The sequence below is a fragment of the Vulpes lagopus genome, chromosome 10 (assembly GCF_018345385.1).
Source record: "Vulpes lagopus strain Blue_001 chromosome 10, ASM1834538v1, whole genome shotgun sequence".
Lineage (NCBI taxonomy): Eukaryota > Metazoa > Chordata > Mammalia > Carnivora > Canidae > Vulpes > Vulpes lagopus.
The window spans coordinates 111,363,641-111,651,998 of record NC_054833.1 but is presented as its reverse complement, the minus strand read 5'-3'; positions in this window follow the sequence as shown (position 1 = coordinate 111,651,998).

Here is a 288,358-nt window from a genome sequence, read left to right as displayed (position 1 = left end):
AAACCTATGTTTTAATCTCAGCTGATTAATTCTCTCTAGAAAGCTATCGGTGGTCTCTGAACTGACATTTACCTGAGGTCATAATATCTAACCTGACTAAATCATAGGATAGATGGGAATTATCACAGAAAAAAAATACCCATATTTTATAAGTAACAGTAAGATTATAAGGAGGTGTTATTCTTAATCCAAATTTAAAGGGTACTGTTGTTTCAACCACTCAACAGATTATTTCCTAAAATGTACTGCCTATTGATTTAGCATGTGTGTATTGAACACCTGCTACAGTTTAGAAGCTACAGTAGACACTTGGAATTTATTTTAACAACAACAACAAAACTGTATTCAGCAAACAACTGTGAGTATACTTGAAGCCAAAAAAAAAAAAAAAAGTGCACTCTTCTATGAAACATTTTTCAGGGTATCTTTTGCCATGTGTTTATTGTGAAGAAAGAAAGGGGTAGAGAAGGAGGCAACAGGCCTTTGAGGAAAATGGAAAAGTTTTAACACAGTCATGATGAATGAGAAAACAGTAAGAAGATAAAGCAAGACTGTTAGATTGTCGAGGGCCACCTTGGTTTTGGTGACCGTTAATGGACAGTTAATTCGATGCTGAGATTTTGACACCTACAGATCCAGTCAGTACAATTTTAGTAAATCAGATTCAAATACGTTACATAGAATGCCTGACCCTATGGAGATTTTTGACTTTAGGAATTTAAGATGGTGATGAGAACAATAACGAACTAAAGTTGTGCTATGTACCAATGACTTATGTGTCAATTGCTTTAAAAGTTTTTTTTTTCCCCTCGTTATTACTTATAGCAACTCTATGTTATAGTATTGTCACTCAAAGTCTATATTTGATAGAGGCAAGACTCAGGAGAAATAGGCAACTTGCCCAAGATCACGAGGGATAAGAGCCAGAAATAGCACCATATGGGCCCATATTGTAAGTGCGTGCTGCTTTCTCCCTATACCCTACCTCTGTAATGGACGTGCTCTACGTTATTCTCCAGGGTGAAATCCTGACGTACACTTTGCCCAAAAGGTTGAAAGAACACCTATCCCCTAAAACATCCCGTATGAGCCATGCCTTTATCTCTTTAAGGTTTGTGCATATACATGCCTGACACCTGAAGTTCTGTTCCATAAAGCATGAGGAAAGTGACCTTAGCATGACAGGTTCTGAAGATAAGCATTTCCCATCAGGGCCCCTGCACTGAATGGCCCTCAGAATACCCTGGAGGGCACCAGATTTTGAGCATGAACACATTTTGATAGACCTGCCAGAATGAATTAGCTGCGAAACACTTCCTCTGGGTTGACCTAGTGACCTGATTAGTGGTTTGGCTCAACATCACCCATCTGGAAGCCGAAGTGTATCTGCCAAAGCCAATGGGCAGAGTTTTGGCAGGGTTGAAACTGAGCTGTTGTTTCTAATGGTGCCTTGCTAACAGGCTCATTTACTTCCTATGACCACTTCCTGAATGTGACAAAAATGCCATGCTTGGTGGGGTAGAAAATACGTAAGATTTAGAACTGAACAGACTAGGGCTTGAGAGGATTTGAACACTTCATAGATTGTCAATTACAGCACCACCTTGAGGTGCAGTTTTTTAGATCTATAAAATGGGGACAATGATTTTCTTTCATGGAGCTTTTTGAGTCTTAAAGACAATCCTCTGTGGTACAAGAATCACTTAATGATCCTTATTGTTACAAGGCGTTATGTCAAGTACTTTTTTTTTTTAATTTTTATTTATTTATGATAGTCACAGAGAGAGAGAGAGAGAGAGAGAGAGGCAGAGACGTAGGCAGAGGGAGAAGCAGGCTCCATGCACTGGGAGCCCGACGTGGGATTCGATCCCGGGTCTCCAGGATCGCGCCCTGGGCCAAAGGCAGGCGCCAAACCGCTGCGCCACCCAGGGATCCCTATGTCAAGTACTTTTTAAAGATTATCTTATTTCACCTGGAAAATGCCACCTTCCTTAAGCATTGTCATTATTCCAAATTTAGGAATGAAGAAATAAAGGTTAAATAGGTAAACATATTTGCCTTATATGGAAACTTAAGAAAAAAATGGAGTAGACTTTGATGTTAGTAGATAGATCAGAGAATTTCTGTAATTTACCACCGGGTCCAACTGCCTCCTGGTATCATTGTTTTATTTACTATTGCTTGGTTTGGGGGACTGGCTAGAGATCATACACCAAAGCATCAAATGACAGGAGTAAAAACTTCAGAAAGGTTTACTAGATATAGCTTACATCATTTAGTGCTCAATACCCTGGCAAGAATGACAGAAAAACACATTAACTGTTCTGTTGTAGTCCTTGTCTGCCCTCAATTATTCTGGGCTTCCTGTAGGAAGTGTACTAGTGAAATCACCAGAGCTGAAAGTAATTTACCATTCACTAAGCTAAATGTTTTGCAGAAGAGGTCTCTATTGATGTTCATTATCCTTAAAGTGTGTCCCTTTGGTGGTAGATGAATTATATACCGGAAGCTGCGCTTAAAGTATAAAAATTGCCTGAAACTACATTTTTCAAAGGGAAATGCAGACCTATTTAGTTGTGTGTGTGTGTTCATCGGGTATGGTCTATTTGCCTAATAAGGGAATCCACCTGCTAAGGCCCGTCCTCTTTAAGATGTACTGTAATAAAGATTCTGCTTAGGATGATTTGAATCAAGAACACAAACAAAATTAATGAACCGTTGCAGTTCATGCAACATTATTTCCAGAGGCATCAAAGAAGCACCAGAGGCAGTGAGTTCCGAGAAGTGTTCTCTGTTAACTCACTCTAAAGAGATCTCAAAAAAAAAAAAAAAAAAAACAGAGAGATCTCAAATGTAAACTCTTTTGATAATGTATCAAGATCCTGACTAAACCCACTTCTAATTTTAAGTAAATATTGTCAGTAGATGACAGGTACATGCTCCCTATTTATGAAAGAAAAACATCAGAGTTGTGGTAGACAAATGAGTACCGCCCTATTCAGAAAGGTACTCAACTCACCACTAAATTGATATATATCCTTGAACAAAACACTTAACCTCAGGATACTGGGAATTAGGCATTTGTTAAATGAGGGGGTTTAATCACATGATCAAAGAAAGAAAACTATAAAGGAAAAATAATTTTAAAGATCTGAAGCTCAGATCTCAGTGCTACTGCTTCCTACATGTATCCTCTTCTATAAATAACTTCTGTAATTAGTGCGATATGAAGAAATTCATATTACATATGTCATGACTTGACCAAACATACGTACTCCATAAATGCCATTTTGCTTTCCTTCAATATCTTGCCCCCCGCCGTTTCACAATTTTCTAACTCTAAATGTGGGAGACACAGACCTTGATTTTCATGGGTAAATTCCTTGTGTCTCACTTTCAAAATAAGTATGATGAGATAATTTGATCTAGATTATTAAAGAGGTTTTAACCCGTCTCATACAACGGTAATGGCCTTCTGGAACATTCTGTTGAAAATACTGAAGGCTAAAGGAGACTCCATAGAAAAAAAGTGCTGTTATTAATGAGCCTGCCAAGTTATAGACATGCTATATATTTCCATCCTGAGATAGATGATTTATCCTATTTTATCTATACTTTAAAGTGCAGGGCTATGGAATCTGTTGAAGCTTGCCACTGGAAACCAAGTTTAAAAGAAAAATGATGTGTTCCTTTAGTCACGGAAGAATGACAATATGATGTCATAAACAAATATAAAACAAGACACGTATGATATGCTGGAGCCTGTACTAGGGTTTATGAGAGATATAAATTTGAGGAAAAGAACCTGTCTTCAAAGAGCAAACTACTTTGTACGGTGGATTCATTAGTGGGCCTATGTGCTTTTAGAGGAGCCTCGGCATTTAAGCATCGGTAATGTTCATGTGCACCCTCGTGCTTCGGAACAGACATCTGAAGCACACTAGAAAAACGTTTCTACTAATCATATGATTAACAATAATATTTAGATTTCATGATAATTTCATGTGCCTAACACTGGGATAAACTCAATAGCTCATCTAACCTCACTATAAATTATTAGGGAATACTGTGACTTCCATTTAATGTATTTGTAAACTAAAGCTAAGGACGTCAAGGCATGCGTCAAAAGTCACACAGTGTGCAGTGGAGTGACGATGTGAAGCAAGGTCTGTTTCCTTACCGGTCGGTTGCTTTTACACACGATATAAAATTTCCTCTTACAAAGATGTCATGGACTGATCCATGATACAAGGAAGTAAATCTGCATCATAGTACCCAACTGATAGCCGAAAGAGCAGTTTTGCCTCTGATTGCTTTTCCTTTCTTTCTTTCTTTGAACCTCAGAATAAAAACAAAACACATCTTTAACATCACTTTAATATTTACCAAGATCTATGTGTTAGGTATATAAATAAAACCTGGAGAGATCTAGCCAAGTCTCTTAATTTTAGAATTGGGAAATAAACAAACAGACCCAGAATGAAAATAAAACTTCCAAAAGTGCTCAAAAGCTAATCAACGGGCTCTTTTCCTGAACTCCTTCGATTTTCCCCACACTTACGCAGTGAGTGTGTTGATGATTCCTTTCGCAACCTGAGTGACACATGACAGCGCTGAGAATGTCTCAAACTGGAAGAACTGTGGTTTATCTACATTCCATTCTCCAGACGTGGCATATTAGGGAGAAAAAGAGCTCAAAGGCAAAGCAAAGGGCAAGGTATATGGGTTAAATTAATCCGAGTTTTGCCCTGAAGGATTTCTGTGAAGAAATTTAACAAAACAAATCAACAATGCAATTAAAACAGCAACAACCAAATTACTCAACGCAAATAGGCTAGGGTGAAGGGTGCTGAGAAGAAAAGCAAGAACAGAAGAGTAAATGGCTCTTAATATCCATGGCTACAGAAGCTCAGAACGTTCACATTTGCAGATTAGATAACTCAGTGGAGGATGTTGGGACAGTGGCATTACCATCAGGACAAAGACAGTACATCTAAGACCTTATCTGGCCCCCAGACAAATAACCAACTCAAAGACTCAGCATTAATTTATCTAATAAATGAAATTGTGAGCTCCTAACTCTAACTTGTTCTGGGCACTGTGCTTGGTGCTTTTTATATGATGGATAGTCCAAACCATTCAGATTTGACTAACCCGATCTCTATGCCTATAACACTAGACTTGGTCTTAAATACAAAGGAGACGTCCAGCTTCTAGAATCAGGACAGATTATCAAGATGGTTTACTTCAGAGTGAGTCCTCAGAGAATTAAAATCCTGTTCCTTTTATCGTCCTATTCTATCCCAAATTTGAGGCTTCAGTGGGGGTTCTAGGGCCCCAGCAGGAGGGAGAGGGGAAAATCAAGGGTAAAGTGTCGTAAGATTCCTGACAACGCAGTGGTGCATTTGTTTCTGTTTTACAAAATAGTCATTCCTGGTTGTTGCCATCATAAATTGAACTTAATGCAATGTTTCTGGGCTCTAAGGTTTAATTAGAATCTGTTTCTGTAATAGTGTATGAAATGAACTTTATGCTCATGTAAGATCTCAAATAATGAGTAATCATCCAAGAAATTGAATTTTCCACGATAAAATAAAAATAGCCATTTCTACTATGACATAGATCTTAGATCTGGATTAATTTTAGAGATAATTTTCTTCAACTCTATCATTTCACAGTGAAACATCTAGAAAAGAGTAGGGAAGGTAGAGGGCTTAAGGTCATACAATTACTTGGGGGAAGCAAGGATCTTATTCTCCTGGTTTTCTAAACGAACTTTTCCATTGGACACCATTAAATATATCAAGACCATCACTATTTTCCCGTCATCAAGATCAAAACGAAACATTCGTTAATCCTCCATCTCCCTCTATCCCTGCAGCTCTTCACTTAATTAATTACTCAGAAGCAAAATTATCAGTGTCTCTCTGAAGAGGATTTCATTCCCTCTTTTGTGCTGACAATATTCATAATATCAAAACAACACTAGCTACCACTTCGCTTCCCCTTCAGTCTGGTGAAAGCATTTTTATCACTAGGGATAAAGTGTCTTTCTAAAGAAAAATGGGGCAGTTCCCCGAGAATATGGGAAAATCAATCTTAGGCAGAAAAAGAACAATATTTGGAACTATAACATATTTGCAAAATCAATTTTCCTGACACGCAACTCTAATCATATAATTTGCCTACTCTACAACTTCCAACATCTTCTAATTGCCCAAGAAATTAAGTCATAATTTATCATTCTGCTATTCAAGGACTTCCAACATTGACTGATCTATCTTTTGAGCTATTTCCCTCATTCTGCCTTGTAGCACTAAAATCTATAATGTGACTTGACTAAGTGGTATTCAAGTTTGTTAGTCATAATTTCCACATTTACACTTGGAACACTGTAAATAATCAATACGCGTGCAGTAAAATAAATAGGAGGATGGAGCTGGTGATTCTATCACATTTTATGTCCCCCTGTAAATTAACACAGAAACACTGTAGTTTGTTAGATTGTTCATCAGTTTGTCTAGGGATGGATTACCTCTATGTGAATAATTAGTGGTCCTCAGTTTGCAGAACTGAGGGCCAACCTCTGGATCACAGGTCGCACCATTAATGTGCAGACGCTCATCAGTCATAGCCTGAGGCTGTCCTCGGACTCTCTGTGGCAGCTTTGCCTTCAGTAGGTGCACAGGGGATTACAAATATCTGTAGTGGTCAGGGAAATGTACTTTGCCTCTGGAAGACTATGGTTACAGTTCCAATTTTGACACCCAGAAGATGTATAATGTTTGAAATGTGACCTCTTTAGACAAATTCTTCACAGCTGAAGAGTAAAAGTTGGAAACAACTGTCTCCGTTTTCTTTAATTTAGTAACCCTATTACAAAAACTACAATTTTAAAATAATATCCAAATTCAGAAATTGTTTCTAAGTGGAAAGTGTTACTGGAGAAGGGCACTTGAAAAATGTCACATTTAGCTTTCTCTTAACATGGTAACGTGTCCATGTAGAAATACGTAACTTGGAATTGGCATCTTTCTTGAGTCAGACAAACTTGGCTTAAATAGAAAAATAACATGACTTCTTTGTGAAAAATTGTAAAGAAGCAGTTAAAAATGTAGATGACAATAATCAACGTCTAGTAGACACAACAGCTTCCCCTGGCCTGCCTTTTGCTCTCTCAGTGTTTTTTCCTTTCTCTAGGGACAGATATACTTTATGTATATATATATATATGAAGTAAAATTTGCTACAAGATGAAAAAAAAAGTATTTCCTTGACATAAGTGTAAAGAATTTATGGGAAGTAGATATAAAAGATGGCAGAAATGAAGGATGCTTGGTGAATGTAATCCTTTTCAATTCATGTTGACTCAGACATTTATCATTTTAAAAATTCCAGAAAAAGTGCTATTTAAATATGAACATCTCTTACAGGTTTTCTAGGTATAAGGACTGTACTGAACAAGATTTTAAAGGAGCACAACCGATAATTCCATTTCCTTTGGTTTTTGTACTATATGAATACCTACCAATCCTTAAAACTGTCACATTTGGTAGCTAAATAAAAATATCTGTTGGTTTATTTATTTATTTTTTCTGAGCAGAAAATACAAATGAAAAGCATTTCTCTTAGAGGAAATTTAGCATGGGATGCAAAGTGAAGAAAGTGGGTGATATTGGAACTTTCTAAAAACAAATAGTTTACCTCTGAACAGCTACAAATTGATAGCCAATAATCCATGCAGAATGAAGCAAGCCTGAGCAAATCAATGCTGCTGAGGGGCACCTGGCTGGCTCCGTTGGTAGAGCATGTGACCCTTGATCTCGGGATTGCGAGTTGGAGCCCCACACTGAGGGCAGAGGTTACTTAACAAAACACTCCTTAAGATAGCGGCCAACCTATTTTACCACTTATAATACTGAGAAGACATTGTCGTACATTCCAGGGTGGGCTTTGCTGCAGAAAACCCTGGGTTTCAATCTCTACTACCCATGATTTCTTGAAAAACACCTTTACTTTTCTGAGTTTCGATTTCCTCATCTAGAAAATGGTAAAATAATTCCACAAATAATTATTAAGAGGATGAAATAAGATAACATAGATAAAGCAACGGATACATTATGAGTGCTCTTGACTTGAAATAGGTGGTTCTCGTATACATACAAACCAAGGATGATGCCTGAGGTCTGCTTTAACTCAGGATTGTGCAATGCCAATAGAGTGACTGAGGGTATGTTTTGGCTAAATCTATAAACCATGTTGCCATGTTAATGTAACCTCACAGACTATTAAAATATTAAAATAATCCATTTATTCACATATTGTACACATACATGTATACACTCTCTGTATATATATATCTCTGTGTATACACACACACACATACATATATACAACACAACAGCTGCTGGTCATGATGTACGTAATTCGTGTTCAATTTCAACTCTACTATCACTCTAAATTATGCAGGTATACATGCATTAATGAATTTATTCTTATACTATTTGTATGTGTGCATGTATACAACATGTGTGATCATTACACATATATTGCTTATTTTCCATCAGCAAAATGCTAAATATCATTAAATGCAGTAATAAGTACAGATTAAATGATACTTTTTTATTAATTAGACAACCATCTAATTTCAATTATTCTTTACTGGCAAGCTTATCTTCAAGGAAACAAACTTAGAAAGGTAACAGGTGGGGATCCCTGGGTGGCGCAGCGGTTCGGCGCCTGCCTTTGGCCCAGGGCGCGATCCTGGAGACCCGGGATCGAATCCCACATCGGGCTCCCAGCGCATGGAGCCTGCTTTTCCCTCTGCCTGTGTCTCTGCCTCTCTCTCTCTCTCTGTGACTATCATAAATAAATAATAATAAAAAAAAATTAAAAAAGAAAGAAAGGTAACAGGTAAATCTTTTAACAGTAGACTGCTTGTTGGCACTGTTCTGGGTTATCATAATGGTTGATTTTTCTGGCTTGAAAATAAATCATTAAAATTATTAATACAGTTTTGTACAACATATCCATGAAAATAAAGGATAATCTTCACAATAGTTCTGTTGAGGAAAAATAAAAACACAGTTGAAATATAAAATTCGACTACAGAAACATATTTTAATATTAAACAAAATGATAAGTTTAACAAAAACTATATCAAGGACATTAAGTTGTAGATATCAGTCAATTTTATTGATTTTTTTTATTGTTTTGGGGGTGGGGAGGGATAGAGGGAGAGGGTGAGAGGGTGAGAATCTTTTTTTTTTTTAAGATTTATTTATTTACTTATTCATGAGAGACACAGAGAGAGGCAGAGGCACAGCCAGAGGGAGAAGCAGGCTCCATGCAGGGAGCCCGACGTGGGACTTGATCCCAGAACTCTGGGGTCACGCCCTGAGCCAAAGGCAGATGCTCAGCCACTGAGACCCCAGGTGTCCCAGAGGGAGAGAATCTTAAGCAGGCTCCACACCCACTGTGGAGCTACACACAGAGGTCAACCCCACAATCTTGAGATCAATACCTGAGCTGAAATCAAGAGTTGGACACTTAACTAACTGAGCTACTTAGGCAACTCTATTAGTTACGTTCTGTAATAAACTTAATTTACAGCAGTTTTAGATTTGGGGAAAAACTGAGAATTGTTTAGGGATTTCCCATGTGACTCACAACCAGTTTCCCCTAGAATTAACATTTTGCATGGCACATTTGTTAGAATTAATAAACTAATACCGATGCACTGTCACTAATTAAAGTTTGGGCATTATTCAGATCTTTAGTCTTTACCTAATGTCTTTTTTCTGTCTCAGGATCCCATTCAGATCACCACAATACATCATTATATGACATTTAGTAGGCATGTACGCTTACGTTCCCCTTAGCTATGGCAGTTTTACAGACTTCTTGTTTTTGATGACCTTGATAGTTTTGAGGAGTAATGGTCAGAAATTTTGTAAATTTTACCTCAAATGGGATTTGTCTGACATTTTTCTCAAGGTTATAGTGGGATTATGTGCTTTTGTGGGGAAGACCAAAGAGATAAAGTGCCATTTTCTTCACATCGTATCAAGGGAACATACTACCAACAAGACTTAACACTATTGATGTTAACCTTCACACCTGGTTGAAGTAGTGTTTGTCAAGTTTCTTCATTGTGAATTTACTCTTTTTTGATGCTTTCATACTGTAATCTTTGGAAGAAAGTCAATATGTACAACCCACACATAAGGGATGAGGATTTATATTCCATATCCTTGATGACAAAGTACCTGTAGAAATTACCTGGACTTATGATTGAAAAATCTATTCTTCCCTATTTGTTTGCTTATTCAATCATTTATTCACATCAGTATGGATTCATGGATATTTTCTTTGTACTTTGGATTTAAAATCAAATAAATTTCATTTATGTTGTTGATCAAATTTTTCCAGTCTTGATCATTGGGAACATTTTCAATTGGTTTTTGTCTCCCTTTGACATAGCATCGTTATTGTGTTTGTTTCAAGAATATTTTCTGTACTATAAAATATTCAAAGTTTACTTTTATATATAATCTACTCCAATGCTAGAATCAGCCAAATCCTGTTTGGCTGATTTTGTTTGTTTGTTTGATTGTTTGTTTGTTCTTGTTTTTTGTTTGTTTGTTCTAATTGTAAGAATGGTATTAAAAAACAAGATTTGAGTATAGTGCATGCTTGTGGTTACTGAGGTACTGATGCTTCTAGACCCTAAGCAGAAATAGCTAGGAAACATACACGTGTATATTAACCCATGTATACACGTACATCTATAAATATTTCCACGTGTAACTCTCTCCATAGGTATTAAGCTAAACATAAGTTCAATACTGATGACTCTAGTGATCATGGATTCCCACACAGATCATCTCCGCACTTTGCTTATCTATAAATTCCCACTGCAGCAGCAAGAAATGTGGCTTTTGTCATCTGCCATCTATTTGTGTATTTCTAGTACACGTGTAGAGCAAAGCCAGAGTTACTGACCTGTGGCCCTGCAGGGAAGAACTTGACAACTAAACCAGTGTCTGTGTAGAGCTTATTTTGCTTTAGTTTCAGACCCCACTCATTTCCAAAATTACTTAGGGCAACAACATTTTCTCTCACTCCATTCAATGAAACTATTACACATATAATAGTTAGATTGTTGTGTCCCATTTTTCATTATGCCATGGGGTGCAAACACCCCACCTTTGTGTGTGTGTGTGTGTCTGTGTGTGTGTGTTATTTTCATACACTGACTCAATTTTCGTTTATAAAGTCCTATGGCTTTTGACAAATGCGTATCATGTACTCACCATTACAATGTCACACAGTATAGTTGCATCACCCTAAAAAAATCCACTATGCTTCACCTACTTAGCCCTCTTTACCTCTCTCTTCTCTGGCAACCTTTGACCTTTTGTCATCTCTGTAATTTTGCTTCATTCAGAATGTCATCGATTTGGAATCATAGAGCATATAACCTTTGCAAACTCACTTATTTTTATTTAACATTAGCTTATGAGCTTCATCTGTGTTTTTCCACGGACTGATAGTATATTTTTTTTATTGTTAAATAATACTCCATTGTACGGATATACCACAATTAACAATTCAATGACCAAAAGCCATCTTGGTTGCTCCCAGTTTTGGTGATTATGAGTAAAGTTGCTATAAGCATCCCTTGCTGATTTTTGTGTGGACATAGTTTTCAAATAATTTGGATATAATACCCAGGAACACAAATGCTGGCCTAAATGGCAAGACAGTTTTGAGCTTTGTAAAAACAACCAAACTGGCCTCCAAAGTGAATACACCAGTTAGGCTTACCTATCGCAACGGGTGACAGTTCTTGTCTTGCATATGTAACAGCAAAGGGTTTTATCTGTTTTGTATTATTATTATTTTACATTTTAGCCCATCTAAAGACTTATTTTAGGGAGAGAGAGTACACATGAGCAAGCACATGAGCAGAGTGAAGGGAAGAGGGAAGAGAGGGAAAGGGGAAAAATCTCAAGCAGATTCCCTGCAGAATATGGAGCCCAACATGGGGCTGGATCTCAGGACCCTAAGCCACTCAGATGCTGCTATATTTTAGCGATTCTGATATGTGGGCAGTGGTATTTAACTGTTCTCTCAGTTGGAAGTCCTGTGACACCAAATGATGCTCCAGAGAGTTTCATACGTATTTCCCATTTGTACATCTTATTGGTAAATATGTTTGTTTAGATTTTTTTGCTTAATTAAACTTTTGCTTCATTAACCTTTAATTAATTTAAGATTTTATTTATTTCTTCATGAGAGACACAGAGAGAGGCAGAGATATAGGCAGAGGGAGAAGCAGGCTCCATGCAGGGAGTCTGATGTGGGACTCGAACCCAGGATCCCAGACCATACCCTGAGCCACTGCAGAGTCCCTTTCATTTTCTTTAGGTGAATTTTAAACATTCTTTGAATGTTTGAGATTTTCTAAAAAATCACTTTATCAGTTTTATAAATGCTAAACTTCCAATTTATGACTCATTTTCTTTTATTTTTTTTACATTCTCTTGACAACACTTTCACAGAGCACAAGTCTCTAATTTTAATCAAGCATAACCTTTTTTTTCATAAATCATCCTTTTGGTGTTTTATCTGAAAACTCATGAGTATACCCAAGGCCATCTAGATTTTCTTATGAATACCTCTAGAAGTTTTATAGTTATGTGCTTTAGACTTCAGTCTAGAACCCAATTGAGATGTTTTGCAAATAGTGTAATGTCTGTGTTTACATTCATTCATTTATATACATAAAACCAACGGTTACAGCACCAATTATTTTAAAAATACTATTTCACCATTGAATTCCCTCTGTTCATTTGCCAAGATCAAACAACTATGTTTTTGTGGCTCTACTTTCTGGGGTTTACACTCCATTCCACTGATCTATGTGTTTACACACTCTTGATTATTGTACATTTCATAGCAAGTCTTGAAGTCAGGGTAATACAAATTTTTCAATTTTTTTCTTCCTAACCATTATGTTGCCTACTCAAGATCTTTTGTCTTCCAATTTAAATTCTGGGATGTGTTTTTGTTGTTTTTTAATACGCACAAATCAATTCTGGGGGAGTTTGCTTGGGATTGCATTGAGTCCATAGATGTTCAAAAAAACAAACATCTTAACAATATTGAATCTTCAAATCCATGAACATGAATATCTCTCCATTCATTTAGATCTTTTACTTCTTTTCTAAAAGTTTTATAGCTTTCCACAAATAGATCTTGCACATATTTTGATTTACACAGCATCATTTCTTTTTTCAATAATTTTGTAAGGCAAGGGTTATCTTTAAGATAAGGTAAAAATAAGAAAAGAAAAAAATATTTTCACTATTCCTTCTGTTATTATGCCTTTCTTTACATAGATTCGAGTTTATGATCTATAGGATTTTCCTCCTCCTTGAAGAGCTTCTTTTAACATTTCTTGTAGGTCATATCTTCTGGTGATGAATTTCCTCAGTTCTTATTTGTCTGAAAAATATTTCCCTTACTTTTTCTTTTACTTTTCATTTATTAGAGAGAGAAAGGGAGAGAGAGAGAGAGAGAGAGAGAGAGAGAGAGAGAGAGAGAGAGAGAGAGAGAAGGAGAGGAAAGGGGAGATTATTTTTTAGTTTTCATCCCTTGGCTTCCATTAACCATCCCCGTTCTTGCATGCTGTCTACTTTTGCATTAGGGCCCTTAATATATTAATCATAGTTATTTAAAATTCCCTATCTGATAATTTCAACATCTGGGCCATTTCTGCATTTGGATCTGATGTTTACTTTGTCTATTCAGGCTGGGTTTTTTTTTTTTCCTTGCTTTTCAGCATGCCTTGTAATTGTGTTGTTACTGTTAAAAGATGGGCATCTTTTATCAGGTAATGGTAACAAATATAAGTAGTTCCTTAGGGTAAGGATTTATTTTATTCTCACTAGTATTGGGCTATTTATTTTTTATTTATTTTTTATCTAAAACAATCTTAATGGGCTATTTTTTAAAAATACTTGTTGTAGCTATAGATTCAGAGGCTTCAAATCCCTGTAGTGTCTTTGTTTCCTGCCTTAATTTTGGTCTTCACCAAGTGACTCTTCTCAGAAAGAGCTTGTGTCTTGCTGCCCTTTCCATTATAATCTTATTACACTAGAACTCTGTTAGTGAAGGAGTTTGGTGGGGAGGAGGTGAATCATTCTATAATATTATTAAATCCTAATCTTTTAGTAGTCCTCTGACCCTGCATTGTGACATTAACAGATGTTTCTTAGCTTTTTGCTTGCCTGTTGGTGACACAGAAAGGCTAGAGCAGGCTGGAGGTGGGTATCTTCCCTTCCCCCACGTTGGATAAAGCTCTAATAAAGACTTTGCCTAGAGAGTAAGCCTTTGTTGTGAGGAATGTTCTGGGAGTATTTCAGGAGGATTATTCTTCCCATTTGCCTATCGGAGTCAAGAAGGAAATCTTTCTCAGATCTTCACCTGAGGAACCTATAGATTTCTTGCAGGTAAAATCCCTAAAGGATGAGCATCACTCTGAGACTGATCCAACACCAAAGGATCTCATCCTTATGCCATTCCAAACTCAATCTCCAGCAATTTATCAGAATTATCATGTAAGTCCTACCAGTATATTACTCCAGCAACTTCTGTTCCAGGTAAGTAGATGTCACCTGTGACTCCGAACTCACCTGCCTCTCCAGATTTGGGGGTAGCAATTTGCTCTATGAACTCAGTTCTGCGATTGGTCTAAGAGAAGTTGCTGGTTTTAATTTTCTTCACCTTCCTCTGGTATTAGGACAATAGTATCAACATCCAAGCTGTTTATAAGTCTGCCTAAACCAAAAAGTGTACAGATGATGTATATTTTTTTAGTTTGTATTTATGTTATTTTCATTAGACTTTTAGTTATGTGGCAAGTATGGATTTAAGATAATCAACTTTTTTTTAAAATAAAAGTAACTATAAATTTCTTTAAAACAAATTAAATTTCAAACTCTTGCCCCAATGAGTGACTGACTAGTAATTCCACTCAGTTCAGTTACTGCATGCCCTTTTCCCTAGTGGTCTGAGTTTCCAAGAAATTGGATGGAAGTCTATTCTTTCTAAGGTGGGAACTTATTACTTGGATCTTGTTTATTATGTATCATTCTTGGCACTTACTTTGATATTCCTCTTTCACCAGATCCCTGGTCATCGGCTCATTCAAATAATGGCTACTTCTTTCTTGTGCTTGTGACCTGGCCTTACCAGGGTTGCTGAATCTCTGTGCTGGTTTTTCCTTTTCTAGAAAACACCAAAAACAATCTGCTGGTTCTTACTTTGCACACACGGTCTTTATAAGAAAGCATCAAGCCTGCCTGCCTAGATATTATATATTGCAACCTTTCCTCTGTGTCTCTAATGCACACTACGATTGACAGAGAGGTATAGAAGGCGGAATCTGGAGACAACTCCAGGTCTTCTTTCCTCTCAAGTCCACAAACCTATGTGGAATTCTATAAATTCCTCACCCTCTGATGTTTAAGCTTAGAAACAGTCTCCTTTCAAGGCCACAACACTACCTAATCTCCCATCTCCTCACTTCGAGGTCTTCCCTATTCAACTGTTAGAAACATTGACTGGTGGGCCACCCGGGTGGCTCAGCGGTTGAGCATCTGCCTTTTGGTTCAGGTTGTGATCCTGGGGTCCCGGGATCAAGTCCCACGTCAGGCTCCCTGCATGGATCCTGCTTCTCCCTCTGCCTGTGTCTCTGCCTCTCTCTCTCTCTCTGTCTCATGAATAAATAAATAAAATCTTAAAAAAAAAAAAAGAAAGAAACATTGACAGGGCTATGGTATGAGAAATCAACGCTGATCATATAAATCTTGCATATTTATTATTCATGACATAGATATTATGCCTGTACTTTTTTTTTTTATTTTAGCGAAGACTTTATTTATTTTTTACTTTTTTAGAGCAGTTTTATCTTCATAGCAGTATTTTCAGGAATGTACAGAGATTCCCCATGTTCCCTCCATCCCCCAAGCATGCAGAGCCTCCCTCATTATCAACACCCCACACTAGAGTCCTACATCTGTGACACTGATGAACCTGTACTGACATATCATTATCACCAAAGTCCACAGTTTACATTAAGGTTCACTCTTGGTGTTCCACATTCTATCAGTTTGGGTAAATGTATGATGACATGATGGTCATCATACAGAGTATTTTCACTGCCCTAAACATCCTTTATGCTCTTCCTATCCATCCTTCTCATTTCCCCTAAACCCAACTCCTGGTTGATCTTTTTTACTGTCTCCATAACTTTGTCTTTTTCAGGAAGCAATACAATTGGAATCATAGAATATGTAGGTAGCCTTTTCAGATGATCCCAGGACTTTTTAAATTTTATGTTCTTTAAGTTTAGAATATCTGGCCCTTACAACATCTTGATATTCACAGGCCAAGAAACAAAGATCAGTTTCATCTGTTCTCTGTGGCAACAATTCTATATTGTTATAGATGACATATATTTCTGATACTGGGAAGGGAGAGGAGTATTAGGAGGCATGAGGAGGAGAAATAACTCTTTAGGAAATAAAACAAAATTGTATTTGTACACAATTATATAATAGCTTTTATCATTTAAACATAATACATTTAAGCATGTTTTATGATTGCAAAAAAAAAACTACACAGCATTAAAATGAAAATAGCGTTTTTTTTAAGAATTTAATTTTATTTACTTTTTTAAAACTCTGGCTCAGAATTATTGTTGTATAAAATTGTATCTGTTCATTAACCATAAGCTAATGCATATTTTATGCATGAATATATCTTCTAAAATATCTATCACTAAACTGTACACACAGTAGGTACAAAAATAATAAAGTTAAGAATTATATGAGCCATTAAAATCATAGGTTTTAGTTTCATTCATTGCTTGACAATTTATCTGATATAATGTATTGAGTCTAGAAAGGTTTCGGCAACAGGTATCCAGTGAGTACCTAATTTATGCTGGGTGTAATTTAATCCTCATAATTATTATGGATGTTAAAAGTAAGAATCAGCATATTTATATAATTTCCCCAATGTCACTCAGCCAGCTGCACAGTTCATATTTGAAGCATGAATGCACTATTGTCACCAAAGCCCCATTTCTCCTTCCTCTATATTTGTATTATATTGATATAGATATATAGATATACACAGTTGATTTGACATTTTGTTAAGCACTAGGGATAGAAAGACAAAGTTCTTGGATGAGAGTACAGTAAGAAATCAAGGCATACTACTCCCTTCCCCTTTTCCAAATTACCTGTATCCTTAACACTCAAAATTAGACCAGATTTAAAGACAAAATTATAGGGGATCCCTGGGTGGCGCAGCGGTTCGGCGCCTGCCTTTGGCCCAGGGCGCGATCCTGGAGACCTGGGATTGAATCCCACATCGGGCTCCCGGTGCATGGAGCCTGCTTCTCCCTCTGCCTGTGTCTCTGCCTCTCTCTCTCTCTCTGTGACTATCATAAAAAAAAAAAATTTAAAGACAAAATTGTAAATAAATATAGCCATAAATCATTTGGGTCAAATTATTGACATGCATAATCAAGATCATCTTGCAATCCCATCTTGATTTCTTCCTTTTTATTATTATGGATTTGTCAATGGAGCATTCAATATTCTATATAAAAAAATATTCTATATAATATCCTCTGTCTCTTATTATTATATGCAGAGGAATTACTGACATTTCCTTTTTTAAGGAGAAAAGTTATAATCAGTTTATTTTAGATATGTTGCCACAAATGCTGCATTTTCTGCTTGTCACTGCTCTGGGTGGGAGAGAAACACAATTAGTGGAAGAGAGGAATCTATGCAGCAGGCTTTTTCACACTTTACAAATGGTTACAAAGTGATAATTAACAATGTGCTAAATACTAGGTGATAATGCTCAACAGAATAAGGTGAAAATTAATTGTTTGAGATATGATATCACTGGAATGGTTCATTTCCTTAAAAGCAATTGAAACAGACAAAAATTGACAGTCTCTAGTTTTGAGGTACATAATACACTATCATCAACTCAATTGAATTGAACCACTCCTAGTCATTACCATCATCTTTCATTCATGCTTCCGTTCATTCAACATTTACTGAATATCAATGTTGTGTCTGTGATAGATGCTGGGGATGAAGCAGCAAACAACAGACACACGGCTTCTGCCCTCGTGGGAATTTTACTATATCAATTGTTGTCACCATCAACATCATCAGTGTTGTCTTCAATGTCATTATTCTCATCATAATCCTATCATCATCATTATCAACCTCATCACCACTTACTTTAGGGACAAATTTTCTATTAATGGGTGAATTGAAAGATGGAGAAAGGAGGCTCTTGTATTTGACAGTGTACTCTTAACCCTTTTTTCCCCTTGATCATTCTTACCATTACAGAGTAAGTTAACAATGCCATCTCCCCACAAAACCTTTACTGATTGCCTCATACCCTCAGTTATCCTGTGTAAGTTGACCTTGGAATATAGTGGATATTCAGATAATGTCTGCTAAATGAATGCACAAAATAATGGAGATGTTTGTTCTCTTGCCAGGCCTGTAATTACCACTGTTAACAGACATGTTAAGAAATAGTCCCTAAAAACATCTGTCCATGAACTCAGAAACAGCTCCAGTGTTTTATGTGCAAGCAACTGCTTTGCCCCATCATAGTCAGCATCCCTTTTGGTTTACAATTTTATGTCTTGAAACTCCCTCTATTTCAGGCTGGCTGTCTTACTCCAATGATGCTTGCCTGGCCTGTATTAACCCTACACTATTATGTATCCAGATGTTAGCAGCAATAAGTAACTGGACAGCCCTAGGTCAACTACATGTTAAATTTGGGGAAACATACAACACCACTTCTATCACTAGCCAAAATCTTGAAAACTTGAAATGGCCTCATAATAGCAGGGAATGGAAAATGGAGCTAATCCAAAAGACAAGATAGGGTACAATCATATATTGAAAAAGAGGATCTGAAAGTGATGCAGATATTAGAGGTGAGACAGATGGAAGAGTGATGTGACATTCATGCCAAGTGGTAATTCAGGAGGAAGAGCAGAACAATAGAAGATGGTTGGCTCCATCGCCTGGATGGTCAGTTGATAAGTTGGTGACACTGTCACTTACTGGAAAAAAAAGTATTTTTTTGTGTATGTTTTAGGGCTCTTCAAAGAAACAGATCTAGTAGAAGAATACATACTTTCTTTTGAGGAACTAGCTCATGTGATTATAGAAGCCGAGAAGTCTCACAATTTGCCACCTATAACTTGATGAGGGGAGCCAGTAATATAATTTAGTCTAAGTCTGAAAGCCTGAAAGCTGTGTAGCCAGTGGTGTAAATCCTAGTTCTAGGGCAGAAGAAGATGAGGTGGCTCAGCTCAAGAAGTAAGGCAGGGAAAAAAGTAGTGAATTCCTCCTTCCTCTGCCTTTTGTTCCATTCAGATTCTCAATGTATTAGGTGATGCTCAACCACACTGGAGAGGGTAATCTACTTCACTGTGTAGTCAGCTGAATCAGATGCTTAACCTCATCTGAAAACATCCTCACAGACAAAGCCAGAAATAATGTATAATTTGGGAACCCTGTGGTCAGTCAAGTTGACACATAAAAATAACCATCACAGATCCAATTTCTGTCAACTTTGTACCCATTCACAGCTCCTTAAGTTGTCCTTAATCTCCAAATAAAGACAATTACAAGATCAAAATTCCACCTAACATGATACAACCCAAAATGTACTAATTGCTTTGCCAGAACCCAAAATGTACTAATTGCTTTGTCCTTGGTGATGTTTACTCTTCTCCTTGATATTCCATAATGTAAGCACTATCACTTAAAGTTAATATTCTTAAATACTATGATATAAAATGAATGTATTGTATGTACATGATAAGGAAATGAGAGTGAAAGAAAGAAAAGATGCACACACAGATTCATAGCAAAATAACAAAGAAATACTCATGATAATTACAATCCTCATTTCTGTAACAGATCACATGGTCATAGCTGGTATTTGTAACTACCTACTTCCACTATCCATGCTGTATACCTTTTGGCTTCAGCAAGTACCTCAACTGATCTTTGGTTTTTACCTGGTAGAGTGATCTAAACCCTCATTTCTGAAGGGTCTAGGCCATCAGTAGTCTTCCTGGATTGAGCTGTTTTAGTTTTCCACTGACAATGATCACAAGCCATATAGGACTTCTAAGAGATACCCTAAGGGACCTCTTGTATTCCAGACTCCATCTTCCTTACCTCAACTATAGGTGGTAACCCAATTTTCTTTTGGTAGTCAGGATCAATCACCCCAGCCAACACTGTGAATTCTTTGTCTACGGATTCAGAGGTGATGGGATGATGGTTTTAACTTAGAGTCACTATTATGTACATAGGTAGAAGCATTCCTCCCTCCAGAACTAAGATCTCTAGGCCAACAGAACATAAAGCCAATTGAACAGGAACCAATAATTTCCTAGTAGATCATTAGAGGTAATGGTATGTGGTGCCACTCCCATTTCCACCCTTTGATTCCTGGACCTCTGAATTCTGAGTGTCATAAATAGCATCATGTATCAGACATTAATTCAGAGCACAGTCTTCTGGAGAACTTTGCCTCAGTCTTGCAAGGGACTGGTACTTACCTGGCATCAGTAGAACTGAATTTTCAAAAGGCCATTGCACCATCCTATCAACCAGCTGGTTTAGGATGGTGGAGAATATTGTAAGACCAGCGAATTCTGTGAGCATGGGCCCTTTGCCACATATCTTATGCTGGGAAGTGAGTTCCTTTGTCAGAAGCAATGCTGCATGGAATACCATGACAGTGGATAAGGCATTCTGCTTTGTCTGCATGTGGTATTATTGACAAAAGTACTGTGTGCAGGGAAAGCAAAGCAAATCTATATCCAGAATAAGCAATTATCCCAGTAAGAAAGAAAACACTGTCCCTTATCACGATTGGAAGTACACCAATGTAATCAACTGCCAGACAATAGCTAGCTGATCTCCCCAGAAAATGGTGCCATATGAAGGGCTCAGTGCCGGTCTCATCACTGGCAGATTGCATATTCCACAGTGGCCTTAGCCAGTTCGGCCCTGACAAGTGGAAAACCACATTACTGTGTCCATGCATAACCTCAACCCCTGCCATCGAGGCCATTTTTTTTTTCCATGAGCTTTTTGGGTGATACAGGGATGTCTGGAGAAAGAGACCGACTGATATCCAGAGTGGATTATACTATTCACCTAAATATTAAAATTCTCCTCTGCTGAAGCCACTCTTTGGTGGGCATTCATATGGGATGCACATATATTCACATTTTTTTTGTCTATTCAGAGAAATCAATCCACACACATCTTTTCCAAATATGTTTCTAAGCAATTTTCCACTCATGTTCCCTCCAAGTCCCTGATCATCCAACCAAACATTGGCCACAGTCTTAGAATTAGTATGTAATCAAATGTCTGGCCATTTCTCCTTCTAAGCAAAGTGGACAATCAGGTACACTGCTTGAAATCATTCCTATTGGACTTACCTCCACTGCTATCTTTCAGGGATGTCCCAGAGAGTTACTTAGTGTTGTAGCTGTACACTTTCAGGAAGTATCTGCATATCAAGCAGAATTATCTATAAACCAGGCCCCAGTGTTCCCTTCTTCTGTACTGATTACGGGGAACACCGCAGTGTAGGCTGGATGAGAGAGGATAGTTTAGCAGGAGATGGTACCACGGGCATTTAAGATACTTCTTTGTATAACTTACTTATGCCCTCAGGGCCTTCTCAGGCCCAGCACATGTATACCACATCCATTTGATGATGGAGCGATCCTGTGCACAACAAACTTTATGACTGATGAGTCAGATAATACTCCATTCATAATGGGCTCAGGATGTAGGACAGCTTGGTGGCTGATAGTTAAGTATTCAGTCCCTGTGAAGGTCCTGTTGCAGGCGAAGAGCTGTTTCTCAAAATAAGAGTAGTTACCTGCAGATGGTGCAAGACCTACTCCAAAATCTAATGCCTGCTCTGCAAATCAGCTATAGGGACCTATGAAAGGCTCCACATAGCTCCCCACCTGCCACTAACACTTCATACACCATTGGATCTGCTGGATCATATGGCCCAAGTGGCAGGGCAGTTTTCATAGCAGCCTAGACCAGTTGCAGGGCCATTTACTAGCTACTCACTGAGTTGTAGGCCTCTACTAGCTACTTACTGTGTTGTAGGCCTCTGAATTTTAGCTGGATTTATTTCCTACCCTCTGACATATAAATCTTAGCAATAAATCTAGGGTAGTTGCTATTTCTTGTTCACTAGATTCAATCAGCATAATGTCATCAATGTAATGGTCCACTGTGATATCCTGAGGAAGAGAAAGGCAATCAAGATCTCTGTGAACTAAGTTATAACATAGGGCTAGAGAATTGATATATCACAAAAGTAGGGCAGTGAAGCTATACTGCTGGCCTTGCCAGCTAAAAGCACACCTTATTGACCAGGATGAAGGAAAAGGCATTTTCCAGAAAATGAGCTACATATCAGGTACCAGGGGATCTATTAATGTGCTCAAATAATGAAACCACATCTGTTATAGCATTTGTAATGGAGTCTCCACGTGGTTAAGTGTTTCCGTCCTTTTGGGCTGCTATAACAAAATGCCAAAGACTGGATGGCTTATAAACTACAGAAACCTATTTTTCACAGTTCTGGAGTCTGGGAAGTCTATGATCAAGGTGTGAATAGATTTTGTTTCTCATGAAAGCCACTCAAGTTGACACATAAAATTAACCATCACAGATTGCTTGAGAACAGAACAAAAATCTGAAAGAAATATAGATTTTTGAGCAGTGACAGGTTGGAAAATGCTGTTGCCTTTCACTGGACTTGGGAGCAGACAAAGCAGGATGATGGTTGGTTCCATTGAAGACTATAGGTTAAGCAAGCAATTTTAAAGAGCATTCTTAAATCTTCTCTAAGACTTCAGTGCTCTAGTTATATATTTCCGGTTCATTATATGGACAACAAGAGGAGAAAAGAAAATGGATATAATACAAATCAAGTGGAGAGGGAGAGAGAGAGAGACAGAGAGACATAGATTGAGAGGGAGGGAAGGGAAGAGAATGGTCTAAATTTTGGAAGAGAGAAATAAAAAAGAAAGAAAGAAGAAAGAAAAGAAAGAAAGAAAGAAAGAAAGAAAGAAAGAAAGAAAGAAGAAAGAAAAGAAAGAAGAAAGAAAGAAGAAAGAAAGAAAGAAAGAAAGAAAGAAAGAAAGAAAGAAAGAGGAAAAAATAAAGAGAAAGAAAGAAAGATAGGAAACAGTGGAGAGGGCAAGCCAAGAGCAAAGCAGAGTATTAGAAGGATATGGATTTAGTAGGGGGATGGAGAGTGGCAGTGGAGTAAAGGATATAGTGTAAAACATTTGGGAGAGGTCAGAGAAATGAAAGCAAATCCAAAACCTTTCTGGTGTGAAACTTATAAAAAATTTAGTGACCTTAGTTCAAAGAGTCATGGGAGATCTTTGGCACTGGGGGTAGACTGCAGTAGTCTGACAGGTATAAATGAGGACACGCAAAGATTTATGAAGTGTGATTATTATTTTTGGAAACAATATTCTCAAGTTCTTGAAAAAATTGCTACCTTAGTCTTGAAAGCATTTCCTCCAAGTAACTGTGAGAATCTGTGCCCTTTAACTAACTCAAGTCCCTGTTCAACTATCACCTCCCAGAGACAGCTCCTAGAATACCTACCTCTGCTTCTATCTTCTGTTTGCCCCTCTAGACCCATTCTCTGTCCTTCTCTAGCTTCTGCTGTGTCCTACCAGGCTGACTAGTTATCTACTATAGATGAAGTTCCTTGTCCTCTTATTTCTGGTAGGGTTTGTTCACTGAAAGCACCTGCTGAAGACTAGCAGAAAGGAGTGTTAGTTTGAGGTATTCTTTACTCTATTCAGTTTTGTGAGATTCACTACTAAAGATCACAGTTCCTTGTTAGGTGCTTCTTTCCATCAACTTTCTCTCTTTCTACTCCAGGTTCTATTCTGGACCCATTTTAGTCTGGTCCAGAAATACACAACTATTGCTACCCCCAGAAATATGAAATTATCTTTTGGGATCTCTCTGCACCTAAATAGTCTATTTGTTAACTCACCCTCAATTACCCCAATTTGAATGTATCACCTAGTTTGTGCAAGAACCCTAACCAATATGTAATACTAATAAAATAGTCTTGCTTTCCCTTTAGCAAGGTTAAATATCTATTTGATTACTATCTATCTTGCTCATTATGAGCTCCACAAATCAATAAGCTTTGTCTATTTTTTCACTGCTATATTCCATCCTCTAGAGTAACACCTGGCACACAGTAAGCACCCAAAATATATTTCTCCAATGAATGTGCATACAAATCAAATACTACATGTTACTGTAGCATTGTCATTTATCTTTATTTTTCATTCCTTCTTGCATTATTTTTTTGCATAAGAAAAGTTATTTTTATATTCTAAATTGTCTTGACCCTATCATAATCAGTAATAAATAGTCATACCCTATAAGTTTCCAGAGAACTTTACATGTATGAGTCATTAAAAATCCTGTGTGTGTGTGTAGGTATGAGTATATGATGGATATTCCAAAATTATTTTACTTCATACATTTGTAAGGACTGAGTTTCTATTTACTTACCACTATTTCAAAGTTTTGAAATTGACTGAATAAATCCATTTTTCAAGAAGTATGTATATTCCAGGAGGAAATTGGGAAAGAAATTATAGTAAAAGAGGAAAATAACATACCCATCTGTATTTCAATTTAACAGCACCTTGCAAAAAGTAGTGTTTGAAACCATTTTATATCTACCAACAATCCAGAGAACATTCAGAGACTGCCAAAAAAAAAAAAAGGATAATTGCATCTTTTAAAATTTTAACCAGTATGATGTGTTTAACTGTGAGATATTTTTGAGTATTTAAGCTTCATGTATACATTTTTAATTTCAATTGCTTCAATCAGCTATGCAGCTATTTGCTAGAGATACACTTCAAAAAAGAACCACCAACATGGTTAACTCACCACTTATACTTGCCCACTATCTAATTACATGTAAGATGGCTTTTTAAAAAGCACTGTTCTTTTCTAAGAAACAGTATATGATACAGTAGAACCAAGTGTGTGGCACAGATTCATAATAACCTTTATAGCACTGCATAATTGTTTCTAATAACAATAAGAAAATTTTATTACCTTGTATGAGCTCTTATAATGTACAAATATTTTCATATGAGTCATTTCATTTTATACTCATAACAAACCTATAAGGAATATTATTATCCTTAATTTCATGTGGAAAAAAAACTGAGCAATGAAGCAGTTAAGGGGCTTGTTTGAGATCATCAGGTAAGTGAGTAGTTAAGCTCAGATACAACGTAAAGTCTTCATTAGATCCTACTCAGATGAAATTGTATTTGAATCTTGCATAGGAACCTTGGAGCCTTGGACAGATCATTCACATTTTCTGATTCTTGGTTTCTCCAACTATTAAATTGTTAGTAATATCTGGGTTATATTTTAATAAAGATTAAATTATATAACTAGTTAAAAAACTGACGCATGTGATGACAATAATACTATTATTAATAGTATCAAGCCAAGAAGATGCAATTGTAGTTTCATTATTTTGTTAATATTCTAAATTCTGTAATTTAAATTTGAATCGTATTTGAAATCTAGAATATTTGGTTCTATAGAATTGTGAACGCTTCGATAATCACATTTCTTCCTAAATTATCTGAAATCTTTTCAAATATTCCTTGGGGGAAAAAATCATCATTGGCATTTATAGAAATACAGGGATCAAATGGTTCTGTACCTTCAGTGGCAGCCTTCAGTACACTGGCATGTAATTATCACATTGTGAAATCCAAATCCACTAGGAGGCAATCCTATCAGTAGTAAATTGCCCTAGGCTAAGAAAAAATTTGGTTCCAAATCTTTTGTATCCCCCCTCCCCACATACTTTCTCTTTGTTTCAGTGAAATTATGTAACTTCCTAGCAGTTCCAAATTCATAAAACTGGCATAATGCTAGGTGTTCATTTATGCCTATAAGAGAGCTTAATGATTCAGTCTCTGTATTAGAATAGCCTAGTTCATACTGGGTTAACAACTAATCCCAGAGTGTCAGCATCATGTCAAGACAAAAGGTATCCTCATGAATGCTAATGGCTGGTCCAGATGATTCTCCATAGCAGCTGTCCTTCACATGTTCTCTCAGCACCCCTGGATGCATCTATTGGAATGCATGTGTCTACACTGCGGCAGGGGAAGCATGGCATAGAGAATCAAATACCAACAATTAAATGCTTCCACCTAGGGATGCTTGGGTGGCTCGGCAGTTAAGCATCTGCCTTTGGCTCAGGGGATGATCCTGGGGTCTGGGATCGAGTCCCACATCGGGCTCCCTGCAGAAAGCCTGCTTCTCCCTCCCCTCTGTCTAATGTCTCTGCTTTCTCTCTCTGTGTCTCTCATGAATAAATAAAATTAAAAAAAATTAAAAAAATAAATGCTTCCACCTGGAACCAATATATACAATATGTACTTATATTTTTATTGTTTAAAAATAGATCATATGGGGGATCCCCGGGTGGCTCAGTGGTTTAGCGCCTGCCTTAGGCCCAGGGTGTGACCCTGGAGTCCCAGGATCAAGTCCCACGTCGGGCTCCCTGCATGGGGCCTGCTTCTCCCTCTGCCTATGTACCTGCCTCTCTCTCTCTCTGTCTCTCATGAAAAAATAAAGAAAATCTTTAAAAAAATAAAAATATCATATGGCTCTATATAAATTGCAAGAAATGGGGAACTCAATTCCTCCCACAGACACAGAAGTAGATGAAAACTGTATATTGATGAAGAGCAGTGCAACCTACCACAACTGAGATTAAAATTGACAAGGGGAGTCTCTTCAAAAAATGTTCAACCATAAAGCTCTACACTGATGTAGATCACAAAACAGTTTTCTGCATATGAATATGACATGATTTTTTTTTTGTCAAATTCTTTCTCTGCTATAATGGGTTACTCTTAATCTAGAACATGTCTTTTCACTTACTACCAAAGAGAACAGAAAATCCGTTCAGTGTTATGGAACAAGTCTGAAGGCTCGAAAAATGATGGATACTTTTCAAAGTGGCAGATATTAGAACTAGAGAGGCTTACTGTGTATTTATGTGGAACAAATAAAGATAATTTTGCTGTTTATACTGATAGAAAGAACAGATTCAAAAACTTCAGCTTTGCATGGACCCAAACTGGATGGATGGATGAAAACTGTGTGATCATTAGGTAACTGTAATAGGAGGCCTTTAGAGTGCAATTGACAGTTTAATCTTTCCATTAGAAAGTATAGTTTGAATTTAGACATTTTATAGTTTCAGTCATCCTTTCTCATTTATTGTTCTTGTACTCATAAAGCGTGGTGATAAAGAGCCCCTTAAGTTCCTGTTCCTGATTGCTGTGTGGGCTGGGCAGAGCAGATGCTGTTGTTCACAGCAGTCCCTCAATCCCCCAGCTGGTTTTGAAGTTGATTGCTAATGGCTGATACTTGTACCCTCCTTGTTCAGAGCATTGCCCCTAACAGAAGTTGATTGTCCAAATATATCTGGATGTTGGGAGGTCATATACCTCATACCTTCAAGGCAGCCAATAGCCGAAGAGTGACTGGTCGTATCATATAGCAGTCTTGCCTTCCTGGCTCTGCATAGGACACCTGTGAAACAGTTTATCTTCAAAATTCCCCATGATATGAGGTTGAAATTGGACTCTGGAAACAACATCTCTGCCTACATTGTCTCCCTATTCTCAACTGTTCCCTCATCCCTTGCAGATTTCTCTTTCAAAAAATTACTTTCAAAGAAATCTTGTCTCTCAGTCTCTGTTTCCAGACCTGACGTCAGACATTGGGTACGCTCAACCTAATTAGTGTAATGAATACTCTAGTGCCTAAAACTAGGTAAGAGCAGCTCTTACAGAAAGCAATCTTTACAAGGTTATCCCAGAATGGGTTCATGCATTAAACAAACAGAAAAGTAAACTATGAAGACTTAAGCCAACAACGCCAACCTCGAGGTTTTGCATTGAACCACAGAATATAGATGTTCAGTACATTGTATTAACAGACAGGCTGAGTCAGTCAAATGGATAAAAAGATACGACTGTGCTCACTTTGCCTGCTAACTGCATTACAATTGTAGTGGGATTTGATGGGTAGACAACAAAATTTAAAAATCTTTTGAGAATATGAGCACTGCTAGCCTTTAAGACCACTGGAACAGGAACACTATGAAATGCTTTGTGAAGTTTATGAGAACATAGTAGAATATACAGTCCTGCTGCATTACCCTTGTTGAGGTCAGAGATGCAATCTGTCAAGCTCTAGAACCACTCTAAGGCATACATAGGCAATTTGACATCCAGAGAGAAGAGATTAGACTTTTGGGAACATGTAATGTAAAAATGTGTCATATGAAAAATTATAGTGAGTAATGGACATATCCTAAATATCTCCCAACATGACTAATTAGTATCCAGTAGATATATTATGAACTTGTACACAAGAAATAGTTATTGAGTTCTGAGTAATCTAAATGAACTGCTTTGAATACGAATTTTACAATTATGTAGAAATTTTGTTACGTAAATCTACTATTTCACAAATTATTTATTATTAAAACAATTATCTTCTTTACTGGAAATTCTATAGAAAAGTCAACACAGATGCTAAAATAAAATCTAATGTAACATTTTAATCACTGTGAGAAAATGGGTATTATTCCTCAGTGAAACCTTTATTATCATGTTAAAACGCAAAGGAAAAATTCATATAATTAGGGGAAAAACAATTCTTGGTTCAAAAACTACAGAGAGATGTCAATAAATATCAAAGAACTGAGCAGACTGAGAAGCCCACCTCCAATGCAAAGCACACTGGTGTTGAGCATTGAATATCACTGTTACACACAGTATTATTCAGAATAAGAGCAAGTTTTAGCACTGACCCCCACCTCATACGTATAAGCTGAAGGGTTTGTAAGCATGGGGATTCTCAAGCCCCATCCAAATAGTATAAACCCTCTGGAATCCATATACAAATAATCAAGCATCCAAATGGTTTTTATACAGGTTAATTTAAGAAACTCTGGAATCCTCTCTGAACCCATATTGATTCTAGTGATATTGTCAGGGTAAAATAATCATGAAAAGTAATCAACTCATGTCTTATCTTTTTTACCCGGAATGTAGAAAACGTTTTCTATCACTAACTGAATTGGCCAGTGGTTGCAAAATAATCGATTACAAACTAACTCATTTAAAGCAATCCCTCCAAATTTTGTGATAGCTATCACACTATCACCTCCTCAATCTAGAATTTGTGATAATAAAAGTATACAAGGTAGAATGAAGCATCTTAGAATAAAAGGACAATTGTTATGTCAATTACACCTGGTGATTTACAGAATTTATATTTGACAGTGAGGAAGAATCAGCACCCCTCCAAATAGCTGGTATGCATGGAATGTGACGTGAGATTTCTTCTCCACCCGATGGGATCCTGGAGAAGGCAGGGTCACAGGGGACAAAGATAAAGCTTTGGAGCCCAATACATCTGTGGTTGAGACTTACATATGGTGTTTTCTGTTTGATCTTGAGCGTATGACTTAGCTTTTCTGAACCTCAAAACACTCTGATAACTTTAGAATAATAAATAATGGCTAACGCATATTGAGTCCTGGCCATGTGCCGATCTGCAGGTTGTTAGCTTTTTATATACATAAAATCACATTTAACAGTTGCTGAAGCCCTTTGATAAGTACTATTATTGTCTATTGCATTTCGATCATAAGATAAGGAAACCGAGGCACAGAGCATTAAATACTTTTATGAGGAGACACAAATAACAAATTGAAGGCCCTAGTTCTGGTCGTTAACAGTCTAATTGCAGAAAAGTTTGTATCCTGGATTACAGACGCCTCCATGTGCCATTGCAATCAATCAATTTATGGAGTATTGCCATGCATATCATAAGTAACCAAAATACTAATAAACTGTCTTCCTTCCTTACCTTTTTGGACTAAACTGAATTACAAATGATGGTAGACTAACAATATTTATCCATAAACACAAATTCTAAAATCTTATTCCAAGTGATTCTCCTAAAATGACAATGTGTACTTCCTTTCAATGAGCTTTTAGTAAAGTACTGCAGTAAGCCAATGCCTCCCTCACAAATAGCCTTTATGTAATTTTACTGGGATACAATAAAACTACAATATATAGGGGGGTTGCCTATGTTTCACCAGCACAGACTTATCATGTAAGTGCAAACTTTGTATTTTAGTTTGCCAGGCAAATGGGAAGTATGCTAACAATGTTTTAAAGATGTTTGATTATTGAAGTAGTATTGCTTAAAATTCAACATCTTGAATGTAATGTGTGTGTGTGTGTGTGTTTATAATCACTGCTGATCCAGCATCCATTTTGCCATTTGGCAATCCAGAAACCCAAGACTATATTACATGAAGCATTTGACAATTCAAGTAAAGATAACCTGATTTTTTTCTAAAACTAGTCAATAATAAATGAGTTTTAGATTTTAAATCAAAACAATGGATTTCTCTCACTACATTATTGAAAAGGCACACTTATTCTAACAACATTTTCAGAGGATAATGCATTTTTACTGCCACTGCTAATAAAAACTCCAACATAAATGAAATTATTAAACTAAAAAAAAAAAAAGTAATAATGATACCTGAGCATGTTAAACATTCTGCAGATTCCTTTATTTGGAATTTGGGTAGAGAAAATATGTAACATGATTTGTTCCTCAAATTCCTGAAAAAAAAACATTTTTTACATTGCTCAGTAAAGTGCAAGTTTCTTTTATAATGGCTCATGTTCTAGAGCCAAACACTAAAATGTCCAATAACTATTGCAAGTGACTTATAGTACATACTGCTGATTTGAGTAATGTGAGAAAGTGATAAGTAACTCTTACAGTAATACAGTTTTATGATGTCAGAATACTACTTAAAATACTTATTACAGAATTAGAAAATTTCCTTTTTTTTTTTTCTCTCTCCAGGAGTATTTTGATTCTTTCATTTTATACCTTTATCAAAAAACTTACAGCATCTGCCTGCAGCTCAGCTCATGATCCCGGGTCCAGGATCGAGTCCCACATCAGACTCCCCGCAGAGACCCGGCTTCTCCCTCTGCCCATGTCTCTGCCTCTCTGTGTCTCTCGTGAATAAATTAATAAAATGTTTTAAAAAATTTACAGCATTCTTACAAGTGTGATGACTAGAATTGTTTCTTGAATGAATAAAGGAACACAAGCACGGTTATTGAAAAGTGAAACAAAAAAAAAAAAAAGAAAAGTGAAGCACAATGGAAGAAGGCCGGGAGATTTCTAATGAACATCAGAATCATAAAGATAAAAATCCAGCATAAGGGTATGCTCTTTTGAGTCTCTGATGTATGTTAAAACATTTGCTAAAAATATCCTTTTAGGGGCACCTGGGTGGCTCAGCTGGTTAAGTCCCTGCCTTCAGCTCAGGTCATGATCCTAGGTCGTTATCCTAGGGTGCTAGGATCCAGCCCCAGGTCAGGCTCCCCTGTTCAGTGGGGAGTCTGCTTCTCCCTTTTCCCTCTGGCCCCTCTTGTGTGCACCCTCTCTCTCTCTCTAAAATAAATAAAATACATATTTAAAAAAAATCCTTGAAAATTTTTCATTTTTAATTGAAATTTATTTTGAGGTATTGTAGGTTTATATGTAGTTGTAGTGATTTTGTCTTACATACACTTTGCCCAGTTCCCTTGAAAGAGATCACTTTGTAAAACTATACTATACTATCACGAGGATACTCATTAACCCGGTTTTACTTGCACAGCAAGCACACGCATGTGTATGTGTGCACTTAGTTCTGTACAATTTTATTACCTGTGTAGGTTTGTGAACCGACTGCTGCAGTCAAGGTAATGAACAGTTCCACCTCAAAGGACCTTCCACCCCTCACCCATATTTTCTGGAAGCCACTAATCTGTCCTCCATTTCTAAAGTTGTATTACATCAAATATGTTACAAATATGCAATCATATCGTATGTGATCTTTGGGGATTCTTTTTTCCATTCACTAGAATTTCCTGGAAATGCTTCTGAGGTATTGTTTATCAACAATCTGTTGCTTTTTATTGGTGAATAGTATTCCATACCATGTATATCCACAGTTTGCTTAATTTAATAAAGAACATCTATGCTGGAGTTTTTAGCTGGACGAGAGTTCCTATGACCATTCAAATATAGGCTTTTTTTTTCTATGAACATGAATTTTTCATTTTGGGAGGATAAATATCAAGGGCTGCAATTTCTGGGATGTATGGTAGTTAAATATTCAGCTTCCTAAGAAACTCCTAAAATGTTTTCCAAAGTTCCTTCATCATTTTACATTCCCACCAGCAATGTAAAAGTGACTCAGTTTCTTCACATCCACACCAGCATTTGGTGTTGTCACTATTTTTATTTTAGGCATAGTTGGGTAGTAATATGTCATTATGGTGTTAATTTGCATTTTTCTGGTGGTTAAGGGTGTTGAGCATCTTTTCATGTGATTATTTGCCATCTGTCCTTTTCTGTAAAATGTCTGTTTATGTCATCTGCCAATTTTCTAAGTGGATTATTAAATTTTGTTGTTGTTGACTGAGGTTTGAGCGTTTTAAAAAATATTTTCTAGATACCTGTCCTTTGTCAGAAATGCTTTCAAATATCAAATATTCCCAGATGCAGTTTCTCTCTTTATGTTACTTGGATGGGTTTCATAAAGAAAAGTGTTTTGTTTGTTTTTTTTTGCCTGTTTTTGTTTTTAATTTTGATGAAGTCCAATAAAACAAGTGTTTCTTTTATGGATCATGCTTTTGGTATCAAGCTTAAGGTCTCTGCCTAGATAAGTTTCAGAAGATTTTTTTCTTTTTTCTTTTTTTTTTTTTCCGGTAAGTTTCAGTCTTACATTTTATATTTTTAAGATTTGAGAAAGACAGTGGGGGGGGGGGGGCAAAAGGAGAAGAACAGATCACCACTGAGTGCAGAGTCTGATGTGGGGCTCAATCTCAGGACCCTGAGACAGTGACCTGAGCTGAAATCCGAGTCGGTGGCTTAAAGCACTGAGCCTATCCAGGTGCCCCTATATTTTGTTTTTGAACATATGACTCATTTTGAATCGATTTTTGTATAGAGTGTGTCGTTTAGGTCAAGGTTCATTTTTTTTTCTTTTTCCTGCTTTTCAACGTCCACATGCTCCAGCATCATTTGTTGAAACGACTATCCTCTCCTCATTGAATTACTTTGTTGTTTTGTCAAAAATCACTTAAGCAGGTTTATGTGAGTTTATATCTGGGTTCCTTAATTCCAGTGGCCTATATGTTTTTGTCTAGTACTTCTACTGTCTTGATTACTATACACCTCCAATCGGCCTTAGCACCGGGCAGAGTGATCCTGCTATTTCGGGGTAGTGTGTTCTATACATGTCATTCGGATCCTACCGGTTAATTGCATTGTTCAGACTTTATATTAATTTTATGTCTAGTATTTTTATCAGTTCTTGAAAGGTCTATTCTATCATTATCTTTTTGGATTTGTGTAATTCAGATCACTTACATTTAAGGTATTATTGATAGGTTAGCACTGGTATCTGCCACTTATTATTGTTATGTTTGTTTCCTCAGGTTCTCTTTCCTCTTTTTTCTGTCTTCTGATGTGTTACTAGATCATTGTACATTTAGGACTCCATCTTGACTTATTTATAGTATTTATGAATGCGTAAATAGGGGGTTTTCTGGGTATTACAATATACACATATAACCCTGGAATCTATTAACATCAACACTTTACCTCTTAATAGAAATATCTCTTTAAGATCTTTTACTTTTCCCAATTTCAAGTACCTTTGTCTTGAATATTGCTTTACAATTTCTGCTTCAATCATCAAATATGATTTATAAAACCCATAAAGAAAAGTGTAGTCTATGTTACATACTCAAATCTCTGCTCTTCCACTGTTTCTTCACGCTACTGAATACTTTATGATTCTTTTTCTAATAACATCCTTTCTGTCTAAAGAAGTTTTGTTAATCAACCTTTTAACGGTGGGTCTGTTAGCAATAAATTCTTTTCATTTTTCCCAGCTGAGAATTTATGCTTCACTCATTCTTGAAGTTCAGTTTTGCCAAAAAAACAATTGTGGTTGACAGTTCTTGCTTTTCACAACCTGAAAAAATATTGTGACAGTTCCTTCCGGACTCTAAGGTTTCATATGAGAAATCCACAGACATTTGAAGTGGTGTTTCCTATAGGGAATACACTGTTTTCCTTTGGCGGCTTTTATGCTTTTTTTCATTGCCTTTAGTTTTCAAAATGTTAATTATTCTGTGTTGATGTAGGGTTCTTTGTGTTTATCCTATTGCAATTTTCTTAGCTTCTTGAACTTGTATGTTTATTTCTTCACCAAACTTGAGAAGCTGTCAGCCATTATTTCTCCAAATATTTCACCCCTCCTCTCTTTTTGATACTCAAATAATAATACAAATTTTGGATTTTATGTTTTTGTACCACAGGACCCTGAAGCTTTGTTCAATTTGTTTCAATATGCTTTCTATTGTTTCAGATTGGATAAATTGATCTACCCTCAAGTTCATTGATACTTTCAATGATCTATTATTAAGCCCATTCCGTAGATTTTTTGGTAATTCTGTCATTATATTTTTCATTTCTGTAACTGTCCTTTTTTAACATAAATTTTATTTCTTTGCTATTGTTTCTATCTGTCCATTTTTCTTTTTCCTTTTATTATTATATATGTATATATATATATATATATATATATTTTTTTTTTTTTTACTGAAGTCTGATTTGCCAACATATGTTATAATATCCAGTGCCCATCACCCAGGCACCCCATCCGTCTGTCCACCTCCCCTTCCACTACCCTTTGTTTCCCAGAGTTAGGAGTCTCTCATGGTTTGTCTCCCTCCCTAATTTTCCCCACTCATTTCCCTTCCTTTCCCCTGTAATCTCTTTCCCTATTTTTTTATATTCCCCTTATGAGTGAAACCATATGATGATTGTCCTTCTCTGATTGACTTTGATTTTGATGGATTCTTGTCTCACATTTAAATCTTTCATTCATTTTGAGTTTATCTTTGTGTATGGTGAAAGACAGTGGTCTAATTTCATTCTTCTGCATGTGGATGTCCAATTTTCCCAGCACCATTTATTGAAGAGACTGTCCTTTTTCCAGTGGATAGTCTTTCCTGCTTTGTCAAATATTAGTTGACCACAGAGTTGAGGGCACAATTCTGGATTCTTTATTCTGTTCCATTGATCTATGTGTCTGTTTTTATGCCAGTACCACACTGTCTTGATGACCACAGCTTTGTGGTACAACCTGAAATCCGGCATTGTGATGCCCCCGGCTCTGGTTTTCTTTTTCAATATTCCCCTGGTTATTCAGGGTCTTTTCTGATTTCACACAAATCTTAAGATTATTTGTCCCAACTCTGTGAAAAAAGTCCATGGTATTTTGATAGGGATTGCATTGAATGTGTACATTGCCCTGGGTAGCATTGACATTTTCACAATATTAATTCTTCTAATCCAAGAGCATGGAATGTTTTTCCATCTTTTTATGTGTTCCTCAATTTCTTTCAGAAGTGTTCTATAATTTTTAGGGTATAGATCCTTTACCTCTTTGGTTAGGTTTATTCCTAGGTATCTTATGCTTTTGGGTGCAATTGTAAATAGGATTGACTCCTTAATTTCTCCTTCTTCAGTCTCATTGTTAGTGTATAGAAATGCCACTGACTTCTGGGCATTGATTTTGTATCCTGCCACACTGGGTGCATGGATGTATGAGTTCTAGCAATCTTGGGGTGGAATCTTTTGGGTTTTCTACATACAGTATCATATCATCTATGAAGAGGGAGAGTTTGACTTCTTTGCCAATTTGAAAGCCTTTTATTTATTTTTGTTGTCTGATTGCTGAGGCTAGGATTTCTAGTACTATGTTGAATAGCAGTGGTGAGAGAAAACCTGAATAGGCCAATAACCAGGGAGGAATTTGAAAAGGTCATCATAAACCTCCAAGACACAAAAGTCTAGGGTCAGATGGCCTCTCAGGGGAACTCTATCAAACGTTTAAAGAAGAAATAATACCTATTTCTACTAAAGTTGTTCTAGGGCAGCCCAGGTGGCTCAGCGGTTTAGCGCCACCTTTCACCCAGGGTGTGATCCTGGAGACCTGGGATCGAGTCACGTCAGGCTCCCTACATGGAGCCTGCTTCTTCCTCTGCCTGTGTCTCTGCCTCTCTCTCTCTGTGTCTTTGTCTCTCATGAATAAATAAATAAAATCTTAAAAAGTAAAGTTGTTCTAAAGGATAAAAAGGGACAGAATACTTCCGAACTCGTTTTATGAGGCCAGCATCACCTTGATTCCAAAACCAGACAAAGACCCCAGCAAAAAGAATTATAGACCAATATCCTAGATGTCCATTTGTTTCAAGAAAATTGGTACTTGATTATTATAACACTTTTATGGAGGAAGCTTTAAAATCCTTGTCACAGACAGAATTCCAACATTGGATTCATTTGGGAATTAGCATCACTTTACTATCTCCTTTAAGTGTTTTTCTTGTCTCTTTGTCTGATGATAATTTTCTCTTGTATTCTCAATATTCTATCTATTACGCTTAGTGATTCACCATCCTATATGAATCTTGTATTTTGGCAGGCATTCATCTGATTTAGGTTTAGCACACAAGTGTTGGCCTTCATTTGTCGACTCTGATTTCAATGGTACTCTAATTTCCAAAGCCTTTGTGGTGTTATTTTGATATCCTTGGTTTATTAATTAGCAGCAGGGCTCTACAGCTCCCTTCTAGTTCTGTCTGTGATCATGGATTCCTTAGGCCGGTGCACCCTTCCCTCCTCCCTCTAGCTTCCTCCTTGTCTTTAGAGAGACAAGGAGTCTAGACCCTCTAAATCAAAGAGGATGCTGCTGCTGACATCTTCTTCCCGGCTCTGACCAAACAGTGTAGCACCTCTGGATGGTGTGAGGTTTTCTCACAGCACTTGCTGTGGATCCCTCCATTGGTTGCACCCTGCTCCTGATGTCTCTGGATGGGGTTGAGGGGTTAGGATAATGGAAAAAAAGGCCATTTCAGGATTTTGTGAACAAAGAGACTCCCAAATGGAATTTTCTATTGTGATTCAGTCTCTTCTGCAGATTTCAGCCTTCTCTCTCCGTATTTCTCAGTGATAAAGGAGATTCTCAGGCCCAGCAGAGTAGCAGAGTAGCTTCCCTGGACACTTGCACCAGGAAAGAACTCCTGATAGATCACCTTTACTGGTGGTGTTGCTGTTAACTCACCTGACATTGCCACAGTACTCCATTAGATCCAGGGGCAGAATGAACCCTCCTGAACTAAGTTCAACAGCTAGCCTGTTGTCAGGAAATGCCAGGGCTCAGAAGCCTTCTGTTGAGTGGGGGCTACACTTTAAATACCCTCACGCCAGCTTGTTTTTCCAGTTCTGAGGTCCCAAACCAGCTCACCTTCTTCTCATTATGTTTTCAGAGTTCTCCTTTTGTTGTTTTCTATGGTTTTTCCAAGGTTTATGTTGTGCTTAGCAAAGAGCAGGGAGGCAGTATGGGTATAGATCATCTTGTCTGAATGTGAAGTTCCTAAAGTATTCATTTTCATTTTTAAGATAAATATAGATATTATTTCCCTCCACTTACCAGTAAAAAAAAAAACAAAACAAAAACTAAGGTACAAAAACATGTACTATTTGTTCAAGGTCATCAAGTGACCAAATGGCAGTAGAGATACTCAGCTTGACCTGTCAGTACTTAAGGACAGATTCTTTCCACTTCTTCTCCTTCTTTGCACATGAAAATAGTGTAATAAGTACAAAAATAAAAACAAAACAAAGTTCTGAGAAACTATCCATTACCTAATATAATTTATCTGTGAAGGTTAAAGAACAACTGGTATAATTAAATGTGTTCATTAAATCGTCCGTGGCAAACGGAGAAGCAAAGAAGATAAGTATAAAACAAACACTTTCTGGGAAAAGCCAGGCAAAGGCAATGAGGACAACTGTACTGTACAGAGGATATTCTTATTAAAGAAAAGCAGCAATTTTAAAGGGCAGGTGTTGTCTTGACAAAATAACTGGCTCAGTTCTCTTGCTGGCTCCTTGGCCTCCCTGTCCAAACCTGATATCAGAAGGACTAGCACCAAAAATCAGGGGCTCATTTGGCCTGGGAGCTTTCCAAAGAAAAAGGACAGCTGAGTTGATTTCAGACTATCTTCCCAGTTTGGAAAGAGTAAAAATGGCTAACTCATTTTCTTTATCTTTCATTGTTAGATATTTCAGATGCTGGCAGGAAAGCAGTCTGCCACTGACAACACCAGCAGTAATTACTGAGGAGACACTCTGTAAGGATATGCTTTGTTTTGTTTTGTTGTCTTCAAATACCAAAGGCAAATAATGAAGTGTTTACTAGAAGTGAAAGATCATCCCTCACTCCTTTTCATGTTGATAAATCCCAGCATAAGTAAAAAAAGATGATCCAAGCTACTGAGTAAGCATGAATGAGTTCCGAATACAGATCCCAGAGAAATGGATGGTGGGGAAGGATGTAACTGGAGGAAGACAAGAAAAAATCTGGAGTGGGTCCATGGGGAGGGGGAACACACTTTGAGATCATCCCCTTGTCATTGTGTGAGAGGGGAATCAAAAGCAATTTCATACCTCTTTAGATTTTGCTTTCTTTAAATAATTACATAGAAGTATTGATTTGCAGTGTTCTGACTTGGTTGCTTCCTAGCATGAGATGGGCCTCTGCCAGTGTGACAGAAAGAGCTTAGCAATTCTTTCTTTCCTAAAACTAGGACTTGATACAAATTGTGCACAAAAAGCAAATGGATCTAGTGTACAGTGCTTCTGCACCAAGGCAATTATGGGTCTAGAACAACAAATGTGGATTCTGTGGGGGGAAGAGAAGAATATCTAATACTCATTGAACGTATACTGTGTTCCAAACACGGCATATGTCATATTTCCCTCAACTGACACTATTCTGCAATAGGATTATCCAATTATCTGATGAGCAAATAGCAGATCAAAGGGATTTAACGGGTTGCCTAAAGTAACATAGCTAGTAAGTGGTGGAGATGCAATTTGAATCTAGGACTTTTATTCAATATTTTTATCCATATTAAATAAAATTTTCATTTAAATTGATGACATTATTGATTATTCACAAAATACCAATTTTTTTTGTTTTACTGTAAAAATTTTGGAGCACTTAAAATACCAATATACACTAAATATAGAAGGAGGGAAAAAATTACAAAAAAAAAAAAAAAGGTGGGGGGGGGTTGTCCTTGGGACATTTTCTCCAGAAGCACCTGTGCTTCTAGGAATCAATCACAGAGTTCAAGGCAACAAATTTGGAAAAACTTGGTCGAGGTGGTTAGTATTACAGGAGTCTTAACCAACAATTCCAACGCACCAATTTCCTTTCTGAAAACCTTCTCATGTTTTTAGGGTGCTTTCGAGCTTTGAAAACACATGCATTTCCATCTGTTTGTTTTCATTTCACAAAATTCAGCAGAGACTAGAGTGTTTGCCTCCATTTTGGAGATGAGGCAGTCATCTTGAGAAAGGTGGAATTCAAGGTTACGGTGCTCGTTTTCAGGAAACCTTTTTTACTGTTTTATTTGCTGTTTTATTCACACTGTTATCCATGTCTCACTTGACAGCTCCGGTAGATTGGAGACAATGGGCAAGACAGGAGTCTCAGAGACTTGTGTTTGAATCATGGCTCTGCCATTCCCTACTCATTTGATTCTTAGGTCTCATATTCGTAACGTGTAGAAGTAGTAAGTGCTTCCACAGTTTTGAGGACGTAGTAGAACAAAGCATGAAAAGTCAGAAGAAAGTACTAAAAGTATATTAGTACCTCCTGCCATTCTGCCTTTTTTCTTCTCAGCGTTTACCGATGGCTCCCACATGGTCCCTATCTTCGTATACCCCACCCCTAAGATATTTCAGGTCACATGGGAGGTTTATCCATTTTAGTTCACTGACTATCACACTTGGCTAAATACTAACCTGAAAAGAAGGTGGTGGTGGTAATAAGTAGATGGTTTTTATTTATTTTGAAGAGAACACAAAAGCAGGGGACTTAGGGAGGAGAAAGAAATAAACAAAAGGTTCCACACCCCGAGACAACACACTTAGCTAAGCTTAGTGCTGTAGTCTTTAGATGCAACTATTCAGAAATTGCAACCTATGTGTTCTCTCTCTCACTCACTCAATTCTTAGGTCTGATTCCTGTTCTCATAAGGGAGTCACTCAGTAACTACAGCAGGGTTTTATTTATACCTCAAAATTTCTTCTCAGAGTTGACCAACTTTTACCCTGTATGCTTCAACAAAGAAACTGCAGATTGCATATTTTAAAATTTAATTATAATCTAAATGCCAAATGAAATATTTAATAACCTACATATTATCTGATAAAGTTCATCTATAATAATAACAATAATAAAAATATAGTAGCCATCAATTATTGAATGCCTACTAGGTATCTCTGCTGTGCAAGGGCTTCGATAAGTATATCTGTAATCCTGATGGAAATCAGGAAAAATACGTTACATTATCCCTCTTTATGCTGAGAATAAAGACAGAGTACATAAGCTGAACGAAGTTATGGGGACCAAACTCAGGTTGTATGATGTCTTTCATACCATCCAAACCCGCCACTCTCACATATTGCACAGATCCAGCTACAATGTTTGCTGAAAATAAGGCAATGACTGCACTCAGGGCTTCTGTCTGCCTTTGTCTTAAGGTCAAGTCCACAGCTATACCTATAATAGACACAGAAACAGTTTTTCTAATCTTGCTTTTACTAAAATTTTGGATTTTTATAATTAAGTTCAATTTAATGATAAAATAAATTTTGATAAATTTACTGTTAGTATTTTATAAAGCTTAGCATTTTACATTACTAACAATTAGTTCATTGCAATGAGGAAATCTCTACTAGGATTATCACCTTGTCATTCCATGAACCTTCTCTGAGGGCTTGCTCTGTTCCTAACACTATGCTAGGCATGAGGATGTGCCCGCCCCTATTGAGCTTACAGACATTATAAAGTGTTGTAGTGTACACAAACAGGATCAAGGCACACTGACTATGCTTAGACTATAGTCTGCATGGAGAATGATACTTGGAAAGATGGCTTATAAATATTAGGCCAAAAAGATCACTTGGTAATTCTTGAAATCTCTGTATGAAAGAGTTAAAAGAAATTATGCCACTGTGGGATTTGACATCTTAAATTTCTTAAGAGGTCTGCAGCCCCTAAAAGTATAGAGGACTTAGTTATGCAGACACTGTGAGCCAGTGGTGATGGCAGGGCTCCGGGTTTCTGAATGTGTAAGATCCTCTTCTGAAGTCTTCCTGGGCTCAAGGAAGGGAGTGATCTTACTGGAGTGGGCTCAGCTACTCAGCAGGTCCTGTGGTGTATGAGTCAGTGTGGACTGGGCAAGGGAAGGGGCCAGAGTTTGGAGACCATGATAGAGAGTGCAGATAGGACCTTATTTCTAACTTTAGAGTGTTTCAGAATTTGTCATCTAGATTTGTTTTTCCTGGCTTCTATTTTCTTTTTCTTTTTTTTAAAGGTTTTATTTATTTATTCATGAGAGGCACACAGAGAGAGGCAGAGACACGGCAGAGGGAGAAGCAGGCTCCATGCAGGGAGCCCGACGTGGGACTCGATCCTGAGGCTCCAGGATCACGCCCTGGGCCGAAGGCAGGCGCTCAACCGCTGAGCCACCCAGGCGTCCCACCTAACTTCTATTTCCTACTGACCTGAAATAAGGCAAATTAAGACAAAACTATTTTGTTTTGCTTCTCTTCTCTTTACCTTTTTCTTCAGGCTTGTGAGTCTGTTAGTTTTGGCCTCCCTTTCACTTTTTATGCTAATTTTAGAACAATAAAATAGAGAAATAGATATATATGTATCTATCAACGAAGAGACTGGACCAATATGATTTAAAGAGACAAAGAGGTGTGAAGATTTTAAGTTCTTCTTGCACCAATTTTTTTTAATGAGAGGTTAAAATTACATTTAGAAAGAGAAAGTATCTTGAAACGGATAATCCTGGATTGTTGATCCTCGGGCAACTCATATATTCTCCATAAGCCTCAGTTTGCTCATCTGCCAAACAGAACTGATAATTAGCACCTGCCTGAGAGGTGCTCGGTACGCACCAACAGGCTTATTTTCCCACAGAGGGACCAAGTCAGGAAGGATGGCCATTCACTGACTAGGAGCGTACCAAGGTGTGATTTAGAGAATGTGAGAATGTACCCTGAAATCCAAGAACTAGGCATTGTTCTTCAATGTCTGAAATATAAGTAAACACCAAACACTTTTTGCACTATGGAAGTGCAAACATATTTTTGATTCTGGGAACATTTTGATGTACATGAGGCACTGACTGTTATAATTTGTAACAGCAGAAAAGAAATCTTTATCTATATGGAGATTCTCCATTAAAAAGGAAAGCAAATCCATCTAGAAAGATCTGTCAGCTTGCTTAAAGCCAAAACTTAGTGGCAAAACTAAAAACAGATTGCATAACTGTACACTTTAAACCAGACTAGAAAGCATGACAGGATGGGCTCACGAGGCAGAATTATTAATAATTCTTAATAATAATCTAACAATTATTAATAACAGCAATAATAATTAATAGCTAATACTTACTGAGAATGAACAATAGACCAGGTACTGTCTTAGGTGATTTATATATAAAAGCTCATTTAATATTTATAGAACTTTACAAGTAGGTACTATTTTGTTCCTGTATTACTGGAAATCAAATAATCTAGAGATTCTTCTCCATTAAATTTATCTAATTGCTTCCAGGTTGTAAATTGAATATATATTGACAATTTTAAGTTAGGATGATACCTAAAAAAAAAAGAAAGAAAGAAAGAAAGAGAATACTGCTTTCATTTGGCAATAAGAAAAGTAGTAATTATGTTTTTAACCTTTTAAAAAAATCTAATTATTTTCTGGTCAACTAATTATATGATAAACACATCTTCTATTAGCAGATCCCTAAATTTATTTATTTTTAATTACATGATAATATGCAACATTTGCTGTTAAGTCCTGTGGGTCAGGGCCAAATAGATTTCCTTAAATATAAACAGACAAAGGAGAGGAATTGGAGCACTTGCCATTTTTATTATTGAGCTCTAAAAACAATTTCAGCATGCTGAACAGAGTTCCTTTGGAAAATTAATTTTAAATGGGAAATGCACTCTGCCTTTGGTTACATGGTTGATTATTTTTCAATATATATGGGATTGCTGCCATTCACAATAATTACCTGTCAAAGATTTCTGCCTGACTCTGTATTCTATTTTTGTCATCAAGATATACCTATTACTATTTTTAACATAATATGCCTATCAATGTATATGTATGTGAGACGTGCAATCAGGAAATATTGTATTAACTAAAAAGCTCTCTAAACAGACAAATTTATCTGTGTTAATATCACATCATGTCACTTTTTATTTACAGAATAATAGGACAGGGATGGATGCCTGTTTCAGTAAAAAGTACATTATGCTTCAGTGTGGTGACTGGTGGTGAAGATGTTAATAGGTAGCATAACAAGGGGAATTTTACATGACTCGGGAATGCATGTAACATGAGGAAAAGTTAATTTCAGCCTTGCCTCATTAATCGGATCTGCCACCAGCTAAAAATTGTCACCTTATTGTGCTTTCTGCGGTGTGGTACTGATGAAGATCCTGACATATAAAACAGAAGTAATTGGGCTAGTGCCAGGAAGAGGGGAAAAACAGAAAGTACAGGAATGAATGTGTCTAAAGCTGACCTTTTGGAAGAATTGCCCAAGGCACCTTCAAGTGGTTCCTGTCATTGCTAATGGAGACTGTGCATTCAACACTGTTTACACAGTTGTGCATGTGATCGGCTGAGAACTGAAATGAACTACAACCGTTTTATGTGCGAGGCCTCACAGGAAGGCCTGCAAAAGAGGCGAGACTTGGGGTCTCTGTAAGCAAATGTCAGGGTACAGAAATGTTGGAGTATGGATTCGCTCCGCCAGCAAATGCTAGTCTGGGTACGCAGCAGCATCATTACTCCAAAGCCTTTACAAGGACGAGACTACAACTTAAAGGGGAAAAAAAACTGCTGTGACAGTTTACAGAGAGCACTTTTCATATGCATGATTTCAATTGTTCTTCTTCAAGATGGAGAGATTAATATTATTACTTGCAATTTATAGAGGGCTGATTTCATAGACTGTATGCTCACTCTTTATACCACACAGCTGATATTTGCATAAACATGAACCCATGTATTTTATTACAAAAATTCTACTCTTTTCAATGGATAGGTTGTGAACAATTTAATAGAGTATAATTTTCATATAATAAAATCCCTACATTCGAAGTGTATAGTTCAATGAGTTTTGGCAAATAGATACATAATATAACCATCGCCACAATCAATATTTTGAACATTTTCATCAACTCAAAAATTTTCTCATTCTCTCTGCAAGCAATTCCCCTATAAGCCTTGGCCTCAGGCAATCCATGATCAGTTTTCTGTCCCTTGATGTATGCATTTCACACTGACATATGAAGAGAATTCTACAGCGGTAGTTCTTTGTAACTTCTTGTGCTCAGTATACTACTTATGGAGAGTCGCCCGTGCTGGTACATGTGTCATCGTTTGGCTTCCTTTTATTACTGAGGATATCTCTGTGTGTGTGTGCGTGTGTGTGTGTGTGTGTGTGTGTGTGTGTGTATAATTTATTTGTTTATGAACCAGTTTATGGAAATTTCAGTTGCTTCCAGTTTGAGGCTATTATGACTATTGCTATTATGCACATTCATGTAGGTATTTGTGTGGGCATGTATTTTCATTTTTGGTGGGTACAATACTTAGAAATGCTATGACATGCATAGGGAGTGGAACTCAGATCCTTGATATTTTGTTATCATCATTTTAATCTAATCTTGAAAATTAAAATATAAATATCCCAGCAAACACCACTTAAGCTGTATCTCTTACATTTTAATAGCACCTATATTTTCTAGCGGCCCAAGTAAAATCTTTAATTCCCAAATATTCCAAATAGCAGTTTTTTTTTCACCGATATCACTTTTTATGGACTTGTATGAATTACACATTTGTCAAAACCCACAGATCTATACAACACAAAGTGAACCCTAATGTAAACTATGTGCTTTAAAGTTCTAGATCAATATTGGCTTATCAATTGTAACAAATGGAACATACCAAATCAAAGTTATGGTTTTGATTTGCATTTCTCTAATGACCAATAATGTTGAGCATTTTTTCATTTGCTTATTGACCATTTGTATATATTATTTAGAAATATGTCTATTCAGACAGAACATTTTCAACATTCTTTTATGTGGAGAAAATAGAAATACCAATTCTTTCCTCTAGTGTTTTTATCTATTTTTAAAATTGTATTGTTATTTAGGAGGGATAAAATATGGTACTTCAAACACAAACCTCTGTTGCATAAAACTGCCATTGGTTTGTGTTCTACAAATTCAGGTACCAACAGATTATATCCCATTAGATTTATATCAAATCATCTATCTATCATCTATCTATCTCTCTATCTACTTATCTATCTATCTTTCTATATATTTACTTTATATGATGGCTAATTGGTATATTCCTGACAGGGAAAGAGAGGTTCCATTTAGCCAGGTATTGATGATAACTGAATTTTGTACTTACTATTTTGTATTATAATGTTTTGAATAATTTGATTTTTTTTTAATTTTTATTTATTTATTTATGATAGTCACACAGAGAGACAGAGAGAGAGAGAGGCAGAGACACAGGCAGAGGGAGAAGCAGGCTCCATGCACCGGGAGCCCGACGTGGGATTCGATCTCGGGTCTCCAGGATCGCGCCCTGGGCCAAAGGCAGGCGCTAAACCGCTGCGCCACCCAGGGATCCCGAATAATTTGATATTTTATAGATTAGATTCTAGATTCAAAAATTTAAATCATCCTTCTGCCCCAATGCCCACATATTTTGAGTACTATGATTCTTTTGTATTAGGATATGGCATCGATCTGTGTACCTTTGTGCTGTGATGTTAGACAAGTCAGCAAAGTCTGTTTTAGGACTACTCCTGGAAGTTCTTTCTATAATGAAAGCCCAAAACTAACTATTCAGACATGATGGTAAATCATGTAACAGAATAGTATTTAAACATAAACTAAACATATTCTCTATTTAATTTCCCCTTAGCTGGATGATGATCGTGTTCTCCTAATACGACCTGAGTTGAGATAAAGTGTGATGCAGGACAAGTCAGAATAGGAAAACAAAACAACAACAACAACAACAAAAAAAAAAAACAAAACAAAAAACACTAAAACAGTCGTTTTAATCACTCATGGTCAAAATAATTTCATTTAAAAATTTTTGCATGATTATATGACCAAGTGATGATAGTGCACAAAAATACTGACAGATATTATCTCATGATATGGACATATCCTGTGAGTCTTAGGCACTGGAAATATGTGGACAGTGAGGGAGAAATGCAATCTTTATGAAGAACTCATTAAAGACTTGTGGTTTTTTGTTTGTTGTTTGTTTGTTTTTACATTTGACTTTTAACAATGAACATAGTTCCTAAAACTTTATGCATGCCCAAATAAACAATTAGTTTGCTTAATTTCATATTTTAATTAAAAGAACTCAAAGATAAGGGCCCAGTGTTGGCAGAATGCCAGACAGAAGCAACACACTTCCTACTGAATCTTTTTTCTATCATCATTATCAGGGAAAAAGTGCGAAAATTTTACATTCTATTGAATACTATGTGCCAACTGAACTATTAAGTATTTTTACATGCATAGTCCTATTCTATATCCAACTTTGTGAATGTTGCTGATGTTGTTATTGCTGTTTTAATCACCATCATTACTGTTTTATTGTTTCAATCATGTAATGAAGAAAATGATGGGCAAAGAAATGAAACAATTTGCCCAATGTCACCTAGTTAGTATGCCATAGAGCAAGAATCATGAATGCTTTTTACAAAAAGCACATACTCAAAAGAGGGTGCAAAGAAAACTCTTTTTTATCCTTACTTAATGTCAAAATGTAATAATTATATCAAGAAGCAAATAAACATACCTAATGTTTAAAAACAGTAATGAAAAATTCCATGGAACTACCATTCCAGTTAAGACATCAATCATTATTGGCATCAGAGGAATCCCCTATATACTCTTAGCTAATAAGCCTCATGACTTTCCTATTAAAATAAATCCTATAGGGTGGGCTCAGTTGGTTGAGTGTCTGCCTTTGACCCACCCCAGGAGGTCATGATCCTGGGGTCCTGTGATGGAGCCCCACAACCTGGGATCCAGCCCCACATAGGTGCTCCTTGCTCAGCAGGGAGCCTGCTTCTCCCTCTCCCTCTGACTGCCACTCCCCCTGCTTGCGCTCTGTTTCTCTGTCAAATAAATAAAATCTTAAAAAAAAAGTAAACCCTATTATGACATTTATGCTGATCATTTTTATTTTTCTTTATAATTCAATCACTAGTAAACATTATATGGTATGAGTCTATATTACCTATAAACAATATTACACATATTGATCTTAATAATATAGCTTTTCCTATTTTGAACTTAATATAAGTGGAATATCAATATATTTATCTTTTATGATTTTATGTTTTTTACCCAATATTAATTAGATCATTTTGCTATAGGTAGATTTAGTCATTTTACTGATATATGACTATACAAAATTTTATATAAATACATGAAAATTTATTCATACATTCTACTGATGAACCTTTATGTCTTAGATTTTAGGTTTTAAAGGAAATGTCATGAGCCTTCACGTACATGTATTCTACCAAATATGTGCAAAAGTTTTTCTAAGGGACATTCTTCAGAATGTTGGGTCATAGGTGACCCATGACAGTAACATCTACAGTGTTACTAGATCATGACAAACTCTTCCAAACGGTTTTGATGCCAACTGTCTTTCTTCCTTCCAACTGTCTTTCTTCCTTCCTCCTTCTCTTCTTTCTTTCCTTTTTTTCTTCCTTCTACAGGAAACATTTTTCCGTTACAATATTTATAGCTGTGACATCTATTATTTGAGGAACTCCTCTTCTTCACAGAGTCCTCTTTATTAATCAGTGTGTCCCACTCCAAGTGGGTGGATGACAGAAACCAACACAGATCAATTAGGCTATTTTTTTCCTGTTTTTCCTTTTCTGGTTGAAAGTGAGCTGGAGCTGTTGTCTTTTCAGTTGCAAGCCAAAGCACAGAAACCTACGGATATTGGCAGACTCCACTACATGGAGGAACCCTTTACAGAGGCAAGAAAGTGAGCCTAACAGAAGCATAAACACAAAGAAAAAAAGAGTTGAATGAAGACAGGTTAGAATCCTCAGCTCCACTCCTTGACATCGCTTATATCCAATTTTTACTTGGTATCTAAAAAGTTCAAAGCAGTCCTTAAATAACACAGCCTACAGGAACACCCAGGAGGCCTAGTGATACTGCAGTATAAATTGCAGTAGTACTTCACTACAAAATGCAAAAAACTCTGAGGTGAGTCACTGGAAAGAAATGCATTCGGAGTGGAAATGTGAGTGCTTCCAGAAGGCTCCAATTAATATTCTTATGCTGATATGAGTTAAATTTCTGACACTTAAATCAGAAAAAACACTGATATTATATATATATATATATATATATATATATATATATTCAAATATATTGTATACACGCAACCAGATCTAATATATATTTCGTGAACATCTGCCACATGGTTATTTGAGACCAAAAACATCCTCTGTGAGATCAAAACTGGGCAGGATAATCAGAATATTTTGAGAATAATGTCTCTCCTAGAAATCTTTTGAATGATGTCCAAAAGAGACCTAAAAGTTATTTCCTATTATCTCTCACAAATTACCCCAAGGAAGAAGACTAAATGCGTAGCCCATATTCCATATTATAACTAGGAGTGATTCACATTATACATGGAAGCAACAGTAATTTAGAACGATGGGTAACATTCTAGACATCAAAAACAGCCAGGATGATGTTGACAATCTGGAACACACCACCCCACCCCTGCCAAAATTATTACAATGGTGAACAAACATACACAGACATCTTAGGAGATACAGTTGGTAGAATTGAGGATGGTATCTTAGATAATATCTGGGAAGGAAGTGATTTTCTAATATCTGAAGTATGCAAAAGGAACAGTGTATAATTCAATTTGGTACACTAGAACCACAGCATAGACGAAATAAGTGGTAAATTCTAGATCTTTATCATGGGTTATACCTGGACTACTGCAGTGTTTCCATGACCCCATCCTTAACACAGTCTTTCGTGTGATTGATTCTTTTTTTTTAAAAGATTATATTTATTCATTTATTCATGAGAGACACAGAGAGAAGGCAGAGACACAGGCAGAGGGAGAAGCAGGCTCCTCGCAGGGAGCGTGCTGTGGGACTTGATCCCAGAACTCCCGGAGCACACCCTGGGCCAAAGGCAGATGCTCAACCGCTAGGCTACCCAGGCGTCCCCTTTCATGTGATTCTTAAACATACAATGAACACACATAGGTCTTAAACTCTTAACATTGCATTGTTCTGCCTCGGTTTCTTCAGATGATTTTTGTAAGAACTTGATTACTACAAATACAGTTCCTATGAAAAAGCTTGACATATATTAAGTGCTCAATAAATGTTATTTCTTCTTCTTCCAACTTACTTTCTCCCTCCTCTTCTACCATTATTATTATTATTATTATTATTATTATTATTACTACTACTACTAATATCATTATTTCACTCTCCGATTTTAAACTTTTTAGCGTCTAGATTCCCAGAGCCCTTACATATCATCCTTGATATATGACTTCGGACTCTTTCTCTTCAGCTAAATCCTTCTCTACTCCACCTCTCCTATTTTATATTAATTGCCCCACACCACCTGTAGTTACTATGAAATCCTTTGTTGTCCCATGCAAAGATATCTTTGTGCATGCTAAGTTGTTCCCCTATTTTAATTCTCCATTCTGCAGTGTACCAATTAACCATTATTTTTTCTACTCCTGATAGAAAATTCTAATAGTGGATATATTGAAATGTATGGTTATTTATTGGCTTTTATGCCCTTTCTAAAAGTAGATCACAAGGTCCTAAAAGAAAAGGACAATGTCCCTTTTACCTAGCACAGTGCCTGACTCATTGATACAGTCACTAAATGCAATGTTTGTTGAACTGATAAAAACTTCGTAAGGAAAAAAATAAAAAATAAACTGTTTCACAAATAGAAGTTTACAACATTAGATCCCTCACGATGAATCCCTGACACCTTATCATCAGTTTAAAGTCAAATATTACTTCAGTCTATCCTGACAACTGATCAAGGTAATTTATCCCATTTTATTATTTATTATTTCAGAACAGTTTCTTTCACAATACTCAGATCTCATAACTAATATATTTGTTTACTTGGCTAAGGATTGATCGTTTTGGTTTTGTTTTTGTCTATTTATATCATTGTAAGTTACATACAAAACAGGAAAAGTTCTTAACTATGTCCCATATTCCTTAGTGGGCTCTAGCTCATAATAGACATGCAATCAACAGTTGTAGAATTTAAAATTGAATATTGATATAAAAACTTGGACATAAACTTAACTATTTGTCAATGATATCTTAGAAATTAATTCATCAGTACAGGGGGTATTTGGGCTGTATGTTCCCCAACTCTAAAATTTTACTTCAGCGCAACCTAGAATCACCCCCACTGAATCGTAGCACCACAGAATATGTGAGAAACATCACACTGAAATTTGTATTGCCCCAACTCAGCCAACCTTACTGCTGCCCATATACGTTTTCCTTTTGCCAATCACAGGACTCATCTGTTCTCTTTGCCATTTAGTTATTGAGCTTTTCTTGGCCAGGCATGCCACCCAGGGCCAGCCTAGGCAGTAAGCTGACTGTTTGGCCTTCATTAGCTCCATCTAATCCATTCCCCAGAAAACACCCTCAGGCCATAAAATGCATCTGTGTGTTGTTTTTATTAGGTCATCTGATTGAGCAGATGCTGATAGTTCTAGAAAAGGAGTATTCCCCCTGCCAACCTTAATTTGTTCTGTTTAAGGTACAGGCAGGGCTCATCAATAGTGCTATTTCTGTGGTTTAACATGTCATTTCAGACCACATAATTATTTCTCTATTATAGAATCTTAAAGAATGGGGAAATTACTAAGAGTCACCTGGTAACTCTTCTTTAACACATCACTGTAGGCATGAAACTGATGTCCTCTGCTCTAGGTCAAACTATCCTGTTCTCTCTGTATCTTTTCCAAATGAGGATTTCTGCAAACATGTTATTACTGGGTCACCAATGGACCTTCCTCTTCAAGTGATTCACCAACCACAAAACAAGCTGACTTAGGATTTTTGATAGCAAGAGATCTGTCAAACTACAAAATCAAATAATTCCAGGATTAAAAGGGGAAAAGGACTTTTTTTTTTTTTTCCCTCCAGTGCAACACCTTCATGAGGCTTAACAGTTCCCAAATATGGGAGCCCCATCTCTTCTTGAATGACTCTATTAATCTCCCTCTTTTAAGGGTATTTATTTATTTATTTGGCAGAAATGTGGAGAAAGAGTGAAATCAGTGAATTGTCTGCCATAAAGCTTTCTTTTTTATATACTGAGACAAAATCTGCTTCATTTTAACTTGCACTTTACTGCTATGTCTGGCATCTAAGAATGTGAGTCATATCTTTGTCTTTCAAATAATGACAAACAGGTACCTTCACCCAAAATCCTGTTAACCACTTTTTCTACGTTTTTCCTTTATTTTTCTCTGCAGAGATGGTGATCAGCCCATTCATAGCTTTATACAGACATGAAAAAATACTATTTATGAGTGAGAATTCCTCTCAGTGAAATAGTAGCTATGACTAAGGACACAATGTAGATTAAAATAATGATGATTAACTTGAAGAAGCTATAGAATTATCTTTCATTAATTGAAAATTAAAACACAAGAATGCCTCTTTTTCATTTGCAACTGTGCCAGCCTCCTTCTCTAAAACCCACACTGATCTATAAGGATCGGGGCTTATTTTTCACTCTATTTCCCCTTTCCAGAGTTTATCAGAAATAGGCAAGAGGTGGCTGACATTCAAAGGGATGCCAAGGGAGCAGCAGGGAGAGAAGAAAAGGAGCCAACCCAGATGCACCTCCTATTTCATCCTCACAGAGAGGGTCAATGGCCCCAGATCCTCTAACCAGCTGGCTTTTCTAGAGGATAAAATGTTCCCCAGGATTTAGGCCTTTGCAGAGCTGCATTAGTTATTTGAGGCCACTAAGTCTTGCACTGTGTTAGTGCTTTGTTAATTGGTATCCTAGTGGCTTGAAAAAGTCATATAAATCCAGTGAAATCTGTGTGCAGTCAGCTCATCTAGAAAAAAAAAAAAAATTCAATGTGGTATAGCTCAAAGCCCTGGAGGATCGATAGGAGTTATCTGGGAAGAGATTTCATTGTATTTATATTACACACCTTGCCTCGTTCAAGCTGTTGTCTGGTTTTCTTGATCTGACATGTGGGACTGAGGACAAAGCCAAGGTCAAAAACCACAAGGTAAGCTGCAGGCCGGAGGCATTTTGCATCCCCGTGACTCGGATGCCCAAACCTCCGAAAGACTCTCAGATGCTTCTGAGTCACTGACTCAATCCCAATACTATTTAGCAAGAGAAAGTGCTATTTTTATCAAGGTTGTATGGCAGCGCATCTAGCAAGAGACATACTCTCTTTATATGACATGGCTTTTCTTTTGTCGTGTTAGACTGCATTATGATTCTCCACAATCGGGTCAGATCAATTCATACTAGTTCTCAATTTCCTATCCAAACTCGTCTAGGACGTGATTGACAAGACTGTGGGAAGGAGCAAAATAAGAAGTGAAAGAAGTGACGTTGGTAAAGAAGTCTCTTGATGTCTTAAATCCTACACATGAAAATGGGGAGTAAAAAAATGTAAGAATCAAGTGGGCAGAATGGGAGAGAAAACAGACATTGGCCTCAAACTGGCAGAGTCTTTAATGACATTTAAGGTTTCGGGTTGTTTAATTAGTGGTCATTTTTTCCTGCTGGTGAATGCTTTTTGTTGTGTTGCCAAGGACAGCTGGATGCCTATTTAAGCAAACACAAAAGATCAGTGATAACATTTAAGTAAGGTTAAGGTATATTTTCATTTTACTTCAAAATCCTATTTTCTTACATTTTGTCCTGCTTTAGGCCCTGCAGTGACCTCCATTCACAATGGCTGCACTGTCAGTACAGCAGTCACAAGCCAGGTGTGGTTAATAAGCACTAGAAATGTAGTTAGTAAGAATGGAAACTGAATTTAGCACATGAATCCAGATGAGTGGCAAGTATAAAAAGCGTACCAGATGTCAAAGACTCAGTATGACAAAAAATATAAATATTATACTAATAACGTTTTATATAGATCACAAGCCGAAAGACAACATATTGGATATACTAATTTAAGAAAAATAAATTAATTTTATTTATTTCTTTTTTGCTTTCTAAATGTGGTCACCAGAAATTTAAAAATTAAATATGTGACTTGCATTCTGTTTCTCTTGTATGGTACTGCTGCTCTAAAGCATTAAGTCTGGGATCCCTGGGTGGCTCGGTGGTTTAGCGCCTGCCTTTGGTCCAGGGTGTGATCCTGGAGTCCAAGGATCGAGTCCCACGTCGGGCTCCCTGCATGGAGCCTGCTTCTCCCTCTGCCTGTGTCTCTGCCCGTCTCTCTCTCTCTCTCTCTCTCTCTGTCTATCATGAATAAATAAATAAATAAATAAATAAATAAATAAATAAATAACATCTTTTTAAAAAAAGCACTAATTCTGAACTTTCATCTGACTTTTTAAAGTTGTCTAAAACCAGGTACACACTTAACCTATCATTTATTCACTTATTTATTCTAAAATGCTTATATGAGCATCTACTACATTCCAGACCTTAGGACAGTTTCTGAAGTTCCGAGAAGTATAGCCTGGAGATGTTAATTTTAGACTCATCAGTTTATATAATCGTGGTGATGACTCACAGTACCCAAGGGGAGTGAATAGCAAACAGGGAAGATAAATTGTAATTCAAAACTGTAGAGGATACTGTGAAACTACTGAAGACAAGGGGAAAGAGGAGTCTCTGAAAGAAAAGGAGAAGGAACAGGAAGAACTACAGGATGAGAACAAAGGGAGAGCTAAGCCAAATCTAGATGCGAGGATACTCAACAATTAGGGAAAAGAACCAGTAAGTTTACAGAGCATAGAATGTTCTGTGGTCTCAACTGATATTTTGCTTAAAATCCATAGTGATGGGCAGCCCCCGTGGCGCAGCGGTTTAGCACCGCCTGCAGCCCCAGGGCGTGACCCTGGAGACCTGGGATCGAGTCCCACATCGGGCTTCCTGCACGGAGCCTACTTCTCCCTCTGCCTGTGTCTCTGCCTCTCTCTCTCTGAATAAATAAATAAATAATCTTAAAAAAATTAAAAAAAAAATCCATAGTGATGATGTCATGGAGGAAAAAAATCAGATTATTTGGAGAAATCGGATTTAACAAGCTTTCCAGAGCACATTCTTTAGTTGTACCAGTGTCTGAGACATACAGAGACTAACAGGCATCATCTCTTAAGGTTTTCTGTTCAGCCACGAAGATAAATTAGCACTGAAGCCATTATCGCTAGCCTGGGAGTAGGATAGCTAGCTCCTCGGGTAAGAGTGTCATTGGACAGTGGAGGAACAATCCCCACTGGGAACTCAGAGGAAGTACTTCTGGGTACAAATGATGCAGGACTTGAAGAAAGACTATGATTTCCTCAGGTTGAGAGGAAAGCACAAAAGTCCTCCAATTTATGGGGTACGTGGATACAGGTGGATTTGAACTGAAAGCTGCTAACAAATCCGGTACTAGGCCCTGCACGTCCTGCCAACGATTTTGGTCCTGACTTGGACAGAGTATGATGAAGAACCTAATAGGAGAGAAAAATGAAACCTAAAAAGTATTGAAGTAACGTTCAGCTACTAAGACTTCCTCCTGGCACTGCAAGTACCACTGCAAACATTCAAGATTCAGAGTCAACTGTCAGAGGGGAAATAAGAATAAAATAGTGTGAAAGTTGGGTGAAGGCGCAGAATCTGCTTAACTAAATGAACGTCCTTGGCTGAAGGAAAATAAAAGCTACTTATTAGAGACAGACTTTTTACTAGGAACACAGACTGTTCCTGGAAGGAATAACTTGGAAAATCTGAATATGAAACCCCTCCCTTAAGCCTCGGCTCAGCACAATGAAGACTGATTTACCAACCTGCACATAGAAGCTTGGAGAAAAGAAGTAGCCGTTTCGGAGCTCTTAATGGGGATGCAGAGGCTGTGACTGTTAGGAAGCGTCAAAAGCACTGGTTGGCAGCTTAGATAAACAAGAATTAGAGCCACCACAAATAACCAGAGGGAACTGATGTTTGTTAGTAGTCTCGGAGATGTGAAATCCATAGAAAATGCAAGTCTCAACACTGATTCTTTAAGGCAGTTTAGCAGTAACCTCAGTCCTAAAAATGGGGCCCAGAGGGTAGGGTCACCAGTGTTTCCTGAGCTCCTCTGCTGTGCCTGGCCATGTCACGGAGGCTAACTCATTTAATCCTTTGAAGTAGATTAAAGCATCCCGCAGATCAGAAAACTTACTGTCAGAGCCATATATACAGGAAGAATTTGGAGAATTTGGACCTAATCCTGAAATAGTTCCCAAGTCCTTACACCAGGAGTATCTCAATTGTCAATGCCAATTTGTTTTATTTTCTTTTTCCTAATGAAGGATGGATATATTTATAACTTATTAAGCACCAACTGTATGCAAGCTATAAGTACTAGTTTCCCTAATATATATCATTTAATATATAATTTAATATACCACAATAACTTCAATTGATATAAAATGTTGACTGCCCTAATTCTATCTAATGAATTTGGGGGACTAGAAAGAATGTATCCAAAGATGATTGAGGCAATTAGGCCTCTTCGCAGTCTTCTTTGGCTCTTTTGTCATTAGATCAGACTAGGAAGCAGATGAATATTCTTTACACACAGGTTTCCACTAGTCCATATGAGAATCAGCTACTTTCTAAAGTAGCTCTAATGCTAAGAGCCTCCCCCCAGAGATTATCGTTGACTGGTCTCCATTGGGGAGGGCACATCCATATTATTCAAAACCTCCCTCATTGGAAAGCCAGCATAGCTTGATGATACTTGAGTTACTCTTTTACAAAAAAGTGGTGGTGGTCAAAATCACGTGAATAGTGGGAACATTCATCCTCATTTAGAAGTAGAAAGTATTGTCTTCAGAACAAAGAAACAGTTGCTCTGTCCAGAGTGGTCTCTTGCCATGAATTTTAAGAACCTGAGCGCTACTCAGGGAAGAGACTTGACTGGATATTTCTGAATTATTTACAGCACGTGGGACTACCCTCTTCAAAGCCTGAGGAGTCTGAGCAGAGTACACCCTCTATTATAATTTGGTTTTGTTTTTTAGAGAAGGCTGGAAACAGTAAGGTTTAGGTGAATAAGGAAGGGTGGAGAGTTGGGTTTTTTTCTTTCTTATCTATGAGGAGTGGGCTTTCCTTGGGGAAGAGGAGAGAACTGGTCATAGCTAGGAGTGCATGGAGGAAATGGTAAGGGAGGATTAGGAAGTCACAGAGAATGAGAGGATGGGGGAGAGTCCATATGGATAAGCTCCAGAATTCGTAAACCATGAAGTATGTACTCTGGCCTCCCCCCATTCTGGGTGACGCAAGAGGTGAGTTAGATTCAAGAGCTCCCAGGTGCTTCTTTGCCCTCCGCCACACACTTTTTCTTTTAATGATTTTAGCATGCTACATGTATTGTGAGTAGAAGAACATGTAAATCTCTATTTGAGAACATCGCATATTTAGTGTCTCTACACCAAACAGGAAAATTCGTGCTCCTGATGCTCCTGATGAACTTCCTGGTCATTGAGTCTGACCCTATCTCTTCCTTCCTACCTGTGGATGTCAAGGTAAAACAAAGCTGCAAGGCCTGTTTCCCCGTCCTCCCTGAAAAGCACACCAGGGCCAAAGCTACCGAGTAGACTGTGGTATCCCCATCTATAGAGGCTCAGGAGTGGTCGGACAGTTTGCACTAAGCGGCCAAGCCTGGAGTCAAACCCAAGTCAGCCCGAGGTCTGACATCTTGCTAAGATCACACCCTAAACTTTCTTAAAACACACACATACACACACAGTCAACTTTTTTCTTACCATCATTTTCTTCCGAGGCGAGAGAGAGGGTAGGCTTTGTTAATTATAGCATTTCTCCTTTTTTGTCTGAAACCTCTTCCTCCAGGCGTACACAAAATGAAATACTGAGGTGAGGGAAAAAGTAGACTCTGAACAGGGCGAGCAAACCCTACAGTATTATTTTCTACGGAGTTTAGAGGAGAAAGGAGCAGTAAGATGTTTGCCTTCTTGCCACCGGAGTATTTCATGGAGACTGTAGAGCCTCTCTTTGTTTCTATTGTTCTTTGCACCCCTAGTGGTTCTCTAACTTCAACAGCCTTAAGAGTAACCTAGAGGACTGGAAGAAACACAGGTTGTTGGCCCCACCCTGGAATTTCTGATTCAGGAAGTTGGGTGGGGTCTGAGAAACTTGCTTTTCCAAAAAGTTCCCAGCTGCTTAGAGACCAGCTTTGAGCACCTCTGCTGCTCTGGGGCTCACTGGTGGGTTCTCAGATTTGGTTTAATTTCAGCACGACCTGGCTATATTAAATTATATAGATAGACAGATAGAACTCAACTCCGTGAAGTGCTCAGAAGAATCCCATTAGTTAGAGTCCAGTCATGCTTGCAATTAGTTAAATTACTGTATCTTTTTCTGTTTTAATTTTTCTGGCTTTTATACCATTTAATGATACCACCAAATGCTACTTTTTGATAATACTCTTGGTTTTAATGGCATTTTCTTGCCGTGGTAGAAAAAAGCAGGTCTCTGGAATCAAACAGGCTTGGATACAATCCCCAGATCTCTCACGTACATGTGTATGTAGTGATGATGGCATCATTACTTTAATTCCATAATGATTACATGCCCCTTTCACATAGGGTCTAAGATGTGTCTAAATTTACTATTATTTCTTAAAATGGCACATCAATAGTGTTGTATTTTACTCATGAGTTCCATAAATGTCTTTTTGTTTTCTGACACAAAATTGACAAATAATTGTTTATGGTATATCAGATCCTAGAATTGGGGAATATGTTGTTTGTGAAACATGAAATAAAATGAGTCTTAAAAAATGATGATTAACTGCAATGTTCACAATGATGAAACGATGCAGTTTACAAGATGTTGGAGAACTCATTCCTGTGCTGATGGTTTTAACAAAAAGTGGGAAATGAAGAAGAATTTTAATCTGAATTTCAGACCCGCGTGTGCTTTGAGCAAAGAAGTCAATACTATCCTCATTTGAATTCGGTGGAAATAGGGCTTCTAGAAGCTTACATTACAGAGATAGACCCAGGGACGTGCCGTGTGTTATGCACTAGCCCTGCTTCTAGCAAAGGGCAGAAGTAGTGGCGCCTGTCCCTGTGCAAGTCAGTCAATGTTGGAATGTCATCTGCTGCAAGTTAGGGCGAGCGGGAGTGGGAGCGAACTCCCCACCATCACACGGGCCGCTGCCAGAGTCAGGAAGGTAATACGTGATCCCTGCCAAGCAGGGGTGCTGGGCCAAGCAGGTGGCCTGACCTGCTTTGTGAGGAGAAAAGGCCACCTTTCCCATTCAGCAGGGGGCTCAAGTTTCACAGGAGCCCTAGAAAGTTCTCTTAAAGCAGTTCTGATATAATGAAAATGCTACTTTTACAGCCTGAATGCCACAAAATTGCCTTAAAATGATTTGGTGAGGACAACCTGGATCTGGGGCTCTCCAGCGAGTGGGATTCTGATGAGAACTTGCCATGTGCTTTACACGCCTGATCTCACTTAATCCTCACAGCTACCTGCCATAATCATGCACAGTTTAAATGTACGATTTTATATAATCATTTTGTATCGGAGAACTCAGGCTTTAGGAGGGATAGTAACTTGTACAGATTTATACAAGCTAGTGAGGAGGGCAGCAGGGATTCAAAGTCAAGACTGTCCAATGGCAGAGGCTTTTTCTTACCCACTCTATTGGTGTTTGGCAAACTCAGGGTCATCTGACTTGTGCCATAACTGAATTATGCAAATTTCCCTCCATTTTTAGTTTAAATGAATTTTGCCTTTTCCTAAAGCAATCTTACCCTCTACCTAAATCTAAAACAAAGTAAAACAAATAAAAAACAACAATCCAAGTGATCCGCTTTATGTCTAAGTTACTATTATGAAACATCAGTGAAAATTGACACTGCAGGTAACCTCTCAAGGAATTTACAGTCCTTCACTGCTGTTTATCATGCATATTCCTTCTTCCTTCTCTTTTTTTCATCTCTCAATCCCTCCCCCCTTCCTCCCTTCCTTCCTCTTTCTTCCCAGATTCCTCTGGAATCCAGCTAGTTTGGCCTTGTTACTCCTCCTACCATTTTCACATGCTTTTCTCTGCTTCTTCCTCCAAGGCTCAGTTGCAAATTAGGTCACCACCTCCCTCGATCTTAACTTCATAGCCTCCGGTTTCCTAAGATTTTCTTTAAAGAAATAGAATGGATTGTGGGAAAGAAAAACAGTCATACAGAATGACGATGACTGATAAAATTATAGAGCCCTTACTGTGTGCTAGGCTGTGGGGTAACTGCTTATCATATTTTGACTCTTTTAAACCGCACTACAACTTTATGCAATAAGAACAGTACCAAGCAGTCTTATAGATGGGGAAATGGAAACTGAGAAAGGTTGTCTTTTGCCTAAGGTTACCAGCTGGAAACTGAAAAGCCACGGTGTGGAACCAGAGACTTACTCAAGAGCTCAGACTTTTAACCTCTTTCTTCTGAACTTGGTGATTTAAAAAAGTTTTCCTTGGTGAATTCCTCTCTAGAGTTTTTTTTTGTTTTGTTTTGTTTTGTTTTGTTTTGTTTTGTTTTTGCTAAATTCTTTAGATTTTCCTGAAACCTCTCCAAAATGTTTCAGGAGAAAATCCTAGGCTATTGTTAAACTTGTTCTTACTTTTGAAAGAATTCATGAATGTCCCAACACATGTCAAACATCATTTTGAAATCCTACCAAGATACTATGACTATAAATCAGAGTTCCTGACTCATGGCATTGCCAGAAAACCAACTTGTGTAAGAAGATCAATTTTGACTAATTCTATCTTTAAAAAATAAATAAAAATAATACAAGCAACAAATCTGTTATGTTCTGAGGGAAAGGCTGGTAAACTGGGATCATTGTGTCTCTGGAATTAGGAAGGATTTCAGTTAGCACCTGGCCATTACTGAGCTGCAGGACATAACAGTGCTCAGCTTCAGTGCCTTGTCTAAAAATGGGGTTAAGGGTCCCAGGGGGATTTGGGGATAAACAATTGCATGAAAGTTCCATTCAGTACTTTGACATGGAGAAGGGGATCAGTGCTACCTCACCCCTGTCTTCCCCCTTCACTACCATAGCCAGCAACTCTGGAGTCCATATTCTTAAACCCTTTCAAGGCTCAAATGAAAAACTACTGAGTTCCTGGAGCATTTGATTTTCCCTCAGAAAGAGGTTTCATCTTTAAATTTGAAAATACTCAGCAACTTCCTTTTGTCAAATCCTTATTCCATAAATTCTGGATCAAGAAACGTCAGTTTCAATTATGATACAGTTCATCAAAGCAATCCAGTCCTTCATTAGGAAGTTGAGAGTTAAGGAAGATTACATTCATAAAATCCAACCATATTGTATATGTTTCCTCTCTGCACTTCTCTGTATCTCTTTCATCCCCTTATAGTATCCTCGGTCTACCTCTCTTCCTCATTCTCCCATTTCCTGGTCTTCTATGTCCTTCAGTGTAGCCCCGTTTTCCTTTTATTTTCTACATCCTCTAAGCAATCTACTTCCTTTTCTTCATTCTCCTACTCTTTCTCACTTCCTTCCTCAGAAATGCATCTGGCAGACAGAGGACGGGCTTACCCATCAACCATGATACAACGGCCATATTTTCTTAAGTAGATGTGTTAAGGGATAAAAATAATTTACCTATTACATTTGTTAAGGTATGTATTTCAGTTACGTTTATTTTTGCCTCATGCTGTCTGGCCTTTCATTTTATGAGCTTTTGAGGACATTTCCTTAACTACATCTCTAAGTCTGACAACACTGGATCCAGAGAATCTAATCATTTATTCCCCAATCCTTCATTTTCATTTTAGAGGCCTGGTTTGCTTTCTCAGTTGACCATCACAACCTTAACCAAGATGGTGGAGGAGATTATAACCATATGCCAGCCTACTGCTATTTGGATCAGAGGCAAACCTCCCTTCCATGGAGACTCTATAGTATGTTCTTCCTCCGAGGTGTTTGAAATCCATCATTATCTTGTTCAGTCAAGCTCGGTTTTGAAATCGGAGTCAATGGGTAGTCAGGCCTGGGGTATATTTGGTCATGTGTTTGCAGAAGCAGAAAAGCAGAGAAAATTGATTGTGGAAAGAGGAGGGGAAAAAAGAGAAAGGAAAAGAGAAAGAAAATCAGAGATAATCTAGAGATTATGGTGTCCTCAAAAGAGCAGAGCAACCTTATATCCAATAGCATTTTACTCCTTGGTTCCAGGCTCACAGGAAACCCAAATGACTTTTCTGAACGTGGGTTCCATAAAAAGTCTCTTTAAGTTGCTCTGTAAAGGTTATGTCCCTTATTTCAGGCAATTTCTGAAAATAAAAAAAAAAATGGTACGAGACATGGAGATGACAAACCATAGATTTGGTTCACATAAACCTCTAGATTTGGTTCACAGAGTCTATCCTTGAAGAATCATGTTAGAAAAATATAATGCCACTTTATCAAAGGCTGCTCTGATGCACTGGCAGTAGGCTTGGTGAAATATTTAGACTCTTATGTCAGCAATTCTTAAACTAAAACTAAATTGGAGTCTTCAGTAATTCAGTAACCAGACTTTGAGATCTCCATCCATAAATGACAAAATTGGAAAATAGACGAGAATTTGAGAGAGGAGGAAATACTTTGCATGTGTGATTTGGATGCGGATCAAGCTAGGTATAAGTTTCACCTCCAACATTTACTAATTAAGATTCTGGGAACGTTGTTTAATGGTTCTAAGTCACAGTTTCCTTTTCTATAAAACTTATAGAATAATTATCTTTCAGGTGAGGATTATGAAAGAAAATAAATAAAAGAGTAGACAGAAAGAAGAAGAAAGGAAAAATAGCACAAGGGGGGAAGGATGTGATGCAAGAAAGAAATGAGAAACGTTCTATTTGAATTGCTACGAGTCGGCTCTCTCTGAAGTACTTACAGACTGATGTGTACACGTAAAAGCATTTAATCCATGTAACTTGAAGGGGTAGGAATGATTCCTAAGTATCACCATTCTGTCTACACAGTTTCTTAGAAATGCTATTTTATTCCTTCACTAGTTTTATTTTTTTATAGGAGTTGTGGGGTTTGTTTTTGTTTTTAATTTACTATTAGTGTTGTAGAAAGAGACCATTATGATCATTATGGCTGGTCAAGATTCACCAACCCTATTTTAAATGTTTTGGATACTCTGAGCTATATCACAAACACAGAAAATATACAATTTGCTGTTATGTTTTGAGAGATTGCACTAATTTAGCCATTCAATCATTCAACAAGTTCGTTAAATACCTACTAACTGGTTTACAATTCATTTTTTTGAAATATATTTCCTATAGATTTCTAGGTAATAGAAGCCCATAGAAATTCCTTATTTCTATCTTACTCCTTACATGAATGTATGTTTTATACAACAGAAATCTCAAGACTACGTTAGGAGCTAAAAATCTCTGAGGAAAAGTTATGTATTAATATACCATGGATGCACCCCTGTGACTTATCTTCAGTCCCATTATTAGATTGCAATAACATACCAACTTCTCCCATTTAATTATTTTTCTATTCTTAGAGGAAAGTAACTTAACCTTCAATTTTTTACAAATTTATATAAAAATGTGAATTGTTCTGAATTAGAAATCGAAATTTCAGTAGATTTCCTAATCCTGAAATTCATGAAAAAGATCTTAAATCATTTAAATCTGAGGTGACGTGAAGGCAATACAGGAAAGCCATAATTGCGCATGTGTTGGCATAAGCAGAAAAAGCAGAGGTAATTGTGGAAAGAGATGGGAGAGAGAGAAAGAGCATGTGTTTTAAATGAGAAAAAAATGATGTGATCTAGACCATACGCTCATTATGATTAGAAATGATAATTTAACTCTGTTGATTTTCAGGGTCGGGGTGTTTAATCCATAAAATGGCAGTAATAACACCTATTTCATTGTATTTATCTGGAATGATACTATGTATGTGCAAAGCAAGAAGATAAAAGGTTTGTGTTATTAAATCCTGAAGTTTTGTTTCATTCTCTTTATTATTATGGTTTATTGATAGTGATAGATTGTTCAGGTTGTTTGTCCTATTTCATTTTCATGCTAAACCCATCTGTTATCACACTGAGTTTTTATTAAAGGAAAAAAAAAACTCTTTAAAGAGTTATGCGACCTTTAAAATGTTCCAGGGAGTTTCCATTACCTTTATCCTCCCCCTCCTCCTCCTCTATGCTCATTATCATAGTAGGAGTGTGATAATGATTTTTATAGTTTGTCTTCTAAAGGAAATCATAAATGCAGGGAAGATTGAGTTGTTTGGTAATGGGCGAGTCAGAATTTCGCCTTATCCACACGTGCACAGCGTTGCCAAAGTTCCCTATCAGTGTAGACTCCGTGTTTGAGAAGTGAGATATTGATTGCTACTGCAGGAGCCAGCCTAGCAGGCTGCATCCTCGGGAGAATTGCCTAGCGTGGAGGCACAGGATGGATGACTGACAGCCAGCACCCAGTCTCCCTTTCTGACAAAGCTTTCACTTGTGATTAATGCTCCATCTCCTCTCCTGTTAGCAGCTGCCACTTTTCAGCCTAATGCCCAACTGCCAATCAGGTTCCAGTTATTTTTAATTAAGACCACTCACGAATTTCCCTCACGTAACTTGAATGGAAAGAAGGGGAATCCTCTTATTCATAATCAAATTTCATGTGTAAATTGCCTTAATCACACTTGTCTGGCAGTCCTCTAACGTGCTGCAGGCAGCGGCACTTTTCCTGTTCAGTCATGCATGGACCCCACACCTTACCCCTCAGATCCACAGCCACAATTATCTGTTTTTATTTGTGTCTCATTAAATCTGAAATGTGATTCATGATTAGAAATTGTTCCCAAATTTAGTCCTGAGCTCGAAATCCAAAATATACTTTGGGGTTGTTATATCTATTTGGAGAATGGCAAAGTGTGGGAAGTCTTTGCAGTCTCTGAATCACAAAACAGATATTTGAAAACTCATGGCTATGGAAGGGAAAACTGCCCGTCATTCATTCAGTCACACCGAACACCACTAGAGCTCCCTTACTCAGGATGTGCCTGGTTAATGAGCTCTGGTCCTGTGTGTTTCCTTTGTTCCTATCGTCTCCTTCCTCTAAATCCTGACCGTAGCACTCTGGGCTGAAAGTCTCTCAACAGAATCCATCAGTTGGAATGTTACAGTCCATATTTCCTGGTAGTCTAAAAGACCACTGAGCATGCCTCCTTCTCCCCATTCCCCTTTCTTCCTCTCTTAATTTCAGCTGGCATCCGAGTATTCAGCATGCATGGCACTCTTCCATGTTCTTTACATGTATTCCGTCATTTAATTCTCACAGCATATGTGTTTGCAGATGCATATACTGAGGCTTAGAGTTGCTATGATTTGCCTAATATCATAATAACTGTCAATGATAGCACTGGATCTCAGAAATTCTGCTTCCAGAGCCCGTGCTCTTGAGGATTTTGCTGCAGTCAGCCTAAGCTTCAGCAATAAAGGGTTAGTAATCAAAACACTGAGGAATATGAAGTATCACTGTGTTAGGGATTCAGCACCTTGTTCCATCCCGCCTTGAAGGCTTGCACATGACTTCCAAAAGTTCATTCACCATGTAATTTTGTCATTGGTCCTCTTTCCTTTATAGTCTTCTACGGAAGTATACTTTATTTCGTCATATCCGGCATATAGAAGGATACAGAGTAAATACACTGAATAAATAATAGTGTTTTTCTGTAAAGAAGGATATTGTTCATTGAAGTGATGAAAATGTAGAATCATAGCGAAGGGATAGGAATTCAATGTGAAGAATGTCAAAATGCATAATTTTATAGAAAACGGCAAAAAATATTTAGGTACCACTTTTACGTAGTTTATTGTATTTGGTCTTCACACCACACGAGATAGGATTGCCAAATAAACCTATTCAACTCTCCTATATTTTTACCAGTCTATCTTTACTTCCCTAGTTATACATTTAAAGAAATACATCTGAAAGTATAAATGCCAAAATCTTTACCAGTGGATTTTTTTTTTTAATTTTGCAGATAAAGTTAAAGGAGCTTTCATTTTCTGCTCTACTTATTGCTCTATTTCTTGAATTGCATGATCAAACTAAAGGCTAAAAAAAAAAAAATCCTCATGATATAAGTTGAGTCTGAGACGTGAAGGCTTCAAAGAACTTTTGTACAATCAAATATGTACCAGACTGGAGTTAGAAAGTTGAGTCTGTACCAGATAGAGAAACTCTGTAGCCACACCATAAAGAAGAGCATTTATACCGAGGGGACAGATGGTATCACCTACCAAACAGGTAAAATTTCAAAGAGATGCATAAGATACTTTTCCCTACTAATGCATTCAGATCATCAAAAGGTTTATTTCATTCACACATGTTTAATCACCTTCCTCTCCCAAAATTTTTGGATATTTCCAATGAGGTCCTTACTTTGAGAAGCTGCAAATTAATTCAGCAAATTCCCACAGAGTTTCTGCTTTGGGCCCAACAGTAGTCATTGCAGAGAACTTAATATATATCATCTACACAACGACCCAGGGAGGCAAATACTTTTATTACCCCATTTTACAGATAACAAAATTGAAACTCAGAGTGATTAATGTATTTCCTAAGATTGTTAATAAGTGACTGGGTAGGATTCTGAGTAAGATTCATAGTCTCACATTAAATAACATAGAAATGCAAACAAAAAAATTGTACTCAACAAATTCAGCTAGGAGGAACTCAAATAAATCGTAGATGTTGATTTTAATATAAACTAAAAATAAATAATTCTAATGAAGTTAGGTCTCAAATGGGTAGCTTTAATTTTATTTGTCACCTTGGGGCACCTGGGTGGGTCAGTCAGTTAAGTGCCTGCCTCTGGCTCAGGTCATGCTCTCCGGGTCCTGGGATGGAGCCCCACTTCTGATGGCTGGCTCCAAGCTCAGCAGGGGGTCTGCCTCTCCCTCTGCCTCTCAGTCCCCTCCACCCCCTGTTCTTTCTTGCTCTCTTTCTCTCTCAAATGAATAAAATCTTTAAAAAAAATTGTCATCTATTTTTTTTTTAATATTTCTCTTCATCCCATTATCTATCCAACCCTGTGAAATACTGATGGCCCCAAAAGAACATTTAGAACATACTTTTGGAGTTTTTATAGAAGGATTAATTTGAAGTTACACTGTGGCAGATTTAAAATGGTCATAAGAATTTTGACACTCTGGTCATTGACAGATGGGATATATATCACCTCCCCTTGACTCTAAGAAGGCCTGTGACTGCATTGACAAATACTGTGCCGCACAAGTGAGGCTGTGCCCCTCAGGACCCGCCTTTGAAGGAGACAGACAACTTCTGTCTTATGTGCTTGAGCTGCAAGCCACTATGGAAGAAGTCTGATTACTCTGAGGCAGACATGTGAGAAAGCCCAAAGTAGCCACATGAGAAGTGGTACTGGCGGGGTTGGAGTGGGGGGGACAGACGGACAGACAGACACGCCGCAACGTACTCCAGTGACTCCACAAGAGCACAGACATCATGGAACAGAGACAAGTGGTCCCTGTGTGCCCTGACCCACAGTATACTGAGATCCATTTAAAATAAACCTAAGCTGTGCCTGTTACTCCACAACCGATAACCAGGATAGAGGATCAATTTCTTCTCACGTCTGGGATTGGAAGAATTGAGGAACTGCTGGCAGATCGTCCCTCCTGTCCTCCCTTCCTTATCTCTTCCCCACACTGCACGTCCCGACGTGGCAATGCAAGGCCGTTTATTTCCAGATGCTCTTCTGTCAGTAGAGGGAGATTCTAGCTGTGAATTGAGGTCACGGTTATTACCCTATTGGCAGGATGAAGGGGAGCATGGAACTAAAATTTGGAACTGAAAGGAAAATAAATTGTCCACACAAACATCTCCTTTAAATCATTCAGCAAACTGAGTCTGTCCTTATCAGTGGCACACACTGCTATGGTGTCAGGTGAAACGGCCTTTCACTGAGACTTTGCTAATTCTGCATCTGCAGAAGAAGCTCTAAAGAACCTTCGATCCTATTTGGCCTCTTTGATTCTGTTGCAGTCTTTCTCCTCAGGTGAGAATCTCAAAGGTTAATACAAGAGGTAGCAGAAGATCAATTCCAGATATTTGCAAAACCTACTGCATGATCTATTTTATGTCAACCACATTTTTTAAAGCAAATGATTCAAGTAAATGCAGATTTTCACCTTTGTCACATGTTCTTCTTCTTTTTTTTTTTTTTAAGATTTTATTTATTTATTCATGAGAGACACAGAGAGAGGCAGAGACATAGGCAGAGGGAGAAACAGGCTCCATGCAGGGAGCCCTATGCGGGACTTGATCCCAGGACCAGGATCATACCCGGAGCCGAAGGTAGATGCTCCACCACTAAGCCACCCAGGTGCCCCTTTCTCCTTCTTTTCTAGAGAGAGAGAGAGAGAGAGAGAGAGAGAGAGAGAGAGCATGCATGAGCAGGGTGGGGCAAAGGGCAGAGGGAGAAGTAGAGAGAAAACCTTAAGCAGGCTCCACACTCAGTGCAGAGCACAACACCCGGCTTGACCCCAAAACCTGGAGATGATGACCTGAGCCGAAATCAAGAGCTGGAGGCTCAACCAAGCCCCCCAGGTGTCCTGAGTGAATACTTTTAAATATTTTTAAAGGCCAATTATTTTGTAGGAAATAAAAAAAAAAATTGTTGTCTTCTGTTGTTCAATTCTCATAGTCAAAATAATAGGAAAAACAAATATTTGTTGAATTTATTTTTCTTTCAAAAGGCCATCTGACTTCGATCCATCTGGTATTATTTATACAGAAGAAAGTAGAATGACAACATTTCCACTACAGCAACTAAAAAAACATCTACATGATTTTTCTAATTGCAGCTTTAACTGTTCCAATAGATAGATATTAATGTGACCTACCTAACACAAATTTTAGCTTATCTACTTTTCTTTTAAGAATGACCTACATTTTTTCTTCCTCTGTCAAATCCACACACTGAGTTACCAAAACAACGAGTTAACTTGAACGCTTAGCATCAAGCTTTTTTTTTTTTTTTTTAATGTGTGGTCACTGGGGATCACATAACATAATTCTTTTTTGATGTCCATTACTTCCCAAGTATTAAATTAATGCATTAACCGAGCATTATAAGGAAGCTTTCCTAAATCAAACACTTAACAGTAAGGCTTCTTCCTCTGATTATTAGCCTTTAAACAGTGTCTTCCTGTTCACACTGACCTTGCTTTGTGTTCTAAAGCAGGACAGCAATTATAGTAATAATGTCTTCCTTTGGATTAGGACTTCAGGGGAAGTAACTAGATGATATTTTCCTAAAGAAATTCCTTGACATGTACTTATTTACCTATAAAAGGTGACTTATAAGAGATGACTATGATTTACTTATTAGAGTCATCTTCATTCTACTATACCAGTAATTTAGGAAAACTTTATTTCATGGGTTGGCTTTAGCTCCATACACCAAACTGTGAAAATAAAGGCTAATCTGTATCAAGCTTCTTTTGAGATGTACTTATCCTAGGTGACTAAGTTTTTCTCATTTTATTTTATTTTTTATTTTTTTTTCATTTGATTTTATATATTAGTAGGCGAAATTTATACGGGAGAAAAGTGAGGTTAAGAAATCTCATAACTTGTAAAGGCCAACCCTTTAGTAATTAGTGGTGGATGATGTAGCAATACATTCATTTTTCCTCCTGACTGTGCTGCATTCCTTGATATAAGAAATGCTAGAGGGATATATTTCCATCTGTTTTTAACCTGGTCAGATATTAACAAACATGTTGCTCCTCATTTGATCATTCATTATGCATTTTCTGTTATTCAGGAGAATTTTGTGATTAGTACATAAAGAAATACACCCCTCTAGGGACAATCATAAGTAAATATTAAGAGTCCATTACGTGTCAGGACTGATACTGTGATTTATTTACTTCCAATCACCGTGTAATATCTTTGCCATGTGATTTCAAGATGAGAAAAATGGAAAGGAGTTTGGCATCTAATATATAAAACTGGAATTCAGCCTTAGCTTTCTTGATTCCAAAGTTTATGAGGACTTTCTACTGTCTTACCGTGTTCAAGACATTCAATAATGTAAAAATATCATTGGAAAATGCCTTTGAAAATGGAAGCCCCAAGTTCAAGGGTCATTCTGGAAAAGGATGGAAAAAAAAGGAAAATACTTTCTACAAAATGACTATATGAATTTAGGCATATCTTTATGAGGCAGTGTTTTCTAATCAGCAAAAGGGTGTTGATACTACTTTCTTGCAAGTTGGAAAGATACAGAGAGATGATAAAACAGAAGTTGGCCAACAATCTTTTTACAATTTTTAAGGCTACTGTGTGCACTACAATGCACCACCTGTTTTCGGAATACAACAAAGAAAATACAGATATCGTCTGATCCCTTAGACAGCATACACACAACAAATTAAATCTATTGTTCCTTGTATCATCTTTAGTTTACTGTTATTCTAAAAGCAGTTACCACAAATAAGTATAGAGACAGAGACTAAAATCTTGTGCAGAAAATGGATGGCTAAAAGGGCAACTTTTCTTCTCTAATTGTTACCCTTCCAACTTTTCACATAGATTTGTGTACTATAAGCAGATTTAAATGACAGCAAAGTGTTAGTGATAAGGGAAGACTTCCATCCAAAGCCTTACAAATTCGGAGGAATAAATGCAATATGCTGTCTTGACTACTGTTGCCAGGGGTGTATTGTTCTCATGTTAAATTTCTTTTAGAATCCATTGCCTTGCACCTGGGAATATAGTTGCCAGGTAATGTAAGCACTCCAACCCAAAGATTATGCTGTAGAACAAGAGCAGCCCTTATTTCTGGCAGATGCAAATAATTGTAAACAAAATGTCCCTGACGTATACTATTAGTTGATATGAAAATGATTCTTGACGTGGAAGACTGAGAATGGGAAAAGCATTCAGTATATGTGTGACAGATCTGGGGGGGGGGGGGAATGAAAAATAAACACTTACGACATATGCCTCCCACATTACAATGACAAGAGATAAATGTTTTCTTTTAACTCTCTTCTGGACAGGGCTAGGACAGAGTTGTTAATTGCTAGATTTGGCCAATTTCGTATGGGGCACTTTATGATACTCAGTAAGTTGTAACATCGTGGCTGACAACACGCTTTCGAATCCATCAGACGTAGGCTGGAATCCCAGCTCCCTGACCCAGAACAATCCAGTTACCTCTCTAAGCCTCAGTTCCCCCAGATTTACTTGGGCAATAAAAATGCCTTTTTCATAGCATGGTCATGAATCAAAAAAAGACAATATACCCAGAATATTAAATTCAATGTCTGATATGTAATTAATGATTCCTAAGTTAAATGGTATTAGAGTTAGATGCTGTCTACATCTGTGACAATAACTAGAGATGTTCTTTACCCAGGACATGGAGAAAGAACCAAAATCTGATAACAGTCATGAAACTTTCTTGTCTAGATTTTCAGCTGCACCCCACATATTTACTTCCCAGCATGTTTTACTATGTAAGGGCCTGTTTTGCAATTTAGTGGTATTTGAGCTAATGAACAGTAAAGTGTATCAAGATATACATATTAGGTATATGTGAGTATATGTAACATTACATATACTAGTGTATATTATACAAAATCAACATTAAAATTTAATATTTATACTGAAATCATATAATGTGAATGTTCTCAAGCTCTTCCCACCCACTGATCTTAATTACAAAGTCCTCAGGCTTTTTTCCCCTCTATTTTCCCCTCTAGTCTGTCAGTCAGACTAGTGGTTTTCACTGGTCTTTGTTTCCTTTTTTTAAAACTGAGTGGTACTCAAGATCATCTCAAGGAACTTATGCGCTAGGAGGACTGAGGGGGTACAGATAGCACTCACATAACTGGTAATTTAATAAAGTAAAACCAGGGATTCATACATTTAAGGGAGGTCATGGGTTAGAGGATGAGAGGGAGATGCTTTAGTTTGGCTAGTTGACCATAACTTTCTCAAGAAAGTAGTATTTGAGGTGAGGAGGAGTTTGTCCTTCTTGATTGCTCCTTTGGACTTTGGTCATGGGAATTGTGAGATGGAAAGGGAGAAGAGAGAGTAGGAAAAGACATGCTTTGGCTGGGGATTGGGGAGTGTTCACAGTGCCCATGAACAAACACAGGAGAATTGAAGAGTAGCTATGCTATACTAGAGTAGCTATGATATTGAGAGAATAGAAGGGAAATAGGAAAAAAAATATTTCAGACATGTGCCCTTTCATGGCATCTGGGTACTACAAGTAAAATGCACGAACTACTTTGAAATTATATGAGTCTTTTTCTTTCCACAATAGTGACACTAAGTTAGGGGTATGAGTCTTGGAGTCCGTTTACTCGATTCAGATGGTAGTAGAGACACGTCTACCCGGACAGCCTCATTTTTTCTCAGCTGTAAATTGGAGGAAATGAGGACAGGGAACAGTGTCGTCCAGAGCACTGAGTAATTAAATATTTGTGAACTGCTTTAAAATGCCTTTGACATGTAATAATTATTACCTGTTGGCTGTCATTTTATTGTTAGTGTTAAAATATTTTATATTGATGAATGAATTCTCTCTTTAAAATTAATTACTTTCACTAGATAATGTTTGTGGGAAACTATTCTTTCTTGATTGGAATGGCCCCCCCCCAAAAAAAAGTGTTCCTCGATTTCACAAAGCAGTTGTAATACCACGCAATGTATTCAGCCATCAGTTGTACATAATTTGATCATATAAGAATTTTTTTATATAAACATTATTTGGCTTATAAGCACAAGTACAAGAGCTAGTTATTAAGTTAAAGAGAGAAGAAACTAACACATAAATGCAAAAGACATAAGGATATCAAAGTAAAATAGTTTGATGATCTGTATTTTAAAGATTTTTTTCCTTTTTTAAATAATAGAGATTTTAAAAATTATTTCACACATTATAAATGCAAACTATGCTTTCTGCAAATGCCATAGATTGTATTCCTTATATATTTGTTTATTAATACTTAGTGTTTTTTAGGTTCCATAAAGAGAGAAGTGATAAATTCATCACCCCTATCCTCTAGGGGCCATAACTTGCTCAGGAAGCAAATAAACAAACAAACACATGCATAATCAATGATGTTACATTGTGGTGAATGCATTGTAAAGATATGAATAAGGAGTCTTGAGAACGGAGATAAAAAGAATTAATAAAATTTCTCAAAGGGGAAAACATGTGAGTTTGGCCTTGACAGATGAGTCAGTTGAAATTACCCACTGGAGAAGGAAAGGTAATCATTCCAGATAGAAGGCTGAATATGAGCTAAGTCCTGAAAGGATATAGAAGTTGGGGGAAATATGAGGGAAATGAAAGGAATGATGAAATCATTAAATATCTGAGATGTGTTCTCTTCATTTAGGAGCACCATTAGATGATTTTAAGGAAGGACAGCCTATGGATAACACCATCTGTAAAAACAATCATTTTGGACATTCCGGCCTAGGACAGACCAAGCACCCAGACGTCTCCTGTCCAACAATATATTTTTTTTCTGGAAAGTGACCTCTCTCAATGGGTATCTACAATACAGATAACATTCCTTTCCAAACATGGATTCTGAACAATCTGAAAATAGGACAAAGAATATATATGGAGGTCACGATATATCCTTGGTTATTGTTAAGGAAGGGCAGGATTAGAGGCTGCAGCATTTTATCTAGTAGCTCGACTATCTTGTTATATTCTAACCCATAATTTGATATGGGGTCACCTAGTCCCAAAGGAGTCTGTGCCAGGGCAACACGCCTAATCACTTAGAACAGGTCTGTCTAGGTAAGATGGCTTATAGGACTGTTGGACACACGTAGGCTTGAACTCAAGAGGAAGAAACGAAACTCAGAGCTGACAGTTCTATTCTTCACAAATTTACCTACATGACCGTCACTCCAGATTCTCCAAGATAAAGAGTATGAAGGAATGAAGAGCACCCAGGAGTATCACAACACTGGAGTTCCCTATACCTGAAAGAAAATAAGATGCAAGGCACGAAGCATTTTCCCCACTCTGGGCAATCTTTGAACCCAGGTTGTTTTGATTATACTCCATTAATTTTAACTCTGGGTCATTAATCCTTATTCTCCTCACTCACTTCCAAACAGTACCTTTGTGATAAAAAGCAAGCCAAAGACTTCTGGCTGGAGGACAGCTGAGTTTTGGAAGGAGAATAGTTAGTTTCTGAGTTGCTGCACTTATGAATTAAGACTCCTGGAATGGTGTTCCAAAGCAGGCATTAGGCTAAACATGCTGGGTAAAGAAGAATGCACCGTGGTCTTTCTGCAGAAACTCTTTCTGAGTGAAAGCTGCCAGCGAGCATTAGTGGCATCCAAGAGGGAGAGCAACTATGCGGCCTGCTGTGCCTTTCACAGAGGGGGATTTTGATGATTCTACTTAAAAAAAAAAAAAAAAAAAAAAGAGGCTTTCCAACATCAGTGACTGTGTATTGTTAAAATTTAAAATCTGGTGCTACGTTTCCATGTGGACTTTACCATTCCCATGGGCCTGGAGGGTCAAGTTATACCATCAATGATGTCTTCATTACATCACCTGGGGAGTGAATCAAACGAAGAGCTACTCTTCTTCTTAAATAATTATACCTCTATGTATATCTCATGCTGCCTTTGCAGAGAAATTGGTGTTCTTTTTTAACTTAGCCGTACAATGAACTTGGTGAAATGTGCACAATAAAGAGGTTCCTATTTTGAGCTGCTTTTTAACTAAGAATATTTTATACTACTGCACCTCCATAGTCTTTAACACACTGGCATTATGTAAATTAAATATGTTAATCCCCGACTCTATGCAATCTTCTACCATTTAAACTTTTTTCCCCTTTTGTTACCAGAGAGGCGAAACAAAAAGAAAAAAAAAAAAGATTTAAGAAAAGACTCCTGCCAAAAATAATAGCTATGTTCAATGTTTTCCCTGGTTTCTTATTGTTTAAAATGTACTTTTCCTGCCAAGGTCCCGTTAAAGTGCATTACCTCCACATGCTAATAGACTAATTAAAATATGAATAAATAAAAAACCCTACATTTCCTATAAACTTTTTTTCACCTTTTCTGGTGAACTTGGAGTTTTTCCAAACTTGGACTAATCAAGGAGATATCTTTTACTTTATTGCTTTTTTTCCAAGAAAACTTCAGTCCCTACCCCTTTTTCAGTATGAACCTAGGACTGGATGGTTCTCCATGGAGTCACAACAAAAAGATTCTTTGAGATTAAGAAGACTCTTAATAGTGTGAAACCTTGTTCTTAGTGTCTTTTAACTTCTCTGTGCCTTATTTTCTTATTTATAAAATGGTCATGTATTTACTTCATCTCAAAAGGGAATTATAAAGGAAAGATGGCAGTTTTGGTCTATCCCTGATCTACAGGAATTACACCTCTGATTTACCTTTTATCCTAATCATTTAGCCCAGGTCTGGAGCGTAATAGGACTTGAGAAAATATTCATTACGTAGATAGAGTTTTGAGGCTTCTATGGTTAAATGTGGAAGTCTGTGACAGTTGGTCTGAAATATGGCTCAGAGGACCTTGGCCAAACTATCCATGTCTTTGATATCCTAGGTAAATAAAGGAAAGCAAACAGGAGACAAGATGTGAGGCAAAAAATTGGATTCATGAAAGATAAGCTCATTGTCTCACTGTTGCTAACCGAATTTCATAACTATTGGGTATTTAACAAGTACCAAGAGCACACTATAGGCTACACTTAAAAGCAATGCTTAAAATATCATTTTAAATGAGACAGATTACACATTAACTCAAACTTAATACGTCACTTAGGAGGAAGAGATTTTGCATTTATCAGTTTTCTATATCAGCTACTGTGATAGACCCTTTCTTGGAGCATTTTGTTTAACCTCTGTGACTACCAATGAGGGATAAGTAATACTACTTCCATTTAACACCTAAGGAAAATGAAGGAGCAATATTTAGAAATCAGTTCATGTACAATGATTATATTTATGAGTTGTGCCAGTTTTTATGCATCTTGACAAATCAGAGTGTCGTTAGTAGGGCAGGCAGATAAAGTCATTGATACAGGTGCTATAATAGGTCGCGGATATGATGAAGACAGAGAAGAGTGAAGTGAGCACTGTGTATCCAACTTCTCTTATGGGGGGAAGAGATGGGTTCATAAGGATATGAGAGATTCATATCATGGGATTTTATAGTTTAGGACATCTTCAGCAAGTATCTAGTAAATACATTCTCCTAACTGTGGACCAGGCCAGAAAGATCATCTTTTCTTTGGACCATCTAACATCTCTAATATCTTTTATAAAGACAGGACTGACTGACTTTATTTTACAAAGTCTGACCTTTCTCTCATGTAGTGTCATTTAGGAATTGAGTTTAATGTCACAAGATGGCAGCTGCATAATTTCGCTAAAAAGAAAAACTCCCCTTCCAACAACACACATATTCCATACTCCTTGATAATGTTTGGTGTTTAGGATCCTTTTTGTTTTGTTTTATCTTAAGAAGGGATCTATGGTGGAACTCTAAGATTAAAACAAATGTCTTTCCCAAGGTTACAGGCTATGCTTATGGATTCCTGGAAGAGAAGGGGGAGAAAATAATCCAAGAACGTCAAATTTGGGGTGCAGAAATAAAATCTGGCAGCCTTAATCTCAGAAAAACTCTTAGTATCAAAGAAATAAGACCAATCCTTATACCAAGGCTCCAAATTGGATTAGGCCTATTTAATGGCCCATATGCCCACTATTCACCATCCCATTCACCCAATATTTCAGTGATTTAGCCACCCTGTCACATAACGGGGGTGTATTAATAAATAAAATACCTATGGCCTATGCTCTCAAGAAGCTTGCAATCTGTTAGAAGAGATAGACAATGCTTGAGTAATTACTCACTTTGATAATTCCATGGTGGAATCAAAAAGGTGCAGTGACAAGAATAAGAGGGATCTACTAATTTACATTTAGAACTCTAAGCTGGGAAAAAGAATGCAATTTTTGTCAAGGGAATAGACAGTTTCCAGGCAGAGAGAACATAATGTGCAAAAGCCTTGTGATGAAGATTCTATGTTCGGGGAAAAGAAAATCTCTTCTATATGGAAGTTGTTGATCTTTCTGGCACCAGTCTACTGCGCTTTGTTCTTGCTCTTTTCCTTCTGGGAGGCTGTTTTTCATTCCTACCTACTGCTGATATCTCTGTGTTTGTCTCTAGCCAAGACCTCTCCCATGAGCTTCAGACTTTTCCATTGAGCATCTCAAACTAGGTATCTCACAGGTGCCTCAAAGTGATCACAACCAGAATTCAATTATTTATTTTCTCCTTCAGTCCTCCACCTTGTCCTGCTCCATCTTCCCTGACTGCTCCTTCTACTTTATCCTCATGTCTAATTAGTAACCAAAGTCTATCAGTTCATCCTTAGATGAAATTCATCCTTTTTTCCATATAGATTTCCCACCCCGCCATTCTATACTTTTTCCTTTAGTCTTCTCTTCCTATCTGCTGTTTCCCCCTAGTTTTTTGTCATCTCATTCCTCATCTATTATGCTAGCTTTTTATCTGGAATTCTTATTAATATCCTCAGAGTGATTTTTATAAACTCTAGATCTATCATGTCACATCCCTGCTTAAAACTCCAGTGATTTCTCCAAAAGAAAGTGCACGTTCTCTTTGACATGGAAAACTCTTATTCTTGAACCAAAATATTTTTCTTGATTTGTCCCAATATTCCTTGATTCTACAATTTATAGTATGTTAATCATTTTATATCAAATATCTTCTAGCCATTCAAATAAAGAGGATGTGCTAACACCTCTCTGCCTTTGCACATAATGTATGTTCAGCATAGAATATAACCCACTTCTTTGTGTGCCGGTCATACTTCAGGTTTTTCGTCATATGTTACTTTCAGCACTTAGAGGCTACATCTATCATAACAGTTGTCCCACTGGACTCTAATTATGTCTGTTTTTCTTTCATGGCCATGACTCTTTTGAGTTCAGCCATGTCCTCTTCTTTATCGTATTATTACATCTTCTAATCACCTGAACACATAGCAGGACATTTAGTACAGAGTAAATTCTTCAATGAATGGGTACGTGAATTGTCAGCGGACAAAAGGGCTTTACAGGAACCACTTGCTTTCATGATTCTGAAGACTTTCAAGTGAATGACACATCTGTCTCCACAATAGAGAAATTACAACCTCACATAAACATCCAGTCATCAATAGAACAAGTTGAAGTGAAATCAAGGAGCAGAATGTTTTATGCTAAAAGGTCTGCTTTGTGGGTTTTCCCTCCAGTCATTGTGATGAGAATAGGGATTCCCATTCCCTGTCTATCTGAAAAACAGGCCTTCGAGTATCACACTTCACTGATTATTCAGTAAACTGTTATAGGAACAGGGCTACAACCAGAAAGTTCGAGAGGGATACAGCAGGAGAGGAAGCTTTAGTCTCTGACTTAACCTTATCATTTAGTCAGCATTATCAGAGGTGCATTATTTGTTGAACCCATACACACATTTGGCAACCATCTTTAATCTACCATACTCTGACTTCTGTAAAAATAAAAGCATGTTTTAATCTGTCCCTGTTGAAGACATACAAATTCCAAATTGGGTTGGTGGCAGAGGGTGAGGGCATGAGGCAAAATGAAAAGAAAGAGGAATTCAGATACTAAACTCTTAAGAGTATTGATTCTCACTCAGGGGTGATTTTACTCCCCAGGGTGTATTTGGTAAAGTCAAGAGACACTTACACAAGTATCACGAGGTGAGTGCTACTATCATCTAGTGGGCCTCTGCCAGAGTTGCTAATCATTATCATAGAATGCACAGGATGCCCAGCCCCTTCAACAAAGAATTCAACCCCAAAAGTCAATAGCACCAAAATTAAGAATTTCTGCCCTATTGTCAGTGATATTAATTGATTCTGTGATCTTAAAGTAGTCACTTATAATCTTAGGACTTCACTTAATTCATCTGTGAAATCAAGAGTAGGGACTAGAAGGTTACTGATTTTTTTTTTCTATTTGTTGTTATGTAAGTCCAGATACTATGGGATAGAAACATTAAGACAATATAAAATACAGAGAAAAAATTAGAATGACTAAGGAGACACCTGAGTGGTTGAGTTGGCTAAGTGTCTGACTCTTGATTTCACCTCAGATCATGATCTCAGCATCATACTATTGAGCCCCTGATTGTGCTCTCTCTCTCTCTCTAGAACAGAAAAGAAAAGCTCACTCATAGAAAAATAATATCACAAGATTTTTTATGCCCAAAAGGGAATTGAGTCTCAGCTTATTCATTAGTTTCCAAACTGTGCCTCTCTGGAAACAGACATCTACAGAGGCAGTTACAGCTTTAGGGACAATTTTATAGTTTTCAAAGATTTATTTTCTTAAATATTATTTTAAATATCATTAAGGGGCAAAACTGAAAGTCTCTATGTTTTATTTTCCTGTCTTACATTATATCAGTAATTACATAGAGATTTTCGTGCTTAGCAAAAACTTTAGTTGACTATATATGGGTGTGTATGTGCATATGTAGACGTATATATGCGTATACATTTATAATATATGTATAATATCACATACATTGCATTAAAACATTAATATTTTTTTCTGGGCCTACTGATAAGAGCTCAGGATATAGCACTAAATAAGACATAGATGGTTCTGGTTTTCAGACTTAGGGGTACAAATAAACAATTACACTGAAAAGGTACACAGTGTGATAAATAGGTACATAAATAGTAACGGATAAATGGAAATATTGGGACATAGAGGGTACGATGTTATACATGCATGAAGTTTCTAATGAAGTTAACTTTAGACATAAAGAGATATCCATGTTAAAAATGAAAATAGAAGTACAAGTTAGGCAAAAGTGAATAGAGTATTTCCCAAGCAGAGCTAACAGCATTACTGCAAGATAAAAAAGAAGAAGAAGAACAGGTAAAAAAAAAAAAAAAAAGAGGAACAATATCTTCATAAAAACTTTGATGCTGGTCAACTGACACATATCAATATGGATGAAGGCCAAGAGTGAATTCAAGAGGTCCTTGGTGAGGGAGAATCAGACAGAAACACAGAATTAGGGTGTGAATATAGGCCTCCCTCCTTGTAGGCTGTTGTACTTCTGACAGCAGTGACCTGAGGACCATGGTGGAGTTGTCCAATACCAAGTTCATTGACAGCAAATGGCACGTTCAGCTGATCATGAAATGACCTGACAACACATCTCTCACTCCATAGCATCTCAACCATCATTCTACCCAATCTTCTGTTTAACATTTAACCCCAGATGCTTGATGGCCCCTCCAGGGCAGGGGTCATTTTAGACTCTAATATCATCCAGGGTTTAGTCAAAATGTTAGTGCTTTTTTTTTTTTTTTAATTACTTCAGGAAAAATATTTGAAATTATTTCTTCTGAATCCTATTTTGTGCGCATCTCTCTGTGTGTGTGAGAGTGTGTTTGTGCATATACACACACGAACATGTATATACATATGTAATCTGTATCTATCTATGGTACACGGTTGGAGTAGTCTAATAAGCTACTCAGAGAAAGGCAGGAACTAGAATCGGGGCATTTATAGGTAGACTTAAAAAGCTCACAGTCACAAAGCTCATTGGAAATACAATGTGGATCACGAATGAAAGGGAGAATGTTAAGAATGAATCGAAACCAGCACAGTACAGTCGTAAGTAATATCCAATAAAGTGGGGATTCCACTCTGGCCAGTGTGAACATCCAAAAGAATCTCACATGTTGAACATCCCTACCCACACAAAAGGGCTATATTCAGAGTTGCTGGTGTGATTTTAGGCCAAAGATTCTTATACAACCTAGGCCTATGACAAATGGTCTATGTCCAGAAAATGGAAAGGCCAGGGGAAGGCTGGGCATGGTTTCAGAACCTCTGCTAAATCCCTAAATTTCAGCAAGGGACTATGTCTTATAGGACACTGCAGAGCCTTTCCATAAGTAAAATCAAGGGGTCTCAACAAAATTTTAGAACAATTTTTAAAGCTGAACTCCAGAACCAGTCTGATCAGGGAGGGACTGGAGCATAGGAGAGTTCTATGAGTACAGAGTTCAGATTTACCCTAAATATTAAGCATATTTATCTAGTACCAACTTCTCAATCTCGGATTAGGTTACATCCTTCTATCTAGGTTTCTAGAGCACTTTTACCTTCTAGGTTCTCCAGCACCACTTCCTATTTCCCTATGTTTTTCACTCTTTCTTGTATTCAACGTATTTGTCTGGACCAAAGTTACATCCAGAGATTCCAGGTTCCTTTAAATCCATTAGATCCTATCCTAAATGTCTCAAACAAATAGAACAGAATTTTTCAGTTTAGCACTAAACAGTGGTCCCTTTAAGTAAGCTAGAGTTTTGGATTGAATTAATCCCTGTGGATTAATTTCTAAAAGTAGAGAGATAACACTGATGAGGTCACACCTTCTTTCCCCATCTAAAACACTTCAAAGGTTACCATTACCTTTGGGATATTCTTTTATTTTATTTAAGTTTTATTTATTTATTCATGAGAGACACACAGAGAAAGAGAAAGAGGCAGAGACACAGGCAGAGGGAGAAGCAGGCTCCATGCAGGGAGCCCGATGGGGGACTCGATCCCAGGTCTCCAGGATCAGGTCCGGGGCTGAAGGCAGCGCTAAACCGCTGAGCCCCCCGGGCTGCCCGATATTCTCCTTTTATATGGCCCACAGTGCCCCATACAATCTTATCCCCATGTAGCTCGCTAGTTCGGCCTGTCATTTGCCAGCCCTCTCTCTGTATATAGAATATATACATATTGAATTATAATTATATTGATTATATGAATATAAATATATTCACTACATATTCAACACAATTAAATATGTATGTGTGTATATATGTATTCACAGATACATATCATTTATGTTACCATATAATTTCCTTAGATCTTGGAAGCACTGGCCCTCTCTTGCTTCCTTGAGCTCCGCATGATTTTTGATCCACGGGACCTCTACCCTAACCTGTCCAATAATTAACTTCCCTCTTCCCCAGAGCAGAATTGAAGCGTGAATTCCTTAGGTGGGCCAATCCTGACCAGGTCAAAGTCATTCAACACAAATTCACTGAGGGTCCACTATGTGCCAGCCAATGTCCAAGTCTAAGAGCAGTAAACAAACTGTCCTAAGATTTCATCATTCCTTGGAACTGTCCTGTGTATCACTTATCCCTGGTGTAATTTAACTTCTATTAATGTATTACTTTAATACTTACTGCCTTACTTATTCTTACTCTCCCTGAAGCCAGGAAGTATAGCTGCTTTTGTTCACTATTTATTCATTTATTTATCTGAGAGAGAGAGAAAGAGATTAAGCAAGAGTGTGCATGCGCAGATGGGAAGGGCAGAGGGAGAAGCACACTCCCTGCTGGGCAGTACCTCAACGCGGGACTCGATCCCAGGACTCTGGGATATGACCCTAGCCAAAGGCAGACATTTAACAGACTGGGCCACCCAGGTACCCTTTTGCTCACTTTTTCAATCAATGCTCATAACAGTTTGGCACATGATATTTGCAGAATATGACAATAAATAAAATTATGACTCCATAAACATAACAAAGATCCATAAAAAGGATCTTAGATTTGGACAAGTAACAAGTATTCTCCCCTGATTCATGAGTAGAAAGTTTACCTATTTACCCCTGCTTTAAGCTGAAGTGGGGAGTAAGTCAAAGTACAAACATAGGTGTACAGAACACACACCTAGGGACATTCATCACATCTTAGCCACGTACAGAGCCCAGCCAACTTTGATCAGTGAGGAACATCAACCGAAATCTAAAGTACACTTTGGGCATAAAGAAATCTGATTTTGTTTTCAGCATTGATCAAACTCATCAGCAGATTTCCTTCTCTGTATCCAGCCAACACTTCTGGATGTAACCAAACATTTCCTAGTTCTTAAAGACGTTATAAGGGAAGGCTGGATTGTCTTTGCCTTTCCAAAGCTGCAAAATCCTCAGAATTATCTTGCGGTTCCTTTTCTCTTTGTAGAAGTAACAGCATTTATATTATATTTATTTATTCATTTTTTTATTTTATGAATGGAAAGAAGACAGGGTAGTTGCTGAGACATAGTAGGCAGTCCATAATTACCTGAAAAGGGAGATGAGTGAGGCACAAGATGGGATCTGGAGTGGAGTTCTCATCGCCGCTGTCACCATAGCTTTAAGGATTTCTCTCAACTTATTTTTTCACCTGACTTAGCCAGATTTAACTTAACATATTAATTGCTTTTAAGCTCTAAATTCTGTAATTTTATACAAACCTGGTTGCTTTTATTTTGAAAACTTTCAAAAAAATTGCCCTCTTACGATGAGAACCAGCATTAAAGAAAAATAGAGGTCTTCCATGAGTTTGATTTTACACGAGTCATAAACATGTTTTTAGTATTTAAATTATCCTTTTGTTCTACTCTTTCATGGGGTACATTTATTTTAAAGAACTTAGTCTGTGTGTGTATATTATTGTTTCCCTTTGCAAAACAGACAGCAATGAAGTTAGGAAATTTTGGAATAAAAAAAAAAAGTCACTTGCAGTATCATTAAGTTTATTTCATTTCCCATTCTCATTACTATCACTGTCAAAATAATAGGTTCAATTTGTGTTATGTTCTCATTACAACCTTGAATGAGGCATCAGAATTTTAATGCCTCATATTTTCAAAGAATTAGAGAGCATGCTGTATTACATTGACCTTTTCAATATTCCATATAAATGGATTACTAGAAACCACCTTCGAGAAGACGTGTTTGTATCTCTCCTGCCCTCCCTGCACAGCAACTTAACCTCCTCCTTAACTGGGGAGAAGGGCAGAAGAATTTTTCCAATTAGGCAGCCATAGGTCGTAAAAAGGTTACAATGTCTATATATACATGTGTGTATAATCACATATACACTCACAAACACATATACACATGTACGTATATGCACACACATATATATAATATTGAGTATACACATATTTTTTTGTAATTTAAATATATTGGCATCTTTATTATATCCTAAAGTTAAGAAGCCATTCAAAAGATAATGTTCCACATTGTCACATTAGGGGAAATTTCATCTTATTCCCATTTATGGAATACAGACTGAGGCTGGGATTAAGTTTTAATAGATTAATTATGATAATTTAGAGAAATAATTCCATTTGAATCTACTGAAATGAGTATCAAAAAGAAAAAAAAAACACATTATGTAGAATTTACTCAGCCCATCAGCCTAAACAATGTACTTGTATTAAAATATCCTCTTCTCATTACGACCCAAGATATTACCAATATCTGCAGTGCATAGGTGAGGAGTTGAAGAACAGAGAGATTTATCCATTGTTCAACTCCAAATAGCTAAAATTATAAAGCCAGAAATAAACCTCAAAAAGAAAAAAATCCTATATTTACTATGACATCATTAAAATCATAGACTTCGGGATCCCTGGGTGGCGCAGCGGTTTGGCGCCTGCCTTTGGCCCAGGGCGCGATCCTGGAGACCCGGGATCGAATCCCACATCGGGCTCCCGGTGCATGGAGCCTGCTTCTCCCTCTGCCTGTGTCTCTGCCTCTCTCTCTCTCTCTGTATGACTATCACAAATAAATAATAAAATAAAAAAAATAAAATAAAATCATAGACTTTTTTCATTTCCTTGAAAAACTTCAAGTTATAGTTTTATCATACTATCAATTTTGTTATAATTTTATCATGCTAGAATTTTTATTTTTTTATTTATTTATTTATTTTAGAATTTTTAACATACTACTATGATACAACTTTGTCACACTATAATCTTCAATAAGAGAGATGAAGAGAAATCTAGTAGATAGCCCTTTAACCTCTTGATCAGGAGGTAATTAATAAAATGCATGAGTGAGTAAATCAGCAGTATTTGCCACAAGATCCTCGGTCCCACTGCAATCAAATTCAGAGCCCAGGATTATTATTATTATTGTTGTTATTACTTTCCCCACTAGATCACATGTAACATTTTAGACAAATTATACTTAAAATCATACTAAAGCAACACCATAAAAAAATAAAGCAACACCATAAAAGTTTTAACACCAGTCTTTTTAAGTAAGACTAAATATTTGCAATTATCCAATTAGATATAATTTATATACTTATTGTACTTGTAAGACTTCCTGATCCTTGATTACACATTAAAAATAGAAAAAAAAGAAGAAGAAGAAGAAGAAAAAAGAAAAATAGAAGTGGGTTTGGTTTTGGAGAGACAGTTTACACATGTTAAATTGTTTCAAGGGTTTTAACTCCATATTTAATTAATATTAACATATTTTTATTGGTAAAAATCACTCAAATAAAAATTGCACATTTTAAACAATTGATTCAGTACTTCCTGGTTGTAGGTTCCCTAATTAAAACTTTAAACTAAATTGAACTTTCTTCTCTACTCTACCTAATACACACATACTCTACAGACACCTAAAACAGATTTCCAAATTTTAATATAGAATTTAAAGACTATAATTTCCTGTATCTTCTTTGTGGATTTTGAGGACTTAATTGCTATGTTATGGCTGCACTTATCAGAAAGCATTGAAAAGTGTTAATTACTTTGTACTTTCGTTAGTTATGAATGCATGCAAAATTTAACTTTTTCCCTAGAAGCAAATAAAGTTCACATTTATTATGTTACATAAAAGTTACAGAATGATTTAAAATAATTAAGCCAAAGGCAGTCATATTCCAAGTTTCAAACATTTGTGTGGAACATAAAATGAATCTTGGAAAACTCTGTAAAACCATAAAGTCATTTTCATAAGAACAAATCATTGGTGGGACAAAAGGAAAAAACATCACACGTGTGCATATGTAGACATGCATATAGGCACACGTGTATGTATGTATATTGTTTGACAAACATAAAAGTTTGTAAAAAAATAAAATAATTGAAAATAAGCATAGAAATGATTCTTTTAAATATCACCTGTTCCAACCATTTCCTTGGTACCTGGATCCCAGCACCACATTTTAATTCTTGAATCTAATGTGAAATTATTACCAATTATCTTTGTTAGAAGACTTCTACTGACTGGAACTCACCATTACGTGGGGTGGTTTCATCCAATACTTAATTCGACTATAATTATTTTAAAAAAATATTCTTTGTCTTTAATTGCACTGTACCACCCAGTTGATATATTTGCTGCAATCCATTAATTAATTCAAGAAATATTTTTGAGTATCTGCTATATAACCAGTATTATTTTATGTGCCGAGTCACAGCAGTGCATAAACAGGTAGAAAATTCCTGTCCTCACATAAACTGTGTGTAGGAGTGAGAGGAGGGGACGTTCAGAGGCAATAAAAAATGAGGATGAAATATTTAGCATGAAAGGACTACGCTATGATGAAGACACAACTTTCAGCACTGGAACGACAACCGCTACGTAATACATATGAAATCCTGGGAGTACCTCCTTCAGTCAAAAGTTATATGAACCATATGACCTAACACACAAATATGGTTTGACTGTGTTCTTGCCTCTGCATTTAGCAGTCTGAATTACTGTTTTACTATTACGAGGCTGATGGCGGTTTTTTATATGGTGGAGGTAGCAGCATATCCTTCTCTACAAGGCAGGCAAATGACAATCTGTTTGACATATCTCAACTCTGAATTTATCTCTGTTGGTTCCTAAAATGGTTCTCTTTTATAATTTATTTTCTACTTTTCTCATTTTTTCAATCTTCTCTGAGAAAACTCCTCTGTATTAATTCATGCTCCCCAATTCCACATGCATATATTGAAAAATGAAAAAAAGTAAAGATGTAAATTGAAAATATATGAAGAGTAAAAATCAACAGAACGAAATTTTTAGGCGAAGCAAAGGCTGGACTGGATGGTACCACTGTAATATAAAAATTATCTTTAAGAACTACAATGGAATATTACTCAGCAATTAGAAACAACAAATACCCACCATTTGCTTCAACGTGGATGGAACTGGAGGGTATTATGCTGAGTGAAATAAGTCAATCGGAGAAGGACAAACAGTGTATGTTCTAATTCATTTGGGGAATATGAATAATAGTGAAAGGGAATATAAAGGAAGGGAAAAGAAATGTTGGGAAATATCAGGAAGGGAGACAGAACATAAAGACTCCTAACTCGGGGAAACGAACTAGGGGTGGTGGAAGGGGAGGAGGGCGGGTGTTGGAGGGGAATGGGTGACGGGCACTGAGGTGGACACTTGATGGGATGAGCACTGGGTGTTTTTCTGTATGTTGGTAAATTGAACACCAATAAAAATTAATTAAAAAAAAAAAAGAACTACACGTAATGTACAGTATTTGTGCCTATAGTTAGCAATACTGTGTTGCACATTTCAAAGTTGCTAAGAGAGTAGATCTGAAAAGTTTTCATCATAAGAAAAAGTTTAACTATGTGAGGTGATGTTAACTTATAATAGAAATCATTTTATAACGCATATTATAATGCGCATATATCAAATGATTCTAGTGTACACTTTGCATTAATACAGTGTTATGTCAGTTATATCTCAATAACACTGGGAAAAAAATAGCAACATTCTTAATCTTAACATTTTAAAGTGAAACAGAAAGAGAAGGAAACAACCTAACTACAATAAGGATAGATTACTGTTAGAGAAACCACTATCCCAAATAACAATACACTAAAAACCTTATCAGTTCAAACCAGAAAGAGAGATACTGTAAGGTTTTAGCAATTGAAATAATAAATTAAAATTGAAATAACTGGCATACATATTAAAAAATATGTCAAACTATCCCTAAATGGTGGTGACTGTGGTTTTAAGTATAACTAGAGTATAATAAAAGAGGGTAGTAAAGTAGTAGATTCTAATACAAATACACAATAATGAGTAGCTTTTTCTCTCCTCCAGAAAAACATATGCAAAATGGAAATTTAAAAATCCATTCCCAATCGCATAAAAATATGTAGGAATATACTTAATAGAAAAAAAGCATAAAATGAATATAGAACAATCATATAACACATGGAATGGCAACTTGAACAGAAAAACTTAGTATCATAAAAATGCAAATTCTTCCAAAATTAATAGAAAATATTAATGCAGTTCCCATTAAAATTCCAAAAGAATCAAAATGGTAAAAGGGATTTTGGTAAATTCATCTTAAGTTTATATAGAAAGCAAAGACTCAAAAATAGCCAAGAAAACAATGAAAATGAACACTGAAGGTATACATATCTGATAACCAGAATATGTTATAAAGACGAATAAAATGTGGAGAAATAAAGAACTACATTGAGAGAGTAAATATTCTGACTACATATTAGGTGTGTTTTTATTAAATTGCCATTTTCTACTTTTTGTGTTTATTTTCCCCTTTCTTCCAACCTCCCTCTTTTTCATTCTCGATTTTCACTCAGAAATCATGTCTCATTTCAGTGGTGTATATTTTAATTCTTATGTCCAGTCAAGCACCATGGCTACTTTCCATGAGAAGAGCCAAACTCTAAATCTGAAAGACATAAGACAGGGATTTTTTTTTTCTTCATAGAGTAATAACTTCCTCTAGGTATTTTAATGCCATGGTAAGTCAATCAAACTACAATTGACTATAATTGTGATTCCCACAGCTTTTCATCTTAAAAAAAAAAGTACTTAAAGTTAAGAAGAGATGAAAAATTATCTATGACTTTAAGTATTAGAAAATCTGATCTTCCTATGAATACATTGCTGATTCTAAGAAAAAAAAATATATATATATATTCTTTTCTAAAGCTTTAGCCTCACTAACCCAGAGATAATCCCACATCTTAAGCCGATAGATGGGTCCCTTGTACCATTTTTGACTGTCAACCTGATTTTTTTTTTCCCAAGAAACGATATCAAATACTAAACTTCATTATGTTTGCAGATCTAGGTGATACTGTACTGAGATCTCAATTGTGATCTCCCTGAGAGCAGACATTGTGCATTATTTATCACTTTTCTTATCACCATCATCTTAAAATAGGGCTAGAAGAATATATGATATAAATGAAAATTGAGGAGCAATGAATAGCTTTGTATTGGAGAAATGGCAGTTGCTACCAATGTAACCTATATATTTTTTAAAAACTTAAAACAAAAATATTCTCCTTGTTAGAGTACACATATATACACACATGTACAAGAAGTTCATGTCTTTATATATATATATATATATATACACGTATAAATAAAGTTTGCATGTATGTGTATATATACACACACAAACTAATACACATTCAGAAGTACAGTAAAAATGTTTGTGATTATATATAACTTATAACATCTGCTATTTGAAAACACACGCCCACTTAAATGGGCATTATCAATTAATACTCTAATTAAACACTTTATATTAGCATTTGCATTCTTATTTCTAAGATATAGAAATAGTGGGAGAGCACATATGGGATTGAACCAAATTAACAGAAAACCAAAAAGGAAATACCTAGAGGGATGTGGCATGTATGTATTTGGTATGGCACAAACCTGGAAAGCTATAATGTCAAAAGATATTTTGCTATTTCCTTTCAAAAGCAAATCTTTCCTCATAGGATAATTTACTTGTTCTTCTTCTCCTTTACAGACTCCGACAAGAATGGTTTGTTTTAGACCTAGAGATGGCACTTTGCTCTCAAGAAATAATGTATTAGAAGTGACAAATTTCTATTCCCAATGACTGAAGTGCTGGCAAATAAAAGCCCTGAGAAAAGGCAGAAAGAATTAGAAGTACAAAGCTGTAAGTGGTGAATATTGTTCCCTAAGAGAATACCTGTTTACAGGGAGATGTTGGTTTGTAATACAGGTTGAGGACAGCAATCCCTTTGTTCACCATCCCTCCTACGAGTAATCATGAAAAGCACTAGCATTACCAGAGGAAGGATAGGGACTGGGCTATTACGCTTTAAGTAAAGAGAGAGTTATTAACATTTAGGGTCCAATGGTGATTCTAATACGTCTATATTTCTTTAAAATGTCTTGGTACAGGTGGTTCAGGTATTTCTATATGGAAATGAGGAGTTCACCGCTGTATGTCTTCCTTACCTTGGACACAGTGCTCTTGCACAAGAAAGTCTTTTCTGATCTTAGATAAGAATTTAGCTGGCTCTAATCATGAGGTACTTTTGATTGTTGAACTACAAAAGGAAACTACAATGTAAACACCTCTCAGTACTTTATTAGAATTAAAATCAGCAGAGATTGTCTACAGGGCAAAGACTATCTAGAAACTCTGCTCTAAAGTTTATCCAAACATTAACTTAAACCTTGGTTTCATGGAACTTGGAAAGGGAAGTTCATCACTTCTGAATGCACAGCTGTAAATATCCCTTTGCATAAGCACATTAATGATCAAATATTAGGTTACCCTTTTGTGACATTTTCTGAGTTTTAATTTTTATTTAATTGAAAGTATGTTAGAACTGCTGTAACATTTAGAAGCATGGCTCTGGGAAGGCCATGCGTTCTTTCTCCTTAAGTACATATTTATCCAGCAGGCTAACACTTTGAGACAATTATGCCAGCTGTTAACAAGATTTTATAGGTTTAATGTTGACACATGAAAATTATAATTTATGCTTTATCGGTTGTTGACACAGATGATTAGTCAAACTGAAAACAAATCAATTGTGTTTTTTAATTAAAAAGATGTACCACAGCATACGATTTAACCAATATTTTCTGTTCCTGATGCCATATTATATTCCACTCTTGGAGTCAGGGATGTGATTTTTAATACTTTATTCTTAACTGGCCATGATATTTTAAAAATTATACTCACCAGCCACACTGCAATTCCCCTAGAATTTATGGGGGTAAGTTTCAAACTGATTTAGTTAGTTCACAAATAACTGTGGCAGGTAACAATATTCCCATTTGACAGAGGAGAAATTCACGCTTGTAAAAATCACCAGCTCATCTACAACGGATCAGGGTTTGATCCTAGATTCTCCATTTCCAAGTACAGTGTTTTCCCCCTGTACACAATCATGCACCTTTTATAACAACGTAGTGTCTTAGTTTGTTTGGGCTGCTGTAACAGAAATACCACAGTCTGGGTGGCCTATAAACTTGAATTAATTTCTCACAGTTCTGGAAGCTGGAAAGTTCAAGTTCAAGCTGCCAGCAGGTTCAGTTCTGGTTGAGTCTGCTTCTTGGTTGGTAGATGGCCACCTAGTCAATGTAAGATCACCTGACAAAAGGAATGAAGGTACTCCCTGAGGCCTCTTTTACAAGGGTACTAATCTAAATCCTGAGGTCTCTACTCTCAACCTAATAACTTCTCAAAGACCCACCCCCCAGATAGCATTATACTGGCAATTAGGTTTCAATATATATATTCGGAGGGAACATGACCTTTTAGTCTACTGCAGAATGTGTGCGTGTGTGTGTGTGTGTGTGTGTGTGTGTGTGTATTTGTTCCAGGGAGCTCTAGGAGAACCTGCACAGGTATCTCTGAATCATGTGCCCAAACACCTTGAGTAGTGGAAATAGATGGTTGCTAGAGAAGTATGTCTCTGCATTTTAATGACATTATTGCTCAATATTTACATTCAATTGTTCAATATACTCAATATGACTTTTTTTTCTTCCAGTATGACTTTCTTGTTGATTCTGTGACTGGTCAGCTTAATCACTGAAAATAATGTTTCAAACAAACACTGAATGTTGGGCCATATTTGCTTTTGACTCCAGATGCAACAGCAGACTCTGTCCCTAACCCATATTAAATCTGGTCTTGTAAAAATGTGAGCAGAGGGATTTCCTAAGAGGTCAACCTAAGGGTAAAACTCAGTAGAAGAAAGGAACTCACAACATTTATTGATTTCTGACTACACCAGTCCAGAGAAGCTGGTTATTAGAAGTGCTTTAGTGCATGTTCTCTCTCAACTATTTACTCATGCCCAGCATGACTTTTCCCTTCACCTATTATTTTAAATATATATATTTTTTACTGTTTAAGTTATCTGATATACTATATATTTATTATATATGGCATATTCTTTATGCCGCTCTATCCATTATAATATATACTCCATATATTTTACCCTGTTTTGTATTCCATTCCCACGCCAGAATCTAGAACAGTGCCAGTTACACAACACATGCTTATAACTATTTGTTGAGATGATTTATTGCACAAAAGGACAAAATATTATTCTTGCATTGAGAAGTATTATAGACGGTAAGACTTTGAAATTGCCTTATTCTAAATCTTGAACATTGCTGATGAAGTGTCTGTTGCACCACCACCAATTCCCATTTCATAAATTTAAAGCCACAGGTCAGAACTGCATTTCTTTCATCTATTCTCATTCTCAAATATGTTGAAGACACTGTCGAAGGCAGTTCAAAAGGAGGGGGGAAATAGCCTGGTGAGATTGTGAATAAAATTTTCTTCATTCATGTGATCTCTTTTATTAAAAAGGTCTCCCAAGCTTCGACCCATGAGCCAGGCTTAATTAAAGTTATTTGCTTTTAGCTTAGAATATGAATTGCCCCTTCTCATTCTGAGGTGGAATCTACCACTGACAGCGGGAGTTGAAATCTGGGGCTCTGTCTTCCATAGAATTTGTCCCTTTGTCCTCAAATGAATCACTTTAATTAAAGTAACTTAGTGACCTTTGTCCTGCTCTCTCTGCTAGAAAAATTTTCTCGAAGCCTAAGATTTGCCCTTGGATAGTTGAAAATATTGCACTGAGAAACTCCTTTTATTTCCTCTAGAAATATTTTTCCTTGTAAACATCTTTTCTTTCTATTATGACTGGATATTTTAGTTGATGTCTTTGATTGATAAAGATTAATGCCACAAACAAATTTAATATACTTCAAAGCCAGGGCAATAGCAATATTCTTCAATATTTGATTCTTTCTGGGCTGAACACAATGCTTGAGACTTAGTAAGACTCAGAATAAACCTGGTAAATGAAACAAGCAATGAATTATATGACTGATTATTTATGATATTGAGAAGGATTTGAAATCATTACCATGTAGTAAAGCTACTTTAAAAATAAACTATTTTTTGTATTGTAAGACATAAATTTTGCTCAAAATAATGATATTTAGTGAGAACTTATTATACATTTATTTTATCAGAAATATTTATTGAATCATATGCCAACCAATGGATCTGGTGTGCAAAAGAACAGTGAAAGATTCATCCTCTCTCTTAAGAATTATATGTGCTCATGGGAGAAATAGATTTTACTCTGAAAATCACATATATAACAAAATATTTATATCCATGTTAAGCGATGTGAAGAAAAAAATAAAGAGTTTTATAACAAGGGAATGCAACCTAAACAGTGGTAGAGGAAATTAATAGGGAAAACCTCTCTGTGGAAGAAGCATTTGCTCTGAAGAAGAATTAGCTTTGTCACAATGAGCAGGAAAGAGAAAAATATTCCAGACAGAGGAAAACAGCAGGTGTGAACTGCCTGGGGGATGGTCCATTTGAAGAATGAGGAGCAGTAAGGAGAGTAGCAGGAGAGGAGAAAGTAGATAAAATGTGGCTTCTGAAGGTCACATGAAAGTTCTGAATTTAGTTGTAACACAAATGGCAAAGGATTAACCAATATTGTTTTTATTTTCAGATGATTCCATTTTCTATATGCAGTACTGAGGCGAGAATGGCAGTGAGGCTACTGGATATAAGGTTCCTATAAATGGCCCATGTGATGGTAACATGAGCTTTGAGGGTTTAAAGACTAGCTGGGGGTTTAGGGTGCCTAGAAAGACTTGGCTCATATGTAGACACCTTAATAGATATGACAGCTTTAAGGAAATAAAAACTGAAGTAAGGATTAAGTGTTCTGTTTCAAATGTGTTCAGTTTGGCATTACTGTAAGAAATCCAAGGGCAGATGCCAACTAGACATTTTTATATTTACACACCCACGTAGGTATAGTTGCACATGGGTCTGCAGCTGACATGAGGGATCCATATCGGAGATAATATTTGAGAATCAACAGCTGATCAATTATATTTATAGCAAAGAGGACTGATAACTTGCAGCAAAAGGGTGGAAGGAAACCCATGGACATGCTATAATACGGAAACCAGAGACAGCAAGTTTTAGTAAAAGATAAATGTATGAAATGATTTTTGGAACTAGGGATGGGTATGGTTACCATCAATATTATCTTCATTTTATAATTAAATAACAGGGGATTCAGGAAGAGTAAATAGCATGCCAAAAATTATGCACCGTGATAGGGTCAAGATTTCAAATCAAGGCACTTTTATTTAAACCATAAATTTTCATCTTACCACATCATAATATCTTATAATGTGTGATATATAATATTGCCCATGTAATATGTAATATGATGACTTGTAATAGTAATAATAGCAATTGAATTTAATTTCTTGCGTAGACAGAATAGAATAACCAGAGCATGGTCTTTGCAAGATGAGTGGACAGATGCATTCTTTTTTATTAGAAGGTTGCATTACAGTCTCACCTGCCTTAAATTGGCCATTTTCTCTTGACCAATCTGAAATTATTATGGCAGTTCTAAAGGCCTGACTCTGAAATTTCTTCTGTGTTTGTCATTAAGGTGCTTTATAACATGGAAAGAGAGTCACAGTGGAAGAGTAGAATAGTAGAATAATAAAGAATCATGACACTATAGTTCTTCACAAAAAAAAAATAATAATAATCTTAGTTTTGGCCTCCTTCGGCATAGAAAAACCACCTCTCTGAATCTCTCTTTCCCATTATCCTGCTACATTTGCGTAAAATCCATCCATCTTTATTTGTCTACTGCCTTCCTTACTCCCTAATAAGCCCAAAGAAGATCAGAACGTTGCCTTGTTATTCTTTATTCATAGCATCCAAAAGAAAGTCTATCCATACTGTTCACTCCATAAATAATTATAGAATGATTAAATGGATTATTGAGATAAACTTCAGAGGTGACCCACGAGTTGTTCACTTGTATAAACCTTACAAAGTTTGAATGCTAGTGTAACTAGAATAGCTGTAATTTGTCATATGAATGCATATATCAGCCTGGTACTTAGAAAAAAGACATATAAGGCACAAGGTAGGGGGAACATGGACTGCCACTCTTTATTAAGAGATACCCAAAGGGGACAGCCAGTGGATACATGGAATGTGGTATTCCAGAAAAAGAGAATAAAGTCTGGGTAGCAAGGATACGCAACAGTCAAAAAAAATGAGCACTGAGATAACACATCTCCTTTCATCTTCCTCTTATGAATAAGTATTCTCACTGGATTTCATAGGCAATCCCATTCTTGAAAATCTCCTGTTCTTCCCTAATCCTAGTTTCTACCATTCTATTAGGAACGAGAACATGTCAGTAAAGTTTATGTATAATAGGATATAGCCCCAGGGAGTAGAGTTTCAAAAAGCACTAGTCAGTCACATGCACATGGATATACTTCAAACTGATTTTTTCCAAATGTGTGATTGTTTCTTTAACATATCGAAGACACATTTTACATCTTCCAATTTCTGTCTGTGGATTGAGGGACTGAATTTGGAATTTGTTGTCCAATCTTACTCAGGGAGTTCAAAATCATCTTTAATATAAAAAGCCTTATTTCATTTTCTATCCTATAGTTAAAAATGCCCAACAAATGAAGCGTTATTAGATGCCGCTAAAATTCATAAGATAGCACTCAGGTTTTCACTAAACGAAGGAAACTAATCTTATCCAATTTTGTTTGTATGTTCCAGGAAAAAAACAACAAAATAAAACAAAACAAAAATATATATAGTCTCCATACATTCTTGAGTACAGAGCCTATACCATGAATCATTGCCTAAAATGTCTCATAGTAAGTCCTATAAAGGTTAAAGAAGTTTACAGATGCAAATGATCTGAAATATTATTACATATTTCATATATGTGCATACATGTATTTTTACAAGTATGTGTGTATAAATACACGTGTGTATATATATATGTGTGTGTGTGTGTGTGTGTGTGTGTATGAAGTAGTGATTAAATTACCATGTTCCCATGTGCCTGGCTTTTCACTTAGTCTAAAGCAGGATTCCTCAACCATAGCACTACTGATACTTGGGACAGTTTTGTTATGGAAGCTGCTTTATTCACACTAGAAATCTGCCATCACCTGTGCCCTCTACCTACTAGATATCAGTTGCACCCATTCCCTGATAATGAAAACCAAAAATATTTCCAGACATTGCCAAATGTTCCCTGGGGGGCAAAATTACCCCAGATTGGGAACCATGCTCTAGAAAAGCGTTTCTCAAGTTGTTTCTCAGAGCCCCACTGACTGAATATGTTTAAATGTGAAAGTCTCCGGCCCCTCTCACAACTAATTCAATCAAGATCTCTAGGGAGGAGTTTCTGGGAATCTGAATTTTAGAGACTGAGGAAATTTTAAGTTTCATATGCAAATGCACCATGAGACAACCACCATACAAAGCTCAGTCCTGAGACAGAGTAAAGACAGTGATTCTACGAGGTTAGCATGTATTTTTCTGGCTTGCAGATGCACAGGCTAAAAAACCATTTATGACTAAAAGGCATGTTTTACTGGATTTGCCATAGAGAATATTGTGGTCCATGAAAATTGGACTCCTAATTTAAATGCCAATATTCTCTTTGTCACATCACGGATCATTTTTATAGTTCTAGGTATGTCTCGGTGCCTAACATGGAGTTAGTGAACAGTATGTGTTAGTCTTCTCTTTTTCCTTCCCATCCTTTTTAAGCATTTCATTTAAAAAAAAAGAAAATTGAACTGGAATTACTTTGCCTATTTCACACACACAAAAAAAAAAATTAAAGGGAGATTGTATTAATGCTTGATAAATACAAATGTTACAAATGTGAATGAGCTAGAATTATCATCCGTATGATATGAGCACTTTAAAAAAAAATTCCTGTTTTTCCTCTTTCCTATGTGCTGCCCTCACACATAGTCCAGCTGTGGCATATGGTCAATTCTTGATTATCTATGAATGGATTAGCTGTCTTGCAGATTATCCACGTGCACTGGGAGCTGACTCATTATCTACCAGAACAGCTGCTAACACATCTGTCTTCTCCCACTCACAACGGGATTCCCAGAGAGGCTTTCCCCTTCCACCACCAGCTCATACAGCTCTGTGAATTTGTGCCTCCTCTGAAATAACCCAGCCTGATAGAGGCTCCAGCCTAAGGGTTTGTGGGCAAAAGAAGTGGAAACAAAGTAAGACATTAGACATATATCTAAATTCCCTCTCCTCCTCATGAAGAAGCCCATGGATATTGGCTTCCTTCCTACTACACAAAAGGGTAATTTTTGTTTGATGAATTGTTTCCCTATCAGCACAGATATTGGTGCATGAATAGAAGAGGGGAGAACACAGTCACAGACACTTCAGAAAAATCTCTAAAAGAAAAATGTACACTTTACATAACCCACTATGTCACTTTAAAACATGTCTATAAATTCTTTGACACTCCTCCCAGCAAACGGTGGGCTTTTAACCCTTCACTTTGATTCTGGCTGACTCAGTCAGTAGCCAACTGAGGAGTATGGCAGACAGGACATTACGTAACTTCTAAGCGTAGGTCATAAAGGTGATGCGGCTCCTGCCTGATACTCTAGAAGACTCAAATGAGAGAACTAGGCCACCGCGGAATCATTGTGGCTGCCCTGAGGCCACTATACTGTGAGGAAGCTCAAACTATCCCATGCAGAGACTCACATGGAGAATACCCGAAACTACATAAAGAGACAGACATACCAGTTAGCCAGCCCTCATCCGACTGCACCTCATTAGCGACCCCCAACTGGAAACACCAGCCAACCTCTCCAAATTCTGAAAGAACAAAAAATGGTAATATTGTTCTAAGCCATTGACTTTGGAGGTAGCTTGTAGAGAAATACACGGTTGATTCACCCCCTAATACATCAACTTGTAACTTCTCATTATTGTTTAAGAATCAGACTCTTCTCAGGTGCCTGGGGGGCTCAGTGGTTGAGAGTCTACCTTTGGCTCAGGTCACGATCCCAGGGTCCTGGGATCAAGTCCCTCATCAGACTTCCTGCAGGAAGCCTGCTTCTCCCTCTACCTGTGTCTCTGCCTCTCTCTGTGTGTCTCTCATGAATAAATAGACACAATCTTTAAAAAAAAAAAAAAAAGAATCAGACTCTTCTCTGATAGGAAATGTGTGTAAATGCCCAGCAGTATAGTGACTTCTCATTTAATTAATAAGCATATGCTACCTCAGACACTTTTCTAAGCAAGGGTGATTTGTAGTAGAACACACATAGTTCCACACTTCTGGAATATATAGAGCACAGAAGGGATACACGTGTTAGGTGTAAATAAAGTATGAAACATGGTTGGGGAGCAGGGAGGCTGGTGACTTTATTCCCTAACTGCCCAATGTCATATCCTGACATCTCTGGGTTATCTCTAGTTCAAAGCTCAGCCACATGATAGAATATGAGATGTAGCTAGACATAAAATCCATTATATAAATTGTGACATTTCAAGGTTCCATAGGGTCTGGAACCTTAGGTTTTTAAACAAAAGTTTAACCAATTAGGAAATGAAAACAAACTAACTGAAATACGAGAATAAACCCTTTTTTTGCAGACCAAATTTGGACCTCAGGCTTCAACAATTTGATGACTGCTTTGCCTCGGGATAGTGATGAAAATAGTCATTGACTTATTGGCACTTTTGTACCATCTGTGCTCATGTTCCTTCTCATTAGTGTCTAGCAGCAAGAGCTTATTTTATTTGATAAACAATAAATTCAATGAATTTCTACTATCCTAAACTCTGTGGGAGAAAGCAAAATAAGACAAGAAAAAAAAAAAAAGACAAAGCTTCACCGTTCATAAATTCATATGATGAAAATATACAGACTATTGCCCAAAAGATCTATTTAGGTATTCTGTAGGAGTTTATTAAACACCTATTTAGGGACCTATTACTAGATGCTAGGTGCTGTAGGAGATAGCAAATAAGTATCAGATACTGTGGCTGCTGTGGGACTCAATCTTTTTTTTTTTCTTACTGAAAGGATTAAGATAACTTATCACATAATTTCATTCCAGTTTTCTTTCCTATTACAAAGTAGCCATGTTTCAGTAGAAGTCGAACTTTACTCATAGTTTATCTTCTGATTTTTAAAATTATCCCTATAAACACACTTTTTCCCCTTTTATCATTCCTAATAATATTAAAGATGATTGATGTCAATAAACTTCAGTAACATTTATAGGATTTACTAGGCATCAGTAACCTTTATGGAACTTTATGACACAAATTCTGGATTCAAGAATCCCTGGGAATTAACCCTGAGATCTGCCTTTAGAGCATGTGTACATTTACAAATCTCTCTGTTCCTAAATTTCATCACCTGTAAAGTGAGACCAGTAATGAAAGTTTAAGGAATAAAATGAAAGTATTCAGTGCAATGTATTGCAGATACTGAACACTCAGTAATATATTACCATAAAATTACAGTGATTGTATTTTATTTGGCTATCAAAACATCTCGTTTAGATACATAAATATACTTTTATTATCCTCATTTTATAGAAGATGGAAGTTAAGAGATTATATTTTTTGCTTATGGCCACATAGTAAGTTAAATAGTTGGTATTCAACTCCCAATATTCTAATTCTATATCCAGATGTAATTTTATAATTACTAGGATTTACGAGTTTTTTCTGGAGATTTCACATCTGTCTCATTTATTGCTATAACTAGAAATAATTTAGGAATAACTAATTCCTTTTCTCTTCCTCTATTCCTCATCTTAATAAAATAAAGCCTATCAGTTCTAGTTCCAAAATTTATTCTCACCTATCCACTACTTCCCATCTATACTACATCACCTGGTCCAAACCATTATCATGTCACAACTGGACATCAAGAGGAATCACCTCACAGTCTCACATTGGTTCCCTTTCCCCACTTCTCCACGCATAACACAATACAAATCCATTGTTGTGGCCTAGAAAAGTGGACACAGTGTTGCTATGACTACTACTCCTCTTCACCTCAACACCCTATCCCTTTTGCCCAAGCCAGTAGCCTTCAGACTCACTGGTTTTCTTTCTAGTGTCGGCTTAATGGCTTTATTAGTCCAAAATGCTCTTTCTATATATCTCAGCTCTTCCCAAGACTGGATCCTACTTGGAATTCAGAAGTAAATTCAGAAATAAATTCAATAAATTCTCATCTCAAGTGTAACAATGCTTCCATCCCTGATCACACAATCCAGATTCATCTCCCCCAATAGTCAGATGCTTCTATTTTACTTTCTATATAACACATAGGTCTCTATAAGATTATCTCATTTGACTGTGTGTTTATTTGTTTGTTTATTTATTCATTTAGTCTTTCTCCCCTAGAATAGAAGCTCTGGAAAATTCATCCACTTTGTCTGTTACTGAATGCATTACCCATGCAACAATGTGAGACAGACTAGGCCTCCAATCAGTACTTGTTGAAATACTCAATTAACTTTACTCCCTGATGATTTTCTGAGTTTAAGAGTCCACTTAAGAATATATATATTCTGCAAAGTTGATATTTCCAAGGAACAAGATATCCATTTGAGTGACTCTCATAATTAAGACAGAAATAGAGACAAAAAAGGCATTAGCATACTAATATTAGTAAATAGTACTGTTTGTAATAATAATTTTGATGCATTGAATGCTAACAATTACCCAATGTAGTTTAGAATAACTTACATATGTCCCATCATTTGGTTCTTACAACAAAGCATGAAGCAGATGTTAACATGCCTGTTCCACAGACGAAAAAACTGGCCCAGAAAAGCTGCATCCTAAACTCACTCTGCCACCAAATGACAGAGACAATATTTGAATCCAGGTTTATCTGCCTCTAAAGACACATTCTCTGTAAAGTGTCTTCTGTGAAGCAACCTGCTTTCTTCTCAATGCTGGCTTGTTAGTTTTCAATGACAGATAATTTTTTCTAATTCCATGAGAAGGGTGAGAAAACTGCCGCACTCAATATCCATTGCAATGATTCTGCTTTTGAAAACTGGTAGCAATAGTTTTCCCCGATCAAACATACCACCAAAATCCTTATTATCCGTATAGTTTTAAAGTCCAGTACAGCCACAGAAAGATTTAGGTTTTGTTTTGCTCTAAGTCTTCATCTTAGGAAATACAAAGATCAACTGCAAGCAAATATCTCAACACTGTGATCATTCCACACCAGAAACTCTGCTGGGAACACAGAGAGATGAACGTGGGGTCCACTGAGGGGATTGTATCAATGCTTCCCACTGAGCAGGATGAATGAAAGGGGTCTTCAAGGTTGAACACCCATAACTAGGGTCAGCACGCTGGATTTATTACTATTTTCCATTCAGGGAAAGGCCCTCTCCTATGGTTTCTTTTCATTTTCAGCTCCTTGTATTTTAAACATTGAGTGAAATGCAAATGTGACATTTAAACTTTCAGAGGGACGCTGAAAATGAACAGCTATGTGTAGAGACTATTTGATATGGACTGGAGGGGGGCATTAAAGAGACAAAAGGTTATTATATCCAAAAGAAATTTAACTGAAGGGGGAAAAAAAGTTACTCTTATAAGTGGGGAAAACAGAAGGAATATAGAAAGGTACTGAATATAATTCTACTCCTTCCTAGAATTGTTTGGGAAAAAATAATATATATACTGGGAAAGTCTAAAAATTTTATCTTACCTGAGAAAATATAGATGGTCTCTTTTCCAGGGTTGATTGATAAGATGGAGAGGTTTTGTGGGGAAGAAATCTCAAGCACTTTTTAAAGTAATATTTTAATTCTCCATACTAATTCAAGAAATTTTGAAAATACTGCATTTTTTGGACAGAAGGGAATTTGATGCATACCAGTGGCAATCAGATGAGGAAAAAATATATATGAATTTATATTTTTAGAAATTATCTGTGAACTTTCTAACATCACAGGAGAGAATTATATAAACCAAAATAGTATATACAAACCAAATAGTTGCATAACATAGTTGGGTCAGAGGATATGTGGCAATAAAGTAGCTGAAATAGTAAATAAAACCTGTGAAGATGGTGAGTCCAGAAAAGTCCAGTGGTTTATCCAATAACCATTGTGGAAGGTACTTCACAATAAAGTCAGGTAAATGGGAAGCCAGGACTATCCAGTCTAGGGGATGTTTCTGTAGGTGGAAGTCCAAGTCAATGGTCAGTAGTGTATGTTAGTCTATACCTAATTCTGGGGTAAAAAACCACTCAGAAAAAAAAAAAAAAGATGCTTTTCAGACTCTCTCTCTCTCAGAATTCTTATAAAGCACCCATATTTGACCATTATCTGCATATGAAGATTAATGGTCTGCTAGAATTATAGCATGGGATCTCTTGTTTACCTTCTCTCTTTTCCCTCTTGCTCCCTTTCCTCCTTTCCCCTCTACCTCCCTTCCCAGCCTTAATTAAGATGAAGAGTGTGATGGTTGGGTAGATCGGTGCAAGAGTTATTGGGAGTAGGAAGAGGTCAACTTCCCTTTGAGAATTTCTGTCTTTTTGTTCTTGATCCTTAACCAGCTCTACAATTGAGAACATCAGTGAAGGTTTGAACATCAAACATCACACTATACATTACAACAATCTCCCTCCTTTCTGCCTTCCCCGGGAATTAAAGTGCAGAAGCAATCAGGTCAGAAAAAGACTAGCCCTGGGCCAACTGGTTGGGTCAGTTGGGCTTCCCACTCAGTGGGGAATCTGCTTGCCCCCCTCCCTCTGTTCTTCCCCCTACTTGTGCTCTCTCATATATACATACATATATAAATAATCTTTTAAAAAATAGAAGGACCAGCCCTTTCTTTACCAACAGCTCAATAAGATGCCGCCAATAATGTTCTGTTAACATCTTAGAATGATACATCATGGCTACAACATGGCCTAGATGTCTTTAGATGAGTATCCCTGGATCATGAGACGCTCGAGGATCAGGTCCTTGGCTAACTCACTGCCTATCCCATTAGAAAATGGAATCTTGGGTCACAGAATATTTGACACTCTTACTTGGAATGCTTGTGGCTGTTGGCCCAATTGTTTTTGTTGGGACTCTCCATTCAAGATGGCACAGCCCAGCTTCTAATTCACTGATAAAGCTTTTCGTACTACTGTCCACTCCTCAAAAATATGATGTTTCTCTTTGGGGAAAGATATATATGAGTCATTATCTCATTTTACCTTGACTAACATCTTACAAATCGATGCCGTCTTTTTCCTTAAGAGAAAAAATGAAGTAGGGTCCTTGATAGATTTTTTCCTTTACAACAATGAGTCATGTTATTCTCCTAATAATTCAGGTAAATCCATTGATAGGCATTGGGCCCACGATTCCATAAGAAAATTCAAAGCATCAGTGGCTGGCAGGTGCCTAACATGACTATCCCAGTTTTTTGTTTTGTTTTTGTGATTTATTTCTTAGATCAGAGACTTGGCTTTACTCGCTTGCTGTATAACCTCAGATGAATCACTTCTCAGTTTATTTGCTTGTAAAATGCTTAATGATTGCTCTTTATATTTCAAGGGATGATTATTAGGATAATAAATAATAAAAGTAAGGTATAAATATAAATAATTATCAAAATTCTTTCAGGTCAAATTGCCAGGTGTACAAAACTACCCTGGCTATGATGAGGGCCCTTCTGTGTTTGAGCAGTACCATGATGCCCAGAATCTCCCTCTACTCTTTTGCTTTTGTGTGATTTTAGATTTCTATTGGGCCCGTCTCTTTCTAATTAGCCTCTGACTCTCTGATCAGTCCCCTCCATCTTCCATCTCTGAATGTCAGAAAAGTAATGATCATCAGCCCCAATTCTAAGAAATTACCGTTGATAAGCTATCCATTCTTGTTTCCATAGGATAATTTATCTTACCTCTGGACTCAACATTTTTGTCTCCACATTTCTATGCTGTATCTACCTCTGATCCCTTTAATTCAATAATTTCACAAATTGATTTCTCCCAGTATTTTGATTATTTTTCTTGTTTCTTTTCCTTGACTCTGAGGTCCTGGGTCACTTTGCCAATAATAGTTAAATTCCAGCCACAGACCCTATAGAAGTCCATTCACAGGGCACCAGGGTGGCTCAGTGGTTGAGCATCTGCCTTTGGCTCAGGTCCTGGGATCAGGTCTTGCATCAGGCTTCCTGCATGGAGCCTGCTTCTCCCTCTGCCTGTGTCTCTGCCTCTCTCTCTCTCTCTCTCTCTTTATCTGTGTCTCTCATGAATAAATAAACAAAATCTTAAAAAAAAATAAGTCCATCCATAAAAAAGTCAAACTCCAACCACTCAAAAATAGTGGAGATAGAATGTTCTCTTTTATTTCCCTGGTCCTAGGTATGTTCATTCAGACTTCTTTACATGCATAGTTGAATGATCATGGGAAAGTTAATCTCTTTTCTCACACCTAAAATATCAATAATAATGGCACCTACAATAGAGCTATGGTATAAATTGCATTAGAGAATGCATATAAGTGCATAGTAGATGGGATAGCATCTGTCTGACTGCAAAAAAGCAATATACCTTAGTTTTCATGACCAGTAGCAGTAGTAGCATCATTATTATCTCACTCATTATTCATCTTAACCTAGCCGATTTTTAGTTCATGACTCAGTCTTTTGCCTGACTACTTATTTTCAGCTACATAGGTAAGATAGCATAAAGGCTAATTCCTCCTACTACCCCAGGGCTTGGGCTCAGTTGTTTCAGATCTATGAAGAGAATGCTAATGAGCCCCACCTCTGAAATAGTTGCTAGACTGGTGATAGAGATGATCGCTGTTTTCTTCATGTGAGGGGAGCTCCGCTAATTTCACATTTCTGACCCCTTTCTACTCCTCATTCACTACTTTCCGTGAGTGGAGTATTTATGTAATCTGACTGATGCATATAGAAGAGGAAATGGGACACACGCAGCCTAATCACTTTAGCCACATACCTCCTGAAAGTTATTTCAGTCCTTATCACATACAGCATACCCTTTTTCCTTTTGTGTCCTGCTAAAATTTCCTCACTCAGGCCTTCACATGGGAAAGTAGGCATTTTTACATCACTTCTTGTGACCAGGTGGGCCAGACTGGCTGCTTCTGAATTTCAGTATTAGGAAGTCAACTTTCAGGCAATGTTTAATATAAAATTGGTTCTTGGGCTCTGTATTAGTTTGATATGGCTGCCATGTCAAAAGAGACTGGGTGACTTAAACAACCGAATTTTATTTTCTCACAGCTCTGAAGGCTAGAAGTTCAAGATCAAGCCATTAGAAGGTTGGGTTTTTCTTGAGCCCTCTCTTTGGCTTACAGATGGCCACCTTGTCTCTGAGCCCTCACCTGGCCTTTCCTTTGTGAATGCATATTCCTGGTGTCTCTTTCTCTTCTTTTTTTTTTTTTTTTTTAATTTATTTATTTATGATAGTCATAGAGAGAGAGAGAGAGAGAGGCAGAGACATAGGCAGAGGGAGAAGCAGGCTCCATGCACCGGGAGCCCGACGTGGGATTCGATCCTGGGTCTCCAGGATCGCGCCCTGGGCCAAAGGCAGGCGCTAAACCGCTGCGCCACCCAGGGATCCCTCTTTCTCTTCTTAAAAAGACACCATTTCTATTGAGTTAGGGTCCTACTCTTATGACCTCATTTAACCTTGAACAGTACTTTATTTTTTTTATTTTTTTTTTTAATTTATTTATGACAGTCACACACACACAGAGAGAGAGGCAGAGACACAGGCGGAGGGAGAAGCAGGCTCCATGCACCGGGAGCCCGACGTGGGATTCGATCCCGGGTCTCCAGGATCGCGCCCTGGGCCAAAGGCAGGCACCAAACCGCTGCGCCACCCAGGGTTCCCTTGAACAGTACTTTAAAGGACCTATCTCCAGTCACATTCTAAAGTGCTAGAGATTAAGGCTTAAACATATGAATTTTGTAGGGATGTAATTCACTCCCTAAGAGATTACCATTTGCTTTTCCCTCAGGTGTCTTCAAATATTATTTTTGGATAAGATTAGTACAGATGAATCATTTTTAAGAATATTTGTCAACCCTGTTTTCATTACCCAAGTAAGGATTCCTTCTTTGGCCCTAGGGCGGGCCATAGGCCCGCCTATTATTTAAGATGTTTTGGCCCTAAGAATCAATTTTTGTCCTCTTGCAGGGGGTGGTCTTCTAAAAAGGAGAGATTAAACATAGAGCAGGAACAGAATTCAACCACCGAACAATCAATATGACCCATTCTATTGCTCTGCAGCCCCTTCTAAAGCAGTATTCTCAACTCCCAGCTCTGGGGACCTCAGCATGAGATTGTCTATGCTCATGGAGCATAAAAAGGGGGATCTTCTATTGGCCAGAGCCCTGAACTAAATAAGCAAATGTATACTTCTACCTTTGTGTCTATACTACATCACTAGATGATAAAGATATATTTGGGGTTGATTGCCTGACTTATAATACAGATTAGGTGGCATCCATAAAATTTCCCTTTGTAAGGCCTGGGTAAATAAGAGCGTCAAAGGAACTTTTAATTATCCTACACAATAGCTGCAAGTAAGACACGAGGTGCTCCTGTGACTCTCCACTGGGAGAGGCAGCCCCTATGAATCAGACGATCGTCAACAGATAAAACAAAAAGGGTCTCCAAATATGAACCCCAAATCAAACGATAAGAATCCCTAATTGCTGATGCTGACATGCTATTGGGTTGCTTCTCTATAGAGTTTTGGACGACTATATAGAGCTCTTCTGGGCAAGTGCCACGCAGCATTTATTAAGTATAAGCTAGCGATACTGCTGGTCGTAACAGATAAGCATAACTAGAAAAACAATAGGAGATCAGCCACAGAGCTCTGAGAGCATTTCTATGTCAGCCATGGAGCCAAGCATAATCCCATTTAATATGCCACCGCTAGGATATAGATGTTCTCATCACCCTCAGTCTGCGGAGGAATTCCAATGAGGCTTACCAAGGTAAGTAACTTATTCAGTGTCAAATCCAGGCCTATCTGATTACAGAGTCTGAATATTTCACCACAAGCCACCCTGGCTGCCACTTGCTCTTAACTCCTCGGTAAAGATAATAAAACTAATCTTCACAGGGCCAGCACTAGTCTTTCCTCTTACATTCTGTCTTTTTATACTGCAAGAGGGATATCTCTGGGAGTAGCCTTCCATGTACATCCTCACATATGAAGGAAAGCAAAGCACTATTGGGAGAGGAGTTGGGGCCAGAGGCAGAGCTGCACCAACGTACGCTGTACCTATAAAACCGCATCCTCAGAAGGCACACCCCTGTGAAGCAGGTTCTCCAGGTAATGATTCCTACCTTACAAAGGAAGACACCAAGGACTAGAAATTTTAGTGATTTATCCAAGGTCATATATCCAAATAGAAGGATCAAAGAGAATTGGTAACTTCTGACTTGAGTTTGCTACTATAGTCCCTATATTACACTGTTCCTATGAAGGGAAATAGTCTCCTCTCCTCCACCTCATGTATTCACCCACCTGCCCCTGACATCACCTCCCTATATCCTCGCCACCACTGTGGTTTTGAAGTTTCTAAGTCATTGGGAGGAAATCAACTTCTCCAGCATTCAGACACTCTTGTGCTAAAGCAGTCTGCGGTACATAAAGCACAGAGAGGATTTACATCTTTGATTCTCTTCCAACAGATATTACTTATCTTGAACTGCCAGCATAGTCTCGTCTGTGTGATGTGCGTGACAGTGAGGAATAGCTTTTTGCTGCACTGCCCAACTTTCGGGGTAAAATAAATACATACATGCATACGTAAATGAAAGCAGGAGCTTTTGTTGGATGGAATGAATATTCAGGAACATCTCTGGGAAATCTCCGCAAAGGAGCTGAGGTGGGAGACTTACTATTAAGGGCCGTAAAAATGACCCCCAATTTACTGACCCCTTGCAAAGATTTTGTGGAGATTTGTCAGGGAAGCAAAAAACTAAAAGAGATAGACTATTCAGCCTTTCTTGAGACTCCTGTATGCCAAATCGTTCCCAGTAAAGCTGTCCTTGAATTACACATCATGTGAGAGAAGTTTGTTCATAACTTGGTCCTTTAAAACTTGGAATCAATTGTGTCTTATAAACAAACCGCAATGAGTATGGTGGCTATACATCTTAGCAGTAATTTGCATACATCACAGTCAAAAATGGTAGCTCTTCTTAATTTTAGTTCCCACTACAGGTATACATATCTATCACTTTTTATTTTATTTTATTTTATTTTATTTTATTTTATTTTTTTGTTCTCCACAGCACAGCACAGTGTTAGAGGAGAGCCTGCATTTTATAGTATACTTGTGGTTCAAGAAAATCTCATCGTACACTTACCTTTACATTCTTAGCACAGAGTAGAAAATATTAATTAGTGGACCTATTTTCAAACAGATTCATAAGGCTATCTAGAAACTATCAGATTTAATAATTAAAATTACTAAATATGAAAGAGATCTGGTTGATTTAGAATGGTTGCATTGAGGTCAGTATGTCTTCACAACTTTGATAATATGCTTAAACAAGGTCCGGTCAGTTTATTGCAATATTTGCCTATCAGCAACAGGAAAGGTTTTAAAATTGTACCAAAGGGTCAATTATACCAAGGCAAGTTTAATACCATTGGATTATGTGCAAAAGAGATTATTTTGTACTTTTAATTTTAATAGAATGACTGACCTCTGAATTCTTAAATTTTTTTTTTAATTTTTTTTATTTATTTATGATAGTCACAGAGAGAGAGAGAGAGAGAGAGAGGCAGAGACACAGGCAGAGGGAGAAGCAGGCTCCATGCACCGGGAGCCCGACGTGGGATTCGATCCTGGGTCTCCAGGATCGCGCCCTGGGCCAAAGGCAGGCGCCAAACCGCTGCGCCACCCAGGGATCCCTTTTTTTTTTAATTTTTTTTTTTTTAATTTTTTTTTTTTTAAATTTTTTTGAATTCTTATTTAAGCTCCGTATTTCTTCGGAGTGAGATACAACGTGGAACTGAACTCAGGGATTGAATCCTGGTAATGAACATTAGTTCAAAATCCTCTTTTGATGTATATGAAAATGTGTTAAAAAATAAAACACATTTGATAGGCACAAACATATTTTTTCAACATAAGCATAAGCATAGTGTCAAGTACTAACATAATATAAACTATTTTGAGGGTTTTAGTCACAGCACATATGTACTTTTTTTTCCTTCCTTCTACTCCAACATCAAATGCTAGCAGCATAAGATCCACTCTAGAATAAATCAAGGGAATTTGGGTATACTGCTCATTGCAAAATATATGTATTCTTAAAATATTCAACATAAATGTATCCTACATATTATTTTTCATTCTAAATGCACATAGTAAGCTTATGCACATGGTTTTATCCTTAGGGCAACTCCTCACAAGTGGTTTAAGAGATGCAAGAGTTCCAAATCTCATCATTCAAGGAGCAGAGGGTTATAGTGAAAAAAGCAAGTAAAGTTATTTTCTAGCAGCACTAGAAAGTGAGCATTGCTCCATATTAGGGTTGTTCATCCATCCATGAGCCAATGTAGAATTAACCATGAGGTCAATTCCAAACAAGCTGCATGGCTCAGAGTAGGGCTGGTCCCTTAAAATTAAATATAGGTGGGACTGGGGAAAGAAGAAGGTGCTAAATAATGACAAAGCAGCCAAATTTGCTTATAACAAGCTAACATCTGAGTCTCGAGTGGTCTGGCCAGGTGTGTGTGTGTGTGTGTGTGTGTGTGTGTGTGTGTGTGTATTGTTTTTTTTAAGAGAGAGAGAGAGCTGGAGAGGGGCAGAGAGAGAAGGAGAGAGAGAATCTTAAGCAGGCTCCATGCCCAACACTGGGCTCAATCTTACAACCCTGAGATCATGACCCAAGTCTAAATCAACAATTGAATACTTAACTAACCACCTGAGCCACGCAGGTGCCTTCTGGGTGTTTAAACAAATCTCCCAGGTGATTCTTATTGGCATTAAACTTTAAGCACCATTTTTCATATACAATTCCTGCACCTCCTGATACAATTTAAATATCAGGCTTAGCATTTGAACTAGGAGACTAAATGTTAGTTGGCCTCATCCCATCCACTGAGGGCTTGAACAGAATAAGAAGACAAAGGAAGGAAAAATTAACTCTTTTTACCTGATACTTTAGCCACGATACTGATTTTCTATCTACGGACTAACACAATCTGCTGGTACATGCTCAGTTTTGGATTCACACTAGAACTAAACTACCAGTTTTCCTGGATCTCCAGCTATAGACAACAGATCATGGGACTTCACAGCCTCCATAATCACGTAAGCCAATTCTTCATAAAAATATATATAAATCAATATACTTATTATTTACTTTATAAGTGTATAAATATAAAAAATAAATGCAATATAAATAATGCAACATAATCTAATAAATAAAATATAATAATGCAATATATATAACCAAATATTTGAGAAACATTTATATGTATAAATATATATAAAACAGAAAGAAAGTGAGAGATCCATTCTTTATTGGTTCTGCTTTTCTGGAAAACCCTAACACATTGCTTTTGTTATGCGAATACTCTGGAGGTACGTGAGTGGCTCAGTCAGTTGAGTGTCCAAGTTGGCTCAGATCATGATCTCAGGGTCCTAGGATCGAACCCTGTGCCGGGCTCTGTCCTCAGCTGAGGGATCTGCTTCTCCCTCTCCTTCATCCTCTGCCCCTCCTCCCACTCTCTCTAATAGATGAATAAAATCTTAAAATACTCTGATTACTGAGTTTTAGTTCATTTATTTCTACACAACGCTTTTTTTCTTCCTCTCCCATGAGCTGTGTACAGTGCTCGTCATGGCTGTGACATTCTCCTTTATGTCCCTCGTCTACGCTTTCTGGATCTGCATCTGTGTCTGCTCATGTCAGATGCTTCCTCTGATGCAACGACCACTATTTGCTGTATTTTCTGTCCCTTGATGAGTTGGCTATGTTTGTCCATGGTGGAAAAGAAAGGGAGATTTATTCTTTTTATTTTATATTTTTAAAGGATTTTATTTATTTGAAAAAGACAGACAGACAGACAGACCTACTGACCACAAGCAGTGGGGGGAGGAACAGAGGCAGAAGGAGAAGCAGATTCCCCACCTGGCAGGGAGGCAACCAGGGCTGGATCCCGGGACCCCCCATCATGACCTGAGCTGAATGAAGGCAGACGCATAACCGACTGAGCCCCCCAGGCGCCTCAGAAAGAGAAGTTAAAAATGACTTTGGACAAGGAAATTGCTAGCTTCTTTGGAAATATTCTAAAGTGAGCCTGAACATAGGCCACATGACATGCACCTTCTGGCAATACCCTTGAACATCCTCCAGAAAAGACAACACTGAACTGGCTCAACATGTTACTCTTTTGTTAAATTCTACAACGTGGATGCTTTTTGCTCTTTCGAACGTTCTCTCCAAGTCCATCTCCTTCTACATACACTATTTATTTAGTGCTTGAAATATTGTTGGTTTCTCAAATATTTTAGAGGAAGGTAAGTGATACGAGGCTATTTAGATGGGAGAATGTGAAACTAGAAGGGAATATTTAATAGACCTAGATATGGACCATATATATATCCACTGAAAATTTTTAGGCAGGGTTGACATCAGATATGTAATGTTACGAACATTCTTCTATCATATGACAGATTAAGTTAGTTAAAACTGAAGGACAGAAGAAGAGTAAATATCATAACTGCTCAACAATTAAAGCAAAATTTGGTGAGACCTGCAGAGAAACATTGGCAGGAGGGCTGTCATGAGAGTTCCAATATGTGAGATAAAATATTTAGGGCTTTGTAGCTGATTGGATGAAATGGTGAAGAAAAATGTAGGGGTTGAGGATGGCTCCTGGCTTCAAAAGTAAATGACCTGAGAAGAAGTAAAGCCGATAAGCCATATTTAATTCTCTTAAATTCTAAGGCTATTCATGTCGGAAACATTTAATAATTGCCAATAGCGCAGATTCACAGAGTTCTGAATACCACACAGATTATGCTCCCTTACCAAATGAAAATGTTGAAAAATTCTTGTGGGTCTATCACTCTTCAGTTTGACGGTGAAAGTTCTCAGAAGCACATTGTAGGGGTTCTTCTACCTTACACATATGCTTCTCAGGAGGCTCCTTCTGAATTAATTACCCATGTCATCTCAATGATCCGAAGAACTTTATGTTTAGTGACAGTAACGGTGTAGTTGCCAGAAAGACATCTTCTGCACAGCTATACATCAAAGAGCAAATAGACAGCTGGGATTCCCTTAGTTTTTCTACTAAGGAAATGCTACAGATAGATGAGAGAGGAGTACGCAGGGCAGTGTTGCATTTTGATTGATGATTTTTTGCTTATTGATTATTGGTTATGGAAATTGGGAAATGTCTAATCTTATCAGCTTCAGACTGGCTCCTTCGAGGTGTTTTGGTTTCTAGGTTTGATATTCCCTCACTCTAGTAATACACACCACATTTCATCTTTACTTGCTTAGCATTGTAATTTGATAGTGATACAGAGACTTGGGAGAGCAACATTTTCAGTCATTGCATTTTAGAGATAAGGGGCAACAGGATTCAGAAATAAGTTAATTTTCCCAAGGTCACACAAGTGAGTATTTTAAATAAAGAGAAAAAATTGGACAATTAGGAATCAGGTCTAGGGTTTTTGCCTTCTGTTTGTGACAAAAGAAAAAAAAAGTAGGGAGCAATAATGAGTCAGAGGGGCATTTGAGTCTGGGATATTAAGCTTCAGTTCTGGGGTGTATATCCACTGGAAAAGTCCAGAAAAGATGCATTTAAAGGACCAAGAAAGGAATCCTTATCTGAAAGACTCTTCTCCAGAAAAGAGTAAAATATGACCATGACTTAAGGCTGACAAAGTGATTCTAGGAGACCAGTTCACTCAATGTACAGATATTTTATGTGAGCTTTTCCAAGAAGGCAACAGGGAAAGGTCTAACAAAACAAAGGAAGAATCCATAATAGAGGAGTAGGTTAAAAGAAATCTCAAGGCTGATGGAATGCTAGATACCTTGTCTGTGCCCCTATTTTGGGGGTGACCCCATGAGCATACTCAAGTCCTGAATTACGTGGTCTCTCTTACAACGGAAGACTGGGGAGGCTCAACTGTAGTCATAAAGGCTTCTGTTTGGTGCTAGTTAACTGAGAACTTCTCTAACTATATTACTTCCATATAATGGGACAAGGTGTGGGGAATGGAAGAAGCATATGACTGAGGTATGTACTTACTACATCTTCTTTACCCTTTTAACTTTACCCACCTCCCCAAATAATACCATTATTGAATTCCTGTTTTCTGCATCCAGTTATCTACATTAAAAGAAGTTCTCCAAGAAAGGGAATCTCAAAATACCTGGACACAAATGGTCAGGATTAACAAAATGCCCTGGACTCCTGCCATTCCTTCAACAAACTGTGTGTGTTAATTGTCTCTCTTTCCGGCTGTAGCTCAGAAGATACATAAAGGCAGTGATACAGTTAAAGGTTTCTTCATCTTCCATAGCTGTGGTGTCTAAGAACAATTTGAGACTTCAAGTATCGAATACATTAGTTTCCAGGTTGCTATCCCCCAGAAACTAACTGAAAGCATGTGCTTTTTCCTCTGATGGTGCCTCTGAAAATGAAAAGCCAGAAGTAGCATTTCCCTCCTTCCTGTGTTCCGTAGCTCAGCTCTGACTCCAGAGTGATCTCTAATGACTGTAGGTTTAGTGAAGAGCGAATCTTACAAAGTTCCAAATAACTTTCAGTGTCGCTGCCTTGGATTATACTAAGATATTCTCTATTTCAGTTTGTCGTTTGGGTTTCAAATGAAATTGCAGGAACCCTTCTGACTCGGAAGGCAAGATGAACACTTGACACTCACCCATGAGTTTTCAGGCACTCAGTGAACTTGCCAATTTCCCCTCTGAGTGTGCTCATGTCACACAAGTGAGTATTTTAAACCAGAAAAGGATGGCAAAGAAAAAGCTTAAACTTGAAATTGTGGCCCTGTTGTGAGATCTGCCAATACCTGGATGTGAAAGAATATCAGTCCCCTCCCTCAACGCCAACATACGCTCATAGTGCAGAATAATATTCTCCTTAGCATGCACCAGGATCAACTCAGAAAATGTTTCAATATTTAGGTACTGTTTTATCAAGCTGTTTATAGGTAGATTCACTAACTTTAAGAACATGAAACCATAATTTTAAAATAGGACATATACATAAAAACACAAATATAACGCCCATAGAAAAGCAGAAAATATCAGGGTATGTGCAAATGTTCTGTGACTTTCATCGTTCTTTAGAAAGGACCTTAGTTCAATATGTTATACTAACAATTTTAAATCATCACGTTTAATCTCTTACTGAGCTCTGTAAATGGATGGAGCATCATGAGTAAGGCCCAGCTTGACACCAGATTTATATTTTCACCCTGGGGCTCTTCTTTAGGCCTGTTTTCCTATCTATGAAACAATAATTGAGACTTACATATTTCCAAGGTCACTCATTCTTAGCTTTAAAAGTTCATCATGGCATTTCATTAATTAACTTTTATTAAAGACAAACTTTAAGAACCAGTGTCATCAGTTCAAAATTATTCAGTAGCTTTCAAAAAAATTCATTAACAGGTATTCGAATTAACCAAAGGCATCTCCCACAATTTCCCAGTAAATTCTCACATTTAAGATAGGCCACCCCCCTCTGCAAAACATGCTCTGCCAGCTGAAATAGCTGCAACCTCCAGCACGTTGGTAGCCTCCTCTGTGGTTGATGACATACACGTAATTTCAGACCCTGACTCGACCCCTTCCATGTAGCTGAGCTCCGAGGTCTCAGTAAATTATTTACCACATTGATCCTATTTTCTTATTGACAAAACAAGGCTGTTTATATGCTTGCCACTCAAAGTATGGTCTTCAGCCCAGGGGCATCATTATCACATATGAACTTGTTAGAAATGCAGAATCCCTGGGTTAATGTTAAACCTTCTGATTAGAGAAGTACTAGTTTAAGTAACTCGTAATACAATGGTTCCTAACAAATACTAAGAACTCATTAAATGTTATTATGCTTATTAACAGCAAATATTAACTAGTCATAATTCAGAAGGTCAAGGTAGAGTTGAATATTTTGAATAAGGAGAACAGTGTCATGTGGTATTATAATCAATGCTGTCCCCACAAAACCAAAGCAAGTGTCATCAAATAAGTGATCCTTAACCAGACTCCATGAAGGGAGTTGAAAAGATTAACACATTCTAATACTTTAGAGAATACTGAGTCATAGTGACCATTAAAGTAGCAAATTACACAATAAAGTCTTCCTAATTATGTTCTACATCTTTCTACTACCAATTTCAGGCTTTGGAAATGAAATTCCAAGTAGATGCCATCCCTTCTAAATATTCTTTTATGGTTCATTAAGTGCTATAGATAAAGCCCAACCTTCTTGGTGCTCTGATGTTGAGTTTCATCTTCTGATACACTCTCCTACGTTCTCCACTATGCCTCCATTTCCCATCGCTTACACAGAACATATGCATCCTCTTAAACGCTGCCCTTTTCTATTAGCTGGGAAATCCTACTTCTCCATCAGAAATCCTACTTCTTCTTTAAAATCCCATCTTGCATGCCACCTTCTCTGTGAAGAAACAGGTTTCCAAAGAAGATATAATTCTTCTTTGAGCCCAACAGAACATAATTTGTACCCTCTCTCTAGCTGTCAATTACACTATATTGGAACTGTCTGCTTAAATCTATCCATTTCACACAGTAAACTGTGCATCCAATGAGGGAATGTTCATTTCCACCATCTCCTTAGCTTATATATTCCTAGATTATTCTTAGACAGTAGCAGATCTCAAACGTTACTGTTCATCAGAAGCTCCCAGAAGCTTGTTAAAACACAGGTTTTAGCAGGTTTAAGTGGGAGAGCCCCTTACGTATATTAGGAACTCAGCAAACTTTTGTTGAAAATTGGAGCTGATATGGATGTGTTTATCATCTTTGCACCTAACATCAGATAGATCTGATGTAAAATCCCTGATCTTCCACATACTATTTTATACATGAGCATTTGCCACAAATTTAGTGGCTTAAAACACATTTATTACTGTGTCGCAGTTCCGCCTGAAAAGGCTAAGTATTGAAAGAATTTCCATAATCCAGCAATTCCAGTTACATACTCAAAAGGATTGAAAACAGATAAACAAATACATATACATACGTATCCAGTAACTATTCACAAGAGCCAGAAGATGAAAACAACTCAAACGGCCATTAATGATGAATGGATAATCAAAAATACTATATATCCACACAACAGGATAGTATTCAGTGATAGAAATGCAGTACTGATACACGCTACAATGCAGATGGACCTTGAAAAGAAGCCGGACCCAAAAGTCACATACTGTTTGGTTCCATTTATATGAAATATCCGTAACAGGTATAGTTCTATAAAGCAGAAGCAGATTTGTAGTTGCTAAGGGTTTTAGGAAGGGGGGTGTAGAACCACTGCTAACTTACTGGGTATCAGGTTTCCTTTTGGGGTGATGAAAATGTTAGCAAATTAACAGTAGCAAGGCTTGCACAAAATGTCTTAAAATGGGTTAATTTTATGCTATGTGAAATTTACGTCAATTAAAAAATGATTTCTTAAAAAAACACGTATTTATTTTCTTGGAGTTCCAGTGACCGGGGAGTCCTGGCACACGTGGCTGGGTCCTCTACCCAGATCTTTAAAGGCTGCAATTGAGGTACTGGTTGGGCTGCGTTCTGATCAGAAGCTTGACTGAGAAAGGCACAGTGTCCTTTGTAGTTGGCAGGATTCATTTCCCTGCGCTGTACGAAATGGTACCTTTCTTCCTTAGACAGTGAGAAACCCTCTGACCAATCTTAGCCACTTGACTTCACTGCATTACACCTTTGAGGTGCTGCACCGTGACTCAAGCTCCCCCCCCGCCCCCGCCGTGTAGTCCACTCAGACATCTGTATTCATCTTCCAGCACTGGTATTGTCCACGCAGACCGTGGCTCACTCACCTGTGTTCCCAAGACAAGCGATAGCTACTTTCGCCTTCGTACTACCCGTCATAACAAACTAGAATTATTTGTCTAGAACCTGCCTTCCTATATAAAATGTTAAATTCTTGTCAAGATGAGAACAGGACTTCTTCATACTCTGAACAGATGCTACTCTTTCTACGACTCACCTGATTAGACGAGAACACCTGGAATGATTTCCCTTTTGAGTAACTCAAAATAAAATGCTTCGGGAACTTAATTCTATCTGAGAAGTCCCTTCACCTTTGGCAGGTCACAGGTTCTACCTGCAGCCAAGGAGAGAGGGTCATACAAGGGAGTGACCCACTGGGGGACCCACCATAGAGCATGTCTGTCTGTTATAGATGGAATGCTTGTGTTTTCCAAAATTCATAAGGTGACATCGAATCCCCAGTTAAGATATTTAATGGTGGTGTCTCTGAGAGGTGATCAGGTCACGAGGGTGGAGCCCTCAGGAATGGGATTTGTCCCTTACAAATGAGCTACCAGAAACCTCCCTTGTCCTTCCACCAAGTGGAGACACAACAAGATGACTGTCATCTAGAAACCCGGAAAACAAGCCCTCACCATCTTCCCACCGACTAGAACAGTGAGAGATAAACTTCTATTGTCTATAAGCCACTCAGTCCACGCTATTGTTGTGGCAGCAGCTTAAATAAACTAAGACAACATTATGCTAGCTTCTCGATTTGTAGAGTAACAGAGTAATAATATGTACCCTTAGGTCTATCCCGGGAATTCAATGAGACAAAGCCACTACAATGCTGGTATGATAAAGCCTTAATAAATATTAGGTACCATAATAATTATCTATCTCATTTATCACATCAGTTATCATTACTTAATTCTTCCTAATATCGATTTATTTTACTTCCAATAAAGCAAATGAGGCTGGAAAGTAAACCCCAATCATGAGTATTTTATTTTGCAGTTGAGTAACAGAGACCCAACACACCTGACTCCAAAGCTTCAAAAAAATATTATGAGAGAGAAAATAGCATCCCGGCACCACAAAGTAATGATAGGTGGGCCGATAAAGAGATGTGTGGAGTTTTCTGAGCATGGGCATGCATACAGGGCATCTTAGAGAGGGGGCTTTATTAGATCCATTTTTCACCTGAATAATGGTGGCAACCAAATCAATGGAAGTTGACAGTGTGTTGGATGCCGCTGCCTAATGGGTGCCTCCCCCGAGGGCCTCAAAAAGCACTTCCAAATTATTCTTCCAGAGCCTTGTGCTATTTCTTGCCTCTGAATAACTGCAGGATTTCTTTTTGCCATAATAGGCATATTCTAGATTTTCATGCAGCAGTGCCGGAAGCATAGACAGAAGACTAGTGAGCACGTGGAGATGCCCGTTCTATTGCAGGAGGGAGTGTCATGACGAGGCTGGATACGGACAATCTCTAGGAACAAACTGCATCGTGTATGCCTGCTTCTCCCTCTGCCTGTGTCTCTGCCTCTCTCCCTAGGTCTCTCATGAATAAATAAATAAAATATAAAATGTCAGTAAGTCACAGGGCTGCAGGAGCACTGGGCAAGATGGGCTGATAGTATCTTATCCAATGCCTAGAGCTCAGCGGGGTGAGATTCTGGAAGGGGATAATAAGGGGGAGAAATGTAGCATTAGTCCTCTGACTCCATAATCCAAAATCTTAGTCATTTGACTTTATGTAATACACTTCTGAGGCTCTGCACCATGACTCAAGCTCCTCCTCCGTAATCCACCCAGAAAATGTGTATTTATCCTGATGTTTTCTATGCAGATTGCGGCTCATACGTCTATGCTCCCAGGACAACCAATCATCACTTCTGCTTACGTACCACGTTACACTGAACAATAATCATCTGTGTAGAATCTGCCTTCCCACTGAAAATGCGAAATTCCCGAAAAGATAACCTTTAATCTTCTTCACATGAGGGATAGCTAGCACAGACCTCAACCAGCAGTAGCTGCCCAACTTATCCGAAGTGTGAAATTAATGATAGAATAAATGAGTGAGTGAACAAAACATAAATGAATGTTCCCTGACATTATTTTATAGTCATCTTTGCCAGGTAAGCATCTGGTAAAGGAGAAATATAATTCCCATTTGCACAAAGCAGGTCCCTTTAAAATGATTTGAACGATGGCTGACATGATTCTTTGCCCTCAAACCTCTTCTAGAATTCCAGTTCAAGAGATAAATTTATTTCAAATATGCCTACAAAATTCTCTCCACAGCTGTTTCCAATCAACCCAAAAACTCCAGCCAAAACAAACAAAATATGTTTAAAAAGGACAGAAATGGTGCAATAGGTGAAGGATGTTAAGAGTGCACTTATCATGACGAGCGCTGAGAAATGTATAGAATTGTTGAATCACTATATTATACACCCGAAACTAATATAATACTATATGTTAATTATACTTGAATAAAAATTTTTAAAAAGTAAAAAATGAATATGAACAATAAAGTAGCAATTAAAAATATTTTTAAAAGAACAGAAGTATTTCCTAAGTTGTTTTTCTACTTTATTTATGTATATATTATTATCCAGTTACTTTGATTTCAAGCATTGTAATTCTTGTTCTCTCCTCAGAACTTTCCAGATAATTCTTTTAAGATACCTATAATATCACTCCCTAAGACCTGATCCACACCTGATAGTAAATGAAGAGGCAGCCAACGTGACTTAGAAGACAGAGGGGGTCTGTGGAAAACATCCTGGATAGGGGGCGGAGGTGAGAAAGAGGGTAAATGTCTGATTAGAATCTAACGGGGACACCTGGGGGGCTCAGTGGTTGAGCATCTGCCTTTGGCTCAGGTTGTGATACTAGAGACCCAGGATCGAGTCCCGCATAGGGCTCCCTGTGAGGAGCCTGCTTCTCCCTCTGCCTGTGTCTCTGCCTCTCTCTCTCACTCTGTGTTTCTCATGAATAAATAAATAAAATCTTAAAAAAAAAAAAAAGAATCTAACGATGGTTGCACAAATGAGTGAACTTTGAGGACTGGTAGGCAGTTAGGGGAGGTCCTAGAGAACTAAAAAGAGAAAAAGGAAGAAATAAACATATAAAAACAAGAGTCTGAGGAAGAAAATGGAGAAGTTTAACCTCTTAATCACTTACTGTATATGAGGCATCGTTCTAATATTTGGATATTGAATATACACAAAAGAACATATCCATGTACCCACTGCCTCATAATTTATGTCCCACAACAGGTAGTTACTCCAACGGAAACAACCTTGGTATGTTTTCCATAGAACTTTTAAAAATTGCTTTTACGGTTCCTTCTTCATTGAATGATATTCTCTATATTCATTGTTTTATTCTTACCCAGATATATTTCCTTATAACTTAAAATTTTAACTCAGGTATCACATCTTCCAGAAAATCCTGCCTGCCCAATCCCCTGCCCATGTCCAGGGTCCTATCTGTATTATGTATCTTTATGTTGACTTAATAACCTGTGGCTCTGTTTTGTTGCACTTACTTATGTCTGTCCTTATAGTCATCAACGAATGGTAGCTAAATAAATAAAAGTTGGACAAATGGTTCCATTTTGACCACCACAGAAAATCTGTAAGTAGGTGTCATCCTCTTACAATTTACACGATAAATTGTCAAATACCCAGTATCAGTGTCAGCTCCAGGATTCAAAGCCATATCTATCGTACTTATAGTCCACACTCTTGTCACTCGGCAGCAGTATAATACTTTAATTAAAATAGAACCTCAGAAAACAGAAAATAGCTGGTGCTTGGAAAGAGTTACACACACACCAAAAAAAAAAAAAAAAAAAAACAATACGGACCTGACAAAGAAAGTCAGAATAACTTCTGCATTCTTGATGAGAGAAAGCAAAAGAAAGGAAATAAACACTTCTGATTGATCAGAGAAGTGAAAATACATTCTGTGCAATGAAATCTGTGTTCTTTTACATGCCAGAAAGACATTTCAGGGGAAAAAAAGCATAATCTATCCGAAGTGTTATAAAGTCTTTCTTGTGCTCCTATTAATAGAACTCTTACATGAAAGAAAAAGAGCAGTGGTCTTGGATCCAGGCAAAATGAATCCATTTGTCAGGCCTGATGAACACAGCTAAACTGGTATTTTTAACGATGTGACATTAGACATGTTATTTAACCTTTCCAGGCTTAGTTTTCGCATATGAAAATTGGACATCATGCTATCAATGTCCTAGAACTTTCATAAGTTGTAAATTAGACCACATAAAACACCCATCCCAGTAATTGCCACATAGTAAATACTCAGTTAGACATGATGATAATGATCATCATCGTGACACCTAAGTCAGATTTTAACTCAGTGAGTTACAGTGGTCTTAGGTGAATATGTTTTGCATGTTCAAATAATTATGGGGAGGACCCTAAAGGACGATGAATTAATTCTAAAGCAATAATGGACCTATACAGAATGATGAAATTCTTATGAACAGCACTCAGGATTATTTCTGTTTTTGTTAAGAAAGCCAGTGAGCCAGAAAGGCTTCACTTCTATATTGGCATATCAACACCTCCTTATCATGAAAGGGAAATGTAAACACATGGGACAAAACCAAAAGGAAAATAGGGAAATATTTTATCATTATTACATAGAGATGGGTTTGTTCTCCACACTCTAGCATGACTCTCTCCAGAAGTGAGCAGCTGGCCTAATTGTAACCCTAAACAGAAAGTTCTCCTTCCTTCTACGCCCAAATCATACTGGCAAGTGCTGCTTAAAATCTCAGAAAGTATTCCTGTATATACGAATGTAAGAACAGAGTTAAAGGGGTGCCTGGGTGGCTCATTTGGTTAAGCATCTGCCTTTAGATCAGGTCATGATCATGGGGTCCTAGGATCAAGCCCCACATCGGGCTCCCTGCTCAGCAGCGAGTCTGCTTCTCCCTCTCCCTCTGCTGCTCCCCTACTCCTCCCCCACTTCTTCTTTTTCCCTCGCCTCCTCTTTCCCCTCCTTTCACGTGTGTTCTCTCTCAAATGATTAAAATCTTAAAAAGAAAAAAAAGAGTAGAGGTAAAGCAAAGCTAACTCTTCTTGATGTTTCACCCACTTGGTTTACTTTCTTATTGACCCTCCTAACACATGGCTCAAAGGCTGAATTCTCTTAGAAGCAAATGCTGAGACACAGTAGGAGTCCAAAGAGTTTACTGGGGAGAAACTCTGAGAAAGGAAATGGGAGCAAGCGTGATTGGGAAAGAGGTGCCATCAGATTGCAAGGCAGAGCTGGCAAAGTCTCTTGCAACCCAAAGAAAAAAATCTGGACCAAAGATTACCATCAGAGGAATCCCATACTGAGTGGAAATGGTCAGATTTTTTTTACCACCACCTTGCTCAATGATTGAAGAGAAGACAGAGAAGGGAGTGTGATCTAAGCAAGAAAATACTGAAACAGACCCTGACAGTGTTACCAGGTGAAAGCTGTCAGCTTCCACACGCCATGTAGATGGACAATCAGTCTTTTCTTGAAAAGGAATCTGAAAGGTATGCCTCAGTATCTCAACACGAACAATGACCCAGCGCACCAATTACATAATACGGTCCCAGACCTGCCATGTTAAACCTCAAAATTGGTTCCTGTTCTTCTGGTGGATCAACTAGCTAATTGAGGGACAGAAATGTTGTTTCTTCTCTTCACCTTTTAAAACGATGACCATGATAATGATGATCAGTCAATTTCAAAGCAATTTCATTTGCTCTAAACTTAGTGCATCTGCCAGAGGAACTCCCTACGTATTTTCTAAAGCACTGATAGGATAAAATAAGTTTTAAGACAGAAATTCAATTATTCTGTGTTTAGAAGATGAAAATTAATAAGAAAGTAAAGGTCATAGCATTAATCCTACTCTGACATAATTTGAGATCATTCTTGGGATGGATATTTCCTCTGAGGGCTAGTAAATATGAGGGAATGAATGAAAAGCTACAGTACGCTAGATCATTTAAAATAAGAAATTCAAATATTCACTGAATACAAACTATCCCAATTAAGTCACACATTTAATTATCTTCTTACTTTAAAAAAAGTAATAAAATATTTAAGCCTCTTTTCTCCAAAAAAAAAAAAAAAAGCAATTTTCCTCAGAAACTCACTGAAGCCTGAACTGAAATATGAGGAGGCCACTCAGTCATGAATTCTACTGGACAGAGAGAAAAATAGCCCCACATAGTTTCATTTAATCAACTATCTGAGAAATGTGGGGTTGGGATACTAAGTCAAGTTGGAGATTACACATGTCAGCAGAGCTAATGGCCTTTCTCTCTTGAGAAATTGCCATGGGGCAGGATTATATTTAAACTTGTAGCTGGGTTAAGTAAGAAAGACTTTAATTTAGCATAGTCCATATTACCCACGTGCACAGTGGAATAAGCAATTTATTGATCAACATTTTATTGAGCACCTATGATATATCAGGTGGAGGGCTAGATCCAGGGCTTTCAGAGAAGTGTCAGGAAATGAAAAGAGCTGAGTGCTAGGATAGGACTCCCGTGACGCGCTGATCAGTTAGCCAAGGCTCACTTACTCTCACTGCATAGAAGCTTCCCAATAAAATGCCCATGAAAGGAAGAGGGACTCCAATAATACTGAGAGGCGTGCAGATTGTTCAAATGTATTTGAAGGAACTACCATGAGCTTCAGTGTGAAGAGACACCACTGAGAAGAAATCAGAGGTTGAACAGATCCGCGCCCCACCAATCTGCTGGGCCATCGATAAACTAGCCCCTTCTACCACACACAACGCTTCTACCACACACACAACGAGCCAACACACGCACAACGCTCCTTCCCTTCTGCTCCGTTACGGAAATTACTAAACTAAGCTCCAGGAGTGGAAGAGGGCTACAGGCTGGGGGCTACATTGTGACATATGACCTCAGGTAGATTTTGCAAACAGAAAGGAACAGGTAATGGAGGGGATGTGGGAGTTTTATTTCCTTATACACTCTTCTAGGTTTAGAAAAGGAATGGTTTTCACTTATAAAACCAGAACTCCTCCATTCGTTCGTACATTCTATCAGGCAGAGACGACAAGAGATACACACGGCCATTGCTACCCACACATCACCAGTTAGAAAGATCAGAGCCCCGAAGCCCAACAGGTCCTCATGGGACCTTGCCATGGAGATCTAACACAAGGTACCCTATAGCTGAACATCTCACAAGTACATTCTAAAGACCCAGATGTTTAACAAGTGAAACATAAGGGAGAAATATACCCTTAGCTCGGTGAACAAACAACTGTGCAAGTTAAACACACATAAACCATGTGTGTTTATACTTATAAGGAGAGATTTAGCTTATAAGGAGAGATTTAGCTTTAAAAGCAATAATTTTTCAAATAACAAAAAAAAAGTTGAATTCTATTGGAAATTAAGAATTTGCAAAATAAGACATTTTGCCCCTAGCACATAGGCAAATACATACATTTTAAAGACAGTAATTGAGCCTTCTTGAAGCCCTTGGTCTGACAAAGCAGGAGTCCAGGGTCCTGAGGGATAAGTAGATGTCCCTTAAGAAGCAAAGATATGCAAACACATAGAGGAAACGGTATCTGAAAAGGGATTGAATTTTGGAAAAAAATTTTTTTTTTAGAAAAAACAACACAGGTCATAATGCCTGGAGTCAGGACGGTGTGGCGGTGGTGGTAAGGAAAGAAGCAAGCCAGGTAAACAGGAATTGGGGACCAATATAGAGCCTGCAATTCGGGTTGCAGAGATTGGGTCTACCCTGTAAGCCAAGGAGAACCACTAGAGCCCTGGGCATTATTTTCTTGGACCGCTGGTCAAACGCGTTTCTTTTGAATCTTGCCAAGGTGGTCTATATACAGAAATGGAAACTGAGGAGACTGTGGTCAAGAGAGGTAATGGGATATTCTCAGGGCCATGCATTGAGTTACCGATTTTATTGCCAAAGGAAAATCCATACCATGCATTGCTACAACATGCATAATTATCCTCAAAAAGAAGTATTTCTGCCTACAAAGGCATCTGAAACAGTGCAAAAGTCTGTGGGTTTTTTTGGTATTTTATGCAAAAACATTTTTCTTTCTTTTCTCAATCTGTTCCCATCTGTCCTTTTTAAGAATACTCTGAAAAAAAAAGTGGGGTGGGGGGGGGAGGTGGGAGAAGGAGGAACAAGCACCTGCTCATTTATATCAGTTATTGAGTTCTTTGGATGTGTTCCATGAATAACACTCAGAATAGATGGTTTTCTAAAGATTTTGTAGTTATACTATTTATCAATACTGAGTTCCTCACACATGCTTACTACAGAAAGATAAGGATTAAAGACACGGATCCGGCTAGAGTCTGACACCTACAGAAACTGCGTGCTGGTGGCGTGGATCTGACCCTGAGAACCCAGGCTATGACAGATGCAAAGGCTTCTCGGCCAAACACCTCTGCTAAGGCAGGCTCTTCAGCTCCTTCACCGAGGTCTGACTATGCATATAATAAAAACTGCATAATTATTGAAGACTGGGTTAGAATTAGACCTCTCTCATAGGGACAATGTAAGCACTAAATGGCACAATGTGTGTAAAATGCCCTGCCTAGTACCCGGAACAGGGTCGATGGTTAATAAATGTTTCCTCCCATCACTGAGAATTACTCCTCTACCCTTAGTTCCTTAAACTATGAGCTCCTTATGGACAAGGCATCCGTCTCTATGAGTGAGCGCATCACTTCACATCTTATCATTTACATTGTAATATGCCGCTTCTCAGTGGAACACTCATCTGTCGAGTCATGATGGAAAACACTCTTCCTGAGCTTGAACTGCAGATTTCCTATGGTATTTGTCAAGTATGTGAAACACTCAGAGTTAACATTTAATAAACGTTGATCACTATTTGCAATACCATAATAAAGGGGCAGTTTAGCGCCAAGCAAATGTTCTTGCGAGCTACACTGTTAATACTGGTTGTGCGACTTTGGACAAGTTATGTTAATGCTTCTGCCTCCGTTCCCCATCTGAAAAGAGGGGTTGATAATAGAACCTATAGGAGGGGATTGCTGGGCCTATGCAATTCCTTAACATAAGTAAAGCACTTAGAATAATATCTGACATACAGTACATAGGGCTATCTAATGTCTGCCAATACAATAGCCCTCCCTGCGGAGAGGAATAAATGAGATATCAAAAGACAAACAACTCATTCTTGTCACCCCTATGGTTGCAGAGCCTACGATGTAGGGGAGAGGGGCATTTCTTCAGAGCTGGCTGCTCCAACCACCAGCTGTTACTCTGTTAGAAAGATCTCTGGTGCAACTGGCTAGGAACGCATGATAACCCCAGAAGATGTTTGCCTTCTGCTGCCTCAGGCTTTTGCAACAATTCAGATCTCGCCTCTGCTTTCCCTTCCTCTTTTCCTTGTCAGCTGTCGCCTTTGGAATCCAGGCTGAAGCCAACGTCAGTCACTTTAGCAAACTTGAGTGCTGCTGTGGGCTGTTCTTTGAACCCCTTCCAGCAAGCTCATGGTGTTCATCTGTGCGGAGAGAAGGAGTCTGCCCAAAGCATTCTCAGCACTTCGGGGCTTCCAAGCATTTCCCTGGTGTCTTTGTGCATCTCTATTTCAAATTTGTATGTCAGGAAGTTGACATTGTCAGCATGGAGAGTAAAATGCTACTTTTGGTGTGTCATGTTTCTTTAAGGGTAAAGTATTTCATTCAAATCTTGGCGCAGGGTATTTTGTCTCAGAGATACCAAAGTAGGTTTAATCCCAGTGTATTTTTGTTTGTTTGTTTGTTTTGGCAAGATTCATCAGTATTTTCACTCTGTTTGAGATACGTCTCTCTTCCGAGAGACGCATTTTCAGGTCTAGACTTTGCAGTCCTGGCTGCAGACTGATTATTTGAAGATTTATTGATTCATACATTCAAGGAATATTTATTCAACGCCAAATACGGGTCAAATGCTTTGTTTCTGTGCATCATTACATCCCCAGCACTAACAGATATTTCCTGTGCTCTCAAAGAGCCTACATTTCAGCAGGGATAAACGGGAATCAACATGGTCACACAGTACGTGTAAGTATACAGTGAGATAAGCTAATGGACAGAAGGAACTTGAACTATGAAAGCAGTGAATAAGCTTTTGCCTAAGTACGAGGATCATAAGAAGGAAACCACAAAGAAATTATGTTTGCATGGAAATCTGAAAACTGAGTATGGATTCGCAACAGGAAAGAGTACTCCGGGGGAAGAGATGGATGTACGAATGTGCAAAGGCAGAGCTGCTGGAAGGAGCACGGTCTGTTTCAGGATCTAAAAGGCCAGTGGAAGAGAATCAAAAGTGCATCTATGGAACTGACCATCACAGTTTTCAAGGTTGAAGCAAGGAGCCTGCGTTGCCTTCTCTAATCTAGACTAACAAAAATCATACTTCCTGTTAGCTTACCCGTTGCTGCTGTGAATTCTTTAAGTGACAGAACCAGAACGTTAGTGGGAGGGGGGGGCGGTTCTTAAGACCATGTAAATCCTCCTACATTATTTACCTCTGTACCTCCAATTCTCCCCACCCACTACCTCGACTCTACAATAAACTGCTGCTGGCTCAGTATTCCTAAAACCTATTTTACTCTGTTTTCTGGACGAATGGTTCCTGCTTGTATTCTTATAGTGATGCTAAATTATTTCCAGTTTGGCTCTAACCAACCTTCATTATTCTCTTATGATGGGGGGATTGGAGGCGTAGGTGGGGGAAATTTGCTTCAAATAGTTGCCCTCCTTTCCCTAAGGTATTCCATTTGCTGCTGACCCATGGATCTTAGCTCACGACCTGTTATGTATTCTTCATTCTCATTTCAGTCCCTAGGTTGCTATAGTACAATTAAACCCCTACTCCCCCAGGAATAACAGCAAAAAAGTCATTGGTCATTCTTCCAAATTGCTGAAATATTTAATTTTATATTCATACTATTTTGTTCCCATTTAATTCAAGTTATTCAAATGCAAGGGTCACATATTTCATTTCTTATGGGTCACAGAATCTTGCCTCACCTTTTTTTTTCTGTTCAGAAATGAGTAAGATAGCTAAAAATGGGGAAATTAAAGAGGTCCCTGTCCAAAAAGATGTGAAAATTAAGAAAGTATACATCACTAAGAGATTATGAGCAAGGTAGATGAGACACTTAACACTCTCTATATAGTGCGTTTTCAGAAATGTAGTCTGAACTCAGTTACTAAACCTAATACATTAAAAATCATAATCTTTGAGGATTATAAGCTTTACCAGTGGCATAAGCTTTAGTTCTTGGTCGAGCTTGGTCAAGGTGCAGTGCTTCCTGGAGCACTGAACAATAGATTCAACACAGGTTTTTAGACATTTCATAGGAAGGGAATAAAGACACTACAGAAAATACTCATTCCATCATCCTAAACCAACCACATGGACCATTTTAATAAAGTACTTTTGACATGTGGACGCTTAAGCAGAATCCACTTATATTTGGACTTAAGTGATCAAACCAGAAAATAAGGTATAATACTCCATTTCTTTCTCCATGTCTTAGACATAGATCAGGATATTTCCAACAGGTAGCACTATTCTTGGATTATGTGTTTTCTTACATTTAAACTATCTCAGTATTAGCAGCAGCTTTCTCTGAAGTAAATCCTGATTGCTTCCTGTTCCCCTGACATCTTACTGAATTCCCCACCAGGTCCAATCTTTCATCCTTTAGAGTCCAAGGATGTCAGAGTCAAAGTGCAAAAATATTTGTGAGTGCACTTGAATATGTGTTCACAGCTCTACTATCATTAAACATGGAGAGAAGGAAAGGTACAATCATAGTCAGCTCAGGCTGCCATCATGAAATACCATAGATTAGGTGGCTTAAGCAGCAGAAATGTATTTTCTCACAGTAACGGAAGCTAGAAGGCCAAGATCAAGGTGTTAGCATTCTCAGTTTCTAGTGAGAGCTCTCTTTATAGCTTATAGATAGCAACCTTCTTGCTGGATCCTCAAATGGCAGGGAAAAAGAGGAGCAAGCTCATTGTTGTCTGTCCTTATAGGGATACTAATTCCATCATGGGGCTCCATTCTCACACCCTCATCTAAACGTAATTATTTCCCCAAGGCCCTATATCCAAACATCATCACATGGGGGTTAGAGGACTTCAAAACAGGATTTGGGGGGGATATAATTCAATCCATTGCAAGTAAGAGTTAGGTCAGTTCCCATTTTCAGATTAATTATAATCTTCGGACAACTACTTTATTACTAGAAACTCCATGGAACTTTATCCCTATAATGTATTATTATGTATATTCAGAAAATATTTTGGACTTTCTTTATGTTTATACACAGAAAACTGTCAGTACACTAGGTCTCCAGCCTGCAATATTTTGTCAGCAAATGGATATCTGGTTCCTTCTTCCTAAATTTCACCAGATATAAAACCTCTGGACTTTTATTATACTTACTATAATAAGACGTGTGAGCACATTACACTGAAATAGAATAGATTACATATTATTTGCCATAAGTTTGCAATACCTAATACTTATATATCTTATCCATCTTAATAACTGTAATTAGTAAAAATAATAACTAAATGTGGGATATAAAAACACCAGCACTAGATATATTCAGATAGGTGAGCATTTTCAAGATCATTTTATCCCATGACACTTGTCCTCAGCAGGAGCTCATGCATGTTTGCTGATGGATGTATATCATATGACAACACCAGAGCTGATTGAAAACTGGCTCATTCCAAAGACAGCAGGGGACAATAGCAGGGGGTGGGGTGTGGGAACTGTGAGTTCACTTTCAATACGCTACACTTTAAGGTGATTTTCTCCCTCACTGAATTGCCTGCTTCTTCAAATGAATTCACTAATCTCTTAAAATGAGCTGGTGCAGACCATATCCTAAAATGGCATTGATATGCTTAATAAATATTGGTAGAATAAATGCATGTATTGATATACTTAATAAATATTGGTAGAATAAATGCATAAATGAAATCTCAGGGCCTTCACTTTACTCCTTACACTCCACATGCAAAAAGCAGCAACAATAGCAATGCTATTAGCATTTTTCCAATTTTTTTTTTTCTGAAAAACATATTGAGGATATATTTTCTCTAGCTGTAACACGGTATTTGGCATTGATATCTATGAAAGGGAAGAGTTAAATGAACACTATAAACTAACATTCTATTTAAATATTTATTTAAGGGCTGCTTGGGTGGCTCAGTCTGTTAAGCATCTGCCTTCTGCTCAGGTCATGATCCCAGACTCCTGGGATTGAGCCCAGCATTGGGCTCCCTGCTTGGGGGAGGGGGGTCTGCTTCTCCCTCCCTCTGTCCCTCCCTTGGCTCTTACATGTGCTCTCTCTCCCTCTAAAATAAATAAATAAAATCTGAAAATAATAATAAATATTTATTTAAAAGCCAAACCATTACCTAGTTAAAATAACACTGTGTGATTCGAGCTGCTGATATGAATTAACAGATTATTATGTGCCTGCTCATGTATTCCAGTAACATTTAATAAACTTCTGTTCTGTACTGGGCTGTCTGCTTGGCTCTCAGATTTTTTTTTTTTAAACAGTTTGTTTTTTTTTTTTTTAATTTTTATTTATTTATGATAGTCACAGAGAGATAGAGAGAGAGGCAGAGACACAGGCAGAGGGAGAAGCAGGCTCCATGCACCGGGAGCCCGACGTGGGATTCGATCCCGGGTCTCCAGGATCGCGCCCTGGGCCAAAGGCAGGCACCAAACCGCTGCGCCACCCAGGGATCCCTTGGCTCTCAGATTTTAAAGACAAATAACCTACAGACCTGGCCCAGATGCTCAAAATCTAGCAGGGAAGATCAATATTCAAACACATTAATTATAATACATGTTTTTGTAATCAATAGTATCTATATAAAAAAAGAAGTGGTCTATGAATCCAAAGTAAAAAACAAACAAACAAACAAACAAAAAACAATTAAAAAAAATCCAAGAGAATATTGGCATAGCCAACCATGGAGATCAATTCAAATTCAATTGATGAATCAGTTCTAATTCAAATGATGGAAAGAGATTTCTAGGTGAAGTCTTTCACAAATGTTTACACTTTAAAGTCTTTACTGTCATATATTCCACCACGTTCAATGTATAATTCTAAATTTTTTGAAATAATTCTAGACAAATGAGTTTTAAAAAGTGTAGGTTCCCACATAACCTTCACCTAGCTTGCCCTAATAGAAACATCTTACTTAGCCTATAATTATCAAAATCAGAAGGTGAACACTGATACAATCATATGACTATTTGCCATAGGACTTATGCTCTAGGTCCATCCTCTCAGCCTAATCCCTCCTTTTGGCTACGGCAATTAGTTTAGGCACAGTTGAATGCTTGTAACAGGTTAGTTAACAGGTGTTTTGATGGAGTTTATCAGGAAATAGCAGATTTTCCTGTGCTAGAATTTCTAGGTATAGAACGACAATCTTGCAACTACTAAAGAAGATGGCTAGAGAAATATAGAGAGATTCTTCATGATATTACCATATTGCAGCAGTGACTGATAAAGATCTATCCCTGAATGCTTAGTTACAGGACTAAACAAATCACCTTTTTACTTAGACTAGCTGGATTTTCTGTCACATGCTAAATAAAAAAAAATACAGACACATGCGACTGATAGATATCACAGTGACTTCTTTCAGGTAAGAGCACTGTAAGTCGTATGTGCATATATATTTATATAATTGCCCTTGGAAACAAAGCTATATATAAATGACAGGAGATAAATGTGGATTCTGAGTGTGTGAACTAACACACCACAAACGTTCTTTCTTAAAACTTATTTATTTATTTATTTATTTGAGAGAAGAGAGAGAGAATGAGAAAGAGCAAGCAGGGAGAGGGGCCGAAGGAGAGGGAGAAGCAAACTCCTCTCTGGTCAGGGAGCCTGACACGGTGCTCGATTCCAGGACCCTGAGATCATGCCCTGGGCTGAAAGCAGATGCTTAACTGACTGAGCCACCCAGGTGCCCCCTAAGTTTTCTCTTACGAGGAAACCCAAATCTATCCTACCGATTAATGAGACAGTGTGCTCAAGTACACAGCACCAGAGTCTAGATGATGTGCTAGGTACTGTGCCAGGTCATCAGCAAACGAGACTGCTCCTTTGTTTCACAGAAGTCAAGGGATATCCTCACTGCTGTTACCCTAAGATCAGTCACTGAGAACAGGATCCAAGAGAGGCAGAAGAAATTATATGGACTCTTCATGAATTCCTCAACTGCCCTACTCCTTCACTCCTTTGGTGGAAATGGTGACTTTTAATGTGCTGGGGGATTGAAATTCTCCCTTTATATTCAGAATTTAGACAAGAAGTTTGATATAAAAACTGCCATGATTATTTTCCTGTTCTCATCTTTGAAAGTCGCAGCCAGGCTGGGAGTGTGTTTGCCAAGTTTTCTGCCTGGAGGAAAATTGTGTGGCTGAGTTATAAATACATTGATGGATCCAGCTGGAACTGTCTCTTGTAATTTAATATGCAAAGAAATAATCTGAGTCATAGATGGAGACAAGCGGCTCCTTTCAGATAAGAGCGCTCTAAGTTTGGCTCTACCGAAGACTTTCAAAAGCTTCCTTCCATAGAAGAACAAGAGATGGCCACAGAGTAAGTGGGGTCAAACTCTGTCCTTTAAGAGAACATTCAATTCACTGTCCCATTCTTTGTTCCAAACACAAGCAAAGGGGCCTATACCACCTGAATTCTTTCTTAATTGGCATATATCAAAGGGTGGTGTAAAAATATTTGCCAATGTCGGAAAGAAAATGCATTTTAGTTACTGAGAAGTACATTTTTATATTCCTTTAAGTCAAAAAAAAAATATGTAGGTGTACCCATAAATGAGATAACATGCTACAGAGAGGAGGGGAAGGGACACTAAGAATTACAATTGCACCCTGCCCTCAAGTATAAATGTTGAAGTCAGAATCTAATCCATATGCACTTGAAATAGCTTTTAAGACATAATGATACATTAATCTTGAAGCTTATGATATGATAATGCTATTATATCAATGCTGGCATTAATAATAATTAATAATGTTTTTGGGCAGCCCCGGTGGCTCAGCGGTTTAGTGCCTCCTTCAGCCCGGGGTGTGATCCTGGAGACCCGGGATCGAGTCCCACATCAGGCTCCCTGCATGGAACCTGCTTCTACCTCTACCTTTGTCTCTGCCTCTCTCTGTGTCTCTCATGAATAAATAAATAAAAATTAAAAAAATAATAATTAATAATGTTTTTAATAGTGCTTTCTTAATAAGATCTTAAACCATTTGATACATATATGGGCACACTTTTAACTATTGTTCATAACAAATCACCCTCAGAACTTAGTGGCTAAAATAAATAGCAATTTATCTTTATTACGTAGGGTGGCTAGGAGATTTTTCACTGGTTTAACCTGAATTCATTCTTGTATTGCATTTAAGGAAAGACTGGCTGTTCTAGAAGATTCTAGACCCTTCTGCCTAAGTCTGGTAATTGCTGGTGGTGCCGTTGAAGCATTTCCATTCTCCTCCACGTGGTCTCCCACCGTCCAGGTGCTAGACCAGCTTCCTCACATGGCACTTTGTCTTCAGATCCATTCCTCAAAACTTGCACTGCTCTGTTTCTGATTGGGAGGGCATCCCAGTGGATGGTCTCTAAGGCTTCAATTGTCATCTGGACTCTCAACCAATGGGAGGCACAGGTGAAAAATGTGAAAGGAAAGAAACAGAGCAGATGGTGTTTTATGTAATCCCCTCTCTGCCTCCCAGCTCCATCCCCAGAGGCTGCTGTGTATCTTCCAGGCCTTCATCCCTGCTGGAGATCCCAGCTTTCTCCTATCAGCCTAAGCATGGTAGTGGCTTCCTGTGTTCCCAGGTTGCCAATAGAGTCTTTTCCTTGGCTTTCTGCTTATCTACCACCAATGTCAACAATTTCTGGCCAAATTCCCTTCCTTCTAAAAGTAAACATAATGGTTATTATTTTCCTGCTTATATCCTAGACTGATAGCGACCCCATGATGGGTTATATGAAAGAAGAGGAATAGGGGAACCACCATTTCAGGCCTGAAGAAGTAGGTGGCTTAATAAGACTTGAAATCTTACAGTTACTAATTTTCAGTCTTTAAGACTTGGTTTAAATATCAATTCTCAAAAATCTTTGCCTTGAATGCCTTATGTGAAAGAGATCTTCTGGCTTGGTCCCATGCTTTTGATTTTTGTATCATTTAGCACTAAGTGGATAAATTTTATTTTTTTAATTTTCTGCATAAAAAATGAAAGGTCTATGGTAGTTGGGGGAAGGAAAGAGGGAGAGGGAAAAGCAGACTCTCCACTGAGCAGAGAGCCTGACATGGGGCTCAATTCCAGGACCCCAGGATCATGACCTGAGCCAAAGATAGATGCTTAACTGACCAAGCCACACAGGCACCCTGAGGGATTTTTCATTTTAAAACACCACATAAATAGATAAAAAAATAAAATCCAATCTGGTAAATACCCTCTCAGTTTCCTTATCTGGGTCCTCAATAGGGAAAAGCCCAACCTTCTAACCATAATATATCATACTTTTCACAATCCAGCCACTACCTACCTCCCTGGCTTTTTCAATAAGGTAACTTATACACTTTTATTATTAAGATCTTATTTTTTTATTTTAAAAGGTTTTATTTATTCATTTGAGAAAGAGCAAGCACAAATGGGGTGAAGGGCACAGGGGGAGGGAGAAGCAAACTCCCTCTAGAGCAGGGAGCCTGATACAAGGCTGGATCCCAGAACCCTGAGATCATGACGTGAGCTGAAAGCAGATGCTTAACCAACTCAGCCACCCAGGTACCCCAATATTTTATTTTTAAGAGCAGTTTTAGATTCACACCCAAAAATGAGAGGAAGGTAGAGATTGCCCATATACCTCTTACCTCCACTCATGCAAACCTTCTCCCATTGTCAACGTCCCCCACCACAGTAGTAGGTTTGTTACAAGTGATTAACCCATCTTGACATATTGCAACTAATTCCAAGTCCACAGTTTACATTAGGTATGTTCTCATTATATCGCATGTTCTACAGTTTGCACAAATGTATAATGACATATACCTACCACTGTAATATAGAGCATAGTTCTACTACCTTAACTCTGTGCTCTTACCTATTCATCCCTCCTCACCTCGCTACCCCGGCATCCCCCTGATCGTCTTACTCTTTCCCAAGTTTTGTCTTTTCCAGCATATCATATAGTGGGAATCATACAGATTAGCTTCTTCCACTTAGTTATACGCCTTTAAGTTCCCTTCACGTCTTTTCACGGGCTGATAGCTCATTTCCTTTAGTTTTGTGTTCTTTTTAGTTTTCTGTGATAATTCTTTAGGGAGAGATTCATGCAATACAGTAAGGGTGCCATGATTTCACTTCCTTTGAAACTGGTGATGAAGGACTTTGAAGGTACTGATCTCGTAAATGCTATAGATACACACACACACCTCAAAATTAAAATGTTTTTCTTTAAAAAAATGCACAACTGAGAAAATGGGGACTTTTGAATGGGGAACAAAAATAAAAGCAGAGAAAGAAAAAATAATATACTACAAAACACATGCACTCAGCAGTTATACCAACAGTATCACCGTCCTTGGCATTTTGCTTCCCCACCAACAGCCTCTAAGAATAAACAATAAGAAGGAACAGCTTGTTCATCTCTTCATATGCTGCCCCAAACATATGTTATCAAAACTTTCCCTTTTTAAAAATATCATTAAAAGCATTAAAGATAAATCAGGCCTTTGTGGGTTTAATTATTCAGTATATTGCATTTTAATTATTTATTAATATTCTGTCTTTGAGAAGCATTTCCAGAGAATTGGGGAGGTTATAATAAAAAGATTAATTGACTCCATTAATATTCCAGAATGAGCCTAGTTTATGCATCAACTGGGCAAAGCACATCCATCTTCTCTGAAGAGAACCCAAGACTAGGCTTTGTAACCTTGGGAAAACTATATGATATTTTTAAGCCTTCATTTCCTCATCAATGAAACAGAGATAGCAACGGTGTTTTTAATGTGAGATTCATATATGGATTAATGGAATGAAGTATACTAAAAGAGGCGGCCAACGCCTTAAACATTAGGTGTCTAATGAATATTTATCAATATCCAGTGTTATTTCCATTACAGAGACAAGGTACTACATATTTTTATACTGATGGAAAGAGTCAAGAAATGCCCTGGGAGGGTGGGGGTATGTGAACTGCCTTTTGGAGGATGATGTAATATTCTTCTCCAAGTGGACAAGGTACTCCAGAGACTAGGAATAGCATCAGCACAAAGCTATATTTAAATCCTATCTTTTCTGTAATTGATTTACTGTTGGGCACCACCCAAACTATATTTTATAATTTCAAGAATTGAGAAAATTCAAAGCAATAATTAAAACACAGAAGAGGCTGTTGGAACATCCCACCAGAGTGCAAAAATCTAATCACCTCAAACAAGGCATTATACATATATACACACAGTCTTCATTTTTTTAATGATTTTATGTATTTATCATTAGAGAGACAGAGAGAGAGGCAGAGACACAGGCAGAGGGAGAAGCAGGCTCCATGCCGGGAGCCCAACATGGGACTCGATCCCAGGACCCCAGTATCATGACCTGATCCAAAGGCAGACACTCAAGCACTGAGCCACGCAGGTGGCCCACATACATATACAGTCTTAAGAGCAAAGTAGATTCTCAAGAAGGGCCCTCAAATATGATCTCGTTCTAACCTCTTAAGATATAGCAGGAAGGATAACAACATCCGCCACTTTGGAAAAGCCTTTGATGTTCTTAAATTTAGAAGGGAGAAATCCCTAAATCTAGGATGAATTATCAATAATAGTATTGGTTGTGCCACTTTTTATTGTTGAAGATCTACTGTCTGTCAGTTTCCCCAGAGTGTCTAAGACCAATTCTCCACAGATAAAGGAAAATAGATAAAAGATGTCTGTGGAATGTTTATTTTTTTATAAGTACCACAAAAACCACTTTATAGGCCTTATAACAGGTCTGTGAGAATGACAGTATAAACATGTTTGATGAAGAAATAAAGGCAAAATGAACTAGTGAAAGTCACATAAAGGGTGCTACTGAAAGTTCATCTCCTTATTCATTCTTCTATGATGCTATTATAATTGTTTTAAGTTGCATATTAACCTACCTATGCCAATTAATCACAGTGTTTTAGTTCAGCAGGCTCTGCCTTTGGAATCCAGGCATTTCAAAATCCAAACATTCAATAATCCAAATAATTACGAGAGCATACATCACTTTATAAAAGCAGGATCACTAAGAAACAGTGATGCCTATGTTTAGAAGCCCCCTGGACCTGTCACCAATAATCAGAATTTGGCTAATACTCCAAATCCTACATTATTGGTGTAAGTCCATCTTCCAGCCAGTAGAGTATGTGGGGTAGGCACAAATCAGAATAAAAAAGGTCTGCATTTTGGTTCTGTTACTAATAAACAGTAATTCAGGGGAATGATTTTATTCATATTATCCTCAATCTCCTTATGAGGAAATGCAAACATTAAATGTACGTACCACATAAAATTGTGTTTCCCACTGGCCCCCCACTCCCAGTTCGTGTAAAATATTTTACATAGTTTCCAATGTATTCCATAATAAATAATCATATGTTAACTATCGGTATATCATATTTTCTATCATCATCCCCCTCATCATTTTATGATTGTCCGTTGCTTTATTCACCTCCAGTAGCTCCTAGGATCAAGAAAAGATCACCAGTATAAAAAAAGAGTGACAGCACGTACAGGAAAAATCAGCTCTCAGAAACCTCAAGTGTGCATTTATGAATTAATTTTATTAAAAGGAACCAAAGTCTGTTTTCTGATTGAGCCAAGGTAGCAGGAAAGATACTTTCAGTATCTTACTGAGAGAGAGAGAGAGAGAGAGAGAGAGAGAAGTAATAAAGAGGTATATAAAAGGGGAAAAAAGGGAGAAAGAGAGAGAAAAGATGGTAGTTTCCAGTATACCTTCTCTTTACATCATGCTAATTACTGGAGACTGATTGCTTCAGAGAAATTGATACACCATCTACAACTCGGATTTCTTGCAAAATTAGCCGTTACTTGCTTCATAACACTCTACTTTTTTTTTTAATTAATTTTTATTGGTGTTCAATTTACCAACATACAGAAAAACACCCAGTGCTCATCCCGTCAAGTGTCCACCTCAGTGCCCGTCACCCATTCCCCTCCAACACCCGCCCTCCTCCCCTTCCACCACCCCTAGTTCGTTTCCCTGAGTTAGGAGTCTTTATGTTCTGTCTCCCTTCCTGATATTTTTAACTCTGTTTTTCTCTAGTTCAAATAGGAAGGAGAGGGACTTGTAAATTGTAAATGACTGTAGCCCCCTGATTGCTTAGACTTCACCAGGAAAATGTGAGAGCAGGAATTAAGAAGAGACTTACAAACAATAGTCTTACTGGTTCAGTACTTATTAAAAGGTCTTCCTGGGATATTTTTTTTAAAGATTTTAGTTAGCCATGAAACAGCTTGTTTAGAATTGTTCTGGTGTCAAAAGAGGGAAATGAACAATCCTTAAGTAGAAAGGGATTTTCGCTAACTCAGCTCCCTAGAAGAATCAATACTGTATCATAACTTTTCCCCCCTGTTGAAATAGTGTGGTTTAAAATATAAAGATTCTATTCTTCTTTGGGAAAAAGCAATGTTTAAATTTTCCACCTGACATGTTATAGTGTTATATTTCATGTCAGGTTGTTTCAGCCATGGCAAATGATAGGAAGCCTCAGTGATACAGTGATACAAACTCTGCAGCTCACATTGAGTTATCTTAGTGAAACATATCAGCTTGAAAACATACATGGGGAAGACGTACAATTCTGAAAACTGGAGATAATACCCAGGGGTCCCAGAGATAGTGATGTTCATCATTCATTTTGGATGCAGGGACAAAGAAACAAAGCAAGATAGTAATACTATTTATCCAGCTTCATAAAATTAAGACAATGGAAAGATTTGTTTTAACTCAGTGGATAGATAAACCCAAAAATAGCCAAACAGAACCAGTTGAATATAAATAATTATAAAAAATGATAAGAGGGCTAATATTTATCTCATACCTACTGTGTATCAGAAACTTTCCAATATGATTAGTTTACTTAATAATAATAATTTTATTGGTGTAGGCAATATTTTTAATGTTTATATCTTTTCCCCAAAAGAGTGGGGAAAAAAAAAAAAACTGAAGTTCAGCATATTTAACTAAACTGCCCACCACTGGCTTTTTCAAGTCATCCAAACACTACAGATTGTTTTTTTTTTTCTTTTTCGTCTGGCTTTGAGTCGAGAGACAAATAATGTTAGTTTTCCTGTTGTCACAAACCCTACCCCATTTTAGGCTTTTATTCCTCCGGTTTAAAGTATTATAGTGATTTTATAAAATGATTTTCTCAAATTCAGCTCCTTGTTAAAGCCTTCCATATACTACAGCCAAGTTTTTATTATCTTTAAGTATAGTGTCATTCATTCTTCTCCTCAGAATACTTCATTGGAATTATTTCCAGTTTTAAACGCCATCTGAGCAACCAAGACTTGCTGGCTCAGCCTCTCCCAATTTCCTACTGAAATAATTAGAAACCTGTAGAAATTCCAAACTCTCTTCCGGGCAACCAAAGAACTCTGAGAGATGGTTCTGGAAACTGAGTAAATGTGTATGTAACTTAGGCCTCACAGCATACATGGATTAATGTACGGTCAGAAAAACCAAAGAGATTATCTTATAAAATATCAGTGTCAAAGTGATTTAAATGGACAAGAACACCAAATGCAAAGAAAAGGTCTGCAGCCAATTCCAGAAATATAGGACATTTTTCATGGCAGAGTTGAGGGGGACAGCAAGAAAAAGAGAGGTTCACATTGGAAGGAATCCCTGAAATACTCATATGCAAAAGCTGACTCCATTACAGAGGGTCATAGTTATATATTATAGATGTTAAGCCACTTCCACAAGGAAAAAAAAACCCTAACTATACTGAACATTATGCTTATTATTGCCAGAAAATGTTAGGCCTGAAATGACAAGAACTAGAACCAGACTGAGAAACTGCAGCTCATATTTGCTATGCAACAAATCACAGAAATCTACCAGTCTGTATGTATGTTTGGGGATTCCTCCATCTCTTTACTGATGTTTCCTATCTTGGTTTAGAAATGACACATTTATCAACTCTTCAATCACCTTCTGCCACTGCATATGATTTTTCAGCCAAGACAGCCTGAAGGTTCTTCCTTTCTCATCCACATCAGGATCTCTCAATTGCTATTTCTACTCCCAGACTAGAAGATGCAGAAAACCACTGGCTAGTACGTAGAAGCTACGGGGGCAGGGTATAGAGGAACAACAGGAAGGCTTGTGGTAGGCGTACATGCATGAGGCCACGTTGTCAGGCATTCCATCTCCCAGATGGGCCGAACACCTGATGTTCAGGGTAAGGCTAAAGTAGATCCAAACAGGAGCTGTACCAGAAGTGGGCTCATTGCTATTTACAATCTACTTCCAGCTGTGGAAATCCATGGGCAGCCCATATACTGGGATGGTTGGCCGACTCCAACTAGTAGGCCTCTCTTATTCAAGTGCAAAAGCAAAAGGAAGTAAAATAAATCTATCCGTCTGTATCTCATTAAGAATACACTGTAGAGCAATGGAAAGGTGCATCAGTCAGACACCAAAGGATAACTGCTAGTCCCCTTATAACTTAGCATTGTTCAGGAAGTTCTGTTTTTAAGGACTAGTTAATGCAACAAGGTATGAATCACTTTAAAACTAAGTCACAGTAAAAAAAAAAAGTACACAAAAGTATATTCAGTAGGATTCTGACTCAAAATGTGCATGTATGTAATGGAAGTGTATATCCATGTTTAACTGGGAGGAAATGTATGAATTATGCGATTACTATCTCTGAGTGATGGAATAGGGATGACTTTCATATTCTCTTATTTTATATAATTTTAAATTTCCTATATAGTTGCCACATTTTTTCTTTGTAATAAAAATATAATAAAAATTTAAAAATAAATGAATAAAATAGAGTAGCATGCAGCATACCCCTAATGGGCTGCTTCCAATGTTCTATTTCTATTCAGCTTTCAAGGCTTTTCATATTTTGATTCTACTTGTTACTTTAGTCTTATCTTCATTACTCTCTCACAAACATATCAAATCAAGTTCTTATTTAGCTAAAAGCCTCTAGCCAGGGCACTGTACATTTACACAAAAGGAAAAAAAAATCATATAAACAATTTTATGCCGTTTTATAGTCAGACAACTTACATTCACTATTACTTCAGAAAGGCTCTATTTTTCTATACATGACTTGTCCTGTCTATCACCTTATCAGAATGTTTAATTTTCTTTAAGTGTTTCATGTTAAGGAAAAAGCTTATCTTGGAATCATCTAGTGATTTATTTTTAACCATCCACACCTGTATATAATTCCTTTTTCCCCATCAAATATTCCATATCATGTGATCCATTAACCATAAGCTTTCTATATATCACCTGTTGTTTTCTTCAAACCTTGGTTTCACTTGTTCTTTCCAACTGGCATCACTTAGGTAAAGCAGTAAACCCTATGTCCCCATCAGTTAGAGATCACCTTCCTCCTCTGGCATCCTAGGACATTTTACCCCTCTAACTTTTTGCAATGATTTCTCCCGATTGCACTGTTGTATAACAATAAACTTTTGGAGGGCAAAAGGCTACCTTTCTCTGTGGTTTCTAGTTTGCACACAGCTGGTCTTACAGTATCAATAAATATCCATTTAAAAAGGTACAATAAAGAAAAAGGTACAATCAAACGTTCATAATTGAAATGTGGTCCTTTGGAAATGTGCCACGGAGCACAGACTTAAGTGTCTGACTCAAGGAAATGGGGCTGTAGAGACCCAGGAAGAAAAGGAGAGAGGGCATCAACACTTTTACCTTCTTCACAATTTTGCCTTAGGCTCAATGCAAGGTAACAAGAATGGTAGAGGCAGGACCCTGAAATTGCAATCGATCCCTAACACACTAACTGGACATTACTCCATTCACTGCAAATAATAAGAAAGAATAGTCAGAGCCAAGCAAAGCTAAGTTACTCCATTTTCCTAGAAATAAAGTAACTAAGAGTCAGTCATGATTGTAACAAAAACAGAATGGAGGGGGAAAAGGCATTTCCTTCTCCATGTCCAAATGCATCCTTCTCTTTGCTATAAAAGGAGGAACGGGGGCTTGTTGAAAGCTACGTGAAGAATACATGTGGTTTCTTTCCATGTACACATGTGTAAACACACTCCCTCATTTTCAGTGTACTCTGCAAACAATTCAGCAGTGGTTCCTGAGATTACAGAGACAGAAAAGCCAGAGATGTCATTAGGCCTGACATCAGGCTTAGTCCCACAGATCACATGATCATTCAGCTACTGCTAAATGGGCCATGAGTGTTCACTCTTAGGTCATTCCTACTTGACTACAAGTTTCTCAGGGGAAGCCCTACGTCCATTTTATCTCTATATCCTAGATCTCTATCTTGGGACATAGTGAAAGCCAAGAAACGGTAGAATGAGTGAACACCATATTGAGCCATTCTAATAAACCAAAAGCTTATTCTGCCTATATTGTGTGTGAAATGTTCCATTCTACCTATTTCACTCAGAATCATGTTTTACTCTGAAAACACAAAGCAAGAAGCTGCTCTCTCTTTAATTTATTGACTGCAGCTCTCAAGAGTTCTGTTCGGCTTCTGACATTCCTTGTGGTTCTTTAATGGCACATTTTCATGATCTCTGAACTTCTCTTCTTACTGTTAGTTCCACTTGCTTGATACCTCTGGCTCACTGATGGACCCTGGGAGCAACAGATCCTAGGTAATCAAATTTAGGTTACTTGCTTCCGTCCAGATCAGTTACTGACTTGACGAAGATGGAGGCTGCTTTTAAAAATACAGTTTTGTAGATTCTAACTTAGAGATGGTTTCATTACATTAGGAAAGAGTTCAAGTAGTGACAGTTCAAAAACGTTTCCAGGTGATTATAATATTTCAAAAGCTTACTTAACTTCTTGAGCCATGGAAGGCAGTTATTCATAGCAATATAAGATTTGCCCAAGGAAACACCTCTGATGTAGAAATGTTGACAGGAGAAAGGGAGGCATGAACCCAGGAATATAGGGTCAGAAGTTATAATTTACTAATAAAGTTGGAAATGTTTAATAACATTCCTCAAAGTGCACTAAGCAAGTCCTAGTGTTACTACAGGTAATTTAGGAGTAGTAAAAAGTAGAATTCTTTAACACTGATTCAACTAAGTTTCTTCTTTTTGAATTATCTTTCCATCAAGGAGAAAGTTTTAGTTTTCTAAGATTCCACTTGAAACAATGAAAAAAAAAAAAAACGCCTCAGGTTCACAGCTTTGAGAACAATGAGGTCTTAGTAAAAATTTTTTTTTTGTCTTAGTAGAATTTAATAGTATTCTTCTATAGGATTTATTTTCATCTTGTCTTTATAGAAAATGATATTACTAGTTCCATGTAAAACACCAATATACTCAAACCTCCTTAGTATGTCACTTACATGAAATATGTTAAAAATACTAAAATATCAAGTCAATATAGCAAATGACGTTTGGATGTGACAAAATCATGGACATGGCAAGAAATGACTCATTTGGAAAACTTATCAACAGCAATGGATAAAAATAGCAAGTAATTAATCTCCCAAAATATATTTCTGATTGATTAGGAGGAGAGAATTGGCAAGGGCAAAAATTTAAATGGTATGATGTTTCTCAAGAAAAATGTTCTTTTTGAGGTCTCTACATCTCAGAACTGTTGGGGCAAGTTGATAAAGAAAATTAGGGAAGAATGAATGAGAAAATGAATTATCTCAGACCCAATGAAACTGCCGGTCTATAGCACATCAACATATGTGTATACATACATGCATATATGTGTGTATATATGTATATGCGTAAAATTATGTATATGTGTGTGTGTGTATATATATATATATTTTAGTCAGGATTATCCAAAGAAACAGAACATCCATTCAGTTCAAGGAATTGGCTTATGTGATTATGAAAGCTGATAAGTCCCAAGATTCGCAAATCAGCAAATTGTAGACCCAGGGAAAGCTGATGACGTAAGTTCTACTCCAAAGACCAGCAAGATCCAGACGCATGAAGAGCTAATGTTCCAGTTTGAGTTGAAAGCAGAAAAAGCTGATATCCCAGATTGAAGACAACAAGGCCAGGAGAGTTCCCCTTTATGCATCTGTAAGGGTCAACCTTTTTATCCTATTAAGGCCTTCAACTGGTTGGATGAGGCCCACCTACTTTAGAGAGAACAACCTGCTTCATTCAATTTGCCAATTCAAATATTAATTTAATCCAGAAACACCCTTCATGACAATACTGGATAACAGAAAACATGTGACCACATGTCTGGGCACTCCATGTCCCAGGCAAGTTGATATAAGAATATTAATCATCAAAACAGGTATCCATTCAATATACTAGTAGAATGTAAGATACAGGCTCTATCTACTGCAGTGCTTGTCACAAGCCTAGTACCTAGGAATTGCTAGTTTCACTCCCTGATTTTTAATCTTTCTTTCTCTTACATATGTTTGAAATGCTGAAAGTTTAAGGCATGTTTGCGGAATAATTCAGAATGTCAAATCTCCCAAGTTTGCAAATTTCTAAGTGTGTGCTTGAAATTTTCCCTTCCTGCCACCATCACCTATACTCTTCCTACCTTATGTCTGTTTTCTCTGTGCCTTCAGATTTGCCACTCACTGTATGCTACATTTTTGTACAGTTCAGCCTCTGGCAGAGTCTCCTCAGGAGCTCAGAAGCTCTAGAGAAAAACTTGTGTCCTCAGGAGAACAGCTTTGAACAGGTCACACTTATTTAGATTAAAATTTTTAATCATTCACAGACAGAGAATATCATTCACAGACAGAAATCAACCAACAAGGACATGGTCACATTTATAAGGTTTGCCTGCAATTTGAAGGCTTTGTGTTAAGTCCAAAGAAGAAGAAAACAGAATTATAAGAAGTATCAATTAAAAGGGTTTTTTTTTTTTTTTTAAACAAAGTGAGACGATTTTTAGTGAAGTAGCTTTACATTTGAATTTCCAGACAGAGAAGAAACTGAGAGATGACATTTGTGATAAGGTCAGAGTAGACAGCAGCCTGGCTTTTAAAAAGACCAAGGCTGGAAGCATCAAATATATATGAAGCTGCAACTTAATTACTGCAGAATTAGTAACTTTCCCTTAACTTAACTAAGTGTCCATTATCTCAACTATAAAATTAACATAAGAATCCCTTTCTCTTGTCATTTCTTCTGGTGACAAAACAATGTTGGTACTTAAAATGACAAGCCACTAGCGCAAGCTCCTGCTACTTTTCTTCCCTCACATAAAAGAAAAGAAAGAAATCAAGAGGGTGCCTGGATGCCTCAGTTGAGTATCTGACTCTTGATTTTCAGGTCATGGTCTCAGGGTTGTGTGATAGAACCCTGCATTGGGCTACACACTGGGCGTGGGGCCTGCTTACAATTCTCTTTCTCTATCTCCCTCTGCCCCCTCCTTCCCTTGCCCATTCTCTCTCTCTCAAAATAAATAAATAAATAAATAAATAAATAAATAAATAAATAAAATATAAATATAAATACACAAATAAATAAATAAATAAAGGAAAAGAAAAGAAATCAAGAATGGTAACAATATCATAAACAACTGATGATCTATTGATTTGTAGCCATAAAACTCATCAGAAAAGTGAAAACATCCAAGAGTCTAAATATCCTTTCATGTCTAGAATGCTGGTTGGCATGATAGATGAACGCATGGATTAATTCCAGTGGGAAAAAAAAAGATATAGATACATAAAATGTGTAAGACTAAATAACTGATACGTAACTCTCAATAATTTTATCCCTATTTTGTACATTTTACAAACACTATGTTACATAGAATAAGAAATCTTAGAAAATACAAGTGAGGATTGTTCTCAGTTTAGAGAAAGCTATGTTCAAATGGGCGGGCCACGATATTCAATGACAATGAATTCACTTGAGCACTACCCTGAAATAAATTTTCTCTTGAAAATCCACCCACAACCTTTCCAAAGGGCACCGTAGGTGAATTATGTTATTATTTATTTGAATACCACATTCTTTAAAAAGACATTTGGACTGGAAAAGTACATTTATGTCATAAATACATGAGGCGACATAGTCTCCTAAACTTTTTTCCTCTTAAGTTATCCTTAGGTAAAACTTAGAGCTTGTACATTTCTTCCTTGAAGTGAATTATTAAATGATCTTAGACAAGAGAGATTTGGGATTGAAGTCCATAGAATGAATATATAAGATGGTCTATTTCCTTCTTTTAACTATTAAACTTACGTAAGGACTACTTAGAGGAAAAAAAATTAACATTCAGCAACTGCATCATTTTAAGGTTTTGCTTAATTTATTTGTCAGAGAGAAAGAGAGAGAGCAAGCGAGTGAGCTAGCACAAGCGGAGGGAGAGAGGGAGACAGAGGGAGAAGCAGGCTCCCCACTGAGCAAGGAGCCAAATGTGGGACTCAATCCCAGGGCGCCGGGGTCATGACCTGAGCTGAGGTCAGACATTAAACCACCCAGGTGTTCCAGTAACTATATCATTTTATGCAATCTCAAAGAAGTCTTTTGAAGACATTCTCTTATTCACATTTTTAGTGTCTGACTGCCCAGTATCACAAAATAAGTGAGCGACAACGTAGGTATCTCTACTTCACCTGTCCTTAGTGTCTGTCTATCCCCACTTGCATGCAGCTTGTAGGTCTCTGGACATATGTAAGTCCAGAACAATATCTTAAAAGAATATATTAAGTATATTCTATTATAATTCAGAAATTCACAGAGGAATGATTTCAAGCACAGTAACACTCAACCAGAAAGTGCTAAAATCTATACTTGTTCTGTGGTAACATCACACTTCTATTCCTAAGAAACTTCATGATGTCTAGTGAGGCTTTTCTTTTGATGTATAGAAGTTTCTCAGGGACTAGTTCACTGGGGGATTGAGGTTATTAATTTTTATTTTTATTCCTGACATGAATTTCAATAAATACAAATGATATTTCATACTAATAGTTATGAAACCTAAACATCATTTAACAAATGCAACTTTAGATGATGTCCATCATGTGGCAAGGTTTCTAAGACTTGAATAATAGAACTATACAGAGGGAAAAAAAAAATCACACATACTGAGAGTTGATTTAAAACACTATAAAATTATTTAAATACATACAAACATTATTTTAGATATAAAACCCTCATACTCACTATAAAACTTTAAAAAACAATCATACATTAAAAATACAATTAAAAAACAAAAAAAAGTCATTAATGTGAGAGATGAGGTTGTGTGCAGCAGATGGATCTAGTGTTTTATTTATTTTTTTTTAATTTTTATTTATTTATGATAGTCATAGAGAGAGAGAGAGAGAGGCAGAGACACAGGCAGAGGGAGAAGCAGGCTCCATGCACCGGGAGCCCGACGTGGGATTCGATCCCGGGTCTCCAGGATCGCGCCCTGGGCCAAAGGCAGGCGCCAAACCGCTGCGCCACCCAGGGATCCCTGGATCTAGTGTTTTAGATAAAGAGTATGATAGAGGACAGTTTCCTTTGAATTTCGCATGGCTATGCTATGGATACCGTGCAATGAGTCAGGTTTTATGCTATTGTTTTATGTTTAAACTACAGAGAAATCTCCATTCTGAGAGAACGCAAAGATGCCAGTTTGTTGCCATTTAATGAGAACATACAGCTTATGCATTGTCTCACTTTTCAATTAACTTGAAAAAATTAAAAATTCTACATGAAACCCATAAGTATGCAACATTAGAAATTAAAAACAGGGGAAACAAAGAAATTAAAAACAGGGATGCCTGGGTGGCTCAGTCAGGTAAGCATCTGCCTTCAGCTCAGGTCTTGATCCCAGGACTCTGGGATCGAGCCCCACATCACGCTCCTGGCTCGCTGGAAATCCTGCTTCTTCTTCTCTCTCTGCCCCTCCAGCTCATGCTCTCTTCCACTCACTCTCTCTCAAATAAAATCTATAAAAAAAAATAAGTGAATAAAAGTAAATCTTTTTAAAAATGAAAAACAAAATAGCACACATAGTAAAAATGGTTTCATAAGTAGTATCTAGTGTATCTTTCTTTAGGGTTCTTGCATGCCAATGTTTTCAGAAAAAATCTCACCAGTGAATGTCCATTTAACTTTGTGTAATCAACATTTTCCAAACTTTTTGTGTTTTAACTCACATGGTATTTTTAATAACATACCCAGCAACAGTTTGAGAAATGTGACATCCAGGCTGTCAATTTTAGGAAGCACTTTTATATAATTGTTTTTACTAAAATGCATCAAGTATTTTGTTCAGTTACAGTAAACACCAAGGATGAAAATATAAAATGTATGAAATTAAGCAAATAAAACCAGTGGGAAACAGTAAGAATACACACTTTGTTTTCCTCTCTTCCTTTTTCTTTTTAAGATAAAACAGCTTGTTGCACTTAAACCAATAAGTAAACAGATCTTATTATCTTTATATTTTACCATTTATAAATATACTTTTATCTGTAACCATTGAATTTAAAAGAATTTTTTTTGTCTAATTTGATACCGTTAAAAGGAAGTTTTCATATAAATTATTTAAGTGAAGGGATGCCTGAGTGGCTCAGCAGTTGAGTGTCTGCCTTCAGCTCAGGTCATGTTCCGGGGTTCTGGGATCAAGTCCTGCATCAGGATCCCCACCGGGAGCCTGCTTCTCCCTCTGCCTGTGTCTCTGCCTCTCTCTCTCTGAGTCTCTCATGAATAAATAAATAAAATCTTAAAAAAAAACAAGAAATTATTTAAGTATACTGGCAATTACTATCAAGGTAAATAATTATATATGCAACAACGAAGTTCTATTTTAGTAACTGCTGCTTTAGTTCTGTGTATGAAAAATAACTGAGGTAAGATATGAAGGACAAGTGAAAATATAAATGTGACATATGGTATTTAACAATGGATGCATCAGTAGGGAGGGGAGAAGAAATGCCTGTGGCAAATTATTAAAAAGAGTTGTTTGTAAAGTGTGAGATAATATCTACAGTAGGATAAAGAGTGTGGATGTTCAAGAAGTAAAGGCAGGTCTTGATGGATATAGGTCACACCAAAAATGTATGAAAAAAATATGGCCAGTTGTGCTTTGAACAGCCTGATGAGTGGCCAGACCCCTACTAGATAATCTGTTGCTTCGGTCCCCCCCTTCATGCTGAGGACTTCTCTTGTACCAAACCAGTTTCCAAACTTTAACCCACTGGACCAATTCTCAACTATTTGAGACTCATTTTAATTCATTGAGGCTAAAATTCAAGTTAGAAGAGACAATTTCCTTATTTGCACCAGTATATTTCTCATTTCAAGTCTCAAAGTGGTATTATTTCCTCCACATTATACTCTTCTTCCTAAAAATAAATACTGAGCTAGAATATTCATGCCAGGTGTCTTTAACTATCTTACATAGTTTATCTATTTCTCTATTTATTTAGAATATTCTGGGGGGGGGAGGGTATCCATTCCAGCCCTGTTGGGAGCTAACTCTGAGAATCAGAAATAAGTATGAAACAGTGGAAATCACTAATTTTGAAAATGTACAATTGAATTCTTTGCTAAAAGTTAAGGCTTAAATGAAGATGCACATAGAAAGAACAGCTCACGAGTATGAGGGGATAACAGGAAAAAAAAGCTTCTTGGGGTGATACTAATATAAGTTTCAAAGCATTAGTAAAGACTACATTGGTAAAATTACAAAGAAGAGATTTAGGTCTATTTTTCTGGAGAAGAGGAGGCATTTGAGTGTGATACCAAATTCATGTAATCCTTACAGAAGCAGACAGATTTTATGTGTCCTAGTCTATACCAGTCAAATGCAATTATGCTAAATAATCAGAAGTTTTTATTTAAATGTCATTAAGTATCTCTAAGTACATCCAAGAGTAACTATTTTACATGCTACAATGTTATTTGGTAAAATTGTATTTCTTCTCTCTTCCATTACACCCCCAAAATACCTCAAGTACTCCTACTTTCAAGACGCTCAAATAGTGCATCCTGACACTCAAGCACGTCTCTTTTCTCTCTTAGGTCTCCTCTGTTTTTTATTATGATAAGAATATTTAACATGAGATCGACTCTCGGTGTTGTTTTTAACTAGAGATACAATGTTTTACTCCAGATCTCTGTAGCTTATTCATCTTGCATAACCAAAACTGAACAATTCTGTATTTCTCCTCTCCCCACAGTGTCTCACAACCATCATTCTACACTTCTGCAAATTTGACTATTTCAGCTACACCATATACATAGGATCATGTAGTCCTTGTCCTTCTTTGACTGGCTTATTTCACTTAACATAATGTCCTCTAGGTTCATCCATGTGGCTGCAGGTTGTATAATTACGTTTTAAAGCTGAATAATATTCTACCGTGTATGTGCGTGTATAGATATCTCACATTTCCTTTTTCCAGTTCACTCGTAGGTGGATATTTAGATTGTTTCTATTTCTTGGCTATTGTGAATAATACTTCAATGAATACGGCCGTCCAAAAACAACTTATAAATGATAATGTATAAATGTATAGGAAAAGATACTCAACATTACTAATCATCAGGGAAATACAAATCAAAACCACAATGAGATACTATCTTAAACTTTTTTAGATGGCTACTAAAAAAAAAAAAAAAACAGAGCTGCCAAGGATATGAAAAAATAAGAACCCTTGTATACTTTTGACAGAAATGTAAGATGATGTAGCTGCTATGGAAATCAGTATAAAGCATCTTCAAAAGATTAAAAACTACCCTATAGGCCAGCAATCCCATTTCTGGATATATATCCAAAAGAACAGAAATCAGGATCTTAAATAGATAAGGTACTAAAAAAAAAGGTACGTCTCATTAGATTGATATCATCTCCATTTAGATATTCTTCATACACAAATGAGCAGAGAATTGGCTCTTTTCTTTCTCTCTGACTTCTCTGTGTAAAATTTCCTTCTGCTAGGAAGGGTAGGAAACAAACTGAGTGTGCAGCAAAAGGAAAAAATTGGACTGCGAAAGACAAAAACTAGATTCCACTTCTCTCCCCATTTTTTGCATTGGAGGTTAGTATTTCTCTGCAGGGAGTTCATACTCGGAACCCATTCCAGAGGCCAGACTAATTAGAGAAGAGATCCATTCATCAAGTTATTAAATAGAAGCAAAGTTTTACCAAAATCTTAAGCAGACTTTATTTCATTTGTTTCCTGGATTCTCATATGCCTACCTTGGAACTTTTATATGAACTTATGCTCTCAAATCTCTTTTCATAGAAAGTAGGTTTTCCTGATAGTTCATAAAAACTCAAAGAATAAATAAGTTCAGAAAGGCAGAAATCAAGGCAAGATTTCCCACTGCTCACCTATCGAAAAGAGTTTTTTTTTTCTTTTTAGAATTTCTAAAGGCTCAACAGACATTACCACTGTCACAATTCTGTTAGACAAACAGGCCATAATGTAAATAAATAGTCTCTCACCTTTGAAATTCTAACACTCAGCAGAAACAAACTTTAAAAGCCACAAAAGGAAAAGCTGCCCTGAATTAATGATGAGGCCTTCCAACATATAAATAAAACCATATTTAGATGTGGAGTACTTCCTCATAGAACATGCAGATAAAATTAGAATTAAGACTACAAATCAAAAGAGAGAGAGAGAGAGAGAGAGAGAGAAAACCACACATACATGCATAAAAAAACAAAAAGCAAAACAAAAAAAAAATAGGACCACAAATCTGAAATATGCAAGGTTCTTAGAGCACCTGGCTCAAATGTTTTTATATTCCTTGAAGTCTTTAGGATTCTACATTAAAAAAAAAATATTTGATTTATTTGATTTATTATTAGAACAAGCACACAAGCAGGGGGAGCAGCAGAGGGAGAGGGAGAAGCTGGCTCCCACCGAGTGGGGAGCCCAATGCGGAGCTTGACTCCAGGACCCGGGGATCATGACCTGAGCCAAAGTCAGATGCTCAACCGACTGAGCCACTCAGGCAGCCAAAGTCCTTAGGATTCTATAGGAATCCCAAAGACCTACCTAATGATTCCAAATTCCTAAAATATATTAAACTTTGAAATTGGATAATGAGAAATTTCAATTCTCAAGAATTCTCAGGGACTTCTGAAATCATAAATTATTACTATTATAAACTATTCCATATTTTCATAGCATTTTAAAAGTGTGTTTTAAATATAATGAACAGCTACAAAATAAACACTGAATCCTTTTTATGACAGGATTATATTAAATATTTCAGGGGAGATTTTGTAAAAAGTTTGATATAAAACATACATGTTATTGCTATAAACAAATATATTATGAGAAAATTACATATTTAAATAGTATGTAAAATAAACTCTGCCGGACAAGGAGATATTTGATAATAAAAACATTATATAAGGGAACATAACCTCTAGTGGATGCCAATTAAAATAAAATGATAATAGCAGAGATATTAAACACTTAAAAGTTAGCATCCTTACAAATGAGAATTTAAAATATACAAAACTTAATTGTTCAATCCTATAGTCTTAATTATTATTTCACAACTTTTTCAGATGTTGAAAAATTTCTTTCATTGAGCATTGATGTTGGGTGTACTCTTAGGAGCTCATCCAAAATCTGCAAGTTGGATGTTATATTATGCTTCATATAAGCTCATTTCCTTTTTTAATAATAAACATTTTTGTCTACTTGCCCTGATTTTTATTTTGCTATTAAAATCTATATTTCTTTTTCTACTTCACATTTTAGATCAATTTCTAATTTCATGTTGGAGTATTCCACATCAATATTCATATATTCTCTTTGCATTTCTTCTTTCAAAGATCAATACTATATACTGAATATCCAAACACTGGAAAACCCCAGTGAACATTACTGGGTTGCATTTACATAATGTAACATGCAGAACATCTAGCAAAACTACAGCACTTCACATAATTATGCACTGGAATTGTCAATCTAAACATTGATTTGCCTCCAAAAAGTTTTATTTCTTGGAACACCGCTCAAAAGATTTGTTTAAAATGTACCAGATCTCTGAACTTATTAATATTTATATTTTAAATATTTGCATGAATGATTCACCTTTTGCAGAAGTAAATAGCATCATGAACATTTACTATTACATGGCAACAGCTACAAGGAAGATAAAAATCATCAGAGGGTTATTGCTTACTGTTTTATATTATTTCTATCCTGATTCCCAGAAATATACACTCTTTTCTTTAATTCCACACATCAGTATTTCTTCTCTGGTTTCTACTTTATGTTATTTGATTCCTTCAATCCAGCAGCTTCTCCATGTTAACTGTGCAGTTTTTATTTTCTAAGTATAATCATGAATTATATATTTTTCTTTTTACCCTGAACAAACAGCTCCTCACAAATGATTAAGTTGGTACCAAATGGCAAAATATTTGTGTGATCAATATAAATAAATAAATAAATAAATGAATAAATATTCAATGAAAAAATGAAGAGGAATAAATTTATAGATTCAAGGAGCTCAATGAAACTTAAATAGGATGAGTCCCCTCCTTCTCATTAGTGCTTTTATAAATATATTCCAACACCTGAAAACTGAAGACAATGAAAAAAGAAAAAAACAGAAAAAAAAAAACACTATAGGGGAACAATAGCCCTAATGACTAATGATTTCGCATCAGAAACCTTAAAGGATGGGATGAAGCAGTGGAACACTTCTGTGGTGCTAAAAGGAAAATGAAAAAGAAAAAAAAGGAAATCAACTCAGAATTCTATATCCAGCAAAATCATACTTCAAGAATGAAGCTGAATAAAAGTATTCTCAGATGAAGAAAAATTAATATAATCTACTGTCAACTTGTTCTAAAATAATCACTAAAGGAAATTCTTCTGACGGAAAGAAAACTGGGATAGTCGGAATAAAGTAAACAACAGGAATGGTTAGTATTTGGTTAAATATGATAAATTATTTTTTTCCTCTGAGACCTTTAAAATGTTTGACAGTTGAAAGAAAATAATGATAATATTTTCTGACCAGGTTTTGTTTTGTTTAAGATTTATTTATTCGTGAGAGACGGCGGGGAGGGCAGAGACACAGGCAGGGGGAGAAGCAGGCTCCCTGCAGGGAGCCTGATGGAGGACTCGATCCCAGGACTCTAGGATGACGCCTGGGCTGAATGCAGGTGCGAAACTGCTGAGCCACTCAGAGATCCCTTGACCAAGGTTTTTAATGTATATAAGCCTTAATTTATAAGAAACTATAACATAGAGCAAAGAAACTAAAGAAAGTATCTGGTAGTGAGATTTCTATATCCCACTTGAAGTAATAAAATGTCGCTACTAATTGTACTGTAGAAACATTAGGAATCTACATTGTGATCTCCAGAGTAATCTACAAAAATAGCATTAAAATGTTATAGTCAAATATACAACAGTTAAATAGGAATAGTAAAAATGTTAACATGCCGAAAAAGATAGGAAAGTAAAAGCAAAAAAGGGTCAAAATAGACAAGTAATAAAATTATAGGCTTTATCCAGACACAGCAATAACTGCATCCACTCTAGAGTATCTAACTATACCGATTAAAAGATAGAGATTAAAAGGCTGCATTAAAAAATATGACCCAACCATAAGTTATCTACAAGAAATTCACTTCAAATATAAGGAAATAAGTATGCTAAAAGTAAAAGCCTGGAAAAAAGACACACCACACAAATACTGATAAGAAAGAAAGCCAGAGTGGCAATCTTAATATCAGACAAAGTAGATTTCCAGTCAAAAAAAGCTAGTAGAGATGCAGACATTACAAAATGATAAAAAGGGTCAATTTACCTAAAAAGCTTAATCTCAGGATGCCTGGATGGCTCAGAGGTTGAGCATCTGCCCCTGGCTCAGGGTGTGACCTGTGGTCTCAGGATCGAGTCCCACATTGGGCTCCCTGCATGGAGCCTGCCTCTCCCTCTGCCTGTGTCTCTGCCTCTTTCTCTGGGTCTCTCATGAATAAATAAATAAAATCTTAAAAAAAAAAAAAAAAGCTTAATCTCAAATGTGTGTATATAATTTACTACGCAGCTTTGGAGTATACCCATCAAAACTGACAGAAACGAAAGGAGATATGGGAAAAGGCACCATAATATTGGAGGTGTCAACAGCCTTACCCAGTAAAAACCAGGATTGATACGAATTGGTAGTTGTAAAATCAGCAAGGACAGAAAAACTGAAGATCACCGTCAATAAACCGGGTCTGACCCTCGTGCATAGAGCACCCACGGAACAGAAGACGCATTTAAGTGTATGTGGAGCGTATATCACCACGGATCACACGGGGGCCTGTGACCTCCTAATACATGTAAAATAACAGGAATCATAAAAATTTTGATCTCTAATGTCAGTGAAATTAAACAAGGGACCAGTAACAATCACTTACCTTGTGACAGACCAGGTATTAGCTCTTGCTTCTAAAGCTTCATTTGTGTACAGAAGATTTTCCCCTGCAATACCTTTTTAGGTAGTGCTCAAAAACCCTTCACAAAATACCATCAAATAGGATCCAACATACGTGTAAAAAACAGGGAACCTCACCAAGAATGCAGAGCTTATTTAATATTTGAAAACATGTCCTAATACAGCCGTACTCCAGATAAGGACGAAAATCCATATACTCATATCAACTCATGTCAAAAAAGCAGTCAGCAAAATTAAACTTGCACTGATAATGAACATTCTCAGCAAATTAGAAACGAAGACGATTCATTAAACTTGATAGAGGGCGTCACAACAACAAAAGAAAGGAAAAAAAAAAGTTTTAATGTCAACCTCACGATAGTCAAAGACTAAATGCTTTTCCCTTAAGCTCCTGACCAGGTTCCTGAACAAGGATGACAGTTGGCAGCGACTCTATTATACGAACCGATCCCAGAAAATAGGAAGCTGTAGCCGCTCAGGGTGCGGGGAGAGGAAATAGGGCACCCGGGGCGCTGCGGGTTAGCGCCGCCTTCGGCCCAGGGCGTGACCCCGGGCCCGGGATCGAGTCCCGCGTCGGGCTCCCCGCATGGAGCCTGCTTCTCCCCCTGCCCGTGGCTCTGCCTCTCTCTCTCTCTCTCTCTCTGTCTCGATTGAATACACTTACAAAAAAAAAAAAAAGAAGAAGAAAAATTCAGAGAAACCGCTTCTCCCATTTGTGCGGGTGTAGGCGGGACCTCGGCCGCCCCCCCCACAGGGTCAGCCCCAGGCCCTGCCCCGAGTGACCCGGCCCTGGGGGCGCAGGGACCCACGGCCACGGAGGGTGGGGGCGTGGGTGGGGGTTGGGTGCGGGCTCCCATCCCGCAGGGCAGCGCGGACCGGGGACTCGGGAGGGGAGGGCGGGGCGCGGGGCCTTCCCGCCGCACCCACGGGCGCCCCACCCGGGCCAGAGCCGAGCTGCGGGGGAGGGGCACGGAGGGCACGAGCGCACCCAGCCGCCGACACCCGGGGGCGCCCCGCACGCTGCCCCCGACGCCACGAGGTCCTGCAGGTCGCCCCGACGCCCCCCCCCCCCGACGCCCTACACGGTCCCCCCGACGCCCCGAGGTCCTGCAGGTCGCCCCGACGCCACCCCCGACGCCCTACACGGTCCCCCCGACACCCCGAGGTCCTGCACGGTCCCCCCGACGCCCCCCCGACGCCCTACACGGTCCCCCCGACGCCCCGAGGTGCTGCACGGTCCCCCCGACTCCCCCCCGACGTCCTACACGGTCCCCCCGACACCCTCAGGGTCCCCCCGACACCCGACACGCTCCTCCCGACGCCCCGACGCCCCCCACGGTCCTCCCGACGCCCCGAGGTGCTGCACGGTCCCCCCGACTCCCCCCCGACGTCCTACACGGTCCCCCTGACACCCTCAGGGTCCCCCCGACACCCCACACGCTCCTCCCGACGCCCCGACGCCCCCCACGGTCCTCCCGACGCCCCGAGGTGCTGCACGGTCCCCCCGACTCCCCCCCGACGTCCTACACGGTCCCCCCGACACCCTCAGGGTCCCCCCGACACCCCACACGCTCCTCCCGACGCCCCGACGCCCCCCACGGTCCTCCCGACGCCCCGAGGTGCTGCACGGTCCCCCCGACTCCCCCCGACGTCCTACACGGTCCCCCCGACACCCTCAGGGTCCCCCCGACACCCCACACGCTCCTCCCGACGCCCTGACGCCCCCCACGGTCCTCCCGACGCCCCGCAGCTCCGGGGGCTCCACGGGTCGTCACTCGTCCAGGGGCGTTACCTGCGCGGGCTCGGGGCGCGCCTCACCGCCGCCGCCGCCCTGGGCCAGCTCCGCCTCACATCGGGGAGCGCCCCCAGCCCGCAGCAGCCCAGGCCGGGATGTGCCGGGCTGGCCCCTCCCCGCGCTCCGCGCATGCCCAAGCTGGTCCGTGCGGCGGCCGAGGTCCCGCGGGTGTCCCTGGCCGCTGGCGTGGCCCCGAGTCCCTGACCTGCGCCCGGCGGGACCCGCGGGTGGACCCTGCAGCCGAGCAGCTGCGGTCAGCGGCCGGGCCTCCGCGGTGGTGCTGAGCGCGCCCGGGTCTAGTCACCGCGGCCCGCGGGTTCCTAACTGGGGCGCACGGCCACCTGCTCGGCCCCCGGCTCCTCCGGGACGCACGGCCACCTGCTCGGCCCTCAGCTCCTCCTGAGCCCACGGCCACCTGCTCGGCCCCCGGCTCCTCCGGGACGCACCGCCACCTGCTCCACCCTCGGCTCCTCCTGAGCCCACGGCCACCTGCTCGGCCCCGGCTCCTCCTGAGCCCACGGCCACCTGCTCAGACCTCGGCTCCTCCTGGGGCGCACCGCCACCTGCTCCACCCTCGGCTCCTCCTGAGCCCACGGCCACCTGCTCAGACCTCGGCTCCTCCTGAGCCCACGGCCACCTACACGGCCTCAGCTCCTCCTGCGCCCGGGTCTGGTCACTGCGGCCCGCGGGTTCCTAACTGGTCCCTGTACGCGAAGGACAAGGACATGCAGGACAACGAGGCGGAGCACTCAGACTGGTAGGTGGCAGTTTCAGTAGCAAAGGAACTTGCTCATGAGGCCTGTGTTGAGCGGCCGCAGACAACTAAATGCCCACACCACCGGCCAGAATCCGAGAAGTTTATCTAGAGGTCTTCATGGGGTTCAGTTGCCCTTTGAGGGCTCCGTCTGAGAAGTGGGAACAGTGCGCTGGACAGGTAGGACTGGGAGCGGATGCGTCTCACAGGTCGGTGGACAGTCACCTCCTCCTGATGAACTCCTCTGCCCCTTTATCCTGCCCGGGTGGCCCTGACAATTCCTATCACCCTGCCCTCCCTTTTCCCAGTGCACCCTGCTAGCATGAAGGTGGCTGCTTGGGCAACCGCCTGGCTGCACATTCTGGTGGCACATCCCATCACAAAGTCCAGGACAGTACATTGATTCATGGTGGAACTTGGGGCAATGACGCTCTCCTGTGATTTCCATACCTTTACTGTGTTGGGTGCCTTGGCAGGGATTCGCGGTCTCGCATATAGGTAGTGGGTCCTACTGTTTGATTATTTAAATGTATTAAAGCCTGGGACTGTACTTCAGTCCCACCTGGCCAAGGTGCTTCTACTTGTTAGGAATTTAATCTGCTTTAATATTCCTTTCTTTCTATCAACCCTGACGCTTGCCAGTTATAGGGGAGATGGAACTAATATCAAATGTCATATTCTTTCCCTCGGTCTAGTGTACCATGACATTTAAGAAATGACTCCTTATCATTTTCAGTTTGGGGGGGTGGTATCTATACATGGTACTTAACTTCTCTCATCTCCTAATGGTGGTAACCTGGTTTGCACAGCAATGGGGTAAGACTTAGGTTAGGCCAGACTCCGTGTCCACAGAAATCAAAGCATACTTAGAACCCTTATTCAGGGGGAAAGGGTTAAGGTAATCAGTTTACCAGTTCTTTATGTGCTGGAAACTCTGGTGGATGACCCCAGATTCCTTTGGCAGTTGCCTCAGGTGTCGTTTAGAACGTATAGGACATGCTGTTATCGCATTAACCAAGTCACTGTATATCCAGGTCAATTCAGCATCCTTGGCAATGTGTCATCCTGTCTGGGTGCTATGGTGACCATTCCCCCGTGTATCTAATCTGTTCTATCTACTGAAAGGTGAGTTGCCAGGGCTTATATCTGGGCACCGGCTTCCTAACGATCAGGTGTTGTCAGTGCCCTGTGAGACAGGACAGAGAAAATAGTCAGAACTGCCTCAGGTTCTTAAAAGAGAACACAGATGAACACAGATGTCCTTCCACTTATTCTCACCTACAAGGGATTATTCAGGGTCATCCATTCCTCAAGAGAAAGGGAAGTTCTTACCACAGTATGTTGTTCCTTAAATTTGTCTGGTCATATCTGATTCTATGCATAGTTTTAAATATGACATTCCAGTCAAATCCTTGGTAGTATAATCAGTGTTTCTAATTGTTTCCTGTTACAAAGAGAATAGAAACCGTATTGAACTTTGCAAATAATTATCCTACCATGGAAACAAAAAAATACACTTGTGACCAAATGGACCTAACAGACATATACAGAACATTCCATCCAACAGAAGCAGAATACACATTCTTCTCAAGTAACTATGGAACATCCTCTTGCAAAGTTCATTTGTTAGGCAACAAAATAAGTCTTAACAAATTTAAGAAAATAGAAATCATATCAAGTATTTTTCCGTCCACAATGGTTTGAATCTAGAAATCAATAACAAGAAGAGATTTGGAAAATTCACAAATATTTGAAGATTGATTGATCCTGAACAACCAATAGGTCAACAAGAAAAGGGAAATCAAGAAGGTAATTTGAGACAACTGAAAATGGAAATGCAACACACCAAAACTAATGTGATGTAGCAAATCAATTCTAAGAGGGAAGATCATAGTAACAAATACCTATGCCAAAAAATATATATATATTAAATAAGCAACCTAACTTTACATGTCAAGGAACTAGAAAAAGAAGAATAAACTAAGCCCAGACTTAGTAGAAGGGAGGAAATAACAAAGATCAGATGGAAATAAATGAAACTGACTGAAAAGACAACAGTAAAGATTAATGAGAGAAAGAGACGTGGGTTTTTTGTTTTGTTTTGTTTTTAGAAAAGAAAATTGACAGAGATTTAGCTAGACTAACACCATGAAAAAAGAAAAACTGAAATCATAAAGGAAAGAGGAAATATTACAACTGATGCCAGAGAAATACAAAGGATCATAGGAGACTACTATATGCCAACAAATTTGGGAAAATAGAAGCCTAGGAACATGCAATTTACTAAGACTCAAATCATGGAGAAATAGAGCATTTTACAGACCCATTAAAAGTAAAGATAATGAATCATAATGAAAAAACCTCCCAACAAAGAAGATCCCTGGAACACATGGCTTCACTGGAGAATTCTACCAAACATTTAAAGGAAAATTAAAAGCTCTTCTTTAAGCTCTTTCAAAAAAAGTAAAGAAGATGGAACACTTGCAAACTCTCTCTGTAAGGCCAGCATTACTCTGATGTCAATGCCAGACAAAGATGCTACGTGAGAAGACAACTACAGGCCAATGTTCCTGATGAGCATAGCTGCAAAAATACTCCAAAAAATACTAGCAAACAAACTTAACACATTAACTAGATTACACACCATGATCAAGCTGGATTTTATCCATGAGATGCCGGGATGGTTCAATATATGCAAATTAACTCCACCTTTACAAAATGAAGAATAAAAGTTGCATGATCATTTCAGTAGATGTAGAAAAAGGATTTGGCAAAATTCAACATCTTCATAATAAAAGCTTTGAAAAATTAGGTATAGAATGAGACCACAGCTAACATCATACTTAATAGTGTAAGGTGAAAAGCTTTTTTTCTATGATCAGGAACAGGACAAAGATACTAACCCTCTCACTTCTATTCAACATAGTGCTGGCTAGTGAAGTTAGATGAAAAACACAAATAAAAGACACCCAAATCGGAAAGGAAAAAGTAAAACTGTGTCTTTTTGCAGAAGACATGCTATTATATATAGAAAACTCTAAAGACTCAGCAAAAATCTGATGAATGGATTTGGTCAAGTTATAGGATACAAAATTAACATAGAGAAACCAATTGCATTTTACACACTAAATATAAGCTATCTAAAAGAGAATTTAAGGGAATAATCAAAATTAAGAAAATAATCTTATTTACAAGAGCCTCAAAAGTAATAAAATATTTAGGAAAAAATTTAACCACAGAAAACTATAAGATATTGATAAAGGAAATTGAAGAAGACACTAAGGAATGGTGGTATATTCTATGTTCTCTTGATTTGAACTCAGGTCATGATCTCAGGGTTGTAGGATGAGCCCTGCATTGGGTTCTGTAATTGGATCTGGAGTCAGCTTGGGATTCTCTTTCACACTCTCCCTCTGCCTCTCCCCCTATTCACACACTCTCTCTCTCTCTAAAATAAATAAAGCTTAGTTTTTTTTTTTTTTTAATGCTAATCTTTTCCTGAAACACCCTCAAAGACACACCCAGAAATAAAGTTTTACTAGACATCTGGGTATACTTTAGCCCAATAAAGTTGGCACATTAAACTAACCTCCACGTGACATAAGGAAATATTGGAGGTAATAGACATGTCTATTATCTTGATCGTGGTGATGGTTTCACAGGAGCATGCATATATACAAACATATTTTATATATCAATTGTATCTCAATAAAACTCTACAACTGGGTATTTATCCTATAAAAATGAAAAAGTTATGTTTACAAAACAACCTATACATGGAAGTTCAAAGCAGCTGTCTTTATAATTGCCAAAACCTAGAAACATTCCAAACCTCCTTTGATGAGTAAATGGATAAGCAATGTGTGGAACATCTGTATAGTGGGAAATGACTCTGAAATAAAAAGGAATGGGATAGTAATATATATAGCAGCTTGAATAAATCTCAAAGAGATTATTCTTAGTGGAAAAAAAAACCCACTTGTCTCAAAAGGTTATATATTTCAGGATTTATGAATCTGTTTATATGACCTTCTCAAAAAGATAAAGGTATAGAGATAGAATACAAATTAGAGGTTGCCAACGATTAAGTTGGGGGAAAGGTAAGGATACGATGCGGGTACTCAGAGAGTGTTTTGAGGGTGAAGGGACTGTTCTAGGTCCCATTCTTGTAGTGCATGGATCTGTACAAATGCTAAAAGTCATAGAACCATGTAAGAAATAAGTCAGTTTCACTCTATGATAGTTTACATAATAAAAGTACCTGAATTTCTCTTTCTTCAGTCTCATTGTTAGTGTATAGAAATGCCACTGACTTCTGGGCATTGATTTTGTATCCTGCCACACTGCCGAATCGCTGTATGAGTTCTAGCAATCTTTGGGGGGAGTCTTTTGGGTTTTCTATGTAGAGTATCACGTCATTGGCGAAGATGGAGAGTTTGACTTCTTCTTTGCCAATTTGAATGCCTTTAATGTCTTTTTGTTGTCTGATTGCTGAGGCTAGGACTTCCAGTACTATGTGACTGGGTGGCGGGCACTGAGGTGGGCACTTGACGGGATGAGCACTGGGGGTTATTCTGTATGTTGGCAAATTGAACACCAATAAAAATAAAGTTATTATTAAAAAATATATATATAAAAAAAGAAATAAGTCAGTTTCACTCTATGACAGTTTACATAATAAAATTACCAAGAAAAGTATCCTATTTTAAAATGATAGCCACTGATTAATATTGCCACATATAGTGTGCTTCTACTACAACAAAATGGCATAGGGTTTATTTTCAGGGAGATCATATACATGTTTAAAGGAAATTTTTACAAGGTTTTGCTCACGTCATGACAATAATGAAGAGAGATGAACTTAAAAAAAAAGAAAAAAGTCAGGGATGACTTTAAGAGAACATATTTGATAAGACAAGCTATTTAATGAATAACCATTTGAACTGAGTCTTGAAATGTTACTAGATGTTGATCAATATAGACGGAAATATCTTTCCTGGTTGTAGACAACTCCATAGTGAAAGGCGTGAACATGTGCAATATCCTGTTTTGGGTTTTGTTTTGTTTTTCAAGAAAAAGGCAAATAATATTTTATGTGTAGATCCTAAGTTTGTAGAATGTAGGATGATCAGATGGGATTTGAATGTGGAAAGATCACAATTTCAGAGAGCTGACTTTCTAGGCAGGAGAACATTCAATTTTATCTGGAGGGTAGGAGAGAGCTGCTGGACATTCTTAAGCTTAAAGCGTACCCTCCATCTGTTGCCTAAATAGCTGTAAAAACAAAATAAAACAAACAAACAAAAAAAAACCTTGTCAATGTAGAGAAGTCTGAAGTATTGCCAGATACTTTCAAAGATTTGCGTGTTATTTGATCCAATTTCTCTATTATATCTCTAACGAAATCCAAGTAGCCTTCTGAATTAGTTTGTCTGATTGTATTGTTTTGCTTTTACCTTCTTTTGGAAACAATAAATGATAGAAACATCAAAAACACATTGAAAGAAAGTAAGTAAAAAAAGAAATGTGTTTATATTTCTATGCATCCATCTGTCCATCCATCTATCCATCCATTTGATAAACAAATATCAGCACACATAATGTACCCAGCAAGGTGTTACATATTGGAGTTAAAAACAAAAACAAAATGGACAAAACACAATAGTCATGGTTTTCTGTCCTCAAAGGGCTCTTTACAATGAAAGATGCCAAGAGGCAAACCTGTGATTAGTGTACACTGCAGTTTGGATTATGGCAAAATCATCCACAAAATTCTATAGAAACACATCAGAGGAGCCCCAGATGTAGCCTTGCAATGTCTCTGAGTCCTGGCAGATGAGCAGGAGCGAGCCAGCAAGTACATCACAGGAGGGAACTACGTGAGCCACCGAGAAAACAGGCTTGCATTTTTGAAAGTGTGTCACATTCAAGGAACTGAAAGTAATTCCCTATAAGTGGATGGACACATGGAGAATTGGAAAAAGACAAACCTAACAGGATGTTTATAGCCAGTTGATAGTAGAGTATGTGTTTCCTGCCAGGGAGAGTAAATATGATGTGTTGGTTCTGCCTTGATTAGCTCTAAAACCCAACCAAAATTTTCTCTGGAAACTAACCACTAACCAAACCAGATTTAAAACGGTCATTTTTATTTTTATTTTTATTTTTATTTTTATTTTTATTTTTATCTTAGTTACAGGTGTGTTGGAACAGGGATGGGAAGTGGGGAGGAAGGTCAGGGAGATTGGCAACACTGAAAAATCGAACCTTCACCATTTTTCTGCCTTGTATCCTCCCTAGCCGAAATTTAAAAAAAAAAAAAAATATTGCAGTAATAATTGGGTAGTGACTAAGAGGCTTTCAGAAATGGCATCATGAGACACTTATAATTTGGAGAGAAAAATAGACTTGTCTGCAGTCAGGAGTCACAGAAAAGGAGGTCTCGGAAGAAGATGAAGATGAAAAGCCTCATCTTTGATTCAGGTGATCACCACTCTGCACCATTGCCCTACGTGGTGGGCACGTGGCTGCGGCAAATCAAGACATCTGTCATTTCTGGGTCAAGTACGGAATGGTGAAGAGGACTCTTCCCACGCTTGGCCACAGCACGGCAGTGCAAAACGGGGCTGGCGTAAAGTCATGGTCAGGCATGTACCTTAGCAGTAGGCATTGACCACATCAAGTCGTTTAACGAATAAAAACGTCAAATTTCTTATTAGAAGAGAAATCCGCTATTTCAAACATCCCTGGATCAGAGGTTCTATAACACTCTTCTGCAGGAATATCCACGTATGGCAAGTTCCCCAGGGATATTTATGCATATTAGAGCTTGGTCGTCTGTGCATCTAGGCCGCCGCCTGGGTGAGAGCTCGCACTCAGTCTTATGTAGTCAACTCTGGGCACACCTGTTAAAAGTTCTAAATGGAAGATGAAATTTGGGGAATTCTTGAAGATCTAAATGTTAGAGATAAGGGAAATGAGACAAGAGAGCATATAAAGCTCGCCCAAAGTCACGTAGTCCTTCGCAGTCTCTTGAGAATTAAACTAAGTTACTTTAGTTGATCCAATAACCGCGGGATCCGCTAATATTTTCCTCCTGCCTCCTGTCTCCGCGCAGCACAGCCGTCGTCTGCATTCCCAAGTGGACATTTCGTGTCTCTTATGGAGATGATTTATGCCTCAGAGAAAAGATCGCTTTTAACAAGTAACAAATAGTGAATGCAGATGTTTCCATTTAATGGGTTGTTTGGGAAAAACACTCCTGGGAAGTGTGTCTGGGGGAGGGATGTCAAAGCAACTGAACTTACGGATGCTCAGAAATTATCATTTTGCCGACAGTTTCAAGTTTTGCTCATATTTCATCTCTGACTGCAACGAAAGACCAGAACAATCCTTTGAGTTTCACATTATCCTTTCTCTGTGGTCTCTTAAGGACACGGTGAGAATTTGTGCAAATGGGCACAGCCAGGTGTCCGGGAGCAGGAAATAGAGAACAGGGATGAATTTAAGGGGTTTGAAGCCTCTACTCAGGAGATGACTCTTTTTTTTTTTTTTAAGTTAAGTCGACTTTTTATATGCAAATTTGTATCAGGAAATTCCATTTATATCCTAATGAGGGTGTGAGGCTCCTAGGAGTTCTCATCAGCCATTGGGCATTTGGCCTCCTGTAACTGAGAGTGAGCTCTGAGGTTTTGGGGTTTTTTTTGTTTTTTCCTAATTCAAGTCAGATTGACAGAGTGTCTCCAGAAAAACCCTGACCTGCCTAGAGCTAGGTGATAAATAATTAAGGTGTTGGGAGAGATACGGTGGCTCTCACCTGCTTGATCCCTTCAGATGCCAGGGGCTTTCAGACTGTTAAGGCTCTGAGAGAATGTTCTTTTCTGATGACTTAGACCTAGGAGAGAATCAGTAGGAAGTAAAGCAATTATACTCATTGTGTAACTTAATGACACAATGTAATGTGTCTGCTAAGTGGATGTGAATATATGTGGGTTATTAAAGCAAGGTTATGGATCTGAAGAAAGCAATAACCAAACTCTAAAACATTTATGACAATATTTAAGAAGCTAATATTAAGCAGACTTTTAAGAAGTTTCAAGCAACTTCATGTAATAAATGGAATTAACCAAAAAGAAACAGCAGCTCCAAAGAGTATCAGTCCAATCAATCTTTTTCTCATTTTGTAATAATTTATTTGTATTATTCTCTGAGACACTGTGAACATATGTGTTTATTTCTGCTTTGATGTATTGAAACTCATTACCAAAGGGCTTTTTCTAAATATCCTCTGAAATATTTATATAAATTACAGACATAACAATATTGTTTATAAATTGACTTTCTTGTATTCTTTTGTTTTTTTTTTCCCCCTCCACCCAAGCCTTCGTAAGCTCGGATCTCAGCATCTAATTGTTATGCTTCTGTTGGTGGGGATAGAGAGATCTCAGGGTTTAGAACTCTCCATCTGTGCTGGAAAGTTGACATTTGTTGCATAATACTGCTTTTGTCAAAAAACGAAAAAGCGGCAAAGTATGTATGTGCAGGATAATGCGACCTTTTTATATACCGATAGTATTTACTGCTGCTGACTGTATTGTGGACTGTTGATACCATACACCTGCCCTATGCCATACTGAGATTTTTGCTTTCTAATTTAATCCATAAGTAAAGGAAATGCTATGCAATTACTTTATTTTTTTAATTGTGGAAAAATATACATAACTTAAAATTGATCTTTTTAACCATGTTTAAATACAGAGATAACTGACTTTAAATATACTCTCGCTCCTGCACAGCCATCACCACCATCCGCCTTCTGAATTTTTCCCATCCTGCAAAGGTGAAACTCTGTAATCATTAAACAATAATACCCCATTCTTCTCTCTCCCCTGCTTCTGACAAATCATTCTTTACGTATGGATGAATTTGAATACCCGAGATACCTCTTGCAGTGGAATCCTAAATGGTATTTGTCCTTATGTGACTGGTTTATTTCAATTAGCACAGGGTCTTCAAGATTCATCCCAATTATAGCACGTATCAAAATTTGTTCCTTTTTAAGGCCGAATACGATTCCGTGATAGGTATGTACCACATGTCGTTTATCCATTCATCCACTGATGGGCATTTAGATTATTTGTATCTTTTGGCGAATGGCAAAAATGCTACTATGAACATGGGTATACAAATGTCTGTTCAAGTTCCTGCTTTCAGTTCTTTTGGTTATATACTCAGAATATATGGTAATCCAGTGTTTAATTTTTTTTGAGGAGCTACCATACCATTTTCTATAACTGCTACTCCTTTTTTATATTCCTGCTAAAAATGTACAAGTGTTTCAGGTTCTCCACATCCTCACCAACACTGGTTCTTCTCTTTGTGTGTGTGCTTTAAACACCAACTATCCTAATGTGGTGAAGTGTTCCTCATTGTGGTTTTAATTTGCATTTCCCTAAGGATTAGTGATGTGGAGCAGGTTTTCTTGTGCTTATTGGCTATTTGCCTATCTTCTTTAGGGAAATGTCTATTTAAATTATTTGCTCAATTTTTAATCAGGTTGTTTCATTCTTGTTGAGTAAATTGTGTTCTTAAATGAATGAATCCTCCACCCACCCCCCCATTTTAGCGTTTTTAAATTCATGGCTTTGGACTTTATGCAAATGTTTTAACAACAAATGAGGTCTCCTTGCTTAAATTTTCATGGATTGTGTCTTTGCATCTTTCCTCATGAATACACATACTTAACAAAATACCCTGGCCCATGACATGTTTTAAGCTGAACTGAAGATCAATTCATAAAACAATGAAAAAAATGGTCAAAAAGGCCAAACTGGTTACCTCTTATAATTCACAGTTACTCTAAAGAAGGTAAAAGAACACTACTAGTTATTGTGTCTAATAAAAATTAGGAACTGACATAAGTGAATTTTACCCTAGAAATAATAGAGCTGACTTTGGTTGAAAGTGGTCTAGTCCACTGCAAATAGCAGCAACCAGACCCCAGAGAACCCAATATGTCTTCGTCATCTCCAATTAGTTACCATTTGAAAAGTGGTACATCTAAAACAAAGTTTTTCATTCCCCTCCAAAACCTGGCACTCATTTTAGTTCTCTATTCCAGGCAACAGTACCACTACCCACTTATGTACCCAAGTCCGAAGCTTAACAGACATCTTAGATCCTAAGCAATCTCTCTAATCACCACCCCGACCCTATTTCCGCATGGATTCTTGCAAGTAGCTCTTAAGTTTATCAACTTTTTTCATACCTCTGATATCTCCATGTGCTAGGTCATGGTGGTTGATATACTGGAACAATTTCATAACTGTCCTCTGATTTCATTTTTGTCTCTCAGTCCATTTTCTAACATCAGAAATCTTTCTAAAATACAAACCTGCTAACATGCCCCTCTTATCTAATATATTTTTACAAGCTTCTCTGTGCCCTTAGGATGAAGTCAAAAGCTCGGAATTAGCTTGAAAGGACTATTATGACTGTGTCATGCTTTTTTATCTCTGCACACGCTGCCTTTCTCTTCCTTAACCTTCTGCCTCTCTTCAGTTCCTTGAATGCATATACTCAATTCTGGGACTTTGTACTCATTGTCATCTATGCCTGAAATACCCTAAAGGATATTTTACCTTTTTTACCTTTGCAAAGCTGACTCCGATTTCTGTATCAGTTGTTAATGTACAAGAAATTCCGTAGCTATCTTCACTTGACCCACAAATCTGAGTAAACCGGTCCAACTCACTGCTTTCACTCAACATATGAGTCCTCTACAAAAATTTATCACATCGTGTTATAATGACCTTTTAATTCATCTGTACTTCCGGGAGACTAAAACTCCATGAGGGAAAATAACATCTATTTTGTATAGAATTTTATTCATTCCCTCTGCATTAATATTTGGTGTTATAGATTGAGTTATGTCCCTGCAAAATCCATGGGTTGAGATCCTCGCCTTCATCATCTCAGAATGTGACACTATGTGGAGATAGGGACCCTCACCCCTACCCTCTTTTGTAAGTCTTGTTAATTATAAATTAAATACAGCTGTGTTTAAATAATAAATAAATAAAATATCCAAATTTATTTCTCATAGCTCTAGAGGCTGGAAGACCAAAGTTAAGATTTTGGTTGGTTGGTTTCTCCTGAGACCTTGGTTTGCAAATGCCCCCCTCTTATTGTGTGCTCCCTTGATTTTTCCTCTGTGCATACATATCTAGAATCTCCTCTTCTTCTAAGGACACCAGTCAGATTAGATTAGGGCCTATTCATATAATCTATTTATTCTTAATTACTATTTTAAACACAGCTGTATTTAATTTGCAATTAAAAAGACGTACAAAAGAGGGTAGGGGCCACGGTGATCCTGGTGGAGCTGCTCCCGGATCCCTCAGACCTGGGCCAGGCCTCCAGGATGGCCTATCTGACAGGCTGAAACCCAGACCTCAGTCTGCTGGGTCCCCTCGGCCACCCGGGCCTCGACGTCTGACGTCCAGCTCGACCTCTGAGGTGGGGTCCGTGACCGAGAGTCCACCGGGGGTGCCAGTGCCCCACAGGGCCGGCCAGGTGAGGTCAGGAAGGCATTGTACCATTCTTCTCCTTCCGTCCCAGGGGGACAGACAGACACAGTCTGGGTGCTAGGCCCTGGAGGCTGCAGGCACTCAGACCCCACCTAAAGAGGCCAAACCCAGGGATCCAAGGCAGCTGCTGGTGCTCAGGGAACGGGAGCTGAGGCCCAACTGCCCCCGGCAACCCAATGCAGCACCAGGGTGGAAGGCACATTTGCAAATCGCTCAGGAGAAATTTGGATTATTTAAGCCACTCGATCTGTAGTATTTTGTGCTGGCAGCTCTGGTAGACAAATACACTTGATAAATGTAGACAGTCAACAAAAATGTGTTGAATGAATGAAACACAGAAAGGTATAGGCAAGGAAGATTTTCATGGACTTTTAATTAAACTTTGCTTTGATTATTTGATTAACACAAGTTCTACTCCTTCTGTGAATCATTCTGCTTTTTATTTATTTATCTTTTTCATCTATAACAACCTTGCAAGTCAGCCGTAATTACCTTTTCAGGTGAGGAAACCGAAGCTCAGCAAATATCACTGAATCTTCTGAGGGTCCTCAATTAGTGGTGAAGATGAATCTCAAAACTGTGTGACTCGTTCTAAGTTCAGAACATTACTGTGATAACCTAACCCCCTTCTATCATCTCCTCCGGTCACATTTACTTCATTTTGGTGATGTTAGAAGTAAAGCAACAACATCACTTTCTTTGGATACTGATTTCTATGCTCATGGAACACTTGAATTTAAATACAGTTTTATGGTGCATGATACTTTAGATGAACTACATAAATTACCTTGAGAGAGATTTGCTCGATTTTGGTGTATGGTTGGGACAGCTCCGTGCTAAATGGTTGAGTGTCTGCCTTCAGCCCAGGGCGTGACCCCAGGGTCCTGGGACCCCGTCCCATGTCAGGCTCCCTGCGTGGAGCCTGCTTCTCCCTCTGCCTGTGTCTCTGCCTCTCTCTCTCTCTGTGTCTCTCATGAATAAATAAATAAGATAAAAAAAAAAAAAGGTCTACAATTGGCTTGAGTCTATAAATTGTTAATTATTTGATGACTTTAGAAAGTTCACGTTATAATGCTAGTATAAAAAGCATTACTTGATTGTGAAAAGTCATATAATTAATACATGAGAGTTTATTTTTAAATAAATTATTGCAGCACACATTTAAGCCCGAGTCCAGCAGTATGATATGGTTGAAAGCCTATTCAGTTTAGCGTCAGAGGTGATTGGTTTCGTACCTCACCTCTAAAACCTACCGTGAGATGTTCTTGATCCTCAGGTCCTCTCCCTAGATGCCATTTTTTCTTTAATGTGAACCCCAAAGAATAGATGTGGGGCTAGAAAGAGCAAACTCCTATAAAACTGACACAGTTTCAATCAATGTTATTACTGTTACCTTTGACAAGAAGGAAGAAATAATTACCTTAAGATGTTGTAATGGGACATTTCCTCAAATCTAGAATAATTAAACCACATCTAAAATTATCAGAAAAAAGAACTAGAAATAATGAGTCTGCATAGTGTACCTAGAGCAACGTCTTACAAGCATAAAACTCCTGAGGACGTATGAAATACTTGGTCAGTAACCCGTTTTCCTCTCTTTGCAGCGCTTCCAAAGGCACAGCTTACTATGTGTGGTGCATTGGAAAATCTCCTTCCCATCCCCGGGTGTGTACAGGAAGAGCAGAGCCTGAAGAAATAAAAGGTGGCTGCTGCTTTGGTCGGGTCTCAGGAACTGTGTGTGCAAACTACAAGGAACAGGAGCTTGACCTCCGCCAGGCCTGTGAGTCACCTTTGAGCTGGCTTCGGCGTATTGTCTTATTTCGCCCACGATCATCTCCTTTATTACTTAATAGAAGGTCAGTTCTTTCACCGTCTTAAAAATCTTTAAAATCCTGCCTATTCACTGCTAAACTATTAGGGCTGACAAGCGGAAGGGAATGGCTCACTGCTCCCAGGAACTTTGCCTTAGTAACGGCTTTGGAACGTGTCCCCGAATCAGGGCCCTCTGCAAGTCCGGGGCGCTCTGGTTGTGTCTAGGGTGCTGTTCCGCCCATCATGAGTTGATGAGCTCTGGCAGGGTCACGGTGGAACAACTGTCTTCCTTCATCTCTGTTAACAGGTTGGTAAGCTTCAGCCACTTCTTCATTATTTCTAACATGTTTTTAAACAATGAGCCTAAATATTACTTCTCTCTTCTTTGAGGGCCTCTAAATCACTTGAAAATAAGGAATTTTAGACATTCCCCCCCCCCCCAAAAAGATACTTATGTATGCTGTCTCTGTTAATTCTGGTTTTGTTTTTTGTTTTTTTGTTTGTTTGTTTGTTATTTTTTTCTGTTTGACTACAAATGCTTTTCTATATTTCCATCATGATGGTAATGTCTACTTGGCTATGTGACCGACTAAAATAAACATATTGACTGGGATGTCAGCAAAGCGGCAGGATAGGAGGCCCCTGGCTATAGCTCCCAGTCACAGAAAGAGCATAAATAAGCATTTATCCACAGATAATGATTTTGTGAAAATCCCAGGACCCAGGGGGAGGTAAAGGACTCCCTTGGACCACGAAATACAAAAAAAAAAAAAAAAAAAAAAGCCACATTAGAAGGTTACAGGGAGTAGTTTCGCTTGGGCTGCATCAACCTTCCCCCAGGCTGACACGATGCCACACTGCGAGGGACTCCCTGCGCTGACAGTTTCTGCAGAGGAGAGCAGAGAGCTTCAAGTGGATGCCCAGCTTCCACCGCATTCTAAGCTACTTCCTAAGAGGTCTGTCCAGTTCTTTCTCATGGGGGAAGTGGCGGGGTTAGATTACTCAGGGTGAGCTGGGAACAAACAAGGGGTCAAGGCTCATAGGGACCAGTGGTGGCCGTGCATCCCTGCTGGCAATATGAACCGACCAGTGAGTGCAACCAGCCATTTGGCCCACTCATGGAGCAGAGCCTAGAGCCCCGATTTTGCTGAAAAGCACGGTTGGCAGTTCTCCCAGGCTTGGGTTTCCAGCCCAGCAGCAGAGCACAGCTGTTGGCCCCACCTGAACAGGGAGCCAAACTGGAGACCCTGACCATCTGCAGAACATGTAGCCTGTGGCTCTGCTGGTTCAGACAGCAGCCCTGCCACACCACAGAGCTCAGCCTAAGGCTTCACTTTGGCAAAGAGTTAAACCAGTGATCCTACCAAACTGAGGAGCATGTCCTGAAGCATTGAGGGACCAGAGAATCCAGACAGCAATCCCATCAGATTGATCGTGGAGCCCAGGGCCCAGCACCCACCGCCCCCCAGAAAGATACAGCTTCCAACCTTAATCCACCAGGGAGTCTATCAGCAACCCTGCCCAGCTGGCCTGCCCGAACTGACAGGCTGATAGCAGCCCCAGCCAAAAAGGGAGAACAGCCAGCCCCACTGCTGGGAGGAAAACCCAGCCAGTGATCCTGCACGACCAAGGGGCACAGCCTGTGGCCCTGATCAGTTGCAGAGACCACCCTGCAGCCCTGCCTGAAGGCAGAGTCCAGCCCACAATAGCAATCTATTGAAAAGCATTGTCTGGGGCCCCACTTGACCAGGGGTAACTGTGGAATCCAACCTGTGGAGCCTCTCAACGTCAGAGTCCAACCAGTTGCATTACCCTACCAGAGGAACTAATAAATCAATTCAGTAAAGTTACAGGACAGGAAATCAACGTACAGAAATTATTTGTATTTGTGAACATACAACAAACTATCAGAAAAAGAAATTAAGAAAACAATCCTATATACAAGGGCATCGAAAATAATATAATACCTAGGAACATATTCAACCAAGGAAAGATATATGGTTTTTTTTGGTTTTTTTGTTTTTTTTTTTTTAATTTTTATTTATTTATGATAGTCACAGAGAGAGAGAGAGAGGCAGAGACACAGGCGGAGGGAGAAGCAGGCTCCATGCACCGGGAGCCTGATGTGGGATTCGATCCCTGGTCTCCAGGATCGCGCCCTGGGCCAAAGGCAGGCGCCAAACCACTGCGCCACCCAGGGATCCCAGGAAAGATATATGTAATGACTATATCAAACATAGATGAAACAAATTTATTTTATTTATTTATTTATTTATTTATTTATTTTTAATTTATGATAGTCACAGAGAGATAGAGAGAGGCAGAGACACAGGCAGAGGGAGAAGCAGGCTCCATGCACCGGGAGCCTGATGTGGGATTCGATCCCGGGTCTCCAGGATCGCGCCCTGGGCCAAAGGCAGGCGCCAAACCGCTGCGCCACCCAGGGATCCCGATGAAACAAATTTAAAAGATGCAAATACATTTAAAGATAATCCGTGTTCGTGGATTAGAAGAATTTATATTTTGAAGATGCCCATACTACCCAAAGTGATCTATGGATTTAATGCTACCCCATTAAAATACCAATGACAATTTTTATAGAACTAGGAAAAAAAATTAAAAATTTGGGAGCACCTGGATGGCTCAGTCAGCTAAATGTCGGACTCAGATTTCAGCTCAGGTCATGATCCCAGTCATGAAATTGAGCCGCATGTTGGGCTCCATGCTCAGGGGGATGTCTGCTTGGGATTCTCTCTTTGCCGCTCCCTCTGTCCCCTTCCCTGTGCTCATTTGCTTGTGCTCTCTCTCTCTCTCAAATAAACAAATCATTTTTTAAAAAGTTTGTATGGGACCATAAAAAGCCTAAATAGCTAAAGCAACCTTTATAAAGAGGACAAACCTGGAGGCATCACACTTCCTGGTACTGGCATAAAATAGACTCATAGATCAGTGGAGCAGAATAGAGATCCCAGAAATAAATCCCCTTATATATGATCAGCTGATCTTCAACAGGTGTTGAGAATACATGATGGGGAAAGGATAGTCTCTTCAATAAATGGTGTTGGGAAAACTGTATAACCACAAGGAAAAGAATGAAGATGGACCTTATCTTACACAACTCACCCAAACTACCTCAAAATAAATTAAATCCTTAAATGTATGATGTGAAACCATACAACTCCTTGCAGAAACATTGGGAGAAAGCTTGATCTTTGTCTTAGAAATAATTTTTTTTTGGAGATGACACCAAAATCACAGGCAACAAAAGCAAAAATAAGCAAATGATTCTATATCAAAGTAAAAAGCTTCAATACAATGAAGGAAACCATTAACGACCTACAACATGGTCTAGGGACTGGAAACAGAATCTCAAAGACGTATGTGCACTCCCATGTTTATTGCAGTGCTGTTCACAACGGTGAAGATACAGAAACAACCTAACTGTCCACTGATGGACAAATGGATGAAGAAGATTAGATATATATATAAGTAATGGAAAATTATTCAGTGATGCGAAAAAGGAAATTCTGCTGCTTGTAATAACATGGATGGATCTTGAAGGCATTATGCTAAGTGTAATAAGATAGAGAAAGACAAATACTGTGTGACCGCAGCTGTATTTGGGATCTAAAAAAGTTGAAATAGTTAGAATGGTGGTTGCCAGGGGCTACCGGGTGGGGAGAAATGAAAAGACATTGGTCAAAGGGTACAGACTTTCATTTATAAGATGAATAAGTTCTGGGAATCTAATGTACAGTATTGTGGGTTTAGCTAATCTTACTGTATTGTGTATTTGAAATATGCTAAGAAAGAGTTTTTTTTTTTTACTTTAAAATCCATTTAATTTTAGTCTGTCCTGATCACACATAAAATTCCTTTCCAAAGATTTTCCCTTCGCAAACCTTCTACAACTTTTCTTTATATTTAGATTTTGCCCCAAGCCATTTTTTTTTCCTAATGGTCTTATTTAGGACAAAATTACTTTTTTTTTTTTTTTACACCTTGAAGAAAAATATATTTCCATACCTTACATCTTTCTTACATATAGCACTATTCATTTTCGTCAGTCTTAGTTACATTTGGTAGAATTTGGTAGAATTGTGCTCTTAGAGACCTTAATCTCCAGTGAAAACTAAATAGTAACCAATTGTGAACTGTTATGCCAAAACTCTTTATATCACAAATTTATGAATTTATTAAGCACAAAGCAAGTTTACCAACAGACTCAAATATTCTTAGCTTCTCTGTAATAAGAAGTCAAGGGCAGCCCAGGTGGCTCAGTGGTTTAGCGCCGCCTTTGGCCCAGGGCCTGATCCTTGGAGACCCGGAATCGAGTCCCATGTCAGGCTCCCTGCATGGAGCCTGCTTCTCCCTCTGCCTGTGCCTCTGCCTCTCTCTCTCTCTCTGTGTGTCTCTCATGAATAAATAAATATATTTTTTTTAAAAAGTCAAAAGCACAAACCTACATCCAGTAATCAATACTTTAGCACTTTATTTTGTTGGAAAAGATCTAGATGTCTAATGAATTTCATCCCATTTATCATTCAAGCAAAACTCTGTATAAAATTTTAGGTTACCGAAAAACAAACAAACAAACAAAAATTTTAGGTTACCAAGGACTTTGAAAGCTATCTTAGCAATTATCTGTGAAATTTTTGAGACAGTTAACCATCATTTTAAGTTACCTTTTTGCTAACAAGCTGCAAGAGATAACATGAGCATATTCGACCTTTAGCAAACCTTGGTGGAATAGAAGTTACACATTTAATGCTGATAACTTTAAAGCCATGTCTATCTTAGTTAAACCAACAAACTTAAATAACAAGTTATGTTCCACCTGGGTCCACTTAAAAGTTGATCAGTCTGTTTTCCATTACCAGTTTTTGTTTTGTCCAAGGAGTCTTCTCCACTCCTTGATGGTGAAGGTAGGAGGATGAGCCAATGGTACTGGAAGGCACCAAGGGTGGTACAGAAGCCAGTCATGCAGGCCGCACCCAAAGTGGTGCAAAAACGGAGGAGGGGGTGGGGGAGGCAGGAGAGGTCAAGTGCTGCCCAAAGATAAAGGGTTCCTGGTTCCAGGGCTCATCAGCTCCAACGAGGAGTACACACCATGTTTCTCCACCAACATAGAGGGATAGGCAGTCCATGTTGCTTGTGCCAGAGAAGACTGGGAGTTTCCCTGAAACAAAGGAGTTTCAACATCGGTTTGCAAATTTCCTTAAAGTCCCTGTCCTGAGGTAGACTAACTACAGTTGGCTCCAATTATAGCCATTAACCTGGGAGATGCGTGAGGGAGAAGCGCCCACATCTATTAGGAAAAGGAATAGTGAGAGAGAAAAGTTAAGAGTCAGAGTCCCCTTCTCTGGGATGGCCCGTGTTACCTCCAGCAACCTGAGTTTACTTGGAGGAGCCCTATTTAAATTATCATCTGATATGTCAGGAGTCTGCAGAAGGCCTTTAGGTCAGAGTCCAGGTGGAGTAATGAAGGTGTCCTCGGTCCATTTGCCCTATTTCCTGCAGGGATCTAACTGATAGATCCCACTAAGGCCATGCAGGATTACAGGAGATCAGTCCTTTCCTAAATTTTGCAATCTGAATTGTTTCCAGTTGGTTAAAAGGCATCCCAAGGGAGAGTCCTTGGGGACTGAAGAAGCCTCATGCCTTATTTTACCCTGCCTTGTAGAACCTCCCATTTTTAACCCATGGAGAATACTTAGAAAAGTTTTACAAGGAGAAATTACCCAGTTTTGTAGCTTAAGTAGTTGGTAGAGGACATTGGCAGAAAACAGAAAAGATAGAATTCCATCATGGTTCTTTTATTTTAATATTTTTAAAATTTATTTGTGATAGACACAGAGAGAGAGGCGGGTTCCCTGGAGGGAGCCCGATGCAGGACTCGATCGCCCAGACTGGGGATCACACCCTGAGCTAAAGGCAGATGCTCCACCACTGAGCTACCCAGGCATCCCAAGTCCATCATGGTTCTAAGTGACATTCCAACACATGTAGTCCTTACAGCCAACTTCCCTAGGAAACAGTCCCCAGTTGGGTTTAATTCAATCAGGTACTGGTTTTGGCTGGCTCCCAGTGGAGGTCCCTCAGCCAGAAGTGGCTGGACCAGGAATGTGGAGGGGATCACATTAGACCAATGAGGAGGAAACCTCACACAGGGGTCTTAAGATTGGCAGCCGTCCTGCTGACTTAGGTTGCTGTCCTGTGCCCAAGACAGATAACTTTGTATAAGGAAAGGAATAAAGAGAGGGCATCAAGTTTCTGGGTCTTATTACCATCCCGGCCAGGTACTAACTTCCAGCCAAAAGGCAGACTTTCTCCTGCCCATACAGTAGCCACTGATCAATCGGCAAGAAAGTGATCCAATAAGACCATATTCCTTGAAGGGTCCCCAGAATGAGAGTAAAAGGAAGAAGAGAGAAAGTACTCACCAACTTTGCACAGAAGCTCAGAGTCTAGATGTAAAGACTCAAAGCTCCATGTTGAGCACCAAATGATGAAGTTTTGGAATATAGGTGAGGTCCAGAGCCGATGACCAAGAAATAATTCTTGAGACGTCTTTGGTGCACATTGGTGGTTTTATGAAAGCACAGGGACAGGACCCGTGGGCAGGAAGAGCTGCATTACCTGTGTGAGGTGATAGATGTGTTGTTAGCTAATATGATTACGGTAATCCTTTGTGCATATATAATCCATATGTATGTACATAACATGTTGTAGAACTTAGGTATATGAAATCATATTTGTTAATACCTCAATCAAATAAAAATATACATAGTGATGTGGGTAGTACTTATTAAGGATAGTGAGATGTGACACAGAAGGCAGAGTACAGTTTATTGTCATTATATTTACATAATTGTTATTTGGTTTTTATAAAATATATAATTATGTCTGGAACTTGAAAACTGCAGAAAAATAACCACAAGAAATTGATTCACAGTCTGTTCCAGAGAACCATTGTTAATAATATTATATAATTTATGTATAATTTCCTTTTATGCATATGCTCGTTTATGATCATATAACACCTATATATAAATACAATTCTATATATTTTATACATTAATGTATACAAGTTCCCATATTATGAGAATTCTGTGAGTATTACTCATGATTACATAATTTTCCATCTCATAGATGTAGTTCCATTTATCTTTCTTTTATTTCCATTTGGTGTATGTTTAAATTGTTTAGTATTTTTAAATTAAAAAAAAGATGAACAAATGTTGAGGCATCTTATTGACGTTCTAGTCCTCCAAGAAGAATAGCTTCAAAATCACTGATTTCAATTATGGTGATGGATTATTTGGATGCAGGGGATATGCCTCACCTCTAAAGCTCCAAGCTACTGAAAAATGTCTGCCATGTGGTATCAAATTAAATATTTGTGAGAAAATGAAATAATGAATGACTAATATCTATAAATATATACTACGAAAATGCTTTCTTTTTGATTGCCATGTCTAGACAAGGATCTGGGTAAATATAATAAGCTATAAAAAGTTAGTAGCAGGTATTTATTTAGAATACCAATATGCAGTGACCTCTGAAGTAATATTAGTTGCTCTCAGTAGCACACGCTTATTGGGCAGAGGCCAAGTCTCTGGGAGCAGAACTTCCAGGTATTGGCAATCGAAAGTTAGCCAGCATCCTGAGGCCTACGCTCCACGAGATAAGGTACAACTGGGCTTGACTTAAGCTGAAAATGATATTCCAGATGTGCGTGTAGGCATGGTATTCTATTAGTTATCTTCAAACAGTAGCACTCCACGAGCCTCCACTGTACCAGTATGCGAGAATGAAACAGCAGCTTACCTTATCCATGATCTCCATACCACTTTTTTTTCCTTTATTCCCATTCAAATAAACATACCACTTTTGGAGTCTGAGGACTAGTTCAAACTTAAATGTTGGCATAGGTAGACTAGCTATGTCTTCTTTCCTTCCTCCATATCCCAGGGTTATTGGGAAGATTATATGATATGGTATCTATGAGGCATCTGGCACAATTCAAAGGAGCAGGGAGGTACATAATGAATTTTAGTTTCTGACCCTCACCTCATCTTCGAGTTGATGACATTTAGCTTAAATAATTTAAAGAGATTGAATTTTATTTAAAACAAAGAAAATAACAACAACAAACTGCTTGAATCTCTGAGAGTCGACATTATAGGGCCATTAAAATTTGTGAGCTGGGAAATTCCATGATACAATATGATACTGTAGGAGAAATATTTTGTCAGCATTATAAAAGGTAGATTGGAAGTGGACAAGGGGATTGAACATGAAGATATAGCAGTTGTAGAAGTTTTTATAAGAATACTAAAGAATATCAGAAAAGAAATGATAAAGAAATGATATTCTTATCATTTATAAGAATACTAAAGTATATCAATACTTTATCATACTTTATCATCACTTTATGAAGATATAGCAGTTGTAGAAGTATTTATAAGAATACTTTATCAAGAATTTGTATTCTTATCAAAAGAATACAAATTTCTTAATTTCCAGTATAAGAGGAAAAACACCATAAAGTTGTACATGTTTATTACTTAGACTGTTTTCATTGGTATTTATTCCAAGAAACAAAGTACTTTGTCCTTAGATCAAATAAAGGAAAAGGAAATAAAACATTTTATTTTGGGGTAAATGCACTAACTACATTCAGTATAAGATGGAACATAGGTAAAAGCCAAGTATATAAGATTAGTCACTTCTAACATGTTAAGCCTTACAACCTAAAAATATTGAGAAGACACAGAAGAGTCAATGCATTGTACCTTCTTTAAGAGTCTGACTTGATACCCTTTTCCTTTGATGTAAGAATAATCAGATCCAAAAACCATTCTCAAAAGGATGTTACCTGAAACTAAATAGTTTTACCTTAATTTAATCACACTTATTATGGCTTTGCCATTTATATGGCATACACTCTACTATCTTTACAAATAACTTAATTAATACTATGATAGTCTATAGTGCCCTCTGCTGTAGTGGAGTGGGTTGGGTTGGTGAAGAGAAAGGTACTACTGTTTCTTATTGGAGTACTGTTACATAAAGAGATAATTATATTTTCTCCTGACATTTATTACTGACATTAACAGTTGGTACTCATTTTTTTTTTTTTTGTAAAGAAACTTGAGTGCCACCACTTCCCTAAGGTTATTATATGCACAATGAATAGTAAAACATAATACAGCTGAACTGGAATACATATGCTATCTATACCTACCAAGTGACTGGCTCCCACACACTGGCTTCTTTGTCTGAGATTAAAATTCCTGTAAAATCATAAATCAATTTAGTTCATGGAGTTCTTGATTGCTCACAAAGGAAGATGTTCAATTCATGATCCTCAAGGGTTTGCAAGTGCCCTTAATTGAAATGCTTTAAATTGTACATAGAACAGGAACAGAGTATTCAGATTCAATTGAAATGTTTTTGTATAAGTTCAGCTGAAATGGGAACACATAGCATAATTGCATTATGATAGCAAAACACTATTTCATATCAATAACTAGATTTTGTTTAGGGAATAAAATTAATTGCTCTGCACTTCATTTGGTCTGGAAACATGAGCAAGTAACTTTGTTTTGATTGCTCCTTGGAAGGTGATTAAAAGTAGATAATCATTTGGTCACAAAGGCCAGTGTACAAGCACAACTGAATAAGCCATGAGTGGCAATTGTGAATTCCATTCTGATTGGGGGTTTCAACTATGAAATCCATTAGAATTGCTGCTCTTGTTTGAGCAGCTGTTGATCTGCAAATATATTCAGTGTAAATGTTTATATTAAACATTTAGACACAGTGTACAGTTTGCATTGTTTTAATCCAATAAAAAGGTATCCACAGGCACCCAATTTTTTATCTATTTGCTCTATAATGGATCCAAACACATTGTCGGGAAGTTTTGTGTCCCCTCCCCCTGAAATGAGCATTGCATGCCCATATGCAAAAAACAATGACTCAAGTATCTTGGAGAATTGTTGGCAAGTTATCTCTGAAATTAAATTAAACCTTAGAATATATCCCTAGACATTAAATTCAGAGCTAGTCACTGTTCTCAGTGGTGCCTCCAAGTGTGGGGAAAGTGAAAATTATCTGGAATTTACTCAAAAAAAACATACTTAATGGTAATTCCCTAAATAATATGTCATTGGGTGGTAAACTGATGTTCACGGTTTGAGTGTAATTTAGGTATTTTTGTCAGTAGAATGTAATATGTTAGCTCCATATTGGTGACTCCTTTAATATCTAAGATGTATATGGCAGTGGATCAGAAAAGAAATACACAGCCTGGGACTCCTGTTAATCACTTGTTTTGTTTTGTTTTGTTTTGTTTTGTTCTGTTTTGTTTATTCGTTTGAGAGGTAGGGAGAGAGATTTAGGGGTAGGAAGAAGCAGGCTCTCCATTGAACAGGGAGCCAGACTTGGGGCTCAATCATAGGACCTTGGGATCATGACCTGAATTGAAGACAGATGCTTAACCAACTGAGCCACCCAGATGCCTCAATCACTTTTTTAGTTTAAAAGTCTTACTATCACCCTAAGTATCCATAATACTTTTTCAGTATAATAATCTTAAAATTTGTTCAACATTGGGCAGCCCGGGTGACTCAGCGGTTTAGCTCTGCCTTCAGCCCAGGGCGCGATCCTGGAGACCCGGGATCGAATCCCACGTCGGACCCCCGGTGCATGGAGCCTGCTTCTCCCTCTGCCTGTGTCTCTGCCTCTCTCTGTGTGTCTCTCATGAATAAATAAAGTCTTTAAAAAAAAAGAATTTGTTCAACATTTATTAAGACTTTATTTCACTATAGCATGCTTGGAAGTTAGATGGAGACTGTAAGTCTTATACTGTTACCACCTTTCTAGAGTTCACTGTAAACACTCATGAAAATTGCGTGATTTGTACCATACAGGCTTATTGTGAACTTTGAACGGAACATTGTAACTGACATCACCAATTGGTGACGTGATACAGCAAGTGATACCGCATACTTCTTTAGGCAGTTTGAGTATAATCCAGGAGAAAGGGTTGGCCTGCTTGAGTTCCTGTAATTTTCTTCATTCATCATTACTGGGAGGTAGCACTGTTTGTCTTGATAAATGAATAGACTAGAAGTAAACTATCATTAAAAATAATACTATAAAATAGAAATTAAAAAAATAATAATAAACCTGGAATCAATTGCATAAAGAGCAAAAACATATGATCCTTAGGTCTGTTTGTTTGTTTGTTTGTTTGTTTTTGTACCATGGGACAGCTGGGACAGCAATAGCCAGGACAGGGGCAAATGATTTTTAAAATGCCACCAGGTCTGTAGAAGAACACTTGATGCAGTTTTCTGTCTGAATGTGACTTTGACCCCATTCCCTGTTTCTGCTGATAGAGACTTAAGGCACCTAATGGAGGAGGGAAGGGATGGTGAACTGAATGTACCACTTGGGTCTTCTTTGTCTATCTTCAGATTATTACTTCCCATACCCTTGTCATAAGGCTTTTATTATTTGCTTTATAGTTTCTGTATTTCTTATTGTGTTTATCACAAGGATCCCATAAGCTAAATGAATGACTTCCTAGACAAAACTGTTTTTCCAAAGCTATTTGAATGGTATCACTGATATACTAAACCTTTAACTCTGTCTTCAATAACTACACTTTCCTTCTCATTTCTTTTTAGAAGCCTCCATAAATACTTGGTGATAGGTTTAATAGAGGTCAAATGAATAGAAATTAGGATTTTAACCTTATTACTGAATTAATGGTATATCCCCAATACTACCATTGGAGAGACTCTACCCTTACTATATACTTGCAAAGAGTAATTAGATGAATGGAGTCAGGAGATAATGATTGTAAAACCTAGCATTTGTATTTCACCTCACTCCTTTGCAGAGCACACATGAGGTGCATTATATCATTTGGGTATTGTTTTGTTTCAGTATATCAAGTGTTGTGCTCTGGATCCCACAACCCATTTGCCTTATGGGGAGAAAACTGTGTAGCTCTTTGCAATTTCTCTGCAGTCTAACTTCCAGAGTTTTCTCAAGAGAGGATCTTAAAAATAAGTTGAATTGATGCAGAACTATGAGAGAGAATATAAGAAGGAAATTAATTTTGTCTAAGGTTTCAAGAGAGGCACCCCTGAGGTAGCACATGTTGAGCTGTTCAGGATGCTACAGTCAACTGTGTAAGAGGTGGGAAGGCTTTTTTAGTTTAGGAAATAGCAGTAGGGGAGAATAGAGGAATAAGGGCCATTGGTGGAACTAAAAGAAACGGAGGGTATGTTGACAAAAGCATGAGAGAGACACAGAGAGAGAACCACTGAGTGAGGTGACAAGAGTGGGTGATGGCAGGCTGAGAGATAAGAGATGAGAGGAAAGGGGAAGAATGGAAAGTTAGGAGAGAGAAAAATAAAGAAGGTGAGGGAAAAAATGGGAATTGAGTAAATGTAGAAGAGGATTAGGGACTCAGGCTAGAACTGTCAGAGCATATTAAGTCACGTTCAGATCTTGGACAACCTCTAAGTGATATATAAACACTTGGAGTGCTAAAGATGAGCATGTCATGCTCAAATTTGGGAAGTATGATTCCATAAAGGAAAGAAGATGATTTTTCCCTTTAGAAGTTTAAGATCAAGGGACGCCTAGGTGGCTCAGCGGTGGAGCGTCTACCTTTGGCTCAGGGTGTGATCCTAAGGTCCAGGATCAAGTCCCACATCAGGCTCCCTGTGAGAAGCCTGCTTCTCTTCATGTCTTTTGCCCATTTCCTGATTGGATTGTTTGTTTCTTTGCTGTTGAATTTAATAAGTTCTTTATAGATCTTGGATACTAGCCCTTTATCTGATAGGTCGTTTGCAAATATCTTCTCCCATTCTGTAGGGTGTCTTTGAGTTTTGTTGACCATTTCTTTTGCTGGGCAGAAGCTCTTTATCTTAAGTACCAACAGTTCATTTTTGCTTTTGTTTCTCTTGCCTTCATGGATGTATCTTGCAAGAAGTTACTGTGGCCGAGTTCAAAAAGGTGTTGCCTGTGTTCTCCTTTGGGATTTGGATGGAATCTTGTCTCACATTTAGATCTTTCTCCATCTTGAGTGTTTGTGTCTGGTGCAAGAGAGTGGTCTAGTTTCATTCTTCTGCATGTGGATGTCCAATTTTCCCAGCACCATTTATTGAAGAGACTGTCTTCAATAAATCTTTTTTTTTCCAGGGGATAATCTTTCCTGCTTTGTAGAAGATTAGTTGACCATAGAGTTGAGGGCCCATCTCTGGGTTCTCTATTCTGTTCCATTGATCTATGTGTCTGTTTTTGTGCCAGTACCACACTGTCTTGATGACCACAGCTTTGTAGTACAACCTGAAATCTGGCATTGTGATGCCCTGACTCTGGTTTTCTTTTTTCAATATTCCCCTGGCTATTCAGGGTCTTTTCTGATTCCACACAAATATTAAGATTATTTGTTCCAACTCTCTGAAGAAAAAGTCCATGGTATTTTGTTAGGGATTGCATTGAACATGTAAATTTCCCTGTATAGGGTAGACATTTTGACCAAAGAAGACATAGACATGGCCAACAAGCACATGAGAAAATGCTCCACATCACTGGCCATCAGGGAAATACAAATCAAAACTACAATGAGATCCCACCTCACCCCAGTGAGAATGGTGACAATTAACAAGGCAGGAAACCACAAATGTTGGAGAGGATGTGGAGAGAGGGGAACCCTCCTGCACTGTTGGTGGGAATGTGACCTGGTGCAGCCACTCTGGAAACTGTGTGGAGGTTCCTCAAAGAGTTAAAATAGACCTGCCCTATGACCCAGCAACTGCACTGGTGGGGATTTACCCCAAAGATACAGATGCAGTGAAATGCTGGGACACCTGCACCCCGATGTTCACAGTAGCAACGTCCACAATAGCCTAACTGTGGAAGGAGACTCAGCGTCCACCAACACCAATAAAGAAGATGTGCTCTCTATATAATGGAATATTCCTCAGCCATTAGAAACAACAAATACCCACCTTTTGCTTTGATGTGGATGGAACTGGAGGGTATTATGCTGAGTAAAGTAAGTCAATTGGAGAAGGACAAACATTATATGGTCTCATTCGTACGGGGAATATAAGAAATAGTAAAAGGGATTTTAGGGGAAAGGAGAGAAAATGAGTGAAATATCAGTGAGGGAGACAGAACATGAGAGACTACTAACTCTGGGAAACAAACAAGGTGTGGTGGAAAGGGAGGTGGGTGGGGGGTGGGGTGACTGGGTGACGGGCACTGAGGGGGCACTTGATGGGATGAACAATGGGTGTTACACTATATGTTGGCAAATTGAACTTCAATTAAAAATATATATATAAATAAATAAAAAGCCTGCTTCTCCCTCTGCATGTGTCTCTGCCTCTTTCTCTGTGTCTCTCATGAATAAATAAATAAAATCTTAAAAAGAAAGAAGTTTAAGATCTAGGGGCACCTGAGTGGCTCATTCTGTTGAATGTGTGACTCTTGGTTTCAGCTCAGGTCATGGTCTTACAGTCATGGGGTCAAGCACCCTGTCTGACTCCCTGCTCAGCAAGGAGTCTACTTGAGATTCTCTCCCTCTCCCCACCCCCTCCTCATACACTCTCCCCCTTACTCTCATAAATGAATGCATGAGTTGATGAAAAATAAATAAATCTTGAAACAGTTTAAAATTTAACGGAGAGAAGAAGTAGAAAAAAGTATAACAAAAATACTGCAGACTGGGATAAGCATCATGATATGATTAAGTAAAGGGGAATGTCATGATTTATAGAAAGAAAACCAATTCATACTTGAAGAGAAGATTGAATATAAATTGATATCTGAGATGAATCTTAAAGAATTAATAACTTTCTGGGATACCTGGGTGGCTCAGCGCTTTAGTGACTGCCTTCAGCCCAACGTGTGATCTTGGAATCCCAGGATTGAGTCCTGCATTGGGCTCCCTACACAGAGCCTGCTTCTCCCTCTGCCTGTGTCTCTGTCTTTCTGTCTCTATCTGTGTCTCTCACAAATGAATAAATAAAATCTTTAAAAAGAAAAGAGTTAATACCGTTCAGAGGAAAATTAAACAAATATGTCATAGGCAGAGTAAACAGCCTAGGATGGTCATACTAGAAGAAAGAAATAGACAAAGAAAAAGAAGGAAAGAAAGGAAGAAAAAAGCAAGCAAGCAAGAGAAAATAAAGGGAAGAAGGAAAACAGAATAACAAGTGTTGGGGAGGATGTGGAACAAAGAGAACACCTGTGCTTTGCTGGTGGGAATAGAAAATGGTTAATATGCTTTGGAAAACAGTCCCTCGAAAAGATAAACATAAAATTACCACATAATCCAGCAATTCCAGTCCTAGGTGTATGCTCATAATAACTGAAAACAGATACTCAAATAGGTGCATACACATGTTCATAGCAGTGCTATTCATAATAGTCAAAATGTGGGAACACCCCACATCTGTCCATCAACAGATAATTGGGTAAACAAATTGCAGTACGTACATGCAGAGGAAAATTATTCAGCCATACAAAGAGAACAAAGTACAGATACATGCTACAGTAGAGATAAACCTCAAAAGTATGCTGAGTAAGAGAAATCAGACACTTAAGTTCCTATAGAATGTGATTCCACCCACATGAAAGATCTAGAATAGGTAAATCCATAGAAAAACAGATTGCTATTTGCTAAGGGCTGGAGTGAGAGGAAAAATGGGGAATAATAGCCATAGGGTTTCCTTTTCAAGTGATGGAAAGATTTTGGAACTAGATTTAGTGTTTGCACAATATCATCAATGTACTAAATGCCACTAAATTGGTCACTTAAAGTGAATAATTGTGTATTTTGTTAATTTCTCCTCAATAAAAATAAAACTGAGAAGTTTAAGCTTAATGCTTAAGGTCATAGGGAGCACTGAAAGGAGAAATAATTTTTAAAAATGGAAGATAAAGAGGAGAGGGAGGAAAGAAGAAAGAAAAGGAAGATGACATATGTGTATTTCTGAAAGATGACTCTGCCAAAAAAAAATAAAAAATAAAATGAATAAAGTCCTGAAGGGGAGGCAGTGTCTTTTGTGTATCGAAGTTTAGATTTCTTGGAGACAGGTCCAGGAAGAAGCCTGAATCTGAAATGTGTATTTGGCTGCACTGTTTAAACCTTGTATACTAAAGAGCTGTTCCTTTAAAAATGATCTTACGAAGAACAGTTCAAGTCCACATTTTCTAACTAGCCATAGGTCTTATATTATTTTTAGGCTGAGAAGTTTTGGAGAAACTATAAGAGCAAAACTCAGAGAAATATCCTCAGGGAGGTCACATTGTATAAAGCATCTCTGCAGAGAGCTGGTTTCATGGAGTTAGGACACAGCAGAGCCAATTATCCAAAGATTTATGAGCAAATTGTTCTGACTGATAAAGACAGGAAGTAATCCAATAACAATTTTTTTTTTTTATTCCCAGACTTTAAAGTGTGTTTGTATATGTGTGTGTGTGGGTGTGTGTGCGCGCATGCATGTGTCAAACCCTTAAAGATATCAATTCTAAGCCTAACCAAGTAATTATAAAATGCTGAATTCTGTGATTGACTTGACATCCTAGGAAAGAATAAATAAGAAGTCTTTCCTGATATTTGGGGTACAGACCATATTATCTGACAGATCAACTCACACTAAACAATTGACATGACAGAGTGGAACGATTTTGTGATTCCTTTTGGCCAAGTTCTATCCAAATATTGCCGGGGATATAAATTGGTGCAGCCACTATGATAAGTAGTATGGAGTTTCTTCAAATAGCTAAAAATAGGAATATCATATGATCTAGCAATGCCACTGCTGAATATTGACCCTAAATAAGAAAACACTAAATTCGAAAAGATGTATGCATCCCTATGTTTATTGCAGCATTATTTATAACAGCCAAGATATGGAGGCAGCCCAAGTATCCATCTATAGATGGGTAGATAAAGAAAATGTGGTATATATATATATATATATATTTGAATATTATATAATGTGTGTGTATACATATATATAATTGAATATTATTCAAGCATAAACAAGATTGGGATCTTGCCACTTGTGACAACATGTATGGACCTAGAGGTTGCTATACTAAGTGATATAAGTCAGAGAAAGACAAATACCATATGATTTCACTTATATCTGGAATCTAAAGCAGGTATACAGACACACACGCAGAAACAGCCTCATAAGTACTGAGAATAAACTGATGGTTGCCAGGAGTAGGTCAGTGGGGGAATGGATGAAATAAGTGAAGGGGATTAAGATGTACCAACAGCCAATTACAAAATAAATAAGTCACGAGGATGAAAAGAACAGCAAAGAGAACACAGTCAAAGGTATTGTATGGCAACAGATGGCGGCTATACTCACGTGGTGAGCATTATAAAATGTACAGAATTGTGAAATCACCATGTTGCACACATGAAATGAATACAACATAGTATGTCAGCTGTAATTCAAAAATTTTAAAAAGGGAAGAAAAACAAATACTACTTGGAATAAAGAGATTAGGGAAGATAACCTTAGCTAAACAACTCAGTCTTGGGTCTCATCCATGCCTTTGTATCATGAGGGTGTTGAAGATAAGTAGGTCTCTAACCTACTTTGCATAAGGAATCACTGCAGGAGTGATGCCTGGGTGGCTCAGTGGTTGCCTTCTGCTCAGGGCGTGATCCTGGGGTCCTAAGATCGAGTTCTGCATCAGGCTTCCCGCGCGAGGAGCCTGCTTTTCCCTCCCTCCACGTCTCTGCCTCTCTCTTTGTGTCTCTCATGAATAAATAAATAACATCTTTTTTAAACAAAAAGAATTGCTGAGGAAAGGTGTTAAAATGCAAATTCTAGGGCCCCAGACAAATATACTCTAACACAGTAGTAGCTGATTTTGTTATTATTAGCATGAGAAATATTGAAAAAGGCAATATTTAAGGTTTGCATTCTATGGTTCAATAATCTTACCTTGCTTCCTATGGCAAGAGTATCTTCACCAGCCATGATGAATCACATCCATAGAATTTTTTGGACATGAGCAATTACACACATAGTCATGTTGATTTCCTCTTCAAGCAAAATACTTTCACGGTGTCTTTTCTTTAATCACTCTATGAAAAATATAGAAGGAAAGAAGGAAGGAAGTAGTGAATTGAACAAAAACCCTATGACTTGTGGTTTCTGAGTAAAGATTTTTATAACTAAGTTCATTTCAACTCTGATACACAGGTATCACTGCTTTTCAAAAGTTTTTGTTATACGACTTCACTTTTATGCAACCTGTATCGGTACCAGTTTAGCTTAACAAAACAGGGAAAGCCAAAAAAGCAAAAGTAGTTTTTAGAGTCTGATTTTGCAGCAAGCAGTTATAGAGACCCTCTGAGGAGGGAGAGCGGTATTGCCACGCTCCTCCCTGAGAACCGCACTCAGCATCAAGCTGCCATAGCTTGAACTGTGTCTGTGAGCATTTGTGCCTTATCTCGGTTTATTTTGTGCTTCCATTAGCAAGATCTGTCCACAAGTATCAGGAAGGGCTAAGAGAGGTTATTTTTGGGATCCGGGAACACTCAAAAATTTTCCCTATAAACTAATGGTAGCTGCTTCTTTACTGGATAGCACTTCAGTTTACAAAAGTTTTCATGGGAACGTTCTCCTTTCAGATAGCCGAGGAAACCTATATTAAGCTACCATTTATCTATTACCTATGATAAACCAGACACAAGCAGAGGTGATTCCGGAATAATAGAGTATCATCTCATAATTTGAAGAACACCAAGGTCAGACAACCTTGTAAAGATATAGTTGCATTAAAATGCAGTAAGTGTAATGCAATAGAGAAACAATACCTGAGAGAACTAATTAGTTTGTTACTGGAACTGGGAACTTTTAATACAGTATTTAGGCATATGAAATATTTAGTTAAGGAGAAATCCAGATGATACAGAGCTGGATGTCGATAGGTCAGAAATGTATTTTAGAGAGATACCCATGTTTTGTATTAAATTTTATGGACTAGGGTTCATGCACGTGGTTAAGTGCTTCTGTAAGACCTGCAGGCTGGAAAACAAGATAATCTGGGATTTAACATCAAGCATGTAAGTGACTCTAAGTAATGAGTTCCTGATTCCTCTTGGGGCAGTTAGCTGACTAGGGGACAGGAAGTAAGATGGCTATGCTAAGGGAAAGTAGAACATATTGAAGAGTGTCTATATATTGAACATTTTGATACCCTCCTATAATTTACCTGTGTAGGATGGTGGCATCTTCATAAAGCCAGGGGGAAAAAAGGGACTAGTGTTATTTGAGGGTCATGATGTGGCAGGCACTGTTCTAAACACTGTACATTTATTATCTAATCTGATTTTCCAAATTGTCACATGAAGCAAGTGCCATAATTGGGCCTGATCCACTCCTACAGAAACTGGGTTAAAGAAGCTGAGAGTTTTGCCCAAGATCACACACCTGGTAGCAGAACCAAATATAACCTATTTTTATTTGAGACAAAATCTTTTGTCCCTTGCCTTGACCATCCCACAATACTACTTTCTGGCAAGCAATGGAGCTCTAAGACATAGCCTAGATTCAGATGTTGCATCTGCTTACCATTTTTAAGCTTCTCACGAATTCAGGAAAATAAACCACAATGGAAAAGAAAGTAAGCTAATTAGTAGTTTTCTCCTATCAGACAAAGACAGGACCATGAAAGTCTTCCACTCACACTAGGAATCACAGTGCCCCTCTGAATGCTCCATCTATCAATTCACAGCATGACAACAATCAAATTACAGTCTTTGAAAGAAAGGTAAATCTAGCCGGGAGATTGATGTAATTTAAATGAGCAGAATTTGCTGAGCTAGCCTGCAGAAAGTGCCACATTATTAGACAGTTGTAGCTGTAAAGGAGGAGAGGGTATCATCCAGACATGTGTCCTAGTGAGATGTCTTTAAAGTAGAGGCAAGCTGTTCAGCTCACAGATTCCAAGGCTGGCCATTGTCCAGGAAGCTTAGTCACCCCCACATAGATACGATGCCTAGGAGGTAATGCAGCACACAGAATTATACGCCATTTCCCCGATTTACTCATTTAGAGATCACTTCATAGCCTGACCCATTGCTACCATAAGAGGAAAATAAATTTCTTCTGCTCTGTTATCATGAATATTAGTACTATAAATAAAACAGAAAATATTTAGGAAGGTAAGGTTGAGAGGGAGGAGTAACTGTGAATGACGGATTGAGTCTGTCTTAATAAGAGTTCACTACAGCTGACACATTCCAGAACAACATTAGGAATTCAAAAGACTTGAAGGAACACCTAGTTAGGTGACCCCATTTCACAGCTGGAGATCATAGAAGGTATGTAACTTTGTCGAAGTCCATGAGAAAATTGGCGGCAGGGTCTCAATTAAAATCCTTGCTTTCTAAATCTCATCCAGTGATATTTCTGATTCAATATGTTGATGTAGTTTTTCTCTCATTTACATTTATAAAATGTCAATATGATACTCAGTGTATAATCCAGAGGTCATTTAGGTCAAGGAATCCTTTGATATTGAACCAAAATAGGATTAGGGTGTTACCTCCCATTCAAAGGAGAATTTAAGTCTCTGTCCCTCTTGACGATTTATGGATTTGATTGAATTTTCCCTTCATATTCCTGCTTCCAATTTCTTTCAACTGATTGAGAGAAATTCTCAATTTTTTTTTTTTGTATATAACTCTCCCATTTTTAGCACTGCTTTGACCTTCAGGGAAGCAATTCTGTTTTTACCCCAAATACTTCTGCCATAGACTGTTTTGTATGTAAGGATCTTTTCTTGAAGGTTTGGGAACATCAGAATCAAGTTATATATCACAAGAGTAAAAAATGTAAAAAATGAAATAATAAACATTCCTGTTTCAAATATTTTGAGACCTCCTAGCCTTGGAAAATTTTTACTGGGTTATCTATGACTCTTGGCTCCAGACTTGCAAAATACTTTATTTTTTTTCCACTCTTCTCAGAGTTCTCTCCTCCTGTTTTTCTCCTGTCTTTAGCAGATACTGATTCAACTATTTTCTCATGCAGGCCGGTTTTTGGTTTTGTGTTTTTGCTTTTTTACTTTTTGTTTTGTGTTGTTGTCCTTTAGGCCTATGCCCAGAGCACTTCATCCTCAAGAGTAAATTGCTCTAACAAGGTAGTTTATATAAAAGGAGGAATCCTAATACCATATTTGCTACTATAATACCAAAACGCTTCCCTATGTATGCCATACCAATCAAGCTTTGACTGAAGTAATCCTCCATTTGGACAGGATGTGGATTTTTAAGAAGGGTTTGCTTACATCATGTTGATCTAACTTCTCTATTACTATAAAACCTAATTACATGTTTATTTTTCTATTTTTATTCATATCCAAGGAGAAAGAGCCTTGTAAAATACGGAAGCAGGGGTGTTGGAATACATTGATTCCACCCAATAAAAGCTAACTGAAATGCCCAAAGGAAGTGGAATAAGGGTAAACTTGGTTACATACTGAAATGAAGGAAGGGAGCCATCAGATGCCACACACCTTGAGGTCTCCCTGTTAGATATGCCTCAGATGGTATGGCCATCTGGAAAAGTAATATGAATTAACTATCAATGTTAACTCCCATTTAAAAAAAAATCCTTTTTTTGTCTCAGTGATTAAATAAAAAATTTCTTAAGGGATTCTCTCTCGCAATTTCCTACACATCCAGAGTTTAATTGATACAGACCAATGTTAGATGCAATCCCTAAAAGAGGAGATGTCTAAAATTAGTGTTTCTTTTTTCCATGCCTATCAGCCAGACACAGAGGCTGCATCAAATCACTTTGGCTGTGAGACAGAACATACATAATAAATGCATAAAATATATATCCATTTATGCACTCCTACACTTTCTTACTCAGTGATTTGTACCTCCTAAGTGCAGGGTGTTTACCCTCAAGGGATTGGCACCAGCTAGTTATATTTGAAAGGCCAGGCCTGCAATGTCATGGTCTGGCACTTAAATAATCTTAAGATTATTTTCTACCTTTAGCTTTCTAAACTTCTTTAAAAATCAAGAAATAAAAACATATCCAGAGAGCCAAACTTAAATGGGGCAAGATGAATGTGTTAAGTTGCAAAGCCAAGATTGTATGGAATGAAGAACTATAAGGGAGGACATAGGCATTTAAGTGTGTTTCTGGCTTTTGGTGTGATATGAAATATAGGATTTGGGGGCATAAGCTAAAAGAGAAGAATAAAAGTTGTATATAAATATGTTTTGGATGTATTTATGTGGACACTATGCAAAATTCAGGACTATGTTGAATGTTGTGGGAGTTCCACAAAATGTTTAAAATTCCTATTTTCTTTAGATAGTTTTATTCCAGTTAGGAGCAACATCTGTATCTCTTATTTTAAGAAATTTTCCCATGTAAAACATATTATGGAAACATTATGTTCATTTAACATTTCAAGTATTACACAAAGCAGAAAGTGAAAAGCAACAGCAGCAAACACTGTAACTCGGAATTTATTAGTATTCAGATGTGATGCTAGCAGTGCAAGTTAGTCACTAGATAGACCTCTGTCTGTCCATACAGACAGAAAGGTGAATTGGTGGATGGGGGGGGGGGGGCGGTGGATGGCAGATGTATAAAAAGATAAATGATGGATAGGTGATTGGAAGGACAAAAAGGAAGACAATAAAATAGTCGAATGGATGGATGCGAAGATAACTAAATAGATATTTACTCATATTGGGAATTTAAATAAATGAACTTCATTTGTTCTACTTGAATTTAAGAGAAATAAAAATCTGAAGAAAAGCTAAAAGAATTGCTACACTTAAGTTTTTTTTTTTTTCCACATTAAGGAATCTAATTTATTTAAAAATCCCTAAGAAATTAAGAAAATACATTATTAAAATCATTAAGAGGTTAGACTCATTATTTTCCCTACATGTTTAAGGCAGCGTGTATTGACTCCCTTTTATGCAAATAAGATAATTAGCACTCAAACTTTTTACCCACATCCCATTTTTTATGGCTAATTATATTAGTGTTACTTTGTTAAGGATTACACAAAGTACATTCCGTTCTGAATCGATTATTTTGCAGTTGTCAGGACAGTTTTATAAACGGATTAAAATGAATGCCAGTTTTTATTAAGGAATATTAAAAAAAAACACACAAAAAGAGAGAAGATAGTATAGGAAGCACATTATTAGTTTGAAGCAAATCCTATACCTCATACCAAATTTAACATATCGGTACGTGTTACTTTGGAAGTAGAGAGGAGTACAAACTCAACCTCTAAATGGGCAGACACTGTGAAAGATTTTGCCCTGTAGTGAAATTTGGCAAAGTGTTATCGGAGCCAGGCATGGGGTGTTATTGGCATTTAGTGGGTAGAGGTAGGGTTGCTGCTAAACAGGATAGCACCCACAACAAAGAATTTTCTAATCCCAAATATCAGTAATACCAAGTTTGAAAAACCCCACTCTGTTATAATTCATCATTCAATGTATACATTTCCTTATTATTTTCTGTCTCTGGTTTTCCAGAGTCTGCTTCAACACTTACAGCTCCTCCTGGGAGGTGAAAACTTTTACTTCTTCTGATAATTCCTCAAAGGACTTGATTTTCTAAACACTATCACCGTCTTGTCCCATGTCTTCTGAATGCCAGTCAAATTTGGTCCAGACATCCAGAATAGACCACTTTCATCTGATTAAAATAGTTTTCTTCCTGATTCATTCTTGGAAAGCTACATTTGAAATTTCTGAACTGAAAGTAGTCCTGGATTAGACTCATACTTTTGGAAGACCTTTGGTCAAGACTCTAATTTCTGCTGCCTGTTGACCTTGGTATTAAATACCATAAGCTACCATCTGCGCTCTACTGATGGCAAATTACTCTTTTTGCATAATGTATAATCTTTGTGGACTTTAAAAACATCTTCGCATTATATTGAAAAAAATTTACTTGGGTTAAAATGTTTATATTTACATCATTAGATAATATAATTGATATATTTATCAATCATTTCTTTAGCTAAAATTAGATTTTAACAAAATCTGTGAATACACCGAGAATGTGATAGCTTTGTTATCAATCCACTCAAGTGGGCATTTTTCAGTGCTATTTCTGACAAGTTAGTAGCTACTCATACACATATACAAAGGTATATACATAGAAGCCCTACTTTTAAAACAATAGGGGTGCCTGGGTGGATCAGTTGGTTAAACATCTTACTTTGGCTTAGGTCATGATCTCAGGGTCCTAGGATCCAGCCCTGCTTCAGGATCCTCCCCACTCACTAGGGAGTCTGCTTGTCCTCCTTCCTCTGCCCTTCCCCCTGCTTTTGCTCTCTTTCTTTCTCAAATAAAATATTTTAAAAAAAATAAAACAAGAACAAGTTAAAAATCAAGACAAGTAATGAAAAGTATATTGATGTGGATAATGAATCAGAATAACTGAACAGAATAATTGTACAGAATAAATGAACACCAAATATATGGTTAGTGTTCTCAGAGTAGATCATGAAAAAGATGTGGGCTCTGAAGTCAAAATTCCTTAGCTAAAGTTCCCCCCTTAACTTCAGTTTCTTCATCTGTAAAATGGACATACTAAAACAGCACCAGATTCAAAGGGTTATACTAGGGAGTATTTTAAGTAATTGTTGTGAAACTCTTAGTTTAGTCCTTGTCACCTAGGAAACACCAAATAAATGATGTTATTATTATCATTAGTCATTGCTATACTCTAATCTGATCACATGTACCTGGTTTTGTCAGATGAGGTTAATGGACTTTAGTGGATAAAATGACTTTTTCATTTCATCTGTTTTCATTCAGTAAGTGGCATAATCAATATGAAAACTCTTTTGCCACTGAGTCCATCTGCTTTGCCTGATTTTGAAACTAAAACTGTTAACAAATCCATTATTTTTAAACACAGAAGCTTCTACGGGATACCCTACAGAGAAAGTAGGGAGGCACTTAGGGAGTGCCTTAAATAACAAGTTAGCAAAACTCTACATGCCAGAAATAAGTTGTCTGGCTCTTAGTTTAGTTCTCAAGTTCCCATTTCCAGGTCCCTTCTTTCCATCTTTCTCTGATTTTATGACTTTAATTCAAAGTCTTCCCTTCTTGGTTGGTGGCAATATCCCAGAAAGACCTACATGAATGAACCTTAACTTCACACCTCAATTCTTTCCTCCTTTTCTTTTTTTTTTTTTCTTTCCTCCTTTTCTTAATTAGATACAAAAACCTTAACAGCTGTCTCTTCAGCACAGAAGCCCTACATACTCTGTGGTTTGCTCATGTACCATCCTTGTGCATGGCAAAAAACCTATAATGTAACCTGAGGTAGGGTCAGAAACATTTTGTTCAGGGCTGCCCAAAGACTGCCAACGGGAGGTTGTATCGGTTAGTCTCTGTGCACTTCCCTTCTGCTCATTTATTTATTTATTTATTTATTTTACTTTAAGTGTTCAGTTATTTATTTCTGTACAAATAGCAATTGATTAGGGAGATCCCCAGTTACCTCTGACAAACTTGCTCAATATTTATATGTATTTACGCTAATGGCCGCTCTTCCTCATTGCATGAGAGCAGGAGATATTGTTGTCACTGATCTTCACTAATTCATTCATTAACTCACTTGTGCTTTTAGTGATTAATTCTAGAATTTGTTCAGTGTGTGGATTGAGTAGCTTGTACATGCTGGGAAACTATGCAAGGCCCACCACATAGAAGATGAACAATAAGATGATTGATCTCTTGTTATAGTAGGGACATCGTAGAGAATAAAACAATGTCTTTGTAGGGAAGTGAACGGAAGCTTTATAAAGAAAGTAGTCCAGCCAATGTTCAAAGGCTTACTAGAAATGTGCTAGAGATCAAAACAGGAGTGGCTATTCCATATAGCTAAAATGCAGATATCAAGAAGAAATGAGGAGTTCTGAAACCCAACTGCTGTTTTATAAATTCCTGTCTCAAATCTCACAAAAGAGCGCACAGATGTGCTTGATGTCTGCCACTCTAAATGTCTCTATGACACTTTGCCACCCTACCTTTGTAACTAGAGAAACTCTTTTCTTAGTCCAAATAAAACTTGAGACCCTTTTTAGCAAACCCTAGAGAACAGAAGTCTCATATATACACCACCTAATTTTAGTGGTCTTACTCCCTTCCCTATTTCCATGGCCACTTGCATTGCCAAATGATGGAGCAAATGGTAGCAACCATTTGCATGCAGGAAATTCCTCTTGCCTCTAGGCAATAGTTGACTCCTCCGCTCCACCTGGGCTTGATAATTGAATCAGTGTGGTATCCTACATTTGGATTGTTAATAAACGGGAAGCCAATGTCATTTTTAGTTTAAGGAAAACCAAACAAAACGACTTTCTGTGTCTGCAAAACATTAATCAGATCCTAACAAACAACCAGAGTCACTATGTTCAAAATTAATGCAACAGTCTTCTCACTTTGTTTTCCTATATTCCAAGGCTTGAATGTCAGCCTTGTCAGCAACTATGACAGTATGGCAGTATGACAAGAGGGTGACATTAGGTAGGCTGCTAACAGTATAATGATGCTAACCCAAGCTAGACCTCGTCTACTATTATATATGCAGTTCCTTCCATAGAAGTTATCCTCTTGGTAAAATGTTACAAATGTTTTCTTATTTAAGTTATTAAAGGCTGGGAATTTTTATATTTTTGCAGCAAAACTTAAAGAGAAAACATAAATGAATAAATAGTCTATGTGGAAGAGAGTTAGGTACTTAGATTGAAACACAGTTCTTTCAGGATCTTTGTAGACTAAAAATATATTTGGTGCAGACAGGACACTGAGAATATTTTAGGACTGCGGGAGTATAAAGTATGAAGGAGGATGATAATGGAAAAATATGAACCAGATTATGAAGTATCTGGTAAAGTGATCAGAGGAGTTGAGATTCTTTCTTTAGCTAACAGGAAGCCTTGAAGTAATTTTGGACAAAGGAAGTACAAGATTAGCTGTATTTTATTATAAAATTTTAATCTAGTAGCGGTATTTCAGTGGATGAGTCTGGAAAAGGGAACATGGTTAAGTAACTGAACAAGGACATTTGCCATGGCTTGGAGAATGATCACAAGACATATTTAAGAGTTAAATGCAGCTAAATTACTGAATTAATGACTGATTAGACATTAGGCTAAAAATAGAAAGTTACTTGAGTAGTATTCCGCTAAATGCAAAACTTAAACTGTTCTCTGCCTCCAGATGCCCTTCCCAGCATTTCAGAAAATATTCAGTTATTGCTCACCATGCCTATCTTCCCTTTACACCCAGACAGCACTGGTGTGGTTATTTATAAGTCTCCACATCTGGAGAACTAATTTGTTTGTGGACTGCTCCAGTTCCACAGAGTACTTAGCTATCACTCAGCTGCACCAAATTCATTCAACCCTGATAATTAAATTAAATATCTACCGACATCAAAGAGACAGCAGAAACTTACTAACAATACCAAAAAATTTCCTAGACCCCTAGAGAAAGCCACAGTGCATTATAATAGGTACAGATGACATATTCCGTAGTTGAGTGATGGTCAATTTAATATTCCACTCATATTTTAATGTGTCTGTAGAGTAGTCTAGCGGAATATGGTCTCACAAGTGGAGTAACACATTGGCGGCTCAATATAATAGGACTGACGTTACTATGGAGTTCAATATTACATGGGCATGACCTTACTGAAGAAGATTTAATTACTTGAAATACCAGAAGGATGACACCATAACAATATCATTGCAAAGGTCTTTAGAAAGAAGAGCTTGAGAGTCATGGCTGCTGACTTCCACATATTCATTTTTTTAAGATTCTGCATTAATTTTCTGAGTTAAGGGCATCACCATCAATTTTTGCACAACCTACAAGTCATAGAATCATTCCATCCCTTAAACATTTTTTTCCCATTCTTTCTTTTTTAGAAGATTGCATGCACTTTAAAAAATAATCAGCACAGAGTAGTTTCCCTCATATGCCTAAGCCTCAAGATGTGTCCTCTCTACAACTGAGTCAATCCTTCATCTATCCTTCCTATGATAAGCCAGGAGCATAAATGTATGCACGTGTGTGTGACAGAGAGAGAGAGAAAGGGAGAGAGATTGTTGGTCTGTCAGGTTCTGCACTTTTATAATACATTATGATATTTTACTTTTCTATGCCTTACTCTTATTTATTATTTACTTTCTTTCCTTATGCTTCTTGGGAAGTGCTTCAAGTCAGCACCTATGGTTTATTTACTATGGCTGTATGTACTTCTTATGCAGATTCACTATGATTTATTTAAGTAGCAACCTACTGATGGCTACTTAGGTTACTTACAGACTGTTATGAGCTAAATTGTGTCTTCCTCAAATTCACATGTTAAAGCCCCAACACCCAGGACCTCAGAATGTTACCGTATTTAGAGACAGGGACTTTAAGGAGGTAATTAATTGAAAATGAAGCCATTAGGGTGGGCCCCAATTCATTCTGACTATTGTCCTTGCAAAAAGAGGGATTTGGGCCATAAAAAGGGACACACACACAGGAAAGCCTATGTGAGAGCACAGTGAGAAGGCAGTTTTCTGCAAGCCAAGGAGAGGCCTCAGAAGAAAGCACATCTCTGACATCTTGATCTTGGACCTCTGGCCATCAAAACTGAGACAACGAATTTATATTGTTTAAGCTACTCTGTGATTTTCTTACGGCAACCGTAGCAAAATAATTCAACAGTCTCTTGCCTTTACAAAAATACAGGTATTAATTCTCTGTATGAGGTTATCAATACGTGTCTCTGCATATTAGATATGTAGGATCTACTGATTCCATACAAGTGAATGCTGATGCTTATTAAAACCTGCACTAAAAAGGATTATCTTTATAAATAAGTGGAAAAATGGTATCTTTTTTACTTGGTTTAGTTTTTATTCCTTTAATTTTGAATTGGTATATATATCTTTTCATATTACCAAACAACAAATGCAGGATACTTTCCGAACTTTCTACTGATTGTTTTCAAGTTTATTTTTCTCTTAGTATATTTGTCTTTCAAAACAGAAATATGAATTGTTTTATGTTAGCCATTATCAATCTTTGTTAAGTGACTTTAGCGATTTGTTTCTTATTTAGGAAAATCTTCTCTATTTGTAATGCAGAGCATAATTTACAGTTACTTTGGTAATATCTTAATTTTTAATTAAAAATAAATCTTTGGTCAATCTGGAATTTATTAGATGTAAAACTGCATATATATGAGTTTAATCAGTCAGCATATTTAATATAAATTATTAATTGCCCATATTATAGTCTAATAATTAATAGTTGAATAATTAATTGTAATATGTCAGTGATTGACTATCACTGATTAATTAAATATAACAGAATGGCCACTGGCATACGTATGTATACATATATACATATATGTAAAATCTACGTACATATATTTTAAATTTCTTTTATTAACTATGTATGTTTTCCATTGTTATTATTTCCAACTTTATCTCACTATTCCTACATGCTTATTATTTAGAATTAGCTCATTTATTTCTGATTACCAAGGTCTGCTGATAACCTATTCTACAATTGTGTTAAAGTTTTACATTGATTTAAGGAGAATTGACCTCTTTAAAACATTGAGTTTTATGTCAAAATAATGATTTTCTTTTTATATGTCTGAATATTACTTTTGTAATCACATAAATCTTGCACTTTTTTTAAAGATTACTCACAGTTGTATTACATTTCTGTGAGATATTAAATAGGATGTCTTTGTAGTCAATATATTAGTCTTTGGAATTTTTTTTCCATCCTAATTTTTTAACTAGTCATCTGAGTTAATTCTGTTAAAATTCTTAGTATTTTCTTTTTCAGTTGATGCTCTTGAATTAATTAGACTTGCCAGAAAAAAAAAAAATATATATATAGGCTTCCTTCACCCTTGTTCCATTAACTTTTATCATTTCAAGTCACTTTTCAGGTTTTGCATTAGCTGCTTTTTCTCACCTTGCGTTCCATTGTTTTAGTTTCTACAATGGACAAGGCTCTAGGTCTCTTATTTTTTGGTACTGCTTATTTTTTCACGATTGCTCTCCACTGTCTTCTCAGCTCAAATTTCTTAACATCATATTGTCGTATTATGACAATCATATTGGAGTCATTCTGCATAAAGGCACTAGCAGATTTCTACCCACAACCTGGAATATACACAGACGGGCACAGACATTGAGAGTCTGTTGCTCCTGCCACATGCACAGGCAGATGGAAATGGTCAAAGGAAAGTGTTCTAATTGTGGTAGAGGTGTTTGTATAGATTTTACACAAATTCGTTTTGGTTATCCCTGTACAGTCAAAAATTAACCTGGGAAATTCTAAGGGTTCCATTGGTGAGATAGTCTATTTCAACTTTCTAACCTACGTTCATAGCCAATGGCCTTATTTGATCAAAACAACTGAAAAGTCCAAAAGGAGACACTAGGAAGTAAACAACCTTGATTGTGACTCCTTTCCCAACCTTTTAACAATGTCGCTCCTCGGCTCCAAGAGGTTGTGTGATCCAATTAAGCAAATTGAAAAAGACTGCTTTTATGCAAAAGCGTGAGAAAGTTAATTGAAATCAATCCATGTTCAGTGAAAATGCTACAGACATCACTGATAATTTAGAGCAATTAAAAGATGTTGTCCTGAAGCAAGGCAGAAACATTAAGTTTAAAAGCCTGTTAAAGGAAAATTGCCGAAAATATTTAAATGATATTATTCACCTACGATGGACTAAGGACAGCTAAACCAATTAGAAATTGTAAGGTGTTTCATTAGTCGGAAGCTGTGTTTTTAAAACCATTGAGATGAGAATCCTTCACCTAGTATCCTTTGTTATTGCAAAATTATCTGTTAAAAACAATGCATTCACCCTAGTTCTGAGTAAATTTTTATGAAAATTGCTATTGCAGCTCAACCATCAGAAAATAGTTCTATCTATGAAATAAGGGCATTTTTAAGCCAGTTGTCAAGCTGTATTTTTCAGAGATCTAAATATTCTCGAGGTAATTGGGCATGTCTTATTAGGATAGGGTAAGGTAAGATAGGAATAACCAGCTAGAACTCTGTAGTTCCTATCTCATGAGAAACACATGAACATCTCTTTTATCATATTGAACATACATGGAAAAGAAGGATATCAGACAGGTTTACAATGTCACCATTCCCTCGACCATTACATATATCACCATTCAGTCAGGTTTTCTATTCCCCTGAAGCTTGGATAGAGCCTCAGAATCTTTCCTAACACAGTGATGCAGGCAACTATCCCCAAATAATCAGTTAGCATGAGACAAATCTTAACATAAGATTTCACTTATAAAATGACTCCTTCATAAAAATAAGTAACAGAAAAATTATTTTATATAAAAAAACAAAAGGAACTACTATAAGCCCATCTAGAGACTTGATTCTTGTTATGTTCCTTAAGCCTTGTGTGTACTGGCTTCTTTATTTCTAGATCCCCAATTGCCTCTTGCTATTCTTATCAAGTAAAGACCTAACATTGTGCTTGCTCATTTAATTCTACTGAAAAGTCTGTTAGGCTTTGCTCACAGGATACAGGTGACCACGTAGGAAGGGCAACAGAAGCTCTCCCTATTCTGGCCACATAACCAACAATTTCTTATAGATGCTTGCTCCTGGATTCAGAAACATATACTTTTCTAAATACTAAATGTCTCCTGCAGTCCCTTTTGGCCCCTTTACTTTCACATGCTGGAAAAAGTCTCTCTGGAATCCCTGGCCCTATCCTGAAACAAAATCATCCTATACCTTTCCAATCTTTTTTTTTTTCTTTTTTTTTTTTTTTTTTTTTGACCCAAGGAACATGTTTTCCTTCTCTGAGGCCTTGCTCTGGCGTCTTGCTGCAATGCTTTTTTTTTTTTTTTTTTTTTTTTTTTTTTTCTGTATAGAAACCATCTTCCAATTAACATGAACTTACATTATGTTATTTTTTTAATTTAAATCCGATTAGCCAACATATGTACATATACATATACATCATCAGTTTCAGATGTAGTATTCAGTAATTCATCAGTTGCATATAACAGCCAGTGCTCAGTGCTTTTTGAACCCTTCTCCCTTTTGTTTCTACCATGCCACCTAGTGAAACCCCACCTTGGAATTCCGATTGCCTGTGGGTTTTTATTTGTTTTAGTTTTGTTGCTTTGTTTTTAATTAAGCCTATCTCCTCGACTGATCAGTGGCACTCTTGATAGGAACAGCAGTCCCAGATCTTTAAATAATCCCTCGGGACTCAGATTCCTGTCTATTACACAGTAAATGGTGAATGCATGCATCCAAAAAAAAAAAATGTGTAATACAAAGAAGAATCTATGGATCCGCAGTATTCACTGTACTATTTAGGAACAAGACAAGCAGAAACTTCTTAATTTTGAATAATTATTGCCTCCTCAGGTCAACAGCACTATGCTTTATTTATTACTGATGGTTTTGTAGACCAGAATATGCATGTTCTTTTGATGGGATTGCTATGTTTAGGTCTTGATAGACTCTAAATATCTGAACAGAGACTAACCTTCTTAGGAAAAACGTGTTGATAGGCTGCAATTAGCATTATCAAAACCAACATTTATGGAAAGTCTACCATATGCTAGGATTTGGGATATATTCTTCTCCACATAGGCAGTATTTAACTACTAACATACCAATTTTATATCCATTGTCTTAAGTTGGTTTTCAGCCTAACCTCCAAAGCTGTCAGAAGCAAAGAGCATTGCACTCATTTTACAGATGAAGAGAGTGAGTTCCAAAGAGGGTAATGCATTTGTCTTAAACATAGGAAAATAAACAAGACCTAGGCTTTGCCTTCAAGGAACTTCGACTGAATTTTTATTGTCAGTTTGCTTATCTGTGCTGGTGGAAAAGCAAACTGATAATAAAAATTCAGTTTGATGAATGTTGCTAAAATTCTAAGAATATATGTAGCACCTAAACCCACTATACAAAATTCAGAGAATGCTCCCTGGCAATGATAATGCCCTGCTGAGTGGGCCCTTAGAGACCATTAGAAGTTGGTCAAGGGAACATTTGGTTTTGTTTTTTTTTTTTTGGTTTTTTATAAATTAATTTTTATTGGTGTTCAATTTACCAACATATAGAAAAACACCCAGTGCTCATCCCGTCAAGTGTCCCCCTCAGTGCCCAACCCCCCTTCCCCCCCACCCCCCGCCCTCCTCCCCTTCCACCACCCCTAGTTCGTTTCCCAGAGTTAGGAGTCTTTATGTTCTGTCTCCCTTCCTGATATTTCCCACACATTTCTTCTCCCTTCTCAAGGGAACATTTGGATCAAAGATGCTAAAGACTCAGGGAATGATGCTTCCATTGTTTAAAGCAAGAGAAAAATATTCTATTCCAGGAAATGCCCTTGAGTCAGTGGGGCTTTAACACCTAAAGTGAGATCATAGCTCGGCAGGAGGTGCAATAAGGAAAACATCTAAGGATAAGATCATTAAATATCTTTTTTTTTCTAGTTGGGCTTAATCCTGAATGAAGATATTACTAGCAGTATGAAGAGTACACAGGAGCAGGACAAATAATTGCAAGACCACCCACAGTACAGTAGTATCTAGGGGGGATATGTCCCAAGACCCCCAGTGGTCCCTGAAACCTAAGATTGTACCAAACCCTATATGTTCTGGGGTTTTCTCCTGTATATACATACCTGTGATGAAGTTTAACTTATAAATTAGACACTGTAAGAGATTGGCAATGATAACTATTGATAAAACAGAATAATTATAGCAATATACTATAATAAAAGTTATGTGAATGCAGTCTCTCAAAATATCTTATTATTCATACTTGGGATGATTTGAGATGATAAAATGCTCTACTACATATTCTGTGTGACTTTTGGGTAATTAATTTGTCTTTTTGAGACTTGACTATCCATAACAAGATAATACTGTTTGAAATACTAAATTCACGACTGCAAATAAAGCAAAAGTATTATGCAATCCAAAGTGGTTAATATTTCTACTTTTTAAGTGTTATCCTAAATTATTATTACTACACATTATTATTATTACTACACACAACTACTTTTGTTGCTGCTACTGTTACTACTATTACTATGATTATCACTAATAGTCTATTTACTGAAAAGAGTATAAAGTTATTGCTTGAAAATGTGCCCTATCATATGCCCTCAACATAAGAACTCAATTTGGGACATTCTCAGATAATTCCTTCCACTAATATTAGCCTTAGATCAGGGTGGGTGATCCCTTGTTCCAGGCATGGAAATTCTAGGGCCTCACACTTTGGAGTAAGCTTCCTTGACATTTTGAACCAAGAAGTTAGAGCAGCAGTGTGCACTAAAGTGGGATGTCCTGAGCCCAGAACACAACACATGTGGGCCTCAATCTCCATTCATTTCCTTTCTTCAGTATTCTTCTACCTTCCCAACCATTCCCTTACCTTATTTCACCCCTTACTGGTAAAGTGGGGTTTACCAGATGCCCTGATGGTATCCAGGACTTGCACCTATGCAGTTGTCCTAGAGCCATGACCAGGTGCAATTTGCCTGATGAGCAGATCACTATTGCTGATCAGGGAAGTATTTCTTTCACAAGATCAGATGGAGCTACTAGAACTTGGGTTGTTCAAATTATTTATATAAACAGGCATCTCACCCAAAGTATTTTATCAGGAGCCTGAATATTATAGAGACACTTCTGTATAATGTAACTTTTACATTGTGCCACTTCCCTACACCCTGATTATGTAACCTGTTTTCCATCTACTGGCCCACCTTATGCATTGTCTTTGTCATACATCAGGAACTTGGCCACTCTCAAGCATCCATCCACTTAGTCACTCAAGAAAATCTGCTAATGTCTCAGATTCTACCAATCTGACATGTTCTTTGACTCTAATTACCTTTTTTTTAAATTAATTTTTATTGGTGTTCAATTTACCAACATACAGAAAAACACCCAGTGCTCATCCCGTCAAGTGCCCCCCTCAGTGCCTGTCACCCATTCCCCTCCAACACCCGCCCTCCTCCCCTTCCACCACCCCTAGTTCGTTTCCCCGAGTTAGGAGTCTTTATGTTCTGTCTCCCTTCCTGATATTTCCCAACATTTCTTTTCCCTTCCTTTATATTCCCTTTCACTATTATTCATATTCCCCAAATGAATGAGAACATACACTGTTTGTCCTTCTCCGATTGACTTATTTCACTCAGCATAATTACCTTAAGTGTGTCTTTTGGGTGATGCCTTCACCTTGTATGTGGGACCCAACCAGCTCAGTATTTGGCAATTCTTCTCTAAGGCACTTAACCATCATTGTTACCATGCATCATTTTTGATGCCTAGATCCTAATGGAGACCAATTGATACACCTAAGAATAAAAGATTTCTCCTGCCCTTAAGAAGATTAATAGGAAATGCTATCTTCCCTAATAATCACCTAGAAATACCTTGAGTATGATATGGTCATAGTCCATAGCATGTGCATCTTATTTTAGGGGGTAATCATTTGCTATTTGGATTTATTTGCATTATCTGAGAAGCATAATATGGATTCTCTGGGAATTAACTAGCATTTGATTTAATATAGTAGCTGATGTCATATAAGCAGGTATAAAATATTGAGCCAAATTTCATATTATGCAGGGCAACTTTAGGAAGGTGAATAAACCTCTTACTTAAATGATCTGCCTCCAGAAAGTAGAAAAAGGTGGCCCATGGAAGATTCTAATAATAAAACTGGGATCATCAGAGTTCTCAGGGCCCTCTGGCCAAAGAATTTGAGGAATATCTAAATGATAGAAGTATTGGCAGAAAATTTTTCCGTTGTCTTTCTTAATTATTCTGTTAATTATTTCCACCAAGATCTGCAAAACTGGTTCTAATTTTTAAAAGATTAAACTTAAAAAAAAGATTAAGCTTTGTCTTTTCTATCATAATCAAAGATTGAAGTGTTCTGATAAATGAAACAGCACAGGAATCTAGATGCAGATTTGTAACTACAATTACTCCAAACTATTCACATCATTCAGTTTTCCCTTAGGTTTCACTGTGGGGTGAGTATTAAGTTAATTAAAAAAGAGGTAGAGAGAGAGAGAGAGAGAACAAAATATGCATATATATATATATATATATATATATATATATATATATATATATATCATGGCTATTGACATTGTCTTAATGACCAATTTTTTCAACTAAGGTACAAAAATCATTTGTAAGTTTTTTCATCATTTTCAGAATCTTTAATGGTGTGCCATATTTTAATATAGCATATAATTATTAAATATATAACATATTCAGATATCTTATTCTCCCAACAATACTGGAGACCTCTCTGAAAAATATACATAGTATGCACTAAATAAATTGAAACAAGCAGATAAGCAGCTGTTAACGTTTTCGTTTCATTTTATTTTCATTTTTAATTTTGTAGATGAAGATGTTGATACTCATATTAACTAATGAGTATCAACATGTCATGCATTGACTAATGATATGAGATTTGACTGGAAACCAGTTGCTAATTCTAAGTCCTTTGCTGTGTGTGTTTGTGTGTGTGTGTTTTCCTATCTTAACTGTTTTGATTTTTTTGTTTTTTTCTTATCTTCCCTGGTACCTGGCTCTTGGCTCTATACCTACAACATTTCTGCTTCTACTGAGCATTCTCTCTGGGCATTGCAGAACTAGTACCCCCAGCCCTTGTGATGAGTCTACCCATTTATCCCACCAGATTAGAACCGTAAATATGGCAGCTAGTTACAAAAGACTGGGTTTGCTACTTACAGGTTAATTACACTGATGCCTCTCAGGAAATGATATCAATGAATAAGTTAATCCTTCAAACTTTGTATATAGTCTTTCCCTGACTAATGCCCCTTCCCACCGTCTTGACTACAAAAATTCCAAGTTTGACTTGTCTGAAAAGTAACCTGATTTATGCACTGGTTTTCTCCCTTGCATAAACACAGGGGTTTGTTGTTAAGCTTCAATGATCAATAGCTCTGACCTCACTAATATGTATGACACCAAATTTACTATAGTTTTCTTTAAAATAAGATTTCAAAACATCTTAAATCTTTATTAGTTAAATAATCTCAAGTATAGGACTTTCGTGAAAGAAAGGAGACATGTAGGGAGGGAGGGAGAAAGAAAACAGAAGAAAAGGAAGGAAGGAAAGGGAGAAAGGAAAGAAGAGGGAAAAGAGGAGGGAAGGATAGGGGTAGAAGAAGGAAGGGAAAACAAAGACTACTTTATTGGCCTTTCTATACAGAGGAATCAATCATTCATCATTAGATTGATTTATTAAAGAGACAGGCATTCATTAGCACCTAATTCATGCTGTGTCACATCTTCCTGGGCCACCCTTTTCCCTTCCAGTGGCTTTTTTTCAGTTTGTAATTCAGTTTATTTATTGGATCTCTCTTGTAGCTATAAGCTCCATGAGGGAAGGGACCAAAGGCCTCTATCCACAATGCCTAAGATGATGTCTGGGACATAGCAGACACTCAGTATTTTATGAATGAATGAATAAATGATTAAATCAATTAGAGCATTACAGTGGATGAATATAAAACAGCTCCCCTTTCAAGGATGCTCTGAGTGCTGTATTCCACACTGGTATCTGACATTCTCCCTAAATTCTGGGTTTGAAATCTCCCAATAGGACTTTCTGCCTGTATCTGGAAGCCCCCAGTTCTCTGTAGAAGATGCTGCAATTGTCATTACCCCAGTATGCTGGTATATCATTTTGTCAGCCCTGGATGTAGTTCAATAAACTTTTCCAGCGTATACTAACATTTTAAAGGTAAAAAAAAAAAAAATCCATTCTTTTGCTGAAAATATAATGAGTTAAAAAACCTGATTTTATAGATGAGTTAAAAAGCCTGATTTTGTAGATGATTTGTTCATTTACCCTCTGTTAAGGAAAAAAAAATATATGATTTATTGATTTTGACTTTCTAATAAAAAATCATGTCACTTTTTAATAACCAACTTATTACCAGATGCTGGGGTCTTGTGTCCCATAAACAAGGATTATGTTTAAAACATATTGAAAGGAGAATTTCAATATAAAAATCAATAAAAATATGTAAAAAATAAAATGAATCAAGAGCAAAAGCAGTTCCTTCTCAGGGCTTTATAATAACATTTATAAAAAATTTCCTCAACTTGTTGCCTGATCCCATTATTACTAGAATAGTAATAATGCAAACATTAACAAATAACTATAGTCACAAAGAAATACTTTTTGTAAATACCATTTATTGAGGACTCATTGTGTACCAGGTGTTGGTGTGGAAGCTAAATTACTACAAGAGAACTGTGTACGTAAAATTGAATGTGTTGCAGGCAAGAGACTTATTTCTTCTATGTAAATTATCATATTTTATACTCAGCAAATCCATGCAGTTCTGTGTTTTAATGCCTATATTTTAGAATGAGTAGTTAGTTTCAGAGATGTTGATTCACTTTTGCCAAATCACAGTTAATATAATTGAGTTTAGATATTTGGTGATCTTTCCACTAAACTCTACTGTCCTCCCAAACACAGGAAAATACTAAAATAAATTCCATCAACTACCGTGCCAATTGGTGGAGCTTTAATTATTTTTGAGGAGGATTGTAGGTCTTTTTTTTTTTTTCCTTAGTGTATCATCCCCAAGGTGGTTCTCAGCTATATCTCAGGCTAGGTTTAATAAATGCTGGCATTTAAATTTTTGCATATGATAGTGAGGACTGTACGACCGAACGCCAGGGCTTATTTTCTGTGAGCAATGTTTAATCAAAAGTGACCCATAATTTCAAGCTCCAATGCCTACCACCACCTTATTAACTTGATACGTATTCACTTTGGAGACTCCTCACTCAGTTTTAAAATATGGTGGGTGATCCTTAGAGAGGCTCTTTCACTACCCAATTCTCCTCTGGCTGCCCTTTCTAAGAGCTCAAGAAAGCAGCTTCTACACTTTGGTTTCTTAATCTCATTTGCTTATGACAGATGAGTCAAAAAATATTAAACTTGCTAGTGAAGGTTTTCTTAGACAAATTACAAAGTTTGTGGTATATTTGTGTATATACATGCACGTGTGTCTATATGTGTGTTCTGGGGAAGGAGCAAGACAGTATTTAGTCTCATTATTATCCAAATGCAGTCTTTTTTTCTAAATTGTATCTAAGCCATTCTCATCTTTAATCCAATATCCCAAAAGAATTTCCCAAAAGCTCAGGAAAGGGGGATATTGTAATTACCTGATTACCGTAGACTGGGGGATATTGTCCATTTAATCAATAAAATCAGTTCTGAGAAAAACGGTACTAATACTGCTCCCTTTCTGCCTGACAATATAAATTTACATTTTATAAAGTTTTATTTTTAGTAAATTTATGGTTTAAAACATAAGTATGTTTTATAAGAAAAAAATAGAAAAAATTAATCCTAAAGCCATAAAATGCTGCAATCACCTATGCTTTCAAATTGTATGCCCATGCTTAGGCTGCTTCTTCCTTCTTACCTTCCTTCCTTATTTTTCTTTCCTTCCATTTTATTTATATATGTAATTTTTTAATATCACAGATCTGCTTTTATCCAAGGTCACAAGAGAGTGATTTTCACCAGGGAATGGGAAACCAATCAGAGGACTGGCTTTGAGAATGACAGAAATCCAGAAAGTCACATGGAGAGATGGTTGGCTATGTTTTGCAGAGGAGGGATTGAAGAGAGGTGGGGAGAAAGATAAAAAGAACAAATAGAAGATAAACAGAGGAAGGGCAAAGTGACTTGTTGAGACTGTCCCTATTGATGTTGGCTTTTCTTTTCCCCTAATTGAACCATTGCGTGTTAATTCTTTGAGTAGATTCATTGGGTTTGTACAATCAAGAGCAAGAAGCCTATTTGGCTTGGTATGACAAAGACACTAGCAGGAAATTGAGACCTGTGCTTTTTTTAAGTACAGCATTTGGATTTAGAAATCCATGGAGTTTGAATCCTGTTTTTGTAGATGTGACCTTGGATGAATTCTTAAGTCTCAGTAGGTCACCTTCATGAAACCTTGTGAAGCAATTACATATGTATAGGTAAATGGGATTAGATGGAGGGGATGCAGCAGGTACCAAAAGAAAAAGAAAAAAAAAAAAAAAACAAGGAAGATCAGTCTTGAAGATTTATCAGAACCTTTGAGAGCTAATTGTGGCAAAGTGATACCTTTATTTTCCTTATACATGACTCAACTGGGCATTTAGTAATACTGGATTAATTCAGACCCCTGTATTGTCATCCTTTGGCTCTATCAATATGGAGAAACCTAGAAAGCCACTTTTTGATTTATTTCATTTGTCACTTCCTGACACTTTTCAGAAGAATCTTCAGGCAACCAAATGTAGTTAAAGTATAGTAGTGTGATGGTGTTAAAAAAATCAAATATTCTTTATGCTATCATCCCTGGGTCAATCCTAGGCTTAAAATGAATTAAATTACTCTTCTAAATTGTGGTCATCCCTCAGGATTGACACAGAAAGTCTCCTGCCAGAAAATAAGATTTGAAAGTTAGAAGGTTTTTACCTATTGCATGCTTTGGATCCCAGAACAATTTTGTTGGTCCCAGTTATGTTCCTCTTGTGCTCATTCCTTTTTTTTCCTACCATGAAAGCAGTCAACCTTCATTTCTAACTCCCTCTCCAATCCATTCTTCTTACTCAGTGTTGAGTAAATAAATATTTGTACCCACACATATATATTATGGTGCTAATGAACAAGATTAATGATCGGATATTTCATATTAAAAGGGAAATATTATAAAAGGAGAAAATGTCAAAAATGTCACAGCATCAGCCATTCATAGATAAATTTTGTGGAATAGTTACCATTTTGTTATTTTTTTTCTGTTGCTTCATAATACTAACACCTTCCCCAGTCCTATGATAGGAATCTCCTCCTACTGGGAAGTAGCAGTGAATGAACTTGGGCTCTTCCAAGCTCACTGGTATCAGTACTGGGTGGGAAGCTTAGATTATGCAGGCTGTTCAAAGGATAGGAGCTAATCAAGGGAAAAGATAGGGCTGAGAGAGATGGTAGCATGCAATAAACTTTACTGAATGGTATTTGGATTTGGATATATGAGAGACAAAGTCTCTTAGAATATGAGGCCACCTAGAGGCTTATGGTAAGAGAACCAGAATGGAAGGAGGTTAGGGCACTCCTGGGAAGGATGGAGATTGGAGACAGGGTTTATGTCTAGATGATAGTGTTCAACTCTAAGGCAGGGAGTCTGTGTCAAAAAGTTCCAAAGGGCAGGAATTGTTTGGAGTCTTATAACCACAAGTCTGTCTTATCAATAGCCAACAGTGCTGGGTGAAGTATGCAAAGCAGGCAGGCTCTAAATAGCTAAAAATGTGCTCAGTAGTTACTTTTTAACACTGGGTATATGAAAATTTGAGTTTTGTATCTGCATGCTCTTGAACTGATGGGTCTCAATATGCAGTGAAGAAATAAATAACCTAGGGACCAGTATTTAGGGGCCATTTTGCCTCATTTATGTAACAGGTTCTTAAAGAACTCAGAATACCAAAGGCTGAGACAGGTTCCTAGACAAGGAGCATTGGAAAGATCTTTTGTTCCTTTCGTTATATAAATTTTAAGAAAAAAAGGGGGTATAGAATTTGGAGAAGGCTGGGGCTGACATATTAATACTGAATTTTGGTGAAGTGATCTTTTTCTGAATAAATATAGAGCACAATGACATGGTTTTCATGTTCTTGTCATTATTGTCAACTCATAACACCCCCTAAAATTTTCCTAAGTAAAATAATCATGCCATCTATGCCTGATTTTAAAGGGGTCTATAGCTATAGCTATTAAATGTGTTTGGGAAGCGGAATCATAGGCTAGATACTGTGACCTTAATAATTTGGCCTCACATACTTTTTCAATTAAAATTCCTATCATTGTACATCAGGCAACTGGTCTAAAATTGGTTTGGCTGAGACCGGCAACCTAGTCTCAAAACAACCTAGACATGTTTGTTTGTCATTATTATTTTGGTTTTGGTTTTAAACAGTTTTATTGCTAACAGCCTATCAATACTGTCTTGGTGTATCAAGATAAACTTATTAGTTACCTTTCTCCTAAGGTTTTCTCTGAATATCCCCGACAAAATGAATACACACATCCTCGATGTATTCATAACATTTTGCTTGTGATATTTTTATAGAACGATCCTGCTTCATATTATAATCACTTTGTTGTATTTTCTGTATTGTAGACCCCATCATCCCATTCCTTAAAGGTTTTGTCTCTCATAACTTTGACTCTTTATCATCTAACACAGGAACTGCCACATAGAGTCATTTAGGATTAGCTAGTTTAATAAAGTAAGTATAATAATATTTGGTGACATTGTAAATTATCCATTCTAATGATATATAACTACATAATAAGTTACACTAAAGAAAAGCTCTTAAATTATTAAATGGCTATAAGAATTATTATGACTTTATAAAAAGAATGTGCATACAAATTAGCAAGATAAGTTAAAAGAAATCCTTATAAATGCCATGAATGGATTCCAAAATATATAAAAAGTGTGAGAATATTTCAAAAAGCTCTATAACTCACCTTTACTTTCTCTGGAGGTGATAGAACTAATTGCCCAGAAAGTTTTATCCCATAGTTTAGTGGGGGAGTTTCTTTTTGGATAATAATTCTCTGTCATGAAAAACCAATGTCATTGGCATTTGTCCTTGAGAGAAATTTGACAATTTTCAGAGTAATGAAAAAAAAGTCACTTAAGGGCATAACTGCTATAGCATGTTATAGACCTGAGTGTACTAACTTCACCTGCACACACTACTTTTAGATTTTCTTTTAACTTATACCATCTGTTGGTCTGGATCCTGTATTGATTTGTGCATCCTTTTGGAAGGCAGAAGCAGAACACCTGCTTTCACAGATGTTTCAAGACTCAACCAGATGCCCACATGCAAACCGATAAAAAGAGAATTGGCTAAACTTGGGGTGAATAAAAGAATTAAATGCAATTATAAAATTTCCATCCACATATATGATAATTAGGAAATGGCTTATTAAAGGTCTTCAAGCCTAATTAATTTTTAGGCTTGGTAAAGTATTTTTTTTCTATTTAGACTATATTTCCAGATCATATTTCCCCTTTCTTGATGTCAGAGTTTAAATCTTTGAGCAGAGCCTCACTTGATAATGTATTTATTATTAAATAAATAGTATTTTTGAATAGTTTCATTATATGATATGCATGGCTATCATCTACCTGGAGAAATATGTGGTGTACTATGTGTAATCCCTCTCTTTGGGGTCCTGGTAGACATGGCTAATCAAGCAAACCACTTTAGACAGTCATTACTAGTTGATCATAATGTACATACATTAAAAACTAATCATTTTCATATATATGATGTGTGTGTGTGTATCAAACAAATTAGGAAAATAATGACACTCTTATTCTTCTCTTCTCTATTCAAATGTCCCCTATTCATAGAGATGTCTTTGGTGACACTATAAAGTAATCCCACTCACTATGAGCCATCTAATATATCGTCCATTCACATGCTATTTATCACAATTTGGAATTATTATTTTTGTTGGTTTTCTTGCTTTATTTTCCATATGCTTCATAAAAATTAAGCCCTCAAAGGGATTGACCTTATCTTTCTTTCTTGGTCACTCTGATATTCCCAATATTGAGAAAAATGGCTGATAACTAGCAGCCACTCAATGAATGTTTGCTCTATGTATTAAGAAAATGTAAAATTAAAGTCTAAGAGTGTAAACAAAAATGAGATGTCTAATTTATGTCCATTTGTCCTTTTTCTCTAGAAAAAACCTGTCTAAAATAAATATGTGATCCATATACACAATTTTAAATTTCTAATAGCCCCATCAATAAAATGAAAAAAGAAACAGGTGATATTTCAATAATATATTATCTGACCCAATATATCCAAATATTAACATTTAAATATGTAATCAATACAGAATTATTAAATAGATATTTCACATATTATTCGTACTGTTATTGAAATATGATGTGTATTGTATATTCACAGCACATCTCAGTTTCAACTAGCCATATTCCATATGCTTTAGAATCATAGGTGGCTAGCCGCTGCCCTATCAGAAAATATGGATCTACAGTACAGAATCTGTATGGGTGTCTGGTGAATAATAAGACCAAAAAAGTAGGATTGTTGGTTACAATGTGGAAAGTCTTAGAATGACAGGGCAAGATATTTGAAACAAGCAAACAAATCACATTTTCAACCCAGAGAATGAGATGGTTGGCACTGTACTTAAGGAAAAGCAGTGCCATGCATGGTGAATAAAGGGAATAATAAGGAAAAAATTGGAGTTTAGTTGCTATTAAATAAGTGAGAAATAATAAATATTTGAAGTAAGGTGTTGACATAGACTGAGAAAGATTGGGCAGATAAATATGACTAGATAAATATTCTCACATATGCCTCTATTCACTGTAACTTCACAAAATCTTCATGATTATATCTTTTGCACCAATAAATATTTCCAGGTTTCATTTAGAATTATTTGCTATAATAACAGTTAAGAATTATGAATCTTTTCACTCATAAAAGACGTCTTCTTGCACCTTCAAATTATACTTTACTGACAGCCAACCTGCTGAAAAGCAAATTGATAGATAACAAATGAACATAGCATTTATTTATTTATTTATTTTTGAACATAGCATTTAAATAAACTTCACCTCATTATATAAAACTTAGTTGGAGCTCAAAGTACAAGTCTTTTGAGGCTACATATTTATGTTCAAGAGAAGATAGGATAGACTCTGTGGTGGTTGCCACCCAAATACCGCCCCTATTATCTCTGCTCCTTCAAAGCCAAGTCCATATAATTTGTCTCCACTCTTGCTTCCTCCGTGAACATAGAACATTTTGTATGTGCCTATAATGTACCTGACAATGTGTTAGTACAATCTGTCACAGATATCCCAGCTCCCCTCTATCATAATGTTTTTTCCTTTAAAGTCTTAAGGACTGTCCCTTTTTACTGAAAAAAAAAAAAAGTTTATATATGCAAAAGACTTACCATAAACCATTCCATGTATAAAACACTTAATTTATAGTGTTGTATTTATTCTTTGCAACAACCTTATAAAGTAAGCTCTCTAGTTCATCACATTTTCCAAAGAGAAAACTGAGCCTTAGGGGTGTTAATTAGCTTCCCAAAGTCATAGAATAAATAAAGTTGAGAAGGGATAGAAAAACCATTGATCAGCATTTTTAAAACAACCATATCATATACCCTTTAACACTGTGACTTTTATACTTTTATTATTTTTTTATTTTTATTTTTTTATACTTCTATTATTAATCTAACTTAAGGTGGCCATCTTAAGGGGAATACCCATGAGAATGTCAAGAACGGTGTTGTCAGTAATGTCAATTCCTACTGAGAAATTAAAGAAAATAAAGACTAAGGACATTTGTTTAATTCCATTTTCTGAAGAGGTTCAAGCTTATTTGGTAATGGGGAAGATAAGAAATGGCTAATCATTGCAGAGTAGATGGTGATTAAGTAAGAAGTGATGTAAATAATGCATTCTCAACGGGAACTTCCAAAACCCCTTTCTCCATCTCTGTTCAACTACCTAATTTGACTTCTCACAGAAGTCACTGAAAATAGTGTTGGCAATATGATTGTGTTATCATCACTATCCATTTTAAACCTAATCTACTGAGTAGTCAAAGAACTTCAGAGTCAGAAGTGACATTAGGAACATTTAATACAGCATTTAATATTGTAAACCTTCCATTTGGTCTGGTCTTTTTGGGAAGAGCATGGAATTTGGTGTACTGGATTTTCTTTTTTTTTTTTTTTTTTTTTTTTGGTGTACTGGGTTTAAATGCTAATCCCTCCACCTTTTTATTGCTTTTAATTATTAGACAGATATAAAAATCTTTTAACTCTTAAAATGGATATAATATAACTTGTAATGCTGTTCTCAGATTTCTACATATATGTATTTATATACTGGAAGAGATATATATTTTCTTAATAGGTGGTGTTTTACCAATACAGTGTTACTTTCCTTTCCCCTTAAATAATTCCTAATAATGACATATCCACTCATAAAACAACTCTGGTTTTCAGATGTCATAGTTATAATGCCTAAGTCTGAGTTGCTAAAAATACTTTAAAAAATTTCCTTGTAAGAGAGAAAGAGCAAATCAACAACACCTCTCCATTCATACCACTGAGATTCCTTCTTTGCAAAACACAGAGGGTCTCGGTAGCACCAAAGAAGTTTTTAAAATTGAATTTTCTTATGTCCCCCATCCAACCCCAACTCAAAGTGTTTCCTGTCCCAAACCATTCAGAATAATTTCTGTTAGTTCAGTAGATACTCTTATTTTTAGATTTAGTTCTCTTCTAATCATTTCATACTGGCCACTTATTTTTAGTTTATTCGAGTATTGAGTAATACGTGAGCTGACCCATTCTTAATAGTTTGGGACTATCATCTCCTCCACTTAAGGTACTACTTTTAATTAGAGCAAAAAACAAAATAAAACAAAACATAACAGTACAATTTGTCATGGGCAGCCAAATCAGAGTCATCCCAATCAATCAACAGTTTTGAACTTTGAGGTATATACATACTTATTGAGTAGGAGCTAGCTTTCTGAAAATGTTACACATTAATATTGTTCTCAGACCGATATACATTGGTGAACTTATATGAATGACAGAGTATTATTTCTATAACAAGATTATAATCACTTATCTGCTTATATGCTAGACATACCTAAATCTTTATATATTAATTATTTTGTGATGCAGGACCCCCCTCATAGCATCACCTTGACCTATGGGGGCTTTGTATCATTGCTCCATCATTTACACGTTAATATGTCTCCCTTAGTCCCAATTACTTCATGCGCACAAAGTGATAATTATGGTATCCATCTCACAGGATTATTCTGAGATTCAAAAAGAGTCCATGTACTACTTCTCAGGACTGTAATTTGCTATATAATTATAAATATTGGCTGCCATTATTAATAGCTTTCAGAATCATATAATAATATGTTTGATTTGTAAAAACATAGGAGATACAGCACAAAATTTAGGAGGTGTGGAATAAGAAAGGGCAATCATCATGGATGTAGCAGATCCCGTTGATGCCAATTCTCTGTGATTTAAATTACGCATTCTATTTTTTTTTGTCTACAAGTCTAAGTGAAATTGACATTTGGAAAAGTCACAGTGACTTGACACAGTGATTTAGATCAACGTTAAATAAGTTTCTGTATCGACAGAGACATTTTAGCCATTAGTAATAGTTTGACTATTCAAAGGGCCTGGCTACATGAGTGATTTACTTACAATGAACTTAAATAGGAATCAAACAGAAGCTGGTGATATATGTAGAAAAGACAAAGGAATTAACAAATGCAGATATCACTCCTCTTATTCTTCTATAAACCAAAGCTAGTAAACGTGTATTTACGTAAATTGATCAGTGCTATTATCACACACTGGATGGGTTATGTTATGTGAGTGGCGTAACTGGTAAAATTCAAAAACACTGATCATAGTCATTAGCAAGATAGTCACATGGAAATCAATTAGCCTTTGCACTACAAGATATTACAGATTTAACTCATTATTCTTGCCTTACAATCAGTTCATTTCTGAACCTTATATAAAATGATTCCAATATGCAATGAAAGCAACTACAACCCTTAGGAAAGTTTTTTTGGGATTGTGTCTGGAACCAAGCCAAGGTCATGATTATGAAATAGTAACTTCGTTGTGCTTTTTATCACTATCTGTTTTCCTAACTTGGGTTTATACAGATTTATACTTAATTTACCTATCAGATGGAAAATTGTGTGTGCTGTGATTTTTAACACTTTTAGTTTGCATCAATATGAATGCATTTCCTTGTATTTGAAATCTAAAAGATCCATAATATAGTACTGTGAGTGGTGCAAGAGGAGATTTTCAAAGTTGTAGTTTAGTTGCTCTTCTCTGGCACTAAAAAAAATAATCTTTAACCCAACTTCTAAAGACTCCTTACATTTATATATTATACATCTCTGCCCTTTAAAGTTCATAGAAGTGCCTTATCAATTCTACAATGAAGATAACGATGTATAATCTCTCTCTCTCTCTCACACACACTCTTTTTGTCTCTTTCATAGAAAATGGCTATTCTTTTCTGGGGCAATTTTTGTTTGGCAATAAATTTAGAGACATTTTCAAAGTCAAAAAAAAGAATGAGGGGAGTGGGGAATTACGAAGTTATGAAATGCAAGTTGTCCTCTTAAAGCATAAAATGATTGCAGCACATGCCACTCCAGGGGAACAGTGCCTTGCCGCTGATTTTTGCTAATGGAAACGTTCTGAATGACTCCGAGGAGAATGTTGCTTCATGATTACTAGGGCAATGCTATTATTCAAAATATCAGTCTGATTTTAACACTAAGCACACAGTTTTAATGCCCAGTGATGCTGAGTTCTCTTGGGCAATGAACAACTCTTTAAAAATTCAGATGTATCTGAAGGATCCCAGCCTTAAAGTCCAGACGCCAGTATGTGAATCTTAAATTTTTTGTGAACTTGAACAAGTGATCATCCTCTTCTGAGCTTTTAAGGGTTCTGAAGTTCCCTCCTACTGACCCAACTAGATTTCCTAGGAACTATGTATCTAAGAAATTATTATTTTTCCTCGATTTCTTGATTTATTCATTCAGCAAATATTTGTATAGTGACTTCCATTAGATTAATAAGTGCATGGCAGTTGTATAAATTTGCTTCAACATACTGTCATGTAACTCTTTGTTTTAACGCTAGAGTATGTATATCCTACAGCTGAAGTAGGAAGTTATTTTGCCCTGTGCCAAGATTATAGATTTATAGCTCACTAGAATAGTAAGACTCTTTCCAATAGTTCATGTTTTTTTTTTTTTCCTTTTTCATATCCTATTTTCACATTACTGATTCTGTGGTATTGGTTAGCACTTTAATAAAAATTGTGTCACAGTTTCTATTGAAAGCATCTTATATTATCTCTCTGATATACTGATATCCATTAATTTCCCGCACTCTTCTGATCTACTAAGTGCACAGTGCTGGGGAGCATGGTGATATCTCCGACATTAACACCGATTCTCTTTCATTCTCCAAACAAGTACTGAGCACACTGTAGGTTTTATTCTGGCCCTAGAGATATAAAGGCTAACTGAGTCAAGATCTGTATATTTAGAATCTCATGGTTTAAAAAGAGAAGCTAAGATTATAAGTCCATTACCACTAATGAGAAGAAGAATGTTTTATTTATATTGGGGGAAGCACAAAGAATGAAGATAGTTCTATCAAAATAAAAATAAATTGCTCCTAAAATTATTTATATATTTATTTGACATGCCTCACACATTTTAGTCAAATATATCCAACCTAAATAATTGAAAGTTTATGTAACAAAATAAATCACAGTATTCACTTGTCTTTCTAAATAGGGAAGTATCCTGGAATAGTTCAAATTTAATGTATTCTCAACTGAATTACAAGTACCCTGTCAGTTTGTAAAGTCAGAGATTTTGGTATATTTACTGTCAATGTAGTTCAAATAAAGCTGTTTTGCTTATTTAGTACAGTATGAAAACCTCAAAATTATCCTAGGTATTTATTTTATTTTATTTTATCAGGGCTAAAACAAACTACATAAGGACCTAAATGAAAGAGAGATTTTAACAGAGGAGACATTTTATTATTATTATTTGTTGGGCATCAAAAAAATTTTAGCCCCATTGCCTCCTAAATATACCTGCAAATTCTAAGCTCTTATGTATTTTAAAATATTGTTTTAAATCATAATTACCGGGCAGCCCAGGTGGCTCAGCTGTTTAGTGCCGCCTTCGGCCAGGGCCTGATCCTGGAGAACTGAGATGGAGTCCCACATCGGGCTCCCTGCATGGAGCCTGCTTCTCCCTCTGCCTGTGTCTCTGCCTCTCTGTCTCTCCCTCTCTGTGTCTCTCATGAATGAATAAATAAAGTCTTTAAAAATAAATAAATAAATCATAATTACTGAATTGTTAAATGTGCACCATGTACAGAGCTCTCTTCTACGTATATTTGAGGCTCCATCTCATTTAATCCTGACAATCATCACAGGAGTCATTTTTTGTCAGCTGAGAAATCTGAGTCATAGAAAGGTTAGCCAGCAGCTGTGCACCCACCATAGCCTAGCTAAATTTCACAATCTGAGACATTTCTTCCCTGGTAGATGAGCCACAAGATAATAAGTCTTGGAGGAGTTACAAGTCTAAGTTCTTAACCAACTAAAGCTGTTGTGCATGTGAAAATTGACCCAACTACTTTGTAGCCAAATCAGCATATTTCACAGTCCCTTCTTTTTTTTTGCTTTCTCTGCAGAATCTGCACATGGCTCTGCTTAATGTTAAGCTACGCATGGAAACCTGGTTTAATTGCAGCTGAAATGGCACTCCCCACCCCCACCCCCCCACACTCCCTCAGTGTTATTGCTACTGTAGTATCTGTGGACTGTGACTTGCAGCTCATATGACTGCATTGTACTTCTGTGTCACAGAGTTCCAAGGAACTGACCGTGCACATCCGGATCTTTGACTTGGTCTGGGGATAGCATATGGGGTAGACTAATATAGCTGAACAGGTAAGGTCAAAGCAAAACTGTGCAAATAACCAATTCCTCAATGGATCTATATCATATCAAATTGTATATTCTATTACATTATTCCAGTTAAAAACAAAAGGGCAACTTTCAAAATATTATTTTTTAGAGTAACTTTGTACTAAACTTAGAATACCATTACATTTAATATTTCTGGAGAATGTGCTTGGTAAAAAAAAAAATGACTGCATTTGTGGAATTATTTTATCCTTTATTTAAAATTTGGTGCCAGATAATTTCACATTAGCACTTAAGACTGTTCTAAAATCGGGAAAAAATATCAAAACATTATTTGGAATCTTAATTAAGAATCTGAGTACTTCACCACCTCTGTGTGTATATAATCTCTTTAAGAAAATAAATGATAAATATTCCTCTGAAACCATTTTTTGAATGGTTGAAATATTTTAAAATTTGGAGCTGAGTTTAGGAATGTGGCATGTATGAATATCTCTAAAAGTACAAATTGAAACTGTCTGGCTCCAAATAAATTGATTAATACATAAACTTCATATATTCCTTTTCTACTTTAAAAATATCACATCTGAACTATTATCCAGACTCCCCCCCCCAAAAAAAGAGGATACTCCTCTGAACTGAAAGGAATTATCTACTTATTTAACTATATTTGTATGTAATTCCATATGTAAAAAACCTATTTCTGGAAATATGTATAGTCATGTTTGTCACTTTTATCATCTATGTGTACTCATAGCTAGTTGAGAATATTCAAGGGGTCTTCACTTTGGTAATTGTATTCTTCAATTTTCACCAGAAAAAAAGGTTAGGTTGTTAAAAAAAAAATAAGGACTCAGAGTAGGTAAAAAAACCACATAAATTGTCAGATACTGGAATAAATTCCCCCATTCAAAAGTGACACTCCCTGTCTCACTCCCTGGGGGTGGAAGGAGGAAACTGTAAACTTTGCTGTGATGTGAAGATCAAACATGTGGGAGTATATGTTCTATCAGGAACCCCATATGCTGGTGGTGCTGGTTCCTGTGGGAACCCTCCCATTCAGAACAATACATTCCCTCATGTCCCTCCTACATCAGCACAGCCTCAGATACTTGCCTAATTTACATCAGGAACGCTGGAACTCAGTCGCAGCTTATCCTACCTTATCTTTTCTTACCTGTTTAGTGGTGCTCTGCATTAGCTCTGGCTACCCCACAGGTGAGCATAGACTAATCATCAACATAAGTGATTGCTTTATATAGCCAGGAGATAAAGAGGTTTTATAATGATTATTAACCACAGTCATTTAGTCATGACAGCCCATTGGGCTATGGGGTTTCCATTCCCCTCTTTTAATGTGCCTGCATCAATGTATGTATGCGTAGTGTATCCAGAATCAGCCATGGCAATTGTGTCTTTCCAGTTTTCAATATATTTTGGGGAAAGTAACACCAATATAAAAGGATGAGTGAATCATACTCATTAGTTCTTAGAAAATTCTTTTTTGTAGGTTTGGAGTACCAGAAGGTTTAAGCCTTTGTAACAGTTGATTCAATCAAGATTAAGAACCAACAGTAGACTCTAATTATATATAATTTCTTATGTCAAAATCCATACCCTTTATGCTATAATAGCTCAAAAATTCAACCTAATCTGCTTTCTCAAGAGTTTCATCATACTCATACTCATACTCTCTGGTTGCTCGTGCCAGTCTCCCTATCTGACTTGGTGAGTTCCTTTTCTTTCCTTCTTTCTTTCTTTCTTTCTTTCTTTCTTTCTTTCTTTCGTTTCGTTTCGTTTCGTTTCGTTTCGTTTCTTTTCTTTCTATTTTATTTATTCATGAGAGACACAGAGAGGCAGAGAGACAGGCAGAGGGAGAAGCAGGCTCCATGCAGGGAGCCCAATGTGGGACTCAGTCCCAGGACTCCAGAATCATGACCTGAGCCAAAGGCAGACGCTCAACCACTGAGCCACCCAGGTGTCCCGTGTTCCTTTTCTTCTCCTTCTCTGCTCACACCCTCCCCTTCTTCTACTGACAGTGGTTCTAACATTTTGGTATATATCTTTTTTAATGTAAATTTATTAAAACCTGTATACATATATTTGTACATATATTATTAATTTATATACATAATATTATATTATAGATTTTTTCTGTGTACTATGGTTTTAAGATCTATCTGTGCTGCTTTAAGATCTGTGCTAGATTTATCTAGCAGCACAGATAGATTTACTATATTACTATATGACCATTTACTATATACCATTACCATATACCATTTACTATATTACTTCCAGCAAACCTTTGTTTAACAATAGCTGCTCAAGAGGTGCAGAGGTGGCTGAGTCATTTGAGCATCTGACTTGATTTTGGCTCAAATTGTGATATCAGGGTCAGGTCATGGGATCAAAGCCTGCATCAGGCTCTACACTGAGTGTGAGCCTGCTTAAGATCCTCTGTCTCTCCCTCTCTCCCCTCCCCCACTCCTGCGTGTACACACATACATGTTCTAACTAAAGAAAGAAAAAAAAAAAAAGAATGGCCACTCAAGTGATGATTAATTCCTGCTGCACATCAAAATCTCTTAAGGAATGTTTGCTTGTTTTTTTGTTTTGTTTTGTTTTGTTTTGTTTTGTTTTGTTTTGTTTTGTTTTGAGACATCTATGCCAGATACTCACCCTAGAAAATTCTTTTTTGTAGGTTTGGAGTACCAGAAGGTTTAAGCCTTTGTAACAGTTGATTCAATCAAGATTAAGAACCAACAGTAGACTCTAATTATATATAATTTCTCATGTCAAAATCCATACCCTTTATGCTATAATAGCTCAAAAATTCAACCTAATCTGCTTTCTCAAATATTATTAGCATCCAATCAATGCTAATTATTTTCTTAATAACGGACTTACTTGAACTCTCTGCAGGATCTGATATTAATTATTGCCTCTTCTCACTTAAAACATTACCTTACCTCACTTCTTTCTTCCTCTGAAGTGCCTGAAACATAGAATTGGGTTCAAGTAGTTTTCTGGTTTGTTTGCTTGTTTGTTTATTTATTTTTGAATGGAGTGAATGCATAAAGAAACTGATCAGTGGAAGGAAGAAAGCCAGTAAGGGAGCGTTATTGAACAACTTCCCATCCTGAAAACTAGGACGCATCCTACTGTTGACCCTCTATGGAACCATGTAGGGTGTCCAGAAACATGTTCCTTCAACTGATCAAAATATAGGACATTTATCCAATAATTCCTATAGCTTATTGGTTACAGTTCACCTGTAGAGGTGATAAGTAAGCTTCCCTACCCACATGCTGTCAGGCTGTGACTTTGCCATCAGATGTCATTACTTGACATTGGTGAAAGCCTAAAATCTACTACCATGTGTCCCTTGACATGAGGTACTGGGAGTTTGCAAGATACTCCACCCCATAGCTATACAGGAGCATGTTGTGAACCTCAAGTAGTGTTTACCTCAAGACTTTCTCTTCTTCCTATCCTTTTCTTCCTTGTCCTTTCTTTCCTTCCTGCTTGCACATGTAAATATAATCCAGGTACTGTGTAAAGTTCAAATAGTGGGCAAAATCCAACCACTTGCTACTAATGAATTCATGATTTACTGGGAATGGTAGATCATTTCGATTCAAAGTGTTAATGGAGGAAATAATGCAAACAGCACCATTGAAGATACTGATCCTAAATCACCTTGGGATAGTCATAGAAGGCTCTTTGGATGGGCTTATCTCTGAGATGCATTTTAAATGATGCTTATAGGCAAGCATATGACAAAAACAAGCTATTTCATTATCATGTACTCACCCTTTTCTTTTCATCTGACTGAAAAAATAAATGATTCCATCTTGGCTTTATCTCTTTACACATTTCTTCACTGTCATTATGTACAATTTACCTTTTTTTTTTTTAATTTGAGTGATCATTTATTTGATTAATGTTTGGTTCCTATGGTACACTAGAATTCACTAGAACAGAGATCACGTCTTTTTTCCTCTTATTATCCTTGAATTTCAGGCCCTAGCCCAGTGCCTGACACACAGATGAATAAATAAAGGAACAAAAGAGGAAATGGAAGAGCAAAGAGTTCAGTGTTTTAGTTTTCCCTTTACTGTAAACTTATGTATGGCGTTGGGGAAATCACTTGCCTGGCATGGGCTTCAGTTTTCTCAGTTTGTCATTAGACTTAATGAATCTAAAAGGAATCTTCTAACTCAGGCTTCTCTAACTGTAAATGCTGTGAAAGCAACTTGGGTATTTTTCATTTCAATAAGTCGATGATAACTATTCTTTGTGGAGGCATTCGCCTTGGAAAAGAAGTGACCGTCTTATGTTTATAGGAGCATAGACTTTACTTCTTGTGACCGTAACTTACCTCTAAAAGGTTTTAAATCCTTTCCTCTCCAACATTCCAAATAAACTACACTTCTATATAATCTCGCTCTAGAAAGGGAAACTTTTATTATTTGAAGGTTAAACAACATAAATATGAACACACTTCCATTTAGGAGAATCTTAGTTCTCTGGTCCCAAACATTCACCAAGTAGACATCTAATCAGCGTATATATATAGTTTATTTTCTATATATATTTATATATTTTCTATATATATTTATATAGTTTGTTTTCTATTTAAAACTATTTTTTAAAAAACATTTGTGATTACTATGTTAATATATATCAGACAATGTCAGAGTTGAAATGTAGTGTCTAGCCAAGTCCTCAGCATCTGGTAGAGCCATGGAGCTTCAGATTGCTGTCACTTGAGCCATGCATCCTTCAGCAAGGTTAGAGTTAAAAATAGACACCTTCTGATGACTTCACTGTAAAACATGGTTTTCAATATGAGGTCATTATCCGTACTTTCAATGTCATTATCAACACTATCATTTTCAAAAGCAGAGTAAGCCCTTAGCAGTAGAAAGTCACAAGATGACAACCTGAATAGTCTTAATTCATGAATCCAGGCCACTGGCTCTTTTCCTGTACATCCATTTACGTATTTAGAAGAAAAGTCACGCATCCATACTGTTGTGTCTTGTCTTTACCTTTTACATAAAAAAGGAGCACGCAACTCTACTGGGGATGCATCTACAACTAGGAGAGAGAATGCACTCTGATAAAAACTATCTAGTGAGCTAAACATTTTCTTCAAACTTTCTGAGTTGTCAGCAGAACACAGTGTCCCATGCTGAAAATTATGTCAGCCTTTCCCCCCAGAAATCATTCCATAAAAATTTAACTCTGTACCATTTCAAATTCATCTGAGGAAAAGAGAGAGAAAGTACTCTTAAATCAAAGAGATTTATGTATTCCAATAAAGCTGCAAGATTTTGTTTTGATAGCAATAATGCAAGAGCCAACAAATTAAATGCTCTTGAGGAATGATTATGGCTACAGGAGTTATTTTGTTTTTATCAGGATTGAATAGCTGTGTAACTTGTCTCTTACAGTTGTACAGATTGCCGTGGTATTGATAAGTGGCTTATGAGAAATGGTGTTGAATTGGGAAGAAAATATAATTTACCTTTAATTTGATTTCATTTAGTAAATCTGACTTTACAGCTTGAGTTGTAGTTATTTATTATTTACCAGCCATGATACAAAGTAACCTGCCACCAGGGACATCAATTATGCCCCTCGTGAAGATCACTGTCGTTGGGAGGGATGGCGCACACTCTGCCTGGGTGTCAGTGATGAGTAAATTTGAAATTGCCTCTGACCTCTGAGGGAGTTTCTGCTTCTACTCACCTCTGCTGCCAGAGGCTCCTCTGCATTGGCATTCACTGCAGAGCCACAGAGGCAGAATGGACTGATCAAGTGATCCGGAGGCCAGTCAAGATAAATTAGATGCTTAATTTATACACCAGGCATTGCAGACAGACTAATTACACAAAGACAGTTTGATAAAGTAATGTAAGACTGTGCACATATTAGGCAGAGCCTGCTTCCGTGAAATTATTGCTGATATATGTGCTCTGGGCTTTGAGGTTTTGCACGCACAACTGTGCAGCCAGCACGACGAAACACGTTCTAGAAAGGTATTAAAACGAAGTGCTATCTGCCAACCTTTGCTGTTGTTCTACTGCCCACAAGTTGCCATTTGCCCCTTTGCATTGTGCCTTTTTTTTTTAAAGTCCTCACTGAAAGTGACGTGAAAGAGTTAAACAGGAAATCCAAAGATATGGTTACTGAGAAGGATGCTGAGAATGAAGCAAACGCAATATTCATAGGATTAATCACTAAAAAAAAAAAAAAAAAAAAATGAGAATGGGCCTTTTGGAAAAGAATGCTGGACCTACCTAAAAGTTCTTGTCTTATCTTTTAAGGAATTCCGAGCCTGCGCTAGTGCTCAGAGAAACAGAGCACGGAATGAGAGCTGAAACCCGGCACTAGAGGGAGGAAAGGCCCTCTGATGTACTGCAGAAGCACAGGATGAAGGACAAGCTTTATGTTCCAGAACTTTGTGTTTCTGTACAGTGGCTAATCGGGGCAGCCGATAGCTCATGTTCTTGGACTGGCTTTAAGCATAATTGAAATGTGCCCTTAACCCAGTAGCCTAAGGAGAGACTGGCAATGGACTGCAGCTAGTATAAATACCAACTTAAAGAAAAAGCCACTTTGAAATCGAGGGTGAGACACACAGGATAATTTGGGGAGAAAAGAGTCTCGGGTTACTAAGGAGACGTTTCAAGATCTAAATAGAGCTAGAACACAAAGTTTTCATAATTATAGGTGGGTAATGTTTTTGAAAGTTTCCTGATGGGGGAGTTACCATCAGAATCACACTGGGTATTCATGTCTACATGGTGCATGAAAGAAATGTCTTGATTGATTTCTAGAGAAAACGAACAAACAGTAAGTATGCAAAAGCTCACTGTAGTTGGTGTCCTAGGACACAGAATTTCTAGATGAGATAAGCACTACCTATAGCAAGTTGAAAGGGAAATCTGAATAAATTTTCTTGGGTTCTTCTATGTGTTTTACTTTCTGTCCAGTGGCTACTTCCAGGTGAATGGTACCTGGAGCCTGGTATCTGGGTCACTGAACACATTCTCCCCTTAGGTTTCAAGAGACCCTTTCATAGCTATCGGAGCCTGTTGGAGTTAGAACCTTGTTCTTTTTTGACTTCGAGTAGAAGGCTGCCTTGAGGTTCATAGAATTCTTGACATTAAAGACTCTCAAAACAGCTTTCTCTAAAATTTCAGAAGAAAGTTCCAGTTAACAATTTCCAATTTCTCCAGGGGGGTGAGGGTTGCGGGGTGGAGAGGGGTATGCGCTAAATTCCTGAACATGTAAAGGAAGCTCTGAAAACTTCCACTCACTCCATGATTTAGTCTTTCAAGTTGCTGCCCTTGCTATGTACACTGATCAAGAAAATCATTGTGCTCTTATGTCCCTGGACTTTATGACATTTGGTTTGCCAACGGTTTCCTTGACAACATGCCTTAGTTATGTGTTCAACTCTGTCTTTCCTCTATGACTTGCACTATATCACTATGAACTCACTTTAGCAACAGTAGCAATGAAATCCTAATTTTAATCCCTTTTTGGGTCATAGATTACTAATTGCGAGTGCATGCAGGGAGACAATGTAGCATCCTCAATAAAAGGTCTGTAGATTTTGGAGTCAGACATATTTATTTTTTAATTTTTTTAAATATTTTATTTACTTATTCATGAGAGACACACAGAAAGACAGAGACACAGGCAGAGGGAGAAGCAGGCTCCCTGCAGGGAGCCCGACGTGGGACTTGATCCCAGAGAGTTCTGGAGGCGAAGGCAGATGCTCAACCGCTGAGCCACCCAGGTGTCCATGGAGTCAGACATCTTTAGTTCAAACTCTGGTACTCAATTTTATCACAATATAATCTTGGGCATATTATTTTAAAAGAATCAAATTTTCATTTTGTCAGCTTATTTGCTTACTTGGTCAAATGGCAATAATGATCCTTATATCATTGGACTATATAAGGGGAATTAAATGGTGTAATATGTGCAAAAACACTTAGCATGATGCTTTGATGCATCATTAGTATTTACCAAATTTACAACTGCTATGTACTTCTCACTAAACCAAACTTCTCTTTCCAAGAATATAGATGGCTAATCTTGAAAGCGAAATAGTGCATTCTCTGTGATCTCAAACGCGCAGTGTTTGTGGTTACACAAAAACTTTCCAGTTCTGTGTGCTAGATAGATGGATTTGGCATCTCTGGGATATTTTTCCTTGCAATAGACACAATCTTTATTTCAAAAATATCATTTTCTGTCTCTATATTTTGGACATTATCTCCATCCATGTAAAGCTCAGGTGAGATATGTAAAGTTCTGAATCCTTGCATTTCCATGTGTATAAACATTTGTCCTCCAAAACTAAAATTGAAATACTGTGACTATGGGGTACTATTGAAACACTGTATATTGCAATTCTATGACTTTCACTTACCAGGATCGTAAAACCCTCAGGTTGTTTTTTATCTGTATATTAACTTAAACATAGTATTTTATCAGTTACTAAAGTATTTTGATTCTTAATGTATTTCCAAGATGAATTTCTAGCCTAATGACATAGAAATAACTAATTTCTCTAGCATAAGAAAGCAATCAAAGGTTAAACATTCTTCTGCCTGTATTCCAAACCTAAAATTGCTTGTTGGAAGTAAGAATTGAATGAAATACTCGATTACAATCTTTAGTACATTTATTTATTCATTCAGAACTTATTTGAGTACCTATATGTACCAGATGCTACAGTAACTGTGTGTGTGTATGTGTATAAAAATTTATAGTTCTATAAAGTGCTTTTGATTAAGATTATATCATTTAACATTTACAATAATCCAATAATGAAGGTGAACAATGCTCTGTTTTAAGATAAAGACACTGAATATATGAGTCCAAGCGATTTTCACATCATTCCACAATTGAGTAATGAGCAGAAATTGGATATAGCCTGTTAAAACTTTATATTATTTCTAATAAAAACTATACTCATTTTAGGGTTTTTGTTTATTTGTGCATTTTACCACATAGTCAGAAAACAAACAAACCCTAGTTCAATACATGTCTTTTTCAAGACTTAAACCTTAAGATAAATAAAGTCTCCTGCCATTGCCTGTGTCAGCCTTAGGTATACTATATTTCTGAATGATAAGTTAAGACATGGAAAATCAATATGTTTTGCAGAGTTGGAGGTCCTGGGAAAATCACTTGGTTTCTTTTAGCTAATATATAATGATTTCAGGTTGTCTGGCTAATGAAGCGTAGAATGCAATGTTTCTCTCTAAATGGTGTTATTTCAACACTCAGTCTGGAACTTTATTAGAAACGTAGATTTAGACAGAGTTGTCTGTGCATCTGCTGAGTTGAATGGTCTCTGAATGCTTGTGCATTCCTTCTTTCAGTAAACCTGAGGCTTTGAGAGCTAGAGAAAGTCGTCAGGATCGCATATTAATATAGGATGGGGCTGACTTCTGAACCATCACCTCTCCTATAGAAATCTGAGTCTCCTGATTGGTTTTCATCTCCTTACAGAGAGAGGGGACTCTTCATCTCTGCAGTCTCAATACTAAGGGCATTGTGTGTGCTCAGCAACTGAGTATTGAATTGTCTGTGTGGTGAACTTTTCTTTCTAGCACCAATATGAGCCTCTGCACCATAGGTGTTCCATTTCATGGGGCTGGAGGTTTTAAACTGGATGAGCTAGTCATGGTTGCCTTGAGGTGCCACACTGGATTGACTTTAAAAGCCTGCTTATAGCAGCCTAATCCAGTAAGTGCTCCATGCTTAAAAACTTCTCAGTGAACCCATGATATCTGATGTGGCCAATTCCGTTTTTTGTGTGCCTGCATCCAAATGCACACACACATGGGTTTATGGGTATTAGTTTTAATATTATGAACTAAGAGCTGCCCCTTAAAATTTCCATTCCTTTACCTATTTTTTTTTTTGTGTTGGAAGAGACAAATAGTTTTATCATTGCAAACATGTATATATATATACACATATATATTATATACATGTTTATATACATAATATATATACATATATTATATATAATATAATGTGTATATATATAATATATATGTATATATATTCTACAATACATGTTTTCTAGTTATAGGCATTTAAATACAAGGCGATTGAGGTACTTTCTTCTACGAAAAATATCCTCCTTCTACCCCTATAAGCAAAACTAACACCAAGACCAAGGACATCTACTGTACAAGTCTCCCATGAAATTTCAATTTCAATGAAAAAAAAAAAAAAAGATAGGAACAAAGGAGAATTACCTAAAGGGCATGTTAAATATTTAACTAAGGCATTCCTTGGTATATGTAGATAATTGCTAATAAAAATTGGTGAATATTTAAAAGTTCAATTGCCTAGAATTTTTCTAAGCTAAAAGAATATTACAATGAATTTTCTGCACTTAACAAATTTATTACTATTAGATATTATTCAATGTAAAATTACCTATTAAAATCACTAAATTCTCCATAAATGTATTCTATTTTGTATAAATTCATTCTACTATTCTCAAATATATGATCTATATTTTACATATATAGATCATATATAAATATAATACTTCTTTCTCTTAAAAAAGATCTCTTACTAGAAAGTAAATTCTATGAGAGCTTTGATATTTTTCTCTTTTGCTTACTGTTGTATCTTCAGTGTCTTAAATATGCCTGGCATGTAGTAGGTAATCAATATAGGTTTGTTGAATGATCAGTGAAACTAAACTTAAGGATTTCTCATGACAACATAGCTTTATCCTAGGCACTACCTTGGCACTGGTGATTTGAAAATGAAGTTGGCCTATTCTCTGTCCTTAAGGACCCAACAGAGTGTTGATTTTCATAAAATTCTATAGAGTAGCAAAGCTTTCAAAAATACCTATGTCCCAAACGTGGAAGCCAAGGCTAATGAGACTGGAGGATTTGTTCAAGTTCATATGCCTAGGTAGCAGAACCAGGACTGGAACCCAGGATTTCTACTGGGAATTTCCTCTAAAAGTTGTCCTGTTTGCCAAAGATTAAAATCCACGTGCTTTGAGCCAGAAACCTAAATGAGTAAACCTGAAGCGATGCCCTAGTGGTCTCAGCCTCTGGCATGATTCCCAGTAAGGGGCCAAGTGGATAGTTGGGAGGGTCCCAAAGAAGTCACACCTGTCACATGACATATGAGCATTATGAGTTCTAGGGGAAGCATTTATCTTCAGAGTCTACAGAATTCTTGACATTATGAGTAGGCATCATGAGGAAGCCACTGAACCAGGATTTTTAGCTCTGGAAGGTCCTGATCTTGAAGCCCAAAAGAGGATCATGTGGTTTTATTGATCTCTAAAGATAAGCAAAAATGACAATTATGAGCATTGCATATTAGATTATTACTCTTGACACTTGTAGTTACATCAGTACGGCTTTATGTCCCAAAGGAAAAAGATGCTGATAAAATATCAAAGACTGGAACAACTGATATGAAACCATACTTCTATAAGTAAATATGTTAATATATGGTAAATACCTTATAAATGTAAATATCCTTTACACTGTGTGTTTCTACATTTAGGAACATATTTTAAAGACACAATCTCAAAGATCAAATTTTTTAAGAAAATGGTATAATTTTATCTGCTATTTAAAAATAATGAAAATAAGAAAACATTCAATTATTATGGCCTTAGTGGTCTATAAGAACTCTGTGTTTGTATACATATGTTCATTTCATGACTACCTAACAACTACCTGAAACTGTTCATCTCTATAAAGGAAAGGCATTTCTTGATAGTGATCATTTGCAGTTGAAAATGATTTCATTGAATGAGATTTCACTTTCTCAAGGTATTATTTCTCAAATAGTAGGTTCCTAAAATCCAAAGGAAATATTTTCACCGATTCTGGGAAATTATTTCCTTTTGGAAGAGACTTGCATTACTTAAATTTGAGAAATACTGTTTATTACAAAGTATAAAGTTCCCTCTATATGGTCCTGTTAATACAGGAAAAAAAATCCTAAAATGAGATAAACAAAAATATTGACTGCTATTTTCTTTATAGATTCTTTTTTATCTGAAAGACTGTATGTTCCCCTGCCACCAAACAAACAGAAGCCAATAAGTGTCGTATTAAAGCCATATCAAATTTGCCGACCATTCTCTAAATGAGGTAAACTAAATACATCTTCTTTGCTTTTACTGTATTTTATGTAGGGTCACTTTTAACTGAAATTTTCATGTATCAGTTCTTGTAGCTATCAGCTACCATTTTTCCAATTTCCAATCCAGTTCTGTGGAGAACATTTTAACGCTTTTGAGATCTTGGACATATACTCTATAAAACTGTAATAATATTACCTGATTAACTTCATGTCATTTTCACACAAAATAAAATATTTCCTATGGTCTAAATGAAAAGTATTGTATAAAATCCAAATTATTAACTCTATTGGGATTAATAATCATTTTAATTATCCCTTGAGTAATGAGTGAGTCTGACTCTCTTCAGGAAAAAGGAAAAAGATAAAAAGGAAGAGGTTTTTATGAATCATTTAACTTTTTATGACATTTTATTTGTGACATTGGTTATCTTTATCTGTACTTTTAAGAAAGTGAACACAGAGAGATTAGCAAATTGGATCAAGACTACACAGAATGTATGTAAATGACACTACCAGAATTTGAATTTAGACCCTCTGTCTTGAAATCAGTCCTTTCAATCATTACTCTGTATTCTACTTCTCGAATCTCTTTGAAAATAAAAGCAAGTGTCTTATATTGTCCCATGCAGGCTCATTATTCCTATTGTGGGTTCTGCTCACCATATCTTTCCTTTCTCCCCAGACTGTTCCCACCCAAACCAACTTCCTCATGCACTATCAGGAGACCCAAACTCACCTGACTTTTTTCTTCTCTGTCTTTGACTCAATTAAAAATAAAATTCATTTATTTTCTGATCCAGTTTTGTCACTATAGCCCATGTATGTTCGATGCTAAGATACATTGAGTTCAGGCATGGATATTCTTCAGAGACATTTTTATTATCTGTTTTTCTTAAAATCACCCATTTTATTATTTTTTTTAGAGATTTTGTTTGAAAGAGAGAGCGCAGACTCCTTGCTTAACAGGGAGTCAGCCAACTTTGGGATGGATCCCAGGATCCTGGGATCATGGCCTGAGGCTAAGGCAGATGCTTAACTGACTGAGCCACCTAGGCACCTCTAAAATTACCTATTTTAAATATGCTCTGAAGATGAGTTGAATGTTTAACCTGAAACTTATAAAAGCGGGTCCTCCATTCTGAATGACTAACAGAGAAGGAAATACCTATATTTCTATCTCTATTTCTTTATTTCTAGCTTTGCAGGCTTGTATGTCTATATTTTGCCATCAAACTCATAAAGTTAGAAAGCAACACTGGCTTCTAGTGAATGTTCCTGTGGCATTATTAGCAAAGTCTCATTTTTACTGCCTCAGTGATTATTAATATGGGCCAGCAAGACCATGTCCTCTCATGCTATCAGCGTCAGTGCACAGCAGAGAGCAACTAAGGTCTCGTTCGCACACATCTGGGTACCTCACCACAGAGGTTACCTCATGAAACCAAAACTTGGGAACTGGATTATATTCTTTTTATATCTTAGAAGGAAGACCTTTCAATGTCTGCTTAATGAGGGTTTTGTTTTGTTTTTGTTTCTTTGTTTTTTTCTTTTGTTGTCAAGAACAAGAATCTGGCACAAACCTAATAAAAAAAAAAAAAAAAGTAACTCCATGGTACTGTCACCTCACCAGAACTTTCCAAGGTGACAGACAGCATTTATTGTCAGTGCCAATTCCGTGCCGGGGGAGAATTACCAAAACCCATGTAATGAATTTGCATGGGGGAACCATAGAGGGTGTTGGTGTGGGCATTATAGATAGGCAGGTCTTGATTTGTATCTGGTACAAATCAAATAGCTGGTGTCTAGTGGAAGCAGATACAAAAAGGATTTGAGCAAAGGAGATCCCAGGATGTGCCCGTAGGGAACTTAGTAAGAGAGATTGGCAAGTACAAGAAAATAACAAACAAAGCATCACTCGACAAGTACAGTCGCGCACAGCTGAGACTCAGTTCCACTTGGAAGCAAAGAGAATGTAGAACATGCCTCAGTGTGGTCCCACCAAAACAGCAAAGAAGCTAGAGTTTTCCTCGCTGTTTCCATCTGTTGTAATCTGAGTTCTCCTCCTGAGACTGTTAATTCCCTAGCACTTGTGACGAACCCACCAAACAGGCGAAACACACGCACAGGCACACGCACACACCTCAAGTAAGGAGTTACTGTAGGATCCTATCAACACAGAATGGACACCTGAGTAAATGTGGGTATGGGTGGGACTCCTCCAGGGCCTGCTACAATAAGCGGAATATCTAATTTCTCTCATCTTCATCTGAAAAAAAAAAGGGGGCACAAAACCCATAGTGTTTTCAAAGGGTAGGTGGGATAGCATGAATAATACCCCTGAAACAGTACCTAACACCAAGGGGCACTCACAGAAAAACAGCTATATTTCACTGTTAAGGGATAGTTGACAGAGGATACCTTTAAACATATTGAAGACACTCCAAAAATGTTTTAAGGCAGTCAATTCTCTGGGCCACATGAGGAAAGTTCTTGCAAAATAATATTTGAAGTGCTTTTATCTAGGGAAGGAAGTGCTTTCTCTGCAGGTGGGGTTAGGGGTAGGGGTGAATTATGAATCCACTTACTAAGTTGTAAATGTGCCTCAGCTCTTGGGAAAGGAAAGGTCAGGTAGGAGGGAGGAAGTGAATTAATTACAAAGCATCCTGCTAAGTAATTGTAAGAAACTAAGAAAAGACTAGAAGAATTATTATGGTGCCACATTCTGATTAAGGCCGTGTCTACATGAGCAAGAAGGTCAACTTACTTAACCAAGAGAAGAAATAAAGGAATAAAGGATACAAAGAAGAGGAGAGAGCTAAAAACAATGAAATCTTTATTTGCTCTCTCAAGAGTGTGGACTGTATATATATCCATTTATCTAACAGTTATTTGTGTATTGTATTAGGTACTCTGTGTGAGTGCCTGTATGTGCAATGTCTGTCTATGTGTTTTTTTCTTAAAGTGAAAATAGAACTCTGTGGGTGCCAGCTAAACCTCTCCATGTACAACAAAACAACAAAATGCACGGTACAAAATAAAGCCCAATACAAAATAAAAATAAATTTAATACCATTAAAGTAGAGCATTATTTGATATAACTAGGTAAATGAAATGCTCATTTAGGACTTTTTCAGATCCAAACTTAATTTAAGGCTTATTTTAGGTTTAAAACTTAATAACATATAGTTTTATGTGAAATAGGCAAAAAGAGAGAGAGGCCTGACTTCAACTTATGGTTGTATCTTTAATAGAGATGAGACAATCACATAAACTCTGCAAGCCTCAGTTTCCGGCATACATTGTGGGAGTAACAATTTTTACCTTGGATGAAATATGTGTCTCCCATTCCAGTAAGCACATTTCAGATCTCCCTGGCATTTATAGTACATAATTCTGAGATAATTCATTTAATCAGTGCATCTATAGGATTTTTCTTAGTCTAATGCATAACACATGGATAGTTCTCACATATGGGCTTTGCTGAACAAATTACTATGTGGCATAACTTTATAGCATTTATGTATAGATTGCCAGAAATACCACATATGTATTTGTTCATTCACAGTATTTATTAATGACTATCATATACGGAACACAGATTTTCAAGAATCTTAGAAAAAATATACTAAGACCTTGTCATAGCCCAGAAGTCGACTGTTTTAATAGGAAGTATGTGTATGTAATTAACTTTTAAGCTATAAAAAAGAAAGTATTGTTGGGAGTATTTGGAGAAAAAAAATCAAGAATGAATGGTTATAATTAATATCTGCAAGTGACCCTAATGGAGGGTATATGAAGGTAAAAAAGGAAAAAAAAATAATAATTCAGTCTTTGGGTATAAGCCCTAGTTCTGCTACTTAGAGTCAGTATGGCTTTGGGAAACCTATTTAACTTCTAGGTACTTTAGTTCCCTCTTCTTTAAAATGAGATTGTTGTGAGGACTAAATTTTACTTTAGCACAAGAAAAACAATACATTGTATGGAATGTGGCAAAGGCTGATTGTTAATCTTTATTACAATATACTAAATTTTGGGTGAAGGCCTTTGTGAAAACTGTTTAATCCTGTCAGAACTATGAATTGAGGCTGTTGTCAACTTTCTTTTATAGATGGGTGAATTTGGTTTCAAGACGTTATTTTTAACTTGCCTAATTTTATACAGATAATATATGGCTGAAACAGGTTTTCTTCTATATGACTCCAGTACCAACTCTTAATCATATTGCTCTTTGGAAAAACAGGCATAGCCAGAATTAAAGTTCAGGATAATGTGTTTGTTGAAATCCAGACTTGGACAAATAAAGGATGTTGGCATGAAAGAGAGAGAGACGGGGGCGGGGGGGAGAGGGAGAAGAAGAAGGAGAGGGAGGAGAGGGGAAGAGAGAGAGAGAGAGAGAGAGAGAGTTAGTTTATAGTCTTATAGCTATGTCTGAAAAACAGCTTGCTAATTCATTTGGAAGGTTGTTTTATGTTTGGTGTGATTGATAATGTAATCATGGTTAGAGATAAATTTTATCTGATAATAAGAAGAGTTGGAAGGCAGCCCTGGGTGGCTCAGGGCGTGATCCCAGGGACCTGGGATCGAGTCCCACATGGGGCTCCCTGCATGGAGCCTGCTTCTCCCTCTGCCTGTGTCTCTGCCTCTCTCTCTCTCTCTCTGTGTGTGTGTGTGTGTGTGTGTGTGTGTCTTATGAATAAATAAATAAAATCTTAAAAAAAATAAAAATAAATAAAAAATAAAAAGAGTTGAAAAAAATAACCTCTCTTTTTAACAGGGATTATTACCTTGCTTTATGTATGATTTAGATACATACTGAAAAGGATATATATATATAAAATATATATATATATATATTTTTAATTCAAGATTCTGAATTAGTATAAGTTCCTAAGATCAAGAGATGACTCAGGATATGGCATTCGACAAGCCTCTGAGTTCTAAGCAGTCTGCTATGGGAGTCCAGAAAAGCAAATGGACGATTCTGATTGGGTGAAACTACAAAGATAATCATGGAAGATTAGCTTTACCTTGAGCTGTGAAGAGATGTTTCAGCTATCATTCTGCTATAATGAGTGTTTTATTGATAGTAGATTTAAAACCTTTTCCTCAATTACCTTTTATTTTACTTCCTTCCAAACTCTCTGTTCTCTAGGTGGCAATCTACTCAGTTACCTGTTCCAGAAACAAGTCATTAAACATATCCAACAGTAAATACTAAATACACTCAAACTGGCCCATCTTATGAGAAGTACATAATCAGCAAGTAAAGATGGGTTAATGGGACCTCTTGAATCTTGAATGGGGGTTTTCCTTAGCCGTAGCAATTAACATGTTTGAAAATTAGAATTAATAAATAATCGTAGCAAGTTCAACCTCAATTACCATTACAAATGTTTGTATTTATTTTTGCAGAACAATTGACACCTAATTAGCATGTTAAGAGCTACTTGTGTTTAGATATTAATCAGCTATCCTTAAAAAATCTTATCAGAGTTATTTATTTAGGTAAGGCAGGCATATGCATAATTGTAATTAACTTATACCGCTACATGACTCATTTCTCAAACAATTACTAGAACCATAAACATACACTCACTTACTCATTTATTCATTCAATAGTGTGATGTATCGGAAACCAATTATTCTCTAAAATATATGAATATTATCCTCACCTTTCTGGAATGATGTCTGTGCTTCTATATTACTCCAAAAACTCAAAAGTCAAAGTTTTTTCCAGTATGTGTCAGAGTAAACAAAATTGCCCTTTCCTATAAAGCTTCTTTCAACTTTTAATACTCCTATAACACTCTGATAAGACATTATTAGTTCTTAATTCTTTGTGTTATCATATTTACTTACAAGTTCATCATTCCCAGTAAACTGTGAACTTCCCAAAAATGATATTGAAGACTTTTAGTTTGTATCCCCAGTTCATAGCACATCTGGAAAATGATAGACATCCATAAGAATTATATATAAAAAAAATACCTACTGGAATGCCCAGTTGTTAAAATGCACACTTTATGTTCCTTTTAATAGAATTAATTTGCTGAGAATTTAGGCTTTGTTATTAGACCAAGGGTGAGAAATATGGCTGATTCCTGCTTTAGCAAACATGAGCAAATTGTGTAACTGATTCTCAGACATCTCATTCCCAAAACAGGAATTATAGAGTGATAGTATTTCATGAGACAAATATAAAAGTCTCCTAGCACAGTTTATGACATGGAGTGAGCACATGGGAAATGGAAATTTCCTTTATTTTTTTATGTACCTCAAAAATGAGATTGCATTTGCAGAAAATCCACACCAGTCTTAAGTATTGGTTCACTGCATTAGCCCTCATCCAGCATCTGCTAAAAAGAAACAGTAAAGTGAAGCCATTCCTTACGTCCACTTGGAATTTCCCAGTTACATGGATCTGGGGAGCAATTTCATTGACTGTGGAAGTTTCTTGGCCCTGTCTACATGTGGCTTAGAGAAGTTACTTGGGTTTCAGTAGCTTAGTCCTGTTTCTTGTGTCCCAGGAGTACAGTGTGTTTTTTCTGACTCAGAACCAGCACTTGGAAGGAGGTAAAAATAGTCTGGAAGGCAGTTTTTGTTTCAAATGGAAGAAAGTAGAGCCAATTCCTGAACTGAAATCAGAAAGCAACCAAGGGCAAATGCTAGTATTTTTGTTGTTGCCCTCACTGGGGAAACAGCCTCGTTGCTGGCTAAGAAAAGTTAACAGGGAAATGTAAGAGTTCATATCCAGATGAGACTTGACTTCAGTGCATCATAGCACAGCTGCCTTTGAGAGAGAGGTTAGTCTGTATGTTTAAATTACTACCATGACTAGGACCTCAACATCCCCTTTTTCAACGCCTTCTGGTTTTGGTTTGGTTATATGTTTACTTTTTTGTTTGTTTGTTTGTTTTTTGTTCCTGTGTTCAACAACAACTTCTCAGCTGCCTCCCAGTAATGCCCGCCTTCTCATATCCATGCCCTTGTGTAATCCCCGCCCCTAGAATCTAGGCTGGATCTAGTGGTTTGCTGCTTAAGAACAGAACACAGAACAAAATAATGAAATATGACTTCTGAAACTAGGATGTAAGAAGAGTCTGGCTTCTGTCTTCCTTTCTCATTTGCTCATTCTAATGGAAGCCATCCTCCATGTTGTGTGCTGTTCTATGGAGAAGCCCACATGGCAAGGAAATGGGAATGCATACAGCCGACGACCAGGGATAAAATTAAGGCTCTCAGCTTAACAACCCAAAAGGAACTACATCTTTCCAACCAAAAAAAAAAAAAAAATTTTCAGATAAGCAAAAATGAAAATATAATATGTCAAAATTTGTGGGATGTAATCAAACAGTGCTTAGAGGAAAATATATAGCATTTAATTTTTATTTTATTTATTTATTTATTTATTTTTTTATTTTTTTATTTTTATTTTAGAAAAAAGATCTCTAATCAATAATATAGGTTTCTAAACTTAAAAAAAATAATTTAAAAAACTTAAAAAGGGAAAAAGTCAACTAAAAGCAAGTAGAATAAAAATATAAAATATAGGGATCCCTGGGTGGCGCAGTGGTTTGGCGCTTGCCTTTGGCCCAGGGCACGATCCTGGAGACTCGGGATCGAATCCCACATCAGGCTCCCGGTGCATGGAGCCTGCTTCTCCCTCTGCCTATGTCTCTGCCTCTCTATCTCTCTCTCTCTGTGACTATCATAAATAAATAAAAATTAAAAAAATAAAATAAAATAAAATAAAATATAATAAATGCAAATACAGAAATCAATGAAATAAAAATAGAAAATAATATCAAGAAAATAAATGAAAACCAAAGCTGGTTCTTTTTTTTTTTTTTTTTTCAAAGCTGGTTCTTTAAAAAGATAAACTGGTAAATATCTAACAAGTCTGAAATCAAAGAGAATAAACAATTTATCAATATTAGCAGCAAAAATGCAGTTATCTTTTTGAGATCCTGATTCTAATTCTTTTGGAAGTATACCAAAGAGTTGGATTGCTGTGTTACATGGAAGTCTTAGTTTTGATTTTTTTTTAAATTTGGTATTTCTTTTTATTTTGAGTATAGTTGACACACAATGCTACATTAGTTTCGGGTGTACAACATAATGATTTAACCTCTCTGTATGTTATTCTGTGTTCACCACAAGTGTAGCCACATCTGTCCCATTACGTCTCTTTTTACAGCATCATTGACTACATCCCTTATGCTGTGCCTTTTATGCCCTTGACTTACTCATTCCGTAACTGAAAGCCTGAATCTCCCACTACCTTCTACCCATTTGCCCACCCTCCTACCCGTCCCTACCCTCTGGCAATGATCAGTTTGTTCTTGGTATTTATAGGTCTGACTCTGCTTTCTGTTTTTTTTTTTTTTTGTGTGTGTGTGTATTCATTGTTTTATTTTCTAGATTCCACATATCAGTGAAATCATATGGTACTTGTTTCTCTCAGTCTTACTTATTTAACTTAGCATAATACTCTCTAGGTCCATCCATGTTATTGAAAATGACACAATCTCATCCTTATTTGTGTGTGGGGGGAGCTGTGTAAAATTCTGATGTGTGTGTATGTGTATGAATGTGTGTGTGTGTGTTCACCCCACAACTTCCTTACCCATTTTTCTATTGAGGGATATTTAGGTTGCTTCCATATCTTTGCTGTTGTAAATAATGCCGCAATAAACGTACGAGTTCATAAATCGGTTTTTTTTTTTTAGATTTTCTTTAGTTATTTGAGAGAGAGAGAGAGAGAGAGAGCATGAAGGAGGGTACAGAGGGAGAGGGAGAGGGAGAAGCAGACTTCCTGCTAAGCAGGGAGCCTGACACAGGGCTCTATCCCAGGACCCTGAGATCATGACCTGAGCTGAAGGGAGATGCTTAACCGACTGAGCCACCCAGGCACATCAGGGGTGCATATTTCTTTTCAAATTTGTGTTTTCTTTGGATAAATACTCCATACCATAGTGGGTTTATTGGATCATATGGTATTTCTATTTTTAAATTTTTGAATAACCTCCATACTGTTTTCCACAGTGGCTGTACCAATTTACATTCCCACCAAGAGTGCATGAGAGTTTTTTTTTCTCCATATCTTCACCAATTCTGGTTGTTATTGTTTGTTTGAATCTAGCCATTCTGACATTTGTAAGGGGATATTTCATTGTGCTTCTGATTTGCAATTCTAGGTTTGATTTTTTTTTAGGAACTTTTATACCCTTTTCCATACTGGCTACACCACTTTACATTCCCATCAACAGTGTATATAAGATTTTCAATTTTGTTATCTCTTTGCCAACATTCAAGTCTTTTTTTCCTTTAATAATAGTCATTCTACTGGTGTGAGGTCATACCTCATCATGGTATTGATTTTTATTCCCTTGATGATTAATGATGTAAATTACTTTTCATGTACATGTTGACCATTTGCATGACTTCTTTTGAGAAATGTTCATTGGGGTCCTTTGCCTATTTTTAACTGGACTACTTGTTTGTGTGTCTCTGTATCTCTGTGTGTGTGTGTGTGTGTGTGTGTGTGAGAGAGAGAGAGAGAGAGAGAGAGAGAGAGAGAGAGAGAGATTGAGTTCTAGGAGTTCCTTATATATTTTGGAAGTTACTCATTATGAGATATATAGTTTGCAAATATTTTTTCCCGTTTTGTAGATTGCCTTCTTACTCTGTCTGTTGTTTCCTTTGGTGTATAGAAACTTTTTTAGATTGATGTAGTTTATTATTGATCTTGTTGCCTGTACTTTTTAGTATCATACCCTTAAATCATTGCCAAGACCACTGTCATGAAGATTGTCTCTTATGTTTTCTTCTAGAAGTTTTACACTTTGAGGTCTTATGTTTAAGTCTTTAATCCACTTGGAGTTGGTTTTTGTATACAAGTGAAAGATAGAGGGGGCTGCGTGGGTGGCTCAGCTCGTTGAGCATCTGACTGTTGATTTTGGCTCAGGTCATGATATCAAGGTTGTGAGATAGAGCCCCACATCCGGCTCCGTGCAGGGTGTGGAGCCTGCTTAAGATTCTCTCTCTCCCTCTTTGTCTTCCCCTCCCCCTCCTCTCTCTCTAAGCAAACAAACAAAAGATAGAAGGTCTGATTTCATCCTTTGCATGTGGACATCCTTTTTTCCCAACATTGTGTTTTGAAAAGGTTATCCTTTTACCACTGTGTATTTTTTCACACCCCTGTCAAAGATCAGATGATTGTATATGTATATATATGCACAAGTTTATTTCTGAGCTTTCTAACCAGTTCCACTGATCAGTCTTTATGACATAAAGCCTCTCTTTATGTCAATGTCATACTCTTTTATTTATTGTAGCTTATAACATTTCAAAATCATGAAGTGTGATGCCTCTAGCTTTATTCTTCATTCTTAGGATCACTTTGGGTATTCTAGATCTTTTGTTATTTCACATGAATTTTAGGATTGTTTTTTCTATTTCTGTAAGAACTGTCTTTGGAACTTTCTTGGTAATTGAAATCAGGATTATGAATAGATATATGCACTGCCATGTGTACTGCAGCATTATTAACAATAGCTAAGATCTGGAAACAACCCAAATTAAGAGGGTGGATCTTATGTTCACTGTATTACTACAAAAAAAAAAAAAAAGGAAAGAAAAAGAAAAAGGCACAGGAAGTCTTTTGGAAATGATGGATATGTTTATTATCTTGGTTGTGGTGATGATATTAAGGTCGTATGCATAAGTCCAAACTCATCGAAATTCATACTTTATGTGTTTAATTCTTGTATCAATTATCTCAATAGAGCCACATAAAATATTAAGACTAAAAGAAAAGAGATCACCACAGACACCATAGACATTACAGAATTTTAAGGGACAATTAAAAACAGTAAACTGAGCTGGCTGAGCCACCCACACAGCCCCCTCTATCTTTCACTTGTATACAAAAACCAACTCCAAGTGGATTAAAGACTTAAACATAAGACCTCAAAGTGTAAAACTTCTAGAAGAAAACATAAGAGACATTACATTTAATAATTTGCATAAAATAGAACTATTTCCTGAAATACCACAAACTATCAAAATCCCTAAGGGTGTAAGATAATTCAACATTGATAATTTGACAATTAAATTAGTATTTAAAATGTCATTTTATTCTCAGAGCTTTTGCAGATGAATTCAGAACTCTTTCCCATGTGTACTACCCAACAGCCAGTCTAGAAACTAGCACTCGGTCTTTCCTGAAGGCTCATCAGGGCTCTTTATGGTCACAGCCATGAAAGAACAGTTCATGGGTAATCCCACATGCTCCTAAACAATGGTATGTTGTCTGTTTTCCTGATTGCTCCCCATGCTTTCTGGTTTCCCAGGGCTTTCCTTGGGTTTTTCAGTCAGACCTGGGGCTTCACCCTTTCCTGATCTATACTTCCTACTAAAGGAGCTGCATTTGTGGCCACATAGTAAGGGAAAAAGAAAGAGAAAAAATGATCAGGGGGTTCATCCTACCTTCTTGAAATCAAAATTTCTCCAATCAGAGAGGAAGTTTCCCCATCCTGAAAGCATAAGGTCCCTATGGGCTGTCTTGGGCACAAGAAAGAGAAAAGAATAGAAAATAATTTCTTCCACTCTCTGTGAACATTTGGAGATGTCTTATGCAATGATCATGAGAAGACTATATAGGGCTTCTGTTTCATCCCTTTCTGTCTGGGCAAAGGCCTACTTCTTGGTTTGGGACTGCTTTGAATCAATGCTGAAGGACATCCAAGGGAAGAACAAATGATAATTTCATTGTTTACTTTGAATTGTTTTCTTTCTCAATCTACCTGCTACTTTTTAGTTTTTAGGGTTTTCAAATAGATGCTATATTTATTCTGCCCAGGTTTTACAACTCTGCTCAGTGAGGGAAAGAAAAATACATTTTTCCTAAGATTTAAACATCCCAAATTTAATATTTCCCAATATTGTTGTATGTTGTCCTTGTGTTAAAATAGAGAAATTTCTATTATGTCACTATCCAAAAACACTTTTTATATTTCTTCATACATATCCAGTTTTCAAAAGAATATATCTTCTACTCCTAGGGAAAATGTAATACACAAATCCAAGATATGCACTAGTATGGCACAATGTAAAAATACTAGAAATATATTTGCAATATAAAAGTACATCATAGTGTCTGATAAATAACATGATATATTTTGCTTGCCTATTTCCTTGTAAGATATAACCAGAAAATGTGGAACTAAAAGTGGAAAAAAAATGTATCACAAGACCTTTGATGAATGTTTGTTATTTTGAGATTTATGATCAAGGATTCTTGACTCACAAGAGGTCTGGCTCACCCACTGAACTGCAGTTACTGCTTGGATTGAGGCACCAGGCTTTAACTCAACAATAATATTCACCAGATGCTTGGGATATAAAAAAGAAAAGTCATCAAAATCAATATGAGCCTATTTTTATAGAAAACTGTACTTCATAAATAGCACTCTCTTCATCTCACAAGTTCAGACCACAGAAGTTTCTTCATTCTAGAGTTTGCCAAAGCCTTTCTCTGTCTCCCTCTCTCTCAGTCATATATCTTATTCTCCTCCTTCCACAAATTTAAAATTTGATTTGTTAAGGTTTTATCCAGGTCAATACAATTATGTAAGCAGAGTGAATCAAAAGTCATGCTGTAGAAGCCTGATATATGAAGAGATAAGATAATCTTCTAATTCCCTTCTTTGATTGCAAGAACCTTTAGATATAAAATTCACTCAAACAACATTTACTGAATTCTTATTCTATACTAGATGCTGGCATGTGGCCTCAATACCTACTGAGAAGATAGATAGATAGATATTGATTTTAAAATAAATATTAAAATCAAGATCAAATTCATGATAAAATGGGATGCAAAGGATGAGGTATTGAACTTTATCTGATAACTTGCTTTCTCTAAACTAGTTTGGTTTGGATATGCTGTCACTTGCAATCACTGAGTTCTGATTTATATATAAATCTTCATAGAGGAAGTAATGTCTGACTAGAATGAAGGAGGAGATATCTGGGTAAGGGTATTTCCTTCAGGGGAACCAGTATTTACAATGAAACATTTATCATAAACTATATATATATGTATATATAGTTATATTTACATTAAATATATATTTACTATAAATATATAAACATAAATATATTTATAATATATAAATAGAAATATATATAAATATAACTATGCATATAGTTATATTTTTGTATAAAAAGAGAGAAAAAGAGACAGTCAAAATAATAGAAATGATCAATGGTAATGGCATAAATGGAAAGGTAGGAAGAGAATTAATCATGAGACCCTTTTCAGACTTTCACTATAAAAGGGTGGGAATTTTAAGTATTTGTGTGTTGTGGGGGGGGGGATATATTTTCATTCTTATTTTATTTTATTTTATTTTATTTTATTTTATTTATTATTTTATTTATTTTATTATTTTTCATTCTTATTTTAGAAGGTAGAAATAATGTACTCGATGGGGAGATGCAATAGTTAGCCTGATTAATAGATTATGAAATGATCCAAAAATGGTGAGGGTTATCAGTTAAATTCAAAAGAATTTCATGCTATTTAAATGAACTTTTCTGATAAATTTTAAATATTTTATTTATATTTTTAAATATAAAATATAATTTAGAAGTATAGATCATAAAAAATGAAGGGTTTTTTTTTTTTTACTATATCTATGCTTATTTGGGGGATTCTTAAGGTAGATTTTACATAAAAATATCAGAAAACCTATTCTAGAGTCAGTGATTTTAACCCACTGAATTTCTGTTAATGTGTATCTCCAGTAAGGATAATAATATCCACCCATCTGGACCCTGGGAATGATGTCAGGGTTGTTTAGTTGGGATTTGAGTTTATGTATTTCTGAGATTTGCTTATCAGAGCAGGAAAAGGAAAAAAAAAATCACTTGAATCTTGGTCATAGAGACCTTCAGGACTGATCCATGGAAATCAAGATGGGGATAATGTCCAAAGGGCAGAATTCAGAACAATAAATGGAACCACGCCAGTGGTTCACTTAAGAAAGTAGAAACAAGGGCAACACCAGAGCCCGTATTGCCCTGGAAATTGTTCCTGCTGTATTTTCCTCTAGAATGACAAGATTCTAGGCTTGCCCATTATTTTTACCAACAGGCTACCAGGAACATATATATTTTAAGTTAAAATTAGAGGGAAAGCATTAATTATTCATGTCATTATGCAGATAAAATAAATCTTTGCTTATAGGTTTGATTCAGCAAAGGCAAGTTAAGGTTGGTTGTTGAAATCATTGTTATTTTTATTATATTAACCAGAAGAAACTATTTTTTTAGTTATGAAAGCCCTCACACAGCCAAAGTGTTATTTGAATAAGTAAGTCAAATATATGTTTAACTTCATTCATACAAATCTCTGGTATATTAATCAGAGATTTTATCATTGTAGGCATTTGATGGACCCTTTGTATAAGAACTTTCTATATCTTTTAAATCATGTTATCACTGTTTCTTTGGCAACACTTGCAGGATTTCAAGAGATTCAGTAGTATTTCTAAAGAGTATGACTGGGGCAAACTGGCTGCAATAACTATATTGTGGAATTTGGTTATGATTTCAGTTTACTCTGAGATCTTTGTTAAGAACTCAGATATCAGACTTGCAGAATGGAGACCTGCAATTAACATAAAAATGTGGCTTTGCTTTCTTTCTGTCTGGTAGAGGCCTGGAATCAAGTGAAAAAAGACTTAAAAGCTATTAGGATAAGTCTATCCCATGCATGTAGCACACTTGCTAAAATTTGACAGATACCTCTTGAACCTGGAAAGTGCTCTGGAGTTTCATTTTTATAGAAGAGTTATTAATCTGAACTCTGACTTAATCAGTAGCAAAGAATATGTTTGAATACAAGTTTTCTGGCCTTATTTTGTTGTTTCCCTCCCCCTAAGTCCCACCCTCATTAACTCTTTTCAGTGGTGAAAATACTATACTTAATCACTTAAATCAATAAAAAGGACCAGCCCTATTCAGTCATTTCCTAGGAAACAACTGACATCTCCTTTTTACTTCCACTGCTCACATCTCAAAAGCCAAAATGTCCAATACCCTCCCTCCAATTGTTCATTAGCTATAATACGGTTATGTCACCTCACTTCTTTATGGCAAGTTGGTGTTTTGCCAAGTACTTGGAATCTTGAGTTAGGAATAGAAAGTGTAGAGATGTTCACAATTCATTTTGAAGTGAGTACACTCACATCCGTTACCTGAGATGAGAAGCGTGGGCAGAAGCAGTGATGGAATCTGCAGTGACTGTAGACCAGCCTTCATTGGTTCTCTTACTTCCTTCTATCAATGGACCTTCTATTAAACTTAGTCTCCTCTTACGTTAGCTGGTTGTCTTTTGTTGTTCACAAACAACTTGATACAAATACGTTAGCTCCAGTAGCATCATATGCTGCCAAATCATTCCATCTAGGAGGATATATATTTTCAGTGCTTTGGTGGCCCAAACATGATTAAGATACATCCTTGCCATTGACTTCCAGAATATTGTTTTTATCCCAAAGTTTTGAGTTTTACACACACACTGTGACTGAGGGTAATATACACATCATTTCTGATTTTAACATATATATTGCACAAACTTTTAATATACATGGTGCAATGTGACATGACAAAAAAAGAAGTGAATGTCAAATTACCATGGTTTGTTTAAATGCTTGAAGAATATATACCTCCTTTATAAAAATATTATGTGGTAGAAATTTATTTTCAGTTGTGCTCCTCAAGCATATTACTTTTGGATGACAGGCACTAGTGATTTGAGTTATATCATTATTTTAAAGAAATGATTAACACTATTGACAGAATTGTAAACATAAAACTCTTACACAATTTTTTTTTTGTTCTGTAACCCAAATAAATAGTGCTTTCCAGCTGACGTTGTTAAAATTATTAACTAATAGGTATTTAACTCTCAACTGGTGTTGTGTATACATACAGGAAAAACTCAAAGCGTTTGGATCAAGTAAAAACATTATGAATTTAAACAAAAATCACTTAATGTAGAAAATCCTGTAGGAAAAAGTGATAATGCAATATGACATTTATTAGAACATTCTTTGTTATGCTAAGGCCTAACTGTGCCATAGAAAGAAACCTTTCATAATAACAGGCAATTCAAGTATTGAAATCTTGAGTGACTGCTATGAAGACCCAGAAAAAGTGTGGAACTCAGTGTCGATGTTAAAAGCAAGTGCTCTGGCATGACACAACACATAGCGTGCTAAGGCCCAGGTGAGCCCAGTTCTGTACATTGCACCATATGTGTTATATTGCTACTAAAATTTTGAGTAGGCTGTCATTTAATTTCCCTGTTCTTAGGTTCCTCATTATTACCATAGTAATAAAATATTTATTCATAATTAATATGATATTTTGATGATAGTTTTATTAAAATAAATGCCACTTTACCTATTTTTAAAAGAGTTAAAATGCATCACCACTCAACAGTTACCATTAAATGTTCGAGGAAACACAAGGGAGTTCACATAAGATAAATTTCTAGAGCCATCAATAGTTAACACGATTGGATTAATGAATATATGAATAATGATTGTTTCTACCAGAGGACATCAGTCCTGACTGAAAACCATATGAATAGTAGCAATTGAGAATAAAAATTTTAGGTCAGATATTATAGTGCTCCTGCAAATATTTTCTCTTGGGTAGCAGAGCCTCCAGAAATGAATTAAAATGCAGTATTTTTAAAGAATAAGAACTGCTGACAAGTTAATAAGTACTAAGTAACATAGAATCAGGAAGAATTTCAATCTCTTTTTTTTAGTAAAATGAAATGGAAAAGGGAAAAACCAGAAAGAGGTGTGTTGGACATACTGGGCTTCAACATGTATTACACAAAATCCAAAGCACTCATCCCACCGTTCTTTCCATTTTTCACTGGAAAGATCTGTGATAGAGCCCAAGCCAACTACTCCGCACAAATAAACACGAGGAGAGGAATTCTTCCTAGATCTCATGGGGTGCACTAGACTTTCCTATCCTAGGTATTTGAGGTATGGCTGAGGCCTCTCTAGTGCTAGCCAAGCCCAGAAGACAGCTTGTGGAAGCAGCAAGCTCTCTATTCTCCATCAGCCTCCATCTGGCCCAACAAGGCTCCCAAAGAATGGGTTTTTACAACTTTTAGCCCAGCATTTTTTATCCACAACAATGCCGGCAAGTAGGACTCATGAATCCATAGATATCCACAAATGCTTGGGATGTTTTCATGGGATGCAGAAGGTCCATTGGGAAAAACAAGATGCAAGGAGGTCATCTAATGGCCCTTTCCCACCTGAGATTTAATTTTCTTCCTATGCAGACTCCTTCCAAATGTCAGTGTGGTACTTCTTTGGTTAACAAGAATGCCAAACCTGGCTTTCTTCTATTTTGTAATTTATCATATTTCAGTCTTCAGAGATTTTGTTTTTTCATCGTATACCTGCAAAACAGAATATATTATATGCATGGCAATATAACAAAATTCTCAGAATGTATATTTCCCAGAAACCAAATAATTTATCTCCTGTAAAATAAAGTTATATACTGAGCAGTATCACTAATCATGTCCTGTTTGTAAGTTTTCCATTTTTTACCTTTTTTTTTTTTATCTTTGTTTCTTTATTTCCTTCCCTTTTGATCAGCCCATCATAATCCCTTATCAAGTATTAGGTGTTTTTTTTTTTTTCAAGACATTAGTTCTTTGCATTCTTACATCGAATCTATGTATATGATGTTATAAATCCTTCAGTCTTACAGAATGGTTACACACACACACACACACACACACACACCTCTAGGGACATTATCAGAGGTTATAGTGGGCTAAGACATGAATGATAGCTGTAAAGGTGGAAAGTTATCTGTATGCCTAAAGTACATTTTCTCATTTTACAAGTAAGGAGACTAAGAATAAAAGAACTTCAATAAACAAATCTCCCATATCTGGTTATTAGGAAAAGGCAATGCTGTGACTTGAACTTAGGTTGGTCTGATTCCAAAATTGGTACTTTTCCCACTGCATCCTCATTAGCATTTACAGATGTGCATTCATCTGCTTGAGTGTTCTCCAAGGATAAAATGCAACATTGTCAGCCGATAGAATCCAGGAAATAATGTCTACTTAATTATAATTAAGAAATTTATTTTTCTATTTTAAAAACTAGGGTTTTTTTTCCAATACTAGTTAAGTAAACCCCCCTTCATTTTTCTAAGACAGACTAATAATAAGAATTGTAGATGGTCTCTATTCTGTTATTAATGTGAGGGACATAGTCACACACTAAAAATAAAGTACCTCAATGAGTCTCCTTTGGAAATCAGAAAGAAATCGAGCTTGCCCATTGCTGTCAGCCTCGCCTTTAAGATATGATAACATGCCAAATTACTTAAGGATTTCCAGAAATTCAGAGAAATTAAAAAAAAAAAACATTTTGAAAGAATCCCCTTCCTTCCATAACTCATAATCTAGTTTTATGCTTAAAAATCTGTGAGTTATCATATCATATATGGGAGCATATATATGGGAGCACATATCATATATGTGCTTTGATGGTTGAAATCATATACCTACTGGAAAATTTCTATCCAAATTTCTGACAACACACTTATTGTATATTATATATAAATTTATCCTTCTATCCTTGTATGTAAACCATCAGAATAGAAACCCAACAAGAGACCGTATGGACATGTTCCACTGCTTCTTGTTAATCTGGATGTGTGTGTGTGTTTGTGTGTGTATCAGGATCTAAGGTGTCAAATCTTGTTTTCCCAATTCAAGATTTTATATCTTTTCTTGAGAATCAGCAGTGAGATGATCTCTTGCACAGGGAGTACCTGGCATATGGCATAAGTGTAAACATATAAGATACTTAATGTATTATGCTTACCACTTGTCATTTAACCCTCTTAATTACCAAAGAAGTAGGTACTATCACTGCTCCTGTTTTACAAATGGGGATCCTGAAGTAAAGAGAAATTTAGTAACTTGAACAAATTTCCATAGATAATAAGTAATGGGGAAGGACTTGAACCTAGACAATCGGGCTTCAAAGTCTACTTTCCATCTCCATACTGTGCTACCAGGCCGCATTGCATTGTCAAGTACGTGTTCTTCTGCTTTATTATGATGCTTCAGGAGTTTCAACGCAGTCACATGAATTGCTCAGTCAAATGTTATTGATGAGAACTGAATTTTATGAAGATCAATTTGAATCTAAATCCTGACTTATCATTGATTAGCTCTGGGTTATCACTTTGATCTGTAGTGTTTTTATTGTAAAATGTTGATACTAATATCAACCATATACTGTGTTGAATATTAAAAGTACTCACCATAACAGAACTTGATAGGGTTATCAAGAAGATCATACAAAATAACATAGGTAAATCACCTAGGCAACAGACAAGCACATTGCAGGTGTTTAATCAACATCTATCCATGCTCCTTGGTCAGTTTATAAAATCAGTATTGTCATTGAATATCTGTCTAGGAAAATATTTTTTAAGTAAATAGATATTTATAAATAATACCTATCCCAGAAACTTATGTTTCTTAATCTCATCAGGGGTCATGAATTATGCCTTGTCTTTGGTTTTGCCTTTGCTGGGTGTCCCAGCATTTTTAGATCTCAGATTCCAGGCCCTGCTCCTTAATTTCCAGGTTCTGGGATTCTCCCAAACAGCTTTAGAGTCACTTAAACCCCTGGTGGAAAGAATCCAGTGTCCTCATGAGTGATAGAGAACACATTAAAAGACATAAATGTAGGCCCTTAGGATGGAATATATCCTATTGACTAATAGTAATGATAGAATCATTAGAAAATACGTGCATGTTTAGGAAGTGAAAATTGTATTCATATATGCAGCACTGTCATGTGGCTTACGCACACACTCAAAACTGGAAAGCAGCTGGTATCAGCATCATTTTATAGATGTGGAAGCCAAGGCTGTGAAACCAGACCACAAAGCTGTTTAGTGGCATAGTCAGAATTCAAACTCAGGTCTTCTGACTCCAGATCCTTTGGAAGATCTTTAAACTCCGTACCGTGTTGACCTCCATAAACTTTTAGAACCGTAAATGATCACTTTCTGGTTTCACAAGCTTCACCTCCCCTCCGCCCACTCCCTAAGAAAACTGATGCCTGAAGAGCAAAAGTCCTTCTTTTAGATCAGATTCCTCTAACAGAATTCTAAACATGTTTCTGCCTCGCCATTTTATAATATCTATAGGAGGTTAGTCTCAAACTCTTTACAAAAAATGTTTTGATGATTACTCTGAATAAAACCTTGTTTCAATCAGTGACAGGAAGTCTTCAGTTTTGACTGTACAGATGAGCGTAACAGTGGTTTATCTTTAAAATAAACCTTTCTTCCGGGAAACTTGGTCATGCAGTTGGTTAAACTTCTGCCTTTGGCTCAGGTCACCATCCCAGGGTCCTGTGACCAAGCCTGCTTCTGTGTCTCCCAGCAATCTACCCCCATCAATGTGCATGCTCTTTCCCAAATAAAAACATAAATTCTTTTTTAAAAGTTAAGAAACCTCACTTTCATAAGGAAATGCAGATTATGACTCTAAAAGTATAGCATTAAAGGATCCCTTGCTGATTTTGCCCTCCAAGGCTGGCTTTTTTCACTTAACATAATTTCTTCAGGATTAGTCTTCATTGTAACATATGATACGATTTCCTTCTTTTTTAAAGATAATTGAAATTCCATGGTGTATATATACTATGTTTGTTTATTCATTAACCCATTGGTGAACACTTAGATTTTTTTTTAATGTCCAGTGTATAAGAGATCTGCCATGAACACAGGAGTACAAGCATCTGCCTGAGATCCTGATCTCAATTATATTGGACATTGTACAATTCTACTTACATGAAGTATATAAAGTAGTCAAAGTCTTCAAAGCAGAAAGTAGAATTCCAAGGGTTTGGAGGAAGGAAAAATGGGGAGTTGCTGTTTGACCAATATAGCTTCTTATCATGCAAGATGGAAATGTTCTAGAGACCTGCTGTACACCAATATGCATATAGTTAACAATATTGTACTGTGCATTTAAAAATTTATTAAGAAGTTGAAAACAAAGAATAATATGAGTAGCAGTTTAAGCACTGTCAAAATTCTCTATAAAGTGAAAGTTCTATTTTGTTTCAGTAATATGATGTAGAGGACATAGAGGAGATTGTTTATATATCATGTCGTTGATCTGTTTCCAAAGGTTAGATCATATTTTTAATACTAGATGTGAATGAACAGTCATATCTCCTTCAACCTCTGTGCATTTTTATATCCATCTGTGTCCTTGTTCTCTCTCACAGGCAATGGGCCGTAAGTCTCCCTCATCCAGTAGAAGCTGTCAGTCCTATCATTCTGAGGTTAGTTTAGGAATACACTTAATAAGTTGAATAATCATGTTTCTGTCATTTTCCACAGCTTGTCTTTCTAGACATATGTTGAATAAGTTTTCAATCATTGCCAGAAATTCTAAGGAAGTAAAACCCATTTGTTATGTTATCTTAAGGGTAGTTGAAGGAGTTTTAATGTCATCTGCTGGAACAACAGCTGAATTTGGGATGTTACATAACAGTCCCAGCATAACATTTATTGGGTAACAAAGTCAGATGTAGGCTGAAAATGATAAAATAAGTGAACTCATGTTATATCTTCGTATTGAATTCAATCTTTGGTTTGGATCTAGCTGAATCTGTTTTATTTTTATTTTTATTTGAGTAATCATCTTTCAACTGTGTTTATGGTTTTATATTACTAGATATATGTCAGATTTACTCTCTATTTATTTTAAGTACTGAGCTTCTATGTACTATAAATATTTAAACGTGTACACACAGAAGTTATAAATATAAGTCAAAACTACGTATATCAACCCGGGATTCAGAAGATCTCAAATACTAGCTTTCTGTGTTAGTAAATTCACATCTCTAGGTTTGATTTCCTATTTGTAAATGCAAAGGGCTTGAGTCAACTATTTTTAAGGCCTGTAATTGATCTAAGTTGTTTTTTTTTTCCCTCAAGAAATTACATTTTATTGAACCTTGCATGCCAAGCAGTGGACTGGATATTCTGTGTACAGTATAATACCACAGGTGGCCTTGTAAGGAAGGTAGCATTACAGTATTCCATATCAGAATGGTGATGGGCATCTCCAAAAATCAGCATCTGATACGTAACAAAATGAGAAAGTACAGTCAGGCCTGTCTGTCTTCAAAACCCAATTCTATCTACTAAGTTAGATTTCTACTCACAACATGCACCATGAGTTGGGAAATACTGTGATTTTGTCCCAATTCTATCCAATCTTGGAATAGAAAGCATTTCACAGGTATTAAGAAAATATAACACATCTAGTTTAATCTTGAACTCATGTAAAAATTAGAGATCACAAATACGAGGTTCTTGGGCAAGATCCTTCTGGAAATCCCCCTAAATTCTTAGAGGCAGTGAATACTTCTAGTGAAATCCTGACCTTCAGCTTGAGGGCTATTTTTAGTTCCTCTAATTTTTAAAATCCCTTTACAGTCAGAAAACCAGCCTAGAAATGCCCCAACTAATGATCTGAGTTAGAAGAACTCCACAGAGACCAAATATTATATTCTATGGCACTGTGTTGCCTTTTCCTCTTTCATTTTTTTTTTTTTTGCTGCAATGAAAAATGATTCATACAAAAGAAGCTAAAATAGTAAAAACAGAAAGAAGCCATGAGAAAGACTGCTTAACAATTTCCAGTCATGGCTGGGGATTGGGAAAATTGAAAACAGGCCAAGAATGCTTACTTTTCAGCCATGCCCTAGAATTCGTTTTGGTTTCAGTACAAGAGAATCATTTTTGTGAAGGAGAGCTACAAGGAGACTGTGAGATCACATTTCTTTCCCTTGATCAGGAGCGGAAGCATTGTGAAGGGATCATGCAGTCCCTGAGAAAGCACCTGAAAGAAACTGATTATAAGAAACATAAAATACACTGGCTCCCTCCTTACCCACCTCCCTGCTGTCTCCACCCTCAGTTCCAGGGTCAGTGGAAAAAGGCATTTGAGTTCTATTGGAGATGTATTCAGTAACAAAAGAACAAGATTGAGCCTTGATAATTCAGAAAAATGAAACTTGGAGAAGGTTAAGCTTGCTATTTCTGAGAGCAGGCATTCCTTCCAGAAAATACACGAAAGTCCTAGGGACGTCTCCCTCTTTGTACTCCTAATAGAGAAAGCACTTTGCTTTCACTCAGTAAGACTTTCATTACTTTTTTTTTTTTTTCCAATTCTTTGCCCTAATCTCAGGATGAGAGGGAAAAAAAAAAAGAGGGAAGGAAAACAGAGTGCTCCTTATTTAGCATTGTGGGGATTCCTTTTGTGTGTTTGAATCATTATTGTGCTGAAAAAATGCCAACCCCACCACTTAGAGTAAGAAAATGCTGTCGAAGGCTTTCCCACCTCTACCACAACACCCCCCTCACCCCATCATCAGTGAGGCTACAAGTGTATATTGATTTGTTAAATTCAGTTCTTTCAGCAGCTACATCAAATATTGCTGATATTCCTTTAAAAACATTTCCGCCCAAAGAGCAAATTCTCAGACTCACTGAGTTATTCATGGTTTAGAAAAAAGAGATTCTTTATGATAACGTATAAAAGTGTGTTGCCAAAAAAACCCTTGGAGTGAAAGATTAATGGGAGCAAGAGGAGTAGAGTGAATTAGGAACACTTTCCAGTGTGACTTACTGTGAATCCATACGGTTCCAAACTCTTGTCAGGATTCCATAAACATTATGTCCTCCCTACAGGGAAGTAGCTGTCACTGGTGCTGTGTTGGAGAATTCTGGAAGGTCAAGGGAAGTATATCTAGTTATTCCTTTCTGGCCGAGTGGGGACTTTGGATTAAGAGACATGGTTCATAAAGAACTTGTTTAGAAACGCTTGCACAAAGGGTCCGAAAGAAAAAGTTTTCAACTTTATCGTCTGTGAGAAGTATAAGCATTTGATGGTACTGATGGAAAAAATTGGGAAAATCAAATAAAAGTCATATGAGTATGGCTAAACATACTATGGTACATCCATACAACGGAAACTATTCAGCAGTAAAAAGGAACACACTACAGATAAATGCAATAAACTGTATGGATCTCAAAGGCATAATACCAAGTGAAAAATCACACTCTTAAAAGGTTGCATGGCATATTATTCCATTTATATAACATTTTCAAAATAAGAAAATTATGGAGATGGAGAAGAGATCAGTGGTTATCAGGGCCTATGGAATAGGGGGAGAGTGTGGCCATGAAGAATAACACAAGGGAGTCCCTCTGTATGTCTATTATACAAATCTGTTCAGGTGATAAAAACTCATAGAACTGTGCACAAGGACTTACAAAAAGAAACAGAAAAGAAAAAAAAAAGAAGATCAGAGCATGCAAAAATAAATGAAATCCAAGTAAGGTTGAGTTGATTGCATTGTGCCAATACCAATTTCCTTGTTTGGAAAATGTATAATGTGCAAGGTGTTATGTAAGATGTTATCATTAGGGGAAGCTGAGTGGGGATGACTACAAAGAACATTCCTGTACTATTTCTGTAATTTCTTGTGATTCTATAATTATTTCCCCCCCAAAAATGTTAAAAATATTCCCAGGGGGTGCCTGGGTGTCTCAGTCATTGAGCATATGACTCTTGATTTCAGCTGAGGTCGTGATCTTAGGGTTCTGGGATTGGGCCCTGTGTCTCAGACTCGGCCCCCCGCATGGAGTCTGCTCCCCCTCCTACTCTCTCTTCGTCCTTCCCCCTTCTCCTCTCTCTCTCTCTCAAATGGATGGATAAATCTTTAAAAATATGTTGTTAGGGGATCCCTGGGTGGCGCAGCGGTTTGGCGCCTGCCTTTGGCCCAGGGCGCGATCCTGGAGACCCGGGATCGAATCCCATATCGGGCTCCCGGTGCATGGAGCCTGCTTCTCCCTCTGCCTGTGTCTCTGCCTCTCTCTCTCTCTCTCTCTCTGTGGCTATCATAAATAAATAAAAATTAAAAAAAAATAAATAAAAATATGTTGTTAGGAAACAACATTTCTGCAAACATATTGATTGATTGATTGATTGATTCATTTAAAAGGCAATTTTTTTTTGCTGACCACCTTTTTTTTTTTTTTTTTTGTGAAGGTTCTGAATACACAGACAAAAGGCATGGTAAAAATACAACTTAATCATAACATATTTGTGGTACCAATGAACACACAAATGCAAAATTAAAGTGTACAGTAGAATACAAAGTTGTATTACATAATGTACCATGTACAAGCTTTCTTGAGAGCACAGGGGAAGTTGTGAACATTCTCTGCCTGAGGTATTAGGGGACGTTTCCTAGAAGTGTGATGTTTTTGTTTGACATTTAAGAGTGACTTGTTTGTCAGGTGGATTGAGGTTGTAGCATTTCTTTAAATGGGATCCTTGCATTTTATCTCCATGAAGAGACACTTCACTTAGAAAAGTGCTCATGTAGACTTTTAGAAGCTCAGCCATTTGCTGTCAAGCTGCCATCCCAGCATAAATTTTCCCTGACTTCAAGGAATTTGGAACTATAGAAATGAAAGATGTTTCACTGCAATGCTTTCTTTTCTCCCATAATGACCTTTTAATATAACTTTCCTAGATTACCATCTGTAGTAATCACAGTTCTCCAGGGAAACAAATCTCTCTGTTTCTATCTGTCTATCTATCTATCTCTCTATCTATCTATCTATCTATCTGTCTATCTATCTATCTATCTATCTATCTATCTATCTATCTATCTGAATTGAAAGTATCGACTCATATGAATATGGGGCCTACGTATTCTATGATCTGCAAGCTGGTGACCCAGGAAAACCTGAAGCTAGCTAGAGCCCACAGTGGTATAGATTCTTGTCTGAGTCTGAAAACTTGAAAACCAGGAGCACTTTGGTGTAAGTCCCAGTTGGAGGGCAGCAGAAAACCCGTGGTCCAGCTCAGACACTCAAATGGAGGACAAGTTCAACCTCCTTCTACCTCTTTGTTCTATTCAGGCCTTCACTGTACCTTCAGTGTGGATGGTGCCTACCCACACTGGGAAGTGCAATCTGCTTTACTTAGTCTACCAACCCAAATATCTTCTGGAAATACCTCACAAACACACATAGGAAAAAAAAAAAAAACATTAAGTAGGCATATGGGCATTCCATGGCTCAGTCAAGCTGATACCTAAAATTAACCATCATACCTTCTTGTGTGTCTCCTTCCCCTCAAATAGAGTGAGAGTTAATGAATAGTGAATAGTACCTGGTCAGTGTGGCCCTCCGTCACCTTTTTTCTCCACCATGGGATCTCAAGAAGATCACAGACACCAAAAACATATAAAGGTAAGGGTAATAAAAATGTCTCCTTTGATCACCTCCATGCATACCTGAAGAGGTTGTATCTGAACAGAAAAGTGTTACTCTCAAAGACTGGATGAGGAGACAGCCATCACTTTCTCCCTTTCTTTTTTTCTCCCTAGTGATAAGGAACACTGGAATCTCTTAGAGACGGTCCTATACAAAATGGAACATACATACATACATACATACATGATATTGGAAGACCCGGGGGACAATTCTTAAAAGACTCCGTGTTTCTTGGCCATCTGACTGTAGTTAGACACGCTCTTATCCTGCCCTCCCACACACAATTATAAAGTGAACAGAATATAGTTTACATGTATACTTTGTGCCAGGCTCTGTGTTTGGTTTCATCTCAAATCCTACCTGTCCCATTGTAGTAAGTGATACAAGACCCAGTTCAAACAAGCCCTGCCAGTTTCCAACTGGGTTAGTGGTTCAGATGGAGGAAGAACACATTTCCTCCTTTCAATGTTGTTCATCTAACCATGTTTTGTTTTGTTACTTTTTTACACAAGCTGAGCAATCTTTCTTAAGGGCAATCTGAATATAGAATCCCCCTTACTTAAAACCATTCAATAACCTTGAAAGTGCCTGATAAAATATAAGCTCTCAAGCTGACAAAGCCATGTATGATTTGGTACCATTTTCTCCTAGATTATATCACTTTTCTTTCCTATCTCTCAGAGTTCATCTCCTTCCTATCATTCCAAGTAAGCATACACACTCCAGAATCATGAACATATATTTTCTTTCAGACCTTTTCATGTATGTTTGCCTTTCATACCTGCAGAACCATCAATCTAAAAAAGCCTCCACCAAAATTCCACTGCCTACCACTATATCCACCTTTCTGGGTCTTACCTCCAAACAGAGTTCTTAGTGCTCTTAAGTTCCTTGCACATTTCTGAGTTTTCTGCAGGAGTATAGAAATAGTTTTTGCATATTTTATCCCTAACATCTAGAATAGGCACCAGCCTACAGGAAGCTCCCCCAAAATTGTATTTCTAATAAAAGATCATCAGTTGACATAGGGAGAGAAATCAGTTTTGATACCACACTAAAACATAAAGCATCATACATATTGAATGATTCTGAGTGACAAAACTGGGGAATGAGTCTCAGTCTGCACACACACACACAGAGTGGGTGTGAGGAGCGAGAGAATAAGAGAGAGGGGGAGAGAGAATAGCAACAGATTTTGGTGATGAAAGGTTTGGGAGACACTAACAGCTTCTGAGTTCCCATGTCCACAAGTAGAAGTGTTTTTATACTTATAAACTGTGGAATACACTCATCCATTCATCCAACATTTATCTACACCTGCTTTGTGATCATTATTAAGCTCGCCCCAGGACCAAAAAGCGAAGATATATCCCATGAATTCAAGGTGCTCAAAAGTGAAAAAAAAAATGTTGTATTGAAAAAAAAAGATACAAAGAAGGTTTGAGGGCAGTGGCCCAGTGGTTTAGCGCCACCTTCGGCCCCGGGGTGTGATCCTGAAGACCTGGGATCGAGTCCCACATCAGGCTCCCCTGCATGGGGCCTGCTTCTCCCTCTGCCTGTGTCTCTGCCTCTCTCTCTGTGTCTCTCAAGAATAAATAAATATTTTTTTTTTTAAATAAGGTTTTATAAGAGATGAGTAAACTGTCTCCCACCTTCAAAAAACTAATTCCCCAATGCTGGTATGCAGCACCTAACTTTTATCTATGCCCAATAAATACAAAGCTGATAACAGTGTTGCAGAAGATATATTCCATGCAGTTATATTATGTACATATTTTTGAAAATACCTTTTTTTTTTAACTTTTGTGTTCTTTACACCATGGATTCTGTTTTCTGTGGTCATTCACTCATTCCAGGTGGTTCTGTGAAGAAAGGGACAGGAGAATGAAGGTGTCAGAAAATACAAGTCTGGTTCTAACCATGTTGATAACTGACTGTGTGACCTTGACCTTAGACAGGTTATTTCTCTTTTCTTGGTCTTGGCTATTTTATATAACCATAGACAATCTAAATCAGGGTGATTAAAGATGTAGTTGTGAATAAGTATAATCTTTATTGACTAAAGAACGTGTTCAACAAAGTTAAAGGACTCCATTTGTTCCACATGGGACAAAATATAAAACAGCTATGGACTTTTGTTGACATTTGTATTTGTCTTTTTTTTTAAATCTTGGGACAAAATGTTCTTTTCTCTTTTCTAATATGGATGTTTGGCATCAGTGCCTTCAGAATCCGTTGTCATTTGTCCATGGAGCTGCATGCACCTCTCAGTAATTCTCCATCTCCACTCCATGGCAATTTGTTGGCCAGATGTTTCTCTCTGATGTCCCTGTAATGGGAAATACAAAAAAATAATCAGAACAAATGTGTCCCCAGTACAAAGAACTTTTGGATAGTACTTTATTTCACACAAAAACTTTTAAAAGGTTGGAAAACACTGGAACACACTGGAAAAAATGCAAAGTGGACTCAGAGAAGACAAGCGAGCTTTATATGATGTGGGCACATTTCATTCAACATTCTCATGCTATTTTCCAAAGAGAACATTGGCATGATTAGAAAAAGAGAAAGAGAGAGAGGGAGAGAGAAAGAGAAAAAGAGCTATGTCTGATTTTGTTATTCACAGACTAAAGTTGGATGTTTTGGGGAGTCTCAGTTTCCACGACTATACAATAAGGATATTGGAGTAAGAGTATTAAGGCTGTGTTTGTAAGCTTGAAAATGTATGCACAATAAATATTAATTTGGGAAATATATGTATACACCTATACATGTTTATACATATCACAATGTATGGAACAAGAAGAAAAGTTTATGATTAAAGCAGGATGGTGGTACCAAAGCCAACACCACTGGGCATCTTGCTCCCAATCTTGAGCCCATCCAGAAACATCCATGTGAATATATGTACACACATACATTATTCATGTGTGCATGCACGTGTGTGTTCATGCTACACTACCAGGCTGTAGGGTCAAAACTTTTTAATTGATATCTGAATCAATTCTGATCAAAAGGCTTAAAAAGGTGTGAAAACAGTAATTTTAAAATCATACTTTAAATGTCATTAAATTACTAGATATTGACAAACTGCTTCAAAAATGCCCAGATTTTTTATTGTTTATTAATTTATTCCAGTATTACAGACATATGTTCATATGTCAGTTATGTCATTAGTTTTCATTGACTTTACTAGAAAGGTCAGTAAAATGTCCATGCCTGTTGAGCTGTTCTACTTCTTGCTTCTGTAAATTGTCTTCAATACACTTAATGCGTTTCCTTTTTAGTGTATAGCATAGATACAGTAGATCCTAGCTATTGCAAATACTTTTTCCCCTGAATATATTGTTTATCTATTTTCTTTTTCTTGTTGTTGTATGTAACTCAATAAGATTTCTAATCTCTCTTTTGCCTAATAGGACTTAACTGCTATTTTCTAGATAGAGTGGTTGTACATGAAATTCTTAAAAGAGCCCACAGTGCTGCATATGAATGACCTGATTCAATATTATCTGCTAATTCCCCTCCCTTTCTTGTAGCCAGATACCTACCTTGCTTTTCCTTAAATACCTCAAGCATGCTCTCACATTGGAACCTCTGTATCAGATTTGACTCTGTCTAGAGTTCTGTTGCCTAAGGAATCCCCAAGTTTCCAATTCCCTTCTTCAAGTCTTTTCTCTACTGCCACATTGTCAATGAGCTCACTTTATAGAATTACTTAGTATTGAAATTTTACTTACTCTACACCCACATCGTCTGGCCAAAGCATTCATAATCTCTCTTTCACCTTTTACTTTTTTTTTATTCCTTTCTTCCGTAGCCTTCGTTACTTCCTGACAAAATAGATCGTAATTATTTATTTTGCTTTCTATTTTCTGCTAGCTCTTAAACATGGAGTTTTGTTTATTTATGTGCCTTAAGGCACCTAGCATAAAGATTCAATAAATACATATTTATTTATTTTTTTAATAAATACATATTTAATGATTAAAAGATACATTCACTTTCTAGTTTTTCATGAGATAATTTTGACATCCTTTTTATTATCATCGCTTTTATATTTCTCTATTTAGGTGAGGTTTCTATTCTAAATGGGATTTCTTTTTCTGCACAGTATGAGAGAATGGTCCACTTTCATTAACTTCCAGATGGATTGTGGCTGTTCCAGCTCCATTTAATAAATAACATACCTCTCTTTCCACTTAATTAATATAATGTCTTCATTATGCCACTAGAATATGATACGTATTTAGGTTCAAATCTAGATTCTCTTTTCTTATTAAGTGACTTTTTCCCCCCATTCTAATGTTATACTGATTTGGTTATAGTCACTTGGGACTATGATCTTTCTATTTAGAACTACATCCCATTTGAATTTCCAGTTTATCCTTACCTTGCTTTATTTTTTTTCATTTCTAGCATACTTTTCAGTTTATAGCATACCATACAATGTTATTTATTGATTATCTTCATTGGTTATATTTAACTTATCCTCTCTAGAACATGTACTCAATAAGGTCAAGTTTCTTTTGTTAACTTATTTTATCCCCATGTACCAATAAGAAAGTCAAATGCCTGGTTAGCGCCCAATAACTTTAAAAAAGTAAAAGACTGCATTTTTATTTCCACATGTATATTGTTAAAATAGAAAAAAACACTATTGTTAAATATATCTTTTCTTTATCAACCTTACCAAATATTGCATTAATTATTATATATTATTATTCTAAAACTCTCTATGTAGAGACACCTGGGTGGCTCAGCAGTTGAGCATCTGCCTTTGGCTCAGGGCATGATCCTGGGGGCCCAGGATCGAATCCTGCATCAGGCTCCTCGCAGGAAGCCTGCTTCTCCCTCTGCCTGTGTCTCTGTCTCTTTCTGTGTCTCTCATGAATAAAAAAATAACATTTAAAAAATAAAACTCTCTAGGTAAACAATCAACATCAAAACAAAACTAATTTTAATCTCTTCTTTCCAAATGTTTATACCTTTTTTGTTTTAAGATTTTATTTATTCATGAGAGACAGACACAGAGAAAGAGAGACAGAAACAGAGGGGGGAGAAGCAGAGGCAGGCTCCTCACAGAGAAGAGAGCCTGATGGGGGGCTCCATCCTGGGATCATGACCTACGCCTAAGGCAGACGTTTAACCGACTGAGCCACCTAGGCACCCATTTTTATACCTTTTATGGGAATTTCCCTTCTTATTTTGTTTGTTGAGACATCAATATATTATTGTATAATAACAGATATAGTGAATACTCCTGCACAAACAGACACTAGGCCAGTGCCTGTCACCCAGTTAACACTCCCTAAATCTCTGCTGAATGAAATTTGCTGAAGAAAACTACTTATTATGTCATGCTAAATTAAAAGCAAGACATACCAAAATGTTGTGTGGAACAAACCAGTCAAGAAAGAGTACATCCTGCATAATTTATGCTTTTATGAAGCTCAAGAACAAACAAAATTAATAATGGTGATAGACATCAGAATAATGGTTACCTCTGGAGATGGCATTCACTTAGATGAGCAGGAGAAAGCTTTCTGGGATTCTACAGGTATCTTTGATTTAGTTACAGGATATACAGGTGCACACATACGTCAACTCTGTTCACTCTGTTCTATGAATGGTAAGACTTAATTTGAAATAAACCATACAACAGCATATATAAGGATTTATAAATTGCAAATCTGAGTGTGGAATGGTATTTAATTAATTTAGAAAATAAACATATTAAGGGCTTTGTCCTCGGAGGTTGGAACTATGAGAAAGTTTGTCTTTGTAAGTCTTACGCATTTTACAATTTTCTGTGAAGGTTATATATATTTTCATAAATAAATCCAAGGACTTTATTTTATCATTATACCCCAGTGCCTATAGAGTCTGATACAGAATTTGTACTAAAAAGTGAGTATAGTTGGGGCACCTGGGTGGCTCAGTCAGTTAAGCATCTGCCCTCTGCTTAGGTCATGATACCAGGGTCCTAGGATCCTTCACCACCTCGGACTCCCTGCTCAGTGAAGAGTCTGCTTCTTCCTCTGCCTCTGTCCGTCCTCTTCCCCACTCCCCACTTCTGCATATGTTCTCTTCCTCTCCCTCAAATAAATAAATAAAATTCTAAAAAATGAATATAGTCAATATCATTAGCAATGGGAATGTTAGTCTGAGTCAAAAATTTTGAGTAGAGATAGATATTCCAGCTTACTCCATAAATTTGTCTTAAAGTAAATGTTTTCTTTTAGTACCAGTGCCTAGAAGAGTTTCTGACACATAGGATGCTCATTAAATATTTGTTGAATGAGTGAGTCAATTTGAAGTGCACTAAAGATTCTCACAGTGGCTTTATGTATCTCTTGGAAGCAGATCCTGAGTATCCTCTACCTGAGATAGACTTGTGTTTGTATCTGCCAAGATGAGTAAGATAGGAATGAGTAATGGGGCATTCTCTGAAAGAAAAATCCTTTTACCTTTAATGGCGAGTCATGGAGCATAGCAGGAAAATGGATGAAATTTAATGTCTGGAAGATTAACTTGGAATCCTGATTTTGCCACATTCTCTTTATGTGAAGTTTGTCTCCCTGCCCAAATATTCAGAGCCTGATTTTCTTCATCTGCAAAACAGAAATGTTTCTGAAATTGAATGAGATAATAGTAGTCAGCCTCTCCTAAGCATTCACTACATGCCACCCTCTATGCTAAGAACATTGCATATGTTACCACATTTCTTGTATATGAAGTATGTAAATTACTTAGCATAGAGCTCAATAAATATACATTTCTTCACTCTGGTGATTGAATTCTTAAGACCATTCCAATTAGCTTTCTTTAGAGTTTACATTATTTGATTTCTTTAGATTGTGTAAATTATTCTAGATTGTACTTCCCTCCACCCTTTGCCTAAAGACTTTCCATTCTTCAAAGGATTCAGCCACTCCCTTCTTGAGTTGTACAAAGTTCATTGAATTACCAAATCTTAGTGTGGCCTTTGATGGCATATAATATTTTTTGCAATAAAAACAGTGTTATCTCTGATATAAGGTCATTGGATGGCTTAAGGATACTTTGAGTAAAGTAGAATTATACTCTTCTGATACACTGAATTCTATTTTTTGGTAACTCTGTGCCTTAAAATCTCAGACCTTTTGTTCTGTTCTCTGAAACAGCATAGTTCTCTGACAAACTCAAGTTGGTTGAATATCAAAATCTTCATGAATATAGCATACAGATAACAAGTAAGGTGACAATAGCTCTATTCTACAATTTTAAACTTTGGTGGCAATGGCATGTTAGATTTAAGATTTCTTAACTCAGAGAAAAGTAAAATTTGGAATTGGTGCAATATGAGGAATAAGAATGTTGCTTAAAGAAGGATTTCTGGGCCTCCAGGGACTTCGGCCAGCATAGGAGCTACCCTGGTGAAGAGTGTGGAGAAACAGTCTGCTGAAGACATGGCATAAAGGAGAGAGAAAAACACTCATGGAGTCTCCTCCCGGAAACGTGGGTTTGGGAAAGGTTACTGGCTGAGCAAGTGTTTGCAAGACCGTAACTTGAACCGCATAAATAGTGTCAAAATAAGTAGGAATGTCTGTCCCCTTAGTTTTGCCTAAATTCCTCCATAGTGAAGATGGATATTTGTGGAGTGTGTGCTCTGTGTCAGTCTCTACGCCAGGTATTTCCAGGAGTCATTCCATTTATTATTCAGATCAGCCTCTGAGTTAGGGTTTGATAACTCACATGAAGACATTGAGGCTAAGGGAGGTGAAGTGGAAGAAATGAGAGGAAAAAACATATAAAAGCTTCCCTCATCTGGAACACAAATAAGAATGAGGCATGAGTTTTTAAAAAAAGTACTGAGATTTCTCTCTCCACCCCCTCCCAGCTTTTTTTAATGTCCCCGAAAGGCTGGGATTAGGAATCCTCCCACAGCCCATCTCTCCTGAGAACTTTCATAGCACGACTTCTGATTAAACTAACAGATTAGACCCAATGGCATAAGGCACAGCTTCTCTCCTTTGAGAAAGAACAAATAAGAATGAAGTGTTAGATTGCAAAGCTAATTATATATTCTGTTCAAGTGTCAACCATCTGTTGCAATTGTTTAAAAAGCAGACATAAGTCAACTGTTGGGGTGAGATGTTTACCGTTGTGAACACACAGAAAGTTTATGACACCATAGAGATTCGTTGTTCTAGCACGTGCCTGGAGGGATTCTCAGAATGTCTTGGAAGGCCCACCTTCCTGTGAGAGGGTAGGTGGTAGCTCCAGGTAACTGATGATTAAGTACGAGTCATACTTCAGAACCAGAAAGGATTTTTAAAGAATCAGTGGTCTCAGTTCACAGATGGAAAACTGAGATACAGTTAGGGCGAGACACTTCCTATTTACACTTTACACTTAACAATTTTAGCATTTACAGTGTTCTGCAGAAATTTTGTGTTTGCCCATAGAGCCCTCCCTCAGGTGTGGTAAGTCCCTAAAGGAAGGGATGAACATTATTGTCTCCATTTGAAGTGTGTAGAATAGTACCCGACACATCACAGTCTCTAGGATATGCTATAAAAATATAGTTAGCTCTAACATGGGTGAAGATTTTTCTGGCAAGGCCAAAATGCACAGAGAATGTGACACATTCCAGTCGTGCTTTTCTATTCTGTATCGATTCCTTCATTGAATAAGCTGGACATTCGGTCAAGCTGTGGCTTCCGAGAATTCTCTAATAAGAACAACTGGAGGGACGCCTGGGTGGCTCAGTGGTTGAGCGTCAGCCTTCGGCTCAGGGCATGATCCTGGGATTCCGGGATCCAGTCCCACATCGGGCTCTCTGTGAGGAGCCTACGACTACTCCCTCTGTCTATGTCTCTGCTCTGTCTCTGAATGAATAAATAAAATCTTTAAAAATATAAAAATAAAAGAAAAAAAATTGGAATTAGACTGTAAGTTGGTTTCAGTTTACTAAAATTGAATTGAAATCCAACTTTAAAGAATACTGCCTGAAGAAGGAAAACCATTTTCCTTTGACTTACCTCATTCTATTTCTGAGTGAATGAAGAAGTCCTTTTGATAGAAGTGATTTTTGACCTTGTGTGCTATTGAATAAATCTAGTCCCCAGGACAGTCAAGGGGAGGATGTTACAGGCATCATGGATAGGGCTGCCTAGCCCAGTTTTATTGACATCCACAATTATGGTAACATGGGAGTCCTTCTCTGGCATTGCTACATTGGGGGCACCCATCAGGGATCAGGACTGCACAATCACCCTATCACATTGCATGGAGTGTGTTCTCTTTCATTGATTTGAAGTCTGCCTTTTTATGATTCTTATTGTTGTTGTTGTTTTTTCTCTATCTCTGCCATCACCAGCCACACCTTCCTAGACAACTTCCTTCCATCTCTGTGGATCTTCCCATGTTGATAAGAATTTTGTTCTTCTCTTTTTTTGTTCAAAAAAAAAATTGTGAACTCTTTTTACTTGTTTCTCATAAAACTTATTATCTAGACCATGGGACCATTTTCTGTATAAGCATTCCAGTTGTCGATGACCCTATTAAAATGAAATGCTCAGATTCAGCCAGTGGAATTTGTGAGGAATATTTAACAGCGCCAGCGCCAGTAGCACTCCTCCATCTAAGTTCCTATCTAACTGAATGCATACTCAGGGAGTCAGGAATGGATAAGTAATGATTTCAGTTTAATTACTATGCTAGGCAACTGTACACAGTCTACCTCAGGATTTCAGTAGGATACTGACTTTTGAAGCTATCTGCATGCCTTTTCAAAGATAAGCATGAAATAGAGAATAAAATGAAGCCCAGTAAAAGTAGCATTATCATGGGCCTCTGAAATTAGATTAGTAGTTTTTCCTCCCAACAGGAGAAACCACTGGAATTCACAGAGGGGCAACTCTCAAGTGTTTCAACAATACTGCCTCCATTTGGGAGTTGGGTCCCCTTGGCAGCACTTAAAAAACTAAAAATAGGTACCTTCTTCCAGCCTAGAGGGAAAATAAATGAAAACAAATTATTGCAAGAGAAGGCATTGATTTTTTTTCACATTATGCTTAGTTTCAATATTGGAGTTATTATGTTAAAACTATGGCCACAAATACCTCAACCTCACAACTATTTTTATTCTCTGTCTTTACTATTCTTATGGTATGAGCACCACTTCCACCCCATAATAGTCTCTCATACTCCTCAAACGACCACCTCACCCTCTTACCCAGTAGGATGCTTTTATAAATCGTTATCCCTTTAGTTTCTAGAAGGATAAAACAACTGTCAATGTGTCTTATTTCTTATGCACTTTTTGTATTTTGTCTTACTCCCCTCCTCCCAAAGATTCAAGGTGAACTGCAACATAAAGGTATATAATAACACAAAATAAATAAAAGCAAGAATAAGAAAATAGGGCTAGGGAAAAATATTGAAAATAGAAATTCAAAATTTTGAAATGAAACCGAGTGTTATGGTCATAAGCAATTACATCATGGCCACTTTTTCCTTCTTATTTGGTCCTGGTTTTCTTGAAAACCACATAAAATAAATTATATTATTTTGTTTTTGTCATAAAAAGGAAGAAGATCATTATTTTCTCCTGGGTATTTTTATCCCAATTTTGATTATAGTTAATTTTTGTTTTATTTGGACCTCTCTTTATTGTAGTTAAGACTGTTTCGGCTAATATTAAGAATAGTTTGTGCTCCAGGAAAAATACATGATATGACAAATACAAGATACAGGAAATAAATGAAGACAGCAGAATCCATGTAGCTCAGATCCCATAGCTCAAATTTTTGCAATTCTCTCAGCAGGAGCATTTGTTTGCCAGAAATGTATTACAACACAAAAGGGAAGACTGAAACTATTGTCATCACAAGGTCCAGATCCCTCTGGATCCCACTCGGTCTGAATGAGTATGACGCTCTCACTGCCCTACCTAGGGCAACGTGTCCTGTTACATACCGGGTTGATCCTGTTGTGGGCTGGACGTTTAAGGAGCTCCGGGTGAGAAGTGAGTGCCCTGAGGAATAGATTCAGAGGGGCTCTAGCACGGTATTGGGAGACACTGCTAGACAGAGCATGATTGGCACGAAAGGAAGCTGAAAGGCCAAGTTTTCAACTATGTTCTCAAGAAGTTGGTAGTAAACAAAGCAAAAGAATGAGGCAGAAACTACTAGGGTTCAAGGTTTTAAAAAAATACCTGTTGTTCTTGTTATTAAAAGGAAAGAAATAAGTTATAGGTTCATAGAAAGAACAAATGAAAAAAAATATATATATAGCAGAAAAATAGGACAACTGAGACAGTGATAGAGAACATGGAAAGTTAATATTTGGTTGGCTGGATTCACACTGGATCCGAGCTATCTCTCTTTTTTCTGGGAAAGATATAATGTTGTTGAAGATAGGAAATACTCCCTTATCCCTGACTCCAGGGACCCAAGACGCCCCAGGGTCTTGCCTGACTACTGAGCCATCCACCATGGGATCATCCACACTCAGTTACATGGTGGAAAACAATGGTCCTAAGTAGCAATGTCCTCAGAACAGGATCTGAATCATGGCAGGAAACATCCATTTCTGTAATGAAATTTTTTCATCGTTAGGCAAACTACTTGGTACCACGAAAAAATTAGCTACAGGGTGTTCAGGATAGATATTTACTTTAGAAGAACTGGCATCTTTGGAATGGAAATTAAAAAGAATCTCAGTCTTTTTTTTTTTTAAGAGTTTATTTGTTTATTCATGAGAGACACAGAGAGAAAGAGAGAGAGGCAGAGACACAGGCAGAGGGAGAAGCAGGCTCCATGCAGGGAGCCTGATGAGGGACTCGATCCCAGGACTCCAGGATCACACCCTGGGCCGAAGGCAGGCGCTAAACTGCTGAGCCACCCAGGGATCCCCCAAGAATCTCAGTCTTATAGAATGAGTCAGATCTACCAGAAATGAGGCTCCACTCCTTAAAAATATTTATCATGTAGCTATTTACTCTTGGAGAGAGAATGCTGAAGACATTTTCCCCATGGTTGCCTAACCTAATGCAGAGCAGAGAACTGACCAGAAGAAACAAGAGTTAGGGACAACATGCAACATGAGGGATTCAGATCTAACTTGTAAACAATATCACATCAAATCATTCTTTATGAACTCCAAACTCTCAATAAATGAACAAGAAATGCAGTATTTTAAACAAAAGGAAGCCATGTCCTTTACTATACAATATACTTGAGCTGAATGACTTTGGATTTTATTTTGAGATGTAAAGCTACTTACTAGTGTGAAATATTTTAGCCTGCACTCATATTAAACAATCAGACTTTAAATAGAAGCTCTATATTAAAATATATACATACATTCAGCCTATAGGAGGGAATATAGAGAAAACTTAAAATCCCATCCCTGCCATTGGCCTAGTCTGTGACTATGGGAAAACATCCTAAGCTTTCTGAGTCTTTGATTACACCTGAACCTGATTTAGCCAAAGCAACTGTCTTTTATTGTTTGCAAAACAGGGATACTGGTGGTAGCAATCTCATAGGTATTTTTTAAAGATTAAATGGTATAAAGTATATGAAAAGGGCCTGGACATAAATCTGCAGAAAATAGAATAGATTGTTTTATCAAGGTGCAATGGGGTGAGTCTCATAATTCCAAAATTCTCTTGGAAAGATGATGAAGGCGTTGATTGGAAGGAAGAAAAAAGGGAAAGGACTGACAAAAAAAAAAAAAAAAAGAAAAGAAAAAAAAAATCCTAGCCTCCAGGAGAGCTCAGGAGGAAAATACATATATATATATATATATATATATATATATATATATATATAGTCAGAGCCATTTTTAAAAAATAAAAAAAAAATCTAATGATTGATTAAAAGAAAAAAAAATCATCCAGAGATGAAGATTTCTCTTTGCTAGAACTTGACTGGGTGACATAGGGATACTTCAGATAATTAAGAGTGGTTAGACCAAAACATTGCTCTAATATCCCTAAGGTATCAAATGTAAGGCCAAGAAGGCAAGGGGTCAGTATCACAGCTATTGAGTATCTTGATTGATGTTAGGGAGCCTCATGACAAAGGTCAAGGTACAATGATGAACTTCAAGTAACTGGGGTTCGGAGTAAGGAATGTAGTGCCGTAGAGGTACAGCAATAACAAAATGGATCATTCAGTTGGGGAAAGTGATTATAAGCATTGTTCTAAGGCAGACTCTCGTTACCAGCCAGAATTCGAGAAGAAGCCAGACCCCAGTTACCCAGACTAAGGAGGACTGGACACATAGGGAAAGACACTATCATGCAAGAGAAAGAAGTTATCAAAACCCAGAGAAAGCAAACTTGAGAGCTCCTTACTGTAGCAGATTTAGCCTTCAGTAGACAGGTGATATCAACCTTTGGCAACTGAACAGGAAGGGAACCTTGTCTTGCTACAATGAAGAGTTACTGATGATAGTTTTCAGTGGCCAAATCTAAGTGGTGCCAGAGGGCAGGATAACTAACTGATGAGGTCCTTGGCACAGAACAAGTAAAGGGCATGATGTAGAACAGGAGGGATAAACAGGAGGTGCCTGTCCTACCTGCCCAAGGTGACAAACAAGAGGAGGTGAAGGCATAGTTTAAACCCAGGCAATATGACTCTACAGAGTCAGGCTTCAGGAATGAAGATGTCAAAAGAGTTTATAAGTTACGAAAATCATCAGGACTTATTTGTTAAAATCTACGGGTGAGTCTCTGTAGGCAGAAAAAGGAATCCAAGAAGCTTCCCAGATTTCTGTCATGGGTAGCAGAGTAAACAAATGATGGTTCTTCTTCTTATTATTATTTATCTGTTGTTGGTTGCTTGTTTGATTTTATATTTGTTTTGATGCTGCGTATGTTATGAGCAGCATGAGCTACCTAGTAGCAGGTTGTTAGATATACAATTTTAGAACTTAAAGGATAAATGTGGCCAAGGATATTAATTGAGAGTTATCACAAAATTGAAACTTAAGAGAGCCTAGGGTATATCTATAAAATGAAGAGCCAAGAATCAACAAAGGGGAAAAAAAAAAAAAAAAGTAAAATGTCAGAAAAAGAAGGATAACCCTGGAAGAAAACAGAGAAGGAAGAGTAATAATGATGACAAAAGTAGTAATAAAATATCATGAATAATAGGTAACATATAACACATATTTAACATAAGCTGTTCTAGATTTTTCCTCAATATTAAATCATTTCAATTATATAAAAATTCTTTGAGGCAAACAGTATTAAACTCATTTAACAAATGAAAGAAACATAGGCCTAGGGACTCTAAGGCGGTCTTTTAAGATTGCATGGCTGGTCACATGCTAAATTGACATCCAAACCCAGGTCTCTGTTTACTGAATCCGTGAAACCTGTGATTGATTTTCAGAAATCAGCAAGAAAAAAAAAAAAAAATGTGTCCTGGAAACCACAGTTAAGATTTCCAAGCAAGAGGCCTTTTCAGGAAAATTTAACACTATTTGTTTCTAACAACTGCTTTCTCTTCTTTAGACCCTAGAGCGATCCCTTCTCCCCCCGTGTTTTGAACTTGACAGCACTGCACCATCTACTGTAGCTTCCCTAGACCTGTGGTTCTCAAAGGACAGCCTGCGTCAGACTCACGGGGAGGGCTTGTTAGCGCAGCGATTGCTGGCCCCATCCCCAAGGGTTTGGGATTTAGTAATTCCAGGATAGGCCCCGAGAATTTGCATTTCTGACAAATCCTCAGGTGACGCTGTAAATGCTGGTCTAGGGGCAACACGTTGAGAACCACTGGTTTAAACCATGTCTACGGCTTTATAATCGCCCCACTATTAAATAATTGCTCCAGAATTACCCAGTTGGAGTGTTTTATGGGGACACTGCCTAAATCAATATGCCACTGAAACCCTCCTGAAACTCAGCTTTCTAATAGTAAAATAAGGAAAAATAATACAATTGTTTCAGTCCTCTACTTTGTTGGAGGGATTAAATGAGAGCAAGTGCAAGGTACACAGCATGTATGAAGGCTCAGTATGTACGAGCAGTTGTTACCAAGTTGCAAAGTCTCATCCTCTCCTGTTTTCCCATGATACCCTGTATTCCAGCCAAACCAAAGTAATTAAAATTTCTCAACACATTCCTAGGGATACCATGGTCAGTGTAGGTGCTTTGATCTGAAATACTCTCTGGCAGCTTTTTTACTTCTTATACTTGTAATTAAATGCTTTAAGACTCCGTTGCTTTCCTGGAAGGGACACCTTCACTTGTTTCCGATGCCATCAGACTTTTATCCAATCCTACTTTAGCCCTATGACACAACACTTTGCCTGCTTCTCTCCCTGACTAGATTGTTACGGATATAAATAGTGTCTTATATATAGGTGTGAGTAACCACAGCTTCTTGTTTTGCACCTTGCTCTGAATAAATAGTAAATTTGAGTCAAATAGATGAGTGAATTATTGCTAGGTTTTGATTCTTAAGCAGTGACCATGTTTTTCAGTTTTGCCTAGGACACTCAGAAAAATAGAAATCCAAACCTAAAATGTCAGGAAATATTAGAATTGCAGGGGTATTATACACCTCTACTGTCACTGTTTCTCATTATCTGAATAAGACATAGCACAAGGAAGCAGATGGCTTGGGAAGGCATAAAATAAACATGAGTAACACAAAACCTGCCATTCAATAATGCTAATCACACCACAGATTTTGGACAGTGGCGTCTTCTCCACTTGCTAATAAAACTATTGTGAAACATATGTTCTGGGAAGAGTGAAAATAGATAAAGGAAAGTTAGCAAAATTTCAAACCTGCCACTTGCTTTGAAGTACTTGGTGTCTTTTTGGAATGCTTTTCTACAAATTCAGTGAGTATACATGAAAATTCCATTTCAGAAGGTTCTCCTAGCATCTGCAACCTTTCTATCACTTGCTTTAAAAACCAACCTCTGCTTTCTCTGAAACCCTATCATTTCCTTTGCAAAAGTATTTCGTATTCTAAAGCTGGGATGATTTGCATGGGTCCAGGGTTATTTTTTACAGAAGTGACAGCTTTTCAGCACAAATATTTTGAAGCCATTATATATAAACATTACTTTATATGTTTTTTTTCTTTTTTTATATATGGTTTTTCTAAAGGATCATTTTAACTTGTAGAAGTTTTATAGTTTTGCATGTTGAGAACTTAAATGTTCAAACCAGTTACATCCAAAGAATAGTGAAACTTTTTATCCTATGGAGAAAGTCCTACAATATAATGTATTTGAAATAAAAACAGCATGACCCATTTCTGTATCAGAGAATAAGGCACCAGGTCAAATTCACCAAACCATTGGAAGGCATCGTGATATAATTTTACCCTTATTAAATTTTCCACCTTGGTCAGATCTTTACTTTTAACTTCAGTCAAAACACTATATTTCAAATGCCATTTCATTTTAATGATGTGTAAAACTGAAAGATAACAACATGCCCCAAATTAATGAACATATTGGGATCTTAACTCACAGATATTGGGCTCATAAAAATATACTTGATAATAATCCCAAACCTGTAATTTTTCTGTATCCTAATGAAATTCTTCTGAATCCAGCCTCCAAATACCTAGTGCTACGCAAGTCTCTAGGGAAGATGTCAGAACTAACTCATCCATCAAACACTTATTCTGTAATCCAGGCATTGTACTTGGCCCTGCCAATGCAGAAAAGAATGTCAGATTTGCCTGTTTGGCTCACCAAGAATCATTGTCAAACGAAGGAGACAGGCCCTTTGAAAAGTGACTATGCCCCAGTGAAATAGGTTCTGTGGTGAAGATATGAATGAAAGTGACGTAGAAAATGACAGACAACGGAGGGATGAGCTGGAAGAGCGTCAGAGTGATGACTCAATTAAATCAGGATGCCTAAGGGGGAATCTCCCCCTACAAGGCACCTACAAGCAAAGAAAGTCATGCTAAACAGAGAATTGAGGCTCCATGCTCTTTGACGCACAACAACACATTGTGGACCCCATGAAGGAGCAGCCGTGTGTAATTCATGGGCCTTAGCATGATCCCGAGCAGTCTGCCGTGTGACTCACTGTACGTGGCATACCAAGGGAAAGCGTGAATGGATTAAATGAACTGCGGTGCCTGCCCCGTGACTGTAAAGGTAATAGTTGAGTTTTGATACTAAAGATGGCATTGGGTCAGGAGTAAAGATTTAGGATTTATCTTGAAGGATAGATACAGTGAATCATTAAGGCTAAAATTTTTAAACCAAACCAAACTTTGAACTAATTATTCTTTCAACAAATGTTTGTCAATTACCTGTTATGTCCAATGTTAATTCAGTGAAGAACAAGTCAAGTATGACTCTTGTCTTTGCTTTAATCTGAATGGCCATTTTGATGATCAGCAAGTATAAAATAAAAGGAATGTTTCCACCATATTTCATGGTTTGTCCTACGAAGGAGAGGGTCAGCAGACTACACCTGCCTGCCAAGTCCTGCCAGCATTCTATTTTGGTAAATAAGTGATATTGTTACACAGCCGCGCTCTTTGTTTATGTAGTATCTATTGCTGCTTTGAGCAGACGTGATAGAGGCCTATGGCCTATAAATCCTAAAATGTTTGCTACCTGGCTTTTTATAGAAAGGTTTGCCAACTCCTGCTATAAATGAAACAAGGAACAGAGAATTAAAATATCGGAGAGTAAAAAAAAATAAAATAAAATAAAATAAAATAAAATAAAATAAAATAAAATATCGGAGAGTAGTCCACTCTGGATAGAATTCCAAGAACGGCATTTTAAAGCCGTGTTGTGACATTTAACATGGGTATGAAAAATGAGAGACGAGCAGGAGGGGGCATCCTGGAAGGGGCAACAGGCGAGGAAAAGTCAGGGGGTGGAAGGACCTTAGGATGTTTGAATTCATCAGACGTGACTAGTGTAATTGCAGGGAATGATCAAGGGGAGAGAAGGAAGTGTTAGGAGATGATGTCGGAAAAAAAGCAGATTGATCTATCAATCTACCCACCTGTTTATCTTTTGAGATAAACCTTTGGCAAGATGAAAAATTCCATTTAAAGACAACCCATACAGGTCTTAACCTATCAGTAAATACCTCTCAGATTTTGACTATGAATGTTGTTAACAGAAATAACCAGTATATTGATGAAAAAGATAGGCTCTTCTCCAACCATTGCAATAAAGCTGGCATGAAGAAGGTTATTTGTGAGGCAAAGCCAATTAAATCTGCATTTACGCTGATTTTGCAGCAATTCCAGAGTGAATTTTTTTTTCTTTTGAATGGCAGAGCTGGCAAAATGCTAACAAATTCAATGTACCATGCACCACATGCAGCCCAGAGAGTATTTCTAGAAAATGATGATGGTTTTCTAAACTAGTCGAAAAGGGGAGGGTTATTTTAGCCCTAATGCACTTCACTATATCAAGTTGTTTGCTTGAATTATTTATGTGTGTATTGCAATTTTTAAACTGGGAGCATCAGAGACATTTACGCCAGTGAGAAGTTAAAGACCTTGTAGGTCATTCAAGGAGAATGTTAACTAGGGCAAGCGGCAATGGCTAGAGAAATACATCGAATCCACTTCACAAGTCACGGGGGCTTGGCTGTCAGACAGACCTGGATATAAAGATGGATTTGGCGTCTTTATAACTGCGCATACTGAGGCATTTATAACCACTACTTTGAGCCTCAGTTTCTCTATCTCTAACCTGAAGAGGATACGTTCTGATTTGGTGAATTATTATAAGATTGAGTGATGTGTCTGAAGAATGGAATATATAGTAAATAAATAATGAATCATAGCTATTGTTGTTTACTATTATTATTATTTACTTCAGAAAGTCCCAGTGAGCATAAAAATGCACTAACTCAATACTGGAGTCTCTGCTATGCACACATTACCTTGGCTGTTTTAATGAAGTTACAAATCCCATGCAACTTAAAATCCACAGGGAAAATATACCAGCATTTCACGAGTATATTTGAGTGATTGTTAAAATATCCGTTCCCAAACCACAACCAAAAATCCACTGAATCCGAATCTCTAAGGAAAGGGCTGCAAGTTACTTGTTTAACAGATAACCAGATGATACAAGCCATTTGAAAAGCTCAAGTGCTCAGCTACGCAGACAAAAACGCAAAATGCCAGATGGGTCCTTGTTTTGAGAGATGTAAATAAAGTGTGTTGGGAAGTCCAAAGTGGGATAAAGTTTCCTAGATGAAGGACTCCTCTTATGACTCTGGAAAACATGTTTAGGGAAAAGAACAACTGTTACATAAAATTAAACAATAAAATGAGTGAGGTTAAAGGATTAAGAAGAAATCTGAACCAAGATATGGATGTTGACTTACGTGTAGGCATTTTTTCCCTAAGATGTGCAGTTGGAAAACCAAGTTCCTCCACCTACAAAGGTATCATGAAATTTGAGGTGTGTGCCCTGTAAGACAATGGAGTGTTTTTTTTTGCTCAAATCTAAGTATTGGAATATATGAGCAACCACGGAACTTCCTCTAGGAAGTGTGTACACCAGGCTGCTCTGCTTTCCATGAAAGAATAAACATTGACAAGTCAGGTCCCTCAAAGTGGAAAGCACCGATGTCAGCATAGCTAAGAAGACAAGCATATGGAGCCTGGACCTTTTAAAAAACCATTTGAACAACGTTAACTGCAAGTTTAAAGACAAATACATAGAAAAGAAGTAGAATCGTATCGCATGGAGAAAAACCAGGTAAAGTAGGAGTGGCAAGTGGGGGCTGTAGCCAGACCAGTAGTAAAAGTAAAAAGGTTCAGTGAAGATGCAGTGATGACGTTAAACGCTTAGAAAATTCTAGTATTAAAACCTTGTATGCAACATCTCCACTAACAACCCGCCTTCCTGTGTGTGGATCTTAACATTGTCCCATTTTACAGAGGAGGAAAATTATCTTTGAAGCAATTAGGCACCTTTCATTAGGTCACAGCTTAAAAGGGGTTGAGCTAAGATCTGAACTCATGCTAAAATGATCTCAGAGATCTGGTTTCTGTCTATCTCAATTTAAAATTGTATCCCATGAAGTAGGAATGTGGTAATAAGGAGCCTGATTCCATTATTTTGGTGGTTGACTGATGACAGCTTTTAGACTCACCTGTCCTCTCACCCATACGCCTTGACCTGGACACACTGATAAGAAAGCCTGGGATTTGGGTTCCTCTTTGGGTTCTGGTACAAAATTCAAACCATGCAGGTTCCCGCGCTTGTGGAACATTTACTCCAGCCTCAGCCCCTAAACATAGTAAAAACCAAACCAGTCTCCTTTCCTTGTTATCTCAGTTGATGTGGGACCTATTGGAGAGCCCCGTCCTGTTGTCCTCAGAGATGTTAATTATGGAAGGAATAAACTTTCTCTTACCGTAACTCTTGAGATGTGTGGTATGGGATGGGATGTGTGTGTGTGTGTGTGTGTGTGTGTGTGTGTGTGTGTATGTGTGATGGCATCAAACTTGACCTATAAACTAAATTTTCTGTAGGCGTCCATGTACCTCTGCAGGAGACCATAACAAATGTGTTATTTAGCATATCTTCAACTTCTGTTTCTTCCCTATGTACGTTATTTTGATATCCTACACTAGTTACCCATCTTCTCTCCCTGTTATACTCAGGAAACTTCTTTCAGTAGCAGCAACAGCAAATATTGAACACTCTCCATCTTCCTCCTGAACAAAGGAAACCATCCCTAATAAGAATAGTCCCATTTCCATCATGGATATGGGGCTATTTGGGGTTTCTTATCATCATCATTTCCCCCCAGGCAGCCATAATTGATTAGTGAGACAACAGATCAAATCTTTTTACCACCCTAGACTTACTTACAGGTTTGTTTTAGAATAGGCAGGGAGCTGGAGATAGGCCTCAGCTACAGTGTGAGTATATGAGATGCCCAAGATGCAGTGGTTGTTGGAAATACTAAGGAAAAGTGTCACAAACCCAGTGGAAAGGGCAGGAAGACTAAATGATGTCGGGGGCATGCCTGAGACAAAATAGTGACCTCGGGGGGCTGCACTTCATAAAGTTGAGCCCTGTGCTTCTCTAGTAAATATTTCCTCATGATCTGTTTTTTTTTTTTTTTAAATAATCAGTGAGACAACAACAAAACTTACTTTCCTGGGCAATAACTGAGTAGTGCCCATTAGGGGGACCCCTGGAGGTACCCGCACATTCTGGAGGAAATATCATGACATTAAGCTCAGGGTGTGACACGGCTGACAGACTAACCCTTGAAATGTTTTGCCTTTCAGCTGCAAAAGTTCTTCTAACAAAGTGGATGTTAGAAGAAGCTCCCAGGCACCCCTGGCTATGTCTATAGCTCATTATCTCCTCATTACAGGGAACCTGAAGGGGATGAGGAAAATGCATTCCGAAAGACGCATTCATGTTTTATTGATTGCCAGCAGAGCTCCAGTCTCTGAATTCTCACACTTTGGGATATTTTGTTAGGAAAATAAGCACAGTAGGCCCTTGTTTACATGCCCTCTTCCTTCTGGTACAATTGATTCCAGCACAGCACAAAATTGAGCATCTTCCCCAATTAGGCTCTCATGAGTCACCTCCACACATAAGCTAAAGTGAGGCTTTCAGGGAGCATATTTCTTACCATCTCAGAAGCCGGGAAACATATTCCACTCATTGAATCTCCTCTTTATGAATGAGGAAACTGAGTCCCAGAGAAGTAGATGGGCTTGCCCACGGTCATACAACCAGTGAGTGAGAGCCTAGGTTGGAGCCCAGAGCTCCTAGTATCTTCATCACAGCGTTTAATTATTCTAATGAGTTTGTATATATTCCATTTCAGGAAAAGAAAATAATAAAATAATAAACTCCCTTATATTGTTACTAAAACACATAGTCCAGAACCATTTAAGGATACTTAATAATACTCTTGTGTAGAACCCAGATTGTACTAAACTGTCCTGAGAGTTGACAAACCGGGGAGGCAATTGTGCTGAGACTGTGTCTGATAATAGATTAGTGAAGGAATTTAGGATATTTCATTCTGACATGAAGGCACAACTTAGTGGAAGCATAACGGTTGCCTAGAGGAGGAAGGAATCAATTAATAATTCAGGGCAAGGTCATGTAGAACCAATGGGAACATGATTAGGAGCATGGGCTTTGAAATCAGATGGAATGACTTAGTAAAATATTAAAATTTTTTAGTTTCACTTTTGTGTTGGCAAAGTGGAGATTATGATACTTAGATTATATGGTTGTTTTGAAAATTGCATTAGTCCTTATTAATAGTAACTTTTTATTACAGGATTATTATGTGTCAGGCAGTTTTTTAACCATTTCACTTGTATTAATTTGTAATTGTCCTCACACAACACTACGAAGCAGATGCTATTACCTCTATTTGACCAATAGAAAAACTGAGACATAGAAAAAAAGAGCTTCTCAACAAAAGATCAAGTTCTTTACTAAGGCAAACTGACTTCAGAACCCATGTTGTTTATTGCTATGCTAGATATAGCATATTTTACTGCATGTCCTTTACTGAGTATATACTAATTGCTCAAAAAGGGTAGTTCCATTATTATTTTTTTCTTTAAAATCAATGGTGGTGTTGAAGAAGTGAGGAGAAAAAGGATAAAGAGTAGGATAAAGGTGAGAAGGAGGGGGAGGAGAAGAAGAAGAAGGGGAATGGGGAGAGGAGGTGGAGAAGATAAAGGGGGAGGGAGAGAGGAAGAGGAAGAACAGAAAGAGAAAAAGAGGAAGAGCAAGAAGAAGAGGAAAAGAAGAAGGAGGAGAAGGAATGGGAAGAAAAGGAGGAGAAAAAGAAGGGGGACACGAAGAGGAAGAAGAGGAGGAGGAGGAGAAGCAACAGCAGCAGCAAAGGAGTAGAAGATAATAAGGGACTTGCCCAAAGTCGTATATGTGGTATTTCAATAAGGAGAAGCTAGTTTATGCTGGTTAACAACTGTCCTCAAAAATCTCAGGAGACGAATATTTAAAAAGTATGTTTCTTGTTCATATTACATGTCGACTATGAGTTAGCAGAGGGATATAGGAAAAAACTACTTCTCAGTCACTCACGGACCCAGAATAAGGGAAATATGATATCAACTTGTCCATTAGTGATCACCACAATTAGGGGGAGAGGATATGACAAATCAAGCACTACTCAATGTTGATACAAATCCCTCTACTCACACTGAAATGTCCAAGATAGGGGTTCCTGGGCGACTCAGTCGGCTAAGCACCCGCCTTTGGCTCAGGTCATGATCCCAGGGTCCTGGAATTAAGCAGTACATTGGGCTCCCTGCTCAGAGGAGAGCCTGCTTCTCCTTCTGCCTGCACCTCTGCTCCCCCTTCTTGTATTTTTGTGTGCGCTCTCTCACTCTGTCAAATAAATAAAATCTTTAAACGAAAAAAAGAAATGTCCGAGATAAACTACAAATCACACCTAATTTCACATTGTGTAAGGAAGTTCCATCACACCATATAGTCAGAAGAAGAAATTGTGCATTTATAGTCTTAATGGCTTCTGTAATTAGTAAGTAGGAGAGATAAAGTCAAAAAATAGGAAGTCTGGATAGATACTAGTAGGGTTTTTTAATTGACATATTGTTGAGACAAAATATTACGGTAGTTTCAGATGAACAACATAGTGAGTCAACAATTTTTTTTTTAATTTTATTTATTTATTTGAGAGAGAGATAGAGATAGTGACAGAAATAGCAACAGAGAATATTAGCAAGGAGGAGAGGGAGAAATGGGATACCCACTCCCCTCCCAAGCAGGGAGCCCAACCAGGGGCTTAACCCCAGGACCCTAGGATCATGACTTGAGCCAAAGGCAGACATTTAACCAACTGAACCACTGAGGTGCCTCATGATTCAACGATTCTATACATTATGCTATAATCACCACAAGTGTAGCAACCATCCGTCACCATACAACACCATTACAATAAGATATTGATCCTTAAAGAACTTTTAAACTAGCCTTTCTAATACTTTCTGTATTAGTTTTCTATGGCTACGTCGCAAATTACCATAAACTTAGTGGATTAAAGCAACACCCATTTATGACCTCACATTTCTTAGGTAATAAGTCCAAGTGGTCGCAGCTGGGCTCTCTAATGACCGTGTCACAAGGCTGGAGTTAAGGAGCCTGCCGTGCTGGGTTCTTAGACTTAGGAAGTAGCTGTGGCTACGTAGCATTTCCCTGCTGAATCTGGAGCCAGGGCCTCTCACTGTTACTGGAGCCTGTCCCCATCCCTTTCCACGTGGCTCCTTCTGCCTTCATATAGGGACCAGTGTGACACGTCCATCTCAAACGTTTAATTACTGTGGTTTCTCCTGTTGCCACCATCCAGATAAAAGTCTCCGCTTTTAAGGTTTACCAGTCCCACGCAGATACTCTCCTGAACTGAAGTCCGCTGTGCCGCACAACATAGCACTATTGAAGCATGGAAGTGATAGCTCGTCGCGTTCCCAAGTCCCGAGGTTCAAGTGGAACGTCTCTGGTGAGCCATTTTACCAAACTTCCCTGCCACACCTTTGTCCTTGACTAACGGATTGCTTTCCAAAGCAAGTATTCTCTTCCCTGCAAGAACTACACCCCAGACTAGAAGATTATCTTTCCATTAAGCTGAAGAAAGGACACTTTGGCTACTAGAATGTTAGTTAAATAAACACCTTTCCATTGACTTCCCCCCCCCCATATATCAGAAATGACAGGAGCCAACTATACTAGTTTTCTTTTGCTGCTCTAACAATTTAGTACTAACACAGTGTCCTAAACAGTTTGAATTGATTATCTTACAGCTCTGACTAGAAGAAATCTGGCACAGATCTCGCTGAGCCAAAATCATGTTGTCATCAGGGATATGTTTCTTCCTACAGGCTTTAGGGAAAACTGTTATTTACCTTTTACAGATTGTAGAGGCTGCCCACATTTCTTATCTTATGGCCTCCTTCCTCCAGTTTCAAGGGGTATAATGGGAGATGGAGACTTAGCATTTCATCTCTGTTCTTTCATTCGTAATCATAGCTCTCTTTAACTAAAGATTCTTTAAAGATGCTAAAAGATTCTTTGTTTTAATGACTTATATAAACTAGATTTCACCAACCCACCCAGGTAAACCAGGATAATCTCAAGATCTATACCCTTAATCACACCCACACCCACAGCCCCCCCCCCCATATCCCTTTTGCAATGTAAGGTAACATATTTACAGATTTCAGGGATTGGGACAGTAAGAAAACAGGGAGCCCGATGCAGGACTCGATCCCAGATCCTGGGATCATGACCTGAGCCAAAGGCAGGTGCCCAACTGCTGAGCCACCCAGGTGCCCCTGAATTATACATTTTAAATATATGAATTGTATGTGCTTTATATCTCATATAGTTATCTTATACTTTGGAAAGATATATATCTTTTCATTCTGGTCAGTAGTCACCTGAAAATTATAAAAATGGGGAAAAAATCTGGATATTGAATACCAATGTTAAGACATAGATGGATTAAAATTTATTAAATTTACACATTACGTGTACATTCCAGACCTTATTTTATTTTACTCTATATCCAAAGTTAATATTACCAGAGAAATATTTTAAAAAATTGTATTAGAAGCTAGACAAAAGACCTTATGACATTAATGAGAAAGAAAAGGAAGTTGTCCAATTAACAGGATATAACAAAAGATAAATTCTATGAATCAGTACTATAATTAGGGGTTATTTCTTTGCAGACCAAGCAACTGGCCACTCTATAGCAAATTATATCTATGAAAATAATTTGCAGCATTCAAGGTAGTTTCAACTTACATTTATAATTCAGTGTATACTGGGGTAGGGAGATCATAGATAGTTCAAAGCAATTTGCAGCTAAAAAGATTGATTTCCAACAAATTTAGACCTTATAATTAGATGTGTCAGCTACGTACAGTGTATATATATATATATATATATATATACACACATAGATGTGCATGTATAAATATATATATATAATACCCAGTTTTCCGAGTGAGGAAGGTGTCTTTGTTTAATGCTTCCTTATGGATAATAAAAGTAGACCAAATAGGAATATAGGAACATTGTCCTTATATCATACATATCATGCATGTGTGTTCAATGGAGATGACACAGACTCTACATATGTATATGTGTATGCACATTTGCTGGTGTGTGTGTGTGTGTGTGTGTGTGTGTGTGTGTGAGTGAGTGTGAATGTTATATGCAACCTTGGTAGGTGCAGAAATGCACCATAAGGGAAGAAATACTTGTCCCTACTGCCTTCATAATCCAGGTCTAACATCAATGCAAGATATCTGGATCCTCCAAGTATGATTTTTTATAGTATTTACATGCAGGTGACATCTAGTAACTGGTATTGCTCCTGATTACATTTCTTGATCTCCTGTCCAGTTCAGCTCTCCTGTAAGCAATCCTTCCTAATTAGTAACTGGATGGTTTAGAATATTAGGTATACAAAGCTTCTTGCTTGTTTTTGAATGTGTCCCACTTATATCCCCCCCCCCCACCAATTGTAACAACTTCAAGTAATTTAAGAAAAGAGAAAACAAATAGAGTCCTAGAAATAACTATTATTACATGATCACATTTTTGGTTAGGGTTTCCAAGTATTTGATTGTGAACAGGGAGGTCCAGTAATTCTGGGAAAGAGGTTGAGAAATAGTGTGTAAGTATTTTCGAATTGTTGTACTATTTTTATTTATATTTCCTGTGATTTGTACTTGAGGATTCCTTCTAGTTCTCTCAATTTGTATTATGTCACATGTGGCTTATGAATCAGAGGTGATGATCTGTGAACATGACTGACCTCGCAACAAGGGAACCTCAAAAATTGTGGTATACATGGACCAATGAGCATGTTTATAAATCTGTATGAATATTGCCTTCCTTCAAGTCAGCATGCAAACTGATGAGCAATACTAAAATATACATATATTTTAAATCAGTTTCTTGGGGCATCTGGATAGCTTAGTCAGTTAAATGTCTGCCCTCTGGGATGCCTGGGTGGTTCAGTGGTTGGGCGTCTGCCTTTGGCTCAGGGTGTGATCCCAGGATCCCAGGATCGAGTCCAGTATCAGACTCCCTGCATGGAGCCTGCTTTTCTCTCTGCCTATGTCTCTGTCCCTCTCTCAGTCTGTGTCTCTCATGAATAAATAAATAAAATATT